This window comes from Elephas maximus, chromosome 19 (assembly GCF_024166365.1).
Source record: "Elephas maximus indicus isolate mEleMax1 chromosome 19, mEleMax1 primary haplotype, whole genome shotgun sequence".
Taxonomy (NCBI): domain Eukaryota; kingdom Metazoa; phylum Chordata; class Mammalia; order Proboscidea; family Elephantidae; genus Elephas; species Elephas maximus.
Window position 1 is genome coordinate 20,025,261 of NC_064837.1, and position 256,797 is coordinate 20,282,057.

Below are 256,797 nucleotides of genomic sequence, written 5' to 3' on the forward strand. Positions count from 1 at the left end.
TATACAAACGGCCAATAAAACACAGAAGAAGATGCTCAACATCGTAGAAATTAGGGAAATGCAAATCAAAACCACAATACGATACAACTGCATGTAAACCAGAATGGCTACAATATAAACACAGATAATAACAATTGTTGATGAGGTTACAGAGAAATCACAACCCTCATGAACTGCTGGTGGGTATGTAAAATGGTGCAACAGCTTTGAAAAACAGTCTGGCAGCTTCTCAAAAGGTTAAACATAGAGTTACCACATGACCCAGCAATTCCACTCCTGGATACATATGCAAGAGAAATGAAAACATATGTCTAAGCAAAAACTTGTATAAATATTCACAGCAACATTATTCACAGTGGGCAGAAAGTGGAAACAACCTAAATCCTCATTAACTGACTGGATAAATGTGCTATATCTATACAATGTAATATTATTTGGTAATACAAATGAATGACCTACTGATAGGCTACAATATGGAATGAACCTCAAAAGCATTATGCTAAGTGAAAGAAGCCAGTCATTTATACGAAATGTCATGAATAGGCAAATCTATAGAAATAGAAAGTAGATTAGTGGTTGCCTAGGGCTGAAGGGTATGAGGGGAAAGGAAATGGAAGTCAGTGCTAATGGGAACAAAGGTTCTTCTAGGGATGATGAGAATGTTCTGGAATTAGTGGCGGTAATTGCATAAGTGTAAATATACTAAAAATCATTGAATTGTACACTTAAATTGGGTGAGCTTTATGGTATGTAAACCGCATCCCAATAATTTTGTTAAAAAATAATAGAGAGAATTCCTGCATACGCTTCACCCAGCTTGATAACTTCTTACATAACCATAGCAGGGACAATCAAAACAAGAAAAGAGCAACTACAGGAAATTGATATTGGTACAATACTACTGGTGAAATTACAAACCATATTAGATTTCACCCCTGCTTAGAACAATGCCTGGCACATAGTGAACCTTGTACGGGTGTGAAGGACGTCACTGCAATGATCATGATGAAAATCATAACGATGCTGGACCAATCACAGCCAGGTTGGTCTGCTCGCTGTTCTCAGAGCATGCCACCTTAGTTCCTGTTTCTAAGTGCTTAGTCTACTGGTAAGGGTACAAATCACCTGAGACTCCCTTTTCCTTCCCCTTTATTTCCCCCATCAAATCATTCACACAGTGGCATCTCCTAGGGGGGTGGGGTGGGTGCTGACCGCACCTGGTGACACTGTCAAAGGGGGTGACACCAAAATGACTGTCTATAAAATTTTTGTGCAGGGTTTCAGCAAAAATTTATGATTTTTTATAAAAATATCTCTGTAGTTAGTTATAACAATAACATTTTTCATAAGTCCAGCTTACATGTATCAATATACCTACAAGGCTAAAATTCTATGCTAATTTACTTTTTTAATGCCCTCGGTAGCACTGGGGGTTCATGCCCTTGGTCAGCGCTGTCATTATTACCCAATCACAATGATGATTCGAATCACGTGGACTGCACATGCTACAAGAACTGCTGTTTTTTGTTGCTGGTGTTTTTATAGTTCCTGGTTTTGTCAAATTTTCTGGTGTTTTAGCTACAATATTGTGGTAATTAGTATTTGTGAACCTATACAAATAGCTTTTTTGAGAACAAAGTAGTAATAAAGGGAAAAGAGGGAGTGATATATGGGAATGATGATTTACAAGTATCTCTAGTACAAAAAACATTCCTAAGGATTCCTTGTGGTCTGGTATGGGGGGAGGTCCATGGCAGGGGTGACACTGTGAGTTACTGCATTGGGTGACACTGACCCTAGTGACCTGCTGGATTCACATCCATGATCTCTGTAAAAACTTCTTTAATAATTCTCCTCCCTTCTCGGAATGTATGAACACCCATACCGACCAGCACTTGCCTGTTCTCTAGCTTGCATTTTTCTCTAATTATTTCACATTTGAGTTCTAAGTTTCCATTAGACCGAGAGGGTGTGTAGGCTACACTACCTTCAAATCCCCCACAATAAGCTCGGTGGGAATTCCAACAAACTTGTCTATTGACTGAGTCAGATTCAAAGTTTTTACAGAAACAGAGCTGCAAAGGGCGGAGCAAGAGGGACGGAATGTGAAACGAGGATGGCAGGAGATGGAGAGCAATTCAGGCAGCAAGACAGAATCTGGGCAAGTCAAGAAGCATTTATAGGGTGTCCACTGTACTCCATGGGGTGCCCATTACACTCCATAGTGTAATGAAAATCATTGCCAGAGAGAGAAAAGAGGAATAGAGAGGGAGGGGGTAAAGACACCCAACAATGGAGTTCCCCACGGTATCTTCTGCAGTCAGGGTGAAAAGCCCTACTCCGGGACTCTCATCACACAGCATTTGTTAACAGCCTGCGTTCTAGTCTGACTTCCCCGCTAACCTGTGAGCTCTGTGAGAGCTTGCGGTTCGCTCTTCCCCTGGTATATCCCCAATGCCTGGTACTTTGTGGGGACTCTATAGATGGTCCAATGAACGAACAAAGGACTGATGGACCCGGAACTAGTCCTGCATCTCAAATCTACATTTATGAAAAACAGACTCAGAACAATGTGCAATTTTGACAAATTGAAACTCTGAAGCTCTAGTCTCTCCTTCCTCACACTAGAACGCGAAGCGCCAACTAGACGAAGTCTACCACAGGCCCCAAAATCAACCTCTGAAAATACGGGAGGCGGGGCTTGTGCCTACCCCTCCACAACCCCTTGAGTTCAAGTCCTTTCCGCATATGCACCCGCCCCCTTAACCCGGCGCGCAGTTCTAATTGGTGAGTTCTCTAATCCATCTGAGAATCTGGTCGCCTATTGGGTTAACTGCTAAACCCGCTTGCGCATCTTCCGGCGTTGGGAACGCAGAGCGGACGTAGCTTTGCCGCCATTGCGCTGCGGGAAGAGCGGCCGTCTGAGCGAGGGGGCTGTGGGGGTGCGTGGTAGGCTTTAAGGGCCGGACTGAGCGGCGGGAGGTGTTGGGCCGGGTTGGGTGCACTCTGCACAAGGCGGGGCTGCAGGGGCTGGGGAGCAGTCTCCGGGACGCGTTCATGTTGCGCCTCTTCTGGGCCCAGGCCCTATTGCTCGTTGATTGTTCACCCCCTCCGTCCCCCAGATTCTCCAGGCATGGCTGGAGTATTTCCTTACCGGGGGCCGGGTAACCCGGTGCCCGGCCCTTTAGCCCCGCTGCCGGACTACATGTCGGAGGAGAAGCTGCAGGAGAAAGGTGAGGAAAGTGTGCCGGGATGACGCGCGCGGGCCCCGAGACTTAGGGGCCGGTGTGCGCGCGTGCGCGCGGGGGGTTTGGAAAGCCTTTCCTGGGGCAACCTAGAAAGTTTCCCCCCCACCGCTTGTCAGGTCATTACCGGTAGATGTGGACTCCCTTTTTAGCCCTATTTATTTTTCAACTAGTGAAGTATTTTTAAGCGTTTGTTATTTGTAGGAGCTGATCTAAGTAATGGGGAATATAATAGCGATGAGGACAAAGCTGTTGCCTCTACGGATTAAATTGCAGTGAGGGAGATAGACAATAAAAAACTTAAAAGTCTGTAAAACATAAGTCGAAAGACGAAAAAACAAAAGATAAAGCACAATGAGTTGACAAAAGAATTGGTGGAGATTGTTCTTTCTAGATGGGGAAGTCACCTTCTCCACATCTGGGTGCCCCGCCCCCCTCACAGGCCCGGACAGGTGCTTACCCTAGGGCAGGAGATGGGGATCATTAGGCTAAGGGAGTGCAGTTTTTCAAACTGAGATGCCTTTGTAGCCCGAAAATGGCAGCAATTGCAGGCCAAGCGCTACGCAGAAAAGCGGAAATTTGGGTTTGTGGATGCTCAGAAGGAAGACATGCCTCCAGAACATGTTAGAAAGATTATTCGAGACCATGGAGACATGACCAACAGGAAGTTTCGCCATGACAAAAGGGTCTACTTGGGGTAAGGAACATCTGGAATTATTTCATTTGGAGTTTAGCTCCTTTACTTTCTCGCCGCCCTATAGGTTGCAGTGCTAGATAGCTGCTCTATCATTTGGGGACAGGACTCTACAATGACAGCCATCTTGGCGTTTGTAGAGAAAGAAGGAAACCACTAGGATTCTGTGACAATTTGCAGGTTTTCCAGTTATGCTCTTTATTGCTCTGATTTTTCTTCTTTATCTGGGGCTGGGGCTTTAATTTGTCTTTTTGGTGCTTTGGCTTTTCTTCATATGTTCCTGTCATTGAATGGATTGAAGTCCAGAGTGGGACACTTTGTACTTTTAGCTGTCTTAAAACCTCAATGACCAAAATTCTGAGGTTTGAGATACTTAGTGGCACAATGATTAAGAACTGGGCTGCTAACCAAAAGGTGGGCAGTTTGAATCCACCAGCTGCTCCTTGGAAACCCTACAGGGCAGTTCTAGTCTGTCCTATAGGGTCACTATGAGTTGGGATTGACCCGACGGCAGTGGGTTTGGTTTTTTTGGTTTGAGGTCTGTATATTCTCAGGTACAAATGCCTTAGCAAATTCCTGTCCCATTTGGACATAAAAATGTTAGCCAGCTAATGAACTGGTCTGAGGCAAAAATATATATATATTTTAAATTATGCTAGATTCTAAGGATGTAACGGTCAAGAAGGCAGTAACGATCTCTGCCTTCATAGAACTAACAGTCTAGTGGCATGACAGACGTGAAATGGTTACAATGAAGTATGATGAATATTTTATTTTTGTTACTTGTGGGAAGGTACAGAAATAATAAAATGTGAAAAGCTGGACAACAAAGAGGGTGTTGTTTTGTTGCTTTAAAGGGACTACTATCCAATATTGCAGGACCGTAAAGTTTAAGGGGGAAGGTGGTGTAATGTGAGGTTGGAGAGGGTAAGACATGTTTCTGATCCTGGAGGGCTTAGGTGTGCTAAGTTTGGGAGTTTGGACTGTAAGGCAGTGTTTTCTGTGGAATGTGGTACTGTGATACCATGTGGGTTCTCTGCTGAGTGGCGGAACACCTTGTCATGCTTGTTAATTTTTCTTTTCCTAATGCCACAGTGCCCTAAAGTACATGCCCCATGCAGTCCTCAAGCTTCTGGAGAACATGCCCATGCCTTGGGAGCAGATTCGGGATGTGCCTGTGCTGTACCACATCACTGGAGCTATTTCCTTCGTCAATGAGATTCCCTGGGTTATTGAGCCTGTCTACATCTCCCAGTGGGGGTGAGAAGGGCTGGAATATGGTGTGTGGTGGTGGTGTTGGCTGAAGGGGCAGTGAGTAGAAGTTGTGTAATGTTCTTGACTTCCAGGTCGATGTGGATTATGATGCGTCGAGAAAAGAGAGACAGGAGGCATTTTAAGAGGATGCGTTTCCCCCCTTTTGATGATGAGGAGCCACCCTTGGACTATGCTGACAATATTCTAGATGTTGAGCCACTTGAGGCCATTCAGCTAGAGCTGGACCCAGAGGAGGATGCCCCTGTGTTGGACTGGTTCTACGACCACCAGCCATTAAGGGATAGCAGGAAGTGAGTGATGGTTGGAGTTACTCTATAAGAGTTCTAGAAGCCTCGGAGTCCCGGGTGAGCAGTAGGTGGTATGGCTCTGCTAGCTGGTATACTTACCTGACTTGGTCCCCTTTTTTTAACCCTAGGTATGTGAATGGTTCCACTTACCAGCGTTGGCAGTTCACACTGCCCATGATGTCCACTCTCTACCGCCTGGCCAATCAGCTCCTGACAGACTTGGTAGATGACAACTACTTCTATCTGTTTGATCTAAAGGCCTTCTTTACCTCCAAGGCACTTAATATGGCCATTCCTGGAGGCCCCAAATTTGAACCTCTTGTTCGAGACATCAACCTGCAGTAAGTTGGAGAGAGTGAGGATTTTAGCCCTTTAGGCCTAGTAAAACCTAATGCCAAACTAGTCTGCTCATCCTTGATTTTGTGCCTAGGGATGAAGACTGGAATGAGTTCAACGATATTAACAAGATCATCATCCGGCAGCCTATCCGCACTGAATACAAGATTGCTTTTCCTTACTTGTACAACAACCTTCCACACCACGTCCACCTCACGTGGTGAGAGAGGGGAACGTGACAGGGAAGGGCGAAGGCTGCAGTTAGGTTGGGCCAGAGCAGGAAGACTGGCTGACACTTCTTTCATTTTAGGTACCATACTCCTAATGTTGTGTTCATCAAAACTGAGGATCCTGATCTGCCAGCATTCTACTTTGACCCTCTGATCAACCCAATCTCCCATCGCCACTCGGTCAAGGTGAGAGGAGGGGCAGAAGGATGTAGCAGGGACACTTGACCTTGGTCTTCCAAGAGAAATTCCCTGGAACGTGGCTGAGGTGTTACTAGATAAAAATTCAGTTCGAGGGAGACATGTTTTCCATCCTGTTAAGTGTTCGCCTTGAGCTATAAACTCATTGGAGAGTTCAGCAGTTGGCTCAGACATGGTTATTGGCATAACCTTGGTTTCTGCGATTATCCATTTGGGCTTTATTATTAATCATCTTAGGTTCTTTATATAGTCTGTTCTGACCTGTTTTTATTGTAGCGTTCTTTTAATGAAACAGCTTTATTGAGGTATAATTCATATACTTTACAATTCAACTATTTAAAGTATACAATTTAATGTTTTCCCCCCAGTGTTTTTTTTTTTAATATAGTGGTAGAGTTGTGCAACTATCACTACTATCAATTTTAGAATATTTTACCATCCCATGAAAAAACCCCATACCCATTAGCAGTCACTCTCTGTTTTCCCCCAAGGCCTCCAGCCCTAGGCAATCACTAACCCATTTTCTGTCCGTATGGATTTGCCTATTCTGGGCATTTTATTTAAATGGAATCATACAATACGTGATCTTTTGCGACTGGCTTCTCTCACTTACCACAGTGTTTCCAAGGTTTGTGCATGTTCCCTTGTGTTCTGAACGTGAGCTGATCTTCTTTCCCCAAGCCCAGTTTTTGGAGCTTGGGCAGGAGGTGGTTGCAGTGTTTACCTCCTAAGGTATTGGGACTCCTTTGGGAGGCTTTTTGATGGTAAGCCAGCTGGGGTGTGAAGAATGATGCTTGCTCTCCTGGTTGGCCCTGGCTTGTTCCTCTGCTTCCTTGGCCCCCTTTTGCCCTGGCCCTTCAGGGCTTCTCTTGTCAGGCAGCCTAGTTTCCATGGTACATGTAGCCACTGTGCTTGGCCCCAGAGAGTTCCCCTGTCATCCGAAGTCTATGCCCAGTTCAGTGGGAGCTGAGCCCTTGGGGCTTCTTCTTTGCAGAGCCAGGAACCGTTGCCGGACGACGATGAGGAGTTTGAGCTCCCAGAGTTTGTGGAGCCCTTCCTGAAGGACACACCTCTCTACACAGATAATACAGCCAATGGTATTGCTCTGCTCTGGGCCCCACGGCCCTTCAACCTACGCTCTGGTCGCACTCGCCGGGCCCTGGACATACCCCTTGTTAAGAACTGGTAAGTGTTAGCATGATTTAAAAAAAAAAAAAAGGACTGGTAAATGGTTCTGTCTGGGGAGGTGATAGCGGGTCATAGGAGAAAAGACTCCAATGGGGTGGGCATGCAGCCTTCACCAGAGTGGCTGAAAGGGTAGGCCAGGCTCTAGTAGGCTTGTTTTCCAGGTATCGGGAACATTGCCCTGCTGGGCAGCCAGTGAAGGTGAGGGTCTCCTACCAGAAGCTGCTTAAATACTATGTGCTGAATGCCCTCAAGCACCGTCCCCCTAAGGCTCAAAAGAAGAGGTAAGGTGCCTGAGAGTCCCTGCTCAGACTCCTTCTGTTCCAGAGATAACAGTAGGCTAACCCCCACTCTCCTTATTTCAACTACAGATACCTGTTCCGCTCTTTTAAAGCCACCAAATTCTTCCAGTCCACGAAGCTAGACTGGGTGGAGGTGGGACTCCAGGTTTGCCGCCAGGGCTACAACATGCTCAACCTTCTCATCCACCGTAAAAACCTCAACTACCTGCACCTGGACTATAACTTCAACCTCAAGCCTGTCAAGACACTCACCACCAAGGTGCCTGCACTAGGACCTTACTTTAGGGGTCTTCTGGACTCAAGGGATGGGTGACTAGTTTTCCTTCTGGCCCCTGAGCAAGCAAGATACACATCCAGTCAGGCCCATTGCTGATAATTATTCTTTGTGCTCTTGGCATCTCCTCCAGGAAAGAAAGAAGTCCCGTTTTGGGAACGCTTTCCATCTGTGTCGGGAAGTTCTGCGTCTGACTAAGCTGGTGGTGGACAGTCATGTGCAGTATCGACTAGGCAATGTGGATGCCTTCCAGGTGAGGCTGGGTACTGCCGACCCCTGCCAAGGTGGGAAGGCTGGGTGGAGCCTGGGCTGAGCCTGGGGCTGGCTCAAGCTCAAAGCCTGATGAGGGCGACTGTGTTGTAGCTGGCTGATGGATTGCAGTATATATTCGCCCACGTGGGGCAGCTGACGGGCATGTACCGGTACAAATACAAGCTGATGCGACAAATCCGCATGTGCAAGGACCTGAAGCATCTCATCTATTACCGCTTCAACACGGTAGGACCCTACCCCACAGGTGCACCTCCTCAGACCTGTTCTCATTCTACGCTCAGTGAAGGAAGGGTTCTTCCAGGGGCCTTTAGGGGCTCTGAGTGTGTCATCACTTCCCTGTCCTTTTTAATCTAAACATTTCCCCCAAAAAATACAACTTTAGATCCAAGTAGGGAATCTGAGTTCCTGGTTTCTGCCCTAAAGCTTCCCATTTATCACTTGTTTCAGACGTTGAGACCCCAGAGTTTTTCCTTTGTTTTTCTCCACTGCCCTGCCACTGCCCAGTTTTCTGTCCTTGTCTAGATAAATTGCCAATTTGCGTTCTTGATTTCTGCTTGGGATTGTAGGGTCCTGTAGGGAAAGGCCCTGGCTGTGGCTTCTGGGCAGCTGGCTGGCGGGTCTGGCTCTTTTTCATGCGTGGCATCACCCCTTTGTTAGAGCGATGGCTGGGCAACCTCCTGGCTCGGCAGTTTGAAGGTAAGTGGTTTTCCCTATGCCTATCTTCTTGCTTATCGTTTCAAGGTAGACTGTGTGTGTTTCTACTCTGTCTCTGCCCTTTTTGAGTCTCTGAGAACCCCTGCCTGCCGGATTTCCTCTAAATCCCATTCTTAAATGAAGCTCATCTATTGTCCTGTTCCTTGGGCTTTTTTTCTGGGACCTTGAGGCTATCATGGGTCTGCAGGAGTGGAAATTCCTCAGCAGCCTAGTAATGAGTATCTGAGGTAGGCTATTTCTCGGCATGTGGTGGTTACATAGATGCTTCATTAAAACTTAATGACTTCACTGAAACCATGGTTCCTGATGAAATGGAGCGTAAAGGTAGAGACCCTTATTAAAAGCAAGAGTTCTTGCTTTTACTTGCCATGGGTCATTCCTTTACTTCTAGGCCGACACTCGAAGGGGGTGGCAAAGACAGTGACAAAGCAGCGGGTGGAGTCCCATTTTGACCTGGAACTTCGGGCAGCTGTGATGCATGACATTCTGGACATGATGCCTGAGGGGATCAAACAGAACAAGGCCCGGACGATCCTGCAGCACCTCAGTGAAGCCTGGCGCTGCTGGAAGGCCAACATTCCCTGGAAGGTGGGTGTCTTCCCTACTCCCAGGAGGCATGGGCAGCCATCTGACTGGGATTAGGATTACGACATCTGGACTTCTAGGGGATGGTCTGTCTCCCATCACCTTCTCCCTCTACTGTTCATGCTTTTAGGTCCCTGGGCTGCCGACACCCATAGAGAATATGATCCTTCGATATGTGAAGGCCAAGGCTGACTGGTGGACTAACACTGCCCACTACAACCGAGAGCGCATTCGTCGTGGGGCCACTGTGGACAAGACTGTTTGTAAGAAGAACTTGGGTCGCCTCACCCGGCTCTACCTGAAGGCGGAACAGGAGCGGCAGCACAATTATTTGAAGGTGGGGCATAGTAGGCTGAGCTGGATTTGTTGGGGGGTGGGCAGGACAGTGGACTGTAGAGTTGAGACCATTGGGCTTCAGTAGAAAGCTAATTATCATGTCCTCCTGTGTAGGATGGGCCTTACATCACAGCAGAGGAAGCGGTAGCAGTGTATACCACCACTGTGCATTGGTTGGAAAGCCGTAGGTTCTCTCCTATCCCATTTCCCCCACTCTCCTACAAGCATGACACTAAGTTACTCATCTTGGCCTTGGAGCGGCTCAAGGAAGCTTACAGGTGAGGAGTAGGGTAGACGGGTTCCATCTGGGAACGTGACAGGAGGGAATGGTGTTATTGTCAGAGTACAAAGGAAAAAAGGGTTTTCTCTGTCCTTTGTGGATTTGGCTTTCTCTTGGTTTTCCCGTTCACCATTCTTGTTACTTTGTCAGTGTGAAGTCTCGGTTAAACCAGTCTCAGAGAGAGGAACTAGGTCTGATTGAACAAGCCTATGACAACCCCCATGAGGCATTGTCCCGCATCAAGCGTCACCTTCTCACACAGAGAGCCTTTAAGGAAGTGAGTGAGATGCCCACCCCAGATTTTGTTTTTGGCTATGGTATTTATTCATAGCACCCAGGGCGGCAGGTTGTCTCAAGTGATTGGTGGATTGGTGTGAGCCAGCTTCCCTGTCCCACAGGTGGGCATTGAGTTCATGGACCTCTACAGCCACCTGGTGCCAGTGTATGATGTGGAGCCGCTGGAGAAGATAACCGATGCCTACTTGGACCAGTACCTGTGGTACGAAGCTGACAAGCGCCGCCTTTTCCCACCCTGGATCAAGCCTGCTGACACAGAACCACCTCCTCTGCTTGTTTACAAGTGGTGCCAAGGTAACACTTTTCTAAGATTGTCCCTGAGGAAGGGGGGTGAGTTGGTGTCCACATCAAAATTCTCATCCGGGCAATGCGATCAGTTTACTCTTTTGCTGCACAGTAACAAGGAACTTTCATTGACATTAAACTGAGCAAAGCTGACACCTAGCAATCCAGATGAGCGAGTGGAGTGGTAGCGGGATTGGCTTATTATGAAAGGCAGTTATTAATCTTATGGAGACCTTCCTTTCCTATTCTTCAGGCATCAATAACCTGCAGGACGTGTGGGAGACAAGTGAAGGGGAGTGCAATGTCATGCTGGAGTCACGCTTTGAGAAGATGTATGAAAAGATCGACTTGACCCTGCTTAATAGGCTGCTGCGACTCATCGTGGACCACAACATAGCTGACTACATGACAGCCAAGAACAACGTCGTCATTAACTATAAGGTGTCTCTTGGGGCAGGATAGCAAGGAGTTGTGGGGGAGGTGTCTGGCTCATTGGGTTAGGATCTGCTGAAGATGGGCTCTGGAGAAGCCTGGGACATGGCCATGAATTGTTAAGAGTTGTAATTCTTTTTTTCTAGGACATGAACCATACAAATTCCTATGGGATCATCAGAGGCCTGCAGTTTGCCTCCTTCATCGTGCAGTACTATGGCCTGGTGATGGATTTGCTTGTACTGGGACTGCACCGGGCCAGTGAGATGGCTGGGCCCCCTCAGATGCCAAATGACTTCCTCAGTTTCCAGGACATAGCCACTGAGGCTGCCCACCCCATCCGACTCTTCTGCAGATACATTGATCGCATCCATATTTTCTTCAGGTGAGGGCTTGCCTGCATTCTCATCTCTGCAGAGCATTGAGGCGTATGCCCTTCCTCTGAAAATGGCTCAGTTGGCTTGCTGCCAGGGTTGGGGCTGTGGAATGGAATGGAATGAAACCAAACCCTATGAGCATGGGGTTCCAGTCTTTGGGTCTCAGCTATGCATCTTGCCTGGTGTAGATTCACAGCAGATGAGGCTCGAGATCTGATCCAGCGTTACCTGACAGAGCACCCTGACCCCAACAATGAAAACATCGTTGGCTACAACAACAAGAAATGCTGGCCCCGAGATGCCCGCATGCGCCTCATGAAGCATGATGTCAACTTGTAAGTCAAGCCTGGGGCTGTGGGCCCAAGGAGCAATTAGAAGGGATTTATGACATGGTGTCCTGGGTGGGTGGAGTAGCTCTGTGGGGTGTGATCAACCTGGCCTTTGAAGGGAAGTTCCTAGGAGACTTATGTGACCACATGTTCCTTGTGGGCAGGGGTCGGGCAGTGTTCTGGGACATCAAGAACCGTCTGCCACGGTCAGTGACGACAGTTCAGTGGGAAAACAGCTTCGTGTCAGTATACAGTAAGGACAACCCCAACCTGCTTTTCAACATGTGTGGTTTTGAGTGCCGCATCCTGCCTAAATGCCGCACCAGCTACGAGGAGTTCACCCATAAGGATGGGGTCTGGAACCTGCAGAATGAGGTAGTGCCTGGGAAGGGGGCTACGACTGGCATTACCGCCTGTACCCCTGGGGTTGGTGGGGGTGAAGCACACTTTTTCATTATCAGTCAGTTGAATCTTGTTGGGTGGGCAGGGCTTGGTGGTCAGATAGTCCTTGCTCTATGGCAGTTCCAGAGACGTGTTAACCTTGACCTTGTGGTTTAGGTTACCAAGGAGCGGACAGCTCAGTGTTTCTTGCGTGTGGACGATGAGTCAATGCAGCGCTTCCACAACCGAGTGCGTCAAATTCTGATGGCTTCGGGCTCTACCACGTTCACCAAGGTATGGAAGGGCCTCCTCGCAGCTGCTCTCCTGTCCTGCCTGTCTCACATTCCTGTCAACTCTGCCCCTGGTTTGCTCTCCTTCCCAACTTTCCTTAGAGTATCAGTCTCCATGCTTTGTGATGTGACAGCTTAGAGTATCAAATCAATTCAGTTATTTTCAGAGCATTCCCTGTAGGAATTCTGCAGCCTACTTCCGTGCAGTCATGATGACTATAAGTTGGATTCTTTAACTTGAACCAAAAAAAGAAAAAACCATCATTTTTGCATCTTCCCGGGGACTTCTTGTCCAAGTCATATAGCTCATCTTAAACAGTGGTGTAGAGTACCGTTAAAAAGGGAAGTATCACTGGTCACGTCAGTTCCCATTCAGTTGGTTCCAAAGGCCCAGCTGAGGACATCCAGAATTTAGAATAGTCTGAGGACTTGTTAACTGTCAAGAGTTTTTGCACAATTTAGAAAGTCCTCACCCTTGTTTTCCTTAGCACAACTCTTGGTTGTAACATTTTCCTTTTGTTCTGACCTTCATGTTCCTTTAACCCTATGCAGAGTGCTTTATAGTTTTTAGTAATAAGGTTTCTGTTGAGGATACATTTTATGATGTTAATATTTCTAACGGAAAATCTCTCATATGTTTTCTTGTAGCGCTAGGAAAAAGTTGGTTTTCTTAGGTTGGTTTATTTCCCCAAGGGTCAGTTATTCCATTAGCACTTGCTGATAGCCACTATGTCGCAGCATTACGTCCACGCTAGATGTCAGATACAGTCCTTGACCTCATTGAGCTCACTGTGTAGTTGGAGAGACAGATAAGTATAACAGAATGTGGTGTTTGTGAAGCTGTTGTGTTACTGGGGGGTTGATGAGTACTAGACTCTAACCTCGTCTAGGAGAGGAAGAGGAAGGGCTTTCTGGAAGAAGTGGCATGTGATGAGGAAGGGCATTCCTTAAGCCAGAAGTATGGCGATGTAACTAGTATGGTAAATGTGGGGCCATATAGAAGTTCAGGTAAAAGTTTGAAGTTAAGAAGACCAGAAAGTGAGGCTGGATAAATAAGCAAGAGCCAAATCATGGGGGGCATCGCATGCCTTGTTAAGAATCCTGTTAAGAATCTTATACTGAGGCATGACTTTTTCAGATTTCTGTTAGGTGGTTCACACTTACAGCTGTGGAGAAGATGGATTTAGAGGGGTAGGATGGGAGACCAGGTTTATGGACTACTGCAGATTTGATTAGCTTGTGGGTAAAAATCAATCGAACTTCGTTTTGGTGGATGCTGGGCGGGGGAAGGAGGAGTCAAGTATATGTTCAGGTTTTGGCACAGGTGGCTAGGTGCCACCAACTGGAAGACTGTAGGAAGAAGAGCAGGTTTAGGAGCGAAGATAATTTATTTAGCATCTATAAAGTTTGAGGTTCCTGAGAACATCTGAATGGGGGTGTCCAGCAGGCATTTATTTATATCGTATTTCTTCAGTTCCAAAGTGTACGGTATGTGTGTGTATTACCTTTTAATATAGCTGAAATTGGGATGTGTCTTAAAATCAATGGTGGGTCACACTTTAATTGGTGGTGCTTTTTAAAAATTTTTCTTAGTGGTATTTCTAAAATTGATCTCTAAGATTTGATGAGAAGTAGTATGAGTAAATAAGCACATTCATGGGTAACTTAGGTTTCTGTAGGATGTCCAAATGAAGGTACTTAGCAGTCTGAAGCAGGGAGGGGAGGCCTGGGCTGAAGATACAGATTTAGGTCTCTGTCAGGATAAACGTGATGGTTGAAATGTCAAGAGTGAGCAAGATCACCAAGGGAAAGTGTGAAGAGTGAGAGGAGCAGAGGGACAATTTGGAGCCATGGAGAACACCAAGAAGTAGTCGAGCCAGAACCAGGAGAGTGCAGGGTCATGGGAGCCAAGGCTGTCAGGAGTGAGTGTCAAGAATTGAGGCAAGTGTTTAACGGTGTCCGTGGCCTAAGCAGTTCACTTAGATAAGGACTGAAAAGAATCCATTGGTTTTGGCAGTTAGGACGTCACTGGTGACCTTAACAAGAGCTGTTTCAGAAATAGTGGGGATGGAAGCCAGATGGCAGTGGGCGAGGCTTGTGGGAAGTGAGGAAGTATAGACAGTCTATTGGCTAATTTGAGTAAGAGGAGGAAGGACATTAGATGCCACCTAGAGGGAAATACAAGTCAAGGCAGGTGTTTTTAGAGTAGAAGTGACTTGAGCATGCTTAAATTAAGAAGGAGCCAGTAGCAGTTGAAAGGACAAGAGAGAAGTGTAGTAATTGATGGAGCCGTGTTCTGGAGGAGTTCGGCAAAGATGAGGTTAAAGGACAGGCAGAGGAAAACAGCCTCTGAACTTAATAGAAAAACGGTCAGGATAGATGTGCGTGTAGATAAGTTTAGTGGGAAGTTATAACAGTGTGTCAGCTTTGCCTTGGCTGGGTTAAGGGGTATAGTGGATTTGAGGACAGTGAGGAGGGCATGATAGGATTCTTGAAGGAACTCGGGATTGGCAGGTGCACCAGAGTCCAGGTGGCCTTCAGGAAAGTGAAGACAACTAAGTGAGCATGAGTTCTCCCAGAAGCACTCTGCCAGACAGTGACAGGTTGGAGAAAGCAAACAGATTACAGTGGTGGTTTGAGATTGGGCGTTGTCAGAGGAATGTAAGGGAAGTGGTAAGTGGTCGGGCACAAAGGAATCAAGGGTGCCACTGGGGTCCTGGATGATAGAGGGGAGAGAAGAATAAGGTCAGTGGCTTTGAGAGGAAATGTGGGGATCAAGGGAAGAGTAGATGTGTGAGGTTTAAGAGCCTGAGTAATGGGGAAACGTCTGAATGAGAGGCTGGGGGACAGTTGACTTTAGTGGTTAGACATACAGGCTCTGGAGTTAAGTTTGGATCATAATCTCTATCACGTTACTAGTTGGGACCATAAGCAAGTTATCCACTCCGGGCCTCGTTTCCTCATCTATAAAATGGGACTCTCTAGCTCGGGGGGCTTTTGTGAGAATTAAATAATGCATGTATTAAGTTGAACCATATAACTCAATAAATTGCTTTATAAATGTTTGCTCTCATTAATTAGAGGGACTAGGGTTATGATCAGATAGTGGGTACTGGAATTTGTTGCCTATGGCTTAAAGTTAGGCAGTTGTTCTTGTGAAATACCTTGGTCCTTCAGTAGGGCTGGCTGGATCTTACGGCCCCTACTCTTGTCCTCTAAAATTCTCCTTCCTCTTGGAGTTTCTTTATTCACTGCTGCCACCAGCACTCTTGCCTTCAGTGTATGCTTGTTCCTCCTTTAATAAACTAGCCCAAGCTTGGACCCAGGACCCTTCCCTTCATCCCTAGTAACAGCTGTGAAGTGAGGCTGGAACATTTAAATAAGACTTGGATAAGGGCCAGGAATAACAGAAGGGAAACAGGCCTGCACAAAGTTAGATAATCTGGTTCACAAGGTACGGCTCATGTAGCTTTAGCTTGTGAAGGACTGTAAGGCTGCCTGCCTGCCTTCCTGCCTGTAAATAGTTAAAGCTCTCTGTCCCCCTCACCAGGGAACGCATTTAATTGTGTCTGTTATTAGGTACCGTAAAGTCATAAAACTCATGAGAGTGGAACTGCCCCATAGCGTTTTCTAGGTGTAATCTTTACAGAGGATCCTTGGTGACACAATGGTTAAAACTCTCGGCTGCTAACCAAAAGGTCGATGGTCTGCTTCCATAAAGATTCACAGCCTTGGAAACTCTGTTCGGCAGTTCTTTGTCCTATAAGGGTCACTGCGAGTTGGAATCGACTCTATGGCAGTGGGTTTGCTTTGGAATCTTTATGGGAGCAGATTGCCGGGTCTTTCTCCCATGGAGCTGCTGGGTGGGTTTGAACTGTCAATCTTTGGGTTAGCAGCTGAGCCCTTAGGCACTGTGCCACCAGGGCTCCTTTAGGTATGTCTAGACCTCTAGAAGTCTAAAGCTGAGACAGACCTCAAGAGAACATTTTTGCATGGCAGTATATGTATTTATCTGTTCTTTTTCGATTATTTTTAATTTTGTGTTTACTTTTCCAATGGAAAACAATTTATCGTATAATACACTGTAACTCAAAAGGTTATAGTAAAAAGTTCCCGTGAATTTTTTGACCAGTTTTTTGTTTACCGTAAAATTACATGCTAACAAAATCAGGAAAATAGCCATGATCCCATCCTCCTAACACTGTTTTTAATTTTCCGCATTCCACTCCAAGTTGTTCATATGTACACGTAGCTCTCTATTAGATCTGTTACTTACAAGCTGTGTGATGGGCAAGTTATATAAACTGAATTTTATAGTATATGTAAAGTTCTTCCCGTGGTGCCTAGTACACGGAGGTGCTCATAATAAAACGTCATTTTCCTTCATGCCTCCCCTTGTCCCTAGGAACTTCTGCAGTTCTTAAAGGAATGTTGGGCTCCTTGGGAATTCATACTCTCTCACCTCCAGGAATAAAGCACTGTGGACAGGACGGTTTTGCCATACAAACCATACAACTGGCAGTTCCAAGCACCAAGTACAGTCAGTAGGACAGTCCCCAGGCTTATTACTAAAGTCTGTTTGCCTTTATCCTCAGATGTAGCCCGTTCTGGCCCCTGGCCTTCCTTTCTGTAGATCTGCTGCCTTGGTTGTCTTATCTTGATTGCAGGCTAGATGGCTGCTCAGCCCAGTTTTATGATTTGGTCCTGGCTGTTGCCTCATTTCACAGCCCCTTCTCCCTGCCTGTCTAAATACTACAGCTCAAGGCAATTTCCTGCGATAACTCTGGCCAACTTGATCTTTCAGTTCAGTAATTGTCGAGAAAACGTATTCTTTATATGCTTAATGGATTTTTGTCTACATCTTCTATCAATTAGGAATGTTGGAAATACCAACTAAAATTATGGATTGATTTGTTTCCCTTTGTAGGTCTATCATTTTTTGCTTTCTGTATTTTGAAGCTCTGCATACATATTTAGAATGTCTTTTTGATGAATTGACTTCCTTATCATTATGAAATGTCCCTCTTTATTCCTGTAATAATGCCCGTTCTGAAGTCTGCTTTGTCTGATATCAATAGTGCCACTCCAGCGTTGTTTGGTTTGTTTCTTGGATATCTTTTTCCATTCTTTTAACCTATCTGCGTCTTTATAATTAAACAGCATTTTTTGTAGATAGTATATAGTTGGGTCTTGTTTGTTTTTAAATCTATTTTGACGGTCTTTGCCTTGTAAGTGATTTAAACACTCAAGCTAATTAATGTAATCATCAAGCAATATGATTGGGTTTAAATCTGCCATCTTAGTCTTTGTGTTCTATTTGTCCTGTCTGCTTTTCTTTTCCTGCCTTCTACTGGATTGAGTGGTTTTATGATTCTAGTTTATCTCCACTCTTTGCTTATTAGCTGTATTTTTTTTTTTTCAATTGGCTGCTCAGAAGTTTATATGTTGTTGTGCGCCTTCGAGTCATTCTGACTCATAGTGACCCTGTAGGACAGAGTAGAACTGTCCCATAGGGATTCCTAGGCTAAAATCTTTACCAGAGCATATTGTCAGGTTGTTGTCATCCCCACCCCTCACTCCACCCTTCCACCCCCTTCCCTGTGGAGCGGCTGGTGGTTTCAAACCACCTACCTACCTTACGGTTAGTGCCGCCAGGGCTCCCGAGGGTTTATATAAACATCTCTAATTTACCACAGTCTGTCTACTGCTAACGTACACATATAATGCAAGGACCTTACAACATTATATTTCAGTTTTCATTCTCCCATCCTTTGTAGTAATTTTTGTCATACATTGTAATTGTACGTGTATAATAAACTTTATAATACCTTACTATTTTTGCTTTAAACAGCTTTATCTTTTATAGAAATTACAAGATGAGAATGTCTTTTACGTTTTACCCCCATACTATTTCCCATGTACAATTCAGTGACATTACATACTTGAAGTTGTGCAACCATTCTCACCCTCCTTTTCCAAATCGTTCCTTCTTCAGTAGCATAAGCTCACTGCCCCTTAAGTTTTCTGTCTAGTCTTTTGAGTTGCTGTTGTCAGTTTGATCCCATATAGGTATATCTTAAAAGAGCACAATGCTCAAGGCCGACATTCTTTACTAGTTTAAGCTAAACTATTGTTTGGTTTAAAGAAGACTTCATTTTAAAGACTTCAGAGAATATAACGTTTCTTTTAGTGTAGGTCTGCTGGCGATGAATACACAGCTTTTGTTTGTCTGAAAAAGTCTTTCTTTTGCCTTCATTTCTATTGATATGTTTTCAAATTCACTGATACGTTATTCTGCTTTCTTGTGCAGTTTCTGTTATTAATCCCATCCAGTGTATTTTTTTTAATTTCAGATATTATGAGGTTTTTGTTTTTTAATCTCTAAAAGGTCCATTTTGGTCTTTTTAAAATCTTATTTTTCTTATTGTGCTCATCTTCTTTGCATACCTAAGCATATTATAAGATTTATAATAGCTGTTTTGTGGTCCTTGTCTGCTGTTTCTATCATGTGTGTTGTCTTATTCTGTTTCTGTTGATTGATTTTTCATCTCATTATGAATTGTCCCTACTTCTTTGTATGCCTGGTAATATTTTATTAGATGCCGGACATTGCGGGTTTTATATTGTTGATTGCTGGATTTTGTTATATTCCTCTAAAGAGTATTGTGTTTTATTCTGATGTGCTGTTATTTGTGAATTAGTTTGAGGATTGCTTTTCAGTTTGGTTATGGTGGATCCAGAGTAGCCTTTGTTCTGGCATTAATTTTCACTACTAAGGGATACCTTTCTGGGGACTGCCCAACTCCCCTGTATTACAAGGCCTCTCCACTCTGGCTGGTGGGAATATTCCCAGCCTTGTGTGAACTGCGGAAATTTTTCAGCCTACTGGTTTCCAGGGGTTCTTTCCCTCGCCGCAGGGTGTTTTACCCCATACAGATTGAAATTCAGCCGAAAACTCAAGAGGACCCCTTCATAGATCTCTGAAGATCTTTTTCTGTGACCTTCTTTTTCTCCAGTACTTCTACCCCACAAATTCTAGCTCTCTTGGCTGCCTGGTGGTGCAGTGGTGAAGCACTCGCCTGCTAACCAAAAGGTCAGCAGTTCAAACTCACCAGCCAGTCCATGGGAGAAATATGTAGCAGTCTGCTCTCGTAGATTGTTGTTGTGTGCCGTTGAGTCAGTTCTGACTCAGAGCTACCCTATAGGACGGGGTCGAACTGCCCTGTAGGGTTGACAGGGAGTGGCTGGTGGATTCAAACTGCCCGCCTTGTGGTGAGGAGCCTGAGCTCGTAACTGCTTCGCCACCAGGGCTCCTCTGTAAAGACTGGAGCCTTGTCAACTCTGTGGGGCAGTTCTTCTCTGTCTTACAGGGTTGCTGTGAGTTGAATTCAACTTAACAGCAGTGATGTGGTTTTTAGTTTTTTTTGGCTCCCCAAACTTTAGTCTCTGGGATTCGGTGAGACTGTTGAATGCTGTTGGTGTTACCCACTCCAGCTGCTGCAGCGAGGAACCTCCCATCAGGCAGGAAGCTGCGGCAGTCGTAGGGCTCACTTCCTTTCTTTCCCTTCTCTCAAGGGGCAGAGTCTGTGCTGCTTGTCACATGTCTGAAAACCATTGTTTTTATGTATTTCATTCAGTTTTCTAGTTGTTTACAGTGGGAGAGCAATTTCTGTAATTCACCCCCCGTAAGTTTTTAATAGTTTTTCTCATCCCTTCTCTCTCCTACCCCAACCCGAGCTTACTTAAATTTGATCTTATTTTATTAGAGTGTTTATATTTTCTCAGTTCACATTTTTATTGAAATAGATTCATATACCATGTATTTTACTCTTTTAAAGTGTACAGTTCAGTGTTTTTTAGTATACTCCTAGAATTAACTATCACCACTGTCTAATTCCAGAACATTTCATCATCTCACAAAGAAACCCCATACCCATTAGCCGTCCCTCCATGTTCTTCCCTGATCCCCTTAGCCCTGGTAACTACTTAACTATATTCTGTCTATATGGATTTGTCTATTACGGACATTTCATATAAATAGAATCATACAATATATGACTTTTTTTTTTTTTCAGCTTCTTTCACGTGGTATACTGTTTTCAGGTTTCATCCAAGTTGTAGCATATATCAGTACTTTAGTCCTTTTTAATGGTATACCACATTTTGCTTATCCACTCATCATTTGGTAGACACTTGGGTTGTTTCTACTTTTTAGTTTTTACGGATAAATCTATGAACATTTGTGTACAAGTTTTTGTGTGGACATGTTTTCACTTCTCTATGGTAACTATTTTCCAAAGTGGCTGAACCATTTTACATTCCCTCCAGCAGCGTATGAGGCTTCTGTTTTCTCCATATCCTTGCCAACACTTATCATTATCTGTTGATTGTACCCATTCTAGTGGATGCGAAGTGGTATCTGATGGAGGTTTTGATTTGCGTAGTGGTTATGAGCTCAACTGCTAACCAAAGGCCAGCAGTTCAAATCCACCTTGGAAACCCTATGGCACAGTTCTACTCTGTCCTACAAGGTCACTATGAGTCAGAATCGACTTGATGGCAGTGGGTTTGGTTGGCTTTTAATGATTGAACAAGTAACTGTGGTGGTGCAGTGGTTAAGCGCTTGGCTGCTAACCGAAAGGTTGGCTGTTCAAACCTACCAGCCGCTTCATGGGAGAAAGATGTAGCAGTCTGTTCTTGTAAAGATTTACAGTTTTGGAAACCCTGTGGGGCAAGTTCTGCTCTGTCCTGTAGGGTCATTATGAGTAGAAATTAGATTTGACAGCAGTGGGAATTCCTAAACCTGTGGAGGTCAGTTCTCTGTCTCTTTTTAAAAAAATATTTCATTGTGTTTTAGGTGAAAGTTTACACAGCAAATTAGGTTCCCATTTAACAGTTTTTATACAAATTGTTCCATGCTGTTGGTTACAGTTTTCGCAATGTGTCAGCATTCTCATTATTTCCTTCTGTTTGTTCTGTTTTCATTGATCTAGTTTCCCTCCCCTTCCTCGCCTTCTCATGTTTGCTTTTGGGTAAATGTTGACCATTTGATCTCATAAATTGATTGTTTAAGGGAGCACATTACTCATGGGTGATGTCGTTTATTTTATATGCCAATCTGTCATTTAGCTGAAAGGTCAATTCTTTTTTGAAAGCTAGGGAGAATGTAATTGACTATCAGTAGTACTCAGCCCCCTTTCTGACATGGATCCACCTGTAATTTCCTTCTTGCCCTCTATTTTCAGATTGTGAATAAGTGGAACACAGCTCTCATTGGCCTCATGACGTACTTTCGGGAAGCTGTGGTGAACACCCAGGAACTGCTGGACTTGCTGGTGAAGTGTGAGAACAAGATCCAGACCCGTATCAAGATTGGCCTCAACTCCAAGATGCCGAGCCGCTTTCCCCCTGTCGTGTTCTACACCCCTAAGGAGTTGGGTGGCCTCGGCATGCTCTCCATGGGCCACGTGCTCATCCCCCAGTCTGACCTCAGGTAAGGCGGGGCTGCTTAGACCCTGAGGGAAGAGGTGCTTCTTTATTTTTAGGCTGTTTTTTTTTCTTCTTCTTAACCTTGGTTGTGCCCCCAAACAGGTGGTCTAAGCAGACAGATGTAGGTATCACACACTTCCGTTCAGGAATGAGCCATGAAGAAGACCAGCTGATTCCCAACCTGTACCGCTACATACAACCATGGGAGAGTGAGTTCATTGACTCTCAGCGGGTCTGGGCTGAGTATGCACTCAAGAGACAAGAGGCCATTGCTCAGAACAGGTGGGCATCCAGGAGGGCATAGCATTCCTGATGGGGGAAGAGAATGATGAGTTTTGGAGCCCTGTGTGAAGGCTGGGGGCAGCGCACGTCATATCTTCAGGGAGACATGGAGGCAGGTTCTCCTCCTGACCCTGATTATCTCTGAAGGAATGCTGAGTGCTTCGTATGAGACAGTGTTTGACTTTAGACTTTTTTTCCATGGCAGACGACTGACTTTAGAAGATCTGGAAGATTCGTGGGATCGGGGCATTCCTCGAATCAACACCCTTTTCCAGAAGGACCGCCACACATTGGCTTATGATAAGGGCTGGCGTGTCCGAACTGACTTCAAGCAGTACCAGGTACATCAAGGGGGCAGTGGGAGAGATGTTCCTGAATCAGAAGTATCCATGGCCACGATGGGATACCTGGGACAGGAGGTGCCAGAAGCTTGACCGTGACTGCCTCACCATCTAGGTTTTGAAGCAGAACCCTTTCTGGTGGACACACCAGCGGCATGATGGAAAGCTGTGGAACCTAAACAACTACCGTACAGACATGATCCAGGCCCTGGGTGGTGTGGAAGGCATTCTGGAACACACACTCTTCAAAGGCACATACTTCCCTACCTGGGAGGGGCTTTTCTGGTAAGGATTCTTTTTTTCTCCTCTTATAAGTCTTATCACGACCGTCTGAGTGCATCCCTTGTGTGTCTGTGAGGCCTGCTGTGGTGCTTCCTAGACAGCCACTCTGGGAGGTCAGCGGTGCTCTGGGAGATGGCAAGGGATGACCTCACCTGGTCTCTTCTGCTTCCCAGGGAGAAGGCCAGTGGCTTTGAGGAATCTATGAAGTGGAAGAAGCTAACTAACGCTCAGCGATCAGGATTGAACCAGATTCCCAATCGGAGATTTACTCTTTGGTGGTCCCCAACCATCAACCGAGCCAATGTGAGTGCACTTGGTAGATGTGGAAGCTGGGAAGGCAAAAACAGAAACGTTTCTACTGTCTTAGTTACGTGCCTTAATCTCTGGTGTCTTATTCTCTGTTTCCTGTCAGGTGTATGTAGGGTTTCAGGTGCAGCTGGACCTGACGGGGATTTTCATGCACGGGAAGATCCCTACGCTGAAGATCTCGCTCATCCAGATCTTCCGGGCTCACCTGTGGCAGAAGATCCACGAGAGCATCGTCATGGACTTGTGTCAGGTGGGCTAGGCTCCAGGGGAGAGGGCGCCACACAGTCGGGCCAGCGCTTTTTGGCGTGGGAATTCCTCCCTGAAGGCTCTGAGGACAAGACTGCTGTTGTGGTACCTGGTACCACATTACCCTGAATTCTACAAGTCGTCATTCTCTGTGGGCTTCCCTGACAACAATCTTAATCTTCCCACTTTGGCCTTTAGGTATTTGACCAGGAACTGGATGCATTGGAAATTGAGACCGTACAAAAGGAGACAATCCATCCCCGAAAGTCCTATAAGATGAACTCTTCCTGTGCAGATATTCTGCTCTTTGCCTCCTATAAATGGAATGTCTCCCGGCCCTCACTGCTGGCAGACTCAAAGTGAGTGCCTTATCACTCAGTTTTATTGTTCTAGCAGTACTGCTTTGGGAATTGTCCCTTGTTCTTCTAAACTCAGAGCCAGGACTACCTCTAGATCAACACCTCAGCAGGTCTGCTAATTCTCCGGAGGTCTTCCTGCTCTGAAAAAGGCAGAGGGATTACTGTTTTGAGATAATTAGGAGTAGCCATTGGGGCGGGGGGAGGTTAATGTCGTTCTGGGGATGTTGGCTGCACCTGTGGCTTCCTGGAAGCTTGGATCCGTGATCCCTCTCTACCCTCAGGGATGTGATGGACAGCACCACCACTCAGAAGTATTGGATTGACATCCAGTTGCGCTGGGGGGACTATGATTCCCACGACATTGAGCGCTACGCCCGGGCTAAGTTCCTGGACTACACCACAGACAACATGAGTATCTACCCTTCACCCACGGGTGTGCTCATTGCAATTGACCTAGCCTATAACCTGCACAGGTGAGTTGGGGCTCAGAGGCATGTCTTTTTCGTCACTCCCGTACTTGAAGGTAGACAGCTTTCTTTTTTATTAACTTATTGAGCTTCAAGTGAATCTTTACAAATCAAGTCAGACTGTCACATATAAGTTTATATACACCTTACTCCATACTCCCACTTGCTCTCCCCCTAATGAGTCAGCCCTCCCAGTCTCTCCTTTCGTGACAATTTTGCCAGCTTCCAACTCTCTCTATCCTCCCATCCCCCCTCCAGACAGGAGATGCCAACACAGTCTCAAGTGTCCACCTGATATAATTAGCTCACTCTTCATCAGCATCTCTCTCCTACCCACTGTCTAGTCCCTTTCATGTCTGATGAGTTGTCTTCGGGAATGGTTCCTGTCCTGTGCCAACAGAAGGTTTGGGGACCATGACCGCCGGGATTCCTCTAGTCTCAGTCAGACCATTAAGTATGGTCTTTTTGTGAGAATTTGGGGTCTGCATCCCACTGATCTCCTGCTCCCTCAGGGGTTATCTGTTGTGCTCCCTGTCAGGGGAGTCATCAGTTGTGGCCGGGCACCAACTAGTTCTTCTGGTCTCAGGATGATATAGGTCTCTGGTTCACGTGGCCCTTTCTGTCTCTTGGGCTCTTAGTTATCGTGTGACCTTGGTGTTCTTCATTCTCCTTTGATCCAGGTGGGTTGAGACCAATTGATGCATCTTAGATGGCCGCTTGTTAGCATTTAAGACCCCAGATGCCACATTTCAAAGTGGGATGCAGAATGTTTTCATAATAGAATTATTTTGCCAATTGACTTAGAAGTCCCCTTAAGCCATAGTCCCCAAACCCCTATCCTTGCTCCGCTGACCTTTGAAGCATTCAGTTTATCCTGGAAACTTCTTTGCTTTTGGTCCAGTCCAGTTGAGCTGACCTTCCATGTATTGAGTATTGTCCTTCACTTCACCTAAAGCAGTTCTTATCTACTAATTAATCAGTAAAAAAAACCCTCTCCCACCCTCCCTCCCTCCCTCCCCTCCTTGTAACCACAAAAGTATGTGTTCTTCTCAGTTTATACTGTTTCTCAAGATCTTATAATAGTGGTCTTATACAATATTTGTCCTTTTGCCTCTGACTAATTTCGCTCAGCATAATGCCTTCCAGGTTCCTCCATGTTATGAAATGTTTCACAGATTCGTCACTGTTCTTTATCGGTGCGTAGTATTCCATTGTGTGAATATACCACAATTTATTTAACCATTCATCCGTTGATGGACACCTTGGTTGCTTCCACCTTTTTGCTATTGTAAACAGAGCTGCGATAAACATGGGTGTGCATATATCTGTTTGTGTGAAGGCTTTTATTTCTCTAGGGTATATTCCGAGGAGTGGGATTTCTGGGTTGTATGGTAGTTCTGTTTCTAACTGTTTAAGATAACGCCAGATAGATTTCCAAAGTGGTTGTACCATTTTACATTCCCACCAGCAGTATATAAGAGTTCCAATCTCTCCGCAGCCTCTCCAACATTTATTATTTTGTGTTTTTTGGATTAATGGCAGCCTTGCTGGAGTGAGATGGAATCTCATCGTAGTTTTAATTTGCATTTCTCTAATGGCTAATGATCGAGAGCATTTTCTCATGTATCTGTTAGCTGCCTGAATATCTTCTTTAGTGAGGTGTGTGCTCATATCCTTTGCCCACTTCTTGACTGGGTTGTTTGTCTTTTTGTGGTTGAGTTTTGACAGAATCATACAGATTTTAGAGATCAGGCGCTGGTCGGAGATGTCATAGCTGAAAATTCTCTCCCAGTCTGTAGGTGGTCTTTTTACTCTTTTGGTGAAGTCTTTAGATGAGCATAGGTGTTTGATTTTTAGGAGCTCCCAGTTATCTGGTTTCTCTTTGTCATTTTTGGTAATGTTTCGTATTCTAGACAGCTTTTTTATCTTGCTCGACTGTCAGTGTAGATTGCATGTTCTGGACGTTTTATGTAAGTGGAATCAAACAATACGTGACCTTTTTTGTCTGAGTTCAGGTTTCATTCAGGTTGTAGCAGGTATCAGTACTTCAATCCCCTTTATGGCTGAAAAGTATTCCGTTGTATGGATATAGTACATTTTGTTTATCCATTTGTCAGTTGACCCTTTCCTCCCCTGGCTCACTGACTTTCTTTCTTGCCTATATATACACAGATAGACTTTCATCAGCCATCAGCCTGGCCAACAGCTTGGTTTTGCAAATCAGTATTTCTTTTTAGAGTTTATTTGCCTTGTTCCTGGGGCTGCCAGCCTGGTCTTAACTTTTTTTGCGCCCCGCCCCCCCGTTACAGTGCCTATGGAAACTGGTTCCCAGGCAGCAAACCACTCATACAGCAGGCCATGGCCAAGATCATGAAGGCAAACCCTGCCTTATATGTGTTACGTGAACGGATCCGCAAGGGGCTGCAGCTGTATTCATCTGAGCCTACTGAGCCCTATCTGTCTTCTCAGAACTATGGTGAGCTCTTCTCCAACCAGATTATCTGGTTTGTGGATGACACTAATGTCTACAGAGTGACAATCCACAAGGTGAGTGTTGAAAGCAATGAAGGGGTTGGGACCTGTATGTGCCTATGGCAGGGTAATAGGGCAAATGTATGTACATATTGAGATGAGAGTGGGGTGCTTGTATCTAGGCGATGCTAACTAATATAATAATTCTTTAGACTTTTGAAGGGAACTTGACAACCAAACCCATCAATGGAGCCATCTTCATCTTCAACCCACGCACAGGACAGCTCTTCCTCAAGATAATCCACACGTCTGTGTGGGCTGGACAGAAGCGTTTGGGACAGGTGAGCAGGTTAAAGGACAGAGGCTGTAGAACCTTGCTACCTCTTGTTCTTCAATGTGTGTGTGTGTGTGTGTGTGTGTGTGAGGGAGGGAGAGAGGACATATGTATCTGCTGTTTTTCTCTGTGGAAAGATTGAGGACATCTCAGGTGAACTTTTTCCTAAACTTGGAAAGCGTTCTCCTATAGGAGGCCGAAGACTGTGTGAGGTTGTTCATTACCTATCACCTGGTCTCTGTGCTTCCTGAATCTCCAATCTCTAACCTAGCTTGAACAAGACTAAAATCTTTCTAAAGGGAACAAATTTTCTTAAACCATCACTTCAACCAAATTTCTTCTCTACCTCAAAACCTTTGGTAGCATCTTCCTTCTTAGTGAATTGCCGTAACTTTTTGGCATCTTAGATACTTGAGGCCTCACTGTGCTGTACCTGTCCAGCCACATTTTCTCTTCCTTTATAGCAAACTTCCTCTTCCAGTCAGTCCAGGGTCCTAGTATCCCAAAAACATGATGTTCATTTCTACCTTTGTGGCTTTGCTCATGTTTCTTTCTAGAATGAATTCCTCTTTTCCCTCTGTTAATCATAGTCTTACTCATCCCTTAGGATCCATTTCTTTGTGCAGCTTTTCTTGACCTGGTGGCCTTAATTTCTTTTGTCTCTGAACTCCTGATACATAATTTAGCAAATAGTCATACACCAGCTTGTGATATTTTTTTGTATGAGTTTCATCTGGTTAGCTAGATTGAAAACCCTTTTGGGAAGGCCATTTGACATTTCTGTATGTCCTGCATGCCTGACACTCAATAACAGGTAGTTTGATTATTTCAGGAGTAAAATCTTTTGTTTTGGCTGATCTAGAAGGGTAGAAACACAATTTCCATACTCTTCTCTGTTGCTTTTTAGTTGGCTAAGTGGAAGACGGCTGAGGAGGTGGCTGCCCTGATCCGATCTCTGCCTGTGGAGGAGCAGCCCAAGCAGATCATTGTGACCAGAAAGGGCATGCTGGATCCATTGGAGGTGAACAGATGGAAGAGGTTGAAGAAAGGAGGGCGAAGACCTCTAGACTCTGTTTGTAATCTTGGACTTGATCTTGTCTTAGGTGCACTTGCTGGACTTCCCCAATATTGTGATCAAAGGGTCGGAGCTCCAACTCCCTTTCCAGGCTTGTCTCAAGGTGGAGAAGTTTGGGGACCTCATTCTTAAAGCTACTGAGCCTCAGATGGTTCTCTTCAACCTCTATGATGACTGGCTCAAGACTATCTCATCTTACACGGTATAAAGCCATCTTAGGAAGAGGGTCACTCTAGGAGGACTGGGTGTGGAGTCAGGAGAAGACTCTGTGTCTTAGCTTTTCCCAGGAGCCCCTTAATGAGGCCATTTTCACATCTTCACCCTGCAGATGGGAAGAGAGACTGTGCTCTGCATAGGAGGTTGACTCATTCATGGGGGGTGGTTGAGTCTTACAGCTTGAAATCAATTCTTGGGTCCCCAGGAAGGATAGGATAAAGAAGGGGATGGGGTAGAGCCTTAAGTGGCTGACTTCTATCCAGTCCAGCACATTTCTTCCCAGGCTTTCTCCCGTCTCATCCTGATTCTGCGTGCCCTACATGTGAACAATGACCGGGCAAAGGTGATCCTGAAGCCAGACAAGACCACTATTACAGAACCGCATCACATTTGGCCCACTCTCACTGATGAGGAATGGATCAAGGTGGAGGTGCAGCTCAAGGACCTGATTTTGGCTGACTATGGCAAGAAAAACAAGTGAGCAGGGGTGCCGGGGAGACATATGGGAGATCCAGAAGGGCGAAGCAGCTGGCTCAGTAGGTGGTTTCTGGGGTTTTTAAAAAACATTTAGGCTCAGAAGTTTTTCAAGAAATGCTTAAGAGATGCGTACAGAAAAGAGGTAGACAGTGTAGGAGATGTCTGTGTTGCAGGCCTTCAGTATGATTCTCCGGCGTTGTTTCTCAGTAGAGGCATTGTTCCTATTTTGAGCAGGGCATCTTTTTACAGTCCATACATGCCAGGAAGTTTTAACATTCCAGACCCCCGGGTACCACAGCTCATAGTGTGCACACGCACCCTTCCTTCCCTCCACAACCTCCCTGTCATTGTGGCAACCAAATATGACTGTACATTTCCAAGTACCCCTAGGGTGACAGTGTCAACTGTGATTGAGAACCAGTGTTTTTGAGAATCGTCCTGTGCCAGGGCACCTCTGTGTGCAGGAGAAGTGGGAGGGAGGATGCTGAGCAGCTTTGAGCCGAGCTGAGAGGTACACATGCACAGTGGCCCCTGCCCGGGGTATGAGGAGCCCTAGATCAGTACATCTCCGCTTCTACTTCCTCCTTCACAAGTATCTCTTCAGGATTGTCTGGGGCAAGGTAAACCCTTGCCATTGAGGTAGAAGTGACCAAGGGATCCCAAGGGGGGAAGGGATCCTTGTGGTGCGACCCACGCTGTCCCCACAGTGTGAATGTGGCATCGCTGACACAATCAGAAATTCGAGACATCATCCTGGGGATGGAGATCTCAGCACCATCACAACAGCGGCAGCAGATAGCTGAGATCGAGAAGCAGACCAAGGAACAGTCACAGCTGACTGCAACACAGACGCGCACTGTCAACAAGCACGGTGACGAGATCATCACCTCCACCACCAGCAATTATGAGACCCAGACCTTCTCATCTAAGACTGAATGGAGGGTCAGGTACTGAAAAGGGCAGGAGGGGTAGGGAAGGAATGGGATCCTGGTGGTGCTTAGGATGCTCAAGCTGAGGAGTGCTGACATCCTCTGCTTGTGTTCAGGGCCATCTCTGCTGCCAACCTGCACCTAAGGACCAATCACATATATGTTTCGTCTGATGACATCAAGGAGACCGGTTACACCTACATCCTTCCCAAGAACGTGCTTAAGAAGTTCATCTGCATATCTGACCTTCGGGCACAAGTGAGTGAATGTGGTTAACTTGCCACACTGTATACCCAACACTTGATGTGCCCAAAACTCACTTGAGATGCTGGTTTCAAAATACATGGAAGAGTAAATATACAAGGTTAGGCAAAACAGGAGAGTTTTTGGTCCTGTCAAATATCAAAACATACTATAAAGCTATGGTAATTAAGAGATTACAGTAGTGGCCTAGAAGTTATTGAAAGAGAATAGTACATAGTCAGAAACAGATTCATATGTATATATATATGTGCGTGTGTGTGTATGTATATAAATGTGGTGTATCAAGTCTGGGGGATTAAGGATGTGATATTAAAACAGTTGGAAAAAGGAGGCTAGATCTCTGCCTCACACTACTCAATAAAATCTAGGAGTAAAGATCTCAGTGTAAACTACTAAACTGTAGGGTATTAGAAGAAAATATTTATGACCTTAGTGGTTTTTATTGGTTTAGTGTTGGCATGGCCTTCTTAAACAAGGCAGAAAACACATAACCATAATTGTAATTAATAAGTGTGACAAAGAGTACTACGAAAGACAAACTAGGAAATGGAAAGAAAATATTTGCATAACTAAGAGATAATGGCATAGCATCTTGAATAGAGAATTCTTTGAAGTTGGTAAAAGAAAGATAACTAGAAGAATGGGCAAAGAATATGGAAAGGTAGTTCAGAAAAGGAACAACAAATGGCAAATACAATGTGGAAAGATGTTCAACTTTACTAGTAATCGGGAAATTTGTATTTTTATAAAACACCGTTTTGTGGCTGCTAGGTTGGTGAATTCGAAGATTGTTAACGCCCTGTGTGGTGAGGTTATAGGAAGCAAGTACTTGCTTTGTTGGTGGCGGTATGAAGTGAAAACACCACCTGGTGCTGGGTGCGCAGATGTGTTCGGCTTGTGCGAAGACACTGAGCTGTATGCTTGTGTGCTTGTTTCTTCGCGTGTACTGCGGTAATCTGGGGAGCTGTGGACCCCACTCGGGGTTCAGATGTGGTAAGCCTGAGATGAGGTCTGTGTTTGACATTTTAACAAGCACCCAGGCGACTGCTACAGAAGGTTCTGTCCACATTCTGAGAAACTCTGTCCTTGTTCTTGAGGGAGGGAATGAAGCACAGAGCTGATGGTCAGCATCAAGACTCTGGGCTGGTACTTAGTTTGGCCCTGGCCCTCTTGTCTCCAGATTGCAGGGTACCTGTATGGGGTGAGCCCACCAGATAACCCTCAGGTGAAGGAGATCCGCTGCATCGTGATGGTTCCACAGTGGGGCACTCACCAGACTGTGCACCTGCCGGGCCAGCTGCCCCAGCATGAATACCTCAAGGTAAGAGGTGACGGAGCTTGGGGTAAGAGGTGACGGAGCTTGGGGTCAGAGAACTGGGGCTTTTTGTTAATCAGGGGGGTGGAGGGAAGGCAGGCATGTTACTCATGGATGGAAATTCTTGTCTGCAGATGGGATTCTAAACTTCTTTTTACTGCTCTTGGCCTATAGGAGATGGAGCCCTTAGGGTGGATCCACACTCAGCCCAATGAGTCCCCCCAGCTGTCACCCCAGGATGTCACTACCCATGCCAAGATCATGGCTGACAACCCATCTTGGGATGGCGAGAAGACCATTATTATCACTTGCAGGTGGGCTTGGGAGGAAGTGTGGTGGTGCAGGCATTGTGGGCCTGGCCTGAGCTCTGACTCTGTCATCCTTCCCCCAGCTTCACACCAGGTTCCTGCACCCTCACAGCCTACAAGCTGACCCCTAGTGGCTATGAATGGGGCCGCCAAAACACAGACAAGGGCAACAACCCCAAGGGTTACCTGCCCTCGCACTATGAGAGGGTCCAGATGCTGTTGTCGGACCGCTTCCTTGGCTTCTTCATGGTCCCTGCCCAGTCCTCATGGAACTACAACTTTATGGGTGAGTAGGGGCCAGCATGTTTGTAGGGAGCACAGGGAGCGGGGATGGGTTTATGGTCATCATCCTTAAAACTTGGGGCCTGGCTCTGGCTTGGAGATGGCCCAGGGGCCCAGGCTGGGTGAGGCAGGTGGACCGCTTGTTAACATTGGATGTTTCCTTCGACCCCAAGGTGTACGGCATGATCCCAACATGAAGTATGAGCTGCAGCTGGCAAACCCCAAGGAGTTTTACCACGAGGTGCACAGACCCTCGCACTTCCTCAACTTTGCCCTTCTGCAGGAGGGTGAGGTCTACTCTGCGGACCGGGAGGACCTCTATGCCTAGTTGTTGCCTCACCTCCTGCTTCAGACTCCCCAGAAGCTGGAGCTTTTTAACCCCCACAGACAGCTGGTGACATTCAGCAGCTTGGCCCCCTTCTCTATTTTGTGCTTGTTTTTGTGTTGTTGACCTCTTGGTGACTTGTAATTCTGAACAAAGTGTAACAATAAATTTTGTATAAATAGGAGTCTTTTTTTTTCTGAGCTCAAAATTCTGCATGTAGGGGTCGTGGGAGGCTGGGCTGTGGCCCTTGTTCACAGCCAGATGATGGGCTCAGCCTTGGGGGCCAGAGGCCCTTTAGTCAGGGCTGTGGGGCTAGATAACCTCTAGATTCAGTGAACTGAGGTGGGCTTGGCTTTCACACTCCTGCTACCCTAACCACATTTGCTAGTTTCCCTCCAAAATACTTCCAAACCATCAGCCTGTTTTCAGCATCTCTTTGAGCAGTTGCTTTCTGTGTTTTGAGCCTGGGAGCTCTGTGGCTTGGTGCAGGCTGCAGCTATGATGCTCAGCCTAGCTCCTTCAGCTCTCTGTGACACTCCTAGTTGTAGAAACAGGCACACAGGTGGCCAGTTTGGGTGGCCAGTGACAGCCCTACCTCACCTCTTGGCTGGAGTACTTGGCAGCCAAGTCAGGCCCATGACTCTGGACTCAGGGGTGGAGCCTGGCCTGGGCCCTGTGGGGAGGGCTCCACTGAAGTGACCACTTGCAGCCCTGAGTTTCAGCTCTTGGACGCCTGGGTGGAAGTTCACTGTCCTGTTTCCTGTGACCTTGGGTTGAAATGGACAGGGTCGAGGGGGCCTAGGGCACTGCCTCCCTTCTCCACGATCTTAGGCTTAATTGCTCCTCCCCCGCTGCTTCTCCCCCTCCCACTACAGCCCAAAACCGCTTCCTGGGCCGGAACTGGTTTTTCCTGCCCCAGTTGGGGGGAAGCGGGCGAAGCCCTTGGCCTTCGGGGTACATGGAGCCCCAGAAGGCGGCACCTGGGGAGCATGGCTGGGGGTCTCGAGTGGCCGCGGGGTCGGAGTCGGCCGCGGAGCTCGTGTACCATCTAGCGGGGGCTCTGGGCACTGAGCTGCAAGAGCTGGCGCGCCGCTTCGGGCCAGACGCGGCAACCGGGCTGGTGCCGCTGGTAGTGCGGGCCCTGGAGCTCCTGGAAAAGGCCGCGGTGGGGCCCGCCCCAGACTCGGTGAGTCACTGCCCCACCTCTCGCCACCCGCGAGCGGGCAGCGGTCTGACCCTGAGCCCTGGACTCCCCAGCTGCAGGTCTCGGCGCAGCAGGCCGAACAGGAGCTCCGGCGGCTGCGGGAGGAGAACGAGCACCTCCGCAGGGAGCTGCGCTGTGGGCCGCAGGGTGAGTGCAGGCCTCCGCCAGGACAAGGGGGGACTGGGGGCCAGTCTAGGGCCTCTCTCCGACCGGCCGCCGCTAAGAATGCCCGCTTCCCCAGAGGAACGCGCTCTGCTGCGGCAGCTCAAGGAGGTGACCGACAGGCAGCGGGACGAACTTCGGGCGCACAGTCGCGACTTGCTACAGCGCAGCCAGGAAACTGAGGCGGTGAGGGCAGGGCGACGGGCGAGCGGCGGGCTCTCCCAGCCCTGGCGCCCCGCCCACCAGCCGCCACCTCTTGACCCCTCCCCCCGCCCCGCAGTTGCAGGAACAGCTGCAGCGCCTCCTGCTGGTGAACGCTGAGCTGCGGCACAAGCTGGCGGCTGTGCAGACCCAGCTGTGCGTGGTGCGAGACCGTGAGAGGGAGAGGGAGCTGCAGCGCGAAGTGTCCCCGGGGCTGGCGCAAGAGCAACCGCTGGGCCAGGCCCAGGGGCCCGGGTGCGAGCAGAGGCAGAAGCCCGAGCGGGCAACTGCTGGGGCAGGAGCCCCGGGGACTCCTGAGGACCCAGTGAGTGCCTGATGAGGGCAGGGACCCACTCGAGTACCTACTCACAGCGCCCGACACTGGCTAGCACTGAGGAAAGGTGTGCTGTGCTGCATGGCCGATCCATCCAGAAGTAGGAAGGTGGCACACAAGTTTGCGCCCCCAACCGGCCTCTGCCCTCACTCCCAGCATTGGTCTGTCATCTGTTGTAGCACCTTCGCCCCCCAAGTCTCCCTGCCAGTCACTTCGTAGTGTTTTTGTGATCGCCCTGTGCTGGCTGTGGTGGCCCCCTAACCAAACCTGTCCATGTGCAGGCGGATGTCGCGCAGCAGCCAAAGCGTCCCCTGGAGGTAGGCCAGTGCAGCTTCAGTAGAGAGGAGCTTGAGCAGATCCTGCAGGAGCGGAATGAGCTCAAAGCCAACGTGTTCCTGCTGAAGGAGGAGTTGGCCTACTTCCAGCGGTGAGGGAGCTGGGCAGGCGCTGGGGCGCCGAGGGGGCTCCACTCACATCTGTTCCTGGGCCTCTGGTCACCCTGCTTCATTCTTCAGCTCATTGATTATCCACTGGGAAGACATGAGTCAAGGAAGCTTCATCCAAACTGGGGAGGGGACAGTGCAGAAGGTCACGGGAGCCACAGCAGCAGCAGCCAGGGTGGTGTTCCTAGGAGGGGTGCCACCTCAGCTAAGGTCTGAGGGGGGTTAGCAAGTCAGAGTGTTTCAAAAAGGGGAAACAAAATGCACAGGTGCTTGGCGTGAGGCCTGTTGTTGGCATGTCCATCCTCATTGCTTTGCCCTGCCCCTCTCCCTCCCCTCTAGGGAGTTGCTCTCAGACCAGCGGGTGCCAGAGCTTCTGCTGGAAGCCATGAAGGTGGCTGTCCGGAAGCAACGGAAGAAGATCAAGGCAAAGATGTTAGGGACCCCAGAGGAAGCAGAGAGCAGGTAAATCCCTACCCTCTGTCCCCACCGGAAGGAGCCCTGATGGTGCAGTTGTTAAAGCTCTTGGCTGCTAACCAAAAGCTCTGCAGTTAAAACCCACCAACTGCTCCTTGAGCTCCTCAGGAGAAAGATGTGGCACTCTGATTCCATAAATATTTATATCTTTGGAGACCCTGTGGGGCAGTTCTACTGTGTCCTATAGGGTTGCTATGAGTCAGAATTGACTGGATGGCAGTGGGTTTGGTTTTTGGTTTTATCCCCAATGAGCCAGCCCTTTCTCCCTCCCTGGTTCTGCTGAGCCTACTGACCTAGACTGGTAACCCTCCGAGTCTGTCATTCAGCCTGAACCTGTCACCCCAGCTTGGTTACCCCCTAAGCCTGCTGGTCTGGTCTGGTCACCCCCTGAGCCTGCAGCTCTGGCCTGGTCACCCCCTGAGCCTGCTGCTCTGGCCTGGTCACCCCCTGAGCCTGCTGCTCTGGCCTGGTCACCCCCTGAGCCTGCTGCTCTGGCCTGGTCACCCCCTGAGCCTGCAGCTGTGGCCTGGTCACCCCCTGAGCCTGCTGCTCTGGCCTGGTCACCCCCTGAGCCTGCAGCTCTGGCCTGGTCACCCCCTGAGCCTGCAGCTCTGGCCTGGTCACCCCCTGAGCCTGCAGCTCTGGCCTGGTCACCCCCTGAGCCTGCTGCTCTGGCCTGGTCGCCCCCTGAGCCTGCAGATCTGTCCTGGTCGCCCCCTGAGCCTACTTACCTGGCCTGGTCACCCCCTGAGCCTACTTACCTGGCTTGGTTGCCCCCCGAGCCTACCATCCAGCCTGCCCTGCTGAGCCTACTACCCTTCTCTCTGGATCCAGGACTCCTCCCACGTGCCCTGCTTGCCATACATTCTGCTGAAGAAACCTGTTCACAGCGCTTCTCTGCGTGCATTTTTTGGTTTCCTGCCTTGGCTGAATCTGTTTATCCTCAAGTCTACAGCCACAGCCTTGTCAGGAGCCTGCTGTCTCTCAGGCTATGAATTAAAAACCTCACAGTGTCCTTCACCTCCCCAGTGTCTCTTTCTCTCCAGCCTTGGGGGCCCTGCTGCCACACTGTCCTCCCCTGTCTGCTCCTGTGGACTGCATAGCGGGCTGATGTGAGCTGGACTCCCATTGCCCCTCAGGGCCTTAAGAAATGGCCCTGATGTCGCCTCTCTCTCTGCCTCAGTGATGATGACGATGGCTCATGGCTCCTGCTCCCCAGCAATAAGGGAGACCAACCTCCACCCCCTGAGTCCAGAATACAGAGTTCGTATGTTAGGGGAAGGGGAAGGACAAGGGGCAGGAATGTGGGGTTGAAGGAGGGAACGCAACTGAGTTCTTCTGAGCACCCCCTATCCCGCTTACCCTGCTGTTCTGAGCTCTAAGCATGACCCTATGTCCTGTCCCTGAGCCCGCTCAGCTCCCCACTACCTCATGCTGCCCTTTGTTCCCTCAAGTACTCCTTCTCAGCCCGTATCCTTGACCTCTCTGGCTTCTGAGCTCAAGGCACTTCTTGGCTCTGCCCCCAGCTTTGGCTTGTGGTATCGTGGTGAAGAAGAGGCCCCTGGAGCTGGGACCAGCAAGCAACGGGGAGAAGAGGAAGCCCCACAGCAACCTCACTTGGAGCCTGTGGCCAGCCCTACAACCCCCAGCTCCTGACCAACTCTGCTCTGCTCTTGATGAAGAGCTTTGTTTTGGGGACCTCAGCTACCCCAGGGGCCTGACTCTGGGGTCTGGCTGCGGGTGGATGTGTGACCTCAAGTGAAAGCAGAGCTCCTTCCTTCCCAGTTCTCCCCAAGGCTCTTTTGCCGTCCTGGTCAGGGTTTGACAAGGGCGAGCTCAGCCTGCTTCCCTTTCCAACACCTCTGCACCAAGCCTCTGGGGCCAGATCAAAGTGCTTCCTCTGAATCCATGAAAGAGAACTGACTACCTACCATGAAAGACAACTGACTACCTACCTCCCAAGAGTTCGTGCAGATGGCCTGAGCTCATATGTAATAAAGCAACTGCCCAGAAATTGCTCCATGTCTATATGTCAGTGGTCTGTTTCCAACCTCCCGGCTCTGTGAGAAGTGAAAGCAAGCCTGAGGTTTCCTTGGTTGGTCTCTTTGGTTGGTCACTGGGTGGAGAAGCTTCTTTCAGCTCCTGCCTTGCTCTGGGAGTATGGCCTAATGGAAAGCTGGGGCTCCCCAGTGGCTCCCACCCCCACAGGGACCTGCGGCTCTGTGTTTCCGTCCCTCTCCCCACTAAGACCAGCCCCTTAAGCCCCTGCTCAGCCCTGGCCATCGGCCTTCCTTCCCTTCAGTTCACATTTTACAAATGTCCAGATTTCCCAGCAGGGAGGTGCCTCATGGTTGCCCGCCCCTCCAGCCTGGTTTCCTCAGGAAAAGCCTTGGGAGGAAACAGGGAGGGGGTTGGGAGCTGTGGGGCTGACTAACCCAAGCCCTTCCGCTGCACTGGCCGCCATGGGACTGAGACTACTGCTCCTGCTGCTGCTGTTCTGGACTCAGGGGACCCAGGGGTCCAAGCTGGACCCCAATGGGCGGCACGTCTGTGTGGCCAGCAGGTAGGTCTTGTGGGAGCCTGGGAGATAGTGGTTGAACTGGTGTTGAGACACTGAGGAAAAGGAGGGTGTGGGGCAAGAGTCACAGGGCTGAAGGAAGGGACTTGAGGGGCAGCCTAGAGGGTGAGGGAAAGTCAGGGCAGATGGTGGGAAGGCCAGGGAAGGAGAGGGAAGGGGTTGGGGACATTGGAATTGTGACACTCAGCTAGGTCTCCTTGATGGGGCTGAAGCAGCTTCCCATAGCTCAGCTAGAGACAGTGACCCACCCTGAGGGGCTAGGTAGCCCTGGGCCCAGCTCCCTCCCTGGAGCTGCCCAGCAGACCCCTCTCTGCCCCACAGCCCCTCTGCTGAGCTCCAGTGCTGCCCAGGCTGGAGACAGGAAGATGGAGAATGCACCATCCGTGAGTAGCCAGGAGGAGACCCCCAGCTGTGGAGAGGGAAGAACAGCCCAGTGACCCTTTCTCCCTCCCTACCCTCCTGGGGCCTCTTTCCCTCCTCAGCCCTAGAGCTAGGGTCCCTCCTGGGACACACACCCCTAGCTCTGAAGGGGCAGGGCCCCAGGAGCCAGTGAGAAGAGTAAGGGTGTCCCCTGGTCATGCCTCAGTCTTTCCAACCTGAGTGGGATGTTTTTCAGCCATCTGTGAGGGGCTGGACGCCTGCCAGGAAGACGAGGTGTGTGTGAAACCAGGCCTCTGTCGATGCAAACCTGGATTCTTCGGGGCCCAGTGCAGCTCCCGTGAGTCTCCCACTGGAGGGTGGAGTCACTGGGCAGAACTGGGACGGGTAGGGGGGATGCAAAGCAGGTGGGAGTGTAATTTTAGAATAACAAGGCCAGAATTCTTCCAAGCTTCACCGGTGACATTGAGGTCCAGAGGCAGGAAGTGGGGCCCACTCAGAGATGCCCTGACTCATCTGCCCACAAGGTTCAGCTCTGGGCCCTTCACCTTCCTTTTCAACTTCTCAGAAACTGCCAGTGATCCTTGTTAACTGCAAGATGGATGTTTATTTCCACTCACCTCCCTACACACTTTATACACTCGAGGATGTATGGAGAGTGGAAGGAGGCCCCCACTGGGCAGTGGGTCCTCTGTGGTAGGGTTGGTGGGCAGGATAGCCAGAGGCAGGCAAGCCCGCGGCCACCAGGAACCACTAGGTTGGGAGCAGAGGGCTCTCAGCTCTCAGAGGGCCGGCCTTTTTCTTGTGGATGGGATGGATGGCAGGACGAGGATGCGTGCCCAGCCCTGAGCTCCCTGTACCGGTCTTGTCCTCCGCAGGCTGCCCAGGCCAATACTGGGGCCCCGACTGCCGTGAGAGCTGCCCGTGCCACCCGCACGGCCAGTGTGAGCCGGCCACGGGCGCGTGTCACTGCCAAGCCGACCGCTGGGGCGACCGCTGCGAGTTTGCGTGCGCCTGCGGCCCCCATGGGCGCTGCGACCCTGCGACGGGCGCGTGCCACTGCGAGCCAGGTTGGTGGGCGACCACGTGCCACCGCCCGTGCCAGTGCAACCTAGCGGCGGCGCGCTGCGACCCTGTCACTGGCACCTGCCTGTGCGAACCGGGCTGGTGGGGCCGCCGTTGCAGCTTCCGCTGTGTCTGCCACGGCTCGCCGTGCGAGCAAGGGTCGGGCCGCTGCACCTGCCGGCCGGGCTGGTGGGGCCCCGGGTGCCGGGAGCGGTGCTTGTGCGTGCGCGGCCGCTGCAGCGCCACCTCGGGCCAGTGCGCGTGCCCTCCCGGCTTCCACGGCGAGCGCTGCGAGCTGCAGTGCCCCGCAGGCCGCTACGGGGCGCAGTGCGAGGACAGGTGAGCCGGGCGCGGGGCGGGAAAGGGAGGAGGAAGGTAAGGGAGGGGGAGTGGGCCAGAGAAGGTGGGGGAAGAAAGGAGGGAGGGATAGGGGTGGGAATGAGAGAAGGAAGGTGAGAAGGGAGTGAGAAAAAGAAGGAAATAACAGAGAAAAGAAATTGGGAGGGGGCAGGTGCGGCACAGTGAGAAGAGCAGGAGAAGGCGTAGGATGCGTGGTGTGCTCCACAAAAATATTCAAGGCAGGGATGAAAAAGGAAAAAAAAAATGCCTGATACTCCTAGGTCCAGGCCACCCCGCTCCTTTCATTTCCTTACTGTTAAACAACAAAAATACTAGTACTAACTAGCAAGCCACAGGACTTAGAGGCAGAATGAATCACGAGACAAAAGGGTTGCAGGGTCCGTTTAAGACTCGGTGGCTTTTAAACTTTGGCTGGCTCCGCCCACAATAGGAAATACGTTTTACATCACCTTTTGTCACAGGTCACTGAAATAAAAGTTTAACAAGACAATACATACTTGACCTTTTGCTACATATGACGAGACACTGTAATGGGTTCTATTCTATTTCTTTTTTTTAATGCTAGTTAAAAAAAAAAAAAAGAAAAAAAAACCGTTGCAATCGAGTCCGTTGATGTTAGGATATGGTAAACTGATTTTATGAATTCCCTCCTCCACCCCAGCTAATGGGTCTGTCCCAAGTATTTGATTCCAGGTAATTAAGTATCCAGAAGGAGAAACTTCAAGTTACTGCTAAGCACCAGTGAGAAATTAAGATAAAGAAATTATAATGGCGAAAAGAGATATTTATATTTTTATTTGTATGCATCTTCATGTTTTGGGAGAGAAGCTAAAATATTGAGTCTCAGGCACGTTTGGAAAGGAGGGAGGGAAAAGGGATAGGAGGGGGAAGCTGTCATTTAGTGGGCGTGGCCCCAGGTTCAAGCTGATTAGAAGGAGCCGGATGGAATCCTGCAAGAGCCCTCAGAGATCACCTGTTCAGTCCCTTCATTGTACAAGATGGGGAAACTAAGGCTCCAACCTGCCTGAGTGGCAGGAGCTGGGTCCTGGTCACTCTCCAGTGCCCTGGAAGGCCTGGGTGGGTGGGCATAGTGCCAGTAGGAGGGATGGGCCCTGTCCATCCACTCCCCAGTGCTCCCTTGAACCCTTTCCTTTCCTAGCTGTGGCCACTGCAAGCAGAATAAGCCATGTGCTCCAGACACGGGCAGCTGTGAGTCCTGCAAGCCAGGCTGGAATGGAACCCGGTGCCACCAGCCCTGCCCACTGGGCACCTTTGGCGAGAGCTGCAGGCAGCAGTGCCCCCGCTGCCAGTTTGGGGAATCCTGTCAGCCAGATACGGGGCACTGTCACCGCTGTGACCCTGGCTGGCAGGGCCCCAGGTGAGGAGGCCAGCCTGCTCAGGGTGGGGTATACCTTCCTCCAGGATTCCCATCTCCACCCCGATGCTCCCTCTGGGGATAACTGCCCCACCCTCCACCCAAACACACATTTATGAAGCCCTCTGGGGCCTGCCTCCCTGGTGAAGGCTGCAGGGAGAGACATGGGTGCTGAGGAGGCCTGGGCAGGATTCTCTTCCAGCTCCCTCTCTACCACTCAGGCTTTCCACCCTCTTCCCCCTTTAGGAATCCCTGCTCTGTCACCTACTGGGTGTGGCCCCAGATTCAAGGCCCTGTTTACATCTGAGCTTCACTGCTGAGGAGTAGCCAGTTGGGCCCCTGACTCCAGGAGCATGGGGGAAGATGGGCAGGGCCTGTGGGGGCCAGGCCTGCTCTGGCCTCCCATTCCCCAAGTCTTGCCTCATCTCAGGTGTGAAGAGCCCTGCCCACCTGGCACCTTTGGGAAGGACTGTGGCTTCACCTGCCCCACCTGTATTCAGGGGACCTGTGATGCTGTGACTGGGGACTGTGTCTGCAGTGCCGGCTTCTGGGGGCCCAGGTGAGAATGGGGGCCCTGGGAGGGGGAAGCACAGGGGGCCTAGGTAAGGCCCCCATGCAATCTGTTTCCTAAACTTTCCTTCTGGGGACTTTCCTGCCTCCCAGATGCCCCCTGTGCCATCAGTTATTCCTCCTGTGTGGGGTCTGCATCAGCCCGGGGAGGGCCAGGGCAGAGCTTCATCTAAAAGGCTCTCAAACGAGAAAGCCAGCTGCCCTCAAGTCCATTCTGACTCATGGCGCCGCCATGTGTGTCAGAGTGGAACTGCGCTCCATAGGGTTTTCAGTAGCTGCTTTTGTGAAAGTAAATTGCCAGGCCTTCTTCTGAGGTGCCTCTGGGCGGACTTAAACCTCCAACCTTTCGGTTAGCAGCCAAGTGTGCCAACCATTTGCACTACCCAGGGGCTCCTCCCTAACTAGGTAGGGAGCTTACTTAGGGGCAGGGCCCCGAACCTGTGTCATTTCCCCAAGATCTTAAGGTGGTAAAACATAATCAGTGTACCCTGTCAGGTTTTCCACCTGTAGAACAGAATGGAGCATCAGAAGAAGGAGACTTCATTTTACAAAGGAAAGGACCGTATCCCAGAGAGTCAGGGGCAGGGCTGGTCCTGGTTCAGGCCTCCAGATCTAGGCAGCCTTTCCCTGATGCCGTTGGTATCTTGCTCATTTCACATTAGTGCTGGATGGGCATGGAGGTGAGGAGAGTCAGAGGGAGACCCTGTCCTGAGGATTACACATTGGAGGCTGGGGGCCAGGGAGCATCTGGGCCGCTTATGGGTACTTTCCCTGGAAGATGGGCTGAGGGGCTGAGGGGTTCTCCCAAACACAGGGAGCGGCACTTGCAATGTAGCTCAGAGGTCAGAAGGGGTCCATCTGGGCATCATCTAGGGAAGTCTACCTGGCCAGGGGTAAGTGTGGTGCCCAGAAATCTACCATCTACCTTCCCCCTCCCATGCCTGCCTACCTCCCTTCCCATCTAGACTTCAGCCTGCCTCTCCTTATCACCCCACAGCTGTAACACTTCCTGCCCATCCGGCTTCCATGGAGACAACTGCTCAGTCCCCTGCCAATGCCAAGAGGGGCCCTGCCACCCTGTCTCTGGGGCCTGCCAGCATGGTAAGGTGGAGGAGGGGTACGGGGTACAGTGACCGTGGCCCTTTAGATGGGCTTCAGGTGCCTGTCACTTGTCTGGGAAGCTGGCCCACTTCAGAGACATCCCCTACGCTTGAAGTCTATGTGGATGTTTTGGGGCATTGCCCTCTGAGAAACCAGACTAGAGCCTAGGCTATGAGTGGGCAGGGCTGGACACCGGGATGTGCATCAGGCACCAGAACTGGGGGCAAGAGCCTATGGAATAGGCCATGGCCATGAGGAGGGGGCAGACCAGAAAGGAGGCTGCCTGGAGGAGGGGGCCTCCAGGCTGGGCAGTCTATATGTCACAGAGGTGGAAGAAGGACCCACAGGGAGGGGGTGCCCACAGCTAAGGATGAGATATACTGTGTGGAAGGCAGGACAGCCCTGGCTGTTTGACCCCCCCTCCTGCTCCCCCAGGCCTTCACGGTCAGGATGCCGCCCTCATCGCGGGCATCCTGGTGCCTCTGTTGCTGCTCCTCCTGGGCATCGCCTGCTGTGCCTACTGCTGCTGGGCCGCCCGCATGGACCCCAAGGACAGGTAAGCACTGACTTGTCCCTTCCCCACCCCACAGCTCAGGCTATGGGATGGGTGCAAGGTGGCATCTGGTTGCCTGTCTGGGTGGGGAAGGGCTGGCCTTGTCCCCCACTCAGGTAAGGGGTGATGGAGGTCGCTGGCAGTGGCAGTGGCTTGGAGACACCAGGTCAGCCTTCTGCCTTCCTTGGAAAACTTGATGGGGGAGTTTTTGAGCTGCATGGGCAGGTGGGACTGGTCAGCAGGCTGGTGAGGCTCAGAGCCACAGCAGAAGGCTGAAGGTTTACTAATGGAGACTCAGGAGTGGGGGCGGGGGCACACAAAACCAGCAGGAGGGTGATGTAAAAGTTATCACAGAGGAGCAGACCCACTTGCCCTCCTCTGGGGCATAGATCCTGGGGATGGAGGGAGGAGCCCCTCACACAAACATGAACACAGGACACGTGTAAAGCTGTCAGAGGAATGGCAAGGAGTGGAGCAGTCACCTGGGGGTGAGGAGACTGGGGCAAGGGTAGGCTTCCTGGAGGGGGTGTCATTTGAGATGGGTGAGCTAGGGCTCAGTTATGATGATAATAACAAATAGCTGCATTCCAGGGACTTCCCACTAGATGCCTGGTACTTTGCTGGGTCTTGTAGGAGTTGTTCCCATTTTCCAGATGAGGAAACTGAGGCCCAGAGAGATTAAGTCCAAGCCAGAGCTGGAACCCTGGTCTGTCTGACTCTAGGGCCACACTGTCCTCTGTGACAGGCCTGAATCTCAGGCTCAGTAGTTGGGGTGTTATTCTGTAGTCAGTAGGAGGGAACCATTGAAGGTCTGGGGGGCAGGAAATGATGTGGTAAAAGGTAGATGTAGTCACCCAGTCACTGTGCTTCCCTCACACTAACTCCAGGACCCTTCCTCCTGCCCCCACCTCGCCCCCACCAAAAATACCCCTGGACTGACCACCCTCCCTACACCCTCAGGTCTACAACAGATGGAGCCACCGTGTCCAGGGTGAAGCTGCAGGTGTGGGGGGCACTGACCAGCCTGGGCTCTGTGCTGCCCTGTGGCTCCCTCAGCAGCCACAAGCTACCTTGGGTGACAGGTAAGTGGCAGCTGGGGATTGGGGGCTGGACGGGAAAAGATTTCTCATTAGGCTCTGCTCCTGACCTGATGCCCCTACAGTCTCACACCACGACCCTGAGATCCCCTTCAACCACAGCTTCATTGAACCACCCTCTGCCGGTTGGGCCTCCGACGACTCCTTCTCTTCTGATCCTGAGTCTGGAGAGGAGGATGAGGGTCCTGCCTACTGTGTGCCACCCCAAGAAGGTAGGACCCACTCAGCCCCTGGGCAGCCCTGCCCACCACAACCTTTTCCTCAAATGTTTATCAATAGCGTGTGCGTGATTCTATGCCAGTCTTTACCTGGCTCTCAGAACACAGTAAAGAATAAGATAGACAGATCCCTGCCCTCACCAAGCTTATATTCTGGCAGACAGAAAGAGAAGCAGTCAGTTATAGGACAGAGTGATGCAGGCTTTCATGGGGGGCATAAGAGCAGGGGCTCATAATCCAGGCATTTCAGGTTTTTTGGGGTCAGGGGAGACGTCCCAGTGTTAGTGCTAGACTGAGTTGAGTCTAGCAAAATCAGTAGGAGTGAGCCAAGTGAAAGTTAGGGCAAGGTGGGAATGGTGTTTCCGGAAGAGGGAACAGCATGCACAAAAGCTCAGAGGTGTGAGGGACAAGACTCTGCTGCACTGAAAGAATTTCTGCGTGGCTAGACTGTGGCCTTAATTCAGTGTGGAGAGGGGCGGGAAGAGAAGAGGCTAGGAGTAGCAGTGGTTACCTGAGTAGACCCTTCCCCGGCCTCTCTCTGCATCCTTACCCTCTTCCTCCAGTCCTGAGGCCCCCTGGAAGATGCTGAGCTGGGTAAGTAGGATGGGTTGGGGTAACCAGCCCAGCTCCAGTCAAGCCCTTCTCTTCTGCTTCCTCCACCAGGGATGGCCCCTGTGGCCCAAGTAGAGTCAACAGAGGCCAGCCTGGCTACAGGCCCCTTCCCTCCCCCTGAGGATGCCTCCACACCATTCGCCATCCCACGCACCTCCAGCCTAGCCCGGGCCAAGCGGCCATCAGTCTCCTTTGCTGAAGGTACCAAGTTTGCGCCACAGAGTCGCCGGAGCTCAGGGGAGCTCTCCAGTCCCCTCCGAAAGCCTAAGAGGCTCTCTCGGGCAGCCCAGCCAGGTCCTGAGGGCCAGGAGGCTGAGGAATCCACAGGCCCAGAGCCAGCAGAAACGGACAAGGCCCCTTCTGGTGCTGCCAGCCCCAGGGACTCAGCCATTGGCCGCCGGCAGCATCCACTTGGAGGCCGAACCGTGGCTGAACGTGTGGAAGCCATTGAGGGCAGTGTGCAGGAGAACTCAGGCCCAGTGACCACCATCTACATGCTGGCAGGGACACCTCGGGGATCTGAGGGGCCTGTCCGGTCTGTCCTGCGCCGTTTTGGTAGTTTCCAGAAAGGCCAGTCAGAGCCCAAGGTCAAGAGTGCCATCCCCAAGCCTCCACGCAGAGCCCTGAGTCGGAACAAGGGCAGCCCTGGGCTGGCCTCTGGCTGTGCTAGCCAGAGTCCTGGCTCAGCCCCGTATGAGGAGCTCACGGGGGCCTTGGAGTCTGTGAGAGCCAGGCCAGGAGAAGTGGCCAGGGGGCTGGGAGATGGCATTGAGAGCCCGGGGAGGGCCCAGGAGCTGGCCCCTGCGGGTGCCCTCCCAGAACAGGCTCCCCAGAAGCTGGCTGAAGAGGAAGGGCAGGAGGAACCCCAGTATGAGAATGTTGCACCCATCTCTGGGCCATCAGAGCCCTGAAGACCTTGAACTTGGGGAGTGGGGGGACTACAGAAGGGGGACACCAGGACTGCCACTGGGTCATATTACGCATTGTGCTGGGAAATGATCACAGGGTAGGGACAGACCTGCCAGAGCCTCTGTCCCTTCCATAGGGACAAGTCAAAGATTAGAGGCCAGGGTTGGCTCTGGAAACTGGAAGAGCTCCTGGAGTGGGTCTGGAAGGCCCAGGCAGAGAGCTGCAGTGTAGGGTCACAGAGGAGAAGAGGAGATGCTGCAGGGACTTTTTCTCTGTTGTTCAAAGGGATATTCTTTCCTTTATTTGCAAAACATTTCTTTTGAAATGGGAAACAACCTAAAAGTTTGACTATGAGATTGGTTAAATAAATATTTCTTATGACAGTTTACTACACAACCACTAAAAATCGCGTTATGCAAACATAGTTCATGAAGTGGGAGAATGTTCATACTGTCCTGTTAAGTGCAAAGAGTACAAACTAGGAAACACAATATAGCACCATTTTCTTTTTATAAATTTTACTTCTTTATGCCTCAGGATACACGTTTAGGATTCTACGTTTTTTCTGTATGTTTTGTTAATATTTTAAAAGCGGAAGTGTTTGTTTTTTTTAAAGGATATATGTGCATAAAAAGCAATTTGAGGGAAAGGCATAAAATGGTCATTTCCTCTGAGTGATGAGATCATGGGTGATTTTATTTTCTTCTTTAAATTTTTGTGTCATTTACAGATTTTCTACTTTTTTCACTAGATTGAACTTTTTAAAAATTATAAAAGTGGTAATAGTCTTTGTTAAAAGTAAAAAAGACTACCCTCAACAAAATACTAGTGAATAGAATCCAACAGCATATTAAGAGTCATACACCACAACCAAGTGGGATTTATTCCAGGAATGCAGGGATGGTTCAACATTAGAAAATCAATCAACATAACACACCACATCAATAGAACAAAGGGAAAGAACCACATGATCTTCTCTATGGATGCAGAAAAAGCTTTTGATAAAATCCAACACTCTTTCTTGATGAAAACCCTAAAGAAGATTGGAATAGAAGGGAAATTCCCGAATAGGATTCAGGGCATACATGAAAAGTCAACAGCCAACATTATGCTTAATGGAGAAAGGCTGAGAGCTTTCCCCTTGAAATCAGGAACAAGACAAGGGTGCCCACTCTCACCACTTCTATTCAATATTGTATTTGAAGTCCTAGCCAGAGCAATAAGGCAAGAAAAAGAAATAAAAGGTATCCAGATTGGAAAATAAGAAGTAAACTTATCTCTTATTTGTGGATATGATCCTATATGTAGACAATCTCAAAGATTCCACAATAGAACTTCTAGAGCTAATAGAGGCATTTAGCAAAGTTGCAGGGTACAAGGTCAACAAACAAAAATCATTTGGGTTTCTATACACGAGGAATGAGAAGTCTGAAAGGGAAATTAAAGAGACAATTCCATTTACAATAGCATTGTCTTACTTACCTAACCAAACCATTGCCATGGAGTCGATTCTGATAGCGACCCTATAGGACAGAGTAGAACTGCCCCATAGGGCTTTCAAGGAGCACCTGGTAGATTTGAACTGCCAACGTTTTGGTTAGCAGCCGTAGCTCTTAACCACTACAGCACCAGGGTTTCCCTTACTTACCTAGTGGTGCTCTAACAGATATAGCACAAGTGGGTGACTTTAACAAACAGAAATTTATTTTCTCACAGTTTAGGAGGCTAGACGTCTGAATTTAGAGTGCCGGCTCTAGGGGAAGTCCTTCTCTTACTGTCAACTCTAGAGGAAGGTCCTTGTCTCTTCAGCTTCTGCTTTCTGGGTCCTTGGAGATCTCCATGTGTCCTGGCATCTATCTTACCCCATCTCATCTCTGCTTGCTTGTTTAGTCTCTTTTATATCTCAAAAGAGGTTGACTCAAGTTATATGCTACACTAATCCTGCCTCATTAACATAACAAAGACAACCCATTCCCAAATGGGATTATAACCACAGGCATAGAGGTTACGATTTAAAACACATATTTTTGGGGAACATAACTCAATTCATAACAAGCATCTAAGAGGATAAAATTCCTGGGAATAAGTCTAACCAGGGACATGAAGGACTTATACAATGAAAATTATAAAACACTGCTGAAAGAGATTAAAGAACAGTTAAATAAATGGAAAGACGTTCCATGTTCATGGATTGGAAGACCTCATATTGTTAATATGTCAATACTACCCAAAGTCATCTATAGTTTCAACACAATCCTGGTGTCATAGATTGAATTGTGTCTCCCAAAAATATCTGTCAATTGGCTAAGTCATAATTCCCTTATATGATTGTCTACCGTTTTATCTTTTGATGCGATTTCCCTATGTGTTGTAAATCCTATCACTATGATGTAGTAAGATGGATTAGTGGCAGTTATACTGATGAGGTCTACAAGATTCTTGTTGTTGTTAGGTGCCGTCGAGTCGGTTCCGACTCATAGCGACCCTATGCACAACAGAACGAAACACTGCCCGGTCCTGTGCCATCCTTACAATCGTTCTTATGCTTGAGCTCATTGTTGCAGCCACTGCATCAATCCACCTCGTTGAGCGTCTTCCTCTTTTCCGCTGACCCTGTCCTCTGCCAGGCATGATGTCCTTCTCCAGGGACTGATCCCTCCTGACAACATGTCCAAAGTATATAAGACGCAGTCTCACTATCCTTCTTTTAAGGAGCATTCTGATTGTACTTCTTCCAAGACAGGTTTGTTTGTTCTTTTGGCAGTCCATGGTATATTCAATATTCTTCGCCAACACCACAATTCAAAGGCGTCAGCTCTTCTTCGGTCTTCCTTATTCATTGTCCAGCTTTCACATGCATATGATGCGACTGAAAATACCATGGCTTGGGTCAGGCGCACCTTAGTCTTCAGGGTGACATCTTTGCTCTTCGACACTTTGAAGAGGTCCTTTGCAGCAGATTTGCCCAATGCAACGCGTCTTTTGATTTCCTGACTGCTGCTTCCATGGCTGTTGATTGTGGATCCAGGTAAAATGAAATCCTTGACAACTTCAATCTTTTCTCCGTTTATCATGATGTTGCTCATTGGTCCAGTTGTGAGGATTTTTGTTTTCTTTATGTTGAGATGCAATCCAAACTGAAGGCCGTGGTCTTTGATCTTCATTAGTAAGTGCTTCAAGTCCTCTTCACTTTCAGCAAGCAAGGTTGTGTCATCTGCATAATGCAGGTTGTTAATAAGTCTTCCTCCAATCCTGATGCCCCGTTCTTGTTCATATAGTCCAGCTTCTTGGATTATTTGTTCAGCATACAGATTAAATAGGTATGGTGAAAGAATACAACCCTGAAGCACACCTTTCCTGACTTTAAACCAATCAGTATCCCCTTGTTCTGTCCGAACAACTGCCTCTTGATCTATGTAAAGGTTCCAGATGAGCACAATTAAGTGTTCTGGAATTCCCATTCTTTGCAGTGTTATCCATAGTTTGTTATGATCCACACAGTCAAATGCCTTTGCATAATCAATAAAACACAGGTAAACATCCTTCTGGTATTCTCTGGTTTCAGCCAGGACCCATTTGACATCAGCGATGATATCCCTGGTTCCACGTTCTCGTCTGAAACCGGTCTGAATTTCTGGCAGTTCCCTGTCGATATACTGCTGCAGCCGTTTTTGAATGATCTTCAGCAGGATTTTGCTTGCGTGTGATATTAATGATATTGTTCTATAATTTCCACATTCGGCTGGATCACCTTTCTTGGGAATAGGCATAAATATGGATCTTTTCCAATCAGTGGGCCAGGAAGCTGTCTTCCATATTTCTTGGCATAGACGAGTGAGCGCCTCCAGCAATGCATCTGTTTGTTGAAACATCTAGTTGATATTCCCTCAATTCCTGTAGCCTTGTTTTTTGCCAGTGCCTTCAGAGCAGCTTGGACTTCTTCCTTCAGTACCATCGATTCCTGATCATATGCCACCTCTTGAAATGGTTGAATATCGACTAATCCTTTTTGGTAAAACGACTCTGTGTAATCCTTCCATCTTCTTTTGATGCTTCCTGCATCATTTAATATTTTCCCCATGGAATCCTTCACTATTGCAACTCGAGTCTTGAATTTTTTCTTCAGTTCTTTCAGCTTGAGAAACAGCGAGCGTGTTCTTCCCTTTTGGTTTTCCATCTCCAGCTCTCTACACATGTCATTATAATACTTTGTATTGTCTTCTCGAGAGGCCCTTTGAAATCTTCTATTCAGTTCTTTTACTTCATGAATTCTTCCTTTTGCTTTAGCTACTTGGCGCTCAAGAGCAAGTTTCAGAGTCTCCTCTGACATCCATCTTGGTCTTTTCTTTCTTTCCTGTCTTTTCAGTGACCTCTTGCTTTCTTCATGGATGGTGTCCTTGATGTCATTCCACAACTCATCTGGTCTTCAGTCACTAGTGTTCAATGCATCAAATCTATTCTTGAGATGGTCTCTAAATTCAGGTGGGATATAGTCAAGGTCATATTTTGGCTCTCGTGGACTTGCTCTGATTTTCTTCAGTTTCAGTTGAACTTGCAGATGAGCAATTGATGGTCTGTTCCACAGTCGGCCCCTGGCCTTGTTCTGACTGATGATATTGAGCTTTTCCATCCTCTCTTTCCACAGATGTAGTCAATTTGATTTCTCTGTGTTCCATCTGGCGAGGTCCATGTGCATAGTCGCCGTTTATGTTGGTGAAAGAAGATATTTGGAATGAAGAAGTTGTTGGTCTTGCAAAATTCTATCATTGGATCTCCGGCATTGTTTCTATCACCAAGGCCATATTTTCCAACTACTGATCCTTCTTTGTTTCCAACTTTCACATTCCAATCACCAGTAATTATCAATGCATCTTGATTGCATGTTCGATCAATTTCAGACTGCAGCAGCTGATAAAAATCTTCTATTTCTTCATCTTTGGCCCTAGTGATTGGTGCGTAAATTTGAATAATAGTCGTATTAACTGGTCTTCCTTGTAGGTGTATAGATATTATCCTATTACTGACAGTGTTGTACTTCAGGAAAGATCTTGAAACATTCTTTCTGACAATGAATGCACCACCATTCGTCTTCGAGTAGTCATTCCCAGCATAGTAGACTACATGATTTTCCGATTCAAAATGGCCAGCACCAGTCCATTTCAGCTCGCTAATGCCTAGGATATCAATGTTTATGCATTCCATTTCATTTTTGATGATTTCCAATTTTCCTAGATTCATACTTCATACATTCTAGGTTCCAATTATTAGTGGATGTTTGCAGCTGTTTCTTCTCATTTTGAGTTGTGCCACATTAGCAAATGAAGGTCCCGAAAGCTTTACTCCATCCACATCATTAAGGTCGACTCTACTTTCAGGAGGCAGCTCTTCCCCAGTCATCATTTGAGTGCCTTCCAACCTGGGGGGCTCATCTTCCTGCACTATATCAGACAATGTTCCGCTGCTATTCATAAGGTTTTCACTGGCTAATGCTTTTCAGAAGTAGACTTCCGGGTCCTTCTTCCTAGTCTGTCTTAGTCTGGAAGCTCAGCTGAAACCTGTCCTCCATGGGTGACCCTGCTGGTATCTGAATACCGGTGGCATAGCTTCCAGCATCACAGTAACACACAAGCCCCCACAGTATGACAAACTGACAGACACGTGGGGGTCTACAGGATTAGGGTCTGTTTTAAGCCAATCTATCATGAAATAAAAGAGAAGCAAGCAGAGAGACATGGGGACCTCATAGCACCAAGAAAGCAGTGCCAGGAGCAGAGTGCATCCTTTGCACCTAAGGTTCCCGTGCTGAGATGCTTCCAGACCAAGGGAAGGCTGATGACAAGGACCTTCCCCCAGAGCCAACAGAGGGAGATAGCCTTCCCCTGGAGTTGGTGCCCTGAATTCAGACTTCTGGCTTAGTGGACGGTGAGAGAACAAACCTCTTTGTTGAAGTCATCCACTTGCGGTATTTCTGTTACAGCAGCACTAGATGACTAAGACACCTGGTCAAAATTCCAACAGCCTTTTTTACAGAAATAGAAAAACTAGCCCTCAACTTTATATGGAATGGAAAAAGGCCCCAAATAGCTAAAGCATTGTTGAAAGAGAATAGCAAAGTAGAAAGACTCACACTTCCTGATTTTAAAACATACTGTATAGCTATAGTAATCAAAACAGCCTAGTACTGGTATAACAATAGACACATAAACCAATGGGAATAGAATTGAGATTCCAGAAATAAACCCACACATCTATGGTCAACTGATTTTTGACAAGGGTGCTAAGTCCATTTCATGGGGAAGGAAGAGTCTCTTCAATAAAGGTGCTGGGGAAAATGGGATTTCCACATGCAGAAAAATGAAACAGGATCCATGCCTCACAGCATACACAAAAACAAATTCAAAATGGATTAAGGACCTAAACGTGCAAACTAAAACCATAAAATTCTTAGAAAACACTAACTAGATAGTAGATAAGAATTATGTTAGGTGAAGGGAAGGACAACACACAATACAGGGGAAGTCAGCACAACTGGACTAAACCAAAAGCTAAGAAGTTTCCTGAATACAACCACTCTGAGGGACAGAGTAGCTGGGGATGGGGTCTGGGGACCATGGTTTCAGGGGACATCTAGGTCAATTGGCATAACAAAGTTTATTAAGATATTGTTTTGCAACCCATTTTAGTGAGTGGCATCTGGGGTCTTAAACACTAGTGAGTGGGCATCTAAGATACATCAATTGGTCCAACCCACCTGGAGCAAAGGAGAATGAAGAACGCCAAAGACACAAGGAAAATACTAGTCCAAGAGACAAAAGGGCCCACATAAGCCAGAGACTACATCAGCCTGAGACCAGAAGAACTAGATGGTGCCCAGCTACAACCAATGACCGCCCTGACAGGGAAAAAACCGAGAGCTTCTTCTTTTTTTTTTTTTTTTTCTGACAGAGCAGGAGAAAAGGGTGGTGCAGAACCCAAATTCTAGTAAAAAGAGCAGACTCAATGGTCTTACTGAGACTGGAGGTACCCCAGAAGACATGCCCCCCGGACTCTCTGTTGGCCCAGAACCGAAATCATTCCTGAAACCAACTCTAAAGACAAAGATTAGACCAGACTATAAGACATAAAATGATACTTGTGAAGACAGTGCTTCTTAGCTCAAGTAGATATATGAGACTAAATGGGCAGCTCCTGTCTAGAGGTAAGATGAGAAAGGCAAAAAAAGGGACAGGAGCTGGTTGAATGAACATGGGAAATACAGGTTGGAAAGGAGGAGTGTGCTGTTACATTATAGGGAGACCAACTAGGGTCACATAACAATGTGTGTATAACTTTTTGTACGAGAAACTAACTTGAGCTGCAAACTTTCACTTAAAGCACAATAACAATAAAAAAAATCCTTAGAAGAAAAAGCAGGGGCAATGCTGTCAGGCCTAGCTTTCAACAATGGATTACCTAATAGAATAACAAAAGCACAGAGAGCAAAAGACAAAATAAATAAATGGGACCTCATAAAAATGAAAAATCTTTGTTGATCAAAAGACTTTACAAAAAAAGTGAAAAGACAAGCTACTGGCTGGGAGAATAACTTTGGAAACCATATATCTGACAACAATCTAATAACTAATATATGTATAAAACATCAATAACTTAACAGCAAAAAGACTACCCAATCATAGAATGGGCAAAGGACTTGAAGAGACATTCTACCAAGAGAAAATTCAAATGGCTACCAAGCACATGAGAAGATGCTCAGCACCATTAGCCATCAGAGAGATGCAAATCAAAACCACAGTGAGATTCCATTTCACTCCCACTAGTTTGGGTAGGATGGCTAAGATTAAGAAAAACGGAAAATAACAAATAATGATGAGTATGTGGGGAAATTGGAACCCTTATCCATTGCTGGAATGCAAAATGGTACAGCCATTGTGAAAAACAGTGTGGTGATTCTTCAAAAAACTACCAAATGATCCAGAAATTCCAATCCTAGATATATACCTACAAGTCGTGAAAGTAGAGATTCAAAAAGAGACTTGTACACCAACGTTCATTGCAGCATTATGCACAACACCCACAAGGTGGAAACAATCTAAATGTCCATCAACAGGTGAACGGATGAACAAAATATAGTACATACATACAATGGAATACTACTCAGCCAACAGGAGAAATAAAGTCTTGATATGTGCTACGGTATGGATGGAGCTTGAAGAAATTATGCTGAGTGAAATAAGCCAATCTCAAAAGAACATTGTTATGACCTTACTTATATAAAAAGACAAGAAAAGGCAAAAGTACAGAGACCAAAGTTTATTAGTGGTTGCCAGGGGCGGGAGGGAGGGGAAAAAGAGGGGTTAATGGTGATGGAAAATCACATCGATTAAGGGTAGAGTCATACAACTAATTATTGTAATTACTGTCAATAAGTTGTACACTTGTAAAAAGTTGAATTGGCAAAAGTTGTGTGATAAATATATTTACAGCAATTACAAAAAAAAGAGTAGCTGCTGAGGTTGCTTACATACAACCTCATGGGATCTGGTTCCTTGGTTTGGAGGTTTAGGGTCATAGTTTCATGGGACATCCCAGTTAATTGGCCTAATAACATGTTTAGTACTTCTCTTCTACCTCCTAGTTTGTTGTGTAGTGCCTGGGGTCTTAAATGCTTGCAAACAGCCATCTAAGGCACAACAATTTGCTCTAATCACCTGGAGCAACAGAGGAAGAAGGAAAGGCAGGAACAGGAGGAGGATATGGAATATGTGGTTAATAGCCTCCATGAACAACTGCCTCCTTTGCCCTGAGTCCAGAAGAACTGAATGGTGCCCAGGTGTCATGACTGAACATTTTGATCAAAGATCGGAGATCAAAAGGGGAAAAATGCAGAACAGAATTTCAAATTCTCATGGACTCTGGACTTTCCGGAGCCATGGTAAGTGACTGAACCCCTGAAACTTTTGCCCTGATATAATCTTTAAACCTTAAAGCAAAAATATCCCCTGAAGTCATCTTAAAACTGAATAAGAGTTTAGCTTAACTAGTAAAAAAGGTATGCCTTGAGCATTATGCTCTTTTAAGAACTATCTATATGGGATCAAAGTGACAATAGCAACTCGAAAGATTAGATAAGAAGCTTAGGGGGCAATGAGTTTATGTTCATGATGGAGGAACAACTCAGAAAGGAAGGTGAGAATGGTTACATAGCTCAAAGAATGTAATCAATGTTAGTAAATCGTACACGTAGAAACTGTTGGTGTATGTTCTGTTGTGTGTATTCTCAACAACAAAACAAACAAAATAAAAATAAAAAAAGGTTGATATTACAGAAAGGAGCCCTAGTAGCGCAATGGCTAAGCACTCGGCTGCTACTGAAAAATCGGTGGTTCGAATCCACCAGCCACTCTGAGAGAGAAAAGACCTGGTGGTCTGCTTCCATAAAGATTACAGCCTTGGAAACCCTATGGAGCAGTTCTACTCTGTCATATAGGGTCACTATGAGCTGTAGTCGACTGGAAAGCACAAAACAACATTACCAAAAAAAGAAACAAACCCATTGCCGTCGAGTCAACATTATAGACACGTATAAAGTAAAGCTGAGCGTTCTCTTCTCCTCAGAGGCAGCCTGGGTGACAAAGGAGGGACAAGACTTACTTTTCAATGCCCTTTGGTCTTGTCTGGATTCTTTCCTCACACTTGTATTACTCATTAAAAAAGAAAGTTGTGCCCTTCTATCCCAGTCCTCAGAGAATCTCATTTACAGTTTAGGTGCTTCTTGGATGTTTTTCTGTGAACATATAAACAAATATTTAGAACAAAAGCATACTAAACATATAGTTCTTCAACTTGCTTTTTTACTTAGTGATATGTGATGGATATCTTTCGATGTCAATAAATATAGAGCTACCTCTTTTTATAAAAACTGGCTACATGGGGCTTCATGTAATACAGGTTATTTAAACCATGCGCTTCCTAAGAAAGGAGTTCCTAGGTGGTACAAAAGGTTACGTGGTCAACTACTAATCAAAAGGTTGATGGTTCTAACCCATCCAGAAGTACCCTGGAAGAAAGACCTGGTGATCTGTTTCTGAAAGGTCAGAGCCTTAAAAACCCTATGGAGTGCGGTTTTATTCTGCAGACACGGGGTCTCCATGAGTCTGAATCCAGCTCATAGCAACTAGTTTGTTTTTTTCCTAGGAACACTTGGGTTGTTTCTAATTGTTTTGTTACAATAAACAATGATGCAATGTATATACATATTTGCAACTTTATTCATATTTCTTTTCTTTTTTTAACTGTGGGAGTTTTTCTGTAGACTAGATCCCTAGGAGTAGAATGAATTATGGGGTAAGAGCATTAACCGTTTTTTTTTTTAATTGTGCTTTAGGTGAAAGTTTACACCTCAAGTTAGTTTCTCATACAAACGTTTATACACACATTGTTATGTGACCCCAATTGCTATCCCAGTCATGTGACAGCACACTTCTCCTATCCACCCCGGACTTCTTGTGTCCATTCAACCAGCTCCTATCCCTTTCTGCCTTCTCATCTCGCCTCCGGACAGGAGCTGCCCATTTAGTCTCCTGCATCTACTAGAACTTAAAGAGCACACTCTTTACGAGTATCATTTTACGTCTTATAATCCAGTATATTCTTTGTCTAAAAAGTTGGCTTCGGCAGTGGTTTTAGTTCTGGGTTAACAGAGAGTCTGGAGGCCATGTCTTCTGAGGTTCCTCTAGTCTCAGTCAGACCATTAAGTCTGGTCTTTATACTAGAATTTGAGTTCTGTGCCCCACTATTCTCCTGCTCTGTCAGGGACTCTCTGTTGTATTCCCTGTCAGGGCAATCATTGATGGGCACCATCTAGTTCTTCTGGTCTCAGGCTGATGGAGTCTCTGGTTTATGTGGGCCCTTTCTGTCTCTTGGGCTAATATCTTCTTTGTGTCTTTGGTGTTCTTCATTCTCCTTTGCTCCAGGTGGGTTGGACCAATTGATGCATCTTAGATGGCCGCTCGCTAGCTTTTAAGACTCCAGACGCCACTCACCAAAGTGGAAGAACATTGAGCATTTTTATACTTACTCCAAATTGCTCTCCAAAAAAGTTGTACGATTTGTAGTCTTACAAATATGAGAGTTCCTGTTCCCCCACACCCAATCTGATAGGTTAAAAATGATATTTCATGATAATCTGAATTACTAAGATTATTCTGAAGTTGAGCTTTTCCTCCCCAATCTTTAATAACCATTTGCATTTTTCCTGTAGATTATTGGTTATATTACTTTCCCCATTTTCAACTGAGGTGTTCATCTTTCATTGATTTATAAGTGCCTTTTATGTAAAAAAAAAAAAAAAATTTTTTTTCTTTTTTTATGTATCAAGGATGTTAATTCTTTGCCCAGTTTGTGACTGGGCTTTTAATGCAGTTTATAATTTCTTCTCCTTCTTCTTCTTTTTTTTTTCCTCTCTCCAGAGTTTACATTTTAAATGTAGGCGATCTTTTTCTTTTTGACTTCTGGGTTTCTGTCATGTTTAGTGGAAAAGTCTTCTCAATCCAAAAATCAGGAAAATAATCTAAATTTTCTTCTAGAACTTTAGTGCTTTTATGATTTGTCAGTAAAGCTGGTGTTGGAGCTTTAGCACTCCTGCCAAAAAGACTAAGAACAAAGAAACAAACACAATAACAGAATTTCACTCAAATAGACCTGGTTTTGAATCCCAGCCCTGACATACTTGTTTTGTGACTTTGAAAATGTTATTTAGAGCCTCAGTTTTCACATCTGAAAACAGAGATAATGCTCATCACCCAAGGTTATTGTTGGGGATTAAGTGACACATAGTGTGTCTGTCTTATAGGGTCACTATGAGTCGGAATCGACTCGACGGCACTGGGTGTTTTTTTTGGGTTAGTGTGGAAAGCACCTCGAATAGTTACTAGCTCCCAATAAAGGATGATTATTATTGGCATGGAGTCTGTGGGTGGTACAAACAGTTAACACCTTCTGCTGCTATCCAACCTTTTGGTTTGAGTCCATCAAGAAGCACCTCAGAAGTAGACCTGGTGATCTACTTCCAAAAAATCAGCCACTGAAAACACTGTGGAGGACAGTTCTACTCTGACACACAGGGGTTGCCATGAGTCGGAGTTGATGGCAACTGGTTTTGAATTATTGGCATTACCATCATTCTCCCTGCTGTGAATCCTTTGTCCTAGAACCTGGTACCTTTTGCTCCCTTACTTTGTTCATGTTTTAATTCAATAAATATAGTCTGCGTCTGCTTTGTGTTTGCTTCTGTATAAAGGGTTGGTTATACAAAGTTGAATAAGACCCAGTTCCTGCTCCCAAAAAGTTCATACACAAATGGGAAAATGGGGAGACAAACAAATGAGTGGACAATTATAAAACGATGCAATCAGTAGACAAAGACAGGGATATGTGAAGGGTATTGAGAGAGGTTAGGGAAGGCCTCCTGGAGCAGATGCAGTCCAAGAAGGGACTGTTTGAGGCCAGAGGTGAGAGTCACAGTACATGCGGGAACCATAAGTAATGCCAGGTGGTTGGAGTGTCCAGGACCAGGCAGGCCAACCAGCTTCCAGAGGGAGGAAGAGCTGGTGGTGGTGGGGTTCCGTGGACCAAGTTTGGGAACTTGGACTTCATCCTGCAGGACAAGGGGTAAGGAGTTTCTGAAAGACTTTAGCAGTTGGTGTACCAAGGTCAAACTTGCATTTCCTAGCTAACTGGGGCGGAGTGGGGGATGGATTTGAGAAGCTGAGATTGGAGGCTGGATGCACAGATAGGGAAGTATGTAGGAGATATAACTGCACTGGGGTGTGGGTGTGTGTGCAGGAATCACAGTAAATATGCCTAATTAATATTTGTTGGAAGGATGGTTCACGGTATCTAACTTCAGTAGATAGTGGTGCTATTATCTGAGACAGAATGGGGGAACAGTTTCGGGGAGAGAAAGTGAATTATTCTAGGTGTGAGATGTGTATGGAGTCTTTCAAGCAGTTGGCTCTAGGAGGAAAGCAAGGAAGGACTAGAGATTTGTCAGGTGGCAGCGGAAATCTTGTGATTGGCTGAGATTCTGCAAGGTAAGTAGTTAACCGGCTAGAAGCCCCAAGCCGGCAGCACAGGTCCAGTCTGGGCGAGGCTGCCCTTGAAGGGTGGCCAGCCGGTTTTCGGCGCCAGGGGGCGCGCTCGGATTGGGGGACGTGGAGCAGGAGACTGGGGGGCTCCCGAAGCCCTGGGGTACTGAGTTTGTTACCGGAGCTGCCAGGGAGACCAAGCAGAATCTGGGGGAGACCTGGGGCCCTCCGAGGTGAAGCTGGTGTCTCCAATCAGGGAGGTGCCACCGGGCAGCTGAAGCTTCAGAACCCCGGCTTCATCTCCCCTACCCTGGCTTTTCCTACTGGCAGATCCAGCTCTGCTGATCAGACTGGGAGCCCGAGCCCTCCTGACCTCGCGCGTTCTCCCGGTAGCCTGACTTGTGCTCTGAGTTTGGAGCTGCCCGCGGGCGTCACCCTGCAGACAGGGCCCTCACCTTAAAAAGACGTCCGGAAATAGGGCGGAAAGGGATGAGGGTAGTGCAGGACGCCAGGCATGGAGTGGTCAACTGGGGCAGGGAGCACCGAGACGACCGGTCGGGGTGGGATTCCTGAGGGGACCGAGGACAGCGGGAGCGGGGAGGTCAGTGTCTGAATGGGGGACCAGAGGAGACATGGTCCTAGGACGGGACGGACATTCCCCAAACTCCTGCCTGGGGAACCGCAAGGGGCACTTTCCAGGTACCGGGCAGATGGCACCTAGGACGGGGAAGGGGTCGGTGAATCCGTAGAGCAGGGAAGAGGCAGTCCGTGCCTAGACGGGGGTCGGGGGATCTCTGACGGGGCAGACAGCGCCTGGACGCGGGACGCCGGGGGCAGGAGAGCGAGGAACCAGAACACAAAGCCCGAGGCAGCGGAGATTGCAGCGCTAAGTGGGAAGGAGGCAATGGAGGGTGGTGGGAGCCGAATGACCCGGGCACCCCGCGGAGGCAGAGCATCGGGGCATGGCGCCCAGGACAGAGGGAAAATTGGGGCTTTGTAAGCCGCCGCTGGAGAACCGAGTGCCGGAGCCGCGCTGGGTGCACGAGGGGGCCCGGGGTGCAGGTGGGGAAGCCCGGGGAGCGCCGTGCTGCCGAGCCGGGGATCCAGCCCAGGGGCCAGGCTCCGGGTTGGGGCGCTGGAGAGGCGATGAGGCAGCACCTCCGGGGGTTCCCGGCCCGAGTCAGGCTCCAGCTGAAGGCGGCAGAGCCGCGGCACTGCCCGCAGCTACCTCGGGCCCCCCCATCTCTCTTGTTTGTCTCCCAGTCCGGCCGGAACCGGCTTCTGCTCGCCGCCGAGCGGGCGGGGTGGCTGCTGATTGGCCAGAGCCTGTTTCCAGCTCCCCCTCAGCCAATCAGCATGAGGCAGTGTTTTCATCTCGGGGTCGGAATAAAAGGGCTGGAATAAAAGGGGACAGAAAAGGCGGCGGGCGGGCCCGTAGGAGTCTGGTAAGCGGGACACGGGGATCAGGGCTCCTAGGAGGATGCGGGGGTCATTAGCTGCACGAGAAGGGGTGTACGGAGAAGATGTGTGAATAAGGGAGGAAAGAGACCGGACGGATGAGGAACCGCCAGGAGAAAGATGACAAATAGGGGAGGGAGCTGGGGAATGGAGGGGCCGGGGTCCGCTTCCATAGGAACGGGCTAATTGCCGAGGTAACGGGCCGGGGTGGGGGTCGCGCGGGTGGCTCGCGCCGCCGGTTCAAACCGGCTTCGCCTCTCGCATGCGGGGTTCGCGTGGCCGCAGCGCCTAGCGACCTAGACAGAGGCCAATGGGGCGGCAGTTCCTGTGCGGTCAGGCCAATGAGCGGGCCGGGGGCGGGCCGTTCCGGAGCTAGGTGTGCTGAGCTGCTGGAAAGAATCAGCTCTGGGGAAGGGTCTTGAGTGCGAGCGCGAGGGCGCCTGTCAGGGTCCGAGGGGGTGACAGCCCTCAGGTATGTCCCTGCGCAGATGGCTGGACCTCAAGCTGCTTCCATTGCCGGCCCCCAAGCTGTGTCAGTCCCGCTGGGGGCCAGGACTAGTTCCAAGTCCCTGAGCATGCGTTAGTCCTTTCCTGCTTCCATGCCTCAGTTTACCTCTGTGTTGCCCTGCCTGTCGGGGGAGGCTCTAGCGTAGCCGAGAGCAGATGTAAGAGCTAGTCGCGGGTTCGGGGTGGCCCAGGTCCGGGCAGGGCTGACTGGGGCTTGCTTCCTTCGCCGCGCGCACCTGCAGCCGGCCTGCGGAGGGGTGACATGACCAGCGCCCTGCGGCGGAGGCCTGGGGCGGACGCGCGGCTCAGGCAGGGCCGGGCGCTGACTCCGAGGTCTGTGCGCAGGTGGCTGCAGAGCCGGAGCCGGGCCACCGCTCCCTGCTGCACCGCGCCATGGCTCCCACCCTGGCCACTGCCCATCGGCGCCGCTGGTGGATGGCCTGCACGGCGGTGCTGGAAAACCTCCTCTTCTCGGCAGTCCTCCTAGGCTGGGGCTCGCTGCTCATCATGCTCAAGTCGGAGGGCTTTTACTCCTACCTGTGTACTGAGCCAGGTGAGATGGGAGCCTCGGGTTGGGGTGGTTCCTGGAATGGGGGCTTTGGGAGGAAGCGGGGTGGCCGGATGGCTGTGAAGACCTGACTTGTGCAGTGCCTCCCAACTGGCAAAAAGCCATTTGATCTTCACCCAGGTCTGTTGAGTACATGTCATTGCCCCTATTTTGTGGATGAAGAAACTGAGGCTCAGAGAGATCTGACTTGTCCAAGGCCGCACAACTGGGGACTGTGATAGCGCCAGAACCCCCAAGTCAAGTCCAAGGTTCTTTTCACTGAGTAAGAACATCGTTAGATTCTCTCTTCCAAGTACCTGCCACATTGCCTTGTATGAAGTAGGCCCTCAGTAAACGTGTTGCTGGCCTGATTCTAGAAGTATGTAAGTTGTACGAAAGAGGAACTCCAAATTCAGTGGCTGGCTGCAGCAGAAGAAAGGAAGTGGCTTGCCCTCCACCCCAAGACGGTTCATCTAGAATCAAGATGTTTTTCAGTCAGGCCCTACGGAGTCTCTTCAGGCTTGCGGGTTACAATTTCTTGTCTATTTTTTGCTGCTGTATGATTCTGCAAAGGATATTTCCTCCCAAAGGCTGTGAGAACATCTCAGTGGCCTTCCACCCTCCCCCCCCATGGGCGTAAGGGGAGGAAGAAGATGGAGGTTTGTGGAAATGATGATGCTAGGTCTGTCTCCTTCCCTTTGCTACACCTGAAGGCAGGCGGAGTTACCTGACTACATGAAATGTACCCCCCATGCCTGGCCTTCCTCCCCCTTCACCACTTTTGAGAGTCCTAATTGCTGCAGGTCAGTAGGTTCAGCTCAACAGTAGAGCCCAAGCAGCTCCCAGCCTCCACCCTGTCACCCCTCATAAGAGGCAACCTTGATAGGAGACATTTTCCCTCTGTCCTCGCCCTGCCCCCAACAGCGACTCACGTTCTCTTTCTCCCCAGAGCCTTTCTTTGTCTGCCAGCCACTGCCCGAGCCCACCTAGGTGGACATAGTCTAGGCTTGACCCCCTGAATCACCACCAGCACGCCTTTTCTTTTTGGAGTTCTTATGCTGGAGGAAAAACAAACTTTAGATCAGCTCATGCTGCTTGTAACTCCTGTGTAGAGTCCACCCCCATTCCTTCCTCTCATCTGCCCAGGGGATTCCTGAGTGTCTCGGTCTCTAGGGAAACATAGCCTGAGACGTTTAGGGCGGAAGAAAGGGAGGCGACAAGGAGGCTGCCTGGGAGAGGGCAGAAAGTATATCATTTATAACCTTTAGCCTTTAGCCACTCAAGGATATTTCCTAATAGCCTAAGGGTTCTTGGCAGGCCTTTCCCCACATCAGCAAGAAATCTTGGGAGATGAGAGTCAGACCTTGTTCCCTGAACAAACTTTCCGCTTTGCCTAAGAGATGTTAGACTAATGGCTCTTCCGAAAGAAACAGGTTGGGAGTGTTTAGCTGCCTCTCTTCCCCTCTGTCTTCTCCCTTCTATAGCAGGATCCTTCCTGGTGGGCTTTCAGGCTACACACAAACCCAAAAACCAAACCCATCGCCATCCGTTTGTTTCCAATTCATGGTGACCACATGTGTGTCAGAGTAAAACCGCGCTCCATAGGGCTTTCAAGGCTATGACCTCTCAGAAGCAGATTGCCAGGTCTTTCTTCCAAGGCACCTCTGGGTGAATTTGAACCACCAACCTTTCAGTTAGTAGCTGAGCGCAAAATTGTTTGTGCCACCCAGGGATTCCTTCAGGCTACGCAGAGGGGTTTAAAAAACAAACAGAAGGGAGCCTTATCATTCCTGGATGAAGTTTTAAACATCGCGTCCAGACCCGAGCAGTATTGCGCTCAAATTTTTTTTGGACCTGCCACGGTGTTGGGAAGGTCATATTCTAGGGTTTCTTCCTGGGTTGTCCACTGATTTAGTTTATTTAATGGTATTGACAGCCTTGGGTCTGGTCATTTGGTTCCTGCCTCAACCTTGGTTTCTTCCTTTGTGTAAGTGGGAGGAGTCCTGGGGCTGCACCAGGTTGGGTCTGACTTGGTGTTTAAGCTCTTGAGAGGCTTGATGGATCTGTCCGTAAACCAAAGTGAAGGTGAAGGGTCAGGATGGCGGGTTGAACATCAACTCCTTATCTTGTGCCTTTGCTCCTGTCTCTGATTTTGGTTTTCCGGATTAGCTGATCAACCTGCTGACCCAGAGTCCTGGGTGGGAAGGCCTGCTGATTCCACACAGCTTATCTCTGGCCTCCCCGGTCCTTGCTTCTTGGAGGCTGTGTACCCTGCTGTCTTTAAGCGCGAGAAATGCCCATGCCTTGCCTGCCCACGAGTGCCAGGCAGATTTAGGGTCAAGGTTTCTGCATAGGCCTCACATTTTCAAACTTGGCGATGGTTGAATTGCAGAGAAGCAGTTAGGCCATTTATTGAATTTGACTTGGGAAAAGCTGACCAGTCCACAACTGATGGAGATGTAAATTTTCAGCTTTTTGTTGCTTTTAGGACGATGCTTTGATCTGTTTTCTAAAGAAGATTTACCTGAACCTGTTGAAAGGTTCATCTTCCTCAGGACTTTAGCCAGACCCTGGCCACAGACATGGAGCTGGGTTCCAGCTTGGGGAGGTGGAGAAAGAAAGAAATAGCCCATTGCTTTGCCGCCCCTCAGCTTTTTTGCCCTGTCTACCAGTAAGTCATGAGAGGGGACAGGGGCAGGGTCTGGGGAGCTAGCTCTGGGTATACGGTGGGCTTTGGATGTCCACCAGGTACCAGCTGCTGGACTCTTCCCCAGTCTCCCAGGGCCCAGCTAGAAGCCCTGGTGTGGACAGGAAACCAGCGGGTTCCCAGCCTGGGAAGAGCAGGGATTTCCCAGGGCCGTGCCCTTTTGGTCTCTGGGGTGGCTGCTATCACCACCCACGCCTGACTGCTTTCATTTTCTCTGTTGTCCAGTGGCCGACTTTGACAGGGTCGCCTCAGGGGCATGGTGGTACCTGTGGATGTTTAATCCCTTCTTCTAACCTGTTGCTAGTTGCTGTTGAGTTGGTTTCAGTCATGGTAACCTCATGTACAACGGAATAAAACTTTGCCTGGTCCTACAGCATCTTCATGATTGTTGGTATGCTTGAGTTGCGTAGTTGCGGCCACTGTGTATCTCAAGTGCCTTTCAACCTACAGAGTCCATTTTCTAGCACTATATTGGACAATATTCTGTTTTTATTTGCTAATTTTAGGAAATATATCACCAGGCTGTTCTTCCTAGTCTGTTTTAGCCTGGAAGCTGCTGAAACCTGTGCACCATGGGTGATCCTGCTGGTATTTGAAATACCAGGGGTTTGCAGAAATGGAAAAGCCAATCCTCAAATTTATATGGAAGGGCAAGGGACCCTGAATAGCTGGAGTAGTCTTGGAGTAGGAGGACTCACACTTCCTGAAACACCAGTGGCATAGCTTCCAGCATCATAGCAACATGCAAGCCACCACCACACAGATGGGTGTTGGTCAGCTAGCCTCGAGTGCAAGAAATATTTACCAAGGTGCTGCACTGAGGATGCAGAGCCCCTCAGGGGCTCAACAGCCTGCCAGTCACACACAGACCTGTACCACTCCAGGTGGTGGTCTGAGCTCCATGAGAGTCTGGTGCCAAGAACTAGAACAACGGGGGGATCTGGTTCAGCTTGGGTAGGGAGGGCCTTGCCGATGTACAGGCAGAAGCCTGGAGGGTAAGAAGAAGGGGTGAGTCTGGAGAGGAGAGGCGAGGAGGACAGGAGGGTGACTCCAGTAGCTGGCGATGACTAGAGAGGTGGGAAGGGGCTGGGGCCTGCAGAGCCTGGAAGGCCACGTGGGGAGATTGGATTTTATTCTCAGGGCAGGAGGAAGTCTTGGAGACAGTGGACAGCTATGTTCAGATTTGCCTTTGGAAGACTTAGGAATTGTTGAGGGATTGGCACATGCTGGAGTCCCTGGGTGGTGCAAATGGTTAAGCACTCGACTACTAACCAAAAGGCTGGCAGTTCGAACCCACCCAGAGGTATCTCAGAAGACAGGGCTGGCCACCTGCTTCCAAAAGGCCACAGCCTTGAAAACCCTATGGAGCACAGTTCTACTTTACAACGTATGGGGTTGCCATATGTTAGAAATGGGTTTAGTTTTTTTGTTTGAGCCACATGCTGGGCGTGGTGTGGGGTTATAAAGGTGGGAGGTCCAGCCATGGACAGGCAGGCAGACCCCAGCTCTGGGCTCTTGACTGCTGTAGTCACTCGGCCTATAGGGTGGGGAGCTATAGCCCTCACCCTGAAACAAAGCAGAAAGCTGGTCCTTGCTCTCTGGATGCGGAGAGAGGCTGCCATTACACGGGGGAGCAGTGCCAAGCCTAGTTCCCACCATTGTGGGCCTAGGTTGCAGGTGTGGACAGGAGACATTGACCACTGCTCTGAGGCCCTCCCTTTTATGGTCCCTCTCACACCCCAAGCCCAGTGGTCTCTAGCTTTTGAAAGTCTACCCTTTTACTTTTGTTGCTGTGAAAATGACTTTTGCACTTCCCATCCCACTAGTTTATTTTAAAAAAAAGAAATAAGAAAAAGAATTCTGTAGCTGGGCTAGAGGGCCTACAGGCTGGTGTCCACAGGCTCAGGTGTGTCACAGAGTGGGGCTAGTACTCTTGGCTCTTTGCTCCAACCCTGCCTGCTTTCTTCACATTTTGTGACCTAATTTTCCTCCCCCGCATCTGTAGGCCCCACCTGGCTTCTTAGTGTCCCTTGCAGCTCTATCCAGCTTGGACTGGCTTCCCAGAACCCTGTGGAGGGCCTTGAGTCAGTCCTGTTCTCACAAGACAATCTAATGGCCACCTGAGGTAGCCCCCCACCACACTGTGGGATAGCCTTTTGCTGTCTTCATTCTATTGGCATTTTCTTGCTGAGACACAACATGCATTAGCAGGGTTGGCCTCTAACTAGGCCGTATAGTGTCAGGTCAGCCTGAGTGAGCTTTGGGACACACAGCCTGGATCCAGGTCCCAGCTTCCCATGTACCATCTGTAAGAGCTTGGGCAAGTGACTTACCTGCTCTGGGCCTCCCATATTCTCACATGTACAGTGGGAGGAGGGCTAAATGAAACCAGGGAATAGCATTGACCGAATGCAGGGCCCAGCTCACACCAGGCACTCTGTCAGTGGGACCAGCTGCTGCTGGGACCACACCAAGGGGGTGGGATCCAGGAGGGCACTCAGACTGTCTGTGTCCTGCTGCTTGTTTGCGCTGGGCGTGAGGCTGACCTCTCACCCACATCTCCCCTGCTGGACTGAGATACTGCTTCCTGTTGCCGGATAGACTAAGGGTTGGAGAGAGGCAGGAGATCCTGGGGACAGACCAGCAGCCCCCTGGGGGGCTCAGTATGCAGCCACTCACAGAAGGGGAGCTGGTTGGGAATTTAGAGGAGCCCCAGCCAGGTGCCCCACCCTTACACCCTCAAGCATCATCAGGCCAGCTATTCTGCAGGTTCCCCGTTTCCTTTGTTTCCCTGGGGCAGTGGCTGAGTGGGAGGGGAACCCCCCTTTGTCCCAGGGAGGCTTCCGAGCCTGAGTGGGGTCCCAGCACCCCTTTCCCTCCCTTGCTTTCTCTGTACAGTGTGTGTGTGAGTGTCCTGTGAGTGGGGCAAACAGTGCAGGGTATTGTTTTCCTTCCCTGCCCTGGGTCTGCCCCCAAGCAGCTGTATTTCTGTTCTCCACATACTCCAGCCACACCAATTCCTTGCCTGTCTTCTTGTTTCACCTTCCCTGGCTGGGCCGCTCTGGCTGCCCACGCTGGAGGCATCTGTTTAATAAACAGGTGCAGGTGAGAACAGGGCAGCTTTGGGTGAGGGCTGAGCCCTAGGCTGGGAACAGCCGGGGGCCCTGGGCACTTGTCTGTTTGTAGTCTTTCCAGACCTGCAGTGGCCCAGGTGGGAGCAGAGAGACCAGGCTGGATGGGCCTGTATTTGGGCATCTACTGGCTCTGTAGTTATTTGTGTGGGCTGTGTACTGCCAACAAAGCTCCGGGCACACCAAGGACTTGGTTTCCTCCAGGAGCGAGGGACACTTTTTCGATCATGTTGCTCAATGGCCAGACAAAAACAGTCGCCCAGTGGCTGCCTGCCTCCCTCCCCCTGGCTCATCTGCTGGCGGCCATCACTGTCCACGGGCTGGAAGGCAATGGGCCAGGTGGCCCTGTTGGCAGAAATTTGTTTAAGGAGAGAAGGCTGATGGCTTGAAATGTAAGGTCCCTGCTCCTGTGTGTAGTGGCTCCAGAGTGAATGAAGGAAGGACAGATACCCTTCCCTCTACCTCGATCTCTCTCCTGATAAGCACCCCCTCCCCATCTAGTTACAGGGATGACTAGATCTCGAAACAATTTAAAACATTTCCATCCCCATCCCCACTTCTAGCAAGTTAGTGAGATTGCCTTGGGTACGTGGCCTTGGGATTTTATCTTCTCTCTCTCTCCATGAGTAAAGTTACAGATTTAGGCACCCAGCTGTGATTGTTCTCTGGGAGACTTGGGGGGACCCATAGGGCCTCTACACATAGACAGTGGTGCCTCACTCTCCCCATTCCCCATCCTGGAAAGTCCCTGCACCACTCCAGCCCTAAGTGATTTCAAGCCCCTGAGGGCAGTGACTGCTCCAGACCCAGACCAGCACGGCTGCAATCAGGTCTCATACACCAGCAATCCGGGACCTGGGGCGCCCCTTACACCCATCCCGTCTGGGCTGGTTTGATTCTGTCTGCATGCCAACCTGGAAATGGCTGTTGCTATGCCAAGACTCTGTCCCCCACATCAGTGCCAGTTCCTGTTGCTGCTGGCAGAGCTGACATCTGAAACCAGCTCCAACCTGTGAAGCAACTCTCCTTTCCAGAAGTGGCCTGGAGCAGACGAGCAGCACAGGCCTGCCGCCAAGGCAGGGTGTGTGACAGTCCCGCGCTGAATCCACATGGGCTCGAGGACCCTGTTTGCCGTGTGATTTGGCTGACGGCGTGGCAGGGACCTCTTTTGGAAAACCAAAAGGAAGTGGGGGAAATCTGGCTTGTTAAGGTTTTGTTTTTGTGGCTTCAGGTGGTTAACCTTGTCTCTATAATCTCCTTAAATTCCCTCTATCTTCAACTTGGTTCCACATGTTCTGTTTCCTTTACTCTCTTGATCCTTCTGGCCATTGTGATTTGGTTCCGTTGTTTTTATTCATTCAGTAAACAAGTACCGTGGGCCAGATGCTGGATGAGGTACTGGGGACACAGAAGTGTCTAGAATGCAGCCCCTGTCCTTAAGGGCCCACAGCCCAAAGGAGACCAGACAGTATCATTGCTACCAAACATGCAGGTGAACAGAATTGTGCTTCCAGGTACTGCCCCTGGCTGTGCTGCCAGCCAGTTACACCGTTATCCCCATCTCAAACCTCCAATATTAGTGATAATATTCACTTTGAACTACCTATTGGGCACTGCGCATGCCTGTGAGCTCTAGAAATATTATCTGGATTATCTCATTTATCGTCCCCAGAACTCCAGGAAGTAGATACTATTGTTATATGAAGCCCATTTTACAGATAAGAAAATGGAGGTAGAACGAGATTAAGTCACTTTTCTAAGGCTACACAAGTAGGAAGTGGAGGAACCAACTTTGGAACCGGGAAGCTAGGTCCTAGCACCACACGCTCAATTAGCGTGTTGTCAGCAGGGCTTGCTGGTCAGGGGTTGCACGTGGGATGATTCACCCAAAGTGCACCCCTTTCTGTGACCTTGGGGCAGCCCTGGGAGGCCCAGGCTTTGCAGACCTCAGCTTTATAGCCCTGGCACCAGAGGGCCACAATCGGGAGGCACAGTTATCTGAAGAGAAGCCCTTCATCCCCGGGTGACCTCGCATCTAATCAGAGGCTGCTCCTGTTTCTGCAGCAGGGTTAGTCAGCATCTCCTGACTAGCAGCCCAGCGTGAGGAGAGACTTCTTCAGCTGAGCTGCCGGCTGTGCCCCACCCTCCCATTCTCGGCTGCTGCAGCACTTTTTCCTCCCCTTTTTTTGTTGTCATGGTGCTGGGTGGACTTTGGAGGGGCCCTTAAGGCTGGGATTGCAACACCCAGCACAGCTGACATACCACACTGGAAGGCTCAGCACCTGACGGGGCCTGGGTGTGGCCGCAGAAAGCAGCAATGCAATGATCCCAGTGAAGAAAATAAGAAAGGAGCACCTCAGCTAGTGAAAACAGATAACTTTGAGCTACTAAAAACAGAAATAAAAATACCCTTTCCAAAAGGGGTTCTAAGGCTCAGTATCTGTGGTGGTTGATGCTATACAGTTACTGGGGGGAGGGGCGGCATGTGGACTGTGTGTTGGAGAACTGTATGTACCCGTAAAGGAGGGAGGAGGGCCTCGAACTCTTTTACAGGCTGACCAGGGGGCAGGGAGGCGGGGAAGCAGGACACTGTAGTGAGACCAGCAGCTTGTCCTTCCTGAGTGACCAAGGGTCTTCGTCCATCCTGGCTGCGGTCTGTTTCCATGGACAAAGCTGCGGAGAAGGCTCTAGACAACCTGGGGCCCCAGAGCCAAGGCTGGACTGTGAAGCCTACTATTCTAGGCCATAGGTAATTCTCACATGGGAATTGCCACCCTGGGGCCCAAGGGACAAACCCATGAAACCCCTGAAAGTGTGGGCAAGACTGTGTGTGCATTTTCTGGAGAGCAGAAGCACAGCTTTCTGCTGTAAAAATGTAGATAACGCAGCATTTGCCAGTGAAACATTTTTCAGTTGTACAGTTTAGTGGTGGTATCAATTACATCAATCATGTTAGCACAGCTTTCTTCGTTGGGTTTTCCCAATAAAGGGTCTGTGACCACCCCCCGACAAAAGTTAGGCTTGGGCCAAATGGACACCCACGCCTGCTGGGGGCAGTCTGAGGCCTCAGGTGCCCAGAGCCAGCCCTGGCATCCCCGTTAGGGTGACTCTGAATGCGCACCTGCCCCTCTGACCTTTGGGGACCCCTCCCATGATGCCGGGGTCATGTTTGCCTTCCCCTTCACATACAGAGAATGTCACCAATAGCACCGTGGTGGGTACCGAAGAGCCAGAGCATCAGGAGGTGAGCTGGATAAACGGCTGGCTCAGCTGCAAGGCCCAGGATGAGATGCTGAACCTGGCCTTCACTGTGGGCTCCTTCCTGCTCAGTGCCATCACTCTGCCCCTGGGCATCGTCATGGACAAGTATGGCCCGAGGAAGCTCCGGCTGCTGGGCAGGTCGGTGGGGGTGCCTGGGGGATGGGGAGGGCAGGTGGACCCTGCAGGGTGAGTTCCCCACTGTGGGAATCCTGACACCTGCCTGTAGGTACACTGTGGAGCTCCCCAAATGCCTGCCCAGAATGGGGTTCCTATCCCACCTCCACGGAATCAGTAGGTACTGTAATCCTCACCAGGTGCCAGTTATGCATAGAGAAGGCACAGGACCCTGGCCCTACCTGGGAGGATCTGGAGTTGTTTGTCATTAAGAACACTGGTTTCCAAAGCCCCCCCTTTTTTTACTGACTATAAAAATATATATAGTACACCATTTGCCAATTCAACATTTTTCACGTTTACAATTCAGTGACACCAATTACATCAGTCATGCTGTGCACCTACCACCAATATCTATTGCCATCCAAAATCTTTTTGACTTGACAGCTTTATCAGAATAAAAGATTTCAAGCATGTACCTTCTGTATAAATAAATACATGAAATGACAAGTTATATGCATATGCCATTTTTAATGCTTCATGTGCTTTATAATGCATATGTAAGAATATAAACAAAAATGGATGAGATTTTAAAAAATGATATAGTAGGAGTCTTAATATTTGCCCTACCCTTGGCACCCTAGTGGAGTATCTTGTGCACCCCCTGGGTGTGTGTCCCTGGTCTGTACGGCTGCAGTCCACTGGGCCCAGGGTCACTTCACCAAGCAGCTGAACCCCTTAGGCCAGGGTCCCCCAACCCACTTCTCATTGGCATTGATCATCCTTCAGGACAGTAGGTTGCAGTGAGCAAGACCTATGTCTTGTGAAGGGGAGGGATGGGATCAGTTTTATTCTTCTTTGAAGCTGAGGAGGCCTTAGTTCCCAGGGCAGAGCTAAGAGGAGGGGGCTGAGGAGTAGCCGTTCATCTCCTGGTGCCCAGTGGGGCTCTGTCATCCCCTGGCTGAGTGGGCAGAGGAACCCGAGGAAGGAGTGATACCCTTTCTATTCTGGGGTGAGAGGGACAGCACAGTGTGGTGTTTATAAGATCAAGCTTTGGGGTTTGAATTCCCGCTTAGCCACTTACTATCTAGGAGACCTTGAAGAAATTCATTAATCCTTTTGAGTTTGATTTTTCTCATCAGTCAAATGGTGCCAATTATACTCCTTAGAATTGTTGTTCAGTTATATAAGATAATGCGTGTAAATGTGCTCCAAACATCTGGACATATAATAAATACTCAAATGATAACAACAACAACAATAATAAATAAAGAACTATTTCTGCTTATTTTTAGTGCCTGCTTTGCAGTCTCCTGCTTGCTGATTGCATATGGAGCAAGTAACCCAAACTGTGAGTACACTTTTCCTCTAGCCTGTTGTCAGGGGCTGGGGACGGGTTACCCAGCAGTCCTCCGAGGCCCACCTGCTCTTGGAATCTGTGCCAGGCCTGGTGTCCACTGCTCAAGTTAGAAGGGAACCTGTTAGACCTTTACCCAATTACTTATCACAAACGGACAGCTGGGTAAGAGAGCAATTGCCCTGACAGAAGTCTGAGAGAAGCTCCCAGCGTGTGTGAAACTCCCCTCTCCTCGCCAAGCCAAGCCTGCCCCTGATGGCCTCATTGACGCCGGCCTGAGGGATGAGTTCTCTGAACCGGGCTGGCTGCAGGGGGGTGTGGTCCTCGGTGTGGGCAGGAGCCATGCCCCAAGTCCTCTTGCAGCAGCCTGGGCCAGTAATTTAAAGATTTCTTCCCTGGCCCCCAGCCTGCTCAGGTGGAGCTGTTGCTGCAAGGATTTTTTAAACAAACACCAAAACAGGACTTGAGTTTCACCAGAATCTTTGCCAAGCTCATTTACTGATTTTCAGGTACCTATATTTTTGGTTTGAGTCAAACAGCTTCTTTAGGCCTCTTGCTGTTGAGCTTAGTAGACAAAGGAGAACAGGGATGTCCCTTTGCAAGAGCCAAAGCTCCATGAAATAGGAGGAGGAAGAGGGTGAGGAAGAGCCTGTTCCACCTACTCAGGTGTCAGACACTAATCCCCAGTGGCTTGCCATTCGTTCAGTCTACTTTTATTGGGTGCCTGCTCCATGCGAGGCCCTGGGCAGGCCCTGGCCTCCCTGAAGCTCATCTGTGGTCTCCCATTATGAGCTTTCTGTTTCCCTACAGCTCTCTCCGTGCTCATCTTCATCTCCCTGGCTCTGAATGGCTTCGGTGGGATGTGTATGACCTTCACCTCATTAACAGTAAGTGTCGATTTTCTTCAGTTCTCTAGTTCAGTAATCTACTTGTGTGAATTTGAGGCAGATTTACTGCCTTCGGTTTCCTTGCCTTCTGCTTCCATATGCGTGGGCATCCCAAGTGGTCAAGGGGCTATTAGTGGAGTGGCCTGGCAGCAAAGCCAGTTGCAGCCCCCCAAGCTAGGCAGGCTAGCAGGCAGGCTTGAAGGCAGCAGAACACAGCTTTCAGAGTAGCCCCATCCCTGCCCAGCTCTAAGCTCAGCTCAGCTGCCAAGGAAGCCAGCTTACTAGCCATTGTCTAGAGAAGACGGGAGCAGGGGGAAAAAGCTGCTGCCCACTTTCTGTTCTCTGTTTTCCATGGCAGCCATCACCAGGGTCTCCAGGAACTCCGGCTAACAGTGCGTGTAAAAACAGGTTTTGGAATTCCTTGGAGTCACCCCAGTCCCTAACCTTTGCCTTTGTGCAGAATGAATAGGAAGGCTCAGGGAAGGACATGTGCCACCTCTCTTCTTGTTTTCTAAATTCTAGGGCACAGAGAGCCCTCCTGGGAAGGGAGATGTTTTTCAGGAGGCTGAGCACCTCCTTACTGGAAGCGTCAGGAGGCCACACAATGTGCTTCCTCTCAAGGTGGGAGAGGCTGAAGGAAGGTGCCGTTTGAGAGGAATAAAGTCAAAGAAGGCCAAAAAAGTGCTGGCTCGGTGGAAAGGAGAGCACTGTCTACAGGCTCACCCGGGCAGGCAAGGGTGCCCTTCAGAGCTGGGTATCAGGAAAGTGCAGAGTCGTAGGCTCTTCAGAGAGACATCTGTCCAGCAGGAAAGTCTGGCCTGACGTGGTTTCCCCACAAACGCGTTTCTATAACACACCATTATATTTGCAGTGCACTCCGGTTTCTGATTCCCCTTTCCACTAATGAATCAGCAGTCATGCTACTCGGGGGCCCTTATTCAGCTTTAAGGGAGGCCCGGGAGCGCCTGGTCTTCTTGTCAGGAACATGAAGAGGTCTTAGCATCTCAGGGACTGTGCGCCTGCAGGTTGTGAGCCCGAGGGCAGGCCGTGCCAATGTCTTTCTCTCTGCCCTTCCTATGATTTGCTTTGTTTTGTGCTGGCAGGAAGGATTAACTGTCTGGGTCTAGATCAGTGAAAACGGGAAGTTCAGTGAAATATATGTTAGGTGAGAAAAACAAGGCACAGGGTGTGTATGTGGGATGCTCAGGGAGTGGGTGGGCACACAGGTGTGGGCAACACACAGAACTGGGACCCCAGCTGCCCTGCCTCTGGTGGTACCAGGGAGTTTGACTTCATTCTCTTAGGTGCATTTTTAAAATGTTTTTAATCAGGTAGATTAAAAAGTATATTAAAAAAAAAAACCCAGTGCCGTCAAGTCAATTCTGACTTATAGCAACCCTATAGGATAGAGTAGAGCTGCCCCATAGAGTTTCCAAGGAGCTCCTGGCGGATTCGAACTGCCGATCCTTTGGTTAGCAGCCTTAGCATTTAACCACTACACCACCAGCGTTTCCAAAAAGTGTATATATCTGCACATATGCATATGTCTATATCTATCTATATATACTTATATACACTTATATGTTTTCCCTTCTCAAACTTCCAGGGGAAAAAATGTTGAAACTGTGACAAATATGTGAGAACTGTCAAAAGTATATAAATTCCAGTAAATTGTGTAAATTATAAAACATGAGTCATGGTTCTATTTGTTCTCTGACAGCATGAAAATGGCAAAATTTTTTCATCAAAATAAATAGAAACCTGTCATCGTTCCCATCATTTTAGTCGTGCTATGCCTATGTCATGGCAGTTTGAATTTCAGGAATAAAAGAAAGAGATGGTCTATGAGCTTGAGAAATGTTTGTCCTGAAGTGCAGAAAGATGGGTTATTGTAATCAAGCCTGAGGCAAATGGATAAAAACCACCATATCCTGAATCCCCTTTAAGAAAGCCTTTCAAATGAGCTCTATAGTTGCTGTCTGAGAAACTTTTAACAAGGCTAATAGAAGCATGGAGTTGCTGGGTGGTGCAAACGGTTAACACTCTCTGCCAACTGAAGGTCTGGTTGATGGAGGCGGTTGAGTCCACCGAAGAGGCACCCGCCTCAGAAGAAAGGCCTGGTGATCTACTGCATCGACTCAACAGCAACTGGCTAATAACCCGTGGCCGTCCAGTTGATTCCGACTCAGAGTGACCCTATAGGACACAGTGGAGCTGCCCCATACGGTTTCCAAGGAGCGCCTGGTGGATTTGAACTGCCGACCTTTTGGTTAGCAGCTGTAGCTCTTAACCACTACGCCACTAGGGTTTCCAACTGGCTAATAGGGCCATTAAAAAAAAAACTTAATTAATTTAATAAAAACCCAAACCACTTGCCATCAAGTCGGATCTGACTTAGGGCAACCCCCTGTGTGTCAGAGTAGAGCTGTGCTCCATTGGATTTTCAATGGCTGACCTTTCGAAAGTAGATCACCAGGCCTTTTTTTGAAATTAGACCCTAAGGATTCTTTTTCTTTTTTAGGATTATAAAACAAAAAAATGTTTTTATTTTAAAAACTCAGCATTTCAGAAATATAAATTGTAGGCTATAAAATTCTATATAAGCCTATCTTCGTTAGTTTGGAATATATTTCTCCAGCTTCCTTTTTTTTTAATCTGTTTATATCAGTGTTATTCTCTTTTTTAAATACTGTTACAGTTTGCCATTTTCAGTTAACAGTCTATCTTTGACATCTTTCCCTGTCAGTATTTAGTGATCTACCTAATTATTTTAAACTCTAGAGCCCTACCTCCTTATTACAGTTCCGTATAATTCTGTAATATAGATGTACTGTGATTTATTTAACCAGTTTCCTACTAATGGACATTTGGGTTGGTTTCCAATTTTTCTGATTTATGAGTGCTGCTGAAGTGAACATCCCTGTACATACGTTTCTGCAAGATAAATTCTTGGAAGTGGAATTGCCAGGCCACGGGATCAGCATGTTTTCATTTTTAATATATACTGTCAAATTGTCTTCCGAAAGGGTTTTATGCTGATACAGTCCTACCAGCATGCATGAAAGTGCCTTTTCTCCACACCGTCTCCAGTACTGTATCATCAATATTTTAACCATTTGCCAGCCTGACCTGGTGATATAAGATATACCCTAATTTTCTGTATTTCTCTAATTATTAGTGAGACACAGCATCTTCTCACCTCTTTGTTGTTTGTTTGTGTTTCTTCTGCAGGTTGCTTCTTTGTGTGCCATTTGCCCATTTTTCTGCCGGATTGCTTATCTTTTTTATTATTTTAACTGACTTGTAATTTACGAGTTCTTTCATACACAAAGAAATTAGCTCTTTCTTTTTTTTTCTGAGAGAGCAAGTGGCCTTGCCCTAGAGTTTTTAAGCCTCTAAGTGGTTCGTGAATAAGCTTTAGGAGGGCGGTGCACCCCTGTTAAATTATGTGCAAAAAACTGTGTGTGGTGTGTGTATTATGTGTGTGGCGTGTGTATGTGGGTGTGGGTATGTATGTGTGTGTGGTGTGTGAATGTATGTGTGTGTGGGTGTATATCTGTGTGGTGTGTATGTATGCATGTGGTGTGTGTATGTGTGGTGCATGTGTATATTCATGTATGTATGTGTGTGGCATGTACACATGTGTTCATGGGTGTATATGTGCATGTATGTATGTGTGCATTTATGTACTTGTGTGGTGCGTTTGTGTATGTATGTGTGTATGTGGGTGTGTGTGTGCACACTGTGCAGATACGTTTTCTGGGGAGAGGGTCCATTGCTTTCATCTGCCTCAAGTAGGTCTGTGTAGAGGCTAAAAACCACTGTAGCAGGTGTGCTCCTATAAGCTCCTAACTCTCCCACTGGGACTAAAACAGACAGCTGGGCTGGAGAGTGACCAGGTGAGAAAATCACCTAATCACATTAAAAGTATTTGGTTACCAGTCATCTGCTTAAGGGAGGCTGGTGGCTTGTCCTCAGAGGTCCCAATTCTTCTAGGCTCTAGAGCGGGGATCAGCAAACTCCTGTCCCCAGGCCAAATCCAGCACACTGTCTGTTTTATTGGGATAGAGCCATACAAATTTATTTATGTATTAGCTATGGCAATTTTGTGCTACAATGGCGGAGTTGAGTGGTTTTGACAGAGACTGTATAGCCTACAAAGCCTAAAGTATTTGTTATCTGGCCCTTTACAGAAAAAGCTTGCTGACCCCCGATCTAGAGGTTCCACGAAGTTGCTAAAATGACTACTTCTGTCGGTGAGCAGGGGCTGACACCCACCCACTCACCCCGACATCCTGCCGCCCCGCCCTGCAGTTACACAGGCCAACTCTCTGAGCACTCTTTAAGTCATCACATCTTCCAGCCCACTCCTGGCATCTCCTTGGGCATTCCCCTGTCCTGTGAGTGGGGCTCATAAGGGCTCTGGTGGCTGTCCCTCCCTAGGACAGACTCTGAAGGGAAATGAGAGGCGAGTCAGCCAGGACAGGGTGAGGCTATTGAGCAATGTTCTTGGGCTGGCCGAGGCTTCTGCTGAGCAGAGCTGAATCCCGTTCTGACACAGCCCAGGCCTTTAAAAAGCAGAACTGTCAGAATCAGCTCCCGAAGAGGCTGAGTTCGAAACACAATGGCACTTTCTGTTCGTGTCTCCCACCCATGTTCTAGTTTTAGGGACAAAGGAGTCTTCAGGGTTGCCTTTAGGAGGTTCCTAAATCAAATCTCCTTACAACTGCTTGGGAAGGTGGACAATCGCTCCATGATGACCTAGGAATCTGGGCAACATGTTGCCATGGAAACCTGAATTTGGAGACTGAGTTCCAAAGAGTTTTGTGTTGCATAGGCTGTGGTCTAAATCAAGATGGCCAGGGGCTATGAGCCGCTACCCGCCTCTTGGTGGAGAGGGGGCCCCAAGTTGGCAAAGTGCCTTTCCCTCTCTGGCCTCCCTACAGAGCCTCTGAGGTTTGCACTCACGGGCGAATCTTTAGAGTGGAGGCTCAGAGGGGCAAGGATGGGTCTAGGCCAGGTGGGCTGCCCAGCACCAGTACCAGTTCTTCTATGCCCCTATGGCATCCTCAGGAGGAAGGTCCCTCCCTGGGCTCAGAGCACTCCCTGCGGTGGGGAGCACTCCCTGGGGTGCGGAGGCTCAGCCTCCCCGCTGGACATCTGGACAGTGCACGTGGGTCTGTTTGCTCCATGCCTTGTGTTTGTACAACACTTTTTAACGCGCTTCAGTGGCTGGAGCGCAAACATGGGCCAGTGGCAGAGGTGGCGTCTTTGGGCCGCCACCCCACAATCCAGGGCCTGGGTTGCTTAGAGATGGGAGCAGATGCAGCCAGCGTTTTGAAAATAACTTTTCCACTTCATTACTCTGACCCCTGTCAGTGGGTGGAACAGGGAGTTCTGAGCTGAAACCCTCTCAAGCAAAGGGGTTACAAAATGTTGCCAGGTTTCTTCACAAAAAATTTCTCTGGGGGCTTTTCCCATTTGATTCATTGAAGTCTGACTTCAAAGGAGGAAGAAATGATCCTGTGGGAGCTGGGATCTGCGTTTGGAGAGAACAGAGTAAATATCCCTTTTTAAATACCTGAGAGCAGGGGACGGAAGGATTCGAGGTAGAGGAACGAAGCCAGTACCTCCAGTGAGGGGTGACGGTCAGCATTCCTGCCCAGTAGGCCCCCAGTAGACCCCTCTTTCCCTGGCCAGTGCCGCCTACAGTGCTCTTGGGGAGTCCTGTTGCCCAGGTGAGCAGGATCTCCCCAGGCCCAGAGCCAGTCTACCTCTCCGCTTCCCTGGGTTTTCTGCTGAGCCTTGGAAGCCCAAAGCAGTCAGCTGATTCCATTGGCCTGGGAAAAATTAGCCATCAGAGGGTTCTGCCTCGTCAATTTGCTCCAGCACGTGACATGGTCAGGGCTGGACAAAGTGCAGTGGGGACATCAGAGCAGGGCTGGTATGTGAAGCAGAAAGGTGAAGCAGAAAGGTGACCACAAGGACTCTCTCCTCAGGAGCGTGTGCTGGGAGGCTCCCGGTTGTACAGGGTTGTTAGGAAACAGGTCAGCTTTGCTGAGTCTGCATGTCCAGATTGGTACTTGAATCCTGGCCAACACAGGTAGCATAAAATTCTGGGTGTGTATACCAGTCATCTGAAGATAGGGCTTACCTAGGAAGGGGCTTGAGGACCAGAATGTCAGCTACAACCCATTGCTTTGCTTCCAAGCCCATCCAGGCTGCATATGACACCTCCCCAACGGTCAGGGTTTACTCCCAGGGCAGGTGGACTCTGGTGGACACTGGTGCCAAGGGGGCTACCAGTTGTTCTCTCCCTGCCTGCCAGCAACCCCCAAGGCCTGCCCTGGGGCTCCCAGGTAGGGAGGCACACGCCCTTGGGTGTCTGAATCCACACTGTCCTGGGGCCTAGGTCTCTGGGGACTCTTATCCACAGCTATGCTCTTTGGCCAGAACTCCAGAGGAGGGGCCACTGGCAGCTACTGTTTTCCCTTCTGGGAAGGTCACACAGCAGCCGGACCTGTTTATAGTGCAACCCAGGGCTCAGAGAATGAGTCACAGGCATCCCTGTGTAGTGGGGCCGAGAGGAGCAGAGCAGCCCAGGACAAGGGAGCAGCAGGCTTTGCCCAGCCAGGCCCACTCCAGCCTCAGCCCTCACAGAGGGAGTGGTGTGGTGGCTGTGGGAAGCACCCCAGAGCCCAGGGTGGCGAGGGGTTGTGCTCCCCAGCTCTGAGTGCAGCTGTGAGTCCAGAAGCAGCAAATAGCCTCTGCTGAGCGTGTCCCCAGGGCTGCACTGCCCTGGCTTTATACTTTGCAGCAGGGCTGGTTCTTCCCTTGCCAATAGGCCCTTGAGGCCCTCACGAGGGCACTCTGCTGAGCAGCCAGTCACCTGTCCATCGCCGTGGTCTCTGAGGAGCTGAGCTGTGCAGGAGGAGCGAGAGAGAGAGCGGGGGGGGGACATCCAGTGAGGAGGAGACTCAGACCTAGGCTGGAACAGAGGAGGGCCCGCAGGCAGATGCAAGTCCACTGATGGTGTGGCCCTGGACCATGGGGAGTCAGCCAGGGGAGGCCAAGAGAGGGGATCTGGAATGGGTCTAAAAGGAGCTTCCGAAGTGATGTGGATGTGAGAGGTTTCCTGTCGGGAGTAGACAGGATGCTCACCAAGGAACACATTAGAGGCGTGAGAAGTTCTGGTAATGGCCTTGGGGCCCAAGCTGAATGTGTCAGACAGGGGCCGTGGGAGGTTTCCGAGAGGCAGTGTGGCCTGATGGCTCTGCACTTCGGCTTGACCTTTTTGAATCCAACCAGTCGGAATCAACTCAGCAGCAGTGGGTTTGGTTTGGCTTGGTATCATCAGTTACTAATAAGGAAAATCTCCAGATCAGGCTGCCCCTGGGCACAGCAAACGGGGGAAATGGTCTTTGGCAGGCATGGCAGCTTTGAGACGGACAGAAAGAAGCAGCTTAAAGGATAAAACACAGTTAGTGTTAATGTTTGAAAAATAATTAGTGTCCACAGGGAAACCTTCTCTTCTCCAGTGCCTGCTATTCTTGTGTGTGACCATGCATTGACTATTGCCAGGATGTTTATGCTTTGGGTTTCATTGTTCAAGGTCATCTTTGGTGTTCTTTTCAGAAAGATTTCATCAGACATAAATACTAGTCCTCCGTAATCCCTAAAAGCTGAAACACAGTTTTGACTACCTATTTAAAAACTTGTGTTGGCCAAGCAACACCATGAGCTAAGGCGAGGGTAAATGGCAAACTAGGAAAACATGCTTGCAGTATATGTACAAACTGTGAATGTCTTTAATATATAAAGTATCTTTATAAAATCAATATTAAAAAATTAGCATCCCCAGAGAAAAGAATGACAAATGAAGAATATAAATAACTAGTTGTAAAAAAATTATAGAAAAATGTTCAAAGTCATTAGTAGTCAAATAAGTGTACTTTTTTTCTGTTTCTTTTTTTAGTCATGGAAAATTTTAAATATACATGGTGTTAAAATATGATAATAAACCGCACGTACCCATCTTGTAGCTTCAGCAGCTACCAACTCATGTTGTTGTTGTTAGGTGCCGTCGAGTCGGTTCCAACTCACAGTGACCCTGTGTACCATAGAACAAAACACTGCCCGGTCCTGCGCCATCCTTACAATCCTTGCTATGTTTGAGTCCATTGTTGCAGCCACTGTGTCAGTCCACCTCGTTGAGGGGCCTCCTCTTTTTCGCTGGCCCTCTACTTTACCAAGCGTGACGTCCTCCTCCAGGGGCTGATCCCTCTTGACAACATTTCCAAAGTATGTAAGACACAGTCCCGCCATCCTTGCTTCTAAGAAGTATTATTGTTGTGCCTCTTCCAAGACAGATTTGTTCATTCTTTTGGCGGTCCACGGTATATTCAATATTCTTTGCCAGCACCACAATTCAAAGGTGTCAGTTCTTTGGTCTTCCTTATTCATTGTCCAGCCTTCACGTGCATATGATGCAATTGAAAATACCATGGATTGGGTCAGGCGCACCTTAGTCTTCAAGGTGACATCTTTGCTTTTCAACACTTTAAAGAGGTCCTTTGCAGCAGATTTGCCCAATGTAATCAGCTTACAGCCAATCTTATTTAATTGCTACCTCCTTCTATCACCAGATTACTTTGAAGCAAATATCAGTCATTGATTTGCTTAATCCATATACACAAAGAAATGGAGTTTAAAAGAACAGGGAAGTATAATTTTTACCTATTGGTGAAGTGGCAAATGTTAAAAATAATAATAATGCACAGTGTTGGAGTGGTTATGGTGAAATGGACACTGTGCTGCTGGTGGGAGCATCAAGTGGTGTAATTTTTCTGGAAGACAGTTTGGCACAAAGTATCACAAAACTTTAAAAATGTGATTGTCTTTTTGCCTAATTATCCTACTTTTGGGACTTTATCTTGAAATATTAGCTATGTGCTCATATACTTATCCTTAAAAATGTTTATTGAAATATTATTTACAATAAGAATTAAAAAGGACTTAATGTCCAGCATCGTAAACCATCCAGATAAGAAGATACTAGGCAGTCATTACAAATTATGTTGGAGAAGAATACTAAATGAAATTAGAAAACATTTTTAATATAAAAAAAAACGAAAACGTTTATAAAACAAATGGATCGTATGGTTCCAGTTATGTTAAAAAAGTTACAGAATTTTTTTTTGATAGTGGTGAAAATATACACAGCAAAACCTTCACCAATTCAACAATTCCCACGTGTACAATTCAGTGACATGGATTACAGGCTTCAAGTTGTGCCGCCTTTATTACTAATTATAGGTGTTTGACACACATGGGGTCACCATAAGTCAGAATCCACTCGGCTGCAACTGGTGGATTTATAGGAAAAAAACTAAAGGGAAACCTGGTTATCTCAGGGTGGTTTTTTTAAAAATAATTTTTATTGTGCTTTAAGTGAAAGTTTACAAATCAAGTCAGTCTCTCACATATAAACTTATATACACCTTACTACATACTCCCACTTGCTCTCCCCCTAATGAGTCAGCCCTTCCAGTCTTTTCTTTCGTGACTGTTTTGCCAGTTTCTAACCCTCTCTACCCTCCCATCTCCCCTCCAGACAGGAGATGCCAATACAGTCTCAAGTGTCCACCTGATACAAGTAGCTCACTCCTCATCAGCATCTCTCTCCAACCCATTGTCCAGTCCATGTCTGATGAGTTGTCTTCAGGAATGATTCCTATCCTGGGCCAACAGGTTTGGGGACCATGACTGCCAGGATTCTTCTAGTCTTAGTCAGACCATTAAGTCTGGTCTTTTTATGAGAATTTGGGGTCTGCATCCCACTGATCTCCTGCACCCTCAGGGGTTCTCTGTTGTGCTCCCTGCCAGGGCAGTCATCGGTTGTGGCCGGGCACCATCTAGTTCTTCTGGTCTCAGAATAATATAAGTCTCTAGTTCATGTGGCCCTTTCTGTCTCTTGGGCCCATAATTATCTTATGACCTTGGTGTTCTTCATTCTTCTTTGATCCAGGTGGGTTGAGACCAATTGATGCATCTTAGATGGCCACTTGTTAGCATTTAAGACTCAGGGTGGTTTTTATTTCATTCTTTTATAATGTATACTTTGTTTGAAATATTTTGCAATGAAGATACATTGCTTTTCTAATCAGGAAAAAAAGAAAGCATAATTGGAAAAATGTAGGGGGTGTATGGTATGGTTTGCCCTTGGACTCTGTCCTTCCCTAGGAATGGCCCTGCTTACCAAAATAACATGTTAGGAAGAAGAATTTTGTTGGTGTTGGTAAGGAATGCCCAAGGCAGAAAGAGGCAAGATAGCAAGGAGGACAACTGGAAGGCTGCAATTGTCCAGGCATTAGGGCCTCACCCGTGGGCAGATGGAAAGTCAGCTCTTCTCTGAGGTTCCTGTTCTTCCCTGTCCTGAATCTTGTGCTGGGAGAAGACTCCAGAAGATCAGGGCAGGGTTGGGTGCTAGCCCCAAGACCCTGTTGTCCTGTTGGCCTCTAGCCTGGGTTAGGATTACCTAGCAAGCCGTTTGCTTTTCTGGAGCATCCCCTAGCCCTGTTGAAAAGTTTGAGACCGTTCATTGTGTCCATAGGCCTACCCAGTTTTGCAGCAACAAAAGGGTTTCCCTGGCTGAAGTCTGCACAAAGTGGCTTTTTCTACACCGGGCTCTATTGGCTTCCATCTGTTCTTCTGGTTGGTTTCTAAGCCCACTTTGGTCATTTTCTTCCTTCACCTGCCCTGACTGGAGTTGCATCCCAGGCAGGAACTGGTCCCTCCTTCCACATAAGCAGAGTTAATCTTTGGATTCTCCTTTGGGTGGTTATGGGCCCAGAGATTCCTCCCCTGCAAGGCTGCCTTGCTGGAGTAAGCAGCATGGAGGTGGCCCAATGTGCAGGTTTGGGAACTAAGGCCATGTCGTCTGAACTGCAGCATACCTGGGAGGCAGGTATGCAGAGAGCAACATTGGGGCACCTTTAGTGTTCATCTGGCTGTGCTGGGCACACATGAGCACATCCCATTTCCTCTATTTCCTACTGGGGTGAATGCACCTTCTCCCCTTCTGCCCCTCTCAAGAAGCCTGGAAGGTCAGAGGCCTACTCCTGGGGGCTTGGACAAGAGATCTTTGTGTGGTGAAAGTTCTCTGGGGAGCCTGACCAGCCACAGCAGCCAAACCAAACCAAACCCATTGCCATTGAGTCGATTCCGACTCATAATGACCCTATAGGACAGAGTAGAACTGCCCCATAGGGTTTTCAGGGAGTGCGTGGTGGATTCGAACTGCTGACCTTTTGGTTAGCAGCCATAGCTCTTAACCAGTATGCCACCAGGGTTTCTGCCACACCAGCGTTACGCCATAAAATTAGCCAAACACTGTAGGTTTGTTCATGTTTCTTTTCAATCCTAGGCTCTCAAAACATCTTAAGTCCCTTACTAGTTTTTTTATAACAGCTTTATTGAGATATAATTTATGTACCATACAACTCACCTAATAGTATGCAATTCATTGGTTTTTAGTATGTTCAAGGAGCTAAACAACCATCATTACAATCAATCTCATCACCCTCAAAAGAAACCCCTGTATCCATTGCAGTCACTGCCCGTTTACCTCCAACTTCCCCCTGGCAGCCTTAGGCAACCACTAATCTACTTGCGGTCTCTATGGACTTGCCTATTCTGGGCATTGCATGTAAATGGAATCATATAATATGTGGTCTTTTGTATCTGGCTTAGCATAATGTTTTCAAAGTGCATACATATTGTAGCATGTATCAGGGCTTCGTTTCTTTTATAACTGAATAATATTCCATTGTATGATTATACCGTAGCCCTGGTGGTACAGTGGTTAAGCAATTGGCCGCTAACTGAAAGGTCAGTGGTTTGAACCTACCAGCGGCTCTGAGGCAGAAAGATGTAGCAGTCTGCTTCCATAAAGATTTATAGCCTTGGAGATCCTATAGGGCAATTCTGCTCTGTCCTATAGGATCCTTTGAGTTGGAATCGACAATGGGTTTGTGTTTTTTTCTGGGGAGGGGGGCAGCAGTTAAGAGCTACAGCTGCTAACCAAAAGGTCTGCAATTCGAATCCACCAGGTGCTCCTTGGAAACCCAATGGGGCAGTTCTACTCTGTCCCTCAGGGTCACTATGAGTCAGAATTGACTCGACGGCCGTAATTTTTTTGGTTTTTGGATAGTTATATCACATTTTGTTTATCCATTCATCAGTTGATGGATGTGAAGTTGTGTCCACTTTTTAGCTATTATGAAGTAGGCTGCTATAAACATTTGTGTACATGTTTTTGTGTAGACATATGTTTTCATTTCTCTTGGATATATACCTAGGAGTAAAATTGCTGGGTCACATGGTAACTCTATGTTTAACCGTTTGAGAACTGTTTACAAAGTGGCTGCACCATTTGATATCCCTACCTGCAGTGTGGAAACTCTGGTGGATTAGCGGTTAAGAGCTACAGCTGCTAACCAAAAGGTTAGCAGTTTGAATCCACCAGGAGCTCCTTGGAGGCTCTATGGGGCAGTTCTACTCTAACCTGTAGGGTCCCTATGAGTTGGAATCGACTCAATGGCAATGGATTATGGGACCAGTAGTGTATAAAGGCTCTAGTTTTTCCACCTCCAATGTTTGTTATCTGACACACCTAGTGGGTGTGATGTGGTATCTCACTGTGGTTTTGATTTGCATTTCTTTAAAGACTAATGATGTCGGGCATCTTCTCACGTGCTTTATTTTAGCCACTTGTATATCTTCTTTGGAAGAACTGTCCAGATCCTTTGGCCATTTTTAGAATTTGGTTATTTGTATTTTTATTATTGAGTCTCATAGGAGTTCTTTCTATATCCTAGATACAAGGCCATTATCAGATACATGATTTACAAAAGTTTTCTTCCATTCTGTACAGTATCATTTCACTTCCTTGAAGATGTCCTTTGAAGCACAAATTTTTTTTTTTTTTGATGTTCCTTACTCAGTTTGAACTGTGAGTAAAACAGGCATAGATGGTGAGGGGCATGTATGTACCTAAATTAAAACTTGGCACACTGCTAGATCCTTGTTAGCTATCTATGCTGCCTCCTTCAGCAACACTGGATTTGCTTGCAGGCAGCCAGCACTTGTTACCTGTTTGATAAAACAGAGAAGAGATGAAAGACACATGGGGGAGGGGAACCTAAGATTAGGTCCACATAAAAAAAAACAAAAACAAAAACACATAAACAGCCTGAATTCAGTGAAGCAGGTTGTTAGCATCCCTATCCAGAGAGCGAGCCTCAATGTCAGGGACATGGCGGATGTGGATGGGAACCTTCACACATGCGGTGTAATCTCTCTTGATGTTAGAGAAGAGGAGCTATGGCTGGTTGTTTGGGGGATGTACTTTGCTCCACGTTGTTTTGAATGTACGAATGTGTTGTAATATTTTACCGTGTCTGGATTTGTGTGGAATTGCTGAGGGTTTCAGCCATGAGGCCATGTTTGGATGGGCCCTCTCTTGTTCTGCACCCAGCCTGCGCTGATGGGAGATGTGAGAGTGGCCCCATTGGACTTGTCAGATGCTGATCTTTAGGACAAAACTCTAATGGTGGAAAGAGAATTCCCCACTTGAACTTAGAGATCCAAAAAGGGGAATTCTAGGCCCTCTCCTTTGTCAGCCCTGAGGCAACTGTAGAATTCTGATTGGCACCCTCCAGAAACCTACTCTCTCAAAACCCAAAGCAGCTTTTGCTGACATCTGATCTTTCTAGGGAGCTGATATTTTTATTTTTAAAATGATGCTTTTATCCCCAAATAGATTCTTAGCAGGCTTGTTCCCTTTGAGGGGTTCCTGAAGCCCACAAATTTTGCTCCCTGGGATCTCAGGGTAACCCTGGAAATATAGGAGGGCTCCGACCTATGCCAGGGATGGGGGAGGGGAGGGACACTTGCCAGCCAGGAAGCCAGACAACCCTGTCTCTACTTTTGGAGTCTGATTTCTGCATTGCTCTGCTCGCTCCCCTTCCCTCACAGTCTCAGTCCAGGAAGGAGAACTTTCAGTGAGCTGTAATCACCCATGGGCTAATCTCTCTATGAATCACACAGGTAGACAATGAGGCCTGGCAGTCCCTTGATTGTCCCTTGATTTTCCCTTCCCCTCCTCCCTCAGCTTTGCCTTGTCCATTCTCTCAGCCTCTCCCCGCCTTGCTTAAGTTCCCCTTGTTTCTTGTCTTTCAGCTGCCCAACATGTTTGGTGACCTTCGGTCCACACTTATTGCCTTGATGATTGGGTCCTATGCCTCCTCAGCAGTCACCTTCCCAGGAATTAAGGTAAGGGTGTGGCCAGCAGGTTTCCTACACATTCCTTTGATACCAGTATCTGCATGGGGCCTCCCCCGAGGCTCCTTCAACCTCTTCTGAAGAGAGAAGTCTTTGTGGGCGTTTGAGCTGTCCCCTCCTCACCCCCACCCCCACCCCCACCCCACCCCCACCCCCACCCCCACCCCCACCCCCACCTGGGCGGGATGCACCTGGGAGCCACAGGAGTAAGAAAACTAAAACTGTAGCTGTCAGAAAATTCAAGCGTATCACTGCAGGGTGTTACACGGGGTGCCTTTGCATTTCTGGGTTGGGGTAGGGAGAAGTAGTGGGTGAGTTCATCCAGGTCCTGAGTCCAACTCCAGTCTCCCTGCCCCCAGCCCTGTTGTTGTTGGGCTGTTGCTCCCCATTCGCCAAAGTGCAGCTCTCTGCCAAGTTGGTTCAGCTGTTTCCCTCCCAGACAGGATCCTGAGCCTGTAGAAGTCACGCAGGGTCAGGATGAAGCAAACACCTCGTGGTACTTCAGGCCCCGCTCCTACTCCAAATTCACATGCTCGTGCCAGAGCGTCCGAAGGGGCTTCTCCCTCCTCTGGCACCAGCACCAAGTGAAAACCCTTCCTGAGGTATGGGGGGAGGATGCCATAGAGGAAGAGAGCCACAGATGCTGGCTGGCCACCTGGGAATTAAGGAAGGCCTGGGGCCAGCATCCTCGAGCATGCAGGTATCTACAAGTCCCTTCTCCTCTCAGTGTCTGTGGGTCTGATCTCTGGGGAGCTGGGCAGCTTCTGCTAGTATTTTGGGGACCCTTGTTTGGGTGCTGGAAAGAAATGGCACTGGTGCCAGTAACAGCCAACACCTTCTGCCAGGATTACACTGTTAACCCCACCATGCCCCCATGAGGATACATGCCCTTGTCACACCCATTTCACAGAGGAGCAAAGTGAGACACATCCATTTGTCATTTGTCCATTCCCTGAGGCTTTTTTTTTTTTTTTTTTTGGTGAACCAACCATAGATACTCTTCTAGGCACTGGAGAAACGTCAGTGGACGAGGCTAGCAAGGCTCCTGTTCTCAGGGAGCTGAACTAGCAATAGAGAAGTCAATGAATAAAACCACAAAAGGCTCAGCCAGGGCTATTCACTTCCACTCAGTGGAACAGGGTGATGTGACGGCAATGGGGGTGGATAGGGAAGGCCTCCCAGAGGACGTGACATTGGATCCCACCTAGATGCATGGGGGTTAATAACATGCCAGGGCCAGATAACTAGCAAGTAGGGGCTAGCTGGGATTATTGGAGGCCGGGTATCTGATGTCCGAAGGCCCCGGCAGGCAGGGCCGGGCCTCCTGTGCATCCCCTGATAGAGTCAGGGTAAAGCAAACACCTCACAGGCCTTCACCCCAGCTCCTACTCCAAATCCGCATGCTCCTGCCAGAGCGTCAGAGGGGGCTTCTTCCTCCTCTGGCACCAGCTCTTTCTCCCCTCTTCTAATTCTGCACCCCCTCATTATGCCTGTCAGGTCATCTATGACTTTGGTGTCTCCTTCATCGTCATCCTCGTGGTCTGGGCCGGCTGCTCCGGGCTGGTTTTCCTCAACTGCTTCTTTAACTGGCCTCTGGAGCCCTTCCCGGGGCCAGAGGACATGGACTACTCGTAAGTGGGCGTGTTTCTCTCTGCCCCCCATACCTGCCCCAGCTAGGGTCCCTGGCAACACTGACAGGTACTCTCCCATGGCCTCCAGGGTGAAGATCAAGTTCAGTTGGCTGGGCTTTGACCACAAGATCACAGGGAAGCAGTTCTACAAGCAGGTGACCACGGTGGGGCGCCGCCTGAGTGTGGGCAGCTCCATGAGGAGCGCCAAGGAGCAGGCAGCGCTGCAGGAGGGCCACAAGCTGTGCCTGTCCACCGTCGACCTGGAGGTGAAGTGCCACCCAGATGCTGCAGGTACCTGCCACTCCCCCCTTGCCTCCCAGGACTGCCCACGACATCCACAGGGCTGTCTGCACCCACACCCGGGGGTAGGAAGGCGCAGCCACCCCAGACCTAGAAAAGGCTGAGGACTTTGTGGGTTCCATCTCACTTCATCCCCTCTTTATCCCAAACAAGGAGGTGGCACGACCCACCCTGCTTTACAGATGAGCACACTGAGGCTTACAGAGGCTGAGGGATTTGCCTAACTCTAATTTCACACCCTGGTGGTGCAAACAGTTAAGTGCTCTACTACCAGCTGAAAGGTTGGCAGTTCAAACCCATCCTCAGAAGACAGGTCTAGCAATCACTGCTTCTAAAAAGGTCACAGCCTTGACAACCCTATGGAGCAGTTCCACTCTGCATACATGGGGTCACCTTCAGTCTCCACAGCAACAACAACAATTGCACACAACCGGGAGACCCAGCTTCAGAACCCGCATGGTGTTAAGCTCAGCTGGGCTGGTCCTCAAGTTACATCACCCCTTCCCGTTGCATCCAGCATTGGGTGATCTGGTCAGCAGATTGGTCATCTCTGCCCCATGTGCCCCGGCCCCGGACGGTCGGTGGGCTGTGGGCCCCAGAGGTACTGGCCGCCATTCTCCCTGAGTGTCTGTGGCCTTCTCCCCACAGCGGCCCCCTCATTCATGCACAGCGTGTTCAGCCCCATCCTGCTGCTCAGCCTGGTCACCATGTGTGTCACCCAGCTGCGGCTCATCTTCTACATGGGAGCCATGAACAACATCCTCAAGTTCTTGGTCAGCGGCGACCAGGACATAGGTAGGTGGCCCCCTGGGCCTCTGTGCACAGCCCCATGGGAGGGTGGCCCCTGAGTCTCCGTCGGTCACTCTCGTCTGCCTGAGGTCAAGCCTGCTGGCCAGCGTCTGGGGCACATTAGACTGGGCTGGACGGCAGAATCCCCAGGGCCTGTGTGCATGTCAGAGCCATTTCATCAGAGCCAGCCCGAGCTGTTCTTTCATGTCCTCAGTCAGGGTTTGCCGGTTTAGGAGATAGGGGAGGACTAAAATAACTGCATGTGTTGGGGGTGGGGTGGGGGACACTTTTTTCAGTGCCCGAAGGGGAGGCTTGACGGGTGTGTTTGTAAGTGAAAATGTTGCACAGAACAGTGTACTCCACCTTAGTGCTTGTTGAAAGACAACAAATCAAACCCAAACATGGAGAACAACTCTGGAAAACCACAGGGCTGACATGGGGTGATGCTGGGCCTGGAGGGGAGGAAAGTCTGTGGGCTGGAGGCTTTGGGGCAGTTACACAGCAAGCACGGGGGCAGAGCGGGGGGAGGGGAGACCTGTGCCCTGACCGGGAAACAAGGCGAGGCTTCCCGGTGTGTGGAATCCAGTTGAGGCTTGTTAACTCTGGTAAACAGAACTGATAACCCACATGCCACTTTTTCAAAACAGCAGAGAAGGTCTTCAGCTGATTAGAGGTTTTGATTCTACAAAGAAAAGTCTGTACTTCCTCAGGGCCTGAGCTGAGTCAGCATTAGTCATCCTGGAGGGACAAACACGTTTGGTAAATCCTTTTTGCTGGCAGTCTCCCTGGCTGCTAACCTTTTTGTTGGTTTCATTGTATTTTTTTTTTTTTTTTACTTGGGGGAGATAGCTTAGGCAGTGTAAGGAAATCAAATATCAGCCTTTAAAGGACAAGAATTACGGCTTCAACAAAAGGAAAAGATAGCCTGAGGAGCCAGCTAAACGGGGGCCCTAAGCTAAACGGGGGCTCTACTATGGGCATAGAGATCTGTAGGTGGAGAAAACTGATTATCTGGGCACCCTTGTGAAAATCTGTAGTGATCATTAACATACTAAAGGCCGGAAGGAGCCCTACAGAAAAAAAATAATCGATTTAAACTGGTTTAGTACACGTTTCCCCCAAATTCTGTCACTGGGAACCTTTTTTTTACGTAATGCCTGTTACAATCTGTGCAACACATTCGGGGAAAACTGAGCTGTCTTATCTAACCAAACCAGTTGCCCTTGAGTCAGCCCCACTCAGGGCGACCCCATGCGGGTCAGAAGAGAACTGATTTTTCAGCAGTAGATTGCCAGGCCTTTCTTCTGAGGCACCTCTGGGTAAATCGAACCTCCAACTTTTTGGTTAGCAGCCCAGCGGGTTAAATGTTCACACCACCCAGGGACTCCCTATCATGTCTAAGGTCCCTCTTTGTATAAACACTCAGGGCCAGAGAGGTCATTACCCTGGATGAGCAGAGAAAGGGAAGTGGTCCTTACTGGACTAATCTGAGAAATTCTGATGCCTAGGAGAAATTTTTCCAGCTGTTTCCCACATTCGAAAAGTCGGTTTCAAGGAGAGGAAGCTGGGCCAGGAAATTTGGTCTGTGGTGACAGGACGTTGGTTTTTCCCATCCTGCTCTTGCACACGGTTGTACCAGTACCACAGCCAGCTGTGCCTAGAGGTGCTGCTTCAGGATGGGGGCAGCGGGGTGCACAAAGGGAGATGGGACCAGCTCTGGACAGGAGACCATGGTGTCAGATGCCTTGGCTGGGTGTCTGGGGTGGATTCTTCCACCTCTGCCTCCTTGTGTGTGCAGAAAGAAGTGGGCCTGACAGAGCAGTGGCCCGGGGCAGGCATGGTGTGAGGGGATCTGATTCTCCCAGACTTCCTCATGCACGCCACTTCCTCATCACGTCCCTGGCCTGATTTACTAAGTGCCTGTGATGAGGCACCAGCTGCACATGACGGGCACCAGCAGACAGGGTACGTCAGCAGGTGCCCGTGCTGGGCCTTCTCCCGCCTCTGCTCCCAGAAGGCTGGCTCACACTCAGCTTCCCCTGAGCTCCCTGAGCATCAGGTCTTCACGGGAAATGGAATCTGTGCTGGGCTAGCCTGCCTCTACTCACCAGCAATCTGTAACAGCTTCTGAGATTTCTGCTGCTAACCTCTCTCCTTTCTGCCTTTTCACCATTGCTTTCTTGGTGCAGTGATGGCCACGGGTAAGCTGGGGAGGGGGATTGTCAGTGAACATGGCAACATCCCCTCCCCTCCCAGGCAGCCCCTGTTCTACCAAGAACCACCTCGCCTTGGACTCCATACATCCCTCTTGGCCAGAATTGTGGGGTGGGGGAGGGGCCATCAGCTTTCAGCTTCTATTTATTTGCCCAAAAAATCCCATCATTTTAAGGCCCTGTGAAGATTGAAGCCCTTACGTCAGAGCCCCTGTGAGTGGTGCCTTCCTGGGATATTTCTAGAGGCAGCAAACCAATGTCCGGTCGCATACAAAGCCTGAATCATACATTCGTAATTTTGTGGTTTCCAAGTCACAGTGACTTCCTGGAGCTTTTGAAGAGGACATTGTGACATACTGGATTTCATTTGCTATTTCTTGGAAACCAGCAGGGGATTGGGAGCAGAGAATAAGGTGACCTGCCTCTTGCTCTGGCCTTGACTTCAGAGGTTAAGGTGTCCAGAGTTCCCCCTTAAACCTTGCAGTGACAAAGGGAATCTGGGTCAGACCCCAGATGGGCGTTGAATAGCAAGCGGCCCCTTTCCAGGTCCTCTGCCAAGGGCCCTCTCCTGACACTGCCTGTTTTCCTCCCCAGTCAGTCTCTATACCTCCATCTTTGGCGTGCTCCAGCTGCTCTGCCTGCTGACGGCCCCTGTCATTGGCTACATCATGGACTGGAGGCTGAAGGACTGTGACGATGCCTCTGAGGAGCCTGAGGAGAAAGACACCAGCCAGTGCGTAGGCTGGGCCCATGTCTCTGGCTCCCAGCCCCTAGAGGAATAAGACCACGCAGCCACATGTTAAGCAGGGACAGGGTAATAGGTCAGGTGTAGTCAGTGGGAGGAGCAAGAAAGGAGTATGCTCTTACTCTCAGAAGTCTTTTCAAATACTCATTTGTTCAGCTCAGTGTATGTTTTAGAATTTTCTTATGGAAATTCTTTTGCATGCTAAAGCTTGGGAAGTACAGAACTAGAGGGAGTGGGGCACAAGAGGAAAGTCCGTGTGCAGATGACCGGGCATCAGACCATTCTGCCTTTAAGTCAACCCTCAGACTCGTAGCATGAGTGGCGCACTGGGTAGATGATGATTTTAAAGTGTCCCGTTACGCCACTTGGTTTGAATAGTAAGTTGCAGTAACCTTACTATGTGTTCATAGATTTGTTCATGATTCTGAGGATTAAATGAGGTCCTGAGGATTAAATGCCCCGTCTTATGTAAGGGCTGGGCTCTAAAATCAGAGGATGAGTTAAATGCTGTTTTTTGTGACTCCACCTTAAGATAATAAGCTGCTGTTTATTGTATCAGGCCCTGTGCCAAGCGCTTAAAGTACAATATCTCTATACACCCTATGAGGTGTTTACTAGTGTTATACCCATTTTACAGATGAGGGAACTGAAGGTAGGAATTTAAGGAGCTTTCCTGAGGTCACAGAGGAAGTGGTGGGCCTGGCCACCCAGCACTTCTCCAAGCACTTGGCATTCGTTCTTGGAGATGCAAGAACATTCTCCATGTCATCCAGTTGTCCACAGGGGATCTGTGTGGGTGGCGAGACTGGAATTGGTAATAGTGAGTTAACAAGGAAATAATTAACTGTATAGAGAATGCTCTGTTATCTAGGTCAGGCCCCATAGCCAAGAGGTTATTTGTGCCCATTCCAGTTCCATCTGCTGCAAATTTGTTTCTCCTTCACCCCTTCCTGCCCCCTAAGGGGAAATCCACTCATTTCCTTAGACAGCCTATTGTTGGCTTGGCTCCGTGCAAGGTTTGGTGAAGTTGAAGCCAATGGTAAAAGTGAGGCTTTGCCACATCAGATCTTGGGCACACTCTCCCTACCCCTCCCTGTTATTTGAGCTCAGTTTGCACTGAAGGCAATGCAGCATGTTGGTGATCATCTTCCAATATCTGAGACCCCTCCACTGAGGTCCTCATTTAGTGCTAAATCGAGAGGGAGGAATGGGAGTATCTCTAATGCTGGTCTAGTCCCAACACAGCCCCTAAGTGGGCTTGGGTGGCATCTGCAGTCTTGCTTTGGTTCACATCTTGTGACTCCCTAACTCCTTGGGAGAGCCCACCCTCCAGGGAACCCCCAGCTCCTGTGTCTCTGCTTCATGTCTCCACAGAGGCGAGAAGAAGAAGAGGCGGGACCGGCAGATCCAGAAGATTACCAATGCGATGCGGGCCTTCGCCTTCACCAACCTACTGCTCGTGGGCTTTGGAGTGACCTGCCTCATTCCCAACTTACCTCTACAGGTGGGTATGGGGAGAGGGAGAGGCCAGGTAGGCGTGGAATGACAAGAAGGGATGTTGTTTAGAGACTAAAAGGGGCATGATACATCATGGGAGCCATCAACAAACCAAATGATGACTTCTCGTTCATTTATTCAACCAACCAGTCAGCGAGCTGTTGTGTACAAAGAGCCTGTTACCCACCAGGCTCTGTGCTCCATACTGGGGCGAGCTGTAATAAAATAAGATTGTCTTTTGCAAAAGAACTCTTCTCTAGGAAGGTATGTGGTTCTTCTTGGTCTTTGGGGCATCTGACATATGACGACGATCACTACCGTGTCATTTCCTGAAACCATGTAGGGTAGATGTGTAGCTATTTGTTTTGTATTTCCTCCAACAGCTGGGATCTGATGTCCCCAGAGGTCTGGCCAGTCTATGGTGTTAATGGGAACATCTGCTCCCCTGGCACAAGAGTGTCTGATGGGTCCCCACATGTGCAGAGTGCTGAGGACTGTGATTGCTTGCCATCTGGGATCAGGAGCTTACTTCTTTGCATAAGACTTCAAATTCTAACAATAGGTATAGCCCCAATCCCTAAGTTTATGAACTTGAAGGGACACAGGAGATGGCATTACTTCCAGATGGCTATAGCCCAAGTCCAGATGGTATCTCAGGCCAGGTCCAAAAGGAATGAAAGATCCCTCCCTTTTTACAAGTGGCCATGTATTTAGGTATGTTGAATATCCAGGTGTGTACCACGCATGGGTGTGGTCACATGTATGTGCTGATAACTGTGTGCAGACAAGAGTAAACCACTGGAGACTTGTACCACTTCCAGTTAGCACTGTCATTGCATCCTTGGCACCCTCCCTGGCCTCTGGGTGGCTTCCCTTTCTGTAAGACTGGCAGACCCTTGCCCTGACCACCTTGCCCACTCGATCAGTGCTCAGCGGGGACAGCCATCTACTTTTCATTTTATTTAGTGCTCTTTGAAAGAAGAGTTGTGAAAAGGAAACAAAGCATCTGCAGGGCAGTCTGCACGAGAATATATGTGTGCACAGTCAGGTGCAGCTGCTGTCAACACCAGAGAGAACAGCCTTTGCCCCTCCACTGCCCACATGCCTGGGAACAGGTCCTGGCCGCTGAGCAGGATGGCAGGGCTGTGTATAAAAGACATCAAAGGCAAACAAAGGGCAGCGGCAGAGTGGACAGCCCTTGTGCCTCTCAGGAATCCTTAACGAGTGCTTCTCAGAGCCTGCCTACAGTGGCCTTCCTGGGAGAGACCTCCCAGAGACAGTGGTGGAGCTTTCCTAGGGGGACAGGGAGGACAGCCACCTGTCAGTAAGGTCTGGGGTGGCCAGGCAGGGAGATCCCTGAGCACAGTCCTTGGGTCAACAAGGCAGAGACCGATGTCATGATTGGTGCCTCCTACTCAGTGCTGGAAGCTGTGGTGGCATGGTGGTTAAGAGCTATGGCTGCGAATCAAAAAGTTGGAAGTTCAAATTCACCGGACGCTCCTTGGAAACTCTATAGGGCAGTTCTACTCGGTTCTATAGAGTCATCATGAGTCAGAATTGACTCGAGGGCAGTGGATTTTTTACTCAGTGCTATGTCTAACAACCAACTCTTGCTGGGAGGCGGGACAGCCCTGATTTGTAGTGTTTGCCAATTTCCCCGGTGTAAATGCTCTCATCATGGCCCATCTCAGGCTACCGGTGTGATGTCACTGAACGTGGAGTTGGGAAGGGATTCACAGTAACACCCCACTCTACACTATTTCCACCATTCAAATATCATAGACTCAAAAGCATAGATGATAATAAAATAACTGGAGTCTCTGGGCGGCACAAATGGTTAAGAGTTTGGCTGTTAGCCGAAAGATTGGCAGTTAAAGTCTACCTAGAGGTGCCTCAGAAGAAAGGCCTGGAAAATTAGCACAGTTCTGCTCTGACACACATGGGGTCACCATGAGTCAGAGTCAGCTTTTGAGTATTTACTACCTTTGTTTTAAAAATATTTAATTGTAAATTTATGTAATTTTTAATACTGGCTGTGCTTGACCACTGGCTCATCAACCTCCTGAAAATTTCACCAGTTGCCCTGGAGTGCTGGCACAAGTAGTTCCAACACACCACTGCTCCTTTTGCTCAGGACCCCAGGAATGGTGGGGTGGGAGGTGGGTGAGGCCTCCTCCCGGTCTTCCCCTCACACTGTCTCTCTCCTGCAGATCCTGTCCTTCATCTTGCACACGGTTGTGCGCGGATTCATTCACTCTGCCGTCGGGGGCCTGTATGCCGCTGTGTAAGTCCGGCAGCTGCAGGGGACTGGTGGACAAGGATGGAGGGAATGACTTGAGGGAGGTCCGTGGTGGACTGTATCCCTGAGGCTGGGCCAGCTTGCCCTGTGGGTTTCACCTTCTTGCATCAGGGGACAGGTAACAGGGCTCCTGCTGGGTGTCAGAGGACGGCTATACCTGGCAGGAGGTGGGTTTGGTGAACCAAGAGTTGGGTGCCCATGAGCCTCAGCGTTTAGCACGAAGTCAGTCCCCCAGCCAGGGTCAGTGCCCTTTGTGGCTCATTACTGCCTCAGGGCTATTGCTCAGCCGAGTCCGGGCTTCCCCTGGCTACTCACCTGGGAAAGACAAGGATAGGTTCTGGCCGCCTGAAGCTGGATGTTTAAGTTTCACTGGCCCTCAGCAAGGGCAGTGACACAGATAACTGAGCCCAGAATGGATCAGTAGTCCTCACCCAGAGCCTGAAATGGCCTACTCCTGGCCAGAGCCTGCAGGCTTCTCAGGCCCTGGCTGAAATAAAACCTGCATCTTTCTCCACAAGGCCACATATCCATAAGGGACTACAGTTGGTCCTCCTTCTCAGGCTGGGGCTCGCCCCGCAAACTGGAATCCAAGCACCACCCACTCTCTCTGACCCCAATTCCAGCTTATTCCTTTCTGGGATCCCTTCCTGCCTCTTGGGCAGCAGAGTGATGTTCGCTGAGATTTTGCCTAGAACTTTCTCCCCCGTCCAGCATTGTCCCATGCGGGTCATTCCAGGTCTGCTTGCCCCACCCCCAGGCCTGAAGGAAGTTGCGGGCGGCCCTGGCAGGGTCTAAGGGAGCCAGGCTGAGGACTGTGATGCTGAGTTTCCGTGATTACGCAATGTCCCTGGATGCAGGCACAGCAGCGCCACCTGCCTCCAACCGGCTCCAGGACCTATTTCCTAAGCCACAGACGCCCACTGGCACCACACTTTCCACTCGCCCTGCCAGATCCCTATCGTCCCAGGGCACACCTGGGCTAGGTGTGGCCTTCCTCAAGTCAGGCTCATGATGGCCCTAAAGGGAACCTCACTTTGCAGAACTGTTCAGCAGGAAGTAATCCAGGGACCAGCACCCCATTATTTTGGGGGGCTGCTCCTTCCCCTTCCATCTCTGACACCAAATGTGCAGCCTGGGGTACCACCACGCCTGGGGCTGGACTGGGGCCGAGGAGGTGTCTGGGAAGCCTGCAAGTGGCACCGCAGTGACGAGGTCTCAACTGCCCTCCACAGGTATCCTTCCACCCAGTTTGGCAGCCTCACAGGACTGCAGTCGCTGATCAGTGCACTCTTCGCCCTCCTGCAGCAGCCCCTGTTTCTGGCCATGATGGGCCCCCTCCAAGGAGACCCTCTGTGGGTAAGAAAGGGCAGGGGGCTGCTATGGGGCTGACTCAGAGCAGAAAAGTCACTCAGGGGCTTCCAGAGTATCAAGGTAGGAGATGAGAAGGTCCCTGGGCGGTGTAAGCAGTTTACAATTGGCTGCTAACTTAAAGGTTGGCAGTTTGAACCCACCCAGCAGTGCCATGGAAGAAAGACCTGGTGATCTGCTTCCATAAAGATTACAGCCAAGAAACCCTAAGGAGTTCTACTGTGTAACTCGCGGGGTCACCATGAGTCAAAATCGACTCACTGGCAATGGGTTTTGTTTTTTTTGGAGGAAAGGAGGTGAGAAGTGTCCTCTCTGGCCCTGATTTGGGGTAAACTGAAGAGAATTCCTGCCCGGCCCTTCCTGCTAAGGGTCCAGGATTCTTAATTGAGCACAGTGACCTTTTTCCCAACCCTGTCTCCAGCCCTGAAGATTCAAATCAGTAGTCTGAGGTAGGGGACCGAGGCCCTGAGGGCCGCTGTGTGGCCCTGTGGAGAACTATGGCTCTGGGAGCTCTTGGGCTGGAATGTGGAATGACAGGCCCTCAGACGGATTGAGACTTCCTGTTTCAGTTTGTCCTTTTCTCTCCCATAACCTTCTCTCCTTTCCCAAACGTGAATGTGAGGGAGGGTCTTGAGCCTGGCTCTGAAAAGACCACAGCCCACCGCTCAGCTCTCTGTCCCCATCCTCCTGTGACAGCAACTCTTAACCCTGCCTCTTCAGGTAAATGTGGGGCTGCTTGGCCTGAGCATGCTGGGGTTCTGTCTCCCCCTCTACCTGATCTGCTACCGGCGACAGCTGGAGCGGCAGCTGCGGCAGAAGAGGGAGGATGACAAACTTTTCCTCAAGATCAACGGTTCATCTAACCAGGAAGCTTTCGTGTAGCACCCACCACCTCAGAACTGTGGTCTCCCGCCCTTGCTTCAGTGACTGAGCAACGTCCTCCTCCCCACGCAGAGGAACCCACGCGCCCCTAGGATCCTCTGCTTCACCACGTTGGAGTCCACGCTCTCTCCCAGGGTCCTGGTCCTGCCTCAGAGCTCTTCGGTGGAAGGGCGGGAGAGGACCAGGACGGGCATTTTCCTACTGCTGGAGACAGGGGCTGCCTTGAGCTTTGTTCTGCTTCCCTCGAGGGGCCTTGCAGGAGGAGCCAGGAGGACCCCCAGCAGGCAGGCTCTCTCCTCAAAGTGTCTGGATTCTGCCTCTTGCCAAAGCAGAGGGGTCTGCCATCTACTGCCTGCCCCCCTCCTCTCGGCTGCATACCCACCAAATCACTCCTGCCTGAGGACAAAGGCTTGCACTGTCTGCAGCCCCCTCGCCTGGCCCCTCGCCTCCTCTCCTGGCCAGTCAGGCTGCCTGAGGAAGGAAGGACCCGCTTCCTGTTGGTGCTAACTCCTTTGTAATTCCAGCCTGTGGCCTATCCTCCCGTTAGAGGCCTGTGGAGAAGCCCCACTGGCTTAAAGTCTGGGGAGGGCATGGAGGGCAGGTGGTCACACTAAGCCTTCAGGGGCCATGGACAAAGCTGATGGGTCACTCCCTTACTTCCTCCTTCAGGGCCAAAGGGGGAGCAAGTTTCTGCTGTCACCCTTTATCCAGGCTGAAGAGAATTAAGGGGGTACCACCAGGGTATGCCCCCCACCCCCAGCCGCAGCTGTTTTTGTGGGGGTGAAAGTGAGGCTGTGGCTGACAGACCTGAAAGTCCAAGCCTTGAGGAGAAAGTGGATTTGCGAGGGGCCTAGGGGTGTGTGTACACGTGAAATGTGTGTGTGTGTGTGTGTGTGAAATGTGTGTTGGAGGGGAATGCTGGTGGGGGTGTGCGGGCTCTGGGTGTCTGCCCTGATCCTCCCAGACAGACCAAGAGCCAACGCGGAACCCAGGAGCCAGCCAAGCTCAGGGCTAGAAAAGGTCTGAAGCCTCCTAGCTGCAGGGCCACAGTGTCCCCTGCTGGCCAGCTGCTCCACAGCTGCCCTTCCTCTGCTGGGTGGCCTGGCTCACCAACGATCCCCTTTGACTGCCCCCGCCAGAAATGTGTCTGAGACTTCCTGGGATTACTGAGAAGGATGGGTTGATTTTTAGTTGTTTGTTTGTTTTCCTTTTAAGTTTTATCAGATTCCTTTTTATAAAGCAATAAATTCATTTTCCTCCTGGTAAGGGATGCCCCTTCGAACGTAGCAGTTAATGGCTCCTGTGCCTATTTTGAGGTAGAGAAGAAAAAGGCAGAACAAGACTTTCTGCCACTGACCAGCCCTAGTAGTACCCAGTTGCTCCCCGTCTTTCTGGATGACCACCCCTCCTTGAGAGGGGCTGGAGGCCAGGAAAACACCTTCTGCCCACCTGCCCCAATAGAGTTGTTGTTAGATGCCATGGAGTCAGCCCCCGTCGTGGCGCCCTTAATGTGTAACAGAACAAAGTGCTGCTCAGTCCTGTGCCGTCTTCGTTATCGTTAGTATGTTTTAGTCCATTGTTGTGGCTATTGTGTCAATCCATCTCATGGAAGATTTCCCTCATTTTTGCTGACCCTCTGTGCAAACATCCTAAAAGTGTGGGCCACCTCCTCCTCTGCCACTTACACCAGGCACCCAGAAGAATCTTGACCCCTTTTCATTTCTTGTCAGATTTCCCGTCACTGTTCAGCAATCCTGGAGGTTCCTCCTGAGTCCCTGATACGGGGACCTACCAATGGCCCCAGGAAGCTGCCAACTTAGAACAGAGAAGCAGGATTCTGGTGGGGGCGGGAGGTGTGAGGGGACAGCAAACTGAAACAGGAAGAGGAAGACCCAGGCTCTGCATCAAGAGTTGAGCCTCTTTAACACACTTGACCTAGGCTTCAGTCTGCTTCACTATAAAACAACAAAAAAAGAGCTAGATCAACATATCCCAAACTTCCTCAGAAGGCTAGTTCTGTGAGATGTTAATGGTTAATTAAAAAAAGTTTTATAGTCAAATTTGGGGAATGTTGAGTCAAAGTCAAACATGTTTCTTTATAGTGGGCACTTGTGATGCATCCCAGGGCAGAGATTTGTGGCTTTCCAAGAGGAGTGTGGTATGCTGCTGGGGAGGGGGTTTCCTATCTAGAGCCACCCTCTACCCTGCGTAGCCCGAGGACCACCTGCGCTGGAAGCTGCTGGTGTGCTTGTTTCACAGGTAGACTCCGGGTCCTGCCTCTGACCCAGAAGGAATGGAGTCTGCATTTTGCTCAGCCCCACCTAGTGTTTCTGGTGCACCTAGAGTTTAGGACCCATGGATGAAGAGGTGTGAATTTTTGGAAACACTGACCTAGGGGATTAGCATGGGCCCTTCCGGTTGGGAAGATGTGCTGAGGTTCCGAAGCCACAGCCTGTGCTGTCCCCAGCAGCGCCTGGGCCCAGCCAGAGTGGGAGCTGCTGCCTGTCTCCCACCCACCCGCAGGGTGTGGGCACCTTGTGGGAAGAAGCAGGCACCAAGAAACTAGAATTCAGGGTGGAAAACAGTCCAGAGCCAACAGTGCATGGGAAGTGGAGGCATGAAAATGGGAGTAGGTGCAGAGGCTGGGGTGAGCCAGATGGGTTTGGTATCCCCTGTTCCCCCAGCCCAGTCAGAGACCAATCATTCTGCCCTGGCTTTGTGCAGCGGATGGATTACATACTTTTCCATTATTATCACTGAATCATGAGAACAACCCGTAAGTTACAGAGATACTATCGTCCCTATTTTACAGTTGGAAAAATTGAGACCCAAAGAGGTGGAGTAACTTCCTCAAGGTAGAGCCAGGACTCACATGTGGGTCTTGAGTCACTGGAGTGCTTGGGCCTAAAGACCAGGACATTTGGTTCAGAGAAGCAGTGCTAAGGCCATCAGGCTTCCAGAGCAGGGTGGTAATAGGCTGAGGAGGGGAGCTTCCTCTGGGCAGTGGGGTGAGCTCTACTCGTTAGTTATTTGACCCTGGAGGTTGATTGGTCCTTGGGGACCAATTCCCTAGTCATCCCAACCCTCCTGGTGCCCTGGGATGGGCAAGGGACCACAAGCTGGTCAAAAGGAGTGGATACCAAGTCGCCACAGCCCTCCCATCTTCCCCCTTGTCCTCCGTGCTGGGGCCAGTGGGGTAGGGGGGAGAAAGGAGCAGGAAGTGATGCTGGGCCTTGTGGTTCAGAGAGCGAGGAAGGGGCTGGGCCATGCCAGGAGCTGCTTTCCTCTCTAGTCTCTCTGCCACCCTGGGGTCTAGGCTTCCTTTGTGGTTGGTTTCCCCAAGCCCTCTGGGCTTTTGCCTGAAGCTCCTGCTGCTAGGGCCTGAACATGGGAAGCTTCCAATCCTCAAAGGCTGTGGTTGCTGGTCCTTGTGGATTCCTTTCTGGTTTGCTCCATCTCCCCTCTCCTTTTGTACCTAGGATCAGCCTGGTGAAAAGAACCACTCAAGCCACCATTGTCACGGCCCTGGGCTGTGCCAACTGAGGAGGGCATCTCACTGGCTCAGGTCCCAAGGACACTGAAAATGGGGAACACCCAATACAGGTGCTAGATGGTCCCAGACAGTAGCACAAACACATTGAGCGAAGTGGAGTTTCTGGTGCATTACATGTCAGCCTGTGGAGATACGAGCAGATCTGCAGCCAGGGCTGGGTGATGGCGGGGGTCGGGGGGGAATCCATGGGCATCCTATAGTGAGGGCTCCTCTTAGCAGAGTGGGGCCTCAGGCGCTCTGAAGTAGCAGCACCCCTCCCTTCGAAGGGTTTCATGAACTCTTGGGGGCAGTGAGATTTCTCATCACTGCAAATTACTGGGACCCAACTCAAGTGCGGTAGTGCATCTTCTCTAAATATACCAAACTAGTTGCCGTTGAGCGGATTTGGACTCATGGTGACCCCAAGTGTGTCAAAGTAGAAGTGCCCTCTGTAGGGTTTTCATGGCTGTGACCTTTTGAAAGTAAACTGCCAGGCCTTTCTTCCGAGGCGCCTCTGGGTGAGGTCAGACTGCCAACCTTTTGGTTCATAGCACAGAGCTTAACTGTTTGCACCAAATGTACCGTGGGATTATGAGGATTAGGAGTCCAGGGCCACCAAAGTGGGGGGGTTTTCCACAGACTAGGCTCTCCCCTGGGGCGAGGGGGTCCAGTGGTGAGCAGGCACAGTATGTGAGCCTGTTCCCCCCCTCCGCGATGCCTTGACTCATCCCAAGCCCTGAACTGACAACAGAACTTCTCAAGTGCCACAGAGAAAGTGTAGCATCCTCCACGTGGGTGGCCTGCACAGCTCAGGCCTCTCCCTGCCATCCGGAAACTACCACCCACCTCCCACAGCCCTGCCTCTGCTGTGACCCTGGTCTGTACATGTCCAGCTCTGAAGTTAGTTGTTCTTAGCCTCCTGGAGAGCTCAGAGACTAAGCCAGGGCCACTGGCAGCTCCCGGCCCCTGACCCTCTTCAGAGTGGGGCTCCATCTCTCCATGCCCAAGAAGAAGTTGGGGGAGGAACAAAAGGTAGAGGCTTTAGGGCCACACAGATACCTGTTTAAATCCCATCCCTGCCTACCAGATACTCTTGGTGACCTTAGGCAAATCTTGAGTCTGGGTTTCCTCACCTGTAAAATGGAGGTAATAATACCCTGGCTGTGAGGCTTAGTGAAAATGTACATAAAGCATTTGCACAGTAGTATACCTGACACTTGATAGGCACTTAACAAGTGGTAGCATTATTTTTATTACTCTAGTGGCGTGCAGATAACACAGGGGCCGAGGAACAACCCCTACCACCACCCATGTCATTAGGATACCGGCTTTAGGCAGCTCTGACCAGGAAAGACTCGTGGCCAAGTAGAGAAGGAAGTGAAGGCCGTATCTGCTGACTCCTACCCCTCTCAGAACCCCTACCTTCTCTGATAGTAGATGTGCCGGTACTCTGGCAGGTGTATGTAGACAAGGGTGTCCTGAGTCACGGCCACATCAGCAGCACCTCCATGCCATCTCCTTGTGAAACTGCTTGGCTGGGTGTGTGTGTGTGTGTGTATTCTGGCCATGTCAGGGAGTGCATGTGCATAGAGGCGGGTGAGTCGCTGATAACCAGGGTCAGTCCAGTGTGGCTGATAAGTCTGCAGCTGGTCCTGGCTCTTCTCTACCCCTTTGCTGTTTCTTGCACCTGGCATACCTCCTGGCACACAGTAAGCACTCAATAAATGTATGCTGAGAATGACTAAGAACTTCTTCCTCCTTGCCTCCTGTGTCTCTTTTGTCCTTTATCTGGATTTCCTGCCACCTGTCTGGAATGTGCTCCCTGACCTCCACACCCCCTCCCCCCGCCCCCCGCACCCACCATGTCTCCGCTTTGCTGGTTTGGCCTCTGTGCTCCCACTTGTGGAGGCAGGGGAGGGACAGGGTAAGGGACTTTTCTGGGTGGGAGACCAACACTTTTGGTGATTCTGGTTCTAATGGGAACTTGCCATTGCCCCTTTTCTTTTGTCCCAAGGCAACGTCTTAGGTGTGGCTGCTCTTCCTACAGGTCTCCCACAGAAGCCAGCCACCCTGCCACCAGAGACCTGGGCAGTGGAGCAGCAGGACAGAGACAGTCACTGGGTCTCTCCAGAGAAGCCCCAGGGAGAGGAGACCCCCGCCTAGTCAGGGAAGGGAGAGGGTTGTCCTGATTGCCTGGGACCTAGCCCCTGACCCTGACAGAGTGGAAGGGGCTTGAGGCCCAGGGAAGGGAGCTAGGTAGCCAAGTGGATAAGGAATGATCAGCCAGGGGCAGAGAGGTATGTGTGCTTCTTGTTAGGCTTGCAGACTCTAAGCCAGCAGGGGCCAGGCAGGTAACTGGCTAGGGCTCTGCCACACCCCTTTGTGGCCTACCTTTAATTCTCCTACTTTTAATGGAGACAGCAGAGAGCCAGAGACGTATTTCTCTGATATAAGTAAAGTCACAGTGTAAGCTCTACAATGATAAAGGGGCAACTAGACTTTGACCTCCATGTCAGGGACACAAAAGGGGACTATAAAGACCTGGAAGCCACAACCCCCATCTAAGGGGACAGCCTTGAGGCAGCTCTGACCAATTACTGTCATGTGGGAACGAGGACCCGTGTTGCTAGATCTTCTGATTTTTGCAAGAGAAGCTTGAAATCCTGATTTTTAAAATTTTTTGATTGTTGCAAAAATATAGATAACACAACATTTGCCGATTCAGCATTTTTCACATGTACAGTTCAGTGACCCCAATTATATCAGTCATGTCATGCAACCATCACACTATCCATTGCCAAATGTCCTATTGCCATAAACAGAAACTCAGTGCTTCCTAAGCAACGATTTGTCCTTCCCCCTCCCTCTCACCCCTGGGAACCACTAAGGAACTCTGATCTCTACATATTTGCCTGGTCCATGTATTTCATATTAGTGATATCATACAATACTGGTCCTTTTGTGACTGACTGACTTCATTCAGCACAGCGTTTTCAAGGTTCATTCATTTTCTATGATTTTTCCATCCCCCTTGTAAAACGTTGGATCAAAAATATTTTTTTTAATATAACAGCTAGTTTGAATTGTTTTTAGCCCTCTGCAGGCCCTCTTGTCAGAGGTAGGAAGAGAGATGAGAAGGAGGTAAAAGGCTTCTTCACCTCCTTTGGGCTCCGGAAGCACCAGCTGTGCACTTCCTGAACCTCAGCAGATCCTGTATTTACCTCCTCCTGCATTAGCTTGTGGCCCTATGCAGGCTGGGGCCTTATTCCGTTCACCTTTGTCTCCCCTGCCCCACCCGTGCACAGTAGATTCCTAATGAATGCTGTTGAGTGAGCAAATGGGTAAACACCCTAGTATGGCTTCATCCTAGTATGGCCCACAGCTCCTGTTTAGGAATGGGGAACTGCAGGCGAAGCTCAGCGCAGAGCCAGCTCGTCCTCCCAGGCCTGAGCCCCTCCCCACGGGAACAACCAACCAGCCATGGGTCATTTACCTGTCCGGTCTTCTGTCTGATGTGTCTCCCCGGTTGAATGAAAGCTCCTTGCAGGCTGGCCCCTGCCTTGCCTTGGTCATTGCTATTTCCCCCATGCCTAGAAAGGTGCCTGGGATGTAATAGTTGCTCAATAGATATTTTTGGAATTAAATTTTAAAAGACAGAGAGGTGGAAAGAAACAGAAAAGAGACTGAGCCAGACTGAGGCAGAGGCTGGGAGAAGAGCCTGCTCTTCCCAGCCAGAAAGGGACAGCGCAGAAGATAGAAAGAGTGAAACACAGTCTCCCCGCAATACCCAGAGATGGGTTACAGGGACGGCAGTAACCGAGGTGGTAGGTGAGGTGGTAATGAGGGCCAGCCAGCCAGGAGAAACCAGGCGGGGGCTGAAACCCCAAGACCCATAGACACAAAGAGGAGGGAGAGAGACCAAGACAGCACAAGAGAGCAGACAGACAGGGGAAAAGGAGACACTGCAAAGAGAAGATGAAAGAAACACAGGCTGAAGGGGCATTGCCCAGAGTCGAGTAACAGAGAAACAGAGATGGAGAGAGACAGAGAGAGGGAGGGGCAGAGAAAGACCCAAAGAGGAGAGACATAAACCGTGGTAAAGACAGTTAAAGAAGCACAGAGAGAGACACGAGAGACAATGAGAGAGAGATAAAGGAGAGGCAGACACAGTGATGTGAAGTGCAAAGACAGAGGGACAGAGAGAGACACAGAGAAACAGAAGGAGATAGAAATACAGAGACAGAGAGACAAAGAGAGGAGGAACAGAGAGAGATAGAGACAGACAAAACAGAGAGAGACAGAGATACAAAGAGACCAGGAGGAGAAACAGGAAGAGAGAGAGGGAGAGGGACCTAGAGAGATGGAAAAAAGACAGAGGTACAGAGACAGACAGACAAAGAGAGACAGGTGTAACACTCAATATTCATTTCTTTCTCTTTTTCCTCATGTAAGCTTGGAGCATGTAGATGTGGTTTTGGGGAGCAGTAGTGTCCCTTCCTCCTTCCTCACGACACCCCTTCCACCAATAATAATAATATGGAAATGTGCCGTGTATTACACGAAACTGCTTTATGTCCATTGCCTCCTCTGATGCTTCCCAGCAATCACAGGAGGCATTATGCCCATTTTACAGATAAAGAACCTGAGGCACAGAGAGGTTACATGACTTGTCCAAGGTCACACAGCTAGGAACTAGTATGGCTGGGATTTCAAGGCATGAGGCTTCAGGCTGTCTCTTCCCAGAGTGGGACCGTTGGCTCACAGCAGGGCACAGGGAGAGTGACTTGTAGTCTTGCATTTAAAGGACAACCGCTATGCATATCTGACGCAAAGGTTGCCAGAGAAAAAGAGACATATGAAACAGAACAACTAAAAATAATACATGAGAAAAAAAATAATGTGGGAGCCTTGTGTGGATACTGAACTTATCTAAAAGAAACTATAAAATGACATTTTTTAGATAACTGGGGATATCTGAATATGAACTGGGTATGAAATACTATCAAGAAATTGTTAATTTTGTGAAGCTGATTGTGGCATTGTAAGAAAATACCCTTCTTTCTAGAATCCACACTGAAACGTGGAGGGGAGATATACCATGACGTCTGAACTCTGCTTCAACAAGCTTCCGAAAAGAAATGAAGCGAGAGTGGCCAAATCTTGATAATAGTTGAATCTGGGTGATGAGGAAGGGGGTCTGTTTAAGGAAGGCCTTCAAACGGGTACAGGGTACCATTTTCTACCTCAGCATTCAAAGCTCCTCACCCTCAGCCCAACCTGTATGCCCCTGAGATTTTCCATTCATGCTGTAACCAGAGGCCCTGCTCCGGTCTCCCCACCCCTCAAACTCCACCCCTGTAGAATCTTCCCTCTGCACCTTTGGCATAAGCTAACTGACCTCCTGAGATGTCACTCTCTCTTCTGAGCCAAATCCGGCTCAAGTCCCCAGTGTCCCAAGACGCTTCCCACACCCCACCAGCCCACAATGTCTCTTCTCAGACCTTTTCCGGCAGGCACATTCAGCTTTATTGCATGCTACTTTGATGGGTCGGTAATTACAGTTTCCTTGCACCTTCAAAATCTCCTCTCTGTGAGCTCCTAAAGGACAGAGTCTGTTTCTCAAGTATTTTGGCTTTTGTTTTGGTTTTTCATTTCCCCCAGTGCTCAGCACAGCCCTCCAGTCTCCATGTTGTCTCAACTCTTATCACCTTAGAACCAGTTTAACAACAATTCCTCTAACATTCAGGTCTCCGTCTAAACATCACCTCCTCCAAGGGGTCCTCCCTGACTACCTGACCAATGTCACGCGTCACTGCCCATACCCCACATTCACCCTGGTTAGCTTTTTGTATAACATTTTTCAGTTGTTATAGAATGACCGAATGCGGAAATTATAGAACAATATCATTAATATCACACGCAAGCAAAATTTTGCTGAAGATCATTCAAAAACGGCTGCAGCAGTATATCAACAGGGAACTGCCAGAAATTCAGGCTGGTTTCAGAAGAGGACATGGAACCAGGGATATCATTGCTGACGTCAGATGGATCCTGGCTGAAACCAGAGAATACCAGAAGGATGTTTACCTTTGTTTTATTGACTATGCAAAGTCATTCAACTGTGTGGTTCATAACAAATTATGGATAACATTGCGAAGAATGGGAATTCCAGAACACTTAATTGTGCTCATGAGGAACCTTTACATAGATCAAGAGGCAGTTGTTCGGACAGAACAAGGGGATACTGATTGGTTTAAAGTCAGGAAAGGTGTACGTCAGGATTGTATTCTTTTACCATACCTATTTAATCTGTATGCTGAACAAATAATACGAGAAGCTGGACTATATGAAGAAGAACAGGGCATCAGGATTCAAGGAAGACTCATTAACAACCTATGTTATGCAGATGACACAACCTTGCTTGCTGAAAGTGAAAAGGACTTGAAGCACTTACTAATGAAGATCAAAGACAAGCCTTCGGTATGGATTGTACCTCAACATAAAGAAAACAAAAATCCTCACAAATGGACCAATGAGCAACATCATGATAAACAGAGAAACGATTGCAGCTGTCAAGGGTTTCATTTTACCTGGATCCCAATGAACAGCCATGGAAGCAGACGTCAAGAAATCAAGAAATGCATTGCATTGGGTAAATCTGCTACAGAAGACCTCTTTAAAGTGTTGAAGAGCAAAGATGTCACCTTGAAGACTAAGGTGCGCCTGACCCAAGCCATGGTATTTTCAATCCCATAATATGCATGTGAAAGATGGACAATGAATAAGGAAGACTGAAGAAGGATTGACACCTTTGAATTGTGGGGCTGTGAAAAATATTGAATATACCATGGACTGCCAAAAGAACGAACAAATCTGTCTTGGAAGAAGTACAATCGGAATGCTCCTTAAAAGAAGGATGGCAAGACTACATCTTACATACTTTGGACATGTTGTCAGAAGGGATCAGTCCCTGGAGAAGGACATCATGCTTGGCAAAGTACAGGGTCAGCGGAAAAGAGGAAGACCCTCCAGGAGGTGGATTGATGCAGCGGCTGCAACAATGAGCTCAAGCATAATAACAATTGTAAGGATGGTGCAGGACCCAGCAGTGTTTTGTTCTGTTGTGCACAGGGTCACTATGAGTCGGAACCAACTCGACGGCACCTAACAACAACAACATACAATGAATCGTGTTCCCCCAAAATACGTGTTAAAATCCTAAGCCTGTACCTGTAAATATGACCCTCCTTGGAAATAGGGCTTTTCTTTTATGTTAATGAGGTCATACCTAATCACAACAGAACATTGTCTGATATAGGAGTTGGAGAATGAGCCCCTTAGGTTGGAAGGCATACTAGTGATCGCGATAATGGTGCAGGACCAGACAACATTTAATTCTGTTGTACATAGGGTCACCATGAGTTGGAACTGACTCAATGGCAACCAACAACAACAACAAATTTAATCACTACTGAGTTATAAAAAGGGCAGAATAGACACAGAGAAACACATGGGGGTAGGGGGCGGGGAGACAGATGCCAAGGAACAGCAAAGAACACCAAGGAAGTCCAAGGAATTCCTGGGGCTACCAATAAAAAGGACCTCCTCCTAGAGCCACTCACTTGTGGTACTTTTTGTTACAGGAGCACTAGATAACTAAGATATCACTAGTTGAAATTATTTTCTATATTTATTTATATTTTATTACCCCCACGCAGCAAGGGAAGGACCACATCTTTCTTGCTCAACCCTATATCCTCAGTGCCTAGAAAAAGGCCTTAGGACAGGACCAGGTGCTCAATCAATATTCATTGTGTGAATGCATAAATATAGGTTTTCCAACTGCAAGTTCCCTGGGGGGAGGGCCTGGTTACTTCCAGGAGGGAGCCAGCACATGGCACTTGTTGAATAATGTTCATTGATGTAATGTAGGAGAGAAAGCTCTAAGTGTGAGGGGCTGCGGGACTAAGGTCCAGGCTACTCATTTGATCATGGATTTGGGGTCATAATGTTCCCTTTCTTGGCCTTCCCTCAGGGGCATTGTGCTTGGATTTCTGAGGCTGTCCATGCTTCCACTCTAGGAGTCAATGAACAAGTGGCCCCCACATGTGATACTCAGAGCATCCTGGGACATCAGTCACAGTTTGACAGTGATGTGGCTGTGAAACCAGACCAATGCATCCGTGCTCAGCGTGCAAGAAGTTAAACTCTCAGACGCTGGTTCTGAGAGGAAGAAAAGTGTTTATTTCACAGGCTAGCAAGCAGGAACTCAGAGTTATCAACCTCAGATTGAATTCCTTGGTTTGAGGGAGCACTCACATTTTATAATTTTACGTATCCATGTAGGGTGAGGAAGGCAGTGGGCAGGATCAGGGAGTTTTAACTATTCATAGTTTCTATTGATTACTCACTATGAGGCGGGGCTAAGACTAGCATGGAAGTGGCTGATGGACTCTTCTCTTTTGAAATGGGTTTGGCTACAGCAAATGATGTATGTTTGGTGATTTTGGTTCCTTGACATAAGTCTTTTCGTTCCTCGACATGAGTTCTCTTGTGTTACTGAGCATGCGTGGCAGCCCGGGGTTGTCTGTTGGTCATCTTTGTCTGTTCTGTGCATGTCTGACCATTCTGAACCAGTTAGACCTGGACCCATCTGAGGCTCTCCAGAGGGCAAAACAACTTAGAGGAGGTGAGTGACATGTGATAGGGAGGTGACTGGGAGTGGCCTGATGACTGGTGGAGTACTAATTAATTAGGTGTCTTCAACCTCTAGGGCCCCGAATAGCCACCTGCCTACTCTCCCCTCCCAAGTCCTTAGCTTGGGTGGCCCACTTACCATCTCCCTCAGTGATGGAGTCATCATCTTCTCCTCAGCAAGCCTGACTTTCCCATGTTCGCCGAGAAGGCAGTACGGTCCACTCAGGCTCCCAGGCCAGAAACCGGGGTGGTTTTCTCTCCTCCTTCCTCGCTCTTCCTTCTCAGCAAATCAGTCAACAAGTCTTGCTGATTTTACCTCCTGGGTTACTCCTGAATCCATCCCTTCCTTGTCTCCCCTTCCACCACTATACTAGTGTAGACTCCACCCACTTGACTTTTTTAAAATTATTATTATTACTTTTGTACTTTAAATGAAGGTTTACTGAACAAACTAGCTTCTCATTAAATAATTAGTACATATACTGTTTCGTGACATTGGTTACCAACCCTACAACATGTCCACACTCTCCCCTTCTTGACCTTGGGTTCCCTGTTACCAGCTTTTCTGTTCCCTCCTGCCTTCCAGTCCTTGCCCCTGGGCTGGTGTGCCCCTTTAGTCTCATTTCGTTTTATGGGCCTGTCTAATCTTTAGCTGAAGGGTGAACCTCAGGAGTGACTTCATTACTGAGTTAAAAGGGTGTCCAGAGACCATACTCTCAGGGTTTCTCCAGTCTCTGTTAGACCAGTAAGTCTGGGTTTTTTTTTTTTTTTTTTGTGAGTTAGAATTTTGTTCTACATTTTTCTCCAGCTCTGTCTGGGACCATCCACTTGGATGTCTGCAGCAGCCTCCTAACTGGTTTCCCTGCTTCTGCTCTGGCCCCCTTCTTTCCCTTTCTACCCAGCAGCTAGAGTGAGCTTTCCAACACCCAAACTACTCACATTACTGCTTAAAACGCTTAGGTGCCTTTTCACAGCTCTTAGGATGGACTTCAAACACTTTATTACTATCCACCAGGGACTTCATTATCTGGTCCCACTGACCTCACCTCTTACAAGGCCTCTGAGCTCCCAAACTCTTCTAGTCACCTCTTTCAGTTCCCTAAATACACCATGCTCTTCCTCATGCCTCACAGACTTTGTACAGACTACTCACTCTGCCTGGTATGTTTTTCTCTCCCCAGCCCCCTTCAGACTTCAACTTAGAATCTCTTCCTCCCGGAAGCCTTCCCCTGACTACACCCCTCACTAAGGTGCCTCTTAGGTGTAATCCCAGGAAAACTGTGTTTCACCGACCACAGCCCTTTTCATTCTAATTGCCTGGTTCTATCTAGCCCCACTTGACCCTGAGTTCAGTGAGGGCTAGACCGCATCTGGCTTGTTCACTTAACAAAAGACCAAGGCTTAGTACAGCAGAGACTCTGCAAATATTTATTGGGTGAATGATACTCAGGCTGCTAGGTTAAAATCTCAGCTTCATCACAAGCTAGCTATGGACCTTGGGCAAGCCTCTTAGCCTCTCCTTACCTGCAATATAGCGTCAGTAATAGCGCCTTTCTGGCAGGGTAGTTGTGAGGAGTAAAGCACTTAGAAGAGTATTCGCACATAGCGAGCCCTCCGTAGATTTGGCTATTATTAATGTAATTGGACGCAATTTTTTCCTGAATCTCAATCTACCCCACTGGAGAGGCCCAAGTATGTACGTGCATCCGTTCCGGCTGCAAAAGAACAGTCACAGCTTAGGCCTCCGCTGGATGCCTCGGCGTCTGCTCCGCCGTCCATCGGCGTCGTGCACGCGCCCGGGGCCCACCTCGGAGGCTGACGCCGACGCCGCGGCCCGTTTAAGGAAGGGAGGGGGCGGGCCCGAGAAGGCTCCGCCTCCGCATGAGGTCAGCGCGCACCGCTGCGTGTGACGCTCTGGTTGCCGCAGAGACGCCCCGCCCCCGCGCGGCGCTGCGGAACCGGAGCTCTGGGCGGCGTCGGCAGCGGCGCGGGAGGCGGCGAGGCCGGGGCAGCGGGAGCCGGCGCGGCGACCGCAGCGAGAGCGGCGGGGACGGAGCAGACCACGACGAAGGCGCACAGGCAGCCGGGCCGGGCCGGGCCACGGGGAGAGCGGCCGCCGGGAAGCGGGCGGGAGGCCGGGCGGGCAGCAGGCAGCCGCCGAGCCGCGAAGCGACATGGTGCTGCTCAAGGAGTAGTGAGTGTCCAGGCGGCCGCGCGGGAGCCAGGAGGACGGGAGGGACGGGGGTGGCGACCGGGTGGCCGACGGCCCGGGTGCGGGCGTGCAGTGGCCGGACGGGGGCCGAGAGGACGGAGAGCCCCGGGTGGGCTGTTCGGCGACCCAGCAGGGGCCAAGGGGACAGCGAGGGCCGGGTAGGGCCCGAGGTGGGGCCGAGGGGATTGGAGAGGGCCGAATAGGCCTGAGGAGATGCCCAGGGGACAATGAGGGCCGGACAGGACCTGAAGTGGGCTCAAGGGGACAGTGAGAGCTGGACAGGTTCGGAGAAGGGCCTGCGGACGAGCCGAGGGAACCGTGAGCTGGACAGGACCTGAGGAGGGGCTGTGGGATGGTCCTCCTGGGGGAGCGAAAGGACGAGGAACTGCAGGAGGGGCTGAGGGGACGCATGGGAGAGGGAGGAGTTGTCTGAGGGGCTGAGGACCAGTCACACCAGGGCAGGCAGGGTTGGAGTCCTGGGGAGGGGTTTGAGAGCTGAACAGTACTAAGAGGCCAAGAAGAGACAGTTTAGGGACTGGAGTTGAGATGGTGGGAGGAGTGCTGAGGGGAACCTGGGGTTTGAGTGGCTGTCTTATGTATCAGGAGAAGGATTGTAATATGCAGACAGAGGAAAACGGCTAGGGAGTATGGATGAGGTTAGGGTGACGGGAAGGGTCCGAGGAGATAGAGCAGCAGGGACTGAGATAAGGGCTGGCTGGAGTGACATGGTGCCCAGTGGTAGGTGCACAAGAGGAGGCATTTGGGAGAAAAGCTTGGGATGACCAGGAGGTCCTTGGGAACACTTGAGTCCAGATGATATTCACGCAGGGCCTGAAGTGATAGTGAGGGAGTTACGGTGGTGGAGAGGGCTAGGATGTTACCAGGGCAGAGGACAGTCCTGAAAGAGAGTATGTTTGTGAAAGAATATACCTGTTAAACTGGAGGCGGGGCAGGAGCAGCCTGTCTTTAGGCGATTGTTAAACTGGAGCAGGGGCAGTGGCAGCTAGTTTCTAGGGGATTCACAGTCTTGGTGCAAAGAGATGGGGAAATTGCTTTGAGCAATTGAGTTTTCCACGAAGCCATTAATTGAGGAAAGGCAGTGAAGACTGAGGGAATTCTTGAGTAGTGACTGGGGGTGGGAAGGTGGGAAATTGGTGTCTCCTGCTGGGAGTTGCAGGGAGATGGGTTCATTCCTGAAATCCATGGAACTGGGTGACGTGTAGGGATGTGTAGAGTTTGGACTGCTAATTCTTTCAAGTACAGTAGGACCCATCCCTGAAGTGCAGGGCTGCAAGTACACATCACAGGACTTTTCTTTCCCCCCACAGGGGAGGGATGGGATGCCTGTGTGCAGAGTTTACAGTGAAACGGTGCTGCCCTGGGGGGAGGCAAGTGGGCAGCCTTGGAGCAAAAGCCCAGGAGTGGGAGGAGTCCAAGTAGCACCCAACTGGTGGGACTCAGTCAGGGGCCAGGCAGGTGTGCAGAAGGCTGTTTCCATTTTTGTCAGGTGAAGGTGCTTTGCCCTGTCCCCACCGGGCTTGCTCCTTGCAGGTGTTTAGGACATATAGGACATAGTATGGAACTTTGAATAACAAAAGGAACAGAGACCCAGGCATCATCCCAGGTGACGAGCATATCATCTGAAGGACATTATTTTGAGGGCGCTCCAGCTCTATTTCTTGACTTCAGCTCTGGCCAGAGCTTGGAGCTTTATGTGGTGAGGAGGAGGAGTCTTGGGATCCCAAGAGGAGGAGAGCATGGTGCACTTTGGGTTTTAATCTTGAATGTCCAAACTGACAGGCTTTTCTCATTCTCCTGACCCTTTTTTCTATTTCCCAGATGAATCCTGGAATGTGTAGAAAGCTGTAGTTTTGAAAAGAAGATTAGGCAGGGAAAGGAAGGGCCCTCCAGAAGGGATCTGAGTGAATTTTGAAGAGAGGTACTTCCTTCCCACTCTTTGTTCTCCTCTTGAAGCCTGCCAGGAAAGGTCCAAAGGGCCGGGGATGCAGAGCCTGCCTGGCATCTGCATTTCCTTCCTGACTTGTGCTCTGTGTATGCTGGGGTGCGTGTGTGCATCCCTGGGTGGCTGGGGGTATCTGAGACACTTGGCTGTGGCTGCAGTGCTGCTGCTGCAGCCTGGAAGGGTGCAAGTGAAGGTCACACCGAAGTGAGTACAGCTCTGAGTTCCAGCCCAGCAGTGCCTCTGTGGCCCAGTCCTTTGGAATCACACCCTCTTGCTGCCGAGGTGGTTTTGCTTCTGAGAAGCAAGGGAGAAGCATCTGGGTTGGCAGCTGTAAAGTAACAACCGCAGAGCATCATGCAGGAGTTGGCCAGTGCTAGTCTCTTTTTGGGGGCGACTTGGTGCTCACCTGGCATCTGAAAGTTGTTGCTGTTGATTTTCCTGCTCCATCCTCTAACAGGATTCTCCTTGATTTTGATTCTTGCATGTTCTTGGATGTGATTTTTGCTGCTTTTATTGAACATAAAAGGCTCGTTGTTTTCTAGGAAGTTTCTTCTGAGGGTGCAGAAATTCTGGCCTCCGAGTTGGGAGTCCTTTTCTGCACCGTCGGCCTTTGCTAATGGGAGGAGAGCGTCAGGAGCAGCATCCTGTCAACTGGAGGATTTATGTTATTTGACTTTGTTCTGGAGGAGGGGAATTGTTATCAGGAAGTAAAGACTTGGAGCCCATTTTGTTTTTCCTGTTACTTTTCTGCTTGGTGCCTTGCATTTAGTGTGATGTTTTTCTGAGACCCCTCTGTATGCTTCTTGCTTCCTGGGGGACCTTTGTGGAACTAGAAATTAGTGAGCTGACTACCTACCAGCCTGGAGCAAGGAGCCAGATTGGCGGACCCACCGCATAGGAAGGAGGGCATAGCAGCTCATGCTTCTCCAAGCACAAAAGATAGAGAAGGGCCCAGCGAGTTCTACCCAGAGTCTGGGAACTGGCTTGATTTGTATGAGTACACCAAGGATTTTTGTCTCGGCTCTCTGACCTCACAGCTTTGATCTGAGGGATAGCTGTTGCTCTGGGTTACAAACGCAAGCCACCTGGAGGAGTGCCACTAGTCCTCACACCTCTGTGGAGCTCTGGCCACTGTAGGGGCTTGCTGGTATGACTTGTCTATCAGGTTAGTGCCGGTACCTCCCATAATGGATGGTCATTGAAATGGAGAAGAGAAGAAGGTGATCAGTTAGGGTGCCTTTGGACAGCTTCTGGAAGTCAGGACACAAGCTGGGTGGCCTCTTTTGGTGGCTTTGTGGTATTAGCTTGTGCTGTCATGTTCTGACCCAGAGCAGAGAGGTTGGTACATGCTCCTAGGGTGATTAAGCGCCCAAGAAGCTCAGCCCCTTCCTGGTTTCCCCTCGAGGGCTATTCAGGGTTATTGTCGGGAGGTTAGGGCCACAGAGATGTAAACGCCAGGGCCTGATTCTTTGGGTCTGAATCCTCATCTTAGTTTCAGAGTTGACGGGGGTGGGTTCTCCTGTGTTAGACTCTCTTTTACTGAACTCATTTGGCAAGTCTTATGGAAAAATGTAAGTAGGGGAGGGGCTCTAAGAAGCCTGCTCCAAATGTGAGTCAGAGACCTGGGAAGTGGCTGGTACAGGACAGGTTTGCACCGAATCACAGGGTTCAAAATAGGATGCCAGAAGGGCACAGAGGGTCCTAGCCCCAGGGTTTGTTGACATTGAGCATATAGTATTATATGTAACAAAATGTTGGGTACTGGTCTAAGTTGATGCTTTGAGAGCCTCAAGCCAATTTCAGAGCCTGAAGTTGACACTGCTTTCCCTCTCTTACAGTCGAGTCATCCTGCCCGTGTCTGTAGATGAGGTAAGTTCTTTTTTCTTCCCGCCCGTGGTTGTATATGATTGCTTATGACCCTTGGCTAAGTTGGGCCCTGGGTGGCCCAAACTTTTGCAGGTCCTCTGTATAGTGTTCCAATTTGTTTTAAAGTAGAGATTACCAGTGCTTGATGTGAATTTTCCTGGTTCCATTTGGAAAACCTGGTGGTGTAGTGGTTAAGAGCTACGGCTGCTAACCAAAAGGCTGGCAGTTCAAATCCACCAGGTGCTTTTTGGAAACTCTGTTGTATAGGGTTATTATGAGTTGGAATTGACTTGATGGCAGTGGGTTTTTTTTTTTTTTTTCATTTGAACCAGACACTTATTTTGTATAACTGAGCATTTGTGTGCAACTGCCCCAAGCTGTTGGCATTCTGGATGAGTTTGAATAGAGACAAAACTAGCTCTTTTTACCTGCTGGGACCGTGCATGTTTGGTGCATGTTATTGATGAGATTAAATGTGTGCATTTCTGGGACCTCCGTGACTTGCCCGGATGTACATGGCTCTCTCTGGTTGTGCAACAAACCAGCAGGGCAGGAAGTCTACAAGGCCCTCCCTAGTCACTGTAGGTAGCTGCTGGGGAAGACAAAAATACAGAGCCCTCCTTTTACAGAGGGCAGGGAATAAGAAATAGGCTTGGTTTGCCCTCTGCCCTTTTATGGTTCCTAGGCCTGCCATGCCTCTGTGTAGGGATCCGGCAGGCTATGCCACGAGAAGGTTCATAGGCCATGCTGACTCAGAATTGGTCTCTTGGATAGCAGAGACCTGTCCCGGAGCCTCCCTTGTCCCACCCTCTCTCTGAACTTCCTCCACTCTCCTCTCTTGCCTCAGCCTTGCTCTTTGCTTCCTTCTGAATCTGCAGGCCCCTACAGAGGGCATCTAGTCAAGCTCGAGTCTGGGTGTAGTTTGTCAGCCAGTACAGTGCCCTCAGTTACTGGACTTCATCTCCCTTTTCTGCGGTGTCAGTATGAAGCTCCTGTGATAACTTCTACTCTGTTCCAAATATGAAATGGACCTTTAAAAAATGAAATCAGGCCAACAGAGCCTGCAGCGCTCTTTAGCTGAGATAAATATCCAAGCTTCTAGGCCCCGAAGAAGGGTGGACAGGCACACCATCCTTTGAAGATTGTCTCGGGTGGTGGGCTGCACATCTCATCAGAGCCGTGGAGACCGGGGAGGGGGGCTTCATCTGGTAGTTCTGGAAGGGAGGGTAAAATAAACAAGACTGGGGAACCTAGGGAAGAGAGGGGATGGGCTGGATATATGCTGTGATCCCTGGAGACAATTGAGATGTACCTGGGGCCCGGGAAGTAGGTGCCTGGGCTGACAGGTGTTGGCTTGGGGGCGCCCTGTTAACCTACCTCCCTTGGGGGCCTTGCTGTCTTTACTAAAAATAGCAAGTAATGGTTTTCCAAATCAAGAGGACATAACAGGAAGGCCCAGCATGATTCTTTGGGTCTGAATCCTCATCTTAGTTTCAGAGTCGCCTTTCAGACTTGCCCTGAAACTCAGCTCTTGCAGGTCCACTGACTTCCTCTCTGCTGTAGAGGATGGTCCTGGCCCCTAGTTAGGAACCTGAGGCTACTGCACTGTGGTGTTTAGGGGTGAAATGGATGTTCGTCTGTATCTTTCTGTAGGGAGTTTCTTGATGGCATAGGGATGGGAGTGTCTCTGAGAAGTGCTATAGACCAAAGGGCCTACCACTGTCCTTGGAGCACCTCTTGGCTACTCTGCAGTAAGGCTAGAGGGGCTTACTCTGGAGCCCAAGAAGAGAGGGAAAGGGGAACTCTTGCCTTGAGGTCTGTTTTTAGTTTGTGGTGGTTTTTCCTACAGCACTGAGGAAGTGGTGGGGTGGGGTGATCAAAGCCTGAAGTCTCAGCTGAAGTTTGAGAAGTAAGCATAGGTTGAGATTCATCTCTCTGCCTGATGTGGTCAGTGGGTCTCAGCAAAAAACCATTGAAGAGAAAGCAGCACATGTCCTGGGTAGAGTTGAGATAAGCTCGAACCTTAGTTCCAGAAAACCAGGAAGTTCAGTGCTGGGACCAAGGAACAAGTAATGATTGACCTTCCCAGAGTCTTTGTCAATAAACCCATCCTGATTCAACAGTTCCCATGGGAACAGCGCCACATCATGTGACTGTCGGATTCACTTCCCAAGTTGGAGGCCATGACTTGATGTCCTCAGAGCTTTCTGAGTTTGGGGAAAAAGGAAGAGAGAAGAGAAGGCCATGTCTTAATAGGGACCCTCATTGCCTGGATCAGTACCTTGGGGGAGGAATTAGCTTCTGGCTGGCAGAGCCTCTGGCCTTAATACTGCACAAGGTTTCTAGGCATTTGGAGCAGAACAAGAAAGCCCTGGCTGTTTGACATGGGTGTGTCCATCAGTGGTTCCTGGTTCAGGTCAGTCCACCCTTTCCCTGCCCTCTACTGTGGGCCGGGCTGTTTTCCAGAGATGCCAGGCACTGTCCCCTGTGATACCCAGCCCCACAGGGCCATGTGGGTGGGACCAACAGCATTACCGTTTTTCATGCCATGTTTCATATAAGTATTTCAGGCCCGCCCACTACATTGTCTGGGGCTCCCACTCCCAGATTGCTAAAGCAGTGTGGTCTCTTAGCTGAGTTTCTTAGTTCTTTGGGATTAGGGAACAAATCTCAAGGGCAGAGAGAATTGCCCTAGGCCTGAGAAGGCTCTCCCGGGCTCCTTTCTGGGCTCTTTATCTGATTCAGTGGTCTGGCCTCCCTTCCCACCCCATCTGAGTCTGGCTGCTTTCCAGGGAGGGTGTGGAGCAAGTACCAGAGGGAATCCTCTGACATGAAGAAAGTGTTCCTCACTTGTAGCTTGTCGAGGCCAGTCTTACTTACCCCTTGGGATTGACAAAACTGCCTTCACTTGTCTCCTTGGGATTAAAGGATCAAAATATCAAGAGGGATTAAAGGGGGGAAGAAGCCAGCCCAACAGAATGATCCTCTTAGACTCTGCCCTCTAACTCCTGCAGCTGAAGAGGAACCAAATAAAGGGGATTAGTTTCTGCCTCAAGCCTCCTTCCCAAGTAGCGCCACCAGCCAGAACATAGTACCCTCTACCCTCTGCCCTGCCTGTCCTTTATGATTGCTGAGTCAGTGGTTAGATATTCTCTGAAACAGTTATTGCTCCTTAGGAACCCTGGCTCAGCCAAGCCCTAACCCACTTCACAGGGATTTTTTTTTTTTATAGGGATTTTTATGTGTGCCTCAGCCAGGGAGAGGACTTGGAACAGGGACTCCTTGGGGTTTCCGGTAGGCATTGAGGCAGCACTGATGTTGCTCAGAATCAGCAAGGTCAAGGTGACTGGCTCTCACCAGTTGTTTCTCTTTATGGGATTAACCGAGCCTTAATCTCCTACCTGAACCTTTCCTTGGCACTTTGTATTGGATTTTTGCTTTGGAAGTTAAAGCTCTTTCAGCTTTGTGTGAGCAGTGAATTGTGCTTGTCTGCTGCTTTGCCTTTCAGACTTGCACAGAAATTTCCCTGGCGGTACCTAGAATGCTGCCTGGTAGAGCGGGCTTCCTGGGAAGCTGCCTCTGGTCCTTGCTGCTGCAGGCAGAGGTTTAAAATGGCAGCTGCCCAGAGATGTAGCCTCTCTTTTAGTTTCTGAAGAGAGAAAAACCCTTGTCCTTTGCCCTGGGAGTTCCAGGAGTTTGGGGAGCAGGGAAGAGGGTGGGGAAAGCCTCTATCTTCCTCCCCATCCCCCCAACATGTTGAGTAATCAAGAAACTCTTTGCCTTTTTCTCATACTCCTTAAGCTGTTGTGCTTGGCTGGCAACAGTATTGAGGAGGATGCATCCCTTGGTATAGACGGAACTTCCTGTGTTTAATGTTGCTGGGCTTTCCCCCCCCACAACTTACTTTCCCTCTGGACAGCTTCCCTCACACAGGAGGGGGCGGAAGGGCCAGGCCCTGGCACTGCCCAGGTCATTGGCCATAACACTAAGCTGTCCAGAGGGGGTCAGAGGAGGCCAGTGATCTTGACTGGTGACTTGATAGGGTGGCATGTGACCCAAATAAAGGAAAACCAGGCTTTTGCCATCTAGTAGGTGCCAACACAGAGGGCATACCCAGCCAGCACAGACTGTGGGGTAGGAATCTGTGCTGTCTAAAACGGGAGACAGGAGCACTTACTTCAGCCCCACCAGGAATCTGGAAAACTCCAGGAGGTTGGGCTGCCAGCAAGACTCTTCTTTGAGCTGCTTGCAGGGTGAGGAGGGACCCAACATTGGAGAAAAAAAGCAAGTAGATGAGGTACTTCTACAGCAGTGGTTGTGGATTTCACAGAGCACTGAGCAACTTCTGTAACAAGAAGTCATGTCTTAGGATCTGTTTAAATGAATGGGATAAGGAGGCTTCTATCATCCAACCTAGATCCTGTTTGGGGATCTTGATACCAGAGGCAGGCCCAGGGCAAAAGCTACCTTGGATTCTGTAATGTGTTTTCTGGATGGTGGTGTGAGATTAAGTATATTCACCTGCCTCTTTGTTCCTAGTAAGCCCTGGTGGAGGATGGGAAAAATGGGAAGGATGAAATGAAACACATCTGATGGAGAAAGAGAGGCCCTGGAGCAGCCTTCTTGGTTGTTGTGGGTGGATTTGGGCAAGGCCCTGCGTGAAACTCCAGAATGAGTTTCCGGATGAAGGGATCCCCGAGCGATCTAATTGGACAGTTACCAGCAACTGGACTATGTGTAACCATCGAGAAGATTCTATGCTGAGAATAACTTTTGTCTCTCTGTTTCCGTAGTATCAAGTAGGGCAGCTGTATTCTGTGGCTGAGGCCAGTAAAAACGAAACGGGTGGTGGCGAAGGTGTGGAGGTCCTGGTGAACGAGCCCTATGAGAAGGATGGCGAAAAGGGCCAGTACACACACAAGATCTACCACTTACAGAGGTATGTGACTACAGCAGCAGGGCTGAAAGGTGGCTTGGTTGTGGAGATAATGGGTAATTGCGGGGGGCGGGTGTTTCCGGTTTATTAGCTGGTTGCCCAAGTTGTTTCACTGTGCAAGTGGGTGTAGGTGGTACTTCATTCTCTTAAAGTTTTGTTTTTTTTTAATTCTAAAAGGAATACATGCCCCACCAGACTCCCAGTCCCCAGAGGTAATATTGTTTAGTTTCTTACGAATCCTTTCATTGTCTGTGCACATACAAATATACAGATGGATGCGTGTGTATGTCTGTATAAATGCGTGTTGATTTCCTTCTTGGTATTTTGCATAGATGGAATCATACATGCTGGTCTTCACTTTGCTACTTTGTTACTTATTCATATAATAACTCTTTCACTTTTAAAGTACACATAGTATTTTGATACTTATTTTCAGATGTTTACAATTTAGTGCTCCAGTAAAAATTCTTTTGCATAAATCTTGATGAACTTGTCTGTGTAAATCTATAGTAAATGTTTCTAAAAGTGGGCTTTCTGGGTCATATATAGATTCACACAGACAAGTTCATCAGTGCCTCAACATGGCAGCCATCTCGTTGCCCAGATCAGAAACATGGGCTCACCACCACCTCTTCTCCATCCCTCAGATCAAATCAAGTTCGTTTGATTCCATTTCCTTGATATTTCCAACGTTTCCATTTCTTTCCATCATCTCTTGCCTGAATTGGAGCCCTGGTGACACAGTGGTTAAGAGTTTGGCTGCTAACCAAAAGGTCAGCAGTTTGAATCCCCCAGCTGCTCCTTGGAAACCCTATGGAGCAGTTCTACTCTGTCCTGTGGGGTTGCTATGAGTCAGAATCAACTTGACGGGAATGGGTTTGGTTTTTATGGATTGTCTGGATTTCTACAGCAGCTCCTAAATGGTCCCCCTGCCTTCCACTCACCTTCATGTGTTCTGTCTGGAAGACAAATCTGTCACTCCCCAGCATAAGAGCAACAGATGGCTTCCCTTTGCCCTTGGGACAAAGTCTATACTCTCTGACAGAACTTAACAGATCTTCTAAGATTTACCTTCCGCATATTCTCTTGCCATTCCCCATCTTATACCCTTCACTGGCTGCACTGAACTTCCCCCATCCTTTGTCTAGCTAAGTCTTACTTTTTCTCCACATGTTCCCTCAGCAGCCTCCCCAGTCCACCACATTCTGCTCTCCCCATATTCTCACAGTGCTCTGCTCAGCCCTGTGTTGATCCCATCATGGCACATACTCACAATGTTGTCATTTGCCTGGTTGTCCTCCCGCTAGACTGTGATTAAACTCCTTGAGGGCAAGAGCCACATCTGTTTAGTGTTTCTATATGTATCGCTGATGCCTGGCACATAGACATATTCACTTGAATGAGTGTGGCAGTGAGTGAAAGGATCTCGGAAGAGGTCCTCTGAGTGAGCTCTTACAGGGGTAGACTGTCTTCTTAGATTTGAGGCACTAAAGCTGATGAGGTAGTTAGAATGTACTGAAGACTATAGGTTACCAGTTAAAAGTCAAGAAAAAGGAGTATGTGCACTTTTGTTTGGGCTCATACTGTACATTTTGTTCTGTAACATGAGATAAAAAGAATAGAAGAAAATATTTTGTCCTGGAAGGCATCTGGCCCTGAGGCCCTCCTGGAGGCTTTACCCAACAGAGGAAAGGAAATCAGATCATCTTATATCCCATGTATTCAGAGTTAGTCAGCCAATCACTATGTCCCATAAACCTATAAAAAGGCCCCTCGTTTGTCTCTGATCCTTACGAGGGAGCCAGTGAGCTCTGGACGAATGTGTAATGACCTATAAGCCAGAGTAGGTAGCCCGCGGGGGTCTGACCTCCTGTCCTGCACTTGGTAGGTGGTGGGACAAGTTGTCAGTGGATTTTAGTAGCCAGTAGAGCTGGGATGTCAGGCACTGACAGGTGACTTCTCACCTGCTTATCTCATGGAAACTTGCTCTTCGGCTTGCACTGAAAAAGCTGGAGCAGTGGCCTACAGAATGTGATAGAAAACCTTGTCATTGTCTTCCTCCATTTCTCTTTATAACCCTTTTTTCTCACTACAGCAAAGTGCCCACATTTGTTCGAATGCTGGCCCCAGAGGGAGCCCTGAATATACATGAAAAAGCGTGGAATGCGTACCCTTATTGCAGAACTGGTGAGTGCAGACCTGGCTAGAAGCTGGAGTTTGGGCCCCCAAGGTGGACCAAAGGTGTGGTCAAGTAGGTCCAGGGCTAGGGGTGAATCAGGGCTTTGTGTCCCACCTTCGCTTTCCAGATTAAGCCAGTGAAAGAATGAGGCTGGGGTCTCCCATCAGGCCGGTCATGAGTATCACTGTTGTCCAACACAACTTGGCAGCTAGCTGGCTGGGAACTACCATGTAGTCATGGCCTGAGGTATCCCAGAACCCTTCTTATTTGGGAATGGTGTGATAATTAAATGGATTGTTTTTACTATTTACAAAAGTAATTTTTTCTGTATAAAATTTAGAAAATATATAAAAACAGAAGGAAATAATCATCTGTGATTCTTCCATTAACAGTGTATTTTTATCTAGTCCTTTTTTTCTATGCATCTATGATGTATAAAATGTGTGTATGTAAATAATCTCCAGACACATTTTCTAGACAAAATTCAGATCACGTGATACTAATGATTAAATTACTCATATTTAATCAAATAGAGGACATTTTCCATGTTACTGCGTATTCTTTTTTTTTTTTTAATTTAATGGCTGCATAATATTCCATTATATGAATGCACTGTGATTTTTTAAACCTGTCCCCCATAGTTAGATACTGAAATTTCCCATTTTAATGTCACATATTTGTGTTTGGCTTGAAAAGCAGCCCTGAGGCCCATGGACTCTTCAGAGAGGCAGCCATAGGAAAAGGCCTGTAGTGTGACCTTCCTGCCCTGGGGAAGGAGCTAGGCTTAGACACCAAGAGAAGGTAGCAAGGAAAAGCTGATATTGTTGGGGAAAAGTTGAAATAACCTCTTTTTTTTTTTTTTTTTTTTATGACAAAGGATGGCAGCTATCCCCAAAATCTGTCACACAGGGAGTGTGCGCGGCAGATGACTGTTGTTCAGGGAGAAGGGCGCTGTAAGAGCTCAGAACCCAGGCTGACACTGAACCAGAGTGTTCTGTAGTTCGATGTGTGTGGGGGTGAATTAGATTCTCAATCCTGGCCAGTTTCCTGTCTGGAGTTTCTGGAAAGGAAAGGAAAGATTTGAGCCTCCATAGAGAACTTTCTATTCTAGTCTAGATCTTCTGGGATTCCCTTTGAATAGTTCAGACTTGTAGCTGTCCAAGATTCCTAGTCCTCAAAGGCCATTTAGGAGTAGATCCTCTTTGAGGGCCCAAGCTGGTACTGATCCATATCCCTGAGCAGGAGGGTGGTTGTCCTCCAGCAACCTCCATTTGTTAGCACAGGCAGTCTGCTGGGGGGGTCCTTCTGCTAGCCTCTGCTTACCTGTGTTACGTCACTTGCTTTATTTATTGGGACTGGCACTCCCTGGGAGCCCTGGTGGCACAGTGGTTAAGCGCTCAGCTGCTAATCAAAAGGTTGATGATTTGAACCCACGAGCCGCCCCATGAGAGAAAGATGTGGCAGTCTGCTTCTGTAAAGATTTACAGCCTCGGAAACCCTATGGGGCAGTTCTGTTCTGTCCCGTAGGGTCACTATGAGTTGGAATCAACTCGATGGCAACAGGTTTGGTTTTTTGTTTGGTTTGGCATGCCCTAGATCGTGTCTGATGAGGATGCCGCACCCATGTGATCCTTACCCTGTGAACTTTGGGAATGGTTAAAGTCCAGAAAACAAGGCCATTGCTCTCTCAGGTCCTCAGTGGCCCCACACTTGAACCAGAAGATACAGTCATTGGTAGGCCCTGGGGAAGCAATGTGTAACACTTAGAGTTTTATTGCTGTAGCTAAAAAATGCAAACATCACTACTCCCTAAGCTTCAGGGAGGGAGTTGTTAAATTCTTAGAAACAAGGCATGCACACACTTTCTCAAAAGACAGTGTGCCATGTGGCTGGGTGTGTCTGGTCTAAGGCCAGAGGTGAATTTTCTTGTTGAAAAGGTTGTACCGAGCATGTGTTGTATGAACCTTAGCTGACTTGGCATGAAGGAGGCAAACAGATAGCATGGACTTCTCCATGCCAGGGGCAGAGCTCTGGGTACACACCTGGTGCCAACTGAGAGGTGCCACTGAGGAGAATGCCGCAGCTGACACGGGCGTTTTTCTCGACAGCAAATGTTAGTTCATGTATTGTCTTGATCCTTGGCCAAAAGAGAAACGTAGTTTCTAAATACTCCATGAAGTGGAGAGGCAGAGAATGGCGGGGGAAGGAGGGGGAGTTCGTTTTGTAGTGGGTGCTGAGCTCACAGTCAGAATCCAGCTTCATATAAATGAGTATATTGAATCTTAGATCTTTTCTGGTAGAGTTGCTCTTTTTTGTGTGTGTGTGATTTAGGTGAAAGTTTACAGAACAAATTAGTTTCTCATTCAAAAGTTTACACACAAATTGCGTCATGGCAGTGGCTGCAATCCTGCATTGTGTCAGCATTCTCCCCCTTTCCCTTTCCGCCCTGGGTTCACCGTGTCCATTTGTCCAGTTTTCCTGTCCTCTCCTGCCTTCTCATCTTTGTTCCCGGGCAGGTGTTGCCCTTTTGATCTAAGAAGCACGTTCCTCAGTGTGTTATTGTTTGTCTTATAGGCCTACCTAGTCTTTGGCTGAAAGGTGAACTTCAGGAATAGCTTCAAGTCTGACTTAAAAGTACGTTCAGGGGCCATAGTCTCAGGGGTTAGACTTGCTCTTTTAAAACAGGAACTATAAACAGGCAAGGAAAGCTGGGACTGATAGGAGAGAGATGATTAGTTCGAGCATCTTTGTTTGGCCTGAGGAGATCAAAGGTTGAGATGGATGGATAAAGCAGCGTGGAATAAAATTCCCTGTACCTTTTGGAAGGCTCTGACCATATCCTAAGTAGAATGAAAACGGATTTGGAATTACCATCATCACCTCTTTCTATCCTTCTTATCTCTTTCTCTGTTTCCTTTCCACCGAAGTTGATGGGCTGGGACCCAAAGAAGTGGTGAGATGAGGGTTGGTCCACGAATAAAAGTGGAAAGAGCAAAAACACTTCTGTTCCTTTCTCTTCCACCTCTCTCTCTACCCTTAGCCCTTGGCTGAAAACAGTATTGCCAAGCCGTCGTTTTCAAGTATACCTTATAATTGTCTTATGAGAGCCCTGGTACCGCAGTGGTTAAGCACTCGGTTGCTAACTGAAAGGTGGGTGGTTTGAGCCCACCAGCTGTTCTGTGGAAAAAAGATGTGACAGTCTGCTTCTGTAAAGATTTACAGCCTTGGAAACTCTATGGGATAGTTCTACTCTGTCATATAGGGTCGCTATGAGTGGAAATTGACTCAACGGCAATGGGTTTTGGTTTCTGTGGTATAATTGTCTTACTTGGAGAGCCGTTATTTTCCTACTGCAGAGGGTTTTCTGAGACTTTTCCACTTCACCTGGGATTGCAGTCCAAAGTAAGTGCAGAGACGTTTGGAGGAGCAGGGAAGCTAGAGAAGGTTCGGGGAAGGTTGTTCACCCAGGTCAGGCCAGGGAGGGTCATCACACTCGTAGGTTCAAAAAACTAATTTGTCAGACCTGAGTGGATCTGTTTCTCAGGGTCTGTTAAAGACTAATGTATAAAACTCCCAAATGCCAGTCTATGAAATTATATCGAGATACAAAATTAGGAATGAAACCAGATGTTCCTATATGCTGAGTAGGACATTCTTTTCTTTGGATTCCAAGTTATGGAAACCAAGTTATAATCAGAATTTATAGTGAAAAATATAACTAAGTGGGTCAGACTCTTGTGTTCATTGGTTAGCAAACTCTGTTCCTGTAGAAGCCAAACTAGAAAAAGATGGTTGCTTGAAGAACGTGGACTCAGAATAAGGTAGTTAGTTAGGGAACCTTAATGGCTAGTGTCATCAGACCAAAAAAACAAAAAAACAGTACCATTCTGGTGACCCCATGTGCTGCAGAGTAGAACTGTGCTCCATAGGGTTTTAACAGCTGGTTTTTCAGAAGTAGCTCGCCAGGCCTTTCTTCCAAGTTGCCTGTGGATGGTCTTGAACCTCTAACCTTTTGGTTAGCGTCAGAACATGTTAACCGTTGGCACCACCCACAGACTGTCATCAAACCAAGCTAGCCAAATATTCAGAGAATTTCTGATAAATTGGCCCCTCTGGACTTCCCTTTGATGGATATTATACCCATCATTTCCTTTTTTGTTAACATGGTTTCCTTCAAGCTGAGAACAGGGCAGTTACTTAGACACAGGTCTGTCAGTTACATTCTTTACCTGATGATGCGTTACAAGCGTTTCATTGGATTTGGGGGAACTTACTGACATCCTCTTGGGTCACTCCTGTAGATGGTAGGTCTTATTCCTTGGATTTCACCTTTTCCTCATTTCAGCCTCAGAGGTGACCTAGTTTCAGTTTTGGAGTTTGACCGTCAGCCCCATATTCTGTCCAAACATGGTAGTGTGACGTTTCTCAGAACTGGAGATAGCATCTAACTCCAGAGGGTACGGCATGAACTGGGCTGTTGTCAGGAGTTGAGCTTGTCCGCTCCCCAGTGACATAAGAGCTGCAGTCATTTTCTCTGATCAATAATTGAAGCATGTTTTCCGAGGGGGTCTCATTACAATGAGCAGGCGTGCCGAGGGTGAGCGGTTTGGTTACAGTGCGAGGAGGGATACGGAGGGCAGATAGACTGTGTCCACGGGGGACCTATGATGCTGGGACAGCAGAGCGGTGGATCACAGCGCTTCTGCTCATCAGCCCTGTCCCTTCCCTGGCTTGGCTGGAAAGAGTCCAGAGAAGCAGACAGTGGCATCGCTTTAATTAAATTCCAGATTTGGTCTTTTGGGACTTTTGCATGAGTGAAACTTGAGGGTTAGTGAATTGATGTATTCCTGCCTCGTTGGGGCTCAGGGGTGACTAGAATAAGCCCCAGGGAGTGGAGAACTCTGCTATTCCTGGTTGCTTGGGGGAGGGGGCAGAGATTTTTTTCATCCTCACTAATCTTTTTTTTCTTCTTTCCATGTCCTTGCCTTGGAGCAGTTATTACAGTAAGTATTTTTCAGGGGGGTTGGAATTGTAGGTGATTTTGTAAGAAAATAGGAAACAAAAACATGGAGCTGCACTGGAGGCTCCTGGGTACTCCCGTTCTTTCTCTTGGGTGAATGGAATTCCTGAGGCTTCATTCTTTCAGTCCTCATGAAGAATGTGTTCCCAGGCATAGTGGCCACTTGCTTTCAGCTGTATTAGCATTTGGCTTTCTGAGGTGCAGCAGTCAGGACCCCAGCGTCCTAGCTCTGGGTCTCAGATGTACAGAAGGGCCTGAGGTCCTCCCCCATTGTCCCCAGGTGTGCAGGCATTTCCGTTCAGCTGACCTGAATGTGCTTCCTTACCCCCTTGGGCATCTTCTGACCCCGGTCAGTAAGGTTTCTTTTCCATGACTAGTCCCTCTGTCATTGCCCCTTCTTTCCACCCTTTCAGCATCCTCATCCAGGTGCTTTATCCCTGCTAGGAAACGTAAACAATTTCTGGGGTATTAATTCCTGGTGAGGTGTTAATGGGTTAATATGATCCTCTTTGAGTAGTTATAATTTTTAAAAAGCACTAAAGGGAGAATTAGCATGAAGGGTTAAATTCTGAGAAGAGAACTTCAGGCCTCAGCAAAAGGCTAGTTGGGGGAGATGGTGGGGGTGGGGGTGCATATTTTTGGTTGTTGAGGAAGTCTTCCTGGTGTTCTTCCCACACTCTTGATTAACCAGTAGCACCTTGTGCATAAGGCTGTATGGCAGAGTGGCTAAATGCCTGGATTTTGAAGTCAGACAGACCTATATTTGAGGCCCAGCTCTGTCATTTATCATCTCTGTGGCCTTGGACAAGTTACCTAACCCTTTGAGCCTCACTTTCGTCATCTGTAAAGTGAGGGCGATGCTACTACAGACCTCACAGGCTGGGATAAGGATTAAATGAGATAACGCTTGCCTAGTAAAGTTAGCCGTTACTGTGAGGCAAACACTGGAGTCTCCCAACTACCCATGAACCAGTCATGGGAGATGGTTACTCTCCCACTGTGAGCCTGGTGACTGTAAGGTTCTTTTTTTCCTGTTCCAGAATGAGTACATGAAAGAAGACTTTCTGATTAAAATTGAAACTTGGCACAAACCAGATATTGGCACCTTGGAGAATGTAAGTAGCACTTCCCAAGAACCCCAAGGACTTCCAGACCCCTGGGCAGGGTCATGAGGCTCTACTCTGTAGCCCCAGTGTAGCTTCTCCTTCCCTGACATGAGGTCCTCTCCATGGTCCCCTTTTCCCTGGCCAGGAGGGAATGGCCTCTGCCCAGGCCTGTCCTGCCAGTGTGGGATTCCTCTTCCTCTGATTTACAAAATGTGACCTTCAGGACTCCTTACAGGGCCTTATCAGAACGCTTGGATTGGTCTAAATGCAGCTCCTGGTACAGAGGAAGTATATCTTTAAAACATTAAAATTACAACCTCCGTAGAGCCCAGTTTGCCAGTAACTCCCCAGATTTAAAATACACCTATTCATCACCCCATCACTTCCACGTCTAGGAATTTATCATACACTTATGCTTTTACATTTGTGAAATACACAAGGACATTCATTGTAGCATTTTTGTTAAAAAAAAAAACAACCTATTGCTGTCCAGTCAGTTCCAACTCATAGCGACCCTTTAGGACAGAGTAGAACTGCTCCGTAGGGTTTCCAAGGAGTGGCTGTGTGGATTTGAACTGCTGAGCTTTTGGTTAGCAGCCTGAGCTAAAGATTAAAAACAATATAAGAGCCCATCGGTTGAGTTACGGCATAGCCATGTAGTGGAATACTAAGCAGCCATCAAAAAGAACCATAGGGAACAAACTTCATGATGCGTTGTTCAGTGACAAAAGTAATATGCAAAACAGTATGCCTGTATGCTGCCACTTTTATTCAAAGAAAGACCCCCACACACGGGTGTTTGTGTACGCATAGCATCTGGTAACAGTGGCTGTTACTAGGGAGGGGACTAGGAGACAAGCAAGAGAAAGAGTTACTTTTTATTGTATGTCCCTTTGAATGCATCTTAATTTTGTACCATGAAAAGCATCTACAGCCTATTTGAATTAATTAAATTTTTAAAAGCATCAAGGTCAGGGGTTATATGGCTGTGCGGGCAACCTCTCCGTGAATGTTTACTGTCCTTGTAAAGGGGGAGCATATGGAAACAGTGTAGGTGCTGTAGGTGGGCCCCAGGGTATTTGGGCCTGCTGAAGTGATACTTAGCCTGAAAAATCAGAGTGTTAGCTCTCAAGTTTATTTTCACTTAAAATCCCTTCTCCCCATCATTGCATATGGGATGTGAAGCTTCTGTTAAGGGTGGTGGGAAAACCTGGAAACAGACTGGTGATGGTTGGACCACATGATGAACCTAATCCCTGCCACTGAGTTGTCCATAGGAAGCATGTTGAAATTGCAAACGTTTTGTTATGTATTATTTACCACAGTGTAAAAAAAATCCACTCTTCGATTCTTTCAGATAATTTCATGTGTAATTCTTTACCAGTAGAAATCTCACGTCTGTGGCTATGGAAATAGCTGTTCCTAGGTGTCCATTGTGGACGGGGGGTGCTTTGCAGCTGACAGAAACCACACAGCGGTCCACCTTCTTCCTGCAGGTGCATAAACTGGAGCCCGAAACATGGAAACATGTGGAAGCAGTATATATAGACATTGCAGATCGAAGCCAAGTACTTAGCAAGGTAGGGACTATTTAAAGTTGTGGGGTGGTGTTCGAGATGCAGAAATGACTTCTAAGTGTTAGACAACCCAGGGAAGCTTACCCCAACTTGACTTAGAAGGAAGTTCTCCCTGGTATTTAGTATTTTGTAATTATTTTTAAGCGTTTCCTTATCTTGACTCAGGGATTAAAAACAAAAAAAAACTCACTGCTGTTGAGTTGATTCTAACTCGTGGCAACCCCATGTGTTACAGAGTAGAACTGCTCCATAGTGTTTTCTTGGCTGTAATCTTTATGGAAGCAGATCACCAGGCCTTTCTTCCATGGCACTGCTGGGTGGGTTCGAATCATCAACAGTTAGCCGAGAGCAAACGGTTTTTGCCACCCAGGGACCTTGACACAGGGATACCAAAACCAAACCCAACCCAGTGCCGTCGACTCGATTCCAACTCATAGCGACACTATGGGACAGAGTAGAACTGCCCCATAGAGTTTCCAAGAGGCCCCTGGCGGATGTGAACTACCGACCCTTTGGTTAGCAACAGTAGCGCTTAACCACTACGCCACCAGGGTTTCCGACTCAAGGATATAGCAGGAAAATAGTGGCCCAAATTTGTGTGTCCTGTTTGGCCTCTGGAAACTATTACTGGGCAATGTAGGCATTGTAGGTAGTCCTGAGGGTGTTTTGCCTGCTGACATGGTAGTGAGCCTGAAATATCAGAGCTCTTGCTGTCAAATTTTATTTTTTCCACTCAGTAATTAAAAAACATTTATTGCTTGCCTACTTTGTTTGGAATGCTGTATTAGGTTCTGGGTTCCAGATGAGGGGTACAGAATGTATGGAAAAACAAGTCCTCTGCCCTTGAGAAGTTGGTGGCTTTTCAGTAACAAATATTGCATAAGGTACCTAGAAAAGGACAGTTCACTACTGGACTGTAAGCTCAGTGAGAGCGGGGACTGCGGATGTCTCACTCACTGTTGGGTTCCTAGGAATGAAAGTGTTAAATTTCCCTTCATGCATTACTATTCTTGTTTGACAGAGGCCTTTTGGGCTTAGGGAGCAGGAATTTGGCTCTTCCTCTCTGATAGTGAGGTACCTCTTTCTTATAGTCACTGTGCGCTTAAGACATTATAATTTGTGCATTTCCGAAAAGATGAAAACCATCTTGTGCTCCCTTGCCTAGTATCTGTCTCCCTCAAAAGGTAGTGGATTGGGAAAAAAAAACACAAACTTTTTATTGAAGTATAACATGTATGCGACAAAGTGAATATGTCTTAAGCATGCAGTTTGAATTTTCTCAAACTGAATATACTCAAGTCTTTCTCAAACAGAACATTACTAGCAAAAAGTATGATTCTTTGTTTTTTTTTTTTGTCAACTCTGGTGGTTCTGTGTGAGTGGAGGGAAGCAGTGGTGGGGAAGATAGGAGATACTTTATATGACGATGTGTTTGTGAGAGAGAAGGAGAAAGCAGACGGTATATTGAGTTTGCTTTTCCTGAGTCCACATTAGTCATTGCAGAGGGACAGCTAAAGATTAAACTTTTGTTGTGGTTACAGAATTGACTGTACTGTAAATCAGTGAAGTGAGACTGGCCTGTATTGCCCAAGGGGATAGAGTCTATATGTACGTCGAACATTTCCAGTAATGATTTTATTAAAACAAGCCAGAGGGAGACTGAGCGAGAAGATTTCAGGAATGACTGCCAGATGTTCTCAGCTCTGCTGTGTTTCCCAGTCACCTGCAGGCCTCACCTGCAGATAGTCTTACTCATTGGGTTTGAGGTGGGCCCACAAATCTGTATTTTGAAAAGGCCCTCCTTGGCCGCTCATCCCAGGTTGAAAAGCCTTGTCTTAAGCAATGGAAATATATGCCTACCCAGACACTTCCATACTTGTAAGAACTGAAAACAAACCCTGGCAGAGAACATCACACAGGGCTCTTCTCTGAGGCAAATGTAAACAGTTCTGTATCTTGTTCATAACATTTTCCCATATTTGCTGTCCAGCACCAGAACTGGTATGAAGTATACTGTGGTGAAAAATCTGATCTCTCTCTCCCTCTCTCCCTCCCCTTCCTTTCTCTCTCTCCTTCTTGCCTCCCCCACCCCTCAATCCCAATTCCACAATCTCCCTCAGGATTACAAGGCAGAGGAAGACCCAGCAAAATTTAAATCTATCAAAACAGGACGAGGACCTCTGGGCCCCAATTGGAAGGTGCAGTTCACACTCTCACCACCAGGGGGCTCAGGAGGGTATGGGTGGGCCTGTCCCCAGGGAGGTAAGGGAATAGCAGGGTCTGGGCTAAGGCAGAGACTGAGGTCCGTCCTCTTAGCTACCTGCCTGTCTGTGGATGTGTTTCTAATGCAGCAAGAAATTGTAAATCAGAAAGACTGCCCGTACATGTGTGCATACAAACTGGTTACTGTCAAGTTCAAGTGGTGGGGCCTGCAGAACAAAGTGGAAAACTTTATACATAAGGTAAGTAGCCAGCCTTCCTAGTGACCTCTGCATGTGTTGGCAGGAGTTGCCCATTAAGAGACAATTGTTCAAGTGCCTCATACCCATGTGACCTGCATCCCAGGGTTGCAACATTAGAATATTTTGTAGCTTGGTTCCCCAGCTCCCTTGTACTTATAGCTAACTTACAGATTTAATGCTCTCCAGCCAGGGATGCCACATGCAGCAGAGAAGGAAACTGAGGCAAAAGAAGGAAACAGGAAGGGACTTGCTGTGATTGAACTACAAATAAAACTCATGTTCTCTCTTTTCTGGAAGCTGAAAGTCAAGAGACTGTGAGCCAAATTCTTCAGTGCCCTGAATTACTGAAGTGGACAGACCGAAGGAGTTTTAATAGCCTTTAATTCTCTAATATGTTAGAGCCTCACAGCTGCTGGCCAGTTTTAACCTGGCTTTAGGCTCCAGAGATGAGGAAGAAACTTAGCAGACTTGTTCTGGGGCCTTGGCTTGGCTTTGAGTTCATGGGCTGCCTTTCTTGGTAGTATTTTGAGCAAAGGGCTTGGCTGTGAGGTAGGCACCCATCCTCTTTGGGGGCTCCCTCCTCCTTGGAGCCATACCCGTCAGACATGTGAAGGCAAAGGGGAAAAGGTCACTGACTTATGGGGTTTGGGGACTGACCCACGTAAGCCAGCCAGGCATCACTCCTCTTCCCCCACCTCCCACTAAAGTATGGGTACCAGCACAGAGATCATGGGGAGGAGGGTTGTAGCAATGGTCTTCACCCCTAGGTTCTAACTTGATTTCATCCTTTTTATAGCAAGAGAAGCGTCTGTTTACAAACTTCCACAGGCAGCTGTTCTGTTGGCTCGATAAGTGGGTTGACCTGACTATGGACGACATTCGAAGGATGGAAGAAGAGACTAAGAGACAGCTGGATGAGGTAAGCGAGAGCCCAGGGGAGGTTCTGGGGCTCTCGGTCCAATGAGCATGTGAATAGTAAGGAGACGTTCTCCCTGGGGCAGCTCACTGAGGGCACCATCCTGTGGTTCTAGGAACATGTCAGCATCTACTCTGGGTAAGGTACAACGCCAGGCAGTACAGGAACTATAAAGAAGAAAACAGCTTGTGTTCTCGAATTTGCATTCTAGCTGAGGTCATGGCACATCCACAGAGACAAGTTTGGCAGTCTGTGCTGAATGCCAAATGAGTAATTGAGTTGCCGCAGTGGTTGTTCAGAGCTCGGGGGGTTCATGCTGGGCCGCAGAGTTGGAGGTGACCCTGGGAGGAGGAAGGCTGGGCTGATCCAGGAATACCAGGCACGTTACATACAGGATAGCAACAGTGCACGCAAAAGCTGACTGCTCTATAAGGTTGGTTTAAGCTATTTTTAGAATGTGGCACTTTTGCCTTTTTTTTTTTTTTGGCCTTGGTGTTTATCCCAGAAGGAGGGGTATCTGTTCCATGGGAGGATGGAGACCCACCACCTCTCCTGCCTCATCTGGGGATGCTTCCCTGAGAAGCACACTCTGTGGAGACAGTTAATAACATCCAGGTACTCACTGTGTGCTCACAAGGTGCTAAGGGCTTTGGCATACACCATCTCAGTTAATCCTTGCGACAACCCCGGGAGGAGGCACCATTGTCATCCCCACACTCAGGACGAATGGAGGCTCTGGGAGCTGAGGGCTGTGCCCCAGGTCACACAGCCTGCAGGTCACTCAGCCTCTGTTTCTCCCTCTAAGCACCGTTTGAGGTCCTCCCCCCACCCTCTGAGGGCTAGCTGTAGGCAGGAAGCTCTGTTTCCTAAGAACTGCCTTCCGTTTCTCCCTCCTTGCCTCTGGGTGGGAGTGGCGTGGAGCCTGGGTGTCCGTCCAGCAAAGACATCGTTTTACAGCAGACTTGCCCAGTTCTTCAGCAGGTCCTCAAATGAGAGCCAGGCCCAGTTGCCTGTGGTACTCGCACGCTACTCAGATGCTCCCCGCTCCACTGTGCTGGTATAGGGTGGATACTGGGCCCAGGAGCACTTCCTTCCTCTGGAGCCCAGCAGGGAACTGTTTTTGCCATCCAGGGATGACAGCCTTCCTGGCTGACTCACTGGTTAAGTGGTACACAGAGTTAGTTCCTGTTGAAACAGATGTTTGGGTTATTCACTGAGCTACATTTGGCAGTGAAGGGGCAGGGTTTTAGACACAATCCCTGATTCTTCTGCCAGGGATCCTCAGGAAGTGGTAGGTTTTAATGTCCAGAGCTCTGGTGCTTCTGAATGTATAAGCCTGAGCCTTTTGGTCACTCTAGTCCTGACAAAAAGAAGGAAAAAGGTTACCAAACAGAGGAACTTAGAGATTTTCTCTGGGATTTAGCCTGGACCTTTGGCCACCTGCCACCTGTCAGAGGCCTGCATAAAATACATGGGGATGATGGAAGCCCTTGCTGACGACCTTTTGCTTTTTGGGTGCAATTCAAGTTCTTGGAGCTGGAGGAACTCTCCAGAGGGTCTGCTGGATCTGTCTGCCTCACATCCACGATTTGAGAGCCGGCAGAGTTAGGGAGTTCTTTTTTAATTCCTGCCTTTTTTTTTTTGCATGTTTCTTCATTCTGTGAAGGATTGTGTCAGAAGCTTAGCAGATCACTGTCCTTTGGAATAGCTGCAATGCAGGAAACCCTCTTTGGAATTAGAATTTGAAAAACTACCGTCATCTCCCACCACGTGTCTGTCAGTTTGTCGTACTGTGGGGGCTTGTGTGTTGCTGTGATGCTGACAGCTATGCCACCGGTATTCAGATACCAGCAGGGTGACCCATGGAGGGCAGGTTTCAGCTGAGCTTCCAGACTAAGATAGACTAGGAAGAAGGACCCGGCAGTCTACTTCTGAAAAGCATTAGCCAGTGAAAACCTTATGAATAGCAGCGGAACATTGTCTGATACAGTGCTGGAGGATGAGCCCCCCAGGTTGGAAGGCACTCAAAAGATGAGTGGGGAAGAGCTGCCTCCTGAAAGTAGAGTCGACCTTAATGACGTGGATGGAGTAAAGCTTTCGGGCCCTTCATTTGCTGATGTGGCATGACTCAAAATGAGAAGAAACAGCTGCAAACATCCATTAATAATCAGAACCTGGAATGTATGAGGTATGAATCTAGGAAAATTGGAAATCATCAAAACTGAAATGGAACGTATAAACATCGATATCCTAGGCATTAGTGAGCTGAAATGGACTGGTATTGGCCATTTTGAATCGGACAATCATATAGTCTACTATGCTGGGAATGACAACTTGAAGAGGAATGGTGTTACATTCATCGTCAAAAAGAACGTTTCAAGAGGTATCCTGAAGTATAATGCTGTCAGTGATAGGATAATATCCATACGCCTACAAGGAAGACCAGTTAATACGACTGTTATTCAAATTTATGCACCAACCACTAGGGCCAAAGATGAAGAAATAGAAGATTTTTATCAGCTGCTGCAGTCTGAAATTGATCAAACATGCAATCAAGATGCATTGATGATTACTGGTGATTTGGAATGCAAAAGTTGGAAACAAAGAAGGATCAGTAGTTGGAAAATATGGCCTGGGTGATAGAAACAATGTTGGAGATCGAATGATAGAATTTTGCAAGGCCAACGACTTCTTCATTCCAAATACCTTCTTTCACCAACATGAACGGCAACTATACACATGGACCTCACCAGATGGAACACAGAGAAATCAAATTGACTACATCTGTGGAAAGAGACAATGGAAAAGCTCAATATCATCCATCAGAACAAGGCCAGGGGCCGACTGTGGAACAGACCATCAATTGCTCATCTGCAAGTTCAACTGAAACTGAAGAAAATCAGAGCAAGCCCACGAGAGCCAAAATATGACCTTGACTATATCCCACCTGAATTTAGAGACCATCTGAAGAATAGATTTGACACATTGCACACTATTGACCGAAGACCAGATGAGTTGTGGAATGACATCAAGGACATCATCCATGAAGAAAGCAAGAGGTCACTGAAAAGACAGGAAAGAAAGAAAAGATGAAGATGGATGTCAGAGGAGACTCTGAAACTTGCTCTTGAGCATCGAGCAGCTAAAGCAAAAGGAAGAATTGATGAAGTAAAAGAACTGAACAGAAGATTTCAAAGGGCCTCTCGAGAAGACAAAGTAAAGGATTATAATGACATGTGCAAAGAGGTTGAGATGGAAAACCAAAAGGGAAGAACACACTCGGTGTTTCTCAAGCTGAAAGAACTAGAAGGAAAAATTCAAGACTCAAGTTGCAATAGTGAAGGATTCCATGGGGAAAATATTACGCGATGCAGGAAGCGTCAAAAGAAGATGGAAGGAATACACACAGTCACTATACCAAAAAGAATTAGTCGATACTCCACCATTTCAAGAGGTGGCATATGATCAGGAACCAATGGTACTGAAGGAAGAAGTCCAAGTTGCTCTGAAGACATTGGCGAAAAACAAGGCTCCAGGAATTGATAGAATATCAATTGAGATGTTTCAACAAACAGATGCAGCGCTGGAGGTGCTCACTCGTCTATGCCAAGAAATATGGAAGACAGCTTCCTGGCCAACTGACTGGAAGAGATCCATATTTATGCCTATTCACAAGAAAGGTGATCCAACTGAATGTGGAAATTATAGAACAATATCATTAATATCACATGCAAGCAAAATTTTGCTGAAGATCATTCAAAAACGGCTGCAGCAGTATATCAACAGGGAACTGCCAGAAATTCAGGCCGGTTTCAGAAGAGGACGTGGAACCAGGGATATCATTACTGATGTCAGATGGATCCTGGCTGAAACCAGAGAATACCAGAAGGATGTTTACCTGTGTTTTATTGACTATGCAAAGTCATTCAACTGTGTGGATCATAACAAACTATGGATAACACTGCGAAGAATGGGGATTCCAGAACACTTAATTGTGCTCATGAGGAACCTTTACATAGATCAAGAGGCAGTTGTTCGGACAGAACAAGGGGATACTGATTGATTTAAAGTCAGGAAAGGCGTGTGTGAGGGTTGTATTCTTTCACCATACCTATTTGATCTGTATGCTGAACGAATAATCCCAGTGGCTGGACTATATGAAGAACAGGGCATCAGGATTGGGGGAGGACTCATTAACAACCTGTGTTATGCAGATGACACAACCTTGCTTGCTGGAAGTGAAGTGGACTTGAAGCACTTACTGAAGATCAAAGACCATAGCCTTCAGGATAGATTACACCTCAACATAAAGAAAACAAAAATCCTCACAACTGGACCAATGAGCAACGTCATGATAAACGGAGAAAAGATTGAAGTTGTCAAGGATTTCATTTTACTTGGATCCACAATCAACAGCCACGGAAGCAGCAGTCAAGAAATCAAAAGACGCATTGCATTGGGTAAATCTGTTGCAAAGGACCTCTTCAAAGTGTTGAAGAGCAAAGACGTCACCATGAAGACTAAGGTGCGCCTGACCCAAGCCATGGTATTTTCAATCACATCATATGCATGTGAAAGCTGGACAATGAATAAGGAAGACCAAAGAAGAGTTGACGCCTTTGAATTGTGGTGTTGGCGAAGAATATTGAATATACCACGAACTGCCAAAAGAACAAACAAATCTGTCTTTGAAGAAGTGCGGCCAGAATGCTCCTTAGAGGCAAGGATGGTGAGACTGCGTCTTACATACTTGGACTTGTTGTCAGAAGGGATCAGTCCCTGGAGAAGGACATCATGCTTGGCACAGTACAGGGTCAGCGGAAGAGGAAGACCCTCAACGAGGTGGATTGACACAGTGGCTGCAACAGTGAGCTCAAGCATAAGAACGATTGTAAGGATGGCTCAGGACCGGGCAGTGTTTCGTTCTGTTGTGCATAGGATCGCTATGAGTCGGAACCGACTTGATGGCACATGACAACAACAACAACCGTCATCTCCAATGGAGGAGGAAGGCCAATGGCACCGGTGCCATTGTGCAGCACGCTCTGACCTCTCCACCACATACAGGGCATTCCGTGGGCCACCTGTACCCCCTGGCTCACTTGTCTTTTCCCGTTTCTAAAAATACATTTGTTTTATCAATATTTTCTTTCTATTGGAGTTTAAAACTCGGTCTCCCAGGCTTATGAGGAAGAAGCATCCTCCTCTGCTCTGAGGTCCCCCACCCCAGAGGCAGCCCTCCCAGTTCTCCCAGTTGTTCCTTTTGCTTGAATTCCTCCATGTTTCAAAATAAAATGCTTACAGTCTGAGTCCTTACTTTCTAACCTTTAGTTATGAACTGTCGATTTCCTCTGGAAGGTGTAGCTGTTTATCCAACCCACCACTCGCACACTTGCCCTCTCCATCCCCTCAATCTGGGTGTATCACAGCTTTTGGTTAATTGTTTGTTCAGGGTTCTTTTTACCAACTGGCTTTTGTTCCTTTCCTATACAATTTTTTGTTTTCTCTAGGAAGTTAATACTTGCCTCACTTTTTATTTTGTTTTGTGTGTGCCTGTCATTAGGTTTAACCTTTGAGTCATTGCATGGACGGTGTGACTTGGTGGGAGCGTGATGTGCCTTCCATAGCACTGTGCTTTCTGTGAGTCCCTTGTTATTTGTTTTGCTTCCACTCACTGGGCACTTCGAATCTCAAGATCTCTTCGTTTCTGGAAAAAATTTTTTTTTAGTATTATTCACTTGATAATTTCCTCCCCTCTGTTTTCTTTCTGGAGTTTTTATTAGTCAGAAGTTGGACCTCATAACTTGACCCTCTAATTTTCTCTGCTTTTGGGGAGAAACTTTCCAAAGTTAAGTCTCTCTTCTACTGAATTTATAAAAAATTCTAAGTATTTCTTGTTCTGTGTTCTTTTTTTAAAACAGCTTTTTCTTTTTTTAATAGATGCTTATTTTTATTTTCTGAAGCTATAGTTTTGTTTTTGGAGATTTCCTTCTGCCCCCTGAATATTCCTGGCTTCCTCTGAGCTCCCTTTTCCTGCCTGTGTTGGCCTCTGTGTGTCTGGCTCGGGGCTTTCCTCAGGTACCTGCTGGTCTATCCTGGCTGTCCACTCACATGTAAGAGTGAAGCTCTGAAAAGCCAACTGGGACCTCTCTGAATGAGTGGGTGAGCTTTATAGCAGGGTAGTCAGGTGGTTACATTGGGGAACTCCTGCCTCAGGTTCCTGCGTCTTTTTTCCTTGGGCTGGTCATTTTGTCTAGAGTTATTGTTGTTAGGTGCTGTGGAGTTGATTTCAACTCACAGCAACCCCATGTGACACAGTAGAATTGCCCCATAGGATTTTCCAGGCTATACTCTTTACGGGAGCAGATCACCAGGTCTTTTCTTCTGTGGAGCCACTGGGTGAGTTTGAACTGCCAGCCTTTTGTTTAGTAGCCGAGCGATTAACTGTTGTGCCAACAAGACTACTAGAGAGGACTCCCCAGTGTCTTACTTGGAAGGATGACTGAGGTAGCCAACACTCTGGGGGCCAAGCTGAGGGAGAATTTTGACAGTGTCACCACCACTGGTTGGCTTTACTTAATCCCCCTTTATTCTGCATAGCCTTCACCTCCCCACAGTCCTCACGAGCTAAGCCCGGGGTCCCGAGTTCTGGCCTCCCTGACTCAGTGCCTCCAGAGTGAACCTCGGGCTTTTGCTGTGACACAGGGGAGTGGCTGGTTGACTGCAACACTAGGGTCCGATTGTTCTTTATTCAGACTTTCAAACATGTCACCTTTTTTTCAACACCACCTGGCTCTCCCACCTTCAGAGATACCTGGTGCTTCCAGTTCCTGAGCCTTTGGAAAACCTGAAGCACAAATTGGTCTGCTCCTTGGCGCCACTATCCTTGCAGGCACTGAAATTTCAGCTGCTGCTGCTCTGCTCGTTAGTTACTACTCAGCCATCCTTTTTCCATCTTCTAGAACGTTCTGAACGTCTCTTCTCTGCTGTCATCATTTGTAGTGAGGTTTTGGGGAGGTGTAGAGATGAATTTATGTGTTCAGTCTGTCATGATTAACTGCAAGTAGTCATTTGTAGTCCAGTGTTGGTGGATTTTTTTGTGAGCTATGAGGGGTCACTGTAAGGTCACAGTCACCACTGTTGTGACTAGTCACTGTGGGGAGCAGACCCACCATTCTTGGATAAGGCTCCAGGATTTGAGACACAAGGGATCAAGAGATTAGTCCTTTGCCCTAAAGAGAAAAATGTCAAGAAATGTGTGCCTGTAGTCTCTCTCCCCCTTCCCTTTCCCTCCCTCCCTCTTCCTCTCTTAAGAGGCTCATAATCTCAGATGTGGAAGGCACCTCAGAGATCATTTAGTCCATTTTATGTCCAGAGCTTGAGTCCCCTCTGCAGCTTCCCACCAAGTAGTTGTCCAGTCTGTGCTTGATCACCTCTTATAACGGGGAACTCACTATCTCCTGAACATGGTGGTGATAAAACTATTTTTATGGTTAATAGAAGCTAACATTTGTTGAGGTCTTACTGTGTGCCTTTCTTGTGTGGTAAGCATTTTACATAATAACATCATCAAATCCTCATGCAACCTGTGACATATTATTCTCATTTTATAGATGCAGGAATTGAGGCTCAGAGAAGTTAAACTTGAATACTTTGTAGTTCACTAACAAGTACCTCCTGGGCCTTTGGCCATTAACTCTATAGATAGCAAGACTGTTGTTAGTTAGTTAATTGCCATCAAGGCAGTTCCAACTCATGGCGACCCCATGTGTACAGAATAGAACTGCTTCCTAGGGTTTTCAAAACTGTCACCTTTTGGAAGCAGGTCATGCCACGCCTGTCCTCCAAGGTGCCTCTGGGGCGGGGCGGGGTTTGAACCACCAACCTTTCAGCTAGTAGTTGAGCACTTAACCATATGCTTCACCTAGGGGCTCCTATAAGACTAGGAGAAGAGAACTCATTTTTAAAATTTTTGAGAAAATTTGTTTCCCCCCATTTATTGGATTTTTCTAGAACATTTGCTGAAAAACAGCAAAGATAGTGAGTGTTCAAAGCTCGTGATTAAGATTCTGCAGCATTTCCTTTTCCAGCGGTCCCTTGTGGGTCTTCCTCCTTAAGTCCTGTTGGCTCCATGATTCCTGCGGTCCCTCCCCAGCCCATCCTGTGGCTTTTTGGCTGATGAGTCACCATCAGTTTTAGATTCTAAGTCTTAAGCTCTGGACTGGTTACCCAGAGACTGTATGCCTCCCTGTGTAGTGAAGTGTGGCAGGACACAGCACTCCCCAATTTCCAGTTGAGGACTATGGGAGATACAGGTTCTGAGGGTTAGGCTAACATGGAGAAACCACTCCATGCCTAGCTCACCCGCTGGGCCACAAGGGAATCTGAATCAAAAATTCCCATTGTGTCTGCAGAGACCAGAGCCTGGTCTTTTGAGGCTGAGGGATCCCTGCATGTGAAGGACGTAGCTGCACTAGTAGAGTTATAATTCTCTCTGAGCTGCCTGGCAGTGATTGACCCCCAGGCAGACCAACCAGACACTGGCCAACATCTCAAAATATGGGAGTAGCTGCATTTTCTTTTTAAGTATGGTTTAATTTTTCAATATTAACATGATATATAAGCATTAAACATTTTTTGGAAAATACTGAAAAGTAGAAAAAGAAATCACTTGAATTCTCGTCATTTAAAGACAATCACTATAAGCATTTTTATATATTTCTTAGTCTTTCTGCACACTTGTACTTACTTATGATTGTATTGCATGTGCTAGGTTGTGGGTTGTATCCTAATATTTTCTCTGGACATTTTAACAAAGCCCTTTCTCATTAAAAAAAAAAAAAGCCTTCACATGCATGTTTATGGCTGCAAAACATGTTGCTCTGTATTCTGGACTGAATTTTCCTTAACGTGGTTTCCAGGTTCTCACTGTTGTAAATAATGCTGTGACGAACATCTTTGTGCACACAGGTCCTTGGAAAGTAAGATTATTCCCTTAGAATAAATTCCCAAAAATGGAACTAAAGAATTTAAGGCTCTTGTTTATTACCAAATTTCTTTCTTAAGGGCCGTACCTATTTATAAAGAGAGTAGCTTTCTAAATAGGCTCTAAAAACAGTTCCACACACGCCTCATAGCTGTGTTCCTCTAGGGATGCGGATGGGTTTGTGGTTACTGCTCAGTGTCTTCACCTGATGTTTTTTCTTACTAGCTTTTTGAGCTTCACAGCTCATGTAGTTATTTTGAGATAATTGTAAGGTTCACATGCAATTATAAGAAATAATACAAGATGTCTGTGTACTCTTTACTTGGTGTCCCCAATGGTAACAGCTTGTAAAACTGTAGTACAATATGACAACCACAATATTGAATGGATAATTTTACTGTTTTTTTTTTTTTAATCAAAAGGATATTTCATACTTAAGAGTAAAAACAATTTACAGAAGGTATAGAAAAAATAAACTAAAAAAGTAGAAGTCCAAATAAATAAGTAGATAAATAGATGAGTAAAAATCCCTTTCCTCCAATCCCTGGCCTCATTCCCTAGAGGTAACCACTGTAAATAAGGATCCACTTTTTAAAAGAAAATCAGAAACTGGAGTTTCTATTTTCATATACTTTGTGTGTGCCTGCAGTGGCTGGATGTGGGGAACACTACAAACATTAGATAAATCTCTCATGTCATATAGGCACCAGAAAATAAACATTCTTAGAGCATTTCATTACAAGAATGAAACAATGAATTTTTATTTCAGTGGCACCCTCTGGGGGACCTTGTCTTTGACAGCAGTTCTCTGATAGAAAGTTGCATCTCGTTGCAACCAGTAGGAAAACAGGACCTAAATTTGCATTAGTAAATTAAAGCAAGGCATTGAACTCTCAAGATACACAAGGATCTGCTTGAGATCCAAGGAGCTTTGCTCTCATAACATTGAATTCTGAGCCTCCCTGATTATTGAAAATTTATATAAATGGTCATTCTTTTGTTATTATTGAGCAGACATTCAGTGAGCAAAGTTTTGCCTTTGTAGAAATTTTATTTTTGAAAAAGGTTCAAACTTACAGAAAATTGGCAACAGTGGTGCAAAAAACTGTGTACCCCTTGGCCCAGAGACCTCATTCCTTTGTAGCAAAGGCTCCAACCCAGGACCACACACTGCAGTTCCTCCATTTTTCTTTGATATTCTTGAAGGTTATAAGCTTGTATAATGTCATCTTAGTTTGAGTTTGTCTGATATTTCCTCCTGATTCCACCCAGTTTGTGTATTTGAAGGCAGAATATCACAGATTTGGTGTTCTTTTCATTATACCCTATCTGTTTAGTTACCACTGATCTTAACTTGGTTCACTTGAAGCACAACAAGGTTTTCCAGGCTCATCTCAGTCTTTCCATAACCTAGCCCTAGAAATGCCCGTTTCTCCAAGCAGCCCTCATTCTTTTTAGTGGAAGGTGGGTGGTGTTTGGAAACCACCAAGATCTGGGTGCTAGGTATGCTCATTACTGTTGGGGTGTTGCTGACCCTGGTTCCTCTCAGTGGATAGTGCTAGGGAATCCTGATGTCTGTATTTATATCGATCTTATGTATATATTGTGTTCACACAAATGCCTCCAGTTCCAGTCTAACACCACAGGGTGAAGTCTTTGTCTTTTAGAAATGAGCCAATGCCCTTGTCCTTAACAGATTTCTTTCATGTAGGAAATTGTTGAATTTGTGAAACAATTGTTTAAACTTCATAAAATAATGTATCTATAGGCATGGAATGATTTAAGTTACAGGTGCAGTAATAATTTATAGATGCCATACAGGGAAGGAGATTTGAGGGGAATCTACAGGAGGCAGACATTCCAGGTGGAGCTAAGGGTCTGTTCAAAGATCTGGACCTAGGAAAACAGACTTTCCACTTTGGAGCAGAGGACCTTTGCTGGGGACCATGACAAGTGAGGCTTATAAGACTGATTAATTTTATGGCTCACCAGTGCCCTGTCTCCTGTAGATTCTGCAGGTCTAGGGCCCAAGAACCTACACGTATCCCAGGCAATTATTTTGATCAAATTTGAGGACACCCTGGCCTAAAAGATCAAGCGAAAGCATTTAATGTAATTAGGGTAATAGTTGTAAAAAAAAAAAAAAACCCTTTGCCATCAAGTCGATTCTGACTCATAAGGACTCTATAGGGTACAGCAGAGCTGCCCCAAAGGGTTTACAAGGCTGTAATCTCTACGGTAGCAGACTGCTACATCTTTTCTCCTGCTGAGCGGCTGGTGGGTCTGAACCGCCAGCTTTTCGGTTAGCAGCCAAGTGCTTAAACATTGTGCCACCAGGACTCCTTCATAGTTATCAAGAACCCAAAAAACAAACCAAACCCGTCTCATGAATTCCGAATCATAGTCACCCTATAGGTTAGAGTAGAACTGCTTCTTTATAGGGTTTCCAAGGAGCACCTGGTAGATTGAAACTGCCGACCTTTTGGTTAGCAGCCATAGCTCTTAACCACTACTCCACTGGGGTTGCCAAGTTATCGAGGTTATCAAGTCGGGTGGTGAATATTGGAACCTCTGTGGCAGGCAGAGAACATTGACCACGCACATGCCCTGTTTCTGCATGGAGTGACTGATGATAATAGCAGGGGTGGAGGGCCGATAGTCATGGGTTTTTTTTTTTTTTTAATTAATTTTTATTAAGCTTCAAGTGAACATTTACCGTTGCAATCAGTCTGTCACATGTAGGTTTACATACATCTTACTCCCTTCTCCCACTTGTTCTCCCCCTATTGAGTCAGCCCTTTCAGTCTAGTCATGGGTTTGAGATGTGGCAGGCAGCAAAATTTTTAAAACTTTTTCCAGTAGAGAACCACTGATACTAAGACAAAATCTTTGCAAAATGTGGCAGTGTTAAAGTTTCAGGGACTAGCACTCTGAAGAGGGCTGCCACTTAAAATTCCAGCTTCTTCAGAGCTTGTGTGCACATCCCTTTGGAGTGTCTGGAACAAAGCAATAACAACAGAATAATAAATAGCATATATTGAGTGTATACGCCATGCCAGGCACTCTAAGTACGCTGCCTGCGTATCTTGATTATTCTTCACTGCGACCGCATGATGTCTGTGCGATTATTACTCCTATTTTATAGTTGTAGAAACTGAGGCTTAGAGAGCAGCAGAGGAACTTGCCCAAGGTCACATGATTAGTGATGGAGCCAGAATACCACCCAGGCACTTTGCTTCTACAGGTCACGTTCCCATGTGTTCAGTTTGCTGAATGCATCAAGAGTGAAAGTAGAGCAGGAAGCTATTGGGTATTGAAGAAACCTCTAATGGGAAGTTAAAACACACAAATTCATAGACAGTCTGCAAATAGAACCATAATTTTTTGAAGTTGGAAAGGATTTTAGAGAAATCAACCTCCCCAGCACCCCAAGAACTTGTGCCCACTTCTGCTAGGGAGGTGCCAGTGCCCACTCAGAGGAGCCCACCCTGTTTTCCAGCAGCCTAGCACTTCTGTGAAGCTGCGATCTAGCCCCTGCCCTTTCCATTGTCAAGTCCTTGTGACGCACTCTGATTCCCCATTGTGGCCACCTGATACTTCTGGCAGATTAACTGGACGAGGCCCCTAGGCAGAGCTTGGGAGGGGGACTTGCTGGTCCCTCTGCCTGGATCACTCCTTCCCCCGAGAGTCATTGGCTTTGCTTCCTCAGGTTTCTCCTCAACTGTCACTAACCAGAGAAGACTTCCATAGCCAGCTTACAAAATAGCACTTGCCCACGGCCATTCTCATCCCCAGCAGCCCTTCGCCCCACCTGACATGTATGTTTGTTCTCCCTTCACCCTGCCCCAGAAAGTAAGCTCCCTGGGAAGAGGCTTTGTCTGTTTTGGTTCACTGCTGAATCCCCAGCTCGGGAACAGTTCCTGCACAGAAGAGATGCTTCATAAATATGTGTTAAAGAAAAAGGGGGGCTTAAGACCTAACCTCAACCCTGGGAAGCTGGAGAGGGAGGCAGATTATAAACGGTGCGGCCTTTGCTGTGGCGGATGTGTTCTGAATCCGGTCCTTCCAGTTTCTTGCTTCGTGCACAAAAAAATGCTTTACCATATCTGTTGGCAGGATCGAGGGAAGGTGGGATGTGTTTGTAGTTGTAGCAGCAAGAGCCTTCAGTTTTCTCTGCTTCTTCTGTTCCAGATGAGACAGAAGGACCCAGTGAAAGGAATGACAGCGGATGACTAGAGCCACCCTCCCCCTTCTGCACTGTATGTACCGAATTTCTCACTGTACAACGTCATGAAACCTAAAATCTGTTTGGGCCCTCAAGGCCTCAGCAACTCAGCGTGGAGCCAGAAACCTGCTTCATTCCTCATCCTTCCCTCTAGTAATGATGATGACTGCCATGCTAAACAGCTCTCAGGCTTCAGGGCCCATTGAGAGCTTATGGATGTTAGGATATTTCAGGGACATGTTGTTTTACAAAGAACTGCCTAGATGGACATAGGGTGGTGAGAAGGGGAGGTGGGGAGGCATGCACATGGAATCCAAGTTTATTTATAGTAATTACTCTTCTCCTCTCAAAATCTGAGCCATTTTAAGTTGAAGCTGGCACTCCCTATACTCCCTGTGCCAGAGCGGGTTCCTAGTTCCCAAATGCTGGCATTCCCCGCCCTGCCCTTGGGAAACCTGCTGGCCAGACAGCTTTTCCTAGCACCCATTGTTGTGTCTGGTGCTTCATTTCCTCCTCCTTTATACCCCTGATCCCATACTAAACAGCCATCCTCATGAGAGGTGGCATCTTTTCAATGCCAGGAGAGTCTTTCTGCCCAGGCCACAGGACCAGGATGGGGTATCCCTTGTTCTACCTTGTTACACATCCTTCCATTGACTCCTCACTGCTGGTTCCCCAGTGCCCTACACACCTCCAGACTTGCAGTTGCCAGCAGCACAGTGTGGTCTTGGCCATAGAATGAAAAACCTGGCCCTGCTCCCCATCAAGCTCTGAGAGAAAGTTATTTTATCAAATCAGAACTGGCTAGCCTCCAGCACTCAGGAGCTTTGGGGCCTCACCAGCAGTGCTTCACACCTCTGCTCTCCTCTCCTCTCCCTGCCCCTTGAAGCAGCCGCTGGGAGCCAGGAGGGTAGGATTAAGGAGATTGTTGCAGTGCCGGTTTCTCAGCCACTGTTTGGGCTTTAGTGCCCTCCCTTTCCACCCTCAGCCCTCCACTGACTGGCATCTTTCTTCCTTTTGAAATTCTCCCATTAAAGGTGATTTACAGTGTGTTTCTATTTCCCCCTGTTGCTTCCTTAATAATTGTATTTTTCTTCTAGTTTTGCAAGACAGTGGTCAACAGGAAGGCCCAGCAGCTCTACCCTCCCGAGTGACAGGCCACCTTCGGACGCGCCTTTCTGTGCCCATTCTTCAGGCAACTTTCGATCCCTTACTGTAGCTAACCCTAGATGCCCCTTACTGTTGTGAACAAATAGACCATCTGGTATTATGAAGGCCGTGTGTGCGGGAGCCTGCTCCTCTGAGAGATGTGGCATGTATGCTGCTGTATTTACAGCTCCTCCCTCTCTCTTCATCGTGTTCTGACCCATTTCTCTGTGTGTCCACCCCCCCCCCCAATTTTATTTCCAAGTGACATTTTTAAGTCTTTCAAAATAGCTGCCTTTTGTGATGTGGTGATTTAAATGATTTAAGTCTGTTTTCAACCTTGGGGTAAACTGAGGTATTTTGCTTCCTGGGCAGATCTTTGCAATTTTGAGTGCTCACCTGGGGAGAGGGGATGAGTTAGAAATACAGCGTTTTCCCCCCCAGTTCCACAGAATAACAGAGTGGCGTCATAACTCGGATATCTATTCCCGGTAATCCATTGTTAGAGTGCTCTAGGCACCAAGGAGGCACCCAAGGCCCAGCCAGTCTCTTTAAGAAAATTTAACAAATACAAATAACCCCAGTGCCAGGCATTGCACCTCTGGCCACTATTTCTTAGAAATACCTATGGCTTCTCAACCCTCTTGTTGCCCACTCTGTCTGAATCTCTGTGCAGAGCCTGTCATATGCCCCAGCCAACTCTCCACCTAGAGAGCCTTGCCCTGTTTGGCCTTTAGAATTGAGTCTGCCCCGTATATACTCATCATTCTGACTCCCTGAGGAGCTCTGTATGTCAGTGCTCCTCTTCCCTTTTGGGCTGGTGCTGCCACTCAGCAATAATCCTCTTTTCTCTGTGCTTTCTCAGATCCCTGTCCTCTGTCTTTGAGGCTGATTAGGGCTTGAGTCCTGATCTTTTCATGCTGCACAAAATGAGCATGCAAAAAGCTTCCTTCCCAGCAAATCATGTTCCCACTAGTCTCCAGGGTTGCTGGAAAGGAAATTGGGGATCAGGGACTCAGCTTGTCTTGCCCCTATGCTGAGTTCTGTCCTAGATAATCAAATGCAAGTAGTGGTTGTAGTACAGAACTCTAGCACAGTAGGCTAGTGAGGAAGTCCAGGCTCCAGGTGAATGGAACCTGCTAAGGGGCTCACAGTTCCCTGTGATTTGGCAGAATTGGAGTATGCCTACGTGGTGGGAGAATCTGAGACAGCTATGGTGTCACCTGACATTTCTCTCCCAAATCTGGTGAAGTCTGCTGGCCTGAGTGTGCCATCATCCAGGCCCACACTAGCCTGGATGCAACTGCTAATAAAAGAGATAGAGTCTCCATGAAGGGAGTGAGGAGTTGGGGGGGGGAGGGATAATTTATCCTTATGTTTTTTGTCAGTTTGCTTTGCCTTACTCATTTCTAAGTGCAATAAGGGAGTATCTCACAGGATTGCACCTGTGACACCCTGATGGATGCTTCCCTGTGGCCCTTCTGGGGCAAGGGTGGACACTCAGACCCCTTAGTGTGGCTAGCTCTGACCTTCATTGAGGCCCCTTGGGGACCAGGAGATGTCCTATTACAGACACCTTCCTCTTGATTAGTCTCTTCACCTTGTGGAGTCTGTAGTAATGGATCTGGAGCATTCCAGTTGGTTATTAGCGTCCCAACTGCTAGTAGCATTTATTCGACTGGGGAAGTTGGAGAAGAGGCATTCCTACTGGAGAAAAATGTAAATGTTTTCCTACAAGCTGTTTTAGCTCTTGCTTTTATTTGTGCATAAAGGCTTCCCTTTTTCAGTCATTAACTAGGTGAAGTCTAGATGTGGGTTATCCTAAGAGAAACAAAACGATATTCTAAGCAGACAGTTGTTTTTGTAATTTGAGGATCAGCAGATGTCTTCTTCCTTCAGCTGAGAGCCACACATATCACTTCAGCTTTAGTGGGGGCTTTTTCTTTAGCTGCCTTTTCTCTGGCTCTTCTCACCTTCACCTGTTGCCCCAGTTTAATCTGGAATAAAAGCATCTACATGAGCTGAGCTAGAATTTCCTGAGGTCAGCTTGGATCTTGGGTTCCTACTCACATAAATACGGAAAAGGCAGGTCCCTGGTCCACTTCATCCTCATGGGTGGTGTTGCTGCTGGGTAACAGTGGTCAACCTCTTTTACATACCCCCTTCCCTCTTCACCCATCTCCCAAACCAACTAGCACTCAGAGGGGCTTAGGATGAAGGGCTCAGCTCCAGGGGTACTACCCGAGGATGTGCCACACCCCTTCAGACCAGCTGGTTCCATTAGATTTCCAGGGACATAGTCCTGTCTGGAAGCAGCAGTGCCTCTGTAGAAGGGCTACTGGGCTCTGGCCTTCTCACAGAGAGAGGTCGGAGACAGGGTCAGTATTGTGGGCACATGTATACCTTCCCGAGTTCGTCTCTTACAGTCCCTGCTGGGACCTTCCCCCCGCCCTCCGACTTGTTTTGGTTGGTTCCTAGTGCTACTTCTTTTACAAAATATACTTTGTAGAATTGATTAGATTACCTTGTTTATTTAATGTGAGTTTGTGCCTTTTTGTCTCAATCTTCCAATACAGGTATATTGGGGAAAAAAAGCAGTCTAATAAAATTCTAGACAGAGCTCTCTGGAGTCCAGCTTATTGATGATGTCCTTATGCACATTTTACAACTTAGATATCCTCAAACTCTTGCTCATGACCCCTATTTTACCAGAGAAGGATTAGGGAAGGTTACAAGATGTGTCTGAAAATTTGTGCAGGTGGATTTCTGTAAGTTAAAACATTGCCTTATCAATTTACATATGCAAACATTGCATATCTGAGTGTAACTTAGCTGTTCTGTACTGGTAGAATGCCTTTGTCTCCCCTCCTCTTCACATCTCCCTCTCTACCAGGCAAAGCATTTAAAGTAGGAGTTCTTAACCTGGCTTCGGGGTCTATGAACCTCCTGAGGGTTGCTTGTAAAATTGTTTGTTTTTCTGGGGAGAGTCGTGTCTCTCATGAGATCCTCAAAGGAATCCCCTGCCTCCCCCTCCACCCCCCCCAAAAAAGGAAAAGAACCAAGTGATTTGACGGAAATTATAGTAGATCTTTGGCAAAATAGTCTTAATTTTATATGTCTGGTCTTAGAGGTGGTGACTTGTTTTTCATTCATTGATGGTTAATTTTCTAAGAGTCCAGGAGCCCCAAAATGTCCCACGTGCAAGAAGTAACCCAATGAGTTTCAAAAGCGTAAAACACTTGAAAGTGGGAGTAGAGCATGAGAACTAAGAATGGAGGAGCTTGATCAACGTGATAACTGGGGAAACTGCCTGTAGTTGATGGGGAAGATACTGGGCTGCAGGTAAGACAGTGGCTAGACTACCTCGCCGCCCTCATCATTTAGGTCTCTGGGCGTTGGGAAACGGGAGGAAAGACAGCACAGAGGTCAGCGACCTCAGATTTCATCTTTAGCGAAAGGGACCACCAGCCTCGGAAAAGCCAACGTGGGCAGCAGCGGCTCGAGGATTCTCGTGCGGGCGCGGCGGCGGCTTCCGCCGGAAGACGATGCCGGCCGGCCTGGCGCACGGCGTTCCGGGCGCTGCGGACCGCCGAGAGATGTGTTCCGGGCGGCGGCGTCTACCACACACCGGTATGCCGGGTGGGGCAGTGTTGCGTCTTGCTCTGATGACAGATGGACATGCCTCTTACGTCCCATGATCCCCTAAGGCCCTCACCCCGCAGCCTTTCACCGTTTCGCGCTGGTCGGAGAGTCCCGCCTCCTTCACGGAGCCGCACCACCCAGAGCCCTCGGTGCGCTCAAGACCCGCCTCTTACGGAAGCCGAGGCGGAGGTTCTGAATCCGGAAGAAAAACACTCGAGCCGGAGTGAGTTTTCCGGGGTCTGACGCCGGAGAGGCTGGTCGCGCCAGGACGGGGTAGGATTGGGGAAACGGGAGCCTGCCGCGCCACTGCCTATGGACGATGGCGGCCGTGGACCTGCTGAAACCGACCGAGCCGAGAGGCAGGAAGCTCAGGTGAGGCAGACTGCTGTAGGCGTGCCTGCTCTGGGCGGGGTCGCTCCCCCAGACCCTGTCGGGGCAGTGGATCTGGGGGCGGACCCAGGCCGAGAGGGAAGGGGACGGTCCTACTGGTTGCTTCTGGTTCAGAGGCTGCCTGACCCATGGGCGGCTTTCCGTCCAACTGTTTCTCTGATAACTGTCTCTCTCCCAAACCCTCCCAGGCCATTGTTGAGAGGGCTGTGTTGGACACGAGTCCCGTGCCCACTCTAAACTCAGGCTTCCGAGTTCATTCTCACTGGGGCGCCCCAAGCAGGTGTCCCAGGTGGCCTTTGGAGGAGGCAGCCGTCTTGGGCTGTTTGAACTTAAAGACATAACAAGGCATCTCCTTTCAGCCCTAGAGCAGAAATCGTGCCCTAACTTTCGATCAGCGCATACATCATGGGGTCTGTCTAATCTGCTTGTGACCTCCTGAAATGTGCAGATTTAGATAAAATCCTTTAGTAAAGTAATGCAGCCTAGTCCCGTGCCTCTTCTCACCGGGGAACAACGCTAATCACTCACTTGGTGCAGGTCACAATGCAAGGATTTGCTGCTGAATCGTCGGACCTGAGAACTGGGGCAGGAAATCCCAAGCTGTGCTCTTGTTTCCACTTAGAAGCAGAATCCTGAGAATACAAGGAGCCTTTGAGTTAAAGGGCAACCCTTCTTAATCTTCTGCTGGACAGCAGGGGGAGATGGTAAACAAATGAAGCACTTACGCCGGGCAGAGTGCCTGGGGAGGTAGTTTGTGTTTTGCTTTTTGTGTTCATAGGGAGGGGCAGGAAGTTGCTTTAAGAAGGCTAACGGTTTTTTCAAGTTTTGCTTTTTAGAACATGGACCTTCAAGAACAGGGTTTTGCGGAAAAGAGGTGTTTTGTGATATCCTGCCCTTTTCTCCCACCTCTCCACCCCCCAGTACCCAGTCCCATTCTAGGTCTTCAGTTGCTGCAGGTTCTCCTCATGGTGTGGACACTCTAGAACTCATGGGGCTTGATGGCTATTCTCGGTCTCTGCAGGATTTGCAGCCCCTGTCTGCTCTGTACTCAGCACAGCCTGGGGCTTCCTTGGTGTGTTGCTGTGACAATTCGGTTAAAGAGATCACCAATTCTGCCTTCTCCTGAGCCTCTGATGCGATCCAGTGTCATTGAGAGTTGCTGACTTAGTGCTGTTGCTTCCCAAGGGTTCGTATGAAGTTGAGGTGGAGAATGTTACCCAGATGATGACTTTTCCCAAAGGAGGGTAGACTCTTTAGAGAGATGTTGAGAAACCTGTTACTTGGTTTTTCCTTAGGCCCCATGCAGTACTTGGCAGAATTGGTTGTGCTCCAAGTATCTGCTAGGAAGCAGTGAGGAAGGGAATATATGTATGTTGTTGCTGTGCTTTTTTAAATTTTTCTGTCTTTGTAGTGTCGAGGCCTCTCACAGGTGAAAATAGAGCCTCCAGGATCTTCCTGGTGGTTTCAGAAATCCTTAGGTTGAGAAAGTGAGGGTGGGCAGTTGCTGCCTGAGCCATGATTGCTGAGGTTTGAATGGCTCGTAGAGCTGATGGAATCAACAAATTCCATCTCTTCCTGCAAATCCCACCTCTTCCCATGCCTGACCCAGAAACCTTGGGCCCCCTTTGATAGCTCTACTAGTGCCAGCAGCCCCAGTGCTCCCAGGTGTGAGCAGCTGTAGGCCTGTGTGGAGGAGTTATTCAGAGTGAGGGTTTCTTGCCTCAAGAGACAGAGGTAAAAAACAACAAAAGCTTGTTCATTGCCCCTATTCCCACTGCTCGATACAGAATCTCACCTTCTTCTTTATAAGTGCACTGGATTGTGGTGCAGCATTAACAGGCCTGCACCCCTTCCCATTTCCTGGACAAGGTCTTATCCTCCTTCTTCCATGACTTCCCTTTGCATCCCCTCCACAGCATACACGTTGTGACGTGGAACGTGGCCTCTGCAGCACCCCCACTAGACCTCAATGACCTTCTTCAGCTGAACAACCAGAACCTGAATCTGGACATATATATTATTGGGTAGGTGTCTGCAGGGCCCCTTCACCCACCCCTAGATCTGAGGTCAGGTGAGCCCAACCATTCACAAGTTGTCCCTGTGGGGAACCGCTGTAACCTGTCCTCCCACACTCTGGAGTCTGAAGGCTAGAAGCTTTCAGCCTGCATCGGGTCAGGTCCATGTCTCTTGTCCTGGGTCAGCAATGACAAGGGGATGGAGACCCACAGCCAGGGGAGGAAGAGACCATGGTCATCAGAACCCAGGACTTAAAAGTCTAGTGAGGGTAGGGCTAAGTGTGGCAGAAGCAGTACCCTCCAGGCCAGGGGTAGAGCCTCTGACCTGGGGTGGTCAGTTTGCAGGAAACGAACTGTGGGATCAGGAGCCTTCTTTATGATACTGCCTTTGAAGACCCATGGAGCAGTTTCTTCATGGATGTGCTTTCCCCTCTGAACTTCGTCAAGGTAACTTACAAGTTCATTGGTGATAGGGAAATGTGCCCCACCACTTGTCACTAACCCCCAGTCATTTGGTCTGATGTGTTCCTCTTATTCCCGCTCAGGTTTTCATGCTGCTTCACATTTATTTAGAGATTTAAATCTTGGTTGCATTTGGCTCCACAAGGCTCCTGCCTGCCTCGTGGCTTTCCAGAGCAGCTGGAACTGAGTGAGGCCCAAGGGGCTAGTCTAATACCTTGATATTTTTCAGGTTCGGAGAATTCCTAGGGGAAGTGCAGCAAAGCGTGTGAACACCGTAATACCTGCCCTACCCCTAGCCTCCAGTCTCTGCTCACACCTAGCCTGAAATCTCTGAGTGTGATAATAATTGTTACCATTTATCAAACTTACTTTGTGTTAAGCATTGTAAGTAAGCACTTTATATACTTTATGTAAAAATCTTAACAACCGTCTTGAAATAGGGATATTTTACAGATAAAACCAAGGTTCAGAGATCACATGCCCAAGGCCACACAAGCTATCTGGAATTTGAATCTCTCTTTCAAACTTCGTAACCTGTGTTCTTAACCACTGTGCTTTATAGCTATACTCCTGAGCTTTAAGGCTGGCAGGTATCCCATGGCTAGCCTGCTGGTGGCAGAGGGTGTCCTCCCGTCATAGGGGACATATACCTCGATTTCTCAGGGCCCCAAGGTTAGGGAAAGGGAGATAGGTGTGGAGGAAAAGGTTCTCAGGCTGAGGGACAAGTATACTTTGGAAATATTTGGATCATAGGCAAATGAATCCACACGAAGGCTATAGGCTGGCAGCTCTTTGTTTCTGCCCTGCACACCAGAGCAATGAAACACGCTCCCATTTAATGCAGCTACTAGGGTGCTTCTTGGAAACACCACAGTTCCCTGTTCCCTTCCCTAGGTGGGCTTCTTCTGGCCCACACAGGATGATTCCATTACACTAGTTGGCCTGAGTACAAAGAGGAAGGAGGGAAGACAAGCCTTGGTCCTAGAAACTACCAGCCCCTGAGCACTTGGTTTTCTCCAAATCAAACTCAGAGACCTCTTCCTGTGGATTTGGAGCTAGATCTTCTGGGGAGGGCAAAACTCCTTCTCTCTCACCACCTACTCCCCTCCCAGGGCTGCAGGCCTTGTGCTTTGGCTGACTGGGAGGGGACCGACAGAATGGAACTGAGCCAAGGAAATTAGCTCAGCTGTGGCAGGGATACAACCCATTCCATCCTTGCAGCCTCCTGAGTTTAGAGGGCCAGCCTCAGGTCCTGGGACCCAGAGCGAATGCCTCTCCTTCCTCCAGCCAAGAATCAGGGTGGAAAGGAGAGCCCTGTTTGCAGCCTGTTCTTTGAGTGGGGATTTACCGAACGTAGGTTGAGAAGCTAGAGGCTGACCCCTTTGCCTGCTCCTGGACTCCCAGCCACCTCCGTCCAATCCCTTCCCTAGCTCTTCCTCCTTCATTTCCTTTTACTGGGACTTCCGCTAGAAGTTGCCTTGCCTTTCCGCTAGCCCCGCCCTTTCTCCCAGTCTGATCTTGCCCAGCCGCAACCCCATCCTCCATCCTCCATCCCTGTTCCTTAACAGAGTGGACTGGTCCCTTTTCGGTGGAGTTGAGTAGCCCACACCTGCTCTATGGGTGAGGATTAAGCTCAAAACTCTTCCTGAGTCTCGATCAGTTCCCTACCTCTGATCCTGACCCTGGGAGCCGGTTCCTCATATTCCACCCCTTCTTCCACTTCCCTTGTCTTAGAAGCCTGTGAATGGGAGGGAGAGAAGGCAGGAGGAGGGGCTTAGGATAAATTTTTTAGTAACCTCACCCAACCACAGGTTCTGCCACCCCCCCACTCAGTCTTGGGTTTGGGGTTCCCCCTGCTTTGACTGCTCCACTGTGCCAGGACTCCCTGGCCTGTGGGATCATGTTGCATAATTCCTGGAAGGCCCCAGTACACGCTTCCCACCCGGGGATTTCCTCCTTGGCCTCTATACCTCGTGCTCCGGAAACAGCTACTCGGGTGGTGGGTGTAGACAGCCTGAGCCTAAGAAGGAGGGTCACTGGCTATGGCCTTTCCCCAGCCCACCCCCATGGCCTCAGACGGTGGGAATTTGGGCTGTCCTCCTCCTCTGATGCCGCTTGCCAGGTCATCCTGCTAGTTCCTTAACCTCCTTGAGCCTCAGTTCCCTCATCTGTGAAACATTACAATGATTCCTACAGGCTTGGCCTGGGAAGTTAAATGAAATAATGCGTATAAAACGTTTCAGTAGATATTAGCTATTCTCACCAACCTGCAAACACACATCCTCTGTACTCACTGTCACCCACTCTGCGTTACCATCATGAATATCCACCAGCCCACAGCCTATCGTTATTTGTGAGGGGAGCATTTACTTAAAGTTGTTTTTTGTTTTTTTTTTTTTAAGTATAATGTGTACAGGAAAGTGTGCAGATATTAAGTGTACAGTTTGATGGATTTTTACATACGTACACACCCACATTACCACCAGCCAAATCAAGATACAGAATATTTCCAGCACCTAGAAGTTTCTTTCATGTTCCTTCCCTGTGTTTACTTTGAAGAGTCCTTGAACCAAAAAATAACAGCTACCAGTTAATCCCCTTTAAGATCTATGCAGTAGTACTATCTCTGCTCATCAGTGAGAAAATAGACTGAGAAATACGTTCAGTATCAAATACTAAGTCAGAGCCGGGATTTGAACCCGGATCGTGCTAACTTCAAAGCCTCCTTAGCACGCTCCTGAATAGCCACATTTCTCCTTGAGGCCCTGCCAGCTCAAGTGGCAGCCCAGAGTACCTGGAGGATCTCAGAAGGGCAGTGGTGAGAGGCGCGCAGTAGACGTGCTTGGGCGAGGAATGAAGAGTAATGCCCTGCTGTTGGCAGGGTGTCCTGGCCCACTCTCCCCTCCTCCCCACGCCCAGGAGGTGAAACTGAAACCTGCTCAGTTCCCAGAATGCGTGATCTGGCAGATGAGGAGAGGAAAGGAGTGAAACACGGAGGCTGAAACTGGGATAGCATCGACCCTGGGCCAGGGCACTGTGTGTGTCTCAGGGCTCTGTGGCACCTGCAGTGCAGGGCCTGGCAGGGAGGCACTCAGCCTGTCAGTTCAGTGAACGACCATTGCTCCCGCTCTTCTGCAGGTCTCCTGTGTCCGCATGCAGGGGCTCCTCTTACTGGTCTTTGCCAAGCATCAGCATTTGCCCTTTATCCAGATTCTCTCTACCAAATCCACCCCCACTGGCCTCTTTGGATACTGGGTAAGGACTGAGCTGTTGTCTGAGTCACAAGCCGGGAAGGCCTCCTGTGCCTGGGCTGGGAAGGGCTGGATGCATTAGAGCCAGGCAAATAGAAAAAAGGGGGAAATGAACCTTTGCACTGTCTCCAGGCCATTGCCCTGCAAGCTCATTCCTGAGACCTTAGTCTGGGTGAGCTGAGCTCTGAATGAGAGATTACCCTGCAAAGCTGAGTGTCTGGCCCTTGGAGGGCCTAGGGGAGGTGAGATTACCTCCCCTCGGGTCTAGGATGGGGAAAGAAAGGTGTGTCCAACCCAGAGCAGCTTCCCACTCTTCTGCCCACCTGTCCTACCAGGGGAACAAAGGGGGCATCAACATCTGCCTGAAGCTTTACGGCTATTATGTCAGCATCATCAACTGCCACCTGCCCCCACACCTGGCCAACAATGACCAGCGGCTAGAGCACTTTGACCGGATCCTAGAGATGCAGAATTTTGAAGAACATGATATCCCCAACATCCTGGACCACGAGTGAGCGCAGAGCTGCCGATTTCCACCTCTGCCCTCTCCCCTACGCCAACCCAGTTTAGCATCCTCTCCCCAGTCACCGCTCCCCAGCCAGAGTCAGCTTGTGCTCTGTCTCCCAGCCCCTTCCTGATGCCACGTCTTCCCCTCTGACCCAGCTTTGCCTGACTGGGCTCTGGGATCCCTTTCCCCTTCCTCTAGTCCATCTGCCCTGGCTAGAAACCATGAACGCTTCTGAACATCCCAGGTCAAGATTCTTGTGGCTCCTGAGGTCACCTGAAGGGCTGTTTCTGAGCCTTCCCTGGTGGCCAATTAAGGGAGAGCTGCAGTTTGCTCCATATTTGCCACTTGCCCCTCTGGCTGGTCTCTTCGGCTTGAATGGTGGTACAGGAACCATGAGAACAGTCCATTTGGGCCCCTGCCCTGTCTCCACCTGATGCTCTTCTAACATCTGGCTTCTCACCTGCCCCCTGGAGCTTTCCACTCTCCAGCAGCCCCTGGGTTGAGCAGGTCTGAGCAGCCTGTTACTCCTCCCTTTTCTGAATTCATCACAAACCCTCAGGCTGCCCTCCTTTCTTTCTGAAGCCTCATTCTCTGGTTCGGAGACATGAACTTTCGAATCGAGGACTTTGGGTTGCACTTTGTTCGAGAATCCATAAAAAACCGGTGCTACGGTGAACTGTGGGAGAAGGACCAGGTATGGAGTGAGGGGAGGGTCCCGGGGGGTGGTCTGAGCCCGTGATCTGACAGGACGGGTGGGGAGAGTGGCTCAGATTCCCCAGGGTTTGTTTGCCTTTCCCAGCCTCAGAAGTCCCCATTCCTGGGCAGGGAAGAGTCTACCAGGCTTTGCACCTGGAGGTAGGACAGCCAGTACTGTCAGTACCTGGCCTTCACCTGCAGGAGCTAGGGTACAGCTGCTGGGTGTGTTTAGAATAGGGAGTGAGAAGGCCTTTGGCCTGTCATGGCCCTGCACCATGCTTCAGCCCACTTGCATCCCTGCCTCCTCATCTCTGCCTCCCTCCTTTGAGCAGCCAACTGCCAAGTTCCTGAGCTGTTAAATACCCACCTTGTCATGTCATCTTTCCCATCCCAGGCTTGCTTGCCTCCTGAAGGACAAGAAAGTACCCCTATGGGGGACCCTGGCTACCCCAGCTTTCTTCCCCTCTGACACGTGCCTGCTAGTGGCTCCTAGAGAGGTGGAATTCAAAACATGGTCCCTATAGTCCAGGACTGGGAAATGGCAGGCAGCTGCCTCCCCCGGGACTGTGGGATAATGTTTTCAAAAGGGTTCAGCCACTCTCCCGGGGTGGGAAGGGGTGAGCTGAGGCTGCCATGGGGCAGTGAGGAAGTGGAGAGGTGTCGCTGGACCCTTGCCCCACTCATATGGCATGCGTGATCCCTTGATGAGTGTGGTGCTGGGCCGTTGGGTCGGAACTATTAGGAGATGGGGACTATGTTTTTCTCTGCAGCTCAGCATTGCGAAGAAACGTGACCCACTGCTCCGAGAGTTCCAGGAGGGCCCCCTGCTCTTCCCACCCACCTACAAATTTGACAGGAACTCCAGCAACTATGACACCAGGTGAGAAGGCCCTGCCAGGAGGGACTCAGCTGGCCATGGCTCTGGAATTAGCCTGTGAGGAGGAAGTAAGCATGCTTAAGATAAGGGCCAGGAGGCCCAGGAAATGGGGTTGTGTCAGTCCTAGTGGCAGTGAGAGCTGCCTCAGAATAAAAGTGTCAGGGAAAAAGGAGTAGATACAGCCGGCACCTCTCTGGAGTGGTGCCTTCTGCTCCCCTCATGAGATGCTGTCTGTGGGCGCTGGCCCAGATGGGCCTCAGAGAAAGCAGGACGGGGAGGTGGTGCTGACAAGGGCAGAGGAGAAAGGGCGGAGTCAGCGGACTTCTGTCTCTGGAGGGCCTGCACTTCAACATCCTGGGAACCCCTGTCCCCACTTTGCAGGACCTTCTGGAGCCCACACCGGGGGCAGAAAGCTCAGCTCAGCCAGTTAATGGTATTAAGCCCTCTAGCCCTGGCTTGTCAGTGGGTCAGGAAATGTGTGGGAAGATGAAATAGTATTCAGTGAAGACCTTTATGGGGGACAAAACAGAGATAGCGCATCTGGTAGTTAGAAGCACAGGTCTGCACTTCATTAGCTGTATGACCTTGGGCAAGGTATTTAAGCCTCAGTTTTGTCATCTATGAAATGGGGATGGTAACAATACCCACCTCATGGGGTTGACAGTTGAATGAGACTTGCATATGTGAAGCCCAGTGCCTGGCACCCATACGCATCATTGATAACTGCTGTTGTTATTTTTAGATTCATGTTTTCAGGTGGTAATTTTACTAAAACCCTTTTTAAGAAGCCGAGAAGGGGCCAGGTAACCACCAAAACTGGGGCTGAAGCAGGGGGACAAAAGCAGCTCTCGCAACAGGTCCTGACTCGATTTAGGACAGGGACCATAATCTCTTTGCAGAAAAAAAGAAGAACTCGTTCTGTGTTATGGCAGGCAACTCTGCTTCCTTCCAGCAGGACTGTCTTAGGAAGGCGGTGGCTGTAGGGCTATCCAGGCCTCTGGGCATTTAGGGGATGAGTAGGTATCCCCACAGCCAGGTCAGAATAAGAGGCAGAGTTGCAGGCCCGGTGTTGGAAGTGGTATGGCAGAACCAAAATGTTCCCGCCAAGGAAGGAGGAGAGGGTGAGTCATTTCAGGAGTATGGAACAAAACAGAGTGGGGTCACAGCTAGGACATTCCACATAAGAGGAGGCACTGAACACTGAGGACAGGGCCCAGCCTGGGCAATAGAGCAGGCAGGAAGGAGTTAAGAGGGCATGCTGTAGCTGGCAGGCTGGACCACATCCACAGCTGCAGGGAGACTGCCAGTCTTCCCAACCAGTCACGGGAAATAGGAGGCTTTGAGGGGACAGACTGGAGCCTTGGGGTCTGGGACCCTTTACTAGTTGACTTCTAAACCTTGCTTGCATCAGGAAGAAAGCTGGTGATGGACCATCTAGCCATGTGTGTCCCTTTGCCCTGGGATATGATAGGGAGACCACAGAGACTGGACATTCATTGCAAACAGCTGGGTCTGGATCTGGAGTTGGCAGGGGCTGACAGTGAGTAGAAAGGCTAAGGGACTTCTGCAGGGGGCTCAGCTAGGGAGCGGAAAAGCTGGGACTCACACTTCATTCTCTGGACTCTGTGGCCCACAGTGCTTTCTCCTAGCCAACAGTGCCTCAGAACTCACAGCCAGTCTTGCCAGCCGCAGCAAAAAGGAGGGCAAGACCGGGGCAGCAAACGCTGGCTCAGGAGGAGGCCGATACCAATTTCCACATTTCCTCATTGTGAGTGACATTATCGAGCAATTACCATGTGCCAGGCATTGTGCAAAGGGCTTTACAGGCATCAGTTTACTTAATTCTTACCAAGTCCCCCCTCAGTAAACACTGTTATTACTGACTTTTTACAAAGAAAGAAACCGAGTCTCAGAGACTATCTGAGTAAGGTGGTAACAGAGTAAGTAATCCAGCAAGAATTTGAACTGAAGTCTGTATGATCCCAGACCCATGAGCTTTCAGTACTGCCTCTCCTTGTCTGGGGCCCAGGAAATGAAGGCATGTCTGGGCAGGAGGAGGGGACACTACAGGGGGACATCAAAACTGAAATATTCTGGACTGGAGCCAGGGTCCACAGGCAGCTGGGCGTTCCTGCAGTGGGCAGGGCCTTAGCCCAACACGGGGAACAGAGACATCGCTGTCTGATCAGACTGGTCGAAAACCCAGTCAGACACCATCTCTGCTGGGAAGCCTCCTTCCCCGGTCTCAGTGACAGGGAGCTTCTCTCCTGCCCTCATGCTGCCTCTGTGCCTTGTACACACTCTGCTTCCAGTGTTGCCTTTAAGACACAGCGTGCTTTTCTTACTGTACTCTGAGTGCCTGGAGAGCAGAGGTGATCTGATTTATACCATCCCTGGTGTGTAGCACAGTGCCTGGCACATGTTTGAATGGGGAGCCTAAGAAGACAAAAGGAGAAGACACTAATCCAGCCAGTCTAGTAGAGGGACCCACCCATGGCAACAGATCGAAATAAACACTGTTAAGCCCAGGAGTTGGCCAGTAGAAGGTTCCCAGAACTCCGCATGGAAATGCCGAAGGAGGTTGGAAAGAGGCTGGCAGCCAGGGCCAGCAGGGGTCAATCACAGTTGCCGTCATGGGGAGTATTTTGAAGGAGGCAGTGAAGTTTGGCAGAAAGGAGTTGGGCAGATATTATGATCAGTCAGCAGCCCTGATGAGAGGCACCATGAGGGTGGAGCCTGACCCAGCCAGGAACCTGGCCTGTCCCAGCTGTACAAAGTGACTGAGGGAGAATTGTGTGCAGGGCACAGTACACAGCTTTGCTCAGCCACCATCCTGTCCTCAAGCCAAGATGTAATGAGAAACGGGTTCAGCTCCATTACAGAGGCAGGTGAAAGGGCTGAGGGTGGGAAATCCTGTTAAAGCCAGGGATTGGCAAGAGGGTTTTGTTACAGTTGACACTGGGAGCCCAGTCACTCTGCTTGACGATGAGCAGAGGAGATTATGATCAATCTAGTCAAGACTTATGTCCCGTCTGTGCCCCAGAGGCTTAAAGTGCCTGACAGGTTAACCAGAGCTCAGTGAGCCTCAAAAACAGACCCATCTACAGGGAGCTGATGGGAAAGATGCTTTCAGACCCTGAAATTAAACGTGTCACTACTTTTGGTTCAGTAAATTCTCAGTTTTCTAGAATCTTGCAGAGCTAAAACCCGTTGCCGTTGAGTCGATTCCGACTCATAGTGACCTTACTTGGTTTTAATTTTTTGAAAGTAGAAAGTATACCAATTCATCTTCATAAACAATTCTTGTGCGAAATTACAACCATTCAGCCAAAAAGCATTAGCGAGGCCCCGCTCTGGTGATGCAGGCTGAAAGGCAGTTCTTGCTGCCCTGATGGATTACAGGTGGGGCAAGCTGCAGGAGACGGTGGATGGAACATGGATTTTGTAGTCCGCCGACCTGGGCAAGCGTCTGGCTCCCACCTGGACAGGAAGACCTCTCTGAGCCTAAGTGTCCGCCTGTAGCGGAAAAATGTGACCTGGCCTGCAGAATTAGAATAGTCTCTGAGGCACTGTCATAGTGCCTGGCACACCGAAGGACCCAGTTTTCAATGGTTATTATTAGAAATGGGGAACTAGGAGAATAGATGGAGTACTGAATTTGTGCACATTTATTTTGCTTGTTTCTTGTCTTTTGTCAGACATGAGCTCCTTGTAGATTCTGTGTATTTTAATCTCAGTTGCCTTGTGCATAATAACAAACAAACAAACAAAAAAAACATTGCCGTTGAGTAGATTTGGACTCATAGCAACCCTGTAGGGCAGAGTAGAACTGCCCATATGGTTTCCAAAGATCGCCTGGTGGATTCTAACTGCCGACTTTTTGGTTTGCAGCCGTAGCTCTTAACCACTACACCACAGGGTTTCCTTGTGCATAATAAGGACTTGGTAAATCACAATTAAAAGAAGGAGCAATACAGATGTTCAGTGATGAGCTTGGGCCAGGCAGTGGAAAAAAGAGTAAAGGGAACAGGCTGAGAGGTGCTGGAAGGAAGGCGGGACAGGCTATGGCCAGGAAACTGGGAAGGGCCCTGATGGTGACAGGGAGTGTGGGCTCTTAACCAGAATAGGGGAGTCGAGGAGGGGGAAATGCTTTGGAAGAGAACGGTGCATTAGTTTAGGTCAGTACTGCTTTAAGCATTGCTAGGCCCTGAACGTCCAAGGCAGATTCAGGGATCCGACACCTGTCACCTCTGGGATGGGAATACCACATTCAGATGGCCTCTGAATCCCGCTGGGAAGAGTGAAAGCTTGGAAACCACCCCAGGAGCCCACGAGAAGATGGTGGTTTAGCCAGTTACCACTTCTTGACCACCCCCTCGACACACCTAAGTTTATTTACTCCTCACAGTGGCTCTTTGAAGTGAGGGCTGTTATCACCCCATCTTACAGGTAAAGAAACTGAGGCTTAGAGTGGTGAAGTCACTTGCCCAAGGGCACATAGCTCTTAATTAACAGGGCAAAGCGTCCCTCCAGCTGGGCTCCAGTTCTGGAGGCAGAGTTGACCTCCTCCATGCCATTCTGCCTCCATCGTTGGAATACTGTATTGCTGCTAAAGTGACACTGTGTCAAAAGTGTTTATTTAAAATACCAATTGAATAAAATAGAATATAAAAATAGCATTTAAAACTGATTACAAGTATATGAAACTACATATTTAGATCAGATGAGTATTTTTGAATAGAGAGACTGAGTTTGGGGTTTTTTAGCCTGCTTGGGTTTTATAAGTAGTTTATTGAGGACCTACTATGTCCCAGGCCCTGTACTAATGCTGGGGATACAAAGGAGACTCCAAGAGCCAGTGCTTGCCTTCAGAGCTCACACACAAACTGATATGCTGACTGGGAAACAGAAAATTACGATGTAATATAATTGCATAAGTACTGGTAGAAAATGCTTTGGGGGTAGAAAGGTGAGGTCAGGAGCAGCTTTATGACAAAGGCAACGTTGGACATGGGCTTCTCCCAGATGAAGAAGGGCATTCCAGGGAGCAAAAACTGCAAGAGTAGAAGGTCCAGAGGCTTGTGAGAATCACCACAGTGAGGTGGGTCCAGGAAGGTGTTGGGAAGCAAGGTAGGACTGGGGATCAGACACCTGAGCACCTCAAAAGCCTTTCTTGGGGACTTGAACTTTATTCTGGAGGCAACGAAGACTTCTTAAAGGTTTAAAGTAGGGAGTCATCTGATCAGACTTTACTATTCTTTGGCTTCATTCAAGAAAGAGGAGCCTCTACCTGGGGGAAGTACCCAGAAACATCCACTGTCCTTCCCATCACCGCTTCCAGGACTCAGGGCCGATGGTCTCCACTTGGAGGGTAGGGTCTGGGGGCCCAGATGGACTTAGAGAAGGTCCTTGTAGCTGCTTGGGCAGAGCTGGGCCGGGGATCAGAGACTTGCCTGTCTTTGAGTAACTTTAGTTACCTAGAGGAGGAAGGCACGCCTGTCTCCAGGGGTTGTACAGCCTCTGTCTCATGGCCCTCAGGGAAGCTGGTAATTGAACAGCAGATCTCAGTTTACTCTTGAGAAAAAAGAATCATATAGTTGCCAGTGTCTGCAGAGTGTTTGCTTTGTACCAGGCACTGTGCTAAGCATTTTATGTACTTTATGTCATTTAATCATCTCAGCAACCCTAAGAGGTAACTACTATTATTATCTCTATTTCACAGATTAGGAAACAGGCCTAAGAGGGGTTGGCATGGTGATTAAGAGCACATGCTCTGTTGTCATGCTGCCTGGCCTTGACTCCTGGCTTCCTCTAGCATCTGTGTGACTTTGGGAAAGTTACTTCCCCTCAGTCTTAGTTTTCTAGTGTTGCTATTAATAGAAATACCACAAGTGAATGGCTTTAACAACCAGAAATTCATTGTCTCACAGTTTAGGAGGCTAGAAGTCCAAATCCAGGGTGCCAGCTCCAGGGAAAGGCTTTCTCTCTGTCAGCTCTGGGGGAAGGTCCTTGTCATCAGTCTTTCCCTGATTTGGAGCTTCTTAGCGCAGGGGCCCCAGGTCCAAAGGACATGCACCACTCCTGGCCCTTCTTGCTTGGTGGTAATGAGGCCCGTCTCTGCTCTGCTGGATTCTCTCTTTTATATCTCAGAAGAGACTGACTCAAGATACAGCCTAATCCTGTAGATTGAGTCCTGCCTCATTAGCATAACTGCCTCTAATCTTGCCCCATTAACATCATAGAGGTTAGGATTTACAACACACAGGATAATCACATCAGATCACAAAATGGTGGACACCCACACAATACTGGGAATTATGGCCCAGCCAAATTGACACACATTTTGAGGGGATGCAATTCAATCCATAACACCTTCTAAGCCTCACTTTCTTTACCTGTAATAAACAAATGACAGTGGTGGATCTTAGGTACGTAGTAAGCACTCCATAAATCCTTCTTTTTCTTTTCCCAAAGTTCACACCTTTAGTATATGGGGAAGCCAAATTCAAGCTCTTTGTTTGCAAATTTCAAATCAACGTCTTTGATCTGCTGCTGCTCATGTTCAAGAAAGAAGCAAAGCTTTGAAATGGAATATTTCTGAGTCACAATTTGATTCATAAAAACGTGGGCTGGACTGAGGTGACAAATGCCAGCGTACCTTTGATTCTGATGGCACCCTCCCACCTGCTGCGGTGCTCACCTCAACTCTGGCCCGGGGGTTTCACGGCCAGCAGGGAGACTCCGGTATTTGGGGTTCTAGCAAGCTTTTAGGAGTGCCTTCCTGCTCTCATGCCAACCCTTTCTTCTTCCCTATTCTGTCCCCAACCCCCAGTGAGAAAAAACGCAAGCCTGCCTGGACCGACCGCATCCTGTGGAGGTTGAAGCGGCAGCCCCAGGCCAGCCTCCACACTCCTAGTCAGCCAGTCCCTCACTTCTCCCTGTCTATGAGGAGCTACGTCAGCCACATGATGTACTGCATCAGTGACCATAAGCCCGTCACCTGCACCTTTGACTTGGAGGTGAACTTCCAAGCCGCCCGGCACGTGGCACAGGACCAGCCATCCTGGGCCACATCCCCAAACCCCACCAGCCCTGGACTCTGATGTCAGCTCATCCCCCAGGGAGACTGTAGGAGGACATGATTGCCTTTCCTCCCAGGTCAGGTATCCCAGCTCTTCTTAGGAGCTGTTGATGGCTTTGTCTGTCAAAAACACATTCAAATCCTTTGTGAATAGGTTTCCATTTCCTCTCCATACTTCCCTAGGGGCTAATGAGTTCCATTAGGTTTATTACCTACTGTGTGAAGTAGGACTTTCTCTTATTTGTCCTAAGCTTACCTGGATCAAGTTTCAAAAGGAGCTCTCTCCATCCTTGTATCTTGCCATCTAATGACCATGGCAGCGTTCACCTCCTTCAGGCTGCTGGCTGCCCATTCAGCCTTCGCCTTTTCCTACCGGCTTGTTTGTCCTTATACCATTGTGCCCTTCCAAATTCCTATAGCTGCTCTCACCAGTCTCCCCCAGCTCCCGCAAAATTGGATCTGGGCCTTTGGGTCAGGAACCCTAGAAGCCTGCGAGCTTATTTCTTAAACCTCTGAGCAACCCCCCTCCTCACCCCTCAGCACTTGGCTCCCTGTGTTACCCACCTGGCTCTCAGCCCTGTCCTCCCTGGCAGGACTGGCCGTGCCAACAAGCCTTTGGCCCTTTTTCTTTCCAGCTAGCCAGCCAAGGTCTGATACTTTTCAGGGCAGCCTAGTGGAGTTCCGTGTCCATTCCCCCTGGGTGGCCCCCTCTCCTCACTGACCCCGATACATTGGAAAGGCACAGGAGAGCCTCCTCATGGGGGACTGATGTTAAGGGATTTCAACCTCTTCCCACCCCTGTGTGTAGATGAAGCCATTATTGTCTGCCCCACTGATCACCCTGATGCCCGAGGGCCTGTGGACCATGGAGAACGACATGGTGATCAGCTACTCCTTGGCCCCAGACTTCCACTGCAGCCCCTGGGATTGGATTGGACTGTACAAGGTGATGTGGTGGGTGAGACAGGGAGTCTATCAGCCACACATACCCTGGTTTGTCTTTCCCGAAAGCTTACCCTCACCCACTCCAGGGGTCCTTGTTTGCCCAAGGGCTAGCATTGGGGGGTGGTGGCATACAGTATGATGGCCAATCCCAGGAATGAAGTCCTCCTCTCCTTAGGACTTGCTCTAAGTCCCTTTTCTGCCCAGACCATTGACCACTCCGATCCCCCCCACAGGTGGGGCTGCGCCACATAAATGACTACGTGACCTATGTCTGGGTTGGGGACAACGAGGTCTCCATCAGTGACAGGCTGAACCAGGTACCTGCCCCCTCCTGAGACAGGTATTTCACATCCCCAGCATGCGGGCTCTCCTGAGCACCGCTTCACCTTTTGGAAGGAACAGAGTTGGGTAACTTGTGAGCTGGTTGGGGCCCAGGACCATGGAACTGACCCCATTCCTGTCTATCCTCCCCTCCAGGTATACATCAACATCAATGATATCCCTGAGACTGAGGATCAGTTTCTCCTCTGTTATTATAGCAACAATCTACATTCTGTGGTGGGGATAAGCAAACCCTTCCAGGTAAGGGTGCTGGTGGGTGTAAGGGCAAGGTATAACAGAGAACTTGAGCCCATCGTGGCATTCCCTAAGGCCACAGGCCTTGGATCCAACTGGTACCCATAGAGCTATATCAGTTAAGGGATGGAAGTAGTGGAAAGGCATGGAGAGAAGCCTGCTCTTGCCCCTTCCGCTCACCACCTGTTTTCTCCCTGCAGATCCAGCCCCGTTCCTATTTTGGCGAGGACGCAGTGGGTGAAGCCCGTCTACAGATCTGAGCTGGGATAGGAGTTAATCCAGGGCGGAGGCCAGAGCTGGCAGCCAGCTCTGCCTTTCCACTGCCAGGAGTGCTGGGGGCCCAGCCTGCCCCCTGAGGAGGCAGCCAGGCACCCTCCAGTTCCTGACTCAGTTCCCAGAGTGAGCTCTAACCTGATGTCTCTGCTCTTTCCAGTCCAGATCTCTGGAACTAGCTGCTCAAATACAGGTTTTTGTTGCTGAGATGCAAGTGAAACCAGCTGGTTTGTCAACAGTGAAAACTTGGGGACAGTCCACAGGACGTGGGAAGGACCGTCCAGCCAGCATCTCATTTCTCGATCCACCCCACCCCCACTTCCAGTCCTGCCCAAGCTGGTCTGCCAGGCACATGCCCCATCTGGCACGGGCATGCATTCTTGTCACGCCATCCAGGGCCTTGGGCTGCCTGGGAGGGGAGATGCTCACATTTGTACAGGCTGTATAGACTAGTTGGCACAAGCAGTATCACGGTCCAGAAGTCTTGGCATCTCATTGCTTGTCCTCCTGAGGGATGGGCAGAGGGTCTGGGCTCCCTGCTTTAGCAGGAGCAGTATGGCTAAGTGGGCAGGATGGAGGGGCCCCACTATCCAGGCTCTTCCATAGGGCTTGTGAGCAGGTTGGTGAGGCTCTTTATGCCAGCACAACCTTCTTCGTCGCCCCCTGCATGGAGACTGGCCCAGAAAGTTCCAGGGCCTAAGCAGAGAGAATCAGAAAGGACCTGGTTAGCTTCTGCCAGTGGGGCAAGCCCCAGCATCCAGCCTGCCCTCTTGTGAGCGTGGGCAGGTGGTAGAGATGTGGCCACAAGTTTTTCCGGGGTGGTCCTTGACAGCTCCAGCTCATCTGCCCTTCACCGTTGTCTGGAATCACTGGGCAGAAACAGATCTTCTCTTTGGACCTAGAAGGAGGGGTAGACAGGAGAAAGCCAGGATCAGGACATTTTGGAGGATATGGCTCTGGGGATCTTCAGAGAACATTCTCCAGATGCTGCACGGACATGGCCTGTCCCCACTTCCACCACTTGCTCTGGCCAGTGGTGACTCAGTGGCCCTTCTTCCAGAAGACACCTCAGAGAGCCTACTCTGTGACTGTTACACCCATTCTGCAACCTGAGACTTATGGTCTCCCCAGCTGCTCTCCATCCATACTCCACCCTGGGAGCCACGTGTATCAACAACTGTCCCCCTGACTTTTGGCAGGCCATGCTGTCTGTTTTCTGTGTTGCATTGGGGATAATTAGTAACATGGTGTTTACGCTCCTGTGTGACTCCTTGATGATGGTGGTGGGAGGGCATTTGGATGGTGAGTCTGGGACTCTGCTAGACTCCAAGGACAAGAGCCCCGCAGGTGCAAACTAGAATATGTGGCCCAGATGGAAATGGGGCGAGGCTCTGGGTGGTGGTCCCCTGGGTCCCAGGCCCAGTTAGGACATACCACTTACACTGTTGGATGCTTAGTTTGCTCTGCTGTGAAGTAGGTTGGGCTTCTTGGAACTGAGAAGGCTCAGGGAAAAAGGTGCCTGCTGTGCTGTCTGTGGTTCATCACTCCTCACCCTCCACCCCTCACCCCCTAGTCTTGAGCCTTATTTCTGGGTTAAGCTCTCCAAATGTCACTGTCTTTTTCTCTTTGCCCACTTTCCCCCACCCCAGTTCCTTTCTTGCTGAGTTCTCCCCATGGTAACCTCTATACCTGCCCCCAACATACTCACACCTGAGGTAGCCCAGAGCCATGTCTACCTTGCTCCTCACGTGCACAACCATCATGGTCACTGCCACATAGCACCCTTCATTTGGCAAATGGGGAAACCAAGGCTCAGAGAAGAGGTATGTGCCTCCAAAGTCACACAGTTGGCTGTGGTTATCATGGTGGTAGCAGAAATGGAAATGGAGCCTGGACCCTGGTTCCATTGCTTCTCTCGTAGGGGTCTTAGTTGTCTATAAAATACAGATAATGTACCTACTCATGATTATGAGAAAATAATTGAAAAAATAAAAAAGTAGTAGACCCGCAATATTCTCATATACCTACCTCCCCTTTGTAAGCCCTGTTCTGATGACTGTAGCCCTGGGGCTAGGCCTTGGCCCCATGACTCCAGGCGTCCTCCCCCCATTTCTTCTCCTGCATCTGGAGTATGCCTACCTCTCCTGCCCTCAAATCTTCACACACCCCTACCCCTGCCAAGTTGCAGAGCTCCTCTTTGCCCTGGGAGGGGTGAGTCCAGCAGTGACTGAGAGAAGGGAAGGGAGAGTGCTCTCCCGCCTTTTGGCCCCAGTCAGGATATGGCAGCTCTGGGCCCAGCCCTGACTGCTGGGTGGAAACAGGAAATAAGTGAGACTTGGTGTGCACTGGTCTCTGTGCTTGGCTCCATGGCTGATAAGGGCCATTGTGTGGCCTTCGGGATGAGACTGCCCTGGATAGATGTGCTTCCCGGAGGAAGGAAGAAAGCTTTGCTGGCCTTTCCTGGGCGGGGGAAGCTGTGGGGAGGGAAGGAAAGGGTGCCTGGGGAAAGGTGCTTGTCCGTGGGGCTGCTGAGGCCCACACAGGTCCACTGGACCCCAGCCCCTCCCATACCAGTCTCTCCCTCTGGAAAAGTCGGTTTCCCCCTCCACTTCCCCCTTCTCACTTCCTATAAGGAATGGCTGGAGACCAGAGGGCTCAGTCCCAGGCCAGGAAAGTGTCAGCTGTGATTTAGCAACAATAAAGATAGAAAAACAGGAACATTAGAGGTGGGGGGCAGCTAGGGTGCTACTGAAAAGTAAGGAGCAAACAGGGCTAGAGGTGGCCTACATGCAGGGAACCCAGGAATCAATCTCCGAAGTTGGAGACGGGGGATAGAACAAGGGACCTCATAGCGCCCTCCTGTCTCCCTGCCAAGCCCCTCTGCCCAGTATGGTCAGCCCTCTACAGCCCTGGCCTCTCACGCTCAAGGGCTTACCTGCTTCTGTGGGAGGCAGGCAAGTTGGGGGGACAAGCAGGAGGGGCAGTGCCTGTTAGTGGGCCCTCTTGGTTAAGGGAGGATGTGCCTCTGGTTTGGGGAGTGGTCACAGTGGTGTCCAGCTGACACCAGAGAGTGGGCAGCGAGAGAGACCCTGACCATGGAACTGCTGAGGAAAAACGCCTCCTACACTCTGACCTGGAGCCCAGGGTCCCCCACCACGGGTGGCTGCATCAGCTCCTCTAGTTACCTGGGACAACAGGCATTTCCTCCATCCCTCGGCCCCTCCTCTTCCTGCCACAAGCCTCTGGGCCAAGTGGCCTCCCAATCAGACCTGGGCCACTCCAGCTGTGTCCTGAGGAGCTGGACCAGCTACATCCCCTGGGGCAGGAGTTGAAGCTGAACCAAGTAGCCATCCAGGCGTGAGACCATAGATTCCTGGCTCCAGGAGCAGTTAGACCCAGTAAGCGGGAAGGCAGGCCTGTGCTCAGAGGCTCCAGGGCTCAGCAAGCTGGCTCTACGCAGAGGAGGATGGCGCTGCAAGTGGAGCTGATACCCACCGGGGAGATCATCCGAGTGGTTCATCCCCACAGGCCCTGCAAGCTCGTAAGCTGGGTGCTTTCAGCGGGAGGACGGATGGGGGCGCTTCCCAGGGCCCTGGGCCCCCCACTCAAGCAAACCCCTCTGGAAGGATGTAAAGGGTAGGGAAGGATTCTGCTCCTTGGTAGGGCTGGAACCGACTGGAAAGAAGGGGTGGGTGGAAGAAAAGGGCAAGGATTTAAGGGCCACAAAGAGCAGGGGTTTTCAAAGCCAAGAGCTGTGTTTCAATCCTTTCTCCTCCAACTCCCTGAACCTCAGTGGGCTGGACTATGAAATGGGCACAGCAGAACACAGGTGACAGGGATGCTTACGGTGGAAAGACTAGTGCGAGTAAAGCTCCAGGCGCATAGTACAGACTGAGTTAATGCCTCTCCTTTCCCTTCTGGTGCCTCAGAACTGGGGCCTGCCCGGCTCAGAGAAGTGGTGTGGGCGTGGGGGATGACAGGAGAGAGGTGGTTAGAAAGAGAGAACTGCCCTGGCCCCAGACGCAAGGAAAGGTCTGGTTAGCTCTGGGGATGCAGAGGGGCTCGAGGTGAGTGGGTCCTGTGGTCGAAACAGGGTACGTGTGAGTGTGTGTGTGACTGTGACGCGCCTCGCCCCGGATGCTGGTTGTGGGGTGTGCGGCACAAGTCCCCTGAGGACGCGGGCTGGGGCCAGGCCGGCCGGGGCGGTGGAGGGTGCGCGCGCGCGCGCCCGGTCCTGAGCCCTGCCCGGGATGACGACAGGCGGCGGCCCGGCCCCCGGCGGGCCCTGGGCGGGGAGAGCGTGCCGGGGCCGCCGACTCCCGAGCCAGCCACGCCGCCCAGCCCGGCCCCCGCCCGCGCGTCCGAAGAGCCGAGCCGGTGGGTACGCGGGACGCAGGCACTGGGCGGGCAGCGGCCGCATGGCCCCGGGAGGCCCCAGCTGACGGGCGGGATGGGAGAAAGGGCAGGCGGCCGGGGGCCGGGCGGGCGCTGTTGTGCGGGGGTCGCCGGCCGGGTGATCACTGGGGACCGAGGGTCGGCTCGGCCCCATCCGCGCGGGGCCCAGGAGCCCGTGGCACCGAAACTCAGCTGGATGGGGACTTAGTTTACTTGTCGGTAACGTAGGGGCGGGGAAAAGAGGACTGGGGCGCGGGACCCAGGCACCCTGCGCGCCCTCCGGGCTCCACACCACCCCCCCACCTCCGCTGCCCAGCTCGGCCTTTGGGTTCCGGAGAAGCTGCCCGAGCCCCGCCCCTTCCCGTTCTCCGCCCCCTGGGCCCAGCGGCTCGGGTGCCCACCGCGCGCCTCGGCTGGCGTGAATGCGGAGGGCGGGGGGCTCGGAAATGAATGAGAGAATGAATGGCTGGCCCTCAGCCTTGCTCAACTCCCAGCGCACTCCGGCCTCCTGCTCACACGCCCGGGCTCTGTGATTCATTCATTCATCCCGGCGTCCCCGAGGCGGTTATTGGCCTCGTTGTGGGCCTGTTGGGATGTACGCCCCGGGCCGGAGTAGTCTCCAGGGAGAGCCTGACAAGGAAACAGTCGATTAGAGTGGGATACGATAAGGAGGGGGCTGTGCGTGACGGGAGTCAGAAAGGGGTTCTGAAGGAGATGATACCTGACCTCAGTCTCTAAGGATGACTAAGAGTCAGTCAGGTGGGGAGGGGGGAAGGAGGTGCTGGGCCAAGGAAGCTGCAGGTGCAGAGGCAGGGGAGCTTAGAGAGCCACGTGTGGCTGGTGGCAGGGCGCAAGCAGGCCTCCTGGCTGTGTATAGTGTGGTGGAAGAGCTGGGGAGGGAAGGGACTGGTGAGGGCCACCCAATGGGTCACACGGGATCAGTCACATGGGAAAGCAGGGGCCTGACAAGGAGAAGTGAGCTGGAAGCCCTCAGCTGGGTCTTAACACAGAGAGAGCGCCCCATAAGCCTCCAATCTATTAACATTAGGTGTTAATCCATCAATTTTGCATTTTTAAATATCACAGGCTGTTGTGGGAAAATGGATTGGAAGGAGAAAGGCAGAAAGGAGGCTGGGAGGCCAGTTAGGAGGATGCTGCTGTGGCCCAGGAGAGGAGCAGTGATGGAGGAGAAAGGGTGAGGATGTGGCAGGTGGTGAGTGCTTGGTGTGAGAAGCAGAGGGAGGAGGCCAGACCTTTTGATGCTGGGCCCATAGGATGCAGCTGTAAGTACCTCCCTCCTCTCTGATACTCTGACATAAAGAACATAGAGGTGCCCTGTTTAATTTTGCTGGATCCCTCCCTCCCAAGTCAATGGTCTCTGGCAGACCAAAAGCCCACGGTTCTGGCTCTGGAGATAGAGTGTATAGCCCTCAATGGGGGCCCTGTGAGCAATCAAGGCAGAGCCCCCTAAGCTCCCACCTCCTCCTCCCCATTCCCCGTCGCAACACTCCTTGGTGGGACAGCCTGGGCCCAGACCTAAGATTTGTTTGATAAATATAAATTGAGCATCTACTCTGTGCCTGCACTGCGCTGCTGGTGGGTGAATCTGTAGTTGTCTTTCTTCTGCCCCAAGAGGCTGTGAGGCTGCCTCAATAGATGTCAGCTGTAACAGCAGCCTGAGGTTCCTTAGAATGCCCCCTCCTCCCGATGAGCGTGGAAGCCCTGGAGGCATAGTGGTTAAGTGCTATGGCTGCTAACCAAGAGGTCGGTAGTTTAAATCCACCAGGTGCTCCTTGGAAACTCTACGGGGCTATTCTATTCAATCTTATAGGGTGGCTATGAGTCGGAATCAACTCGACCGTACTGGGTTGGGTTCCAGATGAGTGTAGCCCTGGGCTGGGGAACCATTTGAGGCTGCCCACTGCCCTCCCCTGGCCCACCCCCATCCCCGGAGGTCAGGCTTGGAGACATCTGCCCCACAGTAGGTAAAGGGCACAGGATGACCCAGGACAGCTGGGCCTGCCCCATGGTCGTGGTTCTGGGAAACACCTCCCAAGTGGGAGGACACCCAGCAACAGCCTTGGGAAATATGACCTAAGTCACTCAGGGGCCATGACCCCACCCCAGCCAGCTCCTGAGCCCAAGGCCATGTTGGGGCCCCCAAAGGCCATGACCCATTCCCTGGCTGCTACTCCCAAGACCTGCATGTCAATAGAGCCACACGGCACCCATAGGGGCCTGTTCTGGGCACTGCAGTCACGGGGTCAGGAGGGAGGTCAGTCTGGCAGGGTAGCCCTGTTCAGAGACTGGGAAATCAGGAGGAGACAACTGCACTTGCCTAGCCTCTCCCCCTCAGGGCAGCCCTGCAGGAGGCAGCAAGTGCTCGGTTTCTAGGTGTTCCAATCCCACTCTTACTAGCCCCGAGATCTTGAAAAAGTCACTTCACCTGTCCAGCCTCAGTTTCCCCATCTGTAAAATGGAGGTGACCTTGTGGCCTAGCTGGGGCACTGAAGAGAATAACGGGAGAAAGCACTCAGAACACAGGAACGCCTGGCGCTGCAGCCTCTACCGCGGTTTTTTCACACTCTCGCCTCCTCCCCCTCCAGCTGCCCACGCTTCCGACTAGTGGGGCGGGGCAGGGTGGGGCGGTGGGCACGGCCGGGGCTCGGGGCGGGGCCAGGGGCACGGGCAGGGGCAGGGCCGGCCCTCAGGCCCGCGGGCTCAGGGAGACGCCCCCTCTTTCCGCCGCCCGGCGGCGGCTGCTGGGGCGCCAACGGGCATCCCGGGAATGCAGCGGCGCAGCTCCGGGTGGGTGGGTAGCCGGCCGGATCCCTCCGCGCGCGGATTCCCCTCATTCCAGCAGCTTGACGCGGCCGCGGGCGGGGCGGGCACTGCGGCCGCGAAGCACCGCCTAGCTCTCTAGCCGGGTTCCCCAGGATACTCGGCCCGCGGGAGCTGGGGCCCCCTCAACTGCCGGGGGAGGAGAGGGTGCAGTACTCCTAGTGAGGGCTCTCAACCTTCCCCCACAGTTTCGAATGCACTCCTTACTGCAGGGTGGTTGGAGGTTGGGTCCCCTCGCCGCCCCCTCTCGCCTCAAGCCAGCCTCTGCGGGCCGTGTTGACCCACCCAACCATCCCATCTTCTTCCACCCATCTCCCAGCTGCGCGCGGAGGCACCCAGTCCCCTCGCCCTCTCCAGGGGCCCCATCTCCCAGCTGGCGCCCCCCTGCGGGCTCCCCCCCCCGCCCCCGCCGCGGCTCCGGCCAGGCTGTTCTCGAGTTAATGAGGCTTCCCCAGGAGGCCGCAGCCCGCACCTGCAGCAGCCTTACCCCTCCCCAGGGAGCCCGGGTTCGAGGGTGGGGCGCGGTGGGGCTTGGGGTCCCTTCACTACTATTTTCCATCTAATACGAGTTAGTGTCCGCCGTTCTGCGCCTCCCGTTCCTTATCTGTAAGGTGGCGACAGGTACCTACCTCCAGGGCCCTTTGAGACCTCTTTGTAACTGGCATACACGCCTGAGGGGCTTTCCCCCCTAGATAAGTGTGACCCGGCTGGCCCAGGATCTGGCATTTAGTAGGTCTGCCCCAAGCATGTGTGGAATGAACGTCTGGCGGAGGGAAGGAAGGACAGGGAGGGAACTGCGCTTATGAGGGCCTGTGAGGTTCCTTGCACTTTACCTTAGACTTCTGAACAGCCCTTTTAAGGCAGGTATTAACGTCATTTTGGAGCCCTGATGGCGCAGTGGTTATGAGCCGCTGATAACCAGAAGATCGGCAGTTCGAATCCACCAGCTGCTCCTTGGAAACCCTATGGGACAGTTCTATTCTGTCTTATAGGGTCGCCATGAGTCAAAATCGACTCGACAGGAACGGTTTTGTTGTTGCTGTTGTTTTTAGGTGCAGTGGAGTCGGTTCCGACTCATAGCGACTCTATGTACCACAGAAAAAAACACTGCCTGGTCCTTCGCCATCCTTACAATCCTTGTTAGGCTTGAGCCCATTGTTGCAGCCACTGTGTCAGTCCTTCTCGTTGAGGGTCTTCTTTTCTGCTGACCCTGTACTTTACCAGGTTTAGCCTCATTTTAAGAATGAAGAAACAGGCTCAGAGAAATTAAATGACTTGCTGCTGGAAGTCATACTGCTAGTAAGAAAAAACTAAGCCCTTTCCAAGCTCTAGCAACCACCTCCCCACTAGCGGTGGGGTCTGAGCTAGTGTTCGTCCCTTGGGCCAAAGGGAACCTCTGCCTCCCAAGGGCCCAGCGAGGAGTGGGGCTGGTGGGAGCTGTCTTGGGGAGAGGGACAGTGGCCTAGGACGCCTTGTGACCCCACCGCCTTTGGGGCGCGCTCCATGCTGACGCGGGAACCTAAAGAGAGTTTCTCCAGGCTTAAAGAGGCAGGGCCCGCCCCCCAGAAGTGTACTGAGGGGGGGACCAGGTCCCACACGGAGGCTCCGCCCGCCTGGACACGCCGGCCGTATTTGGGCATTTCGTTCTATTTTTAACTTTTCCCGGGACTCGAGGTCGGGGTAAGGGGGGGAGGGGAATTTTGCTTCCTCAGAGACCCACGGGCCTCAGTCCTCGTCCCGGGCCTGGCCTGGCTGCGTGGTGTAGACATATGCCCGGAAGTCAGTTCCGGGCCCGTATAGACGCGGCGGCCGGCCAGGTTCCGGGCCCCACCCTGGAACCAACGACGTCCCTCCTGGAAAACCTGACTCAGGCATAGCCCCCGCCTGGCCGGAGCCCCGCCCCCGCGCCCGCCCCGCCCGCCCTTAGCCGCCGGGGGTCCACCTTAGTGCCCACCCCACCCCCTCCCTTTGGAGAGGGACCCGGGAGTCCGAGTCCGGAGCGAGGCCGGGGAGCTCTGGGGAGTCCCGCGCTTCTGGGACCCGCGGAGGGGGCGGTGCGGGGGGCGGGCCGGGCCCTCCCTCGCTGACGCCGCTGCCGCCGCCGCCGCCGCCGCCGCCGCCGCCGAGTCCGGGCCCCAGAGCGCGGGCAGCCGAGCGAGGTGCCAGGCCGGCCGGGCAGGATGCGCTACCGGGCGTCGGTGAGCGGGGGTGGCGGGCAGGGCGGGGGTCGCAGGGTCCCTCCTTACCTCGCGGAGCCGCCTTGGCCCCCCCAGGAAGCGGGCGGGGCCCAGGAATTTCGGGTGGAAAAACGTCCCAGAAAGTTGCAGGGAGGAGGCCGAGGCAGGAGTACCACGGGGTGCTGGGACCCGGACCGGGAAAACTGCTCCCGGGGACGGCTGGAAGCACCGAGACCCCTCACCCATAGGTCAGGTGGGCGGGGACTGTGGCCAGATTTGGCAACAGCTTTGGGGCGAGCCTGGACGGGGAAGAGATGAGGGACAGGCTTGGGAGCCACAGGCTCCCCGGGCCTCAGATCCGGCCATATGGGGTAAAAGACCTGGGGGCCTTTGGGACCTACACCACCTACAACCACCTTGTTCCTCTCTAGCCCTTGACATTCTTGGTCCTGTCCTCAGTTTCCTAGAGCCCCCAGGCCCTGAAGAGGAATCTGAACTCTTGGGGTATGGGATGAGGGCCTTGCTGAGCCTGTATTTCCCCCACACCTGCCAGGCGCAGAGGCAGCTGGACTTTCTGTGGTGAAATCCCCATCCCCTTGAGGCCTCTGCGGACTTTCAGTGGAGGAGCATGTCTGGGGAGTCCAGCAGCTAGAGGGGAAGGAGTGGCCTCAGTGATGGGAAAGGAGGACCACCTCCTTCTCAAAAGTGTTGAGCCCAGCTGGGGTGGCCCCTTGGGAATACCTGTCCTGTGACCTGAGGGTAGCCTCTTGCTTTTCCCTAGACACTCTCCCCATGGAGACTTTGATGGGGGTTGGGGCAGGAGAGATAGCCCCACCCTGCCTGCAAAAATACTCTGAGCCATTTGTCCTCCAAAGCACCTGTCATACTGGTGCAGAGCTAAGGGACCTGAGGTCACCTGGTCTAACTCCCTCCTCCTCCTTGAGGAGGAAGCCACCCAGAGAGGAGGGGATTTGGCCAAGGTCACAGAGCATTCTTCTCAGGATTCATTGGAGTTCCTTTTCTTAACCCCTCTTTCTGCACACAAAACCAGCACCTTCCTGTGTTCAGTGGCCTTGCTACAATGTCCTCTGTGTTCTGTGTGCTCTGCGTGTCCGTCTCCAGGTCTCACGTGCCCGACATGGCCTCAGTTTTGAGTGCCCTGTGTTCAGTGTTTCCTCTCTGGCATCCTATGACCCAGGCCCTGTGTAGCCGGCATGTTCCATGTCCTGGGTGTTCTATGTGCCCTACGTTCAGGCCCCCTGTGTCCATATGCCCCTGGTTTTCCCTCTCAGCCCCGAAGGCCATGGTGGAGGGGGGGAAGTGGCCTTGCCTTATCCTGCTGGCTCTGACTGCCTCCTGTGGCTCATTCCCTGCAGGCCCTGGGCAGTGACGGAGTGCGGGTGACCATGGAGAGTGCACTTACCGCCCGTGACCGGGTGGGGGTACAGGATTTTGTGCTGCTGGAGAACTTCACCAGCGAGGCGGCCTTCATCGAGAACCTGCGGCGGCGATTCCGGGAGAACCTCATTTATGTGAGGCCCAAGTGGAGAGCTGGCTGGGGTGCTGGCAGGCACAGATGCAGGCATGAGGGATAAGGGAGGCACCAGGACCTCTAGGAGGAATGCATGACCCTCTTCTCCCAATCCCCTAGACCTACATTGGCCCCGTCCTGGTCTCTGTCAACCCCTACCGGGACCTCCAGATCTACAGCCGGCAGCACATGGAACGTTACCGTGGTGTCAGCTTCTATGAAGTGCCCCCCCATCTGTGAGTGACCCCAACACTCCCACAGTGATGCCCCCATCTTTATCTGAGAGTGAACCCCACCTCAACCCTCATTCTAAAACGATCCCTGATCTCCCACTGTGGATGAATCGCTATTCATATCTGTCAGAAATTCCATAACTACTCCTTCTAGAATGACCCCTAAGCCCTACCTGAGATAAATCTCTCAGCTCCATCTGGGAGGAACCTCACCAGCCCCCACCCCAACTCATATCCATGACTTATGTCCCCACTCTACTTGAGTGTGATCCCCTAACCTTAGTGACCCTCAGACTACCTCCTATGAGGGGCCCCCAGTCCTACTTATAAGTGACCCCAGCTTCCACCTGAGTGACCTCCAACAGCCTCAGTCATGAGCAATCCCCTCAGTTCTCCCTCTGAAAGTAACCCCTCATCTTCAACTGAAGAATCTCCTTGATGACACCCACAAGAGACCCCCTAGGCCCCATTCTCAAGGGTCTACCCCGACTCCCACTCACAAATGGTCTCCAACCAGATATGGGAGTGGCCCCCCAATCTCACCTGAGGATCCCATCCACCACCTGCAACCACTTGACCCCCTACCTCCTGACGAGCTTCTGCCCCCAGGTTCGCAGTGGCTGACACTGTGTACCGGGCACTGCGCACAGAGCGCCGGGATCAGGCGGTGATGATCTCTGGGGAGAGTGGAGCAGGCAAGACGGAGGCCACCAAGAAGCTGTTGCAGTTCTATGCAGAGACCTGCCCGGCCCCCGAGCGGGGGGGTGCTGTGCGGGACCGGCTGTTGCAGAGCAACCCTGTGCTGGAGGTGACGGAACAGCAGCATCTGAGGGGGGTTGAGGGGGAGGGGTAATGCCAGGTGCTCCTCATACATCTGCCCCCTTCTAGGCCTTCGGAAACGCCAAGACCCTACGGAACGATAACTCCAGCCGGTTTGGGAAATACATGGACGTGCAGTTCGACTTCAAGGTACCTGTGGGTGTGTTGGGGGAGAGGAAGAGGGAGAGGGATTCCCATTCACCAAGTGCCCCCAGGCCAGGTCCTTGGCATCAGCAAATATTTATTAAGCGCCTACTGTGTGATAGGCACTGTTTCAGGTGCTGGTGGTGCAGCAGTGAAACAAAACAGACAAAATCTCTGCCCCAGGGGAGATACGCAATAAATGGAAGAATAACAAATTAGGTGACATAGGTCACAGCAAAAAGGAAAATGAGGTAAAGGGATAGAAGGGCATCTAAAACGAGAGGTGAGGCAGTTGTAATTTTAAATAAGGTAGATAGGATAGGTGAGCAAACTATGCAGATAACTGGGGGGAGAGACTCTAGGCAGGGGGAATCACTAGTGCAAAGGCCCTGAGGTAGGAGTGTGTTCAGTGCGTTCGAGGGACAGCAATGAGGCCAGAGTGGCTGGAGAAGAGAGCAAAGGATGGAGGAATAGGAAGGAGCTTAGAGGTACGATAGGGAAGCCAGATGGTACAAGCCCTAATGGGTCTTTGTAAGAACTTTGATTTGCACGCCGAGTGGAAGGGGGGCCATTGGAGGGATTTGAACAGGGAATTTCCTTTTAAAAGGCTCACTTTTGCTCCTATGTTGAGAATAGACTGTTGCGGGTCAGGATGGAAACAGGGAACCAGTTAGGTGACAGAAGACTGTAGCTCAGACTAGCTACAATGGAGGTGATGAGCGGTGGTTGGATTTTGCATATATTTTGGAGGTAGGTTAAGCCAGCAGGATTTGCTCTCTGATTAGACATGGGGTGTGAGAGAGAAAGAAGCTTCTTGGATGCCCGCAAACTTCTTGGCCTGAACAACTATATGGATGGAATTGCCACTAACCGGGAGGGGACGATAAGAGGAGCTAGCTTGAGGAAGAGGGGATTAGGAGATCAGCTGTAGGCCTGTTGAGTTTGAGATCCCTGTCCTGCATCCATATCTCCAAGACATCCCCTTGAGGTGGGGTTCCATCTTTCCATTTCTTAGATGCAGAAACTAAAATCAGAGAGGCTGACTTGACTGAACCCACATAACTAGTGGCAGAGCTTAAATTAGAATCCAGGTCTGGCTGATTTCAAAGCCCAGGAGTACGTGGGAGAGAGGAGAAAATGGGTCCTATTCCCCAGTTTCCCTGACCAGTCCCTGTGCCCTCCCGGGCCCACAGGGTGCCCCCGTGGGTGGCCACATCCTCAGTTACCTCCTGGAGAAGTCCCGAGTGGTACACCAGAATCACGGGGAGAGGAACTTCCACATCTTCTACCAGCTGTTGGAGGGGGGCGAAGAGGAGACGCTACGCAGGCTGGGCTTGGAGCGGAACCCCCAGAGCTACCTGTACCTGGTGAAGGTGAGTGGCTGGCAGGCAGGGCAGGTACCACCGAGAGGGCACAGTGCCAGCCAGGCTGGTAATCCAGCTGTGCTCTTCCTCCAGGGCCAATGTGCCAAAGTCTCCTCCATCAATGACAAGAGTGACTGGAAGGTGGTCAGGAAGGCTCTGACAGTCATCGACTTCACTGAGGATGAAGTGGAGGTGAGCCCTCTGCCCGTGACCCCCCTTTCCTTTTGTCACACCCCGAAAGTCACCTCTATTTTCAGAACCCACATCCATTTATAGCTCTCTTCTCTCATACACTAGTCCCTGCTCCATCTGGCCATCCACTAGTTGCCCTGTGCCCCTCCTGGAACTCCCACCTGTCCCCTGCCCCCTCCCTCAGGACCTGCTGAGCATCGTGGCCAGTGTCCTGCATTTGGGCAACATCCACTTTGCTGCCAATGAGGAGAGCAATGCCCAGGTCACCAGTGAGAACCAGCTCAAGTATCTGACCAGGGTGAGTGGAGCAGGCACTGGGTGAGGAGAAGGGCAAGGGAGCAAGGGGCGGTGCACCCTCACCATGCCCACCCTCCCACCCTTGGCAGCTCCTTGGTGTGGAAGGCTTGATGTTGCGGGAAGCCCTGACACACAGGAAGATCATTGCCAAGGGAGAAGAGGTAAGGCCGAGCCTTTGCTCAGGAGATGTGTTGGGGGTAGACGTGTGGGGGTTCAAGGCAGCCCTCAACTCCCACTACTCCCGCATCCCTGGGTCTGCTCAGCTGGTCCTCTTGGCCATGCTGGAGGGACCTAAGGCAGGTGCTGTCTATTGGCTCAAGGGCAGTGGTAGCTCAGTGGTAGAATTTTCACCTTCCATGCAGGAGACCCAGATTCCATTCCCGGCCGATGCACCTCAAGCACAGTTATCACCCATCTATCACTGGAGGCTTGTGTGTTGCCATAATGCTGAACAGGTTTCAGGGGACTAGAAAGAAAGGCCCGGTGATCTACTTCGAAAAATCAGCCAGTGAAAGCCCTGTGGATCACACTGGTCCTATCTCCGATAACTCACGGGGATGGTGCGAGACTGGGCAGTGTTTCATTTCCACTGTGCGTGGAGTCGCTGTGAGTCTGTGGCTGACTCCGTGGCAACTAACAACAGTCTGCCGGCTTAGGCACAATGAGCTGGCCAAGGTCACACAGGAAGAGGGTGACAGTCAGATTGCTACCAAGACTCCTACCTTCAGGAATAAGGCCTCTTATCCCTATGTCACCTTCTCTCTGGTGTGGCCACTGTGTTCTCCCTGATATGCCCCCAACTCCTAGGGTCCCTGGGAGTGGGGAGGGCAGGTGGTCATAGTTTCCTGGTCTTCTGCTTGATCCTGAAGGGGAAGTAGGATGGGCAGGGAGTCTGGGTGTTCACCTCCCCGTCCTGCCCTACACCAACAGCTCCTGAGCCCGCTGAACCTGGAACAGGCTGCGTATGCACGAGACGCTCTTGCCAAGGCCGTATACAGTCGCACTTTTACCTGGCTGGTCGGGAAAATCAACAGATCACTGGCCTCCAAGGTGAGGGCCCAACCAGGCTGCTTCCAAGGTAGCAGGGAGGGCAGTCCAGGGAGAATGGGGACTGGGAATCCGCAAATGTTAGACCCATACTCTCGGTTGAATGACTGGCCCTAGGACGCTGAGAGCCCCAGCTGGCGGAGCACCACAGTCCTTGGGCTTCTGGACATTTACGGCTTTGAGGTTTTTCAGCACAACAGGTCAGCGCCAGCCTCTCCCTCTGCCTGTCTCTCCTCCCATCTCCCCTACCCTGACCCCTTCCTCTGTCCCCCTGCCTCTCTCATTCCTGCCTGATGACTCCCCAGCCACCTCGGTTCTGCTCTGTGTTTCCTACCTTAGCTGCTCAGGGGTCTTGGCCCGTCTTTCTCCTGCTCCTGGCCCTGTGTCCCCTTGAGCTGCTGTGGGTCTTCTCTTTCCCTCCCAGCTTTGAACAATTCTGCATCAATTACTGCAACGAAAAGCTGCAGCAGCTCTTCATCGAGCTCACCCTCAAGTCCGAACAGGAGGAATATGAGGCCGAGGGCATTGCGGTGAGTACGTGAGCCCCAGGAAGCCCAGGCACTCACTGGGGCCTCCCAGGGAGAGGACACCAGGACCCCATGACAATGCCTTCCTGCCCTTTGACCCCTCAGTGGGAGCCTGTCCAGTATTTCAACAATAAGATCATCTGTGACCTGGTAGAGGAGAAGTTCAAGGGCATCATCTCCATTTTGGTGAGTCCTCTGCTCCACCAGGACCTCATGGACACCGACCCTTCCCCTTTCTCTCCAGGCCTGTCCATGTGGTGAGAGCGCGGGGCTCAGCGGGGGCGCAGGGCAGGGCTGTGTGTGGATGGTGAGGTCTGGACACATTCTGAGGGAGCCTCCCTATGAACTGTGTCTGTGCTCCCCACGCTGTGCCCCTAAACCTCTGCAGCCCCTCTTCCAGCACATCCCTCACCCTATCCCACACCCCTCAGGATGAAGAGTGTCTACGCCCTGGGGAGGCCACGGATCTGACCTTCCTGGAGAAGTTGGAGGACACCATCAAGCACCATCCACACTTCCTCACGTGAGTGGGGCTGCTGGGCTGCTAGGGGCAAGGACTCCTTGGAGAGTAACCTGTGGAAGACTGGGTCCCCCCAACCCTCTGGACACAGGCCCACTCACACACCATCCCTACCGCCCTGGTGGAAGTCAGGAGACCCTAGAGTGTCTGAAATGGCTACAGGATCATAAAACACCAGCCACAAAGAGATAACCAGGGGAGGTACTAAGTACGGACGGTCACACAAAGCCGCAGCTCACACCATGTCTGCGAAGAAAGAAGCCGGCAGCATGGCTTCCTCCGTATTCTTGAGAGTGAAACTTGTTAAGATATTTTTTGCCTTCCTTATTTGGAAATCACTTTTTATTTAAGGAATTGCTTTTTATCGAAAGGATAAATAGCAGCAGAAGCGATCACCTCTGTCCCAGCTCTGACCTGTGATTTTGTGCGTATCTCCTCTAACCTACAGCACCCCTTTAAGGAGGTGCCCTTGGTGTTGGCTCCATTTCATTGAGGCTCAAAGAGGTGAAGTCACTTGGCCAAGGTTATCATCTATCTTGTAAGCTGCAGAGCTGGGACTCAGTCCCAGGGCTGTCTGATAGCAAAGCCCTGGATATTTTGTTTGCTTAAGAATATATTCAAAACATGTTTCTGACTATAAAAATAGCATTGCTTATTAGAGAAAAGCTGGAATGCATACAAGTCACTTGTAATCCTGCCCCCAGAGGCCATCACTGTTAACAATTTGAGGCATTTCCTTCCTGTCTTTTTCTATACATTTTTTTTTTTTTCATAGTGGAGAACTTATTGTGTATAAGTCTCAGGGTAATGTTATATCCTGAATGTTTTCCTGTATCATCAAACATAAAAATTTCCTCAAAACACTTCCTGCAGTGGCTGCAAGGTCCCTTAACCCACAATGGGCCACCACCCTCCCCCAGCTTTTGGGGCCCCTGGCCATCCTCCGGGTTTCTGCTGGGATAACTCAGCTGCCGCAAACGTCTTTGTGCCTGTATCTTTGATTAGTTGCTTGGAATAGTTCTTAAAAGCAGAAAATGGGCTAAAGGGTATCAACATGCTTAAGGCTAAAGTAATCTCTTGGGGAAAGATTCTATTTTTAAAATGTAGCAAGCAGCTTTCAGCCTTCTGAGCAGAGTCCGGCAACAGCAGGAGACAAGGGCAGTAGCCCCCACCCAGTGCACCCTGGCAGTCCAGAGGCCCGGGTCCCAGTCCTGGCACTGTGTGACCCTGAATGTGCCTCCCTGAGCCTCCGTGGTCTCCTGATGATGGCACCTGCCCCTTCTCACAGCACAGTCTGGCGTGGAGAGCCCCGGGGTGTGCCTGCTCCGTACTGGATGACTAGTTTCTGCTCTTGAAGTCTCCTTAGCAGGCAGGTGCTGGGCTCAGGCCAGTAACCTGGAGCTTCCTCTCCCTGCCACCCACAGGCACAAGCTGGCCGACCAGCGGACCAGGAAATCTCTGGGCCGTGGCGAGTTCCGCCTTCTGCACTATGCTGGGGAGGTGACCTACAACGTGACTGGTGAGGATCCTGAGGCCGGGTCCCCACAGGGGGCAGGGCAGGAGGCTCTCCCTCACCTCATATCTGCACTCCTCTTCCAGGGTTTCTGGATAAGAACAACGACCTTCTCTTCCGGAACCTGAAGGAGGTTAGGGGGACTGGGGGAGGGGGAAGGGCTTCAGGTGTGGGGAGCCCAGACCCCTGTATGCACCTCTGCTCCAGAAATTTGTCCTTCCTGCCTCTGTGCTCCCCCCTGATGCCTGCCTCTGCCGTCACAGACCATGTGCAGCTCAGAGAATCCCATTATGAGCCAGTGCTTTGACCGGAGTGAGCTCAGCGACAAGAAGCGGCCAGAGACGGTGTGGAGCTGTGGGACCGGAGTGGGCACGCGTGTGTTTGCATGCGTGTGTGTGTGTGTGTGTGTGTAAATGAGCATTTACGTGAGCTTGGAGTTCGGCAGTATGCTTATGAGCTTGTGTTTCTTGGTACCTGTGTGTAAAACTGTGTGGGCACTCACGTGTGTTCACTTGTCTCTGTGTAGTGCCCGTGCATGTACCCCGTCTGTGTGGGTACCTGTGTGTGTACACCTGTCTCTGTGTGGTACCCATATGTGTACCCGAGTCTCTGTGGTGTCCATGTGTGTATACCTGTCTCTGTGTGAACATCTGTGTCTGCGCTTGTCTCTGTGTGCACTTGTATGCATGCACCCATTCAGCAGACATTGGCTTCAGGCATTGCTAGGCACCAGAGATACAAAAATGAACAGCTACTCTCACCAATGTGCACTGGGTGCTCTGTTAACTTAGGAAAGAGAGTGGCAAACTGTGCGTGAGGGAGTGGAAGAGGCAAGGGGGTCAGGGAAGTCTTCCTGGAGGAGGAGACATTTGAGATAATTTAGGGATAAGTAGACGCATGCAGGAGCCCTGGTGGCACAGTGGTTAAATGCTTGGCTGCTAAACAAAAGGTCAGGGGCTCTGTGGGAGAAAGATGTGGCAGTCTGCTTCTGTGAAGATTGTCAGCCTTGGAAACCTTATGGGGCAGTTCTACTCTGTCTTATAGAGTCGCTATGAGTCGGAGGCGACTCGATGGCAATGGGTTTGTTTTGGGTTTTTAGGTACATGTCAAATGAACCTACAGAAGGGCACTGGAGGCAGTGAGGGACCAATACAGGCACACAGACAGTCCCAAAAAAGCCAGGAGAGTGGCATCATCGAGGAGAGGGCAGGAAAAGGCAGGTGTGGTCTGTGGTGCCAGGTGCTGGGAGAGCTTTGTGAACTGAGGACTGAGGCATGGCTGTTGGGTTGGCAAGAGAACAGCCAGGGCAGCTCCAGGGAGACAAGTTAGGCATGAGGTAGAAGCCAGAGTGCTTTGGGCCAGGACATGTTTGGGAGGGAGTCACGGAGACAGTGTGTTGCCCAGGTTCTGGCTCCCAGGGACCCTGCCCTTTATTGCTTTCCCCCCAGTCCCCGCCCGGAGCGCTCTTATCCTCCCAGCTTCACTGAGAACGCCTCAGGTCTGCTCCTGCCTGGGCCTCTCCAGCAAGCCACAGATTCACGTATCCGGTCATCTCCCCAGATGGCACCCCAGACTCCACTGGTCTGTCATGGTCCTTGGCTGTCCAGCCCTCCAGTCCTGCTCTTTCTGTGTCTCCAGCTCAGGACAGGGGTCACCCTCTACCCAATCCCCCAGGCCAGCAACCTGGGCATCAACTTTGACGTCACCCCCCCATCCAGGCAACCATCGGATTTTCTATCACCTGAATACTTCTCAGTTCCTTCCCTTGGCCCCTTCCCCACAACCACTGGTGCAGTCCAGTCTCTGTCACTCCCTCACTCCGCATTCCTCATTGGCTCCCTATTTCCCTCAGTCTCCCTAATGTGATTCTCCAGTCCTGCCTTGATCCTGCCTCTGCCTGCCTCTCTAACCCCATCTGCATCCTTCACTGCTCGTAGCTCCCTGTGTACACTAAGTCTGTGCTCAGGCTGTCCCTCTGCTTGTCTCTTCTCTTCCTGCTGACTATCTCTTGCTCAGCTTTTAAATCTCAGCTGATGAGCCGTTTCCTCCAGAAGGACTTTCCTGATGCCCCCTACCACACAGACTGGATTAGTTGCCCTTGCTCAGTGCTCTCAGAATCCCTGGGTTTCTGGGTTGCGAGTCTTTGCTGAGGAGTCTGCTTTCCCCACAGGCCTGAGATGCCTAAAGGTCCTGCAGAGCAGTGTTCACAGATACTGGTTGAGTGTATAGGGGTAGGAGACATTGATCAGGAATGTAGCCATGAAGTTCTAGAAGAAGAAAGGGTGGTTGCCAAAGGGAAATTTGGGAAGGCCTGAGCAGGATTTTTTGGGGGGTAGAGTAAGGTTCCTAAGCCAAGATCTCTTGCTCAGCAGGAGGGATATGGGGTGAAATCTGGCCCTTCTTCTAGTGTGATGGAGGGGCGGTGGGAGGCCCCAAGCAGAGCAGTGGGGCAGTTGTGGGATTGGTGCTGCTCTGTCACAGGGAGGGGCCACTGCAGGGGTCAGCAGCCTCAGCACAGCTCCAGCCAACCTTCCATCCACCCTTGACTCACCAGGTTGCCACCCAGTTCAAGATGAGCCTCCTGCAGCTGGTGGAGATCCTGAAGTCCAAGGAGCCCGCCTACATCCGCTGCATCAAACCCAATGACGCCAAGCAGCCCAGTAGGTGCCCCTCCCCAGTCGCGGGGCCTGTGTGTGGGGTCTCCCCTGCAGGGAAATTGCCAGTGCCAGGCTGATGACCACCCCTCTGCCCTCCCCACAGGCCGCTTTGATGAGGTCCTGATCCGGCACCAGGTGAAGTACCTGGGGCTGATGGAGAACCTACGTGTGCGCAGAGCTGGCTTTGCCTATCGTCGCAAATATGAGGCATTCCTGCAGAGGTGGGGCAGGGCCTGGCTCTCAGCCAGGAAGGAGGGTCGGAGGGGGGTAGGCCAGCCCCGTTGGAGCCTCCTAGGGGCCCTAGGGGAGGACAGGGATGCTCAGCCCCATTCCAGAGGTGAGGTTACTGAGGCTCTGAGCTGTGGAACCCCTCCGTGCTGCATGGCTTATGTCAACCCTGCAGAAAGAGTACCAGGCCATGTCGCCCCTGCCCTTACGGAGCGCCTGGTTCAGGGTACCTGAGGTGTGCTCCCACATGCCTATCCCCAGAGAAAGGGGTAGCAAGCCTGCAAGGAGGACAATTTCCAAGGAGCCCAGAGAAGATGGTGAAGTTTTGTGGTTATCCTGAGTTAGAGGCCTGGGGAGTCTCCGGGTGTGAATTCCAGCTCTGACACATGGCGTTAGGCAGATACATGGCTTCAGCTTTCTCATACTGAAAATGGGACAGTAACAGAAAAACTTTGCAGGCTTTCTGTGGATTGTGAACAAGTCAGTGTGTGCACCCAGCAGGTGCTCGGGGAAAAATTGGTTTGGGGCGGAGGCTGGGGTGCATTCCTGCTTCTCCCCATCCCCAGGTATAAGTCACTGTGCCCAGAGACATGGCCCACATGGGCAGGGCGGCCCCAGGATGGCGTGACTGTGCTGATCAGACACCTCGGCTACAAGCCAGAGGAGTACAAGATGGGCCGGTGAGTGGTGCCCACGCCTGGTGGGTGGGAGTATGCGGGGGCAGGGGGGGCAACCAGGGTCTGACCTCTGCTGCCCTCCCAGGACCAAGATCTTCATCCGCTTCCCAAAGACCCTGTTTGCCACAGAAGATGCCCTGGAAGTCCGGCGGCAGAGCCTGGGTGAGAGAGGGGCCCACCCTTCCCGGCCCTTTGGAGTCCACTCTGGGGAGCAGGGAAGGGGGTCACTGCATTTGAGCTCCTCCAGGGAATTCAACTCCCCTCCTCTGAACCATCTTCCGTACCTGCCATCTGCCCTGCACCCTGGATGCACGCTCTGAGCATATCCCACGTGCATTGGCGCCCTCCTTCTCACTCTCATTTACTCTCCCTGTTTATCCTCTCCCTCACTAGCTCTGACAGTGCCCAGCAAGGTTCCCCTGAGCTCTGGCCAATTCTCTTTCTTTCTCAACCACAGCCACGAAGATCCAGGCCGCCTGGAAGGGCTTTCACTGGCGGCAGAAATTCCTCCGGGTGAAGCGATCAGGTTTGGGGGCCCAGGGGTCTTCTGGAGGGGCAGGTTCAGGGGTTAGGGTGGGCCACCGTGGTGAGGAGATAGAGGTCAGCCATTTGGTCTCTGCAGCCATCTGCATCCAGTCGTGGTGGCGTGGAACGCTGGGTCGGAGGAAGGCAGCCAAGAGGAAGTGGGCAGCAGAGACAATCAGGCGGTGAGCGCCAGGGCACCATGAGAGGCTGCAGAGCAGGGTGTGTGGGGGGGTCCTTTGCCAGGCTTCTTACCCCCACCCCTTGGGCCCCCACCCCAGGCTCATCCGTGGCTTCATTCTGCGCCATGCACCCCGTTGCCCCGAGAATGCCTTCTTCTTGGACCATGTGCGTACCTCTTTTTTGCTCAACCTGCGGCGGCAGCTGCCCCGGAACATCCTGGACACCTCCTGGCCTACGCCCCCACCTGCCCTGCATGAGGTCTGTAGGCCACCCCTGTTGAGTTAGGGACTATCAAAGCATTTGTTGGGGGCCCTGATAGTTGCGTGGCCCCAGGAGCAACCAAGGAAGGCTTCCCAAAGGAGGGGGACTGGAGCTGGGCCTTGAAGAATGAATCCTTTTGAGAGAAATGACTCAGGAATAGGAGGATTGTCCAGGGGCATCACTTAGGCAAAGGCCTGGTATTGGGAATATGCCTGATGTCTCAGAGGGAAGGGAGCCAGGCTGTCTAGGTGCCCTAACCTCACTCTTTCCCATAGGCCTCGGAGCTTCTACGGGAGTTGTGCATGAAGAACATGGTGTGGAAATACTGTCGGAGTATCAGCCCTGAGTGGAAGCAGCAGGTATGGAGAGTCAGGAGGCAGATGTGGACTAAGAAGTGGGTCAGGGGAGCAGTGGGCATCACACAAAGCACCCTGCCACAGCACACAGATCGCAGCTCCTCTTGGGCCTGATGTATGAAGTGGAGACTGGAGTGGATTTTGGGGTGGCAAATAGAGTTCATCTTGCAGGCCAGCTCTACTTGATTGGTCAAGGCTGCCCAGAGCCCTGTGTTGGAAAGGCCCCTGAGGCTGCACCTTTGCAGTGCCATGATCGATTGGTAATGCCTGCCGTGGTTACAGGAACAGACAGCGGCAGCTTAATGTGCCTGGTGTTAGATGATGTTAAAGGACCCACCCAGCTCAGAGAACCTGTAGTCATGAGTATTAGCAGTGAGCCAGCTACTTTCAAGACCCTAGGCCAGAGCTGGATCTCAAGGGTCCTAGGGCCTGATATGGTGGGGAATCATCCCTAAAGTTAGGCTGTTATAACCACTCTGGGGTCTTCTCAGCCTCGGTTGGTGGGGGTAGGGGTAGTGAAGGGAAGGAACTAATGGGAGAGTTGGTGGTAGGGTTTAGCCTTCTGGTGCTCGGACCAGAAAGAGGATGAGGGAGGCTATCTCAGTCCCTGAGGCTGGGTCTACCGCTTTTTGATGGTCCCCGCTACCTCTCCCCTACGCCCCCCCACCGCCCTTGGCTTATCTCCTCAGCTGCAGCAAAAGGCCGTGGCCAGTGAGATCTTCAAGGGCAAGAAGGATAATTACCCGCAAAGTGTGCCCAGGCTCTTCATCAGCACACGGCTCGGTGAGCCCCTAGCATTCCAGTGCTTAGCCCCTCCTTATCTACCCAGGTCCCTCTCTCCTCCTTTCACCTCCATCTCCCCCATCTGGGTTGCAGGTACAGATGAGATCAGCCCCAAAGTACTGCAGGCCCTAGGCTCTGAGCCCATCCAGGTAAGACCTGCCTGCAGCCCTTAGTCCAGTACAGTTCTAGGGCCCAAAGGCTGGATGGGGGAGTCAGGGCATGGGCAGAGAGTGAGGAGGTTGTCCCTGGAACCCCCTCAGCCCCTTCCCTGCCCTCTCTTCCCAGTACGCAGTGCCCGTAGTGAAATATGACCGGAAGGGCTACAAGCCTCGCTCTCGGCAGCTGCTGCTGACGCCCAGTGCTGTGGTCATTGTGGAGGACGCCAAAGTCAAGCAGAGGATCAATTACGCCAACCTGACCGGTAAGTCAGAGTTCAAGGCTATGGAGGGAGGGCCCAGCTCTGATCCGTGAACCCTGATCTCTCCCTTCTCCCTCAGGGATCTCTGTCAGCAGCCTGAGCGACAACCTCTTTGTGCTTCATGTGCAGCGTGAGGACAATAAACAGAAGGTGCCCTTTTGTGGACTGGGAGGCAGGGCAGGGATGGGGTCCTTACTCCAGCTCTGGGTAGGCCTGACCCTCCCCCCAATTCGGGCACACCAGGGGGATGTGGTGCTGCAGAGTGACCATGTGATTGAGACACTGACCAAGACGGCCCTCAGTGCTGACTGTGTGAACAACATCAACATCAACCAGGGCAGGTAAGGTGGGTAGGGGCAGTGAATGGGCCGTGTGTGTACGTGGGGCTGGGGCAGGGGCTGCCCCAGGGGTTCTGTTCCTGTGAAAAGTCCTCACCCACTCCCTTCCCTCCAGCATCACATTTGCAGGGGGCCCCGGCAGGGATGGGGTTATCGACTTCACACCTGGCTCAGAGCTGCTCATCACCAAGGCCAAGAACGGGCACCTGGCTGTGGTGAGTGGGGCCGGGTAGGCCATGGCCTGCTTTCCCACCAGCAGCTTGAGGGCAGGGTGGAGCTTCAGGTGACCAAGCCTTCCTTGGCACCTCACTCATGGGTGTCAGTCCAGCAGGCTCCACACACTGACCCCTTCATCCCATTGCCCACCCACAAGGACTAGAGAGGGAGCATTTGACCTCCAGGGTACAGAAGTCTTAAAGATGGCAGTATGGGGAGGTGGGGAAGACTCAGAGTGAGGGGAGGGGGTGCTGGGTGGAAGGAGGGGCCCACTCTGGTTAGGCAGAGCATCCCAGGACTGAGGCCATGAGGCCTCCCATCCACCTAAGCTGTGAATATAGGCCTGAAGCACCTTCCGTCTGCTTCCTGCTCACTGCCCAGGCTTCTCCCTCTGCCTCCTAGGTGGCCCCACGGCTGAATTCTCGGTGATAAAGGTGGCCACTGGACCCCCTACCACCCCCCAATGCTTTGCTTATCCCCTCCTCTCCTTCCCAGTTACCAAAGACTCGAGCTTCCAGACAGGGACCCAGGGACACCTCAAAGCCCACCTGCAAACTCCTGCCTCCTGCTCGCCCCTTTCTCAGGGGAAGGCAGGGGGTCAGGGAGCTACCCTAAAAGTGGGCCAGGCCGGGCCACAGCAATAGGAAAGCCGGGGCCAGAGCGAGCCATGCCAGCCCCACTGCTGATGCCAAATATTCGAGAGAAGGGAACTTTCACTGAGGTTTTCTCTGAGATTTTTTGATGCTTTATAGGAAACTATTTTTTAAGAAAGCCATTTCCCCACCCCCAAGACACACTGGATGTGTTCTCCCTGACTCCAACAGGGCAGGGAACGCAGCTGAGAGATGGGGTGTGCTGGGCTCTGGTGCCCTCTTCCCTGCCCAGGCCACCCTCTCCTCCTCGTTCCCCTTGGCACCTTGTATGTCTGTTTGTCTGCCTGCCTGTCTTCCCACCTGCACCCTTTGCAGCCCACTCCAGCCTCCCCCTGGAGGCTGAGACCACCCTTGCCTGCCCCCTTCTTCCTGCCTTAAGAATGCCCTTTTACTGTTTTCATCCCAGCCTGGGGGTCCTGGAGTGGGGAAAGGTGTCTTAGATCATAGGATTTGAGAGACCCAGAGAGATCATCTTATCCAGCTCCTGGTGTTAACGGAGCAGGAGACCCAGGGCCAAAGAAGGGAAGGGACTTGCCCACGGCCATACAGTAGGTTGGGGCGAACCAGTACTGCAGCCTTGTCCGTAGCACACCTCACTGCCTCTCCCAGGGACAGGGAGCCCCATAAAACAGGGGTCATGTCTGAAGTGCGCATCTGGCTCCCTGACCAGCAATCCTTCTTGGGGGCCGCCAGGTAGAAGAGTACTTCTGCCTGAGTCCATGCCTTAGGATGACAAGACCCTGCCCAGACACTTCAGCCCCAATTTAAGGACAGAGGGCCTTGACAGCCCTGCACCCCCTCCCTGGCCTGGGATCTGGGGAAGGGGTTGGCCTTGGGAGGAGCTCAGGGCATCACCTCTTTCTGCTGCTTCTGCCCCAGAGGACCTGGGGGCTGCCCAGCTGCTTCTGTGCCCTCCTGGGGGTCTCAGCCCATTGCTGACACTTCTGCAATCCAGAGAAACACTAAATAAAGCAATATGTGTTTGCGAACGTTGGTGTCCTCATGGATATTAGGAAGGGGAGAGGGCCTCTAGAAGGCAACCAAACCAGTTGCCGTTGAGGCAGTTATGTCTCATGGCAACCCCATGTGTATCAGAGTAGAATCGTGCCCCATAAGATTTTCAATGGCTGATTTTGCAGAAGCAGATTGACAGGCCTTTCTTCCAAGGCCCTCTGGGTGAATTCAAGTCGCCAACCTTATGGTTAATAGCTGAAAACCTAACCATTTGTGCCACCTAGGGACTCCAGAAGACAACCAGGGACCTTGAATTGCAATTCTGCCTTGTCCCCAAAAGGAAGGAGGCCAGGCTCCCTCCCTAAGCAAGGAGAGCAAGAGTGACCAGTAGCTGTCCTTCGAACTTGCCCTTCCGTTGACTGTCTACTTAAGGGCTGCCCAGCCTGGCCCGGTGCTGTGGGCTACAGGGAGAGATGCATCACCCAGAGTCCCTGCCCATGTGGTCCTCAGCTGGGAAGGCAGAACTGGTGGATGGAAACAGCCCAGCTTGGGTAGTGTAGGCACCAAGGGGTGCCATGATAAGAGAATGACTCCTCATGAATGTGAGGGATTGTAAACATTTCATAAAGAAGATGACATTTGAGGTGGGTCTAAAAGGATAGTCCTCTAGTCCAAATGCTGTTGCAAGTGACAAATCCAATCCAAATTGGCTTGGGCACACACCAGCTCCTCTCAAGTCGGCTCTAATTCACAGCGACCCCATGTGGGGAGGGCTTGTCCTTGCCCTGTGAAGTCTGGGGCCTCAGCTGGGGAAGACTCAAGTGGCTGGGGATGGCAGCAATGCCCAGGGGCTGGAAACATCTGAAGTCTATAGAGTTTTCTTGGCTGTAATCTTTCTGAAACTGGATCGCCAGGCCTTTCTTCTGTGATGCTGCTAGGGTGGGTTGGAATGGCCAACCTTTAGGTTAGTTGTCAAGTGCAAACCATTTGCGCCACCTGCAAGTTTTCTCAAGAGGAAGTGGTACCGTAGACAGAAGGGATGATACAAGCAGGGCTTAGAGAAGCAAAAAAAAAAAAAAAAAGGTTCGGTTTGGGGCCAGGCTACCTGCCTGAGGAGTTTAGATTCATCACCTAGGGCAGTTCTCAATGCGTGACATGCAATATATGACTATCTTGGACTTGCTGCAATTTTGTAAACACACCTAGATTTTGACACCGAAATTAAGGAAAAATAAAAGCACCACCATAATTTCTCCACTCTCAGTAGTAACGGTGACTCCAAGAAGCTGATAGATAAGATGGGCTCAAGTAGGTGCAATTACCAGCTTTATAACTGTAACAACACTCTTTTCTTTAGCAAACTGGCATAACCCAGATGTCAGCTGAGGACACTCTGTCCTTTTGAGAAGTAACTAAGAATGATTTATGCCCCCAGCTCACATCCTGAGGGAAATCCGATGCCCTCCAGGAGGTATCTGCAAATTGTGGGGAGCTAATTTTGGTTCTGGTAGCACAACGGTTAAGTGCTTGACTGCTAATCTAAAGGTGGGTGATTCAAACTCACCCAGCAGCTCCATGGGAGAAAGACCCGGTGATTGGCTTCTGTAAAGATTAACCTATTGCCACGGAGTTAATTTTGACTCATAGCGACACTAGAGGACACGGCAGAAATGCCCCATAGAGTTTCTACGGAAGCAGACTGCCACATTTTTCTCCCATGGAGTGGCTGGTAGGTTTGAACTTCCAACCTTTCTGTTAGCAGCTGAGTGCTTAACCACTGTACCAACCAGGGCTCCTCTTTGTAAAAATTAGAGCCTAGAAAACCCAATGGGGCAGTTCTACTCTGTGACGTGGGGTCACTGTGAGTCAGAAATCGACTAGATGGTACCTAACAACAACGTCAATCTGGCTGTGGACAACAGCCTCTACTGGACTTTCCATACATTCGTTCCTTCATTCAACTAATATGTATTGACTGCCTAGTATGTGCCACACTCTCTGCTAGGCACATCAGATATATCAGGAACAAAAAAGGCAAAAATCCTTGCTCTCATGGAGCTTACCTTCTAGAGGGGAAGAGAGTCAGCATATAAAAAATTAGAAAGGGATAAGTGTTAAGAAAACCAGTAAAGCAGAGAAGGGGGAGAGGGGTGTTTGGTGTGCAGTTTGCACTTTAAATGAGCTGGTCAGGAAGGGCCTCCCAAGAGACCTGAACAAGGTAAAGGAGTGACCATTTGGTTATCTGGAGCAAGATTGTTTCAGGATGAGGGAACAGCAAGTGCAAAGGCCCTGAGGTGGGAGCAGGGCAGTGTGGTGGGGGCTTGTTAGAAGAAGATCCTGGGGCCTGAGAGGAGTGAGCATGGGGAGAGGATGGGAAGTGAAGACCAGGCACACTGACGTCTCTCCTCCTTCAAGTGTTCTTGACTATCTCAGCTCCATGAATGTAGAGATGAGGAAGGCATTTGTGTGAGCAGCAGAATTTCGTAAAGAATGGAGGGCAGTGAGAGGGCTTTATATTGCAGTGAAGCAAACAGCTCAAAATTGAGTATTTTGCATCTTCATTCTCAAAAGTCTTGCGGTCATGTTGCCACTGGGAACATCTTGCTGATATTTCTGGAAGATCCAGCCTCCCGCCTGTGTTCCCAGCCCCCTCTCTTCCCCAAGACCCTCCTTGAGTTCCCTCACATTTCTCCCCAGAGCTTTCCCCCAGTGTCTGTCTCCAGGCCCTACCTTTCCACGCTTTAAGACTGCTGCTTGTCTCTGCAGAACTAAGGCCTACCCATGTGGGGTGGGGTTGGTGGTAGGGGTGGGAGTGGGAGGGACATCACAGACAAGCATGCACTTTGAAAGGTGATACTGTTGTTTTTTGCTTTAAATAGCAATTTTTGTCATCTTGATACAAATAAACTTGTTCTGCTTTTTTTTTTTTTTTAAAAAAAAAGGAAAGTGAATATTAGTAACCCAACTACAGAAGCTTCATGTACACAGTATCTTGGAGTTGTGCATTGCACACAACCTGCCCAGCTATGGTCACTTTAGGGGACACAGAGCAGGCAGGCAAGCAGGCTGTTGACCCCTGCTGTACCTCCATTGCTAAAATAAGGAGGTTTAGGGGGTAGAGCGTGGAGTGGAGGACTTTGGTGTCTTTTCCTCTTGGACTGGGCAGCCTTCCCTTTCTTTCCCCCTGTATATCTCCTTCAGGTAACTCCTTGCCTCACCTCCCCAGGCCCCACACACAGAGCCTTTCCTAAGCAAGGAGGTCTCTTTCTTTGTAGGACAAGTCTCAAAGCTTATCAGGAGGCAAAAACCTAAATATAGCTGTAAATCTTTAATTATGAAGGGGAGAGGAGGAGGAGGAGAGGAGAAAGGAGGGAGGGGGCAGGGTGGCTTGCTCACTTCTTTCACTAATGACTTTGTTTTCCCCCAAGGCCACTCCTGTTCCTACATTCCTGCCCTCTGCCCTCCCAGGAAGGACCCACTTGAGTGGCTTCCTGGGCTGGATCTCTCCTTCTTGCCTACCCCCCCTTTGTTTGTTTTCCAGCTCATTTATGATTTCTTTCCTTTTTAAAAAATATTTAAGTCATTTCCATGTGCCCTGCGGGTGGGGGAGGCATGGCTTCAGACTCTCATAGGCAGTCTCTGAGTCAGGGCCTGTCCCTCAGTGCCAGCATTCTTGTAGAAATGAAGAGCAGGTGCTTCTTCTCAAAGGGTCAGAATCAGGCTCGAGTGGCTTCTGCTGCTGGCACATGGTGACGAAGTGTGACTAAGCCGGGGTTACAGTGAGTCACACACAGCTGGGAAGGTGTCCCCTCCCCATGCTACCCAGAGTGGGCCCAGGGGTGTGTGACGTGGACCTGGAAGAGCTGTGTTATTCACATGAGCCATAACCCAGGGCTGACTGATTTTTTCAAAATACAGATTTGCCCCCCTCCCCAGGCCCCCACCCAGTTTCCTATCCCAGAGGTCTGAGGATATAGCAGAGTGATCAATAGCTCTGGTTGTCCTCCAATTTGAATCCCAGCTCCTCACTCAGCAGCTGTGTGACTTTGAACAAGTCACTTAACCTCTCTGAGTTTTAGTCTTCTCATCTGTAAAATGAGGCTAGTTGTACAATACCTACCTATAAAGTGGCTGCAAGTATTAAATGTCATGATCCATTTAAAGTCATTTAGTACCATGCCTGGTAGGTAGTAAGCCTTGAATAAACGTTTAGCTGTTATTAGGAAAAAGGAGCCCTGATGGCATGGTGGTTAAGTGCTCAGCTGCTAACCAAAAAAGTTCGGCGGTTTGAACCACCATCTGCCCCACAGGAGGAAGATGTAGCAGTCTGCTTCTGTAAAGATTACAGCCTTGGAAACCCTACGGGGCAGTTCTACTCTGTCCTATATGGTCACTATGAGTTGGAATCAACTCTACGGCAACAGGTTTGGATTTTGGTGGGTTATTATGAAATGTTTAGGAGTGTCTCCTAACTAGATGCTGGGCCTTTGAGAAGCTCTAGCATGGGGTACAGACAGAGCTGTAAGTGAAAAATTACAGTACGATGGTACAAAAGCTGTAAGGAGACAATATGGACACAAAGCTGTCAGGGCAGAGAGGGAGTGATGGGTTGATCAGAAAAGGGGAGACGTTTGAGTTTGAGGTTCCATAAGGGGTGAAAGGGCATTACTGGGACAGGGGGTTCACACAGGAGCAGTTAAGATGAGGCTGTGGCCCAGCTTTATGCTGTGAGTGAAGCTGGCAGTTTTAACATTTGAAGACTGTTAAAGGTTTCACGCGGAGTAGCAAGACTCAGACGGACGTTTTAGAAAGGTCACCCTTGGCAGCAGTGTGGGGGGCAATTAAGAGCACAAAGACTGAAGCCTACCAGCAAGGAGGCTCTTAACAGTAATACAGAAGCGAAGTGATCCTGACAGTGGCGGTGAGAGGGGAAGACACACACGGGCACAATTTAGGGTTAGAGGAATCTGGGCCGATAACTTGAAAGCCTCAATAGTGAGAACACCATACTTCTGCCTGGCTTGCCACACCACACTCTGTTCCCTTTGACTTCAGTGCCCTTCCCCACTTGCCATTCAACATTCTGCTCAAGCCTCCCTCCCCAAACTGAATTAGGGAGCCTGTTCTGTGTTCCTAGAGCCCCAGGCTTGTTCCCCATCCTAGCATTTGGCACTCCATTGTCATTCTTTCCTGGCTCCTCCCACTGGTCTGCGAATTCGGTGAGGGTTGGGCTCAGCCTCGGTCACCTTTGCACCCACCTGGCAAGTGTGCTGTTCGCTAAATGAATCAATGAAAACAAGAACTTAGCCAGCAGAAAAGGCCCGACGTCTCAGGGAACCTTGCTGAGAGCTCAGGTCGTGGGCTCACATCTACCTTTTTTTGTTTTTAATTTTTATTGTGCTTTAAGTGAAAGTTTACAAATCAAGTCAGTCTCTCACACAAAAGCTTATATACACCTTGCTACATACTCCTATGAGTCGGAATCGATTCGATGGCAACGTTTTTTTTTTTTTTTTTAACATACTCCCAAGTGCTCTCCCCCTAATGAGACAGCCCGCTCTCTCCCTCCACTCTCTCTTTTTCATGTCCATTTTGTCGGCTTCTACCCTCCTCTTACCCTCTCATCTCCCCTTCAGACAGGAGATGCCAACAGTCTCAAGTGTCCACCTGATCCAAGAAGCTCACTCCTCACCAGCATCCCTCTCCAACCCATTGTCCAGTCCAATCCATGTCTGAAGAATTGGCTTGGGGAATGGTTCCTGTCCTGGGGCAACAGAAGGTCCTTCTAGTCTCAGTCAGACCATTAAGTCTGGTCTTTTTATGAAAATTTGGGATCTGCATCCCACTGCTCTTCTGCTCCCTCAGGGGTTCTCTGTTGTGGTCCCTGTCAGAGTAGTCATCGGTTGTAGCCGGGCACCATCTAGCTCTTCCGGTCTCCGGCTGGTGTAGTCTCTGGTTTATCACATCCACCTTTTATAACCCCAATTCTGTTTCGGAGTCACTGCCTAGAAGTCCTGGGCCATCCAGTAACTTGAAGCCTAATGGAGCGAAGAACCGCGTAGCCAACAGCACAAAAACAAACCTCTGGGGACCGCTGGCTGGGGCCCCGCCCCTTCGGCCCTAGACTCCACCTCTCCATCTTCTGCAGTTCGGGTCCGAGCCCGGCGGCGACGCCCATGAGGCCGCATGCGCAATGCATGCGCAATGCGTGCGAGAGGTCTCTCTTGCCCTTCTCCCAATGGCGGCCGGCGGGCCCCTTCCCGGCAGCCTCTCTGAGGCTGGGAGCGCGTCATTTCCGGTGGGGAAGGCCCGCGGCCGCCGCCGCCATTTCGGGCGCTGCTGTGAGACTGAGACCGGAGCCGGTCCGCTCGGCGGCGGGCGCCGGGGCTGGAGGGGTGCGCGCGCGGCGGCCGCGGCCCAGCGTGTAGGCGCGGAGGCGGCCATGGCAGGCAACTTCGACTCGGAGGAGCGGAGTAGTTGGTACTGGGGGCGGTTGAGCCGGCAGGAGGCGGTGGCGCTGTTGCAGGGCCAGCGGCACGGGGTGTTCCTGGTGCGGGACTCGAGCACCAGCCCCGGGGACTATGTACTGAGCGTCTCCGAGAACTCGCGCGTCTCCCACTACATCATCAACAGCAGCGGCCCGCGCCCCCCGGTGCCGCCGTCGCCCGCCCAGCCTCCGCCCGGTGAGGGACACACGGGACGGGAGGCCCCGGGCGGGGGTGAGGGCCGCGGAACTCTCCAGCCTGGCCGGCTGCTTCTCGTGAGCTGGCCCCCACGAGGGTCGTGGACAGAGGGCTGAAGCGACAGGGGCAGTGGGCAGCCTACTGCTGGAGCTAGTTCTCAACGGAGAGCGGGAGTGTGTGGGGGAGGAGGAGCGGCTGACCGAGGCCTCTGGGTGTGACTTGGGAGGACGGCCCAGGGGAAGGGGAACTGCTTCGGCCCCAGGGTGGGGCTAGTGCCCGGGCCAGTGTGCAAGGGCAGGGCGGGACAACGTGGGGACAAAGAGCTGAGGGGGATGTTGGCACTGCGGGGGCATCACTTGGCAGCGGTACCCAGAATGAATTCGATAATCCTACAAGTGGCTTTTAGGCTAGAAACACTTCCTGCTGTGTTGGAGAGCCAGGTTTGGCCATACTCCCCTGGTGGCCTTTGGTAGGAAGTCACCCCATACCGGTCAAGAGGGATGGAGACACCCTCAGGAAACCGGTCAGCTTTTTCCTTTCTTGGGCATTTTTCCAAAAGTCTTTTACCGTCCTCTTCTCCTGTGGAGGACGAAGGTGATTAGCTAAGTGCCTTGGTGATTGAAGAAAGCCCTCTGAGACCAGCCCAGAACAAGTTAATGCTTGGCTGACTGTATCCAAGAAATCTTAGTGGCCAAAAGACTGTCCTTCTCTGCAAGCAATGCATAGGGGAGAAAGAGTTTTTCAGAAAATAAACCAGAAATAAGCCAATGGAAACAACCTCTTCCCTAAAAGTGAATGGATTTCATTTTTCCTTGAGCTTAAACATTGTTAGTCTTGTACTTCAGGGCCCCTTCTTGCTCAGTAAGTTGGGGCTGTAGCCTGAGTCTTCATGGAAATTGGGAACAAACCTGGCTGGATCAGATTTTCTGAGTGTTTAACTACACTGGTCTTCCTTACCAATGATCACTGAGATTTAGTCATGTCATTGAAGTTGTTTGAGGAGTGTTAATGGAATTTATGCATTTAGTATTTGAGAGTTGTGAGGTACAGAGTAATTCTGCGGTTAGCATTATCTGTGTAAGAGGACCAAGAGTCCTGATGCCTTCTCACTGTTCCCAAGTTGAAGTAGTTATCCTCCTGACCAACTGAGATTAGATCCAGGCCAGTCTTATATGAATTAGGAGGTTCCAGAGCCAGCCTTTGCAGGCCGGCTCTTTTACAATAGGCCTAATTTAGACTGACAGTCTGGCCAGAAAGGGGGAGACAGGATAGGCAATCTCTTTGTTATTAACACATAGCAAGTTAGAAAATGAGTATGAGGTCTTTAAGTCCATAAATTTTCCTAGATCTTTCTCAGTCTAATTGATTTAATATAATTAAGCATGAGATGCGAGTATTGATGTACCATCATTTGCCCTAAACTAGATTGGAAGCCCTAGGGGCAGCATTACTGCCTTACAGGGTCGCTATGAGTCAGAATCCACCTGATGGCAACGGTTTTGGTTTTGCTTTTAGGTGTATTCTGCTTTGATGCTGCCTGCATGGTATCTAAGGTTTGGTATCACATACAGTAACGTGGAGGCAAACTCATTGAAGTTCAGTTCTTAACATTTTGTTTGTGTGTACGTTTTGTTGGTTACAAAATTTGGAAATGGCAGCAGGTTGCTTTTTTAGTTTGAAATTTCTCCATACCTTGGCATTATGGTTTTATTTCCCAATGCTTACCTTGGTATGGAGCTCCACCTTTTCAAAACAGATAAGAGTTTAGATCCTTGGCCCAGGAGAGAAGGTGAAGATTGCCAGAGTTTGTGGATGGGGTGTGGAAAGTTCATGGGCATTGTGGTAATGCCTGTTTCTGCAATGCACTCCATATTCTATGCAGGGTAATTGATTCAGTTGCTGTCTTTATAAAGATTACTTCATCTCTGTTGTCCTCCTCTCCATTGAGCTGTATTTCTTTTGAAACCATACAGAAGAATTTCTTGAGTTTTAGAGAGGCATATACAAAATTAATGTTGTTGTTAGGTGCTTTTGAGCCGATTCTGACTCATAGTGAACCTATGTACGACAGAATGAAACACTGCCTGGTCTTGTACCATCCTTATACTCATTGCTGTTTGAGCCCATTATTGCAGCCACTGTGTCAATCCATCTCGTTGAGGGGCTTTCTCTTTTTCATTGACTCTCTTCTGTACCAAGCATGATGTCCTTCTCTAGGGACTAGTCCCTCCCGATAACATGTCCACAGTACGTGAGACAAAGTCTTTGCATCCTCCCTTCTAAGGAGCATTCTGGCTGTACTTCTTCCAAGACAGATTGTTCTTCTGGCAGTCCATGGTATATTCAGGGTTCTTTGCCAACACCACTGTTCAAAGGCATCAGTTCTTCAGTCTTCCATATTCAGAGGTTTTGCATGCATATGCCCCAAAAACCCTGTGAGGCAATTGAAAATACCATGGCTTGGATCAGGCACACCTTAGTCCTCAAAGTGAGATCTTTTCCTTTTAACACTTGAAGGAGGTTTTTTGCAACAGATTTGCCCAATGCAATAATAGGTTATTGGATTTTTTGACTGCTGCTTCCATGGGCTTTGATTGTGGATTCAAGTAAAATGAAATTAATAGCTAACATTTATTGACTGCTTATTCTATGCTAGGTGTTTTGCTGAGTCATTATGTGAATTATGTCATTTCTATAACAGTCCAGTGAGGTAAGTACTATTATCTCCATTTATTAAAATATTTCCATTTTATAGATGAGGAAACTGAAAATCAGAGATTTAGTAACTTGCCCAAGGTCACACAGCTGTAAGTTACTGAGCCAGAGTTTGAACTTAGGCATTCTTACCTGATAGCTGACACTGTTACACTGTGCTTCTTTCTGTCAAAGCCAGCTTCCTTTTGGGTTCCCAGGAGTGTCTATCCTCAACATTTTTGTCTTTGCTCTAGAGTTCCTGGTTCTGTTTAAAAACCAAAAGAAAGAGATGGCAAGGTGAAAATTGGCTTTAACCAGTACTCATCTGCTATCTAAAGTCAAGGATGAAGAGGTTTTTTAAAAACCTTATTTGGTGAATTGAATATGGGATTTGAGCTTTTGGTTTAGAATTACATAGTGTATTTTGTGCACATAATACATAGAATTTACATGGAGTGACTTAGCTGTAATTTTTAGAGACATAGGGATAGAGTAGGCTAGGGATTCTCAATCTTTCCTAGTGGACCTATTTTTAACTCATCTTAGGTCTTCAGTTCTCATAGCCTACATACATGCTGTTACTGCCAGAGAGTGCCTTGGGGCCACAGGAAATGGTTTGGTCAAGCCTCCTGGTCATATTGGGTCAGGTTGGGCTTCAGAATGGCTCTCTTGGAAAGGCCTTCAGTAGTTAATGCACTGGCTTCTCCGTCTTGGAACAGTGAGAGAGAGCTGAGTTAGTGTGAGTTAGAGAGTAGTCGTGAGCTTGTGCTCTGAGGCCTGCGTTTGAATCTTAACTTCCCTGCCATTTACTAAATACATCATTTTGACTGAGTTATTTAACTTCTCTATCTCAGTTTCCTCTTCTGTGAAAGAGGAAAAATAATAATACTGACCTTCTAGTGTTATTGTGCAGATTAAGATAGTTTAACTATATCAAATGCCTAGAAATGTGGATGGTATATAGTAAGTAGCTCACCGTAGCTGTTAACCACTGCACTACCAAGGGTCCCAATAAATATTAGATACATTAATCTCATGATCCAGATGTATGAGGTGGGGGAGAGTTGAAACTAAATGGAAAACTGCTCTCAGCTTTGAGGAGCTCACAAAGGCAGGCATGGTATGGGTTGGTGAGCGCTGGTGAAACAGTGTGTCTTAAGGGGTAAGTGCTAGGGTGGAGGGGGTTGGGTACATCAAGAAGTGTAAAAGGACCTTGACGGGTCCAGTATGGGAAAATAGGATGGTGCTTGCTGTTACTGCTCAACCCAGAGCCTTCCGTGCATTGCCCTAGTGGGTGAGGACAGCATAAGCTTGCCTCATTTTGGGGGTAGAGGGCAGAAGCTAGGTTGGTAACTGTTTGTAGTGCTTCTTCAAGGTTGTACTGGACCAAGCCACTTCTTTGGAGATAGTGTGGGACCCTGATTATCTACTGCCACCTTTTTGCACTTTCTGTTTCTGTGTTCCATTTGTTTACCTCATCTTTACAGTGCACAAACCTGGTCCTCCTGTCTTACTTGTCGTCTTTGCGTACTTTCTCTTCAGTGTCAAGGTGTCCCTCCGTCCAGTGATTCTGGCAAAGTTGTCTGAGTTACTCATAGATTTTACGTCAAAAAGAATTCCATGGTAAAAGGAATAGGTTTATTTATTGCAGGGCTTCTCCAAGACTTTACTGTGCTCAGCTGAATTGTGACTGTCTAAGAGAGGCAGGTATTGAATGATGGTTTTTCAAACCTATTTGGCCACAGAACTTTTGAGAAGCATCTTGAGGTTCTGTAGAATCTTCTCTGGGAAAGTGTGGCAGATTCTGGATTCTGGGATAAAAATTTCTAAAGGAATTCAGAGCTTTGAGGGAGCTAATAAGCTGAACTTGCTTTTTTTTTTTTTTTATTGATCTTCAAGTGAGCGTTTACAAATCAAGTCAGTCTGTCACATATAAGTTTATATACACTTTACTCCATACTCCCACTTTTTCTTCCCCTAATGAGTCAGCCCTGAACTTGCTTTTTATTGAGCGCCAGTAATGTGCCAGTCACATTTAGGGAATTTTATTAGATAGGTATTTGACGTGGTTTTACAGAATGAGGGGCTGAGGCACAAAGAGGTTAAATAACAGCTCATACAGTTGTTTAACAGGTCATACAGCTAGTAAATGGCAGAGCCAAAATTGAACAGACTGAGTCAGTCTGAATCTGCAGAGTACCATGCTGATACTCATTTTTAGAAAGTTTTATTTGGTTAGGAGAGCATACATCATGATACCACTTTAGCACACTTTCTCAGATGGAAACCGGCAGCCATTTTTAGCCTTTAGTATTGGACAGGTGGTGAGGGGTGTGTATCTAGGCAACTTCTATAAATGCCATAGGCAGGGTAGAAGGAAGAGAAGGAGTGGGGATTAAGGAAAGAAGGGGAAATACTGTGAGATCTAGGAGAAGCTGACGATGGAGCCGCTGTGGTTGTACCTGTACAGAAATGATCTATCCTGTTCTAGCCCTCGGAACTCTCAGGTATTCTTAAAGCCTTCAGGGAGCAGGGTTGTGAAAACTGAGGCCTGAAATGCTTAGAAGTAATGACTTGAGCAGGTACAGAGAAACCAGAATACCCAACTACTTGTATTGATTTTGATTTCTGAATGTGCTGATTCAGAGCCGCACAGTCAGAGTCCAGCACAGGTTTGATGTAGAACAAGTCAGTGAGGTTTTCCAAGTCCCAGACAGCTGTGAGAACCCTGTTGTTGGTTCTGTTCTCTAGCCTGACTGTGTCTCCTTCCTTTCCTGCCCTTCTATTTCCTGCCTTTGGCTGTTTGTGGTTGGAAGGAGATGAACAAGGAAAAAGGAGCAGGAGCACGTAGCGGTGGTGAGGTTTCAACTTATCTGGGACTTATGTATGTTCTGCCCCTCCCCCCTGCCCCCCCTTCTGGAGTTTGGGTCAATGATGGTTGATTGCCCCATGTATCTAACAGCCCCAGCAGTACACAAAAAGCAGGCATTTCTCTGTGGAATTATTAGAGTGTCATTAGAATAGAAAAATAATGTATACGTAAAGTGTGCCAAAAGTTTCCTTTGGTGTTTTGCTTATATTTCTCTTTTGGGATTGCTGAGCAAAAAAAAAAAAAAAAATTGGGCTCGATTCATACTATCTGACATTTGAACCAGAAATGACTTGAACCAGCTTCCTAACTTTGTACCAGATGAGCTGCCAGTTTTTCTGTTCAGAATTGTTCTACTGATCTTTCTAAGGGACTTAGCGTAGTAGTCTTATTTGTTCTTTGAAACTACCTCTCTGTCTCTGCCCCCCAAAAAACACATTTTACTTAACCTAGTAATGGAAGAACCATAGCAGTGGGTGACAAGGAATGGTTGCCTTCCTTCGTAGAGTGAAAAGAGTACCTTGGAAATGTTCAGGGATGGTCAGAGCTGCTCTCTCGTTGTGACGTTGTATCTCAGTACACTGTTGTTGCTGCTGTTTTTTGTAGGAACACATCTCTAGTTGAAAGTGAAAGCCGGGGGGGGGGAGAAAAGTCTTCCTGAGACATATTGCTTTGCTTCTTGCTCAGCAGCCATGCTGTGCATGCCTTTGTATCCTCAGCTGTGATGTGAGCTTCCCAAAGCTGAGGACAGATTTTCATTTTGCTTTTTCCTCACTTCAGAGTTCTGTTTATTAATATCTAACACCTAACTGAGCACTTAGCATCTGCCAGCCATTGTCCCAGAAGGAGCACCAGTAAAAACTATTTTGGCTAAACATTGGCAAGAGATCTACCCCCCCCCCCCAGGTGTGATTGGGACCTTGCCTGAGTCATGAGTGCTCTGCTTGTATGAGGCAGGTCTCTCTACCACTTGGTCCTCAAGGCTTACTTGACTGGACGGTGCTAAGTACGTCTTCATGGAGTTCACATTGACCCTGTCCTTAACATAGTTGGGCCTTAAGGCTCGTCTTGAATTAACCTAGTGGTGATAGGCAAGGTGGCCATGTATCTCGCCAGTGCCTATCAGATTTGTATAGGAATAACACCCCATCAGTGATCCACCTTAGTGAAGAGAGAAATTCCAGAATATAGCACTGCCGTGCTCTGGTTTGGTCATAACCAGAATCATCTCTCCAGTCCTACACTTGGAACAACTGGAGTCACTTTCTGCTGCTACCTGATGAGTGTTTACCATAGATGGACAATCCTGGGTCTAGGCATTTATTGCAGTGTCTCGGATTGAGGGACAGCCAGCATTCCTGAGTTTAGGCTGTTAACTTATTTTAGCTTACAGCCATGAATACCACAGATGGACTTTTTTGCAGTATAAGAAAAAGTGTATTTACTAATATCAAGTGCAACTGCCCCTTAAATTGCATCTTTGTCTCTCATCATTCACTTAAGTGAAAAGAAGGCACTCATTAGTACTCATTCTGCTTAAGGACTTCTGAAGTTAACCTATTTCACCTTTCTCCAGTAGTGGTAAGAATTTTAAATGTATTTTTTCTGGTCTTCCTGGAAGAAGTTTTTTTTTTATTGTGCTTTAAGTGAAAGTTTACACATCCTCAGTCTCTCATACAAAAAATTGTATACATCTTGCTATATACTCCTAGTTGCTCTCCCCTTGATGAGACAGCACACTCCTTCCCTCCACTTTCTATTTTCGTGTCCATTCAGCCAACTTCTGACCCCCTCTGCCCTCTCATCTCCCCTCCAGACAGGAGCTGCCCACATAGTCTCGTGTGTCTACTTGATCCAAGAAGCTCACTCCTCACCAGGATCATTTTCTGTCCCGTAGTCCAGTCCAATCCCTGTCTGAAGAGTTGGCTTTGGGAATGTTTCCTGTCTTGGGCTAATAGAAGGTCTGGGGACCGTGACCTCTGGGATCCTTGGAAGAATTATTTTTTAATATTGTAAAAAAGTAGTTACATCCTTTTTTGAGAGTGGCACATTATTTTAGACATCTAGGCTACCATGGTCCTATTTCATAGCATTAATCACTTGAGCATTTAGATAGGCAGGGGAGTGCCATCTCATTAACAGGACTGGAGAGGGTAGATTGGCGATTTTCCCTTAACAAAGGACTGGAACAAGTTCACATAAGAAGTACAAATAGTCAATAAACATGAAAAACATTAAACAATCAAAAAAGTGCTATTTAAGAAGAGGCAATATTTTCTCCTTATTAAATTGGTGGTGGTTTTAAAACTACCGTTTTGGCAAGGTAATAGGGGAAATGGGAAGTCATAAACCACTGTTGGGAGTGTAAAGTTGTACAAATTTTTTGGAGGGCAGTTTGGCTATGTAAGCCTTAATATTCATACCTTTCGATCTAGCAGTCGCTTTTCAGGGAGTTTCTCCTAAGGAAGTAACCAAATGTGTTTCACTAATAGGGGAGAACAAGAATGTTATAGTAGCATTATTTGCAATAGTGAGAAATGGAGACTACAGCCACTAAAAGGCATGTTTTTGGACAAAATTTAAAGATAAGGGTGAATAAAAAAAAAAACACAGACTTGTGTTTGTATTTCCCGAATTTTCAGTAGAGCTGTTCATTATTAGGAAAGCAAAAAGGTTAAATTAAAAAAAAAGTCTAGTGAAGACGGTTTCATATTTTGGGTGCTTAGCAGAGTGCACGTTAAAGGTTCGTATTCCTCATTAGAACCTTTTTCCTTATTTGAATGGGTGCATGTTCATTTATTATCCCTGAATTCTAGAATCTCAGGATAGATTTTGAAGTATGTGCCTGTGTCTGAGGCCATACACATCTTTTTGTCATATTTAAGCATTCCTAATATGTCCTTGTCTTGAGCTCTCAGATTCAGTATTTTAGCGTTTCTTTACTTTCCCAAGCATACATGTTTACCCCTTTTCCTAACCTGTTCTTAAAGAACAACCTGATTTCCATGTTTTATTTAAGTGAAGGCTTTAGCAATTGGTATTTAAGCGGTTAGCTTCTTCGTTTGTCTTTTTAAGGTGCTTGGTTCTTTTGCCTCATTGAGCTTTTTTAGCTGTCAGAGATGAAATTGAGATCAACAGTCTTAGGTAAAAAAGAGAGAGAGCCTTAAAATATTTTTCTTGTTGCTTTGTAACTGTTCATTTTAAACATGATCCAAATGAATGTAGGTACCTGGTGTAGACACCAGGCTCTCTATGCCTCTTCCTGAACAGCTCCTGGGACCTTTGTAAAAGGAGAACTTGCTACATTTCATGAGGTTGGAAAGAAGATTGCAACAAAACCTTGGGCCTTGTGCTACTCTGTAAATGAGATAGCAACAGAACATACTGGAGAATGGACAAAAAGTCCCCATGCTGTACTGACTGATCCAGTAGGAGGGCATGTCCTTATTGGCCTGGCTAATAAGCTTTCTGTTCCTTCTCTGGGATGGTGGCGATGGGCATCTTTCTTCCCATGGATTGTTAGAAAGTATGGTGTTTCAGTTTGATAGGAGGAGGGATTATTTTTTCCTGGACTTTTTTTTTAAGCTGATTAAATATTGACTAAAATGTGTGTGGGAAATGTTTAAAATCTGTATTTCATCTCCAGTGTACACCTTTAAATAATACCCTGCTCTGTTTTTTCCAGGGGTGAGCCCCTCCAGACTCCGAATAGGAGATCAAGAGTTTGATTCATTGCCTGCTTTACTGGAATTCTACAAAATACACTATTTGGACACTACAACGTTGATAGAACCAGTTTCCAGATCCAGGCAGGGTAGTGGCGTGATTCTCAGGCAGGAGGAGGCAGAGTATGTGCGAGCCCTCTTTGACTTTAATGGGAACGATGAAGAAGATCTTCCCTTTAAGAAAGGAGACATCCTGAGAATCCGGGATAAGCCTGAAGAGCAGTGGTGGAATGCGGAGGACAGCGAAGGCAAGAGGGGGATGATTCCAGTCCCTTACGTCGAGAAGTATAGACCTGCCTCCGCCTCAGTATCGGCTCTGATTGGAGGTAACCAGGAGGGTTCCCACCCACAGCCACTGGGTGGGCCGGAGCCCGGGCCCTATGCCCAACCCAGCGTCAACACTCCGCTCCCTAACCTCCAGAATGGGCCCATTTATGCCAGGGTTATCCAGAAGCGAGTCCCTAATGCCTACGACAAGACAGCCTTGGCTTTGGAGGTACATAATGTGCAAAATGTAGAAAGAGGAGATCTGCTGCAGGGTCTCCCTTTCAGACCTCTTAGAGCTTTGTAGGAATGCTGATCACAAGCAACAGCATTGTGATGTTGTAGATGTTGAACTGATTTTGCCTTTAAATGTTGGGTTTTCTCTTTTTATAAGAAAGCCTATTTTAGAATAAGCTTAAAACTGTGTAACTGAATGTTCTGATTGATCTCCTACTAAACATTCTTTGACTAATAACACTACCTGAATTTATAGGCGTTAACCTAAAATCTTTTTCCTCATCTGCATCCTAATCTGTTTGTATTTGTCTTTGTCTAAGAGAGGATGGGTTCGCACAAATTTGAGTGTAATAAGTGATTTCTATCAAAGCATTTAAATGAAATTTTGTAACAAAAACATAAGTGTTTTTACTTTAGCGGGCATGAGGTTCCTTACCATTAATTGCATTAGGTAAGAATTCAGAAGGAAACAGTCAGGTGTGAGGAGATCCATATCCAAAAGTATTAATCTTAAGGAGCAACAGGTTTACTTGGTCTTTGTTATTTAATTCATCTGATAGGCAAGAAGCCAGTTCCTCCCCAGGAATTCATTTTTGCCTTTTACTGGTTAGTAGCACATCTTCTGTCTAACTGTTAGGTTGTGTTCATTCCCCTCTTTAGCACTCACTCCTTCCTTTTTTCCTTCTCTTCTTCCTTCTTTCCTATTTTCTCGGATTATTTAAAGCTGGTGGTTAAGCACAAAAGCTAGAAGTGGCATGTTATCCCATTTTTCAGAGCCTACTGATATGGTGACTTGAATGTAAGCAAGTAGCTAACTTTCTTGAGTATAGGCTGTTATGAAGTTTTGTGAGCACAGATGATCAGAGAAGGAACAAAAAAGTATTCTCGTAAGCTAAAATTCTCTGAACTTTGTTTTCAGCGGGTCATGTTCATACACTGAGGAGTAGGAGCTACCCTCTGTCTAAGTGGGGCTGTTAGCCCACAGAATGAACTAGAATTTATTCAAACCAATCTCTACTATTACTGGGTTTGAAATTTTTCTTTTAGGTTCTGATTTAGTGGATGTAAAGGAGGGTTAGTTGAGCCTTACAGGTTTGGCGGAAGAATGTGTGTTTTTAACGTTTGTATTTTTTTAGATAATTTTGTGGCTTAAAAGTATCACATCCTTGCTTTGATAAATAAATCAACTATTTGTTGTTTAGGTCATACCACTTATTTTTCCCACTTAGAGTTGGGAGGATAAAAACAACAGAAGTTTTTAACCTCGTTTAAGTTGAGATGATTTTAATACCAGACCCGGTGCTGTGCACATGATGGGTGTGACTCTGGACTTTTATTGCAGGCCTTGTTAGTACTAGGCTGGGATGTGAAAGTGGCATTCATGGAACAAGCCAGTTAACACCAGGAGATAATAGTTGTCACATTAATTTTGCTTCCATTTGCATTTCCTTTCTCAGAGAGAATTGTTTTTCATGATGACTGTCTTGGTTAGAGGCTTCACTGCTCAAAAATGGTTGAGCTTTTCTCCCTGCTGTGAAATAAAAGTCTTGTGAAATAAAGATTTAAGTAGAAAACTAGTTTTACGATTTCAGTAAGTTTTCTTTTTTGCTTTGGATATTGGTTTTAAGCCACCTATGTTTATTGCTGAAGAGGGCCCCTTTCAATTTACAGCAGATGGCCCAAGTGATAGCTTTAAAAATTAACTTTTTCTTATGTACTTAAAAAAAAAAAAAAAAAGATGTTAACTTAGCGTCTTAGAATTCAAGAGCTGGAAAAGACCTTAAACCAAAAACCAAACCCATTGCTGTCAAGTCAGTTCTGACTCATAGTGATCCTGTAGGACAGAGTAGAACTGCCCCATAGGGTTTCCAAGGAGCAGCTGATGGATTTGAACTGCTGACCTTTTGGTTAGCAGCCGAGCTCTTAACCACTAGGCTACCAGGGCTCCAGAAAGGACCTTAGATATCCTTATTTGTCGTATGGGGGGAAGAAAAAATGATGTTTATAGAGGTCGAAGGGGTTGTCCAGACTAGTTGGAAATGGAGAGGTGACAAACCAGATCTAGCTTGGCACGCTTTCTACCGTATCAAAATCCAGTCTATGTTTCCTTTTGTTTTACAAGTGCTGCTGCTCTCTTCAATGCAGGTTTTATGTGGTTTCATTGATAGCATATCCTTACTTGTACTGGCTGTGCAGGCAGACACAGTTCTCCTACCTCCGGTTTTTCACAGGAGCTGATGCCTGCTCCCTATGATGATGAGGCCGGGAGATAAGATTAGGAGACACTTTCTGACCTTAGCATTCTGGTAGAAAGAGATTTGTTGCCATTTAAATGAGAAGCATAATTTGACTGGCTATATATATCCAAGTTTGTGGACCAGCTAGATGCTATTTTAACGGAGTATTGATGGGTTAGCATCAGTGAATTTTAGAATTGTACAGGACCCTGAGTATATTCAACAAGCAGTTTTCATGTGCTCCTCAGTGTCCTAAGACTTCCAGGAGGTGCCTAGAGAGAAGGAGAAGCTGAGGATAGAAGGCTCTGGTTTCTGTATCTTGCTTCAACTAAAGCAGCTCTGCTTTTAGCTGTGTTATATATTGGGGTCTCTGTAAGATTTTCTTTGAAGGAAAGGTTTCCATGCTTTTAAAAAACAAACTTTAAAAAAAAAAAAAGTGTTCAGGAACCACCTCTCCTCATCTTGCACATAGATGTTTTCTGAGTCATATATTTACTGTGATCAGAGTCCCTCACTAGAATATGTTACTGGATATTTCCTCTCTTTTCCCACCCATCAGATTTCTCTAGTAAGGATGAAGGCTGTGGGAAGAAGGAATTAATTCTAGCTAATAGCCAAACTAAAGGTATTCCTCAACCCACTATAGTTCTGTGGGTCAACTAGCCACTATTTTGGGGAATGTGACACTGAACAAAACAGACACCATCTGTTGGGTCTTAGAGCTGCTGATGAAGACAGGCATTAAATGCAGATATGCTGAATGTTTTGAAGTGGAAATACATTAGAACCAGTGCGGAGGCACATTTTATTTTTTGATCTTAGAGTCCAACTTTTTGTTTCATGGCCCCTTGGTAGTTGGTGTAGTGATAAGCCTTGTAAAATGTCAGATTGTCAAAGTTTATCTTACACCTCTGTGGACGGTCCATAACAGTCACATTATCTTTAAATGTACTAAGGACGTAACCCCCATCTCCGATTCAACCTGGTCTTTTTGCCTTTGTTAGAGGATAACACTTGAGAGTAACCAAGGAACATCTTGAGTGTTCTCAGGCTCGGGCCATGGATAGAGAAAGTGTAAAGTGCTTTGGATCTTGGATTGCGCACGGCAGTACCTACATCAAATCCACATCTTCTGTTTGGAGTTCTATGAAACCATGGTTGTTCAGGCCTTTTGACCTGTGTATGGAAAATTGGAGTAAAGGTCTCTCTGATGTATCTCTTTGTTACAGAGAAGAAAGTAAGATTGGAAGATACAAGAACATGAACAGCAAGTCCCTGATTTGTCCAGTTTGTCTTCTTTCTGGAATTTTTGTAGCTGAGTTTTCCGTACTGTTCATTGAGACAGTTGTCTGCTTTCCCACTCCCTTCTGTCCTTGTTGGTCATCTTCATTTTCAAATCATAGAATCTCAGTGGGAAGGGACTTTGAAAGTAACTGATCCAACTACTCATGCATTGAAGGCAGGCCCTCTGGTGTCTTTACAGATATCTTTTAACATGGGTTTGCATATCTCTGCTTTCAGGGAACTCACTGTCATCCATAGTTGTGCAGTCCAGAGGTTCTAAACTTTGTTGCTTTACAGCATCCTAGTGTCTTAGTTAATTTTTCACAGTGCTTCTGGACTAAAAGAATTACCTAACAGTTCCATGTATTAGATAGGTAGGTCCAAACAATTTAAATTTAAGTACAGTAAAGCCTGTGGAAGCTGGAACCTGTGTAAGGCGGAAACCTGTCAGAGAAGGAAAATGCAAATATTTTCCACTGAAACGAGCATTAGAAAAGTGGTAAGACCACATCCTGTCAAAGGCGGAAAACTTGAGAACCGGAAAAGCAAGGCAGTCCCATCAAGTTCTGGCTCCTACAGGTTTCACTATACTTATATCCTAATAACTTAGTAGCCATTTGAAAAAAATAAGCATAACTGAAAGAAAAATATTTTTAGTCTTAAATAACCACAATTACGTAACTAGTTACGTAACTAGGGAGATGCGTACACCTGTTAGACACAGCACAGTTTCCCAAAGCTTGGAATCCTGGTGAACACCGACACCCTCATTTCTTGTTCCACATTTATTTGTGAGGTACTTTTATCATAGCATTGCCAAAACCCAGCTTCACAAAGATATGACATGTTTAAAGGAATGTAGTATGATCTAATGCTGAAATTGTGAAATACCTTGAGCTAGTAGTCCACGTGGCATCACAAATGTCAAGTAATGTTATGTTCTCCCCCCCCCCCCCCCAAATTTAGAATACTTTGTGATGCCCCTGGGAGTTCACTGTATTGCCCTGGTACGGTTTGGGAACCTCAGGCCTGGTCCATTATCTTCATTTTTAGAAAAAAAAATTTTTTTTTGTGCCTTAGGTGCAAGTTTACAGAACTGGTTAGTTTTTCATTAAACAATTAATACACAAATTGTTTTGTGACATTGGTTGCCAACTCTGGAGTGGGTCAACACTCTCCCCTTCTCCATCCCACGTTCCCTGTTTCCATTCATCCAATTTTCCTGTCCCTTCCTGCCTTCTCATCTTTTCTTTTGGGCTAATGTCCCCATTTAGTCTGTATACATGATTAAACTATGAAGCACGTTCCTCACGTGTATTATTGTTTGCCCTGTAGACCTGTCTAATTTTTGGCTGAAGGGTGAACCTCAGGAGTGACTTTAGTACTGAGTTAAAAGGGTGTCTGGGAGCCATATTCTTTGGGTTTCTCTAGTCCCTGTCAGGTCAGCAAGCCTGGTCTTTTTTCTGTGTGAGTGAATTTTAATTTTTGTTCTACATTTTTCTCTCACTGTGTCCAGGATCTTCTGTTGTGATCCCTGTGAGAACAAACGGTGGTGGTAGCCGGGCACCATCTAGTTGTTCTGGGCTCAGGTGGAGGTTGTGGTAGTTGTGGTCTGTTAGAAAATTCTTTATGTTGGGCTAAAATGTGGTCACCTCCCCACCTCTTACCAGGGATGTGGGGAGCTCAGTTTCAGAAATTATCAGTTGTTGAGCTAGAGAAAATCTTTTCTGACTTGGGCTAGAACCAGAGTAAGGCCTGTTCTCCAGAATTTTGTGAGATGTTTTTTCTCTTCACCTGGAAGCCTACCAGTTAAATCTCAAAGACCACCAGCTTTCCACCGATACGTTCCAGTGCCCACTTCAGTCCATGCCTGAGGCAAGTCAATCATTAAGGCTAAATTGTCCTCACTTGTCTCCACTGACGCGCTTGACTGTTGATGGGCTGTAAATACTGCTTACTCCTTAGATCAAGGGTCTGCACACTTTTTCTGTAAAAGGCCAGGTAAGAAATATTTCTCGTTTGTGGGCCATACAGTCTCTGTCACAACCAGTCAACTCTTCTGTTATAGTGAGAAAGCAGCCATAGGCAAGATGTAAACAAGTGAACGTGTTATGTTCCAATAAAACCAGTTATAAAAACAGGCAACAGGCCTGATTGACTCGAGGGCCATAGTTTGCTGACCTCTGCCTTAGATTGCTTTAGTTTATTGTTATTGAGAATATACACAGCAGAACATTAACCAATTCAATTTCTTTGTGTACAGTTCAGTGACATTGATTACATTCTTCAAGTTGCGCAGCCATCCTCACCCTCCTTTTCTGAGTTGTTTCTCCTCCGTTAGCATAAACTCACCCAAAACCAACCAAACCCTTTGCTGTTGAGTCAATTCTGATTCATAGTGACCGTATAGGACAGAGTAGAACTGCCCTATAGAATTTCCAAAGTGTGGTTCGTGGATTTGAACTGCTCACCTTTTGGTTAGCTGCTGAGCTCTTAACCACTGGCCCCACCAGGGTTCCAACATAAACTCACTGCCCCCCAAATTACCTGTCTCATCTTTGGAGTTGCTATTGTCAGTTTGATCCCCTATAGATAGTTCTTAAAAGAGCACAGTTCTCAAGGCAGACATTCCTTACTAATTAAGCTAATCTATTGTTTGGTTTAAAGAAGACTTCAGGGAATATTTTTGGTTTAAGGTTTAAAGATTATCTCACAGCAAGGATTACTGTAGTGTTTTTTTTTAACATTTTTCCCTCCAGCTCAGTCTTGAAATATTTACCAATGTGCATTTGAAAATACTTGAAGCCAAGGCACTTGTAATGCTTGTATATATTTGCTTTTCCCTGGTTTTATTTTTGTGATTTTGTGTTTCCTGCCTTGTGCTCACTGGAACCCTGCAGCACATCCGGATCAAAGAAATGCTGGATGTGGCAGTTTTTGATATCTTTCGTGTTAGACGGTAGAGTCAGAAACTAGAAAGCAGCTACCTGAGGTTAAACCAGCAAAGGAGATCACACAGCTCCCTGGTATCACCTACAGAGTGAACACCAAGAAGTCTTGTTATTTGGTTTCCAATTTCTTTCTCATTATCACTGGAAATCATTGGTGAATATCAGCTGGGTAATCTTGCTCCTGAAACCAATTCTAGATTTGACTATCTGCAGCAGGCTCATGATTGGCTTTGGGAGCTACAGAGAGCTATGGAAGGACCCAGTGTTCATCAAGTTACCTGGGATCAAAGAAACTGAAGTAACCACATTCGACCCCCTTTGCAAATAGTTCCTTGCTTTACATTCAGATTTGTTCTTAAGGATGTGGTATGGGATCAGGAGGCTGAGGAGCAGGCTGGACACAGAAGCAGTTCCTCAGTGGGTTAAGAATCATCACTGTCTCTCTATAAAGTGTTTGTGAGATCTGTCTCAGAAAGAGAAAGGTTAATTACCTTGTAGTATTTCAGGTCCTTCATAAAGTCTTTCTTGCTCATTGGCATGCATATTAGGGTTTTTTTTTGTTTTTGTTTTTTTCATTTATAACTTGAATTTTGAAATCAATAACAATAGAACTGCTTTTATAACTGTATTCACTGATTAGTCCATTCCTTTGCATCTTAAAATTGTAACCTTTCTGGGTTACGTACTCAGTTTTACTTTGTCTTTGAAGTAGTATACCAAACTTCAGACCTGTAGGCTTCCCCTTCACCTCCCTAATCTCGCCCTCAGGAGTTGTGCTTTAGTGACTTGTTGCCTGCTAGGAGGAGGAACATTAATGCTGGCTTTGTTTCTAAATCAGAAAAAGAATGACACTTACGAGAAGCACCATGTTCTTATACTGCCCCTTCCCCTCCAGCCTCTCCCTCCATCTCCAGGATTCTGGTTGACAGCCTCCCTTCCTTCTAAACTGTTGGAGAACTAGGGCTTCCTGTAGTATCGAAGGTGGCCTTGGTTTCTTAAGTTCAATCATGTTGCTTTTGGAACTTATCTGTTCTTGGTCCCTGGAGTCCTCGTGTGCAGGACTCCATAGGGTACAGACCCAAAAACTCGCTGCCATCAAGTCCATTCCAACTCACAGTGACCCTGTAGGACAGAGCAGGATTGCCCCATAGGGTTTCCAAGGCTGTAAATCTTTATGGAAGCAGACTGCCACGTCTTTCTCTCATGGAGCGGACTGGTGGGTCCTAACCACTGACCTTTCAATTTGCAGCTGAGTGCTTAAACCACCACGAGGGCTCCTCATAGGGTACAAAGGGTTATTTCATTATGATAAGGCTTTCCTTGGGGTGTTTGTATGTCAAGGCCACTTTGGATGGATTTATTATCTCAGTTGACTGCTTACAACTTTTCCCTTTTATCCATTTAAAAATCAAAATTGTTTCAGAGACATGGCATAGTCTTTTACCCCCTGAGGTTTTGACCTCTCTGCCAAGAACCTAGTAAACTGTGAAAAAAAAAAAAAAAGTTTTTGTATTTCAGAATATCGTGTGGTTTTCCTGAGCCTTCCTCTGTAGGGTAACACCAAAGAAGTCTGTGTATTAGAGATGGCTCTGACATCCAAAGGTCTAATTTGTACATAATCCCTCCCGCTTAGTAAAATCTTGCCTTATAAGAAATCCTACCCATTTCTTCCTTAGGAACTTCAGAGGAAGATGGTCCAGGCAGGTGGGTAGATGTCATCGTGCTTATGGAGAAGCTGGTTGGCTCTGTGGTACTGGTAACAGCAAGGAGCTGGGCTAGTCCACATTTCAACCTACCTCTTACTTTTTAGAGCTCTGTGGGGTGTGATCTGAGACTATACGTTGAACACTTAAGAATAAATACAATGTAAACTGGAAAGAAAAGAGATGTGTTTAAAGTAAACCTAGATTTGGGTATCAGCAAAATGGTGGACTAGATATCCTGAAGAATGGTCTTCTGCAGAACACCTAGAAAACTATACAAAATGTTAACACATCCATCTTGTCACTTCTTTACTTGAGCTATAAAAGCATATGGTGAAGTACACTAATCTTAAGTATACATCTTGATGAGTTTTTACATGTGTACACACCTGTGAGTAACCACCTAAATGAAAGTATAGAATATCTCCAGCATTCCAGAAGGATGCCTCATGTCCCTTCTGTGTTTTCAATATCAGTAAAATAATGGATCTATTTATGGCAGATACTAGAGATGTTAGCAGAAGACAGACCTGAAGTGATCAGACCAATTTCTTGAAAGAAACTGACCCTTTGGTGCGCATCTGAAGGGGAACCTAGCATGAGTGGCAATCTAGATTTTTGACATGAGCGTACACATCCTGTCTTTCTTAAGGTCAAGAACTTATTCTTGGTCCAGCTCTCAGAATAGCACTTTGTATGACATGAGTGGACTCTCTGGGTAGTGCAGATGGTTAACATGCTTGACTGCTAACTGAAAGGTTAGAGGTTCAAGTCCACCCAGGGGCACCTTGAAAGAAAGGCCTCGTGAGCTACTTTTGAAAAAGCATCTGTTGAAAACCCTATGGGGCATGGTTTTACTCTGACACACATGGGGTCACCATGAGTCAGAATTGCCTTGGCAACTTTTTTTTTTATGACATGCATGTTTAACAGGTAATACAAAGAAACACTAAAAATGGGGGAAAGAAGTACATGTGGTATAATTGGCCTTAACATAGGAAGTGACTAGCAGCACAAAGGCATTGATTCCAGGGACATGTACATAAGTGTGTGTGTGTGTGTGTGTGTGTGTGAAGGATGGGGAAGTTAAGGGTAGCTGACAGGTCATTAAGGGACGTTCACTAAGGAGTAGTCAGATGTTACAGGGTTAGTGTTGAGTCTCAAAATACTGTAAGGTTTTTATTAAGAAGGGAGCAAGTGAGATAAAGTCTGAGAACTTACTGGGGATAAAGGAATAAATCCTGTAGACTATTTTACTAGTAAGCAAAACTTAACTTGATGTCCTGGTCTTTCTCTCCCCAAAGACTATGAAAATCTTTGCTTGTCATAGTTGGCCTATTGGATGTAAGGAACTATGAATTGGAAAATCGCTAGGAATAAACATTAGAACTCTGGCAGTAGCAGCTGGTAGGACTAGAGGCATGTGATATCCTCCTTCTCTTTCCTCCTCTTCCACTGTCAGCCTCAGTCTTCACAATACTGCATATTGAGCTACTGGTCTTTCTCACTGTCTGTATCTTACCCCTTGTCTCTGTAATATCCCCTAGTTTCTGTCCTCCTATTTTCAGCATCTTATGACCCACACCACCACTTTAGGCCTCTGGTTATCAGATAGTTCCTTAGGAAATTATAGTCAAGCCTATAAGCAAGTTTTTTGCTCTGTGAGTGAGGTCAAGCTGGTTCTGGAGGAGGTCGTGGGCCTGGTGATGAGTTGGCTTTAGCCAATAGTTGACCTACAGACATCCTCAGAACGCCTAGGCCCTGGGAGCATAATTTGGAAGTTCTTGGTGTGGTGGAAAGCATAAATGGGTTTTGGAGCCAGATAGTTCTGGGTTCATATCCCAGCCCTGCCACTGGCTGTATGACCATAGATCTATCCTGTAATCACTCTTAACCTCAATTAGAAAATAATTTATATAAAATACTCTGTCCTGTAGAATAGTATGCTAAATAGTAGTTATTAGTTTAGTAAAACAAAATAGTTATGCTTAGAAACCACTTGTTGCTCAGAACTCAAATGTTGATAATTAAAAAATGGTCATAAAGCTCTTCAGTCCAGTCACCAGTCACATCTGGGGGCTTATCTCACCATCATTCAGTATTTTGCCACAGGGATGAATCCATTCATCAGACCAACTTTGTCTTAAGTCTCATGGCAGGATAGAGTTATGTCATATATTGTCAAAACTTTTTATTTGAGGTCCCAGTAGGAGGCTTTTTAGAAACAGAAGTAAAAACATAGGAGTTTAGTTTTTGTCACCTCACTGGGTAATAAACAAGTACCAGGTGGCATTGAGGGAGCAAGGAGGTCTGTCAGTGTGTGGTAGGGAGTGGTGCTGGGAGGGAGCTGAGAGAATTTTGGGCTCTTCCTGCCCAGGTGGGAAAAAGCTTGCTTTGATAGGAAGGTGATGGAACACTTCATTTTCGGGGATCAAATGGAGCATGTTTCCCATGATTGCCTTCTGCTGCATGTCCCCCAGGCTGGCTGGGGAATTGTGCCGCTGCTGTATGCCAGTGAGGGGGGGGGCCTTCCCTTAAGCTAGGACCTGTGGTGCAGGTGAAGTTGAGGGTTGTGGGTACAAAGAAAAAGAATACTAGCGTGTTATAGTTGGGGTTGCTCATCCAAAGACACTTGAGGTTTCCAAAAAGATATCATTTTCTAGGATCCTTTCTACTGTCTCTCCTCTGTGTTTTTCTGCACTGCTAAAAACACTTCTGCCTGCATTAACCACAAGTAACCAGTCTGGTGGCTGGGGCTGGGGAGGCAGTGAATAGCCATTTCTGTAATGTCAGCCCTAGAGCAATCACATGGGCAGGGTATGCCTAACCAGAGAATGGAGTTTTTCAGTTTGCATTCTGAACTGGAAATAAAGTGCTGTCCTTATTCTCCTCCTGCAGGTCGGTGAGCTGGTAAAGGTTACGAAGATTAATGTGAGTGGTCAGTGGGAAGGGGAGTGTAATGGCAAACGAGGTCACTTCCCATTCACACATGTCCGTCTGCTGGATCAACAGAATCCCGATGAGGACTTCAGCTGAGTATAGCTCAACAAACAGCTTTGCTGACACATGGGAACAATCTTCCCCCCCCCCCCCCCCAACTGCCATCTATACAGTTTTCTTACAGATGTCAAGAGCAGTCTAGTTTATATAAGCGTTCTGTTACCTGGAATCTTTTTTAGACTGACCTACTCCATTCCTAATCTTATTCACCATTTTCAGAGTACGAAACTGGAGGGCTGTGTGTCCACTTCTGAATTGGCAATTGTAGGTGGTGGTGGCTATGCCTGTATCAGAAGGGAACGGTGTCTTGCCTCCCTTCTCTGAGGCATGCAAATGAACCTGTGGAAAACCCATAGACAGGAAAGGAGTGTTGCACACTGCTTACCCTGATTTACAATGTTTTTTTCTTTTTTCTTTTTCAATTCTGAAGCCATACTGTCAAATGGCAGTAGACTGTTCCCTTCTACCCCTGATGAAGTAGCCATGCACCGTGTGAATAGTACCCGATGGGATTGCTTTTTCATTTATAGAACATGACTGTTGTATGACTCATTCTGACATTTCAAATCCCGAGAATTCTAGGACACTACTAGAGGCATTTGTCTTCCTTCCTAGTCAATGCTTCATACTTTTCCTTGGGATTCTTTCAACCCTTGACGTTCTTTTTCCCCCAAACCTACCAGTAGGTTAACTCTTAAGATAAGTGTATATTTTTATTCCAGATGAGAAAGAAGCAGGATACACAGAGCACTTTACTCAGTGCATAGCTTTAAGCCAGTGTTGGATTCACTAAGTGGACAGCCAAACACCCAGCTTTCTGCCTTCCCCGAAGGGGTCATAGTAGGTTCACACTGCTACAGACGATAAACAGACTCCTGGCTGACAGGATCCAGCAGGGCCATTTTTCCTGAGTGCCAGTATCCTAAGAGGGGACTCTTGGAATTCTTAGATTCCAGTTAGAGTGGAAGGACCAATCAGAATATTTCACAGAAGGTTTTGGGGCCAAATTCTGCCCTCTGCTTTGTGTGCAGCTTGTATAAAAGTCAAGTTAGAATTACATGAGTATGGGGGTAGGGTTAGTGCTTTGAAAAAATGTCTGAATCAATCATGAATTACTGATGTATTATTCATTTCACATGGCCAGAATAGTGTTTGAAGTACATTACATTATAAACTGCCTTCATTTTTGCCTTTTTTTCTTTATGTTCTAGTTTACAAACCCATTAAGCATGGAATGGTTCATATGGGGTCAGGTGCTCCAAAGAATAGACTTCTGAGACCAAAAATTATCTAGGCTGTTAAAGACTATGATGTAAAACTTTCAAAGTTAGTTCCCAGTCTAGAAAGGCACTTATTGGTCTGTGGTGTGGTATGACCAATAGAAACACCTTGTATTTTGCTGTGGACCTCATTTTAGGAAAATAATGTACCTTTCTAATTGTTCTGCATAGGTTAATACAATTTTGCATTCTTTGAACATGTACCAAATCATGGTATCCCAGTGACTAGCTCAGTGCCTGGCACCCAGTTGGCATGCACATGTTTATATGAGTGAATGAGGGGAGCGCAGAAACGCATCATATGGCACAAGGAAGCCAGCTGGCACAGGATTACATAAATTGCCACAAGCAAACTAATGAGTTGACGCTAATTTAATATATTTTACCTCACACTAAGGTAATGCTTGATAGAGACATTAATACTCAACTTGTAAAATGTTAGCACAGGGCTATGCACACAGTGGATGTCCAATAATGGTGAATTAACAGATTTGCAATACTAAATTCCATCTGACTTGCTCTGTTAAAATTTCAGTTAGAGCATAGTTACTGTAAAATCCAAATACACATTAAATCTTATTTTCCTGGAAGTATGGCATCGAAAATATTTGTAGGGAAACATTGTCACAACTGATCTGAATGTTTGTATTTTCTTTCGCCTTTGACTTTACTGGCTTGTAATGTCTGTTTTCATCATATTAGTGGAACATACAACTCTACCCAAATCTTCAGAATTTCTTAATGATGAGTTGTCCAGAGCCATTACGTGAACTGTTGGGTTGGATTCAGCTGTGTGTGGCAGTTGTTGGACCTCAAGAAATCCAAGGACTTAGAAGTATCTTCCAAAAGCAAATACTAGAATCCTATTCCAGCCCGTATGTACATTGTCACAGAGCAAAGTAAACCGAAATTGGCTGCTATATTTTATATAATCATTTCTGCAAAAGTCTGTTTTTTGGATACTAATATTTGACATGGTTAATTCTTATTAATTTGTTGGGATTGTTTATTGTTAATAATGCAAATAGATAATTTTTAATTATCCTCAAGTAACATTTCCCTGTTAATGGTTTGAAATGGGTGATAAGCAAACCAATTTGAAATAAAGTATGAACATGTGCCATTGTATGATAACACTATACACTTTCTTGACAGTTAAATTTAAAAAAAAAATGTTTTTTTTTTTGGTAGCATGTATTGTAATATGTTTATAGTATAGTAAATAAAAACATGGCCAAATGTTTGGCTTGGTGATCTTTTGGAGAAAAAAAATCTTTTAATATTTTTCACAAATGAGCAAAATCCTTCTGCTTACGGAATAGGAGGCTTGTGCCCTCAGCAGCCAAAGAACAGTCACATAATCAGACACAGACACGACTATACATACACTGTGGGTACTTGTCTAAGACGGGATTAATCATTGGTGGTATTTGGAAGGGTTCCCAGAAGTCATGAAATGTTGGTTTGAGGGGTGCATAAGAAGAACCCTCATATAAAGATCTGGAAGCTAAAGTAGACAAAAAACATCATACTTGTCCCGAAATGGATATATGCCACCAGGGCTCAGGGTATATGTGGGTGTAATGAAAATGAAGGTGTGGTAGAGGGCTTTGTAAAACAAAAAGTTTGTATGTTATGCAGTAGCTTTTTAGAATGTTAGTGTTGATATCCAGTGGAATTTCTGTTGATGTAAGTAGCACATGTTCAGGGTTGATAATTTAGGAAACACACAAAAGATAAAACCCCACTGTATTCCCTCACTTTCTCAAAGGATATATATATAGAGAGAGAGAGACACACCCCGTGTGTGACTGTATATACTTAAAAAGTTGATGTTGTATACTACATAGTTTTGTGACCTGTGGGTGGTGAAGTTTTCCAATGAAAAAAGGATAAGCTTTGCCAGTTCTTAAGCAGTATCCTGCCTTGGATCCAAAACAATATCTAGTTACTGATGCAGACATTGCAGTATGCCAAAGACATGATTAAATGCTCAGCTGCTGACTGAAAGGTTGATGGTTCAAACCCACCCAACGGCTGTTCAGGAGAAAGACCTGGCAATCTGTTTCGTAAAGATTACCCTTTGGGGCAGTTCCACTCTGTCATGAGGTTGATAAGAGTCGGAATCAACTCTGTGCGTGCCCAAGAACAAGAGCTTCTAAGACAGCCAACTCTGGCATGCACAAACTTAGAACAGCAAGGTGATCAAAGTATGTTTCAACTTTTTCACAATGAAAAATAAACTGCCAAAATCTTGTTTTAATATGTTGAGTGTTGGGTTCCTTTACATAGCCTGGAGTGCTCGAACTGGCTTTCAATTTTTGTGACCCTGACCTTCAGGTTAAATTCTATCCTCTTAGAGGTGTGAAGAGAGGAGAGGGCTCCTCCATAGAAGAATACATGAAAATAGTACTCCTGAGCTGGGGGCGGGGGACTGTAAAAATTCAAGGGCCCTGCTGCCACACAAGTCCTGAAGAAAAGGAAATGAAGAAATAAGGTGGGGCGCAAAGAACTAATCATCAAGAAGTGAAGTTCAAAAAGCAGTGTTTGAGGAACCTCCAAGGATACGGAAGGAAGGGAGCAGACGTAAATGTACACCCAGGCTGGCCTTTGGTCAAGTGAGTGTTTCCAGCGCTTCTGTAGTTGGCCTGATTTAGGTTTTGGGCCTGAGTTGAATCCTAGCAAAGTGGTCACTCAAATGGTGAAATGTAAGCTGGTTTGAATGGACCTCTTCTATCTTCCCTCTTGAAATTGGGGAGATTTTGTACATTTTAGCTTTCTGGGAGTGGGAAGGAAAAGGATGAGTGTGGATGTAGATTTGTTCAAAGTCACCCCTGTTCCCTTTGGGAAAACTTGCTGGAGTTTCTAGCCTCATTTCAAGTTGGTGAGGCAAGTGAGCCTACATTATAAGGGCCAACAAGTGAACTAGAAAAGTGGAGCCCTGAGGTGGAGGTTGAAGATGGGCTTCTTGATGCTGGGAAAGTGTCTTTTTCTAATGGAAATAAGTGTAGTGCTAGACTCAAAACCAAACCCACTGCCACTGAGTCGGCTCAGACTCAGTGATCGTATAGGACAGAGTAAAACTGCCCCATAGGGTTTCCAAGGAGCAGCTGGTGGGTTGAAACTGCCAACCTTTTGGTTAGCTGTAGCTCTTAACCACTGCACCGCCAGGGCTGCTGGTGCTATATGAAGGTACAGTAATTTTGTTACCTCTGGGCCGCACCAGGGTCTTCTACAGTGCAGGACTGAGCTTCCTGGAGTCGCTCTGCCATTTGTGCAGGTCCTTGTACTGACTTAGTGCTGCCTGGTGCTCCTCCTAGACTTCCAGCCTGACTCCAAGGATCCCCGTGAGCCCCTCACAGCTGGGGCACTAACATAAAATATTGGCTGCCTTTCATCTCCTGTCTGGAGGGGAGATGGGAGGGTAGAGAGGGTTAGAAACTGGCAAAATGGTCACGAAAGGAGAGACTGGAAGGAATGAGCGGGCTGACTCATTAGGGGGAGAGTAAATGGGAGTATGTAGTAAGGTGTATATAAGCTTAGATGTGACAGACTGACTTGATTTGTAAACTTTCACTTAAAGCACAATAAAAATTATTAAAAAAAAAAATATATTGGCTGCCTTGGCCGGTGTTGCTGCGGTGTCCAGATTACCTAGTGTGGTTACAGCAACTTTAACGTCTTACCATTTTATACTTGTTTTGAAAGTATCACGTGAAACCAAGGCTCCCTCTGACAGTATCCTTGCCGTAGAAGGCAGCTATGTTAAATATGAAGTATTAATGGATTATCAGAAAAGGGGGGTTTCACTCCATAACTTTGTTTGTTTCACTGTCAGAGCTGGCTGGGTGCTTCAGCAACTAGGAATTTTGGTCAAATTACACCAGTTCTGAGTGTGGTGGTACCTGTGGGATAGATCGCCATTGTGAGTCTTACATTCTAGAAGTAATGAGAGAAAATCTACATCCATAGCCCCCACGGGGCTCCTGGTGGCTTTCTCAATAAATGAAAGTGTCCAATCAAGGTTACCAGACACAAAACTTCGTGAGCAGATAGCGCCTTTTTCTGAGTAACAGAAAAAGGCACTCTTCTGTGCAGATGCAGCTCCGTGGCAGGCTTACGGGTTGACAAATGCAGGCTGGACTTTTACTTGGTCTTCTGCCACCACTTGCTCCCTCAACTGAGTGCCTTTGAAATTGGGCACAATTGTACATGGCTCTCAGTAAATTAAAAATTAGCTTTGAGACAACACACAATACAGGAGAAATCAGCACAAATGGGCTAAACCAAAAGCAAAGAAGTTTCCCGAATAAACCGAACTCTTTGAAGGGCAGAGTAGCAGGGTGGGGGTCTGGGGACCATGGTTTCAGGGGACATCTAGGTCAACTGGCATAATAAAATCTATCAAGAAAACATTCTGCATCCCCCTTTGGAGAGTGGCATCTGGGGTCTTAAATGCTAGCAAGCGGCCATCTAACCTGTTGAGTTGATTCTGACTCATAGTGACCCTATAGGACAGAGTAGAACTGTCCCATAGAGTTTTCAAGGAGCGGCTGGTGGATTTGAACTGCCAGCCTTTTGGTTAGCAGCCATAACACTTAACCACTACGCCACCAGGGTTGCCAGCAGCCAGTTAAGATGCATCAATTGGTCTCAACCTACCTGGAGCAAAGGAAAATGAAGAATACCAAAGACATAAGGTAATTATGAGCCCAAGAGACAGAAAGGGCCATATAAATCAGAGACTACATCAGCCTGAGACCAGAAGAACTAGATGGTGCCTGGCTGCAACCAGTGACTGCCCTGACAGGGAACACAGCAGAGAACCCCTGAGGGAGCAGGAGGGCAGTGGGATGCAGACCTCAAATTCTAGTAAAAAGACCAGACTTAATGGTCTGACTGAGACAACAAGGACGCTGGGGGTCATGGTCCTCAGACCTGTTGGCTCAAGACTAGAACCATTCCCAAAGCCAACTATTCAGACAGGGATTGGATTGGACTATAAGATTGAAAATGATACTGGTGAGTAGTGAGCTTCTTGGCTCAAGTGGACACAAGAGACTACATGGGCAGCTCTTCTCTGAAGGGGAGATGAGATGGCACAGGCGGACAAAAGGTGAGTGAATGGACACGGAATACAGAGTGGAGAGAAGGAGTGTGCTGTCTCATTGGGGGAGAGCGACTAGGAGTACATAGCAAGGTGTATACAAATTTTTGTGTGAGAGACTGACTTGATTTGTGAACTTTCACTTAAAGCACAATAAAAAAAATTAGCTTTGATTATTGTGCTTAATGTTGCAGTTGACGTTCACATATAGGCTCCCCTCTCCCCTGTGTTCAGTTCACCACCAAGCCCTGTCAGCTCAGCCTCTACAAAACTCCCTGTCCCATATTTCTATGCCTCAAAAAAAAATTTTTTTTTTTTTATCCTAGCAGGCAGCATCTCTTCCTGGACCACTGCAACAGTCTTCCTAGTCGTTCACTTTCCCCAATCTATTCATTACAGAGCAACCAGGATGATCTCACCACAAAGCAAACTTGATCATGGCACTCGCTTACCCTTTAATCCTGATCATAAGATACAGCCTGCATTCCTAAAGACTGCAGTGCTGACCTTTCCTGTAGCCAATCTTGTCCTGTGAGCTCCTGGCAGGCTTTCCTTTCAGCTCTTCAGAGGGGCAAGCCCTTTCCCATTCTAGAACACTCTTTCTCCCATTGCTAACTCTTAACTTGTTCTGTTGGTTCCAGTTTAAATGTCACTTCCTCAGAGATGCCTTACCGGAACCCCTAAATCCTGTTTATAGCATCACATCACAGCATTCACCTTTACATTGCTCCTCTCAGGTTGTAATTTTTATATTTCTGTGATTATTTACTTCTGCCCCCTCCATTAGAGTCAGCTCCAGCAGGGCAGGAGCAAAGTCTGATTTTACTCATCATTGCATCTCCAGAACCCAACACACAGCCTGGCTCACAGCAGGCAAAAAAATATTTGCCGAATGAAGAGTGTTTTCCTCAGAAGAATGTGAATGCTGGGGAATAGGAAGAGCCAGTTCTCCTGCCTAAGCTGCTAACGGTCACTTCCTACCTGTTTCCCTAGCGTTTCTGGTCCCATGCGTGCTTAAAGACTGCAGGTTCATTTTAGTATTGGTCAATGTAAAACCCATTTAGGAAGGTCTTTCTGTTGCAGAAGCAAGAAATGCTCTGCAAAGCCCACAGTGAAGGATTTGGACACTTCTCAGCATTGTAATGAGCCCTGTGATCTTGTCCCTTTTCCTTCTCCAATGAAGGGGAGATGACTGTACCACTTACAGGGGAGCGGTATTCATACACTAAAGACTGTTCACTGGTGGGATCTTATTTTGAATTCCCAACTTTAGCCATACTTTTCAAAAAGACTGAATTCCATCACCAAAAAAATCAAGATTATGTCCAAATTATTTTGTTCTAAAATGCTATTGTAATGAAAGTATGTTAATATATCTCAAACATTATTCAAAGTAATTCTTACCCTGTTGTCAGTCATTCAATATTATAGAGCCCAGAGGCCAAACACAAACTCATTGTCATCAAGTCCGACTTATAGTGACCCTATAGGACAGAGTAGAGCTGCACCATACGGTTCCCAAGGCTGTAAATCCTTACGGAAGCAGACTGCCACATCTTTCTTCTGCAGAGCAGCTGGTGGGTGCAAACCACTGACCTTTTGGTTAGCTGCCGAGTACTTTAACCACTGCACTACCAGGGCTCCTTGACCCCAGAGGGAGCAACTCAATATTATAGACTCCAGGGGCAGGGTCCTTGTGAACTGTCTCTGTGCATAACAGTTAAGGGCGTGACCGAATCCTAACATCAAGGTGAGTTGGAAGTAGAGAGGAGAACTGACATGAGCCTGGGACCCAAATCATTTTATGATCCTCATGATATAACAAGAAAAAAAAAAAAAGGAGAAAAAGCAGACCTCATTCCCCCAAAAAAATGCAAAAAAAGGAAGTGGTTTATTTAAATTTTTTGGTCACATCATTTCTCTCACTAGAATTAAATGCTTCCTCTACTTTCACTTTTTCTTTTGAATAAAAAATTGCCCGTTTCTCGTTTCCCTTGTTAGGCGTGCCTGTGGGATTAGGTTTATGTCTCAACCAGCTAGTTGCTTCTTGTTCCGCAGCAAGGACTGCCATATGATCAAGGGCAGTCTTTTTTTGTTGTCATAGCAACCGATATTTACATAAGCAAAAACTGGGAGGAACCATTTGTTGTTTGGAATGACTTGTGGTAAATTTCATCATAACGGAAAGATAGAACACCAACTTGATGGGCTAGCAGTTAGAATTTGGAACAACGGAACGGACGTTTGCCATTCCTTTTAATGAGACTGATTTTGATAGGTACCACTTGTGTCTATCAAAACTGCCATACCCAGAAAAAAGGAATGAATGTGATGTTCCTTAATTCTGTCCTTGATCATGTTCTAGTATCAATTAGGATGTGGGATGTATGCGCGCCTGTTCTTTTAACCTGACACCACGGAGCAAAAATTTTTAATCCAGAATCTTATAACCCCTATGGAATCCACAGACAGGTCACATAAGGGTGTGGCAGAGATTGGTCACGCAAATCCATGGCCTCTTCTTGTGCACGCTGCTCAACTACATTTCCCAACCTCCCTTGCCATTATCTGCGGCCATGTGATTGAGTTCCAGCCAATGGACTGTGTGCAGAAGAGCCTATGGCACTTCAGGCGTGACTTATAGAACCGTCCCACAGGTACTCATTCCTGCTTTTCCCTGCCAGCTGGCTGGAACAGCGGTAACACCTGGGTCAGAGCCTTCATCTGCCTGATCCCTAAATGACTACATGAAGAAGAAGGGCTTGTTTAGTTTCTGTTCAGCCATTATCCGTTTTGAGGTCTAGCAGTTAGTGCAGTTAGCCTACTCTGCCTAATACAAAGAGGTTGAGCTGGATGGGTAAGAAATTAACCAACTAGCAAGTTGTTATGACCACAATGATGCCAAAGCTTTGTAGGAATTAGTAAACTGCTTCAGGGACCTCAATAACCAATGATTTTTTTTTTTTTTTTAGTTTAAGTACATCCTATGCAACATCCTAAATTCAAATTTAACTAGGCATCCTTTTTTTTTTTAAATTTTTATTGTGCTTTAAGTGAAAGTCTACAAATCAAGTCAGTCTTTCATACAAAAATTTATACACACCTTGCTATATACTCCTAATTGCTCTCCCCCTAATGAGACAGCATACTCCTTCCCTCCACTCTCTCTTTTCATGTCATTTAGGCCAGCTTCTGAGACCCTCCGCTCTCCCATCTCCCCTCCAGACAGGAGATGCCAACATAGTCTCATGTGTCTACTAGATCCAAGATGCTCACTCCTCACCAGTATCATTTTCTATCCCATAGTCCAGTCCAATCCCTTTCTGGAAGTTGGCTTTGGGAGTGGCTCCTGTCTTGGGTTAACAGAAGGTCTGGGGACCATAACCACTGGGGTCCTTCCAGTCTCAGTCAGACCATTAAGTCTGGTCTCTTTATGAGAATTTGGGGTCTGCATCCCACTGCTCTCCTGCTCCACTGCTGTCCGTTGTGCTCCCTGTCAGGGCAGTCATGGGTTGTAGCCAGACAACACCTAACTCTTTTGGTCTCGGCGGAAGCAATCTCTGGTTTATGTGGTCCTTTCTGTCTCTTGGGCTCATAATTACCTTGTGTCTTTGGTGTTCATTTTCCTTTGCTCCAGGTGGGTTGAGACCCATTGATGCATCTTAGATGGCCACTTGCTAGTGTTTAAGACCCCAGAAGCCACTCTTCAAAGTGGGATGCAGAACATTTTCTTAATAGAGTTTATTATGCCAATCGACTTAGATGTCCCCTGAAACCATGGTCCCCAAACCCCTGCCCCTGCTACACTGGCCTTCAAAGCGTTCAGTTTATTCAGGAAACTTCTTTGCTTTTAGTTTAGTTCAGTTGTGCTGACGTCGCCCTGTATTGTGTGTTGTTCTTCCCTTCACCCAAAATAATTCCTTTCCACTATCTAACCACTGAAAACCCTTCTCCCTCCGTCTCTCCCTCCCCACCTTGTAACCATCAAAGAATATCTTCTTCTCTGTTTAAACTATTTCTCCACTTATTATAATAGTGGTCTTATATAATATTTGTCCTTTTGCGACTGACTGATTTCACTCAGCATAATGCCTTCCAGATTCTTCCATGTTATGAAATGTTTCAGGGATTCATCATTGTTCTTTATCCATGCATAGTATTCCATTGTGTGAATACACCATAATTTATTTATCCATTTGTCTGTTGATGGACACCTTGGTTGCTTCAGTATTTTTGCTATTATAAACAGTGCTGCAATGAACATGGGTGTGCATATATCTGCGCGTGTAAAGGCTCTTATTTCTCTAGGATATATCCCAAAGAGTGAGATTGCTGGATTGTATAGTAATTCTATTTCTAGTTTTTTAAGGATGGGCCAAATCAATTTCCAAAGCAGTTGAACCATTTTACATTCCCACCAGCAGTGTGTAAGTATTCCAGTCTCTCCACAACCTCTCCAACGTTTATTATTTTGGGTTTTTTGGATAAATGCCAGCCTTGTTGGGGTGAGATGGAATCTCATTGTAGTTTTGATTTGCATTTCTCTAATGACTAATGATCGTGAGCATTTCCTCATGTATCTGTTAGCTACGTGAATGTTTTCTTCAGTGAAGCGCCTGTTCATATCCTTTGTCCATTTTTTAATTGGGTTATTTGTCTTTTTGTAGTTGAGTTTTTACAGTATCATGTAGATTTTAGAGATCAGATGCTGATCGGAAATGTCATAGCTAAAAACATTTTCCCAGTCTGTAGGTAATCTTCTTACTCTTTTGGTGAGGTCTTTGGATGAGCGTAGGTGTTTGATTTTTAGGAGCTCCCAGTTATCTAGTTTCTCTCCTGCATTGTTAGTCATGTTTCGTATATTGTTCTTGCCATGTGTTAGGGCTCTGAGCATTGTCCCTATTTTTTCTTCCATGATCTTTTTCATTTTAGATTCTATATTTAGGTCTTTGGTCCATTTTGGGTTAGTTTTTATGCATGGTGCGAGGTATGGGTCTTATTTCATTTTTTTGCAGATGGATATCCAGTTATGCCAACACTATTTGTTAAACAGACTGTCTTTTCCCCATTTAACTGACTTTGGGCCTTTGTCAAATATCAGCTCCTCATATGTGCATGGATTTATGTCTGGATTCTCAATTCTGTTCCATTGGTCTGTATATCTCTTCTACCAGTACCAGGCTGTTTTGACTACTGTGGGCAGTATAATAGTTTCTAAAATCAGGTAAAATGAGGCCTCCCACTCTGTTCTTCTTTTTCAGCAATGCTTACTTATCCTGGGCCTCTTTCCCTTCCATATGAAGTTGGTGATTTGTTTCTCCATCTCATTAAAAAATGCCATTGGAATTTGGATTGGAATTGCATTGTATCTATAGATGGCTTTTGGTAGAATACACATTTTTACACTGTTAAGTCTTCCTATCCATGAACAAGGTATGTTTTTCCACTTATGTGGGTCTCTTTTGGTTTCTTGCAGTAGTGTCTTGTAGTTTTCTTTGTATAGGTCTTTTACGTCTCTGGTTAGATTTATTCCTAAGTATTTTATCTTCTTGGGGGCTACTGTAAATGGTATTGATTTGGTGATGTCCTCTTCGATATTCTTTTTGTTGGTGTAGAAGAATCCAACTGATTTTTGTATGTTTACCTTGTATCCTGATACTCTGCTAAATTCTTCTATGTGTTCCAGTAGTCTTCTTGAGGATTCCTTAGGGTTTCTGTGTATAAGATTATGTCATCTGCAAATAGAGATACTTTTACTTCTTCCTTACCAATCCGGATGCCCTTTATTTCTTTATCCAGCCTAATTGCTCTGGCTAGGACTTCCAGCACAATGTTGAATCAGAGTGGTGATAAAGGGCGTCCTTGTCTGGTTCCCGATCGCAAGGGAAATTTTGGGCTTTCTCCATTTAGGATGATGTTGGCTCTTGGATTTGTATTTTTATTATGTTGAGGGATTTTCTTCTGTTCCTATTTTGCTGAGAGTTTTTATCATGAATCGGTGTTGAACTTTGTCAAAAGCCTTTTCTGCACTGATTGATAAAATCATGGGATTCTTGTCTTTTGTTTTATTTATATGACAAATTACATTAATTGTTTTTCTAATGTCAAAACATCCCTGCATACCTGGTATGAATCCCATTTGGTCATGGTGAATTATTATTATTTTTTTTATATGTTGTTGAATTCTATTGGCTGGAATTTTGTTGAGGATTTTTGCATCTAAGTTCATGAGAGGTATAGGTCTGTAATTTTCTTTTTTTGTGGTGTCTTTACCTGATTTTGGTATCAGGGATATGCTGGCTTCATAGAATGAGTTTGGGAGTATTCCGTCCTTTTCTATGCTCTGAAATACCTTTAATAGTAGTGGCGTTAACTCTTCTCTGAAAGTTTGGTAAAACTATGCAGTGAAGCCGTTAGGGCCAGGTCTTTTTTTTTGTTGGGAGTTTTTTGATTACCCTTTCAATCTCTTCTTTTGTTATGGGTCTATTTAGTTGTTTTATGCCTGTTTGTGTTAGTTTAGGTAGGTAGTGTGTTTCTAGGAATTATCCATTTCTTCTAGGTTTTCAAATTTGTTAGAATACAGTTTTTCGTAGTAACCCGATATGATTCTTTTAATTTCAGTGGGATCTGTTGTAACATCGCCCATCTCATTTCTTATTTGGGTTATTTGCTTCCTCTCCTGTTTTTCTTTTGTCAGTTTGGCCAATGGTTTGTCAATTTTGTTAATCCTTTCAAAGAACCAGCTTTTGGTCTTGTTAGCTCTTTCAATTGTTTTTCTGTTTTCTATTTCATTTAATTCTGCTCTAATTTTTATTATGTGCTTTCTTCTGATGCCTGAGGGTTTCTTTTGATGCTCTCTTTCTATTTGTTCAAGTTGTAGGGATAATTCTTTGATTTTGGCCCTTTCTTCTTTTTGTGTGTGTGCATTTATGGATATTAATTGACCTCTGAGCACTGCTTTCACTGTGTCCCAAAGGTTCTAATAAGAAGTGTTTTCATTCTGTTGGATTCTATGAATTTCTTTATTCCATCCTTAATGTCTTCTATAACCCAGTCATTTTTGAGCAGGGTATTGTTCAGTTTCCAAGTGTTTGATTTCTTTTCCCTGCTTTTTCTGTTTTTGATTTCTACTTTTATGGCCTTATGGTCAGAGAAGATGCTTTGTAATATTTCGATGTTTTGGATTCTGCTAAGCCTTGCTTTATGACCTAATATGTGGTCTATTCTAGAGAATGTTCCATGGGCACTAATTGGCTGCCATTGGGTGGAGTGTTCTGTATATGTCTATGAGGTCAAGCTGGTTGATTGTGGCATTTAGATCTTCCATGTCTTTATTGAGCTTCTTTCTGGATACCCTGTACTTCACCAAAAGTGGTGTGTTGAAGTCTCCTACTATAACTGTGGAGCTGTCTATCTCACTTTTCAATGCTGTTAGAGTTTGTTTTATGTATCTTGCAGCCCTGTTGGAAACCCTGGTGGTATAGTGGTTAAGTGCTATGGCTGCCAACCAAGAGGTCGGCAGTTCGAATCCACCAGGTGCTCCTTGGAAACTCTATCAGGCAGTTCTACTCTGTCGTATAGGTTCGCTATGAGTTGGAATTGACTCAATGGCAGTGGGTTTTGGTTTGCAGCCCTGTCATTGGGTGCATAAATATTTAATATCATTATATCCTCCTGGTATATTGTCCCTTTGATCATTATATACTGTCCCTCCTTGTCCTTTGTGGTGGATTTAACTTTAAAGTCTATTTTGTTCGAAATTAATACTGCCACTCCTGCTCTTTTGAAGGTTGTTTGCTCAATATATATTTTTCCATCCTTTGAGTTTTAGTTTGTTTGTGTTTCTAAGTCTAAGGTGTGTCTCTTGTAGGCAGCATATAGACAGATCGTGTTTTTTTATCCATTCTGCCACTCTCTGTCTCTTTATTGGTGCATTTAGCCCATTTACATTCAGTGTAATTACGGATTTTTATGAGTTTAGTGCTGTCATTTTGATGTCTTTTCTTGTGTGTTGTTGAGTTTCTTTTTCCCATTTAATTTTTTGTGCTGAGTAGTTTATCTTTATATATTGTCTTTTTCTCTTACTCGTTGTTGTTGATTTTGTATCTGCTGAGTCTCTATTTTTTTCTTGTATTTTATTTTGATGAGTAGGATAGGTAGTCTCCTTTGTGGTTACCTTAATACATACCCCTATTTTTCTAAGTCTAAACCTAATGTTTATTTCTTAATATCACCTTGTCTTCCTTTCCATATGAAAGATCTATCACTATATTTCTTAGTCCCTTTTTCTTACTTTAATGTTGTCTTCTTGTACGTAATAACATCGTTGTTTCCCTGTTTTGAGCATTTTTTTAATCTGATTTATTTTTGTGATTTCCCTGCCTGGGTTGACCTCTGATTGCTCTGTCCAGTGTTCTAGTCTTGGGTTGATACCTGATATTATTGATCTTCTAACCATAGAATTCCCTTTAGTATTTCTTATAGATTTGGTTTTGTTTTTACAAATTCCCTCAACTTCTGTTTATATGGAAATGTCCTGATTTCACCTTCATATTTGAGAGATTTTGCTGGATACATGATTCTTGGCTGGCAATTTTTTTTCTTCAATGCTTTATGTAAGTCATTCCATTGCCTTCTTGCCTGCATGGTTTCTGTGGAGTAGTCCAAGTTTATTCTTATTGACTCTCCTTTGTAGGTGATTTTTAGTTTATCCCTAGCTGCTCTTAGAATTCTCTCTTTATCTTTGGTTTTGGCAAGTTTGCTTATGTATTGGTGACTTTCTTTTAAAATATACCTTATGTGGAGTTCGATGAGCGTCTTGGATAGATATCTTCTCATCTTTCACAATATCAGGGAAGTTTTCTGCCAACAAATCTTCAACAATTCTCTCAGTATTTTCTGTTGTCCCTCCCTGTTCTGGTACTCCAATCACTCGTAGGTAATTTGTCTCGATAGAGTCCCACATGATACTTAAATTTTCTTCATTTTTTTTTTTAATTCTTTTATTTGATTTTTCTTCAAATATATTGGTGGCAAGTGCTTTATCTTCGAGCTCACTAATTCTGCCTTCCACTTGCTCAATTCTACTCCTCTGACTTTCTATTGAGTTGTCTAATTCCGTAATTTTGTTAATATTCTGAATTTCTGATTCTGTCTCTCTGTGGATTCTTGCAGCTTATTAAATTTTTCATTATGTTCTTGAATAACCTTTTTAATTTCTTTAACTACTTTATCTGTGTGTTCCTTGGCTTGTTCTGTATATTGCCTGATCTCCTTCCTAATTTCGTTCCTGATGTCTTGAAGAGTTCTATATATTAATCTTTTGAATTCTGCATGTAATTCCAGGAAGGCACCTTCATCCAGTATATCCATTGATTCTTTGTTTTGAGAGCTTGTTGAGGCAATCATGGTCTGTTTCTTTATGTGAGTTGATATTGACTGTTGTCTCCGAGCCATCTATAAGTTATTGTATTAGTTTATTTTATATTTGCTTACTGTATCCTAGCTTATTGCTTTGTTTTGTTTTGATATGCCCAAATGGGTTGCTTGAGTGAGCTAGCTTGATTATTTTTGCCTCTGAAGCTCTGATGTTCTGTCACCAGATGGCTAGAGCTGTTATTATCAGGTATATCAGTATAGGAGTCATTCACTTTTCTTGTATGAATTCAGCTCAGGTGTCCAGGTAGCTGGCCATCAAGTGTGTGGTGCAGGCTTTGCCCTACTGTCTTAGAGGGGCAGGGATGATTGGTGTAGGTACTGGTATCTGGTGGTAGCAGGGCTTTATGCTCTGAACAAAGCAGGGGGCTGAGAACTGTCCCCTGAGTGTCTGTGAGGAAAGCGTGTCCCTGTTCTGTAGAGTGTACAGCTGGGTGGATTCTACAGATGGACTATGGGCAACCAATGCTTTCATTTGTAAGGACTGGGAAGTACTAGTTATCCTTGGACCACTGTCACAGGTGGCTGGATGACCTGAGTGGAGCCACCAGTCCTTAGGCCCCTGATGTGGGTAGGCGAGGACCCTGTTTAATAGGCAAAGTGGTGTCAAATATCAAACACCCACCTCTTCATCGCACAGCTGAAATGGTCGCAATCTGTCAACAAGGACCTATTCTCCTGAAATAGGCCTGCACAGGTCCATGCAGGGGGGAAAGATATTCAAATTCCATGGACCATTTATGCCTGGACAGGAGCCGCTTCTGCCCTGAGTTCCTGTTGTTAGTGAAGGTGGCAAATTATCTTTTCCTCCAGTTGTGAATTTATTCCTATTCCATGGCTGGGAGGATGGCTCTGGGCACTCAGCAGAGCCTATCTCAGACCCAGGGAAATCAACAGCCTCTGAAGCTGGCTTGGGGGTGGGGAGCGGGGTAAAATATATGCAAGTACTTAGCTTTTACCGAAAGCTCCGTTATTCTCTGGTTTCAGAGGTGTGAGTAGGCTGTGCAGCTGGCTGCTTCCCCCTGAGGAAATTGCAGCTGAACGCTACTACCGGACTGCTGCAGCCTCTCCTGGGAATGGTGCCTGAGGGCTCCCGGCGACTCAGGTCAAGTAACTCCTCTCCACTTCTGAACCGTCTCTCCATCCCCCTTGCTGCTCAGTCTGTTTTCTAACTTTGCCTTTGATGTTCAGGGCTCCTAGCTTGCCATAAATATAATTATTTCACTTGTTTTTTTGGTCTTTCTTGTAAGAGCGATCTCAGAAAGCGTCTGGCTATTCCTCCATCTTGGCCCTGCCTCAGCATCCTATATTTTTATTTGCTAAATCTGGCAACCCTATTCCTGGTCTGCCCTTAGAGAAACTCTGCTCCAGGGCTGCTGCTCTTTCCTGCAGGGAGATTCTTTCTGAAGCATCAGACATCCATACCAGGAGAACTGGGACCAGCCAGCTCACTCCATAGCTCACATTGCTGTCATCTTTGCTAACTGCCTCAATTGTAAGTCCCTCCAGTCATCTATCTTCTTGTTACTGGCATCCTCAAGCCTCTCTGAATTTTCTTTTCCCTGGCCTAGTCTCTCATTGCACCCCATCACTCCTATGTATACCCCATTTTTGGACTTTACTTCACCTTTGAAGCTCTTGCCATCCTAACAGGATGGCATAACATGCCCCCAGCCAGCCTCTTTACTGTCATTTATAAATCTTGCCCTCATTTGTTATAGATTTTGACTTCTGGCTCACAGTCTTTCTTCATCCCAATGCCTGCTATCATCTGGAGTGACCGACTGTGATTGTTAAGGTTGTATGTTGACTTGGCTTGGCCATGATTCTCAGTGGTTTTGCAGTTATGATGTAGTTTGGCAGCTGTGTAATGATGTGATCACCTCCGTGATGAGATTTAATATAATGTGATCACCTCCTTGATGAGATCTGCTGTGAGTAGCCAATCAGTTGAAAGTGAGTTTCCTTGCGGGGGGGTGGCCTGCATTGAATATAGGTGGACTTTCTGGCAAGGCTCATGGCTTTTTGCTCACACTGGATCCTGCGGCTGCCTCCTGTTTAACTGACCTCTGATTCTTGGGACTTGAGTTAGCAGCTTACCTGCCATCTTGCCTACTGATCTTGGGATTCCTCAGTCTTTGCAGCCTGTGAGCCAGAGCCCTGCTGCTGTCTGACTTGCTGATCTTGGGTTCTCCAGCCCTTGCAGCAACATAAATCTGGAGAAACCTCTCCTGATGCATGGACTTGGAATATTCCAGCCTCGACAATCATGTGAGTCGTTTCCTTAATATAAATATCTTTTTTATATATATATTTATATCTTTACTGATTTTGCTTGTCTAGAGAACTCAGTCTAAGACACCCATTCATCATCTGGGCCTCTCACCTTTTTGACCATCTCAGTTCCCATTGTCTAGTGCTGTTGCTGTGTAGTTGGCTCTAACTCATGGAGAGCTTACACAAACAGAATGAAACATTGCCTGGTCCTGCACCATCCTCACAATGCTTGGTATGTTTGAGCCTACCGTTGCAGCCCAATGGATGTTTGCAGCTATTACTTCTCATTTTGAGTTGTGTCACATCAGCAAATGAAGATCCCGAAGTCATCATCTTAAAGATCTGCATCATTAAGGTTGACTTTACTTTGAGGAGGCAACTTTTCTCTAGTCGTATTTTAAATGCTTTCTAACCTGAAAGGCTCATCTTCCAGCACTATATCTGACAATGTTCTGTTATTATCCATAAGCTTTTCCTTGGCTTATTTTTGGAAGCTCTGCTAAAACATGTCCACCATAGGTTACCCTGCTTATATTTGAAAGAATATGGTTTCGTCCCTGGAATCTTAAATATCCTATTCTCTGAACACTACCTTCTAACCTTCCATTCTTTCACTTTTTTCCTATGCCCTTGTTCTTCAATCTCAGGGAGCCCTCTAAGCCCTAGACTTCTCAACTATCAATCTTTCCTTTTTTCAAGTTAGGTAGTAAGCAAACATATAAAATAATGTCAGGTCTTAGATATATCCAATTGTCTACTGGACATCTCCAATCAGATGTCCTGAAGGCACTTCAAACTTAACATATTTCAAACTAAATGCATCATCCCCTCCTAATCTGCTCCTTATCTATGTTCCCTACCTCAATGTCTGTCACTATTTGGCCAAGCCAAAAACCTGGGTGCCATCCTTTATCCCTTCCTTTTGTTCATTATCCTACTTTCTAGCCGTTCACCAGGTCCTAACTCTTGACCATCTAAGATCAGTCCACTTCTCTTCAGCCCTACTGCTACTACCTTAGTTCAAGCTGCCAACATCTCTCATCTGGATGATCTCAGCAGCCACCTACCTGGTCTCCTTGCCTCTAGCTTTGGTCTCTTCAATCCCTCCCCCACATTGCAGCCCTAGTGAGTTTTCTATAATTCATACTGGGGTATGTTCTCCTTCATCAGATATCTAAACTCCCTGCAAAGGGATACAGAGCTCTTTGCAGTCTCATCTCTCCTTACTCTCCCTCCTATCCTCTGGGCTCCAGCCACACTGAATTTCCTGCCTTTTCTTCACCTGACCCACCTGCCCTCCTCTCCAGGCTTTTGAATAGTCTGCTCTTCCATCTGGCTCATCTTCTCTTACCTGACCTTCAAGTATCAGTCTTATCTGATACTCTAATTTGAGTCAGGTGCCTGTTCTGTGTCCTCCCTTGGCAATTTGTGCTCACTGTTGTGACATCACACTAAACTGAAATTGCCTGTACATGTGTACCTCACAAGACCAAGACCCTGTGCATTGCTGTATTCCAATGCCCAACCAGTGCTTGATACACAGTAGACCCCTAGGACATGCACTTTGAACAACAACAACAAAAAAATGAGAATCAGAGGATAAGGGGCTAGAGGTCATTAAAAGCCAAGGGGGAGCCCTGGGCAGTAATAATCCTGGGGATTTAAGAAAGGTACTGGATCAGTTAACTTTTGCTGCAAAATAAACAAACCATTCTAATACTTAATTAAAATAATAATCATTTATTTATGTTACATTTATTCTGTAGGTCAGCAATTTGGGTTAGACTCAGCTGGGGAGTTCTCCTGGTCTTGGCTAGTCTCAACTCATATGTTAGAGGTTACTTGCTGGGTTGGCTGGAAGCTGGCTGGTCTTGGGTGGTCCTTGGCCCATATAGTTTACCTCTGCTTCATGTGGTTTCCCATCCTCCAGCAGGGTGGACTAGTTCTTATGGCAATTGGCAGAATTCTAAGAGAGTGTGCAGAATCATACAAGGTCTCTTAAGGTCTAGCCTTGGATCTGACACAATGTCAGGTCCTCTGCATTCTATTGATTGAAGCAAGTCACAAGGCCAACCCAAGTTCAAGGAGTGAGGAAATAAACTCCACCTGTTGATGGAAGGCGCTGCAAGGCACATTGCAAAGGGGTGTGGACATAGGAAAAGTGATGGATTGGATCATTTTTGTGAACAATCTGCACAGAGACCCCATAATAAGTAAAGAAACTGGTAGATTAAAATGTGTAAAGAAGCAGATTTCTGGAAAGTATCATCATTCAATGAGTCAATGCCCAAATGCTTATATAGTTTATTTTTATTTTGTAACTTGAAAATGTTGCATGTGCAAGCATGATGATTTTCAGCCCCGGTCAAAAGTAGCTGTTTGGAACTGGATTATGTGGACTGTTTGGGCAGGAAGGCACATGGAAAAACATCACTGCAATGAAAAGACATTGACAGTTAGCTTCATAAGGGAAGGGGTTGTGTTCACCTTATTAATTTTTATCTGTAGCACCTCACATGATTAGCACATGGAAAACACTCAGCAAATATTTGTAGAGGGAAGGATTGAATAATACCACACCCTTTGCCATAGAGTCAATAGTGACTCATGGTGGCTCCACATGTTACAGAGTAGAATTGGCTATAATCTTTATGGAAGAAGATCACCAAGCCTTTCTCCCATGGTGCTTCTGAGTAGGTTTGAACCTCTCAACTTTAGTTAGCATTTGTGCCCCCCAGGGATGCAGTGACTGGACAATAGGAAACCTGGATTTACTATTGTAAAGGAGGTTTCGAAGGAGAACTGAATGCCTCGTTTTACTGACAGTGCTGCTGTGTGTGGTATGCGCCAGTGATTCCCCACCCAAGGATACCTGGTGATTGGGTCGGGGAGTAGAGCTCTAAGACGCAGTCTGCTTTCTGCTGGCCAAGCCAGGTTCCCGGTGCCTGTCTGTCTGCCTGGTTGTTGTTAGTTGCCATTAAGTCTACTGCGACTCATGGTGACCCATGTGTTCAGAGTAGAACTGCGTTCCATGGGGTTTTCAAGGCTGTGACCTTTCAGAAGCAGATTACCAGGACTCTCTTCCAAGGTGCATCTGGGTGGGTTCAAACTGCCAACCTTTCTGCTAGTAGTGGAGCACTTACCAGTTTGCACCACCCAGGGTCGCCCATTGTCTGCCTGGAGGGGGAGACATTTAATTAAGACAAACACATTTTGCTTGCCAAGCAGCAAGCCCCCCAGAGCTGCATCTGCTAGGAAGGGGTACCTTTTCCAGAATGTCACAAAAGTTCCCAATGAACTAGCAGGGGCCTGCTACTCGACCTAAAGGCAGCAGAGAACTGGATACTGAGGGCTAGGAGATGGCCCAGAATGCACAAAGCAAGAGAATAAAATAAGCACAAAACTAGATACACAGTTCTTATAGGTGGATCAAGATAAATTAATGAGGGATTGAGAGAAAACAGGAGCAAAGGAAAAAAAAAAAAAGGCTTAGTGAGGTTAATATGTCTGGATCAAATTCAGAAGCCAACTGAGAGTTAACAGGGACCAGAACAGAAAAATGTGCAAAACCTGATTTGTTTCTAGAAAAGGCAAATCCATAGAGGTAGAAGATAGATTAGTAGTTGCCTAGAGCAGCTGAAAGCCACCAGCTGCTCCTCGGGAGAAAGACGTGGCAGTTGCCTTCTGCAAAGATTACAGCCTTGAAAACCCCGTGGGGCAACTCTACTCTGTCTTACAGGATCACTATGAGTCACAATCTTCTCCACAGCACAGGTGGGGCTGGAGGTGGCGATGAGGGTTGACTGAAAATAGGTATAAAGTTTCTTTTTAGTGTGATGAAGATGTTCTAAAATGAGATTCCAGGGATGATTGAAGAACTTTGTAAATATACTAAATTTTTATTGAATTGTATACTTCAAGTAGTTGGATTTTTATAGTAGGTAAATTTTACTATCAATGAAGCCATTTTAAAAATACTGTTTTTCTCTTGTCAGTTTGGAAACCCTGGTGGCGCTGTGGTTAAGAGCTATGGCTGCCATCGAAAAGGTCAGCAGTTCAAATCCACCAGGTCCTCCTTGGAAACTCTATGGAGCAGTTCTACTCTGTCCTACAGGGTCTCTATGAGTTGGAATCGACTCGACAGCAATGTTTTTTTTTTTTTTTTCTTGTCAGTTTTAGCGTCACTAAAAGTGAAAGACAAGAATTCGTGTCCCTCTGATGTGATGCAAAAGGAGGGTTATAGCAAGCCTCCCTTCTGAAGCGTTCTGGCCAAAAAACAATTGAACCTGACTCTAATCCAGTTATCAGTTTACAGGAAATACAGAAAATGGAGGAACAAGTTAAATAACACCACAGGAAGCAAAGAGACAAATCCAGAATATGAGATATTCTCAAGTCAATGGCATGAAAATAAAAAAGGACAGGAAGGGATATGTGTTACGGATGGAAAGAGATGTGATCTATCAACAAATTGAACTTTGTCTGTGCCCAGAAATAAACCAACTGGAAGAAGACACGAGACAATGGTGGGAAATTGAACATGGACTGGTTATTAGATGATATTAAGAAATAAATGTTAACCTTGTTGGGTGTAATGGTATTTTGTTTATATTAACAATATCTGTTAGGTAGACACAATCATGGACCCCCAGAGATGTATCCACACTCTCATCCCTGGAACCTCACTTGACAAAGGGATTTTGCAGTTGTGATTAAAGAACTTAAACAGTTTATCCTGGGTTATCCAGGTGGGCCCAATGTAACCACAAATGTCTTTATAAGACAGATACAGGAGGAATCAGAGTTAGAAAAAGGAGATGTGACGATGGAACCAGAGGTTGGAATGAAGTGCTTTGAAGATGTAGGAAGGGCCCATAAGCCAAGGAATGCAGGCAACTTCTAGAAGGTGGAAGAGGGCAGGGAAACAGATTTCCCCCTAGAACCTCCAGAAAGAACACAGCCCTGCCGACGCCTCAATTTTAGGACTCGTGACCTCTAGAACTGTAAGATGATAAATCTGTGTTGTTTTAAGCCACTAAATTTGTGGTAATTTGTTACAGGAACAATAGACAACTAATACAAATACCTTTACGAGTACAGCCTTTTGGTTCAACTGAAATTTTTTTTTTTTTTTAGCATAAATCCCTAAGAGTAGGGTTAATGGGTCACGGCTATTACTACATTTTAATATACTGTTTTCCAAAGAGTGTTTACCAGATGTTAAAACTACCAGCAGAGTTACCTGGGAAGCATGGGCCATTATTAAACTTTTTAAAAGATAATTTAGTATGTTTAAAAGTTTTATTTGTATATGTTTTATTACCAGTAAGAATGAGAGTATTTCCATTTGTGTATTTACCACACGGATTTCCTCACGTATGAATTATCTAGTTATGTCCTTTGTATGGAAACCCTGGTGGTGTAGTGGTTAAGTGCTACGGCTGCAAACCAAAGGGTTGGCAGTTCAAATCCGCCAGGTGCTCCTTGGAAACTCTATGGGGCAGTTCTACTCTGTCCTATAGGGTCTCTATGAGTCGGAATCAACTCGACGGCACTGGGTTTGATTTTTGGTTTTGGTCCTTTGTGTATTTTTTTTTTTTTTAGGTGTTTGTATGACCAGGTTTTAGGGGGTTCATGATCCCCCTGGACTTATCTGTCATATGCTGTGAGTGTACGAATTTGTGTACATTTTTTCAATTCTTTTTTTTATAATTTTTATTGCGCTTTAAGTGAAAGTTTACAAATCAAGTCACTTTCTCACATAAAAACTTATGCACACCTTGCTACATACTCCCAATTACTTTCCCCCTAATGAGACAGCCCTCTCCCTCCTTCCACTCTCTCTTTTCGTGTCCATTTTGCCAGCTTTTAACCCCCTCCTCTGTATATTTTTACTTATTGGTTTTACTGTTTATTTAAATAGAGTAACAGAAACAGAATTTACTTTCAGTGGCGAAAAGGCATTCTTCCAAGATCCAGTGAGGATCTGATGCTATTTTATACTAGTATTTCTGTAAGTTAGTTCTTAAACTTACCTCGTTAAATTAAAAAAAAAAAAATTTGGTGAATGGTTTAAAGCCTTGTCATAACTTCTTTCTTTCTAATTTACTATTGTCCTCAAGCCACTTATTAGATAATCCTTTCTTACTCCTTTGTTTTGAAATTTTGAGAGGTTTGAAAGTGATGGTTTTTCTAAGTATTTTGGACAACAGCAGAATCTTGGTCTAAATCAGTCACAAAAGTAGAAGGATGCAGATGGGGTGGGTTTCTCATGTGTCCCTGCCTCTCTGGGCACCTGAGAGGGCGACTGAAGAGATATGGCAGGACTGGGAGGAGGTTCCAGGGGAGCCAGCTGTACTCCATTTCTTGGCACAGTAAGAATGAGGGAATTTTCATGAGGGTCAAATGGACACCACAAAAAGTTGCTGGGCTGAAGCCTCTGGGTAGCTGTAATCTACCCAAGAGGGAAAGCCTTGAAGAACCCTCCTAAGAACTCACACAGGTACCCCTGGGAGAGCCAGTCACTGGCTGTATGCCATACAGGGGCATCAATGGCCAATGAGCGTTGAACAGAGAACAGCAACCACTGAGAGAGGACTACAATGAATAGACCCTTGTTCCTTTCCTCTCCTGCCTCTCCCACCTACACACTGGAGAGGGGGTTAGTGTTGGGGCCTCTCAGGACCTGACCATGGCCTTCTACTCTAAAGCAGCCAGAGTCCCAGCTGCAGCTTATGCGGGGGGAGGGTAAGTGATGCTTTGACTGGAATCTGAGATTAAAATTGTAAATAACTGAAAGTGAGTAGGAGGCTCATAAAAATGCTTCACCAAAAGAATAAAAAGAGAACCCACAGACTGGGAAAAAAATTTGGGGTACAACACATCCAACAAGGGTCTAATCTCTAAAATCTATAGACAACTTCAACACATCTATAACAAAAAGACAAATAATCCTATTAAAAAATGGGCAAAGTACATGAACAGGCACAAAGAAGACATTCAGATGGCTAACAGACACATGAGGAAATGCTCATGATCATTCGGCATTAGAGAAATGCAAATCAAAAATACAATTAGATACCATCTCACCATGACATTACTGGCACTAATCAAAAAAACAGAAAATGACAAATGTTGGAGAGTTTGCAGGCAGATTAGAACTCTTATGCACTGCTGGTATAAAATGGTACAACACTATGGAAAACGATATGGCACTTCCTTAAAAAGCTAGAAATAGAATAGAAATACCATATGATCCAGCAATTCCGCTCCTAGGAATATACCCTAGAGAAATAAGAGCCATCAAACAAATAGACATACGCACACCCATGTTCATTGCAGCATTATTCACAATAGCAAAAAGGTGGAAACAACCTAAGGACCCAACAACACATGAACGGATAAACAAATTATGGTACGTACACACAATGGAATACTACACAACTATAAATAACAAGGATGAATCAGCAAAACATCTCTCAACATGGATGAATCTGGAGGGCATTATACTGAGTGAAGTAAGTCAACCACAAAAGGACAAATATTGTTTGAGGCCACTATTATAAAAACCCAAGAAAAGGTTTACACACAGAAATAAACAATCTTTGACAGTTATGAAGGAAGGGAGAGGTGGGGAGGGGAAATCACTAACTAGATCATAACTAAAACCAAACCCAAACCATTGCTGTTGAGTCAATTCCGACTCATAGTGACCATATAAATCAGCGTAGAACTGCCCCATAGGGTTTCCAAGGAGCACCTGGTGTATTCGAACTGCCAACCTTTTGGTTAGCAGCCATAGCTCTTAACCACTATGCCATCAGGGTTTTAGACAAGGGTTAACTTTGGTGAAAGGAAAGACAACACACAATACAGGGGAATTCAGCACAACTTGACCAAGGCAAAGTCATAGAAGCTTCCTAGACACATCCAAACACCTTGAGGGACCGAGTTACTGGGGCTGAGGGCTGGGGATCATGGTCTTGGGGGACATCTAGCTCAACTGGCACAGCATAGTTCATAAAGAAAATGTTCTACCTCCTACTTTGGTGAGTAGCTTCTGCGGTCTTAAAAGCTTAGGGGAAACTATCTAAAATCCATCTATTGGTCCCATCACGTTCAAAGCAAAGGAGAAAGAACAAAACCAAAGACACAAGGAAAATATCAGTCCATAGGACTAAAGGATCACATGAACCACAGCCTCCACCAGCCTGAGCCCAGAAGAACTAGATGGTGCCTGGCTACCACTACCGATGACTCTGACAGGGATCACAACAGAGGGTCCTGGACAGAGCAGGAAAAAAATGCAGAACTAAATTCAAAATCACAAAAGAAAACCAGATCAAGCCTCAGTGAGCTAGGAAGCAGTGGGCTGCGGCAGCTCACCTGGGCTTACCCTTAGTTCTCCCGACCCAATACACGTTGCTTTGGCCATATGCTGAGAGCTAAGGGATAATAAGCCCTTGTGCTCAAGAGACGTGATAGAGATCCATGAGAGATTCTCAGGGATCAAGGCCAATTTGACATCCAAGCCATCGATGAAGGTGTGGTCAAGAGTTGGCCTGGACCAGAAAACAACAACGCTCATACACCGCCCTCATTTGCCGTAAGCTGGCTTGCTTTCCCTCTCCATTCCCCTGGTGAATTGAGGTCTCTGGCGTCTGGGGTAGCCAAGAACCTGTGTGCCTATAATATTAATAACTAATAAAGACACTGTGGAAAGACACACACACAAAAAGAAGACCAGACTTACTGGTGTGACAGACACTGGAAGAACCTCTGAGACTATGGCCCTCTGACACCCTGCTAACTCAGAATTGAAGCCACTCCTGTAGTCCACCTTTCAGTCAAAGATTAGACTGGTCTATAAAACCAACAGTTCAAAGGTGTCAATTCTTCTTCGGTCTTCCTTATTCATCAGTCCCTGGAGAAGGACATCACGGTTGGTAAACCACAGGGTCAGCGAAAAAGAGGAAGACCCTCAATGAGATGGTTTGACACAGTGGCTGCAACAATGGGCATAAGCATAACAACGATTGTGAGGATGGTGCAGGATCAGGCAGTCTTTTTTTTTTTTTAGTAAAGCCAAAAAAGTTTCATTCGGCATATATTCAAAAAGGCAAAAATGGGAAATTGGACAAACATGCTGCCAGAGCCATGTCTGCCCGAATCCAAGGAATATTACAGAACAGACAAAAGTGGGAAATGGACAAGCATGCTGCTAGAGCCATGTCTGCCCAAGTCCAAGGATTACAGAATAAGCGAGAGTAGGAGAATGGACAAGCACGCCAGGCAGTCTTCTGTTCTGTTGTACGTAGGGTCGCTATGAGTTGGAACAAACTTGGTGGCACCTAGCAACAACAACAACATAAAACAAATGATAACACTTATGTGGAATGTGCTTCTAAGTTCCATCAAGTATATGAGACCAATATGCAACATCTGCCCAAAAGCAGAGACAAGGAGGCAGGAAGGGATAGGAAACCTGGGTAAATGGATATGGGGAAACTGGGGTGTAAAGGAAAAGGGGGAGAGTGCTGAAACATTGCAGGAATTTAAACTAATGTCACAAAACAATTCGTGTATAAATATTTGAATGAAAAACTAACTTGTGCTGTAAACTTTCACCTAAAGCTCAATTAAAAAAAAAAGTGAGTAGAAAGCTAAAAAATCTGTCCAAGAGGTAGTTTCCCATTGCCCTAGAGTCAATTCTGACTCATAGAGACACTACAGGATGGTGTAGAACTGCCCCATAGGGTTTTTGTCATGGATTGAATTGTTTCCCCCCAAAATATCTGTCAACTTGGCTGGGTCATGGTTCCCAGTATTATATGATTGTCTATCATTTTGTCATTTGATGTGATTTCCCTATGTGTTGTAAATCCTATCGCTATGGTGTAATGAGATGGATTAGTGGCGGTTATATTGATGAGATCTGCAAGATTAGATAGCATCTTAAGCCAATCTCTTTTGAGATAGAAAAGAGAGAAGTGAGCAGACAGCCATGGGGACATCGTACCACCAAGAAAGATGCACCAGGAGCACAGTGTGTCCTTTGGACCTGGCGTCCCTGTGCCTGAGAAGCTTCTCGACCAGGGGAAGACTGATGACAAGGACCTTCCTTCAGAGCCGACAGAGAAAGCCTTCCCCTGTAGCTGATGCCCTGAATTTGGACTTCTAGACTACCGGGCTGTGAGAGAGTAAACTTCTGTTTGTTAAAGCCACCCACTTGTGGTACTTCTGTTATAGCACCACCAGATGACTAAAACAGGTTCCCAAGGCTGTAATGCCTATAGGGGCAGATTGCCACATTCCTCCAGCACTGAGTTCGAACTACCAATCTTTAGGTTAGCAGCCGGGCACCTAACCACTGTGCTACCAGGGCTCCTTAAGAAGTTAGTTAAAGCGTTGCCATCAAGTCAATTCTGACTCATAGCGACCCTACAGGACAGAATAGAACTGCCCCATAGGGTTTCCAAGGAGCTGATCAGGAGATAAGAGATTTGCCAGAGCATGGTTGAAAGAAATGATTGAAAGAAAATTCAAACAATTTCATCTCTGGGAGCTGAGACTGCTTAATAATGCAGGGCTTGCCACAGAACAAGAACGTAAATCTTCTCTGCAGTATTAAATGTTAAAAAACACTCAAGCAATAACTAAAGAATCTTGAAGAAAAGGGTTATGGATTCTATATTTCACCACTCGCCTGTCTCAGTTTATCACACTGTGGTGGTGCGTGTTGTTGTGATGCTCAAAGTTGTGCCGCTGGTATTTCATATATCAGCAGGATCACCCATGGTGGATAGGGTTCTGCAGGGCTTCCAGACCAAGGCAGAACAGGAAGGACCTGCCAATCTACTTCCTAAAAAATGGGCCAGTGAAACCATAAATGATATAGTGCTAGGAGGTGAGCCCCTCAGTTTGGAAGGCATTCAAAAATGACTTGGGAAGTGCTGCCTCCTCAAATAGAGTCCACCTTAATGACATGGATGGAGTAAAGCTTTTGGGACCTACATTGGCTGATGTGGCACTACTCAAAATGATAAGAAACAGCTGGAAATGTCCACTAATAATCAGAATATGGACTGTATGGAGTATGAATCTAGGAAAATTGGAAGTCATCAAAAAAGAAATGGAATACATAAAAATCAATATCCTAGCCATTAATGAGCTGAAATGGACTGGTATTGGCCATTTTGAATCAGACAGTCATATGGTTTACATATGACAAATTGGAACGACAAATTGAAGAGGAATGAGGTCGCATTCATCATCAAAAAGAATGCCTCAAGATCTGGTGAGGTACAATGCTGTCAGTGATAGGATAATAATCTATACACCTACAAGGAAGACCAGTTAATACAACTATTATTCAAATTTATACACGAATCACTAATGCCAAAGATGAAGCAATTGAAGATTTTTACCAAGTTCTGTAGTCTGAAATTGATGAAATAAGCAATCAAGATGCATTGATAATTACTGGTAATTGGAATATGAAAGTTAGAAACAAAGAAGGATTGGTAGTTGGAAAAAATGGCCTTGGTGATAGAAATGATGCCAAAGATCACATGATAGAATTTTGCGAGACCAACGCCTTCATTGCAAATATCTTTTTTCAACAACATAAATGGCAACTATATGCTTGGGGCTCACCAGATGGAATACACAGGAATCAAATCAACTACATCTGTGGAAAGAGGCAATGGAGAAGCTTAATATCATCAGTCAGAACAAGGCCAGGGCCTACACCAGAACAGAACATCAATTGCTTATATGCAAATTCAAGTTGAAGCTGAAGAAAATTAAAACAAGTCTATGAGAGCCAAAGTATGACCTCCAGTATATCCCACCTGAATTTAGAGACCATCTCAAGAATAGATTTGATGCACTGAACGTTAATGACCGATGACCAGATGAGTTGTAGGATGATATCAAGGACATTATACAAGAAGAAAGCAAAATATCATTTAAAATACAGGAAAGAAAGAAAAGACTAAAATGGGTGTCAGAAGAGACTAAAACTTGCTCTTGAACATACAGTAGCTAAAGTGAATGGAAGAAATGATGAAGTAAAAGAGCTGAATAGAAAATTTCAAAGGACGGCTTGAAGTATTAAAATGACACGTGCAAAGACCTGGAGTTAGAAAACCAAAAGGAAGAACACGCTCAGCATTTCTCAAGCTGAAAGAACTGAGGAAAAAGTTCAAACCTCAAGTTGGAATATTGAAGGATTCCATGGGCAAAATGTTGAGCAACGCAGGAAACATCAAAAGGAGATGAAAGGAATACACAGAGTCATTGTGCTAAAAAAAGAATTGGTTTACGTTGAATCATTTCAGAAGGTAGCATATGATCAAGAATCGATGGTACTGAAGGATGAAGCTGAAGCTGCACTGAAGGCAATGGCGAAAAACAAGGCTCCAGGAATTGAGGGAATACCAACTGAGATTATTTCAACAAATGGATGCAGTGCTGGAGGTGCTCACTTGTCTATGCCAAGAAATTTGGAAGAAAGCTACCTGGCCAACTGACTGGAAGAGATCCGTATTTGTGCCCACTCCAAAGAAAGGTGATCTAACAGAATGCAAAATTTATCAAGCGATATCATTAATATCACACACAAGTAAAATTTTGCTGAAGATAATTCGAAAACGGTTGCAGCAGTACATCAACAGGGTACTGCCAGAAACTCAAGCTGGATTCAGAAGAGGACGTAGAATGAGAAATATCATTGCTGTTAGATGGATTCTGGCTGAAAGCAAAGAATACCAGAAAGATGTTTACCTGTGTTTTACTGACTAAGCAAAAGCATTCAACTGTGTGGATCATAACAAATTATGGATAACTTTGTGAACAATGGGAATTCCAGAATGCTTAATTGTGCTCATGCAGAACCTGTACATCAACCAAGAGGCAGTCGTTCGAACCAGAACAAGGGGATACTAAGTGGTTTAAAATCAGAAAAGGTGTGGGTCAGGGTTGTATCCTTTCACCATACTTATTCATTCCGCATGCTGAGCAGAGAATCTGAGAAGTTGGACAATACGAAGAAGAACGTGGCATCAGGTCTGGAGAAAGACTCAGTAACAACCTGCAATACTCAGATGACAAAACCTTGCTTGCTGAAAGTGAAGAGGACTTGAAACTGTTACTGATGATCAAAGACCACAGCCTTCAGTATGGATTATACCTCAACATAAAGAAAACAAAAATCCTCACAACTGGACCAATAAGCAACATCATGATAAACTGAGAAAAGATTGACGTTATCAAGGATTTCATTTTACTTGGATCTATAAGTAATGCCCATGGAAGCAGTAGTCAAGAAATCAAATGAAGTACTGCATTGGGCAAACCTGCTGCAAAAGATGTTAAAAAGCAAACATGTCACTTTGAGGACTAAGGTGAGCTTGACCCAACCCATGGTATTTTCAATCGCCTCATATGCATGGGAAAGCTGAACAATGTAAAAGGAAGACTGAAGAAGAACTGATGCCTTTGAATTATGGTGTTAATTTGATAAGGACTATTTATCAGAAACCAATAGTAAATATCACACTTAATCGTGGAGTTACAGACATTCTCACTGAAATCAGGAATTAACCAATAATGCCCATTTCATCTCTCTTACTCATTATTTCTAGGGCTCCAAGGCTATACAATGAGAAATGAGAATTAAATAAGAACTATACATATGAGAAAGGAAGAGGCAAAGTTATCATTTGTTCACTCTGAAAATCTAAGTCAATTAACTAGTAAACTATTAGAATTAATAAGAAAGTTCAGCAAGTCAGTTGGATGCAAGTTAACTATTCAAAAATCATTAATTTTCATATGTATCAGCAGTAGCCAATTCAAAACATAAAGTGGAGGGAGATCCCATTTATAATATCAATTGCCTCTGAATATTTGGGAACAAAATTAACTAGAAATATGTAAGACCCCTATTAACCTAATTATAAAAATGCATTTAAGGCAATACATTTTTAAAAAGACTTGAATAAAAGAGAAACGTACATTCCTGATTGGGAAGACAGTTTTAAAAAGATATAAGCTTTCCTCTAATTAATCAGTAATTTCAAGATCAAAATGAACATGGGTGCTGAAAGAACTTTCCAGCTGATTCAAAAGTTCACCTGGAAGAATAAATGTATAAAATGAGGGAAAATTTGAAAAAACAGACAAACAAGCAAAAACATATTCTATCAGATATGAAAATGTACTATAAAGCTATTGTAACTAAAATAATATCATACTGGCATAAGAAGAGGCAAACAAGATTAGTGGAACTGAATAGAAAGGTTCTAAAACCAGACAGATAAGAAAATTTGGTACATAGTAAAGACTGCCTTCCAAATCAGTTGAGAAATGATTATTAAAAATATCAGAACTAATGACTTTATTCCCTACTTTCCCAGCATACACAATTGCAAATAGATCAAAGATCTAAAAGTAAAGAGCAAACTGTAACAGAAGAAGAAAGCACAAGCATACACCGTTGAATACGGTTGGTGAATACTGTGGCGTACATG

At 48.0% G+C, this 256,797-nt stretch overlaps 8 protein-coding genes across 22 annotated transcripts; all 8 read left to right on the top strand.

Moving 5' to 3' along the window:
• Nucleotides 1-2,869: 2,869 nt before the first annotated feature.
• Nucleotides 2,870-32,561, top strand: PRPF8 (pre-mRNA processing factor 8). 2 transcript variants are annotated; one of them, XM_049859956.1, is made up of 43 exons: nucleotides 2,870-2,942; nucleotides 3,123-3,233; nucleotides 3,774-3,942; nucleotides 5,035-5,199; nucleotides 5,286-5,504; nucleotides 5,630-5,842; nucleotides 5,932-6,057; nucleotides 6,148-6,253; nucleotides 7,260-7,450; nucleotides 7,615-7,734; nucleotides 7,822-8,011; nucleotides 8,160-8,279; nucleotides 8,390-8,524; nucleotides 8,866-8,995; nucleotides 9,405-9,601; nucleotides 9,729-9,935; nucleotides 10,049-10,212; nucleotides 10,365-10,491; nucleotides 10,613-10,805; nucleotides 11,050-11,237; nucleotides 11,375-11,613; nucleotides 11,794-11,940; nucleotides 12,099-12,309; nucleotides 12,493-12,609; nucleotides 21,851-22,098; nucleotides 22,197-22,376; nucleotides 22,582-22,717; nucleotides 22,833-23,002; nucleotides 23,173-23,302; nucleotides 23,412-23,558; nucleotides 23,753-23,913; nucleotides 24,195-24,386; nucleotides 26,690-26,927; nucleotides 27,065-27,193; nucleotides 28,094-28,207; nucleotides 28,290-28,463; nucleotides 28,761-28,954; nucleotides 29,662-29,901; nucleotides 30,000-30,141; nucleotides 31,328-31,468; nucleotides 31,637-31,776; nucleotides 31,854-32,056; nucleotides 32,226-32,561. In XM_049859956.1, exons 2-43 carry the CDS (start codon nucleotides 3,134-3,136, stop codon nucleotides 32,378-32,380), a joined length of 7,008 nt encoding a protein of 2,335 aa, XP_049715913.1. In that variant the 5' UTR covers nucleotides 2,870-2,942; nucleotides 3,123-3,133; the 3' UTR covers nucleotides 32,381-32,561. The 2 variants fall into 2 exon arrangements, with proteins under 2 accessions (XP_049715913.1, XP_049715914.1); XM_049859957.1 differs by having other exon boundaries at nucleotides 2,871-2,949.
• Nucleotides 32,562-33,089: 528 nt separating this feature from the next.
• Nucleotides 33,090-37,236, top strand: RILP (Rab interacting lysosomal protein). 5 transcript variants are annotated; one of them, XM_049860568.1, is made up of 8 exons: nucleotides 33,092-33,563; nucleotides 33,635-33,728; nucleotides 33,823-33,929; nucleotides 34,024-34,269; nucleotides 34,560-34,705; nucleotides 35,061-35,183; nucleotides 36,379-36,458; nucleotides 36,722-37,234. In XM_049860568.1, the coding sequence occupies exons 1-8, from the start codon at nucleotides 33,336-33,338 to the stop codon at nucleotides 36,955-36,957; spliced, it is 1,260 nt and encodes a 419-aa protein (XP_049716525.1). In that variant the 5' UTR covers nucleotides 33,092-33,335; the 3' UTR covers nucleotides 36,958-37,234. The 5 variants fall into 5 exon arrangements, with proteins under 5 accessions (XP_049716529.1, XP_049716525.1, XP_049716528.1 ...); XM_049860569.1 differs by having other exon boundaries at nucleotides 33,094-33,563; nucleotides 36,379-36,462; nucleotides 36,722-36,954; XM_049860572.1 differs by lacking the exon at nucleotides 34,024-34,269 and having other exon boundaries at nucleotides 33,090-33,563; nucleotides 36,722-37,236.
• Nucleotides 37,237-37,559: 323 nt separating this feature from the next.
• Nucleotides 37,560-48,212, top strand: SCARF1 (scavenger receptor class F member 1). Of its 2 annotated transcripts, XM_049860567.1 has the most exons (11): nucleotides 37,560-37,758; nucleotides 38,095-38,156; nucleotides 38,390-38,491; nucleotides 39,030-39,555; nucleotides 40,736-40,954; nucleotides 41,382-41,510; nucleotides 42,519-42,622; nucleotides 43,058-43,178; nucleotides 44,136-44,257; nucleotides 44,338-44,484; nucleotides 45,154-48,211. In XM_049860567.1, the coding sequence occupies exons 1-11, from the start codon at nucleotides 37,658-37,660 to the stop codon at nucleotides 46,011-46,013; spliced, it is 2,493 nt and encodes an 830-aa protein (XP_049716524.1). In that variant the 5' UTR covers nucleotides 37,560-37,657; the 3' UTR covers nucleotides 46,014-48,211. The 2 variants fall into 2 exon arrangements, with proteins under 2 accessions (XP_049716524.1, XP_049716523.1); XM_049860566.1 differs by lacking the exon at nucleotides 38,095-38,156 and having other exon boundaries at nucleotides 37,632-37,758; nucleotides 45,154-48,212.
• A 12,264-nt stretch (nucleotides 48,213-60,476) lies between these two features.
• On the top strand, nucleotides 60,477-104,404 carry SLC43A2 (solute carrier family 43 member 2). Of its 2 annotated transcripts, none has more exons than XM_049859954.1 (14): nucleotides 60,477-60,541; nucleotides 61,407-61,614; nucleotides 70,638-70,845; nucleotides 72,117-72,172; nucleotides 72,989-73,065; nucleotides 87,307-87,399; nucleotides 88,906-89,039; nucleotides 89,128-89,330; nucleotides 89,988-90,134; nucleotides 92,936-93,074; nucleotides 94,461-94,590; nucleotides 96,794-96,867; nucleotides 98,115-98,238; nucleotides 98,971-104,404. In XM_049859954.1, exons 2-14 carry the CDS (start codon nucleotides 61,455-61,457, stop codon nucleotides 99,130-99,132), a joined length of 1,707 nt encoding a protein of 568 aa, XP_049715911.1. In that variant the 5' UTR covers nucleotides 60,477-60,541; nucleotides 61,407-61,454; the 3' UTR covers nucleotides 99,133-104,404. The 2 variants fall into 2 exon arrangements, with proteins under 2 accessions (XP_049715911.1, XP_049715910.1); XM_049859953.1 differs by lacking the exon at nucleotides 60,477-60,541 and adding an exon at nucleotides 60,767-61,026.
• Nucleotides 104,405-113,312: 8,908 nt separating this feature from the next.
• On the top strand, nucleotides 113,313-152,575 carry PITPNA (phosphatidylinositol transfer protein alpha). 2 transcript variants are annotated; one of them, XM_049858882.1, is made up of 12 exons: nucleotides 113,313-113,555; nucleotides 117,375-117,405; nucleotides 122,196-122,341; nucleotides 124,434-124,525; nucleotides 129,513-129,520; nucleotides 130,578-130,652; nucleotides 132,140-132,223; nucleotides 134,341-134,418; nucleotides 134,572-134,682; nucleotides 135,479-135,601; nucleotides 148,776-148,843; nucleotides 149,910-152,575. In XM_049858882.1, the coding sequence occupies exons 1-11, from the start codon at nucleotides 113,536-113,538 to the stop codon at nucleotides 148,818-148,820; spliced, it is 813 nt and encodes a 270-aa protein (XP_049714839.1). In that variant the 5' UTR covers nucleotides 113,313-113,535; the 3' UTR covers nucleotides 148,821-148,843; nucleotides 149,910-152,575. The 2 variants fall into 2 exon arrangements, with proteins under 2 accessions (XP_049714839.1, XP_049714838.1); XM_049858881.1 differs by lacking the exons at nucleotides 113,313-113,555; nucleotides 117,375-117,405; nucleotides 122,196-122,341; nucleotides 124,434-124,525; nucleotides 129,513-129,520 and adding an exon at nucleotides 129,545-129,886.
• Nucleotides 152,576-153,634: 1,059 nt separating this feature from the next.
• On the top strand, nucleotides 153,635-171,930 carry INPP5K (inositol polyphosphate-5-phosphatase K). 4 transcript variants are annotated; one of them, XM_049858878.1, is made up of 13 exons: nucleotides 153,635-153,969; nucleotides 154,525-155,173; nucleotides 155,904-156,011; nucleotides 156,341-156,449; nucleotides 159,603-159,719; nucleotides 160,051-160,226; nucleotides 160,806-160,917; nucleotides 161,690-161,799; nucleotides 168,629-168,815; nucleotides 169,686-169,823; nucleotides 170,056-170,139; nucleotides 170,300-170,404; nucleotides 170,599-171,930. In XM_049858878.1, exons 4-13 carry the CDS (start codon nucleotides 156,417-156,419, stop codon nucleotides 170,656-170,658), a joined length of 1,122 nt encoding a protein of 373 aa, XP_049714835.1. In that variant the 5' UTR covers nucleotides 153,635-153,969; nucleotides 154,525-155,173; nucleotides 155,904-156,011; nucleotides 156,341-156,416; the 3' UTR covers nucleotides 170,659-171,930. The 4 variants fall into 4 exon arrangements, with proteins under 4 accessions (XP_049714835.1, XP_049714836.1, XP_049714834.1 ...); XM_049858879.1 differs by having other exon boundaries at nucleotides 155,009-155,173; XM_049858877.1 differs by lacking the exon at nucleotides 154,525-155,173.
• Nucleotides 171,931-173,944: 2,014 nt separating this feature from the next.
• On the top strand, nucleotides 173,945-199,282 carry MYO1C (myosin IC). 3 transcript variants are annotated; one of them, XM_049858874.1, is made up of 32 exons: nucleotides 173,945-174,212; nucleotides 181,461-181,616; nucleotides 181,736-181,851; nucleotides 182,458-182,656; nucleotides 182,737-182,817; nucleotides 184,005-184,184; nucleotides 184,269-184,367; nucleotides 184,552-184,665; nucleotides 184,754-184,825; nucleotides 185,595-185,714; nucleotides 185,829-185,911; nucleotides 186,136-186,241; nucleotides 186,344-186,424; nucleotides 186,670-186,761; nucleotides 188,183-188,277; nucleotides 188,358-188,404; nucleotides 188,535-188,615; nucleotides 190,826-190,931; nucleotides 191,032-191,149; nucleotides 191,723-191,836; nucleotides 191,919-191,995; nucleotides 192,291-192,359; nucleotides 192,456-192,540; nucleotides 192,637-192,796; nucleotides 193,075-193,158; nucleotides 193,845-193,938; nucleotides 194,032-194,087; nucleotides 194,224-194,359; nucleotides 194,436-194,506; nucleotides 194,600-194,697; nucleotides 194,810-194,909; nucleotides 195,313-199,282. In XM_049858874.1, the coding sequence occupies exons 1-32, from the start codon at nucleotides 174,138-174,140 to the stop codon at nucleotides 195,337-195,339; spliced, it is 3,192 nt and encodes a 1,063-aa protein (XP_049714831.1). In that variant the 5' UTR covers nucleotides 173,945-174,137; the 3' UTR covers nucleotides 195,340-199,282. The 3 variants fall into 3 exon arrangements, with proteins under 3 accessions (XP_049714831.1, XP_049714833.1, XP_049714832.1); XM_049858876.1 differs by lacking the exon at nucleotides 173,945-174,212 and adding an exon at nucleotides 174,947-175,048; XM_049858875.1 differs by lacking the exon at nucleotides 173,945-174,212 and adding an exon at nucleotides 180,001-180,105.
• A 3,541-nt stretch (nucleotides 199,283-202,823) lies between these two features.
• On the top strand, nucleotides 202,824-227,765 carry CRK (CRK proto-oncogene, adaptor protein). 2 transcript variants are annotated; one of them, XM_049860066.1, is made up of 3 exons: nucleotides 202,824-203,200; nucleotides 212,449-212,984; nucleotides 224,063-227,765. In XM_049860066.1, the coding sequence occupies exons 1-3, from the start codon at nucleotides 202,960-202,962 to the stop codon at nucleotides 224,198-224,200; spliced, it is 915 nt and encodes a 304-aa protein (XP_049716023.1). In that variant the 5' UTR covers nucleotides 202,824-202,959; the 3' UTR covers nucleotides 224,201-227,765. The 2 variants fall into 2 exon arrangements, with proteins under 2 accessions (XP_049716023.1, XP_049716024.1); XM_049860067.1 differs by having other exon boundaries at nucleotides 212,449-212,814; nucleotides 224,063-224,156.
• Nucleotides 227,766-256,797: the final 29,032 nt, after the last annotated feature.

Coding starts and splice junctions, on each gene's coding strand:
- PRPF8 (XM_049859956.1), top strand. CDS start 3,134: ATGGCTGGAGTATTTCCTTACCGGGGGCCGGGTAACCCGGTGCCCGGC. Junction 23,559..23,752: donor TCGTCATGGACTTGTGTCAG/GTGGGCTAGGCT, acceptor TTTGGCCTTTAG/GTATTTGACCAGGAACTGGA. Junction 32,057..32,225: donor ATGGAACTACAACTTTATGG/GTGAGTAGGGGC, acceptor TTCGACCCCAAG/GTGTACGGCATGATCCCAAC.
- RILP (XM_049860568.1), top strand. CDS start 33,336: ATGGAGCCCCAGAAGGCGGCACCTGGGGAGCATGGCTGGGGGTCTCGA. Junction 33,564..33,634: donor TGGGGCCCGCCCCAGACTCG/GTGAGTCACTGC, acceptor TGGACTCCCCAG/CTGCAGGTCTCGGCGCAGCA. Junction 33,729..33,822: donor GCTGCGCTGTGGGCCGCAGG/GTGAGTGCAGGC, acceptor CCGCTTCCCCAG/AGGAACGCGCTCTGCTGCGG.
- SCARF1 (XM_049860567.1), top strand. CDS start 37,658: ATGGGACTGAGACTACTGCTCCTGCTGCTGCTGTTCTGGACTCAGGGG. Junction 38,157..38,389: donor AGATGGAGAATGCACCATCC/GTGAGTAGCCAG, acceptor GATGTTTTTCAG/CCATCTGTGAGGGGCTGGAC. Junction 39,556..40,735: donor GGGGCGCAGTGCGAGGACAG/GTGAGCCGGGCG, acceptor TTCCTTTCCTAG/CTGTGGCCACTGCAAGCAGA.
- SLC43A2 (XM_049859954.1), top strand. CDS start 61,455: ATGGCTCCCACCCTGGCCACTGCCCATCGGCGCCGCTGGTGGATGGCC. Junction 61,615..70,637: donor CTACCTGTGTACTGAGCCAG/GTGAGATGGGAG, acceptor CTTCACATACAG/AGAATGTCACCAATAGCACC. Junction 94,591..96,793: donor TTCCCAACTTACCTCTACAG/GTGGGTATGGGG, acceptor TCTCTCCTGCAG/ATCCTGTCCTTCATCTTGCA.
- PITPNA (XM_049858882.1), top strand. CDS start 113,536: ATGGTGCTGCTCAAGGAGTA. Junction 132,224..134,340: donor GAAGCCAAGTACTTAGCAAG/GTAGGGACTATT, acceptor AATCTCCCTCAG/GATTACAAGGCAGAGGAAGA. Junction 134,419..134,571: donor CTCTGGGCCCCAATTGGAAG/GTGCAGTTCACA, acceptor TTTCTAATGCAG/CAAGAAATTGTAAATCAGAA.
- INPP5K (XM_049858877.1), top strand. CDS start 153,917: ATGGCGGCCGTGGACCTGCTGAAACCGACCGAGCCGAGAGGCAGGAAG. Junction 156,450..159,602: donor CCCCTCTGAACTTCGTCAAG/GTAACTTACAAG, acceptor GCTCTTCTGCAG/GTCTCCTGTGTCCGCATGCA. Junction 170,405..170,598: donor GGATAAGCAAACCCTTCCAG/GTAAGGGTGCTG, acceptor TTCTCCCTGCAG/ATCCAGCCCCGTTCCTATTT.
- MYO1C (XM_049858874.1), top strand. CDS start 174,138: ATGGCGCTGCAAGTGGAGCTGATACCCACCGGGGAGATCATCCGAGTG. Junction 182,818..184,004: donor ACGTGCAGTTCGACTTCAAG/GTACCTGTGGGT, acceptor CCGGGCCCACAG/GGTGCCCCCGTGGGTGGCCA. Junction 194,088..194,223: donor TAGGCTCTGAGCCCATCCAG/GTAAGACCTGCC, acceptor CTCTCTTCCCAG/TACGCAGTGCCCGTAGTGAA.
- CRK (XM_049860066.1), top strand. CDS start 202,960: ATGGCAGGCAACTTCGACTCGGAGGAGCGGAGTAGTTGGTACTGGGGG. Junction 203,201..212,448: donor GCCCGCCCAGCCTCCGCCCG/GTGAGGGACACA, acceptor TGTTTTTTCCAG/GGGTGAGCCCCTCCAGACTC. Junction 212,985..224,062: donor AGACAGCCTTGGCTTTGGAG/GTACATAATGTG, acceptor CTCCTCCTGCAG/GTCGGTGAGCTGGTAAAGGT.